The 288,358-nt window shown below is 44.1% G+C and overlaps 1 protein-coding gene across 5 annotated transcripts; it reads left to right on the top strand.

The window, feature by feature from the left end:
* The first annotated feature begins 54,475 nt into the window (after positions 1 to 54,475).
* PBX1 (PBX homeobox 1) lies at positions 54,476 to 256,008 on the top strand. Of its 5 annotated transcripts, none has more exons than XM_063940044.1 (10): positions 54,476 to 55,009; positions 90,789 to 90,862; positions 209,684 to 209,928; positions 210,800 to 210,990; positions 225,438 to 225,573; positions 226,114 to 226,162; positions 238,382 to 238,453; positions 242,220 to 242,332; positions 244,131 to 244,220; positions 253,614 to 256,008. In XM_063940044.1, exons 1-10 carry the CDS (start codon positions 54,819 to 54,821, stop codon positions 253,704 to 253,706), a joined length of 1,254 nt encoding a protein of 417 aa, XP_063796114.1. In that variant the 5' UTR covers positions 54,476 to 54,818; the 3' UTR covers positions 253,707 to 256,008. The 5 variants fall into 5 exon arrangements, with proteins under 5 accessions (XP_063796114.1, XP_063796112.1, XP_063796113.1 ...); XM_063940042.1 differs by having other exon boundaries at positions 54,477 to 55,009; positions 226,114 to 226,273; XM_063940043.1 differs by lacking the exon at positions 238,382 to 238,453 and having other exon boundaries at positions 54,477 to 55,009; positions 226,114 to 226,273.
* Positions 256,009 to 288,358: the final 32,350 nt, after the last annotated feature.

The following is a 288,358-nucleotide window of genomic DNA, read 5'->3' as shown; positions in this document are numbered from 1 at the left end:
GGTTATCAGAAGCCACTGCTAGCACAGTAAATAAAGAAAGGGAGGGGGTGAATGTACAGACTTCTTTATCCCTTCCTCAATTTTCTTCTGGTCCAGTAAAACCCAACCCTGTGTCTTATGCTCGAGCGGTGTCTGAGGCTATAGGTGTTGCGCCTCAGGTGAGAGCAAGTGGGGGTCAGTCAATTAAAAAGAGGAATGTAATACAGTTTAGATGGGTTGGTGATGGTGTTCCCCCTTCTAAATCTGATTTTCTGGACTTAATATTTTCTTTAGGGTTTGAAGCAGCTGATCTTTATGCCTGCATACACCCGGTGAAGTCCCCGGAATATGACTTAAGTTTTGTGTCATTAAATGGTCTCCAAGCTTTCTGTACAAAATGGGAGCAGAACAGGCTGGAAGAGCCTTACATATTTTTCAAAACAAACACAGTCACTAGGCCGGATAAGGTTAAAATCACCATATTAGTGAGGAATGAATCATTACCTACTGCTGATGTTGTCTTCTGGCTGTCTAGATATTGTTCTGTGTTGTCTCCACTGATCAAGTTTGACCATATCAAGGGTGTTTGGGGGGGTGCCTACTCTACATTTGTGCATCTTCATTCTAGTGGTGCAGAGACCCAGCATTTGCCCTCGGCTGCCTATATCGGTAGAGACAGGCTTCAATGTTTCTACCCGGGGCAGCCGAGGACCTGCCACAAGTACGGGGACTTTAGGCATCTTAGTGGACATTGCACAGTTGTTAAGTGTGCTTTATGCAATCAGACAGGCCATGTTTCAAAGGAATGTGTAAAGGTCAAGTTCAACCTTTGTGGCACTGAAGGGCACTCCTACAGCAGATGCCCAAATGCAGCACACAATGTAAATGTGACGGTAGATAAGACTGTAAATGATATTGGTGATAATAGCATGTTGGAGGCAATTTTGCACCAGGAAATGTTGCCGCAATTGGAGGAGAGGGCTAGTAAGTCACAGAAACAGGTGGGAGGTGGAGGCAAGATGCAGCCAGAGTCTAGTGAAGTGCCCTTTCAGACTGTGAAGAATGGAGGAAAGAAGAAGGCAAAGACAAAGAACATAGATGTTATTTGTGCAAATAAATTCAATGTCTTGGCTTCTTCTGAGGATGAGGAGGAGGGTGAAGGTGAGATTGTGATGGTAGATGGCAAGGAGCGTATCTTTGTCCCCAATAAACCCAGACCTAAAAAAGCGAAGAAGAGCTCCAGCTTATTAGTGAGTGATGTGGCTGTGCGGGTGGAGTCTAAGGATAAGAGGGAGAGGAATGGTAGAAATACTAAGAAGGCTAAGCGAGAGTCCACTCAAAATTATCTAGAGTGGGATCCAGCTGGGACAGAGCTTAGCCAGGCATTGGAATCCTTGTTGGATGAGCAGGCTAAAGGTAGACAGGGTGAAGAAGGGAAGGAGAGCCAGATGGTGGTGGAGGAAGCTCCTAGTCAAGTACTTGGATGCCAGGGATTTTCTTCACTGGACCCCCTTAAGGGGATTGATGGTGGGGGTGACCCAGGTGTAGTCCCAAAGCCTCCTGATCCGGATCCTCCCCCAGAAAAGGTTGGGTGTGGGGTTGAAACTGATACCAGGGAGGTTTCTGAAACAGTGGGACCTAAGAGCCCACATGATGGGGTTGTGGCTCCTGATTCTGGTGGTGGGTGTGGGGTGGAAGAAGGTGCCGGGGAAGAGGTTGTTGTGGAGGATGATGATGTAATTCCCTTTGGTTTGTCTTGTAAGAGAGTAGGGTCCTCCGATGAGGACTGTGAGAAAGAAGTAAAGAGAAAGTAAATGGGTCCTACTTCTATAATCCAAGAACCATGGATCCGAAACCAATACGATGTGCCACCATTAATGTGGCTTCCGTGCTTTCCGAACAAGCTCGATTTATGGCCTTTGATTTTTTTGATGCGGTTGATGTCGATTTTTTTTTTTTTTGCAAGAGACTAGAGTGGGCGATTTGGCCACACTCCCATCGGGCCAAATCTCAGTGGAGGAGGGGGCCTTCTTTCTGGTCTCTTGCGGCCGAGCTCTACGGTGGGTTGGCAGTTCTTTTTACTGGTATGGTAACTGTGCACAGGATTATAGAGTTGCAGGTAGGTAGGTGCATGGTTCTGGATGTCAACTTGAGAGGACATGACCTGAGGCTGATTAATATCTATGGGCCCCAGTCAAAGTGGTACAGGAAATGTCTTTTCAGGGAAATAAAGCCGTTTCTTTTTTCAGCCCAGCAGATTGTTTTTGGAGGTGATTTTAACACCATCATTAGGCCTAAAGACAGAGGAGACACCAGAGCAACCCTGGGCTATGATTCCAACTTTTTAGTTAGTATGATTAGAGAGGCAGGTCTGGTGGATGTGCATGTTCATCATTTCCCAGACCTCACAGGTTACACCTTTCATAGCAGTAGTCGTAGATCTAGGATAGACAGGATTTTTGCTAAGGAGTCCTCGAAAACTTTGCCTCCAGAGACAAAGCCAGTAGAGTGCTCCGATCACGTTTTTCTGAGTGTTACTTTAAATGCCTCAGAAACCCCTCAGAAAGGGTGGGGCCTTTAGCGTTTGAACTCCGAGCTCCTAAAGGAGGAGAGTGTCAGACATTCCTTTAGAGACTTTCTTCAATTACAAGAGACACTTCTGGAGGCTGGCTGGAGTAGGTCTGAGTGGTGGGAGGAGTGTAAAAAGAGGACCCGGAAATTTTTCCAAAGGCTGGTAGCCAGGAAAAGCTTGTCAAAAAGGTGCATCTACCAGAGCTTGAGAAGGAAACTTGATCTCTTGATTTCTGAGCGTGGAGATAGAGGGGAAATCTCTCGAGTGAAGGCTCAGATGAAGGAATACCAGTGCAATCGTCTGTCTTCATTGATTCTGGAAAGGGATTACGGTAAATACCACTCGCCGGATCCCTACCAGAGTTGCAGAAGATCAGTCGATCTGAGGGAGGTCCGGGGCCTGTATGATGAACAGGGTACTCTTCGTAAGGATAAGGAAGGTATCTTGGGAGTCATTAGGTCCTACTACTCCAACCTCTTATCTGAGCAGCCACTTATCAGAGAGAGGATGGAGCGTTTTCTGAGGGAAACACCTGGGCTTGAGGGGCTTGATCCCTCTTTTGACTCTTTGGGTAGTGATGTAACAGTGGAGGAAGTCAAGAATGCCATAGACAGTCTGTCTATGAAGAAGTCTCCAGGCCCAGATGGATTACCATCTGAATTTTATAAAGTGTTTTCTGACATCTTGGCTCCTCATCTTGTAGAGGTATTTAATGAAAGCCTGGGTGAGGGGTTGCTCCCTCCCTCTATGAGATCTTCTGCTCTTATATTGTTGTCCAAAGGTAAGGACCCAGCCTGTATCGCTCTTCTCAATACGGACAGAAAGATTCTGGCAAAGGTACTCTTCAATCAGTTGATGGAAGTTTCCGGGCTGTTGCTTTCCCCATCTCAGCATTGCACCGTGAAGCACCTTTAGTGCTGTCCTTGGCGTCCGGGAGACCGTGGAATGATGTCGTGCTGAAAAGTTGGGGAAGTATTTGCTGGCATTGGATCAGTCCAAAGCTTTTGACCGTGTGAATCATCAGTATTTGTGGACTGTATTGGAAAGGTATGGTCTTCCTGTGCGGGTGGTAGATTGGCTGCGTGTTATTTATAATCAGGCCGAGAGCTTCCCACTGGTTAATGGCTGGGTAGGCCCTGCTTTCACTGTTGATTCAGGTGTCCGTCAGGGATGTCCTCTGAGCCCCCTTTTATATGTGTTTGCAATTGATCCTTTTGTGAGGAGGATTGAGAGTGGCACTGTAGAGGGGGTGCAGCTGGGCCCTGAGTATCCATTGAGGGTGGTGGCCTATGCAGATGATGTCACTCTTGTCCTGTCATCTGTGGCAGAGGCACGTGACGTGGAACATCTTATCTGTGAGTACTCTGAAGCTTCGTGTTCCAGAGTCAACCAGGACAAGTGTGAAGCTTTCTGGATGGGAGGGGAAGGTGATGAGTTTGCCCTTCCGGACAGCCTCCCCCGGGCCAGCCCAGAGATCAAAATTTTAGGTATACGATTTGGCCGTGGTGATTATGCCACTCAAAATTGGGAGAAAAGGCTTGAAGATGCTACCAAGAAGGTACAGTCTTGGAGAAAGTGGCAGCTTTCTTACAGGCAGAGGATTGACTTGTGCAAAACTTACCTGATCCCTTTGCTTCTCTATGTCAGCTACGTGTGCTTTTTGACAGAATCCTTGTGGACCAGGATGAATTCTTTATTCTTCCTATTATTATGGGGGAATAGAATGAATCCAGTCAAGAGGAGGATTACTTACATGTCGAGGGAACAGGGTGGCCTAAGTATGGTCAACCCTGTGGTGTTTTTTGCTTCTAACTTTATAAAACATAACCTTGGGAGTTTATTTTTAGATTCCCCCCTCGATGGGTAGAGAGCTTTTGGGCCTGGGTGTTTCCCTTCCTTGAGCTCTGGTTTGAGGGTGGTCAAGTGAAAAATTTTCGGGTCCGGCATGGCTACCTCCCGATCTACGTCATCTTGTGCTTGAAGATGACAAGGCGTTGGGAGCTGGAAGAGGGTGAAGTTAAAAACTTCTCCAGAAGGGAGTTGGAGAGAAGAATTTTGCAAACTCACTTCTTTGTTCCGCTGTCACTAAGGGACTGCCCGGGTAATGTTTGCTCAGATGGGTTGTCTCTGATCAATTCTCAGAGGATCCCACTGAAGTTCAGGGACATTGCTTGGCTCTCCTTTCATGGGAAGCTTTGCGTGAAGGGTAATCTCAAGTTTAAAAGTGCCGGTGATCGTGGTTGCCCGTGTGAGGAATGTTTAGGGGAGGAGGAGACGTTAGACCATTTTTTTCTTGAGTGTCCTTTCAATGTAAAAGTTTACAAGGGAGTTTCAAGAGCCTTACGCATCCCGTGCCTCTCGGGGCTTAGTTACCCTGAGTGGGCTTATGGGGCATTTAAAGGGTATAGGAGATTTGAATTGACCACTATTTTTATAGTTAGCTTAGCTGTTAAACATCACACATGGAGAGCACGGTGTCAGGTATCCCTTAGACAGAAAGTTCTCCCCTGCGAAGTGGTGGTGGAAAGCATTCTCCATGAGGTGAAGAGGTTGATGGATATGGATAGGGAGAGGATGGATGCTGTTGGGTGGTCCAGGCTTTGGCGCCACCTGAAGCCTCCTTGAGTGGGTGGCAGACATCTTTTCCTCCATCTTTTGGCTATCTATTTTTCTCACTCCCTGTAGATTTTGGATTTGTTTTTTTTGTTTAAAATGGTTTACATGCGGCTAAAAACCTTTACTTTCTCTCTACTTGTATTTAATGTAAGTGGTTTGTAGTGCTGTGGTTACATTTGTATGTTGTGTATAGTTGTGTGTTGTTTAGTATAGGCTGTTAGGCTTAACAAATTGTTAAGCCATGGAAATTATATATGTAAGATTCTGTTGATTTATATTTATAATATGTTATTTTCAGCCATAATTGTGTTTTAGCTTGGTTTTATGCTTTATTTATTTATTTATTTATTTATTTATTTATTTATGTATTTATTTATTTATTTATTTATTTATTGTTGCAAGTTTTCTAATAAAAGAATCAGTCAACCAGGAGAGAACAGTAGTATATGCGCCTGGGTTACACTAGGAGAGAACAGTAGTATGTGCGGTGCGCCTGGGTTACACCGGGAGAGAGCAGTAGTATATGCGCCTGGGTTACACCGGGAGAGAGCAGTAGTATATGCGTCTGGGTTACACCGAGAGAGAACAGTAGTATATGCGCCTGGGTTACACCAGGAGAGAACAGTAGTATATGCGCCTGGGTTACACCGGGAGAGAGCAGTAGTATATGCGCCTGGGTTACACCAGGAGAGAACAGTAGTATATGTGCCTGGGTTACACCTGCAGAGAGCAGTAGTACATGCACTTGGGTTACACCGGGAGAGAAGAGTAGTATATGTGCCTGGGTTACACCGGGAGAGAGCAGTAGTATATGTACCTAGGTTACACCGGGGGAGAACAGTAGTATATGCGCCTAGGTTACACCAGGAGAGAACAGTAGTATATGCACCTGGGTTACACCAGGAGACAGCAGTAGCATATGCGCCTGGGTTACACCGGGAGAAAACAGTAGATACACATAAAGACCCCAGTATAGTGCCAGATACAAATAATGACCCCAGTAGTGCAGTGCCAGATACACAGATGCCCATAGCAGTGCCAGATACACAGATGCCCCCCCCCCCAGTAGTGCAGTGCCAGATACACAGATGCCCCCAGCAGTGCAGTGTCAGATACACAGATGCCCCCAGCAGTGCCAGATACACAGATGCCCCTAGCAGTGCCAGATACATGCACACCCCCAGCAGTGCCAGATACACAGATGCTCCCAGCAGTGCCAGATACACAGATGCCCCCAATAGTGCACTGCCAGGTACAAAGATGGGCCTCTGTGTATCTGGCACTGCACTAATGGGGGGCGTAGTAGTAGTGCCAGATACACGGGTATTTATAATGTATAACTCATTTTGATGAACATCATCTTTTCCACATTTTGTGGAAGTAACCTCCTACGCCGATCGCTGACAAGGTTACCGGCTGCACTAAACACTCTTTCGGAGTACACACTGGAGGGGGGCCAACTTAGGTAAAATACAGCCAGTTTGTGCACGGGCCTCCACATTGCCTCTTTTTCCTGCCAGTATGCATACGGACTGTCTGACATGCCTACTTTGATGCTGTCACCGATATAATCCTCCACCATTCTTTCAACGGTGACAGCATCATATGCAGTGAGAGTAGACATGTCAATAATTGTTGGCAGCTCCTTCAGAAAAGATGTCAACTCTTGCTCCGGACTGCCCTGCATTACCGCCAGCCAGGGGCTGGCTGGCAACTTTCAGTCTGGGGGGAAGACTCAAGCAAGTGGCCCAGCTTTTCTCAGGAAATGCAGTGAGAAAATGGCCCTGTAACACTTAAATTGCACTGGCCCGGGGGGCAGATGGCACCCTGTCCCCCGCCCAGCCAGCCCCTGCCGCCAGCGGGTGGACTAGGAAATTTTAATCTTTTCCTCTCAACCCCAGTTGCGGGAGAAAATGAAGGAGGAGCTGTTGCCTTGTCACGTTCTGCTTGAGTTGACAATTTTCTCACCAGACCAGCAGGTCTTGCACCTCTGCAGACTTGTGTCCGCCAGAAAGTAGGATACAATGTAGGCTTTAAACCTAGGATTGAGCATGGTGGCCAAAATATAGTGCATCCTGGGAAAGCGAATGAAGGGCTCCAGCCACAAGTCCCACATACTTAGAGGAATCGCTCCGTCTTAGCTCCTCCTTCAATTTCTCCAGCTGCTTTTGCAAAAACCTGATGAGGGGAAGGACCTGACTCAAGCTGGCAGTGTCTGAACTGACTTCACGTGTGGCAAGTAAAAAAGGGTTGGAGAACCTTGCACAAGACGGAAATCATTCTCCACTGCACTTGAGTCAGGTGCATTCCCCCTCCTTTGCCTATATCATAGGTCAGTGGTCAGGGAACATGGGGTAATTTACCCCAAATGGGGTAAAAATGAAATTCCTGGAGGTAATGGACGGTCATGCTGCCGAGACACAGCCCCGTCCAGCACTGGCCGGCTCGCAATGTGACGTGCTGAGATCACACCGCGCTCCCTCCTGCCCACCCTGCGCTGTGCTCCTGGCCGCCCTGTGCTGTGTTCCTGGCCGCGGTGTGACATTCTGACGTCACACCATGCTCCCTCATGCCTGCCCATCCTGCACTGTCCTGTCCTTCCGCCCTCGGCCCGCCAACCCACACACAGAACTTGAAGTGTTCTGTGGCTGACCGGTGACAGAGTTCCGCAGGATCAGACAGTGGCACACATAACAGTGGGAAATTCTCACTGATATTACTGAGGTGAGGATGTGATCATCTGTCTCCTAAAAGTCGTGTGTCCCCCATCCTTTCCCCCCTCATCCATCTTTCTTACATTCATTCTGGTGTTTTGGGGAGAAAGTGTTAACTAACCCATTCATTGCCAAAAAATTAGTGGCGAAAATAATAAAATAAAATTATATACACAGTATCTCAGAAATCCCATATAAACAGTGATAACCAGTATATATACACAATAATATGATTTCCTTCCTTTCAAATCAAGGGGGTAATGTCGGCGTATCTAAATATATTTTGGGGTAAAAGGTAAAAAAGTTCCCTGACCCCTGTCATAGGTGAATGCATAGGCTTGAATGGCCTTTTGCTGCTCCTCCATCCTCTGAAGCATATAGAGTGTTGAATTCCACCTCGTTACCACCTCTTGCTTCAGGTGATGGCAGGGCAGGTTGAGGAGTGTTTGCTTGAGCTCCAGTCTTCTGCACGTAGTCGCTGAATGTCGAAAGTGGCCCGCAATTTTTTGGGCCACCGTCAGCATCTCCTTTTAAAAAAAAAATTATGCACCACCAAATGAATTGTATATGCAAAACATGATATGTGCTGGAATTTGCCCAGATGTAATCCAGTATTTTGCTCAGGCATGACAATAAGCTTTTTCATCCCATGGCCAACAACTGTCTCCACTGGTGCCTTATTCAAACAAACCACATCACCATCAGAATCCTCCTTGTCAACTTCCTCCTCAGCGCCAGCTACACCAATATCCTCCTCATCCTTATGTACTTCTACAGTGACATCCTCAATCTCAATATCAGCAACTGGACTGGCGGTGCTCCTCCCAGCACTTGGAGGGGGCGTGCAAATGGTGGTAGGCGCCTCCTCTTTGCATACAGTCTTAGGCAGGTCAGGCCTAGACATCGCAACCGCGGATACACTTGGACTCTCCTTGGGGATTTGTGATATCTCTGAACGCACAGTTGTTTTTTTCCTGTGCTTTAACAAGTTTATTTTTTTACATTTTTCAACAGGGAGGAGGGTTTCCATCCTAATAAGAAGCTGAACCACCAGTCATGAACATAGGCCAAGGCCTTAGCCTTTCCTTGCCACTTCGTGTCGTGAATGGCATATTGCCAATTTTACGTTTCTCATCAGATAATTTCTTTTTTTTAATGGTTCTTAATTTTTGCTTCTTGGATTTGACATGTCGTCTATGACATTGGGCATTGGCCTTAGCAGATGATGTTGATGGAATTGCATCGTCAATGTCATGACTGGTGGCAGCAGCAGCTTCAGCACTAGTACTAGGAACTGGAAGTGGTTTCTGATCTTCCACTATTTTTTCCTCCAAATTTTTGTACTCCATTTCACAGGACAGCACCCCTTTATTATTACAGCACACAGAACAGTACACCTTTATTTTCACAACACCCCTGTAATTTTACAGCATACAAGACAGGGCCAGTGTACTTTTAATTTAACAACAGCACCCCCGTATTTTTACAGCTTACAGGACAGTGCCAGTGTACTTTTGTTTTAACAACAGCAACCCTATATTTTTACAGCATACAGGACAGGGCCAGTGTACTTTTATTTTAACAACAGCACCCTGTAGTTTTACAGCATACAGGCCAGGGCCAATGTACTTTTGTTTTAACAACAGCACCCCTGTATTTTTACAGCATACAGGACAGGGCCAGTGTACTTTTGTTTTAACAACAGCACCCCTGTATTTTTACAGCATACAGGACAAGGCCAGTGTACTTTTATTTTAACAACTGCACCCCTATATTTTTACAGCACACAGGACAGGGCCAGTGTACTTTTATTTTAACAACAGCACCCCTGTATTTTTACAGCATACAGGACAGGGCCAATGTACTTTTATTTTAACAACAGCACCCCTGTATTTTTACAGCATACAGGACAGGGTCAGCACCCCTGTATTCTAACAACACCCCTGAAATTTTACAGTATACAAGACAGGACCAGTGTAATGTTATTTTAACAACAGCACCCCTGTATTTGGGCCAGTGTACTTTTATTTTAACAGCACCCCAGTATTTACAGCATACAGGACAGGGCAAGTGTACTTTTATTTTAACAGCACCCCTGTATTTTTACAGCATACAGGACAGGACCAGTGTACTTTTATTTTAACAACAGCATCCCTGTATTTTTACAGCATACAGGACAGGACCAGTGTACTTTTATTTTAACAACAGCATCCCTGTATTTTTACAGCATACAGGACAGGGCCAGCACCCCTGTATTTGAACAACACCCCTGTAATTTTACAGTATACAAGAAAGGGACAGTGTAATAGAGTACAGTATATACAACCGCATACTGTATATGTAAATACAATGCAATGTATCATTTACTATAAAGATAATTAAATAAATACAGCATACAGTATATAATATAACCCATTCATAAATCTATATTATATGCTAAGTGGGGGGAAAAATGAAATTCTGCAATAATGCAACATGAACATGTACTGTAATTGATTACTGACCTAAGATGCTGTGCATATGATTTCGTACATAGGTGGTCATTCCGAGTTGAGTGTAGCCAGCAACTTTTTGCTGCTGCTGCGATCAACTAGTCCACGCCTATGGGGGAGTGTATTTTAGCTTAGCAGGGCTGCGATTGCTTGTGCAGCCCTGCTAAGCTAAAAAAATTTCAAGCACAACATGACTAGCCCTGGACATATTTACCCTGTGCGACGATCTCTGCGATGCTGGATCCGGCTTTGACGTCAGAGATCCTCCCTCCATTCTCCTGGACACGCTTGCGTTTTCTTCTCCACTCCCCAAAAACGGCAGCCAACGGTCCGGATCTGCCCAGGAATGCCTTCTTTCTGTCAATCTTCTTGCGGTCAGCTCTGCGACCGCTTTCTTCGTAAGACGCGACGTAACCCGGCGACCCCTGTCTCTGGGCAATGACGCGCGTGCGCAATGCTCCCGCCGCGCATGCGCATTCCTGACCCGTTCGCACTGCAGCGACAAACCGATGCGTGTGAACAGGTCGAACCGATGCATGTAAACAGGTCGGAATGACCCCCATTATTGCAGAGAGATGCTCATGGATTTTTTTGCTGCCAGACTTATGGCTATTTTATTCTTCCTGAAACTCTTTTGGGTTGATGTACAGTGAGTAGTATACAAATAGAGTAGCAAATGCACTATTGCAGATTACACATCTTGAACATCTTAGGACCGAAGAGGAGGAACAGGGTAGATAAGGGCCATTCTCACACAGCCTGAGTAACGGTAAGGGTGGATGATAGTGCAAAGAAACTGCAGTGTGGAATACTCCTTCTATAATGTCTACCAGCCATAACCTGTTTAGCATGTTCCCCACATCCTGCAAAAAAATTAAAGTGTAGTAAAAACCAGCCCTGTGCTGAAGGCACTAGTGGAACTGTGGATGTGGGATATACAAATTGTTTTGGGACTTGTCGATTTACAAGTGCCAACATACCCATGGCAGCCACAGCATGTTGTAACTTTTAAAATTACAAGCAACAGCATGCCCTGGCCTCCAAGACCTGCTGGAACCTATTATCTTGATTTTCGTAGGGAAATCAGTTCTATACAGGAAGCAAGCTTGTGTGCAGTGGCAAATTTCCCATTAGGCACGTGCCTAGGGGCGGCACTTGTTTGGGGGCGGCACTTAGATGCTTGTGTTGGTACTGTCAGCCTGAAATGTACTAGTAACTGTTCAAGCTGTTTCTTGCCAATTTGGCTCTCAATGCGAACATTTAAAAAGGGTGGCCTCTGAAAAAGGGGCATGGCCTTGCAGGAAAAGACCACGTTACACCCCAGTTATGTCCCTGACACTATATTATGCCCCTACGCAATAATGCACCTGACACCATAATATGTTCACACAGTAATGCTCCTTACACATTATGCTTCACAGTTATGCCCCTGACATAATGCCCCTTACTCATTATGGCCCACACACCCCTGACACCTTAATATGCCCCACACTTTAATGCCCCTAGACCCCTTGCAATTTATGGCACACACAGGCTACTTACTTTTAAACTGCTCGTTGTCAGGAGTTGATGCCCACATCTTCCACCCTTCTCCCGAGTCTCATCTCATTGTCAGGGTTTGGTGCCCGCATCTACCCCCCTCCCCCTCTTCTCCCGGTTGACGACGTGTCAGCGTGATCCTGGCACTTCCGGAGAGCGACGTGAGCTCCGCTGCTCCTGTGTTAATTCTCCTCTCAGGCAGCATACATTTTGTCAGGAACATTTTGAACTATATTACAGCAGACGGCCAGCCCGCATGTAATACAGCTCCAGACAGTGAACACGGTGTCCCGTGTGCACGACTCACCGGCCCTGTAACTGATAAATATTTCCACTGTACTGTACCATATGCCATCTTGAATGGAGTGTAAATGGCTAGGATATGCACATACTACACCTGTCCTACTGAGTAAAAATATATACATACAGTAATTAAAGATTTAAAAAAAAGTCATAGTGGCTTTTTCATTATTCTATTAAATTGGCTATCATCAAATGAGGGCTTATAACCTATCAATGAAAATAATACAATTAGGCAAGGGGGGTTATGGGGTGGGAGTGGCCATTACTGTTGTGCCTATCACCGGTCTCACCCCTAAATCCGCCCCTAAAGGGTGTGGATAGTGATGTTGTTTAGGACTCAAAGATCCCAGTTGTAAATTGCTTCTTATTCATAGACTTCTATCTGTGAATAAGAAGCTGTACATGGCCGGGATCATTAGCGCTGGTAGGCAGTAAGCCCCATGTCATGAGCGTCAGCAGATAGAACGGAAGGTGGTTGGAGGATTTGGTTCTCTCTGAAAGGGTCTACACACCAGCTCTACTTCTTGCCTCTGTATGTGTCCCTACCACAGCTATCCTTCTCCCCTGTTATCGACTGGCTTGACCTTGAATATGTAGTGCAAAACCCATAAGAAGACACTATGTGATGTGAGTAGCTGTATGGTGCAATAGCATGGTCAAACATTGAGGTGCGTAGTGTGATGAGATTTCTGCATCTAAAGGGTACATCAGAGCTGAAATTCATTACCAACTTGTCAAGGTGTACGGTGATAACAGGCACGTTGTCACGGAAACAGGTTTGTGTTTGACCTGAATGTCTGACCATTTTTCCGCCACTGATGTTGGGACTGTACGACTGATATGAGGTATAGTCTATTGGCCATGAGGGGAAGCAGTGGTCTACCTGCCTGGAGGGAAGTAGAATAAAGCAGAGAACATTACACAAGTGAGAGGTCTTGTTACCTTACTTATTGAACCACCTTAGTATATGAAGAAATGCCGTCAAAGGGTTCAACATAGATGGTCTCCATCTGTGGTTTTAATTGATTGAATGAAACCATCGAAGGAGAACCATCAGTGGTTTGAACCATTGATAAGAATCCCTGCTGTTAGCAAAGGGAAGGTGACTAGCCAATCAGGGGGAAAAACATTGGTACATCTCTGCCGCCTTTCTTAGTGGTCCCTAAAATTATTATTTTTATCTTGAATAGCGGGAACTTCATCGTTAGCACTTGCTCTGGGCACCAGATCTTCATGTTGCACCACAGGGGACATGGAGAAAGTGGTGGGTCCTGCCTGTATAATTTGTATTGGGCACCACCAGTTATGATGGCAGCCCTACTGAAAAGTCTAGGCCTAGTCAACAGAGGGACCTCAATTGATTTTCCTGCTATAGTGTTTCTGGCCTACCATCTCATATAGTAGTACTGGTAGCATGGTAGCAGCTAGTGCTGGTTGTTCTTTAAGTAGGGGGCATGCCATTTTTTTCTTTGTTTATAAAAACCTTGCTATATTATTAGTAAAAATGAGCGGGTATGGTTCTCAGAGAACCAAACCCTACCAGACTTTGCCTTCCGAGTTCGGTTCCAAGCCAGGCTTGGGTTTTCCCGCCTGACTCGGAAACCCGAACGTAGCAAAACTTCATCATCCCGCTGTCGGATTATAGCGGGATTTGGAATCCATATAAGGAGCCGTGCGTCGCACCCATTTTTACTCCAGTCTCGGAGAGTGTAGTGAGAGGACGTGTCCTCAGTGTTCAGTGTCTGTGTGGGGGCGGGAAAGTGGGGTGGCAAGTCTTGTGCTGTGTTGTGCTACTGAGTCCAGACCAGTGTAGTCAGTGTATTGTGCTCCATCAGTCCAGCCAGTCACAGTGTTGGTGTCCTCTCCTTCCAGTGTAGCTGTATAAAGTGGTGCTGTGTTGTACTGTCCAGTCCAGTGTAGTCAGTGTATTGTGCTGCATCCGTCCAGCCAGTCACAGTGTTGGTGTTCTCTGCTGCCATATATCCAGTGTAGCTGTATAAAGTGGTGCTGTGTTGTACTGTCCAGTCCAGTGTAGTCAGTGTATTGTGCTGCATCCGTCCAGCCAGTCACAGTGTTGGTGTTCTCTGCTGCCATATATCCAGTGTAGCTGTATAAAGTGTTGTTGTGTTGTGCTGCATCAGACCAGTGGTAGTGTCCTGTTCATCAGTCATTCCAGTGACGATATACGCTGCTGCTTTATGTCCACTGCTTAGGTATAATTATTATAACAACAACCATAAGTCCCTTACAGTGTTGTTGTGTTGTGCTGCATCAGACTAGTGGTAGTGTCCTGTTCATCGGTCATTCCAGTGAAGATATATGCTGCTGCTATATGTCCACTGCTGCCGTATAATAACGACCACAAGTCCCTTACAGTGTTGTTGTGTTGTGCTGCATCAGACCAGTGGTAGTGTCCTGTTCATCAGTCATTCCAGTGACGATATACGCTGCTGCTGCTATATGTCCACTGCTGCCGTATAATAATAATAACAACAACCACAAGTCCCTTATAGTGTTGATGTGTTGTGCTGCATCAGACCAGTGGTAGTGTCCTGTTCATCAGTCATTCCAGTGACGATATACGCTGCTGCTATATGTCCACTGCTGCCGTATAATAATAATAATAACAACGGGTGTAGTACGGTATGCCGGCGGCCGGGCTCCCGGCGACCACCACAAGTCCCTTACAGTGTTGTTGTGTTGTGCTGCATCAGACCAGTGGTAGTGTCCTGTCCATCAGTCATTCCAGTGACGAGGCAGTCACAGTGGTATACGCTGCTGCTATATGTCCACTGCTGTTGTATAATAATAATAATAATAACAACAACAAGTCCCTTACAGTGATGTTGTGTTGTGCTGCATCAGACCAGTGGTAGTGTCCTGGCCATCAGTCATTAAAGTCATTCCTGTGCCGAATATTGTCTTATATAACTCCCAAAAAATAATGGAGAACAAAAATTTGGAGGATAAAATAGGGAAAGATCAAGAACCACTTCCTCCTAGGGCTGAAGCTGCTGCCATTAGCCATGACATAGACGATGAAATGCCATCAACGTCGTCTGCCAGGGCCGATGCCCAATGTGATAGTAGAGGGCATGTAAAATCCAAAAAGGCAAAGTTCAGTAAAAAGAGTCAAAAAAAAGAAATTGAAATGGTCTGAGTAGAAACGTAAATTTGCCAATATGCCATTTACGACATGGAGTGGCAAGGAACGGCTGAGGCCCTGGCCTATGTTCATGACTAGTAGTTCAGCTTCACATGATGATGGAAGCCCTCATAACTGAAGCCTTGATACTTACGTTGGTGTTAGACGTGCGCCCGGTATCCGCCATTAGTGCAGTGGGATTTAGACAATTGATGGAGGTATTGTGTCCCCGGTATCAAATTCCATCTAGGTTCCACTTCACTAGGCAGGCGATAGCAAGATTTTGCCATTTAATTCCAGTGATTTGGATGTATAATTACAGTGATTTTGCCAATTAATGTCAGTGATTTATAATTATTAATTACAGTGATCTTGCCATTAAATTCCAGTGATTTGGACTTATAATTACAGTGATTTTGCCAATTAATGTCAGTGATTTACAATTATTAATTACAGTGATCTTGCCAATTAATTCCATTGATTTGGACGTATAATTCCAGTTGGAATTGTTTGTGTCGCTTGGCTTAGTCATACAGCTTCCTCATTGCTCCTCTTCGACATCTTTGCATGAGGTGCTGTTTGGGGCCTAGATTTTGAAAAGTGCCATCCTGTGTGACACTGCCGTATGAGTCCAGGTGTACTGCTGTACTAGTCCTGGGGTACTGCCGTATAAATCCACCAATTGCAGATTTTTTTAAAAAGTGACTGGAGCGTGCTGGAGATGCTGTCAGTGGACCGAACAATTGCGGCCCACTCTCGACATTGAGCCACTGCGTGACACTACTAGATGGGCCAGGTGGTTGTGTCGCTTAGCTTAGTCATACAGCAACCTCGGTGCACGTTTTTTTCTTCTTTGCATCATGTGCTGTTTGGGGCCTTTTTTTTTTTTATATCTGCCCTCCTGTCTGCCACTGCAGTGCACTCCTAGATGGACCAATTATTTGTGTCACTTGGCTTAGTCATACAACTACCTCATTGCAAATATTTTTCTTCTTTGCATTTGCATGATGTGCTGTTTGGGGCCTTTCTTTTTTATATCTGCCCTCCTGTCTGCCACTGCAGTGCCACGCCTAGATGGGCCAATTGTTTGTGTCGCTTGGCTTAGTCATACAACTACCTTATTGCAATTCTTTTTCTTCTTTGCATCATGTGCTGTTTGGTGCCCTTTTTTTTATATCTGCCCTCCTGTCTGCCACTGCAGTGCCACTCCTAGATGGGCCAGGTGTTTGTGCCGCACACTTGTGTCGCTTAGCTAAGTCATCCAGCAACCTCGGTGCAACCTTTTTGCCTAAAAACAATATTGTGAGGCGTGAGGTGTTCAGAATAGACTGGAAATGAGTGGAAATGATTGTTATTGAGGTTAATAATACCGTAGGAGCAAAATTACCCCCAAATTCTGTGATTTTAGCTGTTTTATGTTTTTTCAAAAATCATCCAGATCCAAAACCAAAACCAAAACACGAAAGGGTGGTTTTGGCAAAACAAAAACAAAACACAAAAGTGGAATTAGAACCAAAACCAAAACACAAAACAGGAAAAGTGCCAGCCGCACATCTCTAATTATTAGTCACCATTATCATTAACATGATCATGATGTCTGCGTGTCTTAACAGTATATTATCATGATTTACTTAAATGCACATTCATTCTTAGATGCTGAGCTGCATAGACATTACAGAAATACACTATTTCTCTGACGTCCTAGTGGATGCTGGGACTTCCGTAAGGACCATGGGGAATAGCGGCTCCGCAGGAGACTGGGCACAAAAGTAAAAGCTTTAGACTAGCTGGTGTGCACTGGCTCCTCCCCCTATGACCCTCCTCCAAGCCTCAGTTAGATTTTTGTGCCCGAACGAGAAGGGTGCATGCTAGGTGGCTCTCCTGAGCTGCTTAGAAGTAAAAGTTTAAATAGGTTTTTTATTTTCAGTGAGTCCTGCTGGCAACAGGCTCACTGCATCGTGGGACTAAGGGGAGAAGAAGCGAACTCACCTGCGTGCAGAGTGGATTGGGCTTCTTGGCTACTGGACATTAGCTCCAGAGGGACGATCACATGTTCAGCCTGGATGGGTCCCGGAGCCGCGCCGCCGGCCCCCTTACAGAGCCAGAAGAGCGAAGAGGTCCGGAGAAATCGGCGGCAGAAGACGTTCCTGTCTTCAGATAAGGTAGCGCACAGCACTGCAGCTGTGCGCCATTGCTCTCAGCACACTTCACACTCCGGTCACTGAGGGTGCAGGGCGCTGGGGGGGAGCGCCCTGAGACGCAATAAAACACTATAAAAACCTTATATGGCTAAAGAAATGCATCACATATAGCTCCTGGGCTATATGGATGCATTTAATCCCTGACAGTTTTCCTGAAAAAAGCGGGAGAAAAGGCCGCCGTGAAGGGGGCGGAGCCTTTCTCCTCAGCACACAAGCGCCATTTTCTTTCACAGCTCCGCTGGAAGGACGGCTCCCTGACTCTCCCCTGCAGTCCTGCTACAAGAATCAGGGTAAAACAAGAGAGGGGGGGCACTATTGGCAGCTAATATAAAACAGCAGCTATAAAGGGAGAAACACTTATATAAGGTTATCCCTGTATATATATATAGCGCTCTGGTGTGTGCTGGCAAACTCTCCCTCTGTCTCCCCAAAGGGCTCGTGGGGTCCTGTCCTCTTTCAGAGCATTCCCTGTGTGTGTGCTGGGTGTCGGTACGATTGTGTCGACATGTATGAGGAGGAAAATGATGTGGAAGCAGAGCAATTGCCTGTGTTAGTGATGTCACCCCCTAGGGAGTCGACACCTGACTGGATGGTCGTATTTAAAGAATTACGTGACAATGTCAGCACTTTGCAAAAAACTGTTGACGACATGAGACAGCCGGCAAATCAATTAGTGCCTGTTCAGGCGTCTCAGACACCGTCAGGGGCGCTAAAACGCCCGTTACCTCAGATGGTCGACACAGACCCAGACACGGATACTGAATCCAGTGTCGACGGTGAGGAGACAAACGTAATGTCCAGTAGGGCCACACGTTACATGATCACGGCAATGAAGGAGGCATTGAATATTTCTGACACTACAAGTACCACAAAAAAGGGTATTATGTGGGGTGTGAAAAAACTACCAGTAGTTTTTCCTGAATCAGATGAATTAAATGAGGTGTGTGATAAAGCGTGGGTTTCCCCCGATAAAAAACTGCTGATTTCTAATAAATTATTGGCACTATACCCTTTCCCGCCAGAGGTTAGGGCACGTCGGGAAACACCTCCTAGGGTAGATAAGGCGCTCACACGCTTATCAAAACAAGTGGCGTTACCGTCTCCCGATACGGCCACCCTCAAGGAACCAGCTGATAGAAGGCTGGAAAATATCCTAAAAGGTATATACACACATACTGGTGTTATACTGCGACCAGCAATCGCCTCAGCCTGGATGTGCAGCGCTGGAGTGGCTTGGTCGGATTCCCTGACTGAAAATATTGATACCCTGGATAGGGACAGTATATTATTAACTATAGAGCATTTAAAGGATGCATTACTATATATGCGAGATGCACAGAGGGATATTTGCACCCTGGCATCTAGAGTGAGTGCGATGTCCATTTCTGCCAGAAGAGCGTTATGGACGCGACAGTGGTCAGGTGATGCGGATTCCAAACGACATATGGAAGTATTGCCGTATAAAGGGGAGGAGTTATTTGGGGTCGGTCTATCGGACCTGGTGGCCACGGCAACGGCTGGAAAATCCACCTTTTTACCCCAGGTCACCTCTCAGCAGAAAAAGACACCGTCTTTTCAAACTCAGTCCTTTCGTCCCCATAAGGGCAAGCGGGCAAAAGGCCACTCATTTCTGCCCCGGGGCAGAGGAAGGGGAAAAAGACTGCACCAGGCAGCCTCTTCCCAGGAGCAGAAGCCCTCCCCCGCTTCTGCCAAGTCTTCAGCATGACGCTGGGGCTCTACAAGCGGACTCAGGCACGGTGGGGGGCCGTCTCAAGAATTTCAGCGCGCAGTGGGCTCACTCGCAAGTGGACCCCTGGATCCTGCAGGTAGTATCACAGGGGTACAAATTGGAATTCGAGACGTCTCCCCCTCGCCGGTTCCTGAAGTCTGCTCTACCAACGTCTCCCTCCGACAGGGAGGCAGTAGTGGAAGCTATTCACAAGCTGTATTCCCAGCAGGTGATAATCAAGGTACCCCTCCTACAACAGGGAAAGGGGTATTATTCCACGCTGTTTGTGGTACCGAAGCCGGACGGCTCGGTGAGACCAATTTTAAATCTAAAATCCTTGAACACTTACATAAAAAGGTTAAAATTCAAGATGGAGTCACTCAGAGCAGTGATAGCGAACCTGGAAGAAGTGGACTATATGGTATCTCTAGACATCAAAGATGCTTATCTCCATGTCCCAATCTACCCTTCTCACCAAGGGTACCTCAGGTTTGTGGTACAAAACAGTCATTATCAGTTTCAGACGCTGCCGTTTGGATTGTCCACGGCACCACGGGTCTTTACCAAGGTAATGGCCGAAATGATGATTCTTCTTCGAAGAAAAGGCGTCTTAATTATCCCTTACTTGGACGATCTCCTGATAAGGGCAAGGTCCAGGGAACAGTTAGAGGTCGGAGTAGCACTATCTCAGGTAGTGCTACGTCAGCACGGGTGGATCCTAAATATCCCAAAATCACAGCTGATTCCAACAACACGTCTACTGTTCCTGGGGATGATTCTGGACACAGTCCAGAAAAAGGTGTTTCTCCCGGAGGAGAAGGCCAGGGAGTTATCCGAGCTAGTCAGGAAACTCCTAAAACCAGGCCAAGTGTCAGTGCATCAATGCACGAGAGTCCTGGGAAAAATGGTGGCTTCTTACGAAGCGATTCCATTCGGAAGATTCCATGCAAGAACTTTTCAGTGGGATCTGCTGGACAAATGGTCCGGATCGCATCTTCAGATGCATCAGCGGATAACCCTATCTCCAAGGACAAGGGTGTCTCTCCTGTGGTGGTTACAGAGTGCTCATCTTCTAGAGGGACGCAGATTCGGCATTCAGGATTGGATGCTGGTGACCACCGATGCCAGCCTGAGAGGCTGGGGAGCAGTCACACAGGGAAGAAATTTCCAGGGCTTGTGGTCAAGCATGGAAACGTCTCTTCACATAAATATCCTGGAACTAAGGGCCATTTACAATGCCCTAAGTCAAGCAAGGCCTCTGCTTCAGGGTCAGTCGGTATTGATCCAATCGGACAACATCACGGCAGTCGCCCACGTCAACAGACAGGGCGGCACAAGAAGCAGGAGGGTAATGGCAGAAGCTGCAAGGATTCTTCGCTGGGCGGAAAATCATGTGGTGGCACTGTCAGCAGTGTTCATTCCGGGAGTGGACAACTGGGAAGCAGACTTCCTCAGCAGACACGACCTCCACCCGGGGGAGTGGGGACTTCACCCAGAAGTCTTTCAAGTGATTGTAAACCGTTGGGAAAAACCAAAGGTGGACATGATGGCGTCCCGTCTCAACAAAAAACTGGACAGATATTGCGCCAGGTCAAGGGACCCTCAGGCAATAGCGGTGGACGCTCTGGTAACACCGTGGGTGTACCAGTCGGTGTATGTGTTCCCTCCTCTGCCTCTCATACCCGTCCCAAAGTACTGAGAATCATAAGAAGGAGAGGAGTAAGAACTATACTCGTGGCTCCGGATTGGCCAAGAAGAACTTGGTACCCGGAACTGCAAGAGATGCTCACGGAGGACCCGTGGCCTCTACCTCTAAGAAAGGACCTGCTCCAGCAGGGACCTTGTCTGTTCCAAGACTTACCGCGGCTGCGTTTGACGGCATGGCGGTTGAACGCCGGATCCTGATGGAAAAAGGCATTCCAGATGAAGTCATCCCTACCCTGATCAAAGCCAGGAAGGATGTAACCGCGAAACATTATCACCGCATTTGGCGAAAATATGTTGCGTGGTGTGAGGCCAAGAAGGCCCCCACAGAGGAATTTCAACTGGGTCGTTTCCTGCATTTCCTGCAAGCAGGACTGTCTATGGGCCTAAAATTAGGATCCATTAAGGTTCAAATTTCGGCCCTGTCGATCTTCTTCCAGAAAGAACTGGCTTCAGTGCCTGAAGTTCAGACGTTTGTCAAGGGGGTACTGCATATACAGCCTCCTTTTGTGCCACCAGTGGCACCTTGGGATCTCAATGTAGTTTTAGGGTTCCTAAAATCACATTGGTTTGAACCACTCACCACTGTGGAATTAAAATATCTCACATGGAAGGTGGTCATGCTGTTAGCTCTGGCGTCAGCCAGGCGTGTCTCAGAATTGGCAGCTTTGTCATATAAAAGCCCTTACCTAATTTTTCATTCAGACAGGGCAGAATTGAGGACTCGTCCTCAATTTCTCCCTAAGGTGGTTTCAGCATTTCACATGAACCAACCTATTGTGGTGCCTGCGGCTACTAGGGACTTGGAGGACTCCAAGTTGTTGGACGTAGTCAGGGCCCTGAAAATATATGTTTCCAGGACGGCTGGAGTCAGAAAATCTGACTCGCTGTTTATCCTGTATGCACCCAACAAGCTGGGTGCTCCTGCTTCTAAGCAGACGATTGCTCGTTGGATTTGTAGTACAATTCAGCTTGCACATTCTGTGGCAGGACTGCCACAGCCAAAATCTGTTAAAGCCCATTCCACAAGGAAAGTGGGCTCATCTTGGGCGGCTGCCCGAGGGGTCTCGGCTTTACAACTTTGCCGAGCAGCTACTTGGTCAGGGGCAAACACGTTGGCAAAATTTTACAAATTCGATACCCTGGCTGAGGAGGACCTGGAGTTCTCTCATTCGGTGCTGCAGAGTCATCCCCACTCTCCCGCCCGTTTGGGAGCTTTGGTATAATCCCCATGGTCCTTACGGAAGTCCCAGCATCCACTAGGACGTCAGAGAAAATAAGAATTTACTTACCGATAATTCTATTTCTCATAGTCCGTAGTGGATGCTGGGCGCCCATCCCAAGTGCGGATTGTCTGCAATACTTGTATATAGTTATTGTTACAAAAAAATCGTGTTGTTTATTGTTGTGAGCCATCTTTTCAGAGGCTCCTACGTTTATCATACTGTTAACTGGGTTCAGATCACAGGTTGTACGGTGTGATTGGTGTGGCTGGTATGAGTCTTACCCGGGATTCAAAATCCTTCCTTATTATGTACGCTCGTCCGGGCACAGTATCCTAACTGAGGCTTGGAGGAGGGTCATAGGGGGAGGAGCCAGTGCACACCAGCTAGTCTAAAGCTTTTACTTTTGTGCCCAGTCTCCTGCGGAGCCGCTATTCCCCATGGTCCTTACGGAAGTCCCAGCATCCACTACGGACTATGAGAAATAGAATTATCGGTAAGTAAATTCTTATTTTTATTAAACGCTTTTTTCAGGCACAAAATACGCTCATTTAGCAACCAACTCTGTGTCTGAGATCTTTTGATTATCTGATAACAGGTGTGTTGTAACCAGGAGCTGGCTGGAAAATGTTTGCCTGGGGGGCATGCATAAGCACTGTGGGGGAGGGGGGGGGAGATCACTGCAGTGGATGTCACCCTGTACCTCCTCTATGCTGAGGGTGATGTGTGCTACCCTACACTGCCACAACCTCTTCCAAAGTTTCCCTGATAAACCTTACTCCCTAAAGGTACCTGCTGTACTCCATTCTTTCTTACCCTCCATCAGTCTCTGCGGCCACAGATTACCCTGCCCGTAACATGCCTGCCACAGTTACTGATTTTTAGATATTTTGTAGGGGGCGTGGCCTCGCCTCTGCTATAAGGCCATACCCAATACAATACCTGTGCCCAGCCCGTCTCTCTACGGCCCTGGCTCTGGTAACACCATCACCAGATGAGTGTGGATTATTAGATCTACACTAAAAAGATCTACAGTCAATAGGTCAACAGTCAATAGATCGACCACTAATGTCTACATGCATTAGGTCGACAGGGTCAAAAGGTCGACATGGAATAGGCAGACAGTAAAAAAGGTTGACCGGGTCAAAAGGTCAACAGGGTCAAAACGCCGACATGAAAATGGTCGACACAAAAAAGGTAGACACAATTTATTTTTTTGTGGGTGTTTTGTCACTTTTCTGCCACGGTATATGTGTGTATATACGATATACAGTATGTGTACCACCATATGTGTGTTAACCATTGTCATGTTGACCTTTAGACCCTGTTGACCTTTTCAACTGTCTACCTTTTACATGTCAACCCTTTGATCCTGTCAACCTTTTGGCCCTGTGGACCTAACGCATGTGGACCATTAGTGTTGTCATTTTTAGTGTAGATCTATAGACCAGAAAACTTACCAGATATGTTACCAGAACAGAATTTATTTTTATTTATTTTAAAGAAAGCTTAATTCTTGGAATAAAACATTTTTTTAAGGCAACATCATACCTCCCAACATATTGTGACCAGCACTTCTGACATTCTTCACCACCCGTCCTATTCTCTACTTTTTCAATAACATGCATATCTTCAACCTGTATAATACTTACTTACCCAATTTTTTACATAATTTCCACCATTATGCACTAAACGTAATCACATTTGTGGAATACTCCTGGGGATAGTAACATCCCTCTCCTGCGAGACTGCTTCCATAAGCATAAAGTGGTTTACACCATCTGAGGACTAAAGGGTCAGTCCCAATTGACAATATTGGAGACTGCGGTCTACAGCAGTACTGTAGTTAGCCTTTTGCAGGAGATGTCAGTGAAATCTCCTACATGAGGGTGTTCTTACACAGCGGTGATGCATAAAATTGTTCAGAAATTGTAGTTTATGCATAATTTTATAAAAAATCATCTTGATAGATGGGCCACCAAATACAATTAAAAAATATAGCAAAAAGATTTTTTCTCTTACCTTAGAAAAGAATGCTGAATAAATTCTCTGCAAGTAGCTGTGCACTCTTCTGTCCTTTATCGTCTGTGTGAGCTGGCTGGTGGTGGCTGCACTCAGGCTGCAGTTCCTTATGGCTCCTCGGTTTCTAGCTGTGTGCGAGGGGGAGTCAGGGACATAGGAGGAGGAATGAGGGGAGCCAGTGACTGGGAGGATGAGATTAGAGGTGGAGGGGAGCCGGCGATGAGTAGTAGGCTGGGGCTGGACAGAGAAAGAAGTGGGATTGCTCTACAACGGGGACAGCTGATCTGAAATGATCCTTATCACTACCAATTCTGTAAGTAAATTAATACTGCAGTCTGATTTACCATTGTTAGTGCACATGCCAGTGGCATAACTAGAGGCCAGTGGCATAACTAGAGGCTTGGGGTCCCCTGTCAAACTCTCAAGGTGGGCCTCCTATTTAATTTCTAGAAACCCTAAGGTCTACATATTTTCAGTGCCAGATTAAGGTACAAATGGCCCTGGAGCTGAAATTTATGAAGGGCCTATTGTGTGCTGCCACAGAGAGTGTCGTGGGGTGTTGGACTACTATTAGGGGGTGTGGATTGTGCCATGAGATGCGGCTAGCATCATAAGGGGCATAGTTACTGCCTACCGTCAACAACCTAAATCTTTCTCCCCTCTTTGCTTATATATCTACAGTATATATAATTTACTAGCTGAATATCCGTGCTTCACTACGGAATTTCAAGTATAATCACAAAGAGATTAAAAGCGCTGGTGTTTAAGCAAATTTAATCTGTAGTCTCTGTGTTTTATTTTGTGGACAACAGGATATACCTAAAGTTAACTGGCTAGTTTCTCACAGAAGACTGGCAATTAGAGTTACAACAAGAAATGCTCTGCCCACTGCTGCCAATCTTTGTCAGGCCACACCTCTGGGCGGGCCTTCCCCAGACTGATGCTGTCAAAAGGCTGGTGCTGAGGAGAATAATCCGCCTCCTTCTCTGCCCTGTGCCGCCTCTGATGCTGCCCTGTTCAGTGCTGTAAATGCTGGGACGACAGGCCAAGCTCCGCCCACTGTATGTTAAATATGTAAGGTTTGCAGGGATAGGCTGACTCTATTCCAAAGGGCCCTAGGTCTACTTGCTTAGCTTCTCACTCCCCTTAGGGCTCCTCCTTTGAGGTAAAAAGGTAAAGATTTTTGCACAACACTGGGTGATCTGTCGGTACCCTTTACACAACAGATAAGCAGTTGCTGACTATCATGCTTTCCTTTAATGCAGTTAAGAGTCAAAACAACTATCTATCCTTTCCTCCTATTGCTCTGTGAGAGGTAACCGTTAGGCAATGTTTAGTTCAAGTGACAGATTAACCTCTGATAATTGAGACACTATCCTCTCCTGACTGGAAATAAGTTGGTTAAGTACTTATATCTGAAATCTATATATTTAAAAGGCAAATATCACTGACTCATCACAAAATCTCCTGAACCATAAGACTGGACTTCCATGCCAGTGGCAGTTGCAGAGCAGTCCATTATTCAAATAGGGGAGCCACACACAGCGTTGTTTGACAGTGTTTAGGGGAGGCAGTTGATGTGGCTCCCCTGTTTGAATAATGGACTGCTCTGCAACTGCCACTGGCAAGGAAGTCCAGGAACAGAGCATTGTGTCCTCCCCCCTCCACGACTTGGTATCGCTGGCACCATGCATTCTTTATAGTCCCAGTTGGGTGGGTTGTCTTAACTCTCCTCTGTGAGGGTGGAATTCCCAATAATCATCTCACCTCTTTTAACCCCTTTATGGGTGGAATTTTTAAAAATCCCTGCTTATTGAACGCCTACGTCACATAAGCAAGCTACTGTCCAAATTTCAAGTCCCTAGTCATTATGGTTCAGGAGATTTTGTGATGAGTCAGTGGTATTTGCCTTTTATACAGTATACATATAGATAGATAGATAGATAGATACTGTATATAAAATAAAATTGCATGGTATAATGACAGAAAGCTCTGTAATTTTATTGGATATATTAGATCACATGACCGTGCGATACGTCCTGCCACCTATCGGTACATAATGGCGTCACCCACCGGCTCCAAACTGAGTTTGGTACATATGGGAAATTTGGCCAAATTCCTAGAATGTCAGTTTTCAGATGCATTTTTCTTTTAGTACATCAAGCTCACAGAGACTACTGACAACAGCACATCCCCGCCTCACTGCCAGCCACACATCCCTGACTAACTGACAGCAGCACATCAGACTACTGACTGCAGCACATCATCTGCCTAACTGACAGCAGCACATCATCTGCCTAACTGACAGCGGCACATCCCCACCTAACTGACAGCAGCACATCACACGTCAGTCTACTGACAGCAGCACATCATCTGCCTAACTGACAGCAGCATATCATCTGCCTAACTGACAGCGGCGCATCCATGCCTCACTGACAGCGGCACATCCCCGCCTCACTGACAGCAGCACATAACCGCCTCGCTGATATCGGCACATTCCCGCCTCACTGACATACACATTTCTGACAGAAAAACGTAACTGCTGTATTTTATTCACTTACACGGTTATTCAGTAAAATTTTATTCATTAATTCAATTGAAACAGCCTACCTATTCTGAACTATTTTTTACTCCTATTATATATCTGTTTCATCTGGTTTTGTCACAACAGGGGCCTTTTTATAAGATAGATATATCACTCTTGCGTGTGCGGTTGTGCACCGAAATATGCATGCCTTCGGTGGTTGAACACTAGGAGGGAAAACACTAGAGCAGGGAAGCTGTCTCTAGTGCTGGGAATGGAGACAGACAGCAGAGTGGTCCACTGTCTAACACCCCCCCCCCCCCCTCGCTCAAGACTGACTCCGCTTACATATATTTGCATAACACTTTATCAAAGACATTTCTCAATAAAGTTTTCCTGTAACCGAAAACACATTACTAAAGCATGGTAAGCAAACAGTAAAACAAATCAACATTTCTCAAAAGTATTCCAGTCCACATTTTGTCATGAACATATTCAACAAGTGTGAAGACAGTCCCTTTGTCAACATATCAGCAGCATTGCTCACACTTGCTATGTAATCCACATTGACAGACTTGTTTTTCCACTAACTCACGGATAAAGTGATGTCTATTGGCATTGTGTTTGGACCATCCATAATGCTTGGTGCTGGAAGACAAATCAATTGCTCCCTTGTCATCACACGCAATGTTGATAGTCTCACTGTGGTAAAGAAGGCTAATCTCACATAAAGTCTCCTTTATCCATAAAGCTTCTTTTGCAGTTTCTGTAAGTGCCATGTACTCTGCCTCAGTGGTGGACAGGGCAACAGTGGGTTGCTTTCTGCTCATTCAGCTGACAGCTGCACCTGCCAAAACGAACAAGTATCCCGTGTAGGAACGATGGTCATCCTCATGTGATCCCCATTCAGCATTACAGAAAACTTCCAAAGTCATACCTTTTGACTTTGTAAACACCAAATTTAATGAACTTGTACCTTTTAAGTACATTAAGATTCTTTTGACTGCAATCCAGTGTTGCCTCCCAGGGTTAATTGCAAACTGGCTTGCCCGGCTCACTGCATGTGTGAGGTCGGAGCGAGTCCCAATGCTTGCATACATTAAGCTACCAACAGCATTTTGATAAGGAATCTCTCTCATTTCCTCTATCTCCTCCTGGCTGGTTGGTGACATGGCCTTTACCATCGTTATGCTTTTGTCAATAGCAGTGCTCACTGATTTTGCATCAGACATTCCATACTTGCGAAGTATTGCTTATTTGCTTTAGTATATGTCTGTTGATCAATTGTAACAGTCACATCTTTCAGGTTTTGTAAAGTTCTCATGCCTAAGAAATGATTTGCAGGGCCTAAATCCTTTAGCTTGAATCTTTGTTTCAGCTGCTATTTAACATCAGTAATGTGCTCTTCTTGACCTGCTAGTAATAGATCATACACAAACACATCTATGATGAACCGCTTTTCTTCTACAGTTTTGTGATATAAGCAGTGATCAGTCTCTGACCTAACAAAGTTCATCTCTAGCAGCACAGCATCCAGCTTTACATACCAACAATGACCACTTTGCTTTAGGCTGTACAAAGATTTCTTTAAGAGGCAAACTTTTCCCTCTTGGAACATACTCTCATCATAATGTTCAGGTGGTTCCATATAAATCTCCTCAATTTACTCTCCATTTAGGAAAGCAGAATTAAAGTCTAACTGGTACAACAATAAATCATGAAGTGTAGCAATGGCAATGACTAACCTCAAGTTGCTGTACTTTGCGACAGGCGAAAAGATTTTTCCATAGTCAATCACGGATTTTTGTGTATATCCTTTAGCAACAAGGCAGGCTTTATAATGAGCAATAGTCCTGTCCACATTCAGCTTTCTGCAAAAGACCCACTTGCTCTTGGTTGTCTTATGGTTATTCGGCCTGTCAACTACAGTCCATGTACTGTTATCATCCAGAGATGACAGCTCTGCATCTATTGCTGACTTCCATTCTTTCCAGTCGCTACTTGATTTTGATATGCTTCCTGTATATTTTGGGGTTCACAGTAAGCGATATTTGCATATTCCTCACTGTATCTTTTGGATGGAACACCTTTATTTCTTCTCATGGAACTCCTGTTTCCTGATTGGGTATCTGCATTAACACTTTCAGGTTCAGACATGCTTTCCACTGCCTGTACATCCTGCGATATATATTGTTGCTGTGATTCTTGTTCCACTGTTCCAGTAATTGGTGCTATCTCATGGAACACTACATCTCTAGACTTTAGAAGATGTTTGTTTGTAATATCCCAAAGCCTGTATCCATTGCTTTCTTCACAGTATCCTAGCATAATACATTCCACTGACTTTGGATCTAATTTCTGTCTTCTCCTTAGGTATAAGTGCATAAGCTTTACAGCCAAAGACACGGAGATGATTGACAGCTGGCTTTTTCTTGGACCACGCCTCCAGTTGCGTTTTACTTTTTTACGGCTACTGTGGGTGCATGGTTTTTAAGATATACTGCAGTAGACACTGCTTCCACCCGAAAGCTTTTCTCCAGGCCTGCGTCACTCAACATAGTCCGTGATCTCTCAACAATTGTATGATTTGTACGCTCACTCATACCGTTTTGGTCTGGTGTGTAAACAATTGTTAGTTGATGCTGTATGCCATATTTCTTCAGGAACTGTGTTAAAACTCTGTTGTCATACTCTCCACCATTGTCAGATCTCAAGACCTTTAATTTCAGACCCGTCTGAGTCTCCACCAGGTTCTTGTATTCCACAATTTTATTGACTTCACTTTTTAGCTTTCATGAAATACACATGCGTTATCCTTGTGGCATCATCAATAAATGTTATAAAACACCTGTGGCCACTCATTGATTCCATCTCCATTGGACCACATACGTCAGTATGCACTAGGGCTAGTGGTATTTCCGCTCTACTAGTAGACTTAGGAAATGGGGTGCGAGTCTGCTTTCCTTTTATATAACTCTCACACACAGGTCTCTCAGTATTACTCACAGTGATTCCAGTTGCCATTCCATTGAGTCGTTTTTGGACATTGTCATATCGCGGATGACCTAGGCGTCTGGTCCACAGCTCCATCGACTGATTTGAATCAGAGGCCGCCATTGCAGAACACTGCTCGGTGTCCAGGACATACAGTTGGTTGCATCGGGTTGCTGAAGCAATTACAGTCCCTTTCTCATTTTGCACCATAACTTTTCCCTTTACAAGCTAGACTCTGTAACCCTTTTCTCCAGGACACTTATAGCAATGAGATTGCTTCCTGCTTCTAGCACAAACAAGACATCTTGGGTGTCCATAATAACTGTTTCACCTTTAATTCTTATACGCACTGTGATTGTCCCAAATTTTGAAGCAGTAAGGACTTTGTCTCCAGTCCCTTTTACTGTAATGGGTTCACATGCTGTCAGTGAATTGAATCATTCCTGATTACAACTGAAATGCCTAGTGGCCCCTGAGTCCATGTACCAGCAATCCTTCTTGTGACTATCTGCTACATCCAATGCTGACTCATTTGGTTTGTCACGCTTCTTCTGCTTACCACTGCAATTTCTCAGTCTGCAAACTGAGGCCTTGTGCCCCACCTTGTGATATAGAAAGCACTTGGGAGGTCATTCCGAGTTGATCGCAGCCAGCAACTTTTTGCTGCTGCTGTGATCAACTAGCCCACGCCTATGGGGGAGTGTATTTTAGCTTAGCAGAGCTGCGATCGCTTGTGCAGCCCTGCTAAGCTATAAAAATTTCACACAAAACAAGAACTAGGCCTGGACGACATACTTACCCTGTGTGATGGATCCAGCGATGATGGGCCCGGCTTTGACGTCACTCTTCCGTCCTCCGTTCTCCTGGGCACGCCTGCGTTTTACTCACCACTCCCCGAAAACAGCTCCAAACGGTCCGGATCCGCCCTGCACCGCCCTCTTCCTGAAAATCTTCTTTGAGGTCCGTCCTGCGATCGCTTTCTTCTTAAGCCACGACGTAACCCGGCGACCCCTGTCGCCGGGCAACGTCGCGCACTACGGCCGCCGACCCGTTCGCATCTCAGCGATAAACCGCTGCTTGCGAACGGGTCGGAATGACCCCCTAGAACTTGAGCTTTTTGGACTAAGGGCCTAATTCAGACTTGATTGCTAGCAGGCGATTTTTGCACTGCTGCGATCAGATAGTCGCTGCCTACATGGGGAGTATATTTTAGCTGTGCAAGTGTGTGAACGCATGTGTAGCAGAGCTGTACAAACAGATTTTGTGCAGTCTCTGCGCAACCAAGGAATTACTTAGCGATCTCATCAGCCTGTCTGGGACCGGAATTGACATCAGGAACCCTCCCTGCAAATGCATGGACACGCCTTCGTTTTTCTTGAAACTCCCTGAAAATGGTCAGTTGCCACCCACAAACGCCTTCTTCCTGTCAGTCTCCTTGCGATTGCCCGTGCGAACGGATCCATCGCACAAACCCATCCCTAAGTGGCAATCTGCTTTGTACCCGTGCAACGTGCCTGCGCATTGCGGTGCATACGCATGTGCAGTTTGGACCTGATCTCCCGCTGTGTGAAAACGCACACCAGCGATCAGGTCTGAATTACCTACTTAGTACCTTTTGTGAATAAGGCAGAACCCTCAGCATGTGTCTCGACAGGAATACGTTCTGGGAACTGCAGCAGCTTGGCTCTTACATTTTCTGTTGTCAGCTTGGTATCGTTAGACTTCAAAGCTACTACTAGGAAATCGAATTCTGGTGTCAGATTTTGTAACATCGCCACCGTCAGTTCCTTGTCGTCCACCTGTGCTCCTACAGATGCCAACTGCTGAGCCATTGACAGTATTTTATCAATATAATCGTTCATGTCTTTACAGGCATTTAACGTTGTCCCGTACAGCATACGCCTCAAGTTTAGTCTTCTCATCAGCATTTTTCCTCATATGCCATTTGCAGAGCTGCCCACATGTCTTTGGCTGACACTTTCCCGCTGATAATGGAGTAGATGTGTTGCTCCATGGTCAAGCCTTTCGTCCTGATGGCTCTATCCACTTCAACTGGGTTAGGGGCTACTCCTGGCTCAATTGCGACTTTCCACAACCTTTCCCGCTTTAGCTGTATCTCCATGGTGAATTTCCACGTTGTGTAATTTATAAAGTTCATGCTGTTCCCTGTACTGTACATTCTTTTCTATATTTAATAAAAGTACTCCTTATTTAATCAGCTGCACTTTTATTTCTTATGTTCCTCTGTTTTAGAATGCCTTTCCGACTTGGGGTCCTGGGCCCATAGCCTGTTGGCAGGAGTGTTGCGGCTTTAGATAGGGATGTTAGTCTACACAACGGCACTTAACCAGGATGATTGGTTTATTCAGATAACAGAGATAACAGCTTGTAGTATATAGATGTTATGCAGCAGCAGGAACTCACAGTATACATGTGAAGGAGTACAGCGGTGACACAGCATCTCAGTACACACAGGAAGTGGCTGCATACACACAGAGTGCTTCTGCGGGGTAGACAAGGTCACACACTAAGGACAGCAGAAGCTGCACTTCAGTGCATTTGTCTCTCCCAGGAAGAACTCCCTCAGACTGTGCACTAAGCACCTCCTCTTGCACTGAGCTGACACTAGGAGGGAAAACACTAGAGCAGGGAAGCTGCCTCTAGTACTGGGAAAGGAGACAGACAGCAGAGTGATCCACTGTCTAACAAATGGCAGGGACATAGATATGGTGGGAGCAGACACACAGATATGCGGGGGGGGGGCAGGTGGAACAACTATGGAGGCAGAGCTGAAGGATGGCTTACTTGGGGGGTCCTGATAGATAAAAGCTGCCTGTGAAAGGGGAGCCCAGCACTTCTAACAATAGTGTAATCTGCACCTGTTGCAGGTGCTTCTGATTCACAGTATGCTGCTGCAGCTCTGACAGATGGTCAATGAATGACTCATCACACAGTTTAGCTGTGTGATGAGTCATTCATATTACTCTCCAGCCAACAAGCTTGCTCTGTCCTGTGTGAGGATGATTAATTAGCAATTAACTCTGCTGCTGGCTGGGCCCCCTCGGCTGTCAGGGCCCAGGACTACAGTCCTGGCAGTCCCCCCCCCCCCCCCCCCCCTGATGGCAGCCCTGGCTGCAGTGCAGAACACAAATAGCATGGAAGGCTGGTTAAAACATATAAATATAATGTTAGGAGGCTGGTTTATACAGGAAGGAGTGCTGCTGTGTCTTGAGTGCGGCGGCTGTAAAACACAGCGCTGCTGATCCCCAGGGCCTTCGTATCGTTTTAGTAAAGGTCAATACCCTAATTATACTGAATAGTAACTTAATAGTACCCTGTACACAAAAATTAATTGTCAAATCACATATTTGATCTACAGTATTTAGTGACGAATTTCGAAGTGGGCCTACTTCACCTTATCGGGCCCTGGACATTTGCCAGTGTAGCCACCCTGTAGTAGTAAGTAGTTCCCCGATGGGCTGCGGAGTTATCCAAACAGAGTTGCAGGGAGTAAAATAAGGGGCAAGACCTTTAGCCAGGAGAAAACCATCAATCCGGTGAATGCGGGGTCCAATATGATAGTATTATACAATTACTAACTGAATACCTGTGCTTTGTTATGGAATTTCAAGTATAATCACAAAGAGATGAAAAGTGCTGATACTTAATCAAATTTAACACTGCTTTTAAAAGGGTACTGCTTTTAAAAATGTTTACATATATCTTTGTCAGGCCGCACCTCCGGACAGGCCTTCCCCAGATTGATGCTGTCAAAAGGCTGGACCTGAGGAGAATAATCCGCCTCCTTCTCTGCCCTGTCCCGCCTCTGATGCTGCCCTGCTCAGTGCTGTAAATACTGGGACGACAGGCCAAGGTCGTCCCGCTGTATGTTAAATATGTAAGGTTTGCAGGGATAGGCTGACTCTATTCCAAAGGGCACTAGGTCTCCTTGCTTAGCTTCTCACTCTACTTAGGGTTCCTCCGTTGAGGTAAGGGTAAAGATTTTTGCATTACACTTAAGGTCACTGGGAGAGCTGTCAGTACCCTATACACAGCAGATAAGCAGTTGCTGACTATCAAGCTTTCTTTTAATGCATAAGAGTGAAAATATGTATCTCTTCTTTCCTCCTATTGCTCTCTGAGAGGTTCGGCAATCTTTAGTTCAAGTGACAGGTTAACCTCTGATTATTGATGATTATTGAGACACTATCCTCTCCTGACTGGAAATAAGTTGGTTAAGCACTTATATCTGAAATATATATATATATATATATATATATATATATATAAGGCAAATACCACTGACTCATCACAAAATCTCCTGAACCATGAGGCTAGACTGCCTTGCCAGTGGCAGTTGCAGAGCAGTCCATTATTCAAATAGGGGAGCCACACCCAGCAATGTTTGACAGTGTTCAGGAGCGGAAGTTGATGTGGCTCCCCTATTTGAATAATGAACTACTCTGCATCTGCCACTGGCAAGGAAGTCCAGGAACAGAGCATTATGTACTACCCCCTCCACGACTTGGTATCGCTGGCACCATGCATTCTTTATAGCCCCGGCTGGGTGGGCTGTCTGAACTCTCCACTGTGGGGGGGGGGGGGAATTCCCAATAATCATCTCACCCCTTTTAACCCCTATGTGGGTGTAATTTTGGAAAATCCTTTCTTATTGGGTGCCTACATCACAAAAGCAAGCTACTGTCCAAATGTCAAGTTCCTAGTCCTTATGGTTCAGGAGATTTTGTGATGAGTCAGTGGTATTTGCCATATATATATATATATATATATATATATATATGTACATATATATATATATATATATATATATATAACAGTAGAACAGATATATAACCACGGAAGCACAATACATGCAAATGATCACACACACACGCACGCACACATGCACATATGAGTGTGCAGATTGAGAATGAAATACCTTCAAAATGCACACACACATACCTGCAGACAAATAAACAGTGTTTCCCATTCCACACAACAAGACCCAGCAGTAGAAAACAGTTTAAATATCTCCTGCAGTCTTTTCAGAGAAGACGCCATATAGCGGGTTATGGTGGCCTGTAAAATGTAATGACAGTGATATTTCTGCTCACAGATACTTGTTTGAGAGCGGCTGTAAATACACCCACCAGCCTGAACCGATGTCTCTTTTGTGGCTGATTACAGACTCGGTTATGGGTTCGCCAAGGGGAAAATAGTCCTTAGCAAAGAGAGATTATCATTTGAAAAGGCTAGAAATGAAGAGCTCAGGTCAGCTGCGTCCTCTGTGCTCGATAGCATTGTCTAAAGACACACAATTATCCATAAGTACAGCAGCATCACTTGCAGAGACTTGGAGTTGCATGTTTTAGTGTTTATTTGTTTTCACATAAAATATTCCATTTAGTGTCTCACCTAATATACATTTACAAATTTCTTTATGTTTCTTAAAATAAAGTGACTGTGTAAGTGAATAGCAATTCAGAGCTCAAGAGAAAGTAAAGTGCACCCATTGGGCCTGATTCACATGTAGGTGGACTTGCTATCGTTGCTGCTTACATGGAAGCAGCAGCAATAACACTAATATGTTACTGCAGCAGGTGGCATCACACTTCCTGCTTGCATTGGGAATCTGAGCTGCGTCATAGGATGCAACAACGGATCATCTGCAACACCATCTGCCGGCTGCGTGACACATGGGGTCGTGCAAGCCGGCCACGTAGGTCCTACCAAGAGACCAGGAAATCTCCATTCTCAAGCGGAATGGCGTCAACACACCTCCATTGTGGGAAACGGAGGCCTTTGCTGCCCCCTCCCCGCCTCCAAATGGCATCATGCTGTCAGTCACTGTCAGTCTGATGTCATACTGCGTCCTACGTCACAGACCCATACTGCATATGAGCAGCACATGTCCGGCGCATGTGCAAAGTACCAAACATCAGTACTTGTGACATGCCCCACACAGGCGTTTGGGCCTGAATCAGGGCCATTACCTAACAGAGTAGGTAGTGATATCCCCCAGGTATGAAGCACATGAAACAATATTTACTTTTGTGTTTCATTCCACATTGTACCTGTCTGCTTTATAGGAATATATACGGGAAATTTCTCAATTTAGGGCATATAGGAGAGTAGCCACCCTCACGGATCCTGCCTACTTCCCCAATAAAGTGGGCATAGTGGAAGCATGAATCATATAATCACAGTGTCTCCCGCACTGGTTGGTGCCATGATGTGCAGCATGTGGCAGCTGGGGGCAGCACCATGATGGTACAAATTGCATCAACATAAACAAAAACAGCTTGCCTCCTGCACCTCCCCTCTGCAATTCATGTTCCACCTTGGTGACTTTATTAGTCCTGCCTAGAAAATGGCAGTCTCTACTGTGTGTGGGCAGTGAGAACACGTTACAAAAAAGTTATGAATTTTCCTATTCCAGTCTCTTTATGAAAGAGAGAGACAGATTCAGCATGGGGTCGTTTTGGGGAGGTCTGACATATTAAATGAAGTCCCTTTCTTTGTAAATGGTTTCAAAGACAGAATTTTGGTCCTAATTTAAGTATAAGCCCACATTTGAGAACTTCAGTAAGTACAATTTTCTAAATAAAAGTGTTTTCCTCCATGTATTGTTTGTAGATACACTGTAGCAGTGTTACCTAGCTGTGAACACTTTTCCCTTCAGAGGAAGGCAGGGGCTTTTTAGCATATGAGGGGCCTGTGTGTAATTTTTACACTGGCCCGCACCCCAAGATTTAGGCCTCAGCACAGAAGAAAGACTCAGAGTCACAATGCTGAAGCGTTCGCTATCTTCTGCTCAGTAACCTTACGTGAAGTATTTTATTGTGTTTGTGAACAATTAGACACCATTTATAGCAACCCTGGAATAGTTGCAAACTATGACCTAATAATGAATACATGTTACATCATTTCTCTGGAGCTATGGGTTGATTCTGAGTCGCATGCAATGTGGCTGTAGTTAGGGACAGCAGCGGAAACCAGATTTAGTAGCTTATGCTAATACAGGAATCCACACAGTTTATGCGAGGGTTTGTGCATCTGCGGGAACATATGTCACCCACTGATACTCCTTTCACATTGCAAAAATAACCCAGGATCGACCCGGTATATTGCCAGATCGATCGACACGGGTCCTGTGCGATGTGAAAGGGCCCATGGAGAATTCCCGGGTCGCCTGACCTGGTAATTCAACCCGGGTTATAAGAAGGGTTACTCTCGGGTTGAATACCGGGTCAGTGGCAGTGTGAATGGGTTGCTGGGTCGATGCAACGTGGGACCCGGTCACTACATAGGTAGAGACAGCGCGGAGATGAGCTAATTTCCCAGTGCCGCCTCCACCCCTGCAGCCGTCTCTGCCCCCCACTGCCATGGCAACCCGACCCGGCATATTGCCGGGTCGGGAAGCCAGATCTTAGGGTCCAATGCATAGATGGGAAAGCCAGATCTTAGGGTCCAATGAGATCAAGCACTGGAGATGTGAAAGGGGCTTGACTTTACATTAGCTGCTGCAAATGTCATCAGTTAGTATATGCACTTGCCCCAACACTATGCTAAGTGCAAGAGATCAGGCTTACCTTACTCATCCTGCGCACCTTAGAGCTTGGGATACACCACCACAACACTCCCATAACACTCAAACAAAACAGGTTAGTCCCTTGCGCACGCTTTGTTGATGCCCCAAAGTGACAAATTACATGGAAACACAGATCTGAGTTCCGTACGTCTCGGAATAGGATGGACCTATGAAGAAATGCGTATGTACTCATCTGTATACAAAACTTTGCAGTTTGCGCCTGTGCTCATAGATCCATCCAACCCACAGTCTTGCCTTATGTCTTTTTCTAGCTCTTTAATGTTCCTCCCACACCCACCCCTCCCTAATTTTGTGCCCATCGACAAAGTCAAGACTAATTATATTAACCAATATTATAAAGATTCGGTAACTGTACGAAGGTAATATAGTCTTACTAACACATGCTGGAATAGTTTTGATCAGTTATTTGATCATAATCATCTAGCACGAAAGCTTCCTATAATAGATGTTCTCAACAACCACCCAAATAAACATAATATTAGGTTCCGTATCTCTCTCTGCATTTACTTTGTGTCCTCTTTACAGGTAAAGAATGTAGTAACTGAGGAACGCACTTATCAGAATGACATTTTTACTTACTTCCCATCTTCCCGACAAGTGTAAGTATTTAAAGTGACTCCCGAAAATGCTAAATAACAATAATATTTCCAGTGCTCCATAGTTTCTGTCATGCTATTGAAAAATCCCCATCTTGGAAACTAGTTTCCATAAGGTGTGATAAATATTATGTATAGACATCTGGACTATCTGTCCGTAACCTGTAACAAGATGCAAATGACATGGAAATCAAAACAAATCTTTTATTCTACAATATCACACATGCTGTTTCTGTCAAATAAATTATTTAGGGAAAAGCACGGCAACAACATTTTCTAACACTGTTTTTTTTTGTAGAATAAACTTAAAAAGATTTAAAAAGCGTTACTTTTTCACGTTTCATTTCTGCACCCTGCCTCATATTACACAGCTACCTCTATTTATCAGGGCTAACTCTCCGACATTCTCACGGCATTGGTCATACTGCCAGAATGGCTTCATGAGGCGGAACTTAACAACAGTATCCAGATGTTTGGAAAAGGAATTTAAACTGTATGGTGATGATGAGAATAATAATAATAATAATAATAATAATAATAATTTTTGTTTGCAGTTGTGAAATACAGTGTAGGAATGTTAAGCAGTGGCTACGTACTGATATACAGTATCAAGCAGAACCAGATTTAGACCTCATGGAGCCCTAACCAAGATACTGGGGCAAGATACTGGTTTGGGCCACAATGCCTCCCTCCCCCCCTTTTAGTTTTTAAATAGGTGGGGAGTGGACAGGACTGCCTTATATTACAGAAAGCAAAAAAACACACTGGTCTCTATAGGAAAAAATAAAACACAATGGCCCTCCGATAGGAAAAAAAATACTTTGGCCCGCAACAGGTACACATTGGCCCCCACAGAAATAAATAAAACACATTGGCCACTGACTGGAAGAAAAAAAACACTACATTGTCACTGTGTAGTGCGTGAGGGCATGGAGTAAATCAGTGTGTAGTGTGCAGGGGCATTGAGGCGGCTCAGCGGGAGATGTCCCATATTACTGGCAGCCCAATCCACCCACGGTGATGGCAGTGGCAGCTGCTGCTGTGCTGGGGCTGGCTGGAGTCCGGCGGTCCTCGAATGTACTGCAGAAAGTGGGACTCTGGGGGTACGGGGCGGGTCCGCGTGATGTCATGACATCACGTGGTGGTCGCAGAGTGCTTCTCTGGGACTGTTTTGCAGAGGCATAGCAATAGAGCTTAGTGCTGGTATTAGTTACTGGTCTGAGCACCATTACTAAGCCTCTGTAAAACAGTTAACTAGAAGCCATCCTTTGTGATGGATCATGGATGGGCCGGATTTTGTGGTGCCTAACCACAGGCTCCTTGGGACCCGCCGGGCTGTAGGTTGCCTTGTGGGAAATCCGGCCCAGCCAGCAAGCCACACATCTCCTGCCCTTCATTTTGGCTAAGATTGTTTTCTGCACATGCGCATCCTCCCTCTTGCGCTGTTTGCCAGGACAGTCCAGTGACGTAACTAGGTGTGGGCAGATGGTGCTTTGCCCACAGCGCATTTGCCCTGTGGGTGCACCGTCCGCATCCACCCTGACAGGAGGCAGCGCCTCTCCCTAGTGTTCCCAACCCTCCCTCATGCTGGCGGCGGGCAGGGGAGGAGGACGGAGGAGCTAACAGGAGGATATGATTGACGGTGGGCAGGAGCAGGCACGTGTGAGGAGACCAGCGGGAATGGGGGTAAGATGAACGGAAGGAGCAGACACGGGCGATGAGGCACGGGGCAGCCTGGTTACATACTTGCACGCAAGCTGCTTCTCTCCTCTCCCCGCGCAGCTGCCAGCCGCCGGGAAGGACTGGAGAGATCCTTACTGCCCCTCCTCTGCTGTAGCCGCACCTCCTAGTTTGCCCCTGGCACTGCCCAAAACTGGAGAGCCACACCTCAGATCTGCCTACTTTCAAAACAGGACTAATCGGAGGGATCGGAGCTTGTCTAACTGCTCTGCCTGCATTTGACAACAGTTCCACCTGGGCATCCTCACACTGGCATCATCAACGGGACTCTCGCAGTAAAGTCCTTTTCTTCAGTGGCTACCACAGAGAAGCCAATGGTCAGTCACCCTCTTTACATATACTTTGCTGCGCGCCATTCTCTCCCACCCACAGTGCGCTCATTCTACAGCTGCTGTCATTGGCTACCCCACAGCTGCAGCAGGGAGAGTAGCGAAAAGGGAGGAAAACCCCTGAAGAGTGACTCTGCCTGGCAATAATGTGTAAAAAGGGGGACTCTGCTACCGTAATGTGTAAAAAGGGGGACTCTGCTGCTGTGCTGCGTATAAGGGGACTGTACCTGCCGTACTGTGTAAAAGGGCACTCTACCTGCCATAATGTGTAAAAAGTGGGACTCTGCCTGGCAAAATGTGTAAAAAGGGAATCTGCCTGCCTAAAGTGTAGAAAGGGGGACTCTGCTGCTGTAATGTGTAAAAAGGGGGACTCTGCCTGCCTATTGCATAAAGAGGAGGACTCTGCTGCCATAATGTGTAAAAAGGGGGACTCTGCTGTCGTAATGTGTAAAAAGAGGAATCTGCTGCCGTGCTGTGTAAAAGGGGACTCTACCTGCCATAATGTGTAAAAGGGGACTCTATCTGCCATAATGTGTAAAAGGGTGCTCTACCTGGCATAATGTGTGTTAGAGGCCGTAATGTGTAACATGGGGCTTTACCTAGCGTAATGTGTGACAGGGGCTCTACCTGGTGTAATGTGTGACAGGGGCTCTACCTGGTGTAATGTGTATAAGTGGCACTACTGTGCAGTGTAAGTTGAATAATGGAGACTACTGTACATCTTAATTTGAATTGGTATTATTTTGTGACCACGCCCCCTCCCCATGAAGCCACACCCCTACATTTTTGCCACGGGCCTACGCCGTGCACTGGCCCTATTTTAAATATGGGGGGGTGCTGATTCTGTTTCTTGCACACAGCGCTAAAATGTCTAGTTACGGCACTGGGACAGTCTCTTATTGCAGCTGCAGTTCCAGAAAAGTTTGTTTTTTATTAAATAGTTCTGATATTTTATCTGTCATTGCTGTAAATTGCAGTGAAGAGCTATGAAAGTTTTTGAGCATATTTGGTAAATATTAATAAAAAGGTCCCAAAATATACAATAAAATCTCATTAATCTATTTGCTGTCAGTGTCCAATCACTTTTGTCTGCATAGTGTATTTAATACCACACTGCATATTAAAACCAGTATAGACAGCTAGAACCCAGTGAAAAGATAAACACACTCTCTACTCTAAACAGATTGGAACTAATACATACTGTAACTTGCCTACTCCACCAGAATTTCTGGAAGACTCACAATTGATTTCTCCAAACCCCCAGGAGAAGACGCAAGCCTCTTGCATCCCACCCAGTTCTCCTGGGAAGTGGGTAGAGGGCATGGTGATGGGATTCACTATGCCAAACCCCCAACCCTCTCTTGACTTGTCCATCCTCAGATCTCCTGGAGACAGTTTATATCAGCTAAACAGGCAGATTTTTTTTTAGCAGGTGCAGGAATTTACCTTTACAGACCTGTACATCAGATTCAACATGTGGACAATGTGGGAGGAATGAAAAAACGGTAACTGTGTCCAAATGAGGCACTCCCTATACATAATGAGATAGATAGGCAAGCAAGGAGTGTTCTGAATAACAGACCAGAAAGCAACAGGCAGAACATATCTCCATTAATTGCTGAGTTAAAAGATGGCATTTCCTGGAGGATCATGTGAGACAGTGCAGCTGTTTAATGAAGTAATAGGGGGGAAAAATACTAGTCGGACAGCCAGATCCTTAGGGGCATGGCCTTACAGAAGGGGTTTGCCCTTTTGGTTCTGTGCTTCCCTATTGTATTGTGATCTCTATCTCACATAGCCTTATCCCCCCTTGTATCTCGCCAACCCACACAAGTGTCTCTCCAGCAACAGAATGTTGTTCAAATATTATACACTAATAAATATATTTCAAACAACATGAATGAATCCCTAAAGACTCCGGCCCCAGCCCACACAAATGTCTCTTCAGCTACCACACGTAGCTTCTTTGATGTCTTCTGGCTGCCACCACCGTGGCTCCTCTGCTCTGCCTGTCTCAGAGGTGCTGCATGACGTTATGATGTCACGCAAGCTGCGCCGCAATGGAAAAACTTTATTGCGCCGGCCACAATATTGTACACTGAGAGGCCACAATGTTGTTACTTACAGGACCGCACCTCCCACCCAGGCCTCACATCATCAGCATCTCCAGAGGGGGATGCTGCATCTACTTTTGCACCTCCAGCAAGTGTCCCTGTGACCACTGTAGCAATTTTTTATTTATCTCTACTCATGTGTCTTCAATTCCCAGAATGTGTGGTGTTCTTTATAACAAACAGAATAATCAATGTAGACCTGCCAAATCACATGTGTGACACGCAGTTTGGGACCATGTCACATGGTAATGTGTTGAATGGAGCTCGCCACAGCTCAAGCTTTACTCCCAGGGAACATTACAGATATGTGCCAGCTGCTAATCCTGACAACACGAAGGAGGGTTACTATTAACCAGAGAATAATATCCACATCATGGTGTTGAGGAGTGTGAGTACTGTCTATGCATAGTGGTGTAGTGACATTATAAATCTATACGTTGGCATGGGACTATAATATGTATTGATCTGAGGCAGGGCCGGTTCTAGGGTTTGCAGCGCCCTGGGCGGGCAATAGGGGCGTGGCTTGATACAGGGGGCGTGGTCAGTTACGCCCCCTGTACAGTAGTAGTGCCGCTGAAATGATGTGCGGTGCGCAATGACGCACAGCAAAGGTCCTCTCCATGAAGGGTGTCTAGTTCCCTTCGTGGAGAGGACCTTTGCTGTGCGGTGCGCGATGACGTCATCGCGCACCGCACAGTAAAGGTCCTCTCCACGAAGGGAAACTAGATGCTACGCGTCTAGTTCCCTTCACAGCGGGGGGCAGCGGCAGCGGGACAGAGCGGGCAGCGGGGGGCACAGCAGCAGCGGATCTTGCCATGGTGCGGCGCCCTCAAGATGGCGCCGGCGCCCTCCGGAAGGCGGCGCCCCGGGCAAAAGTCCTGCTTGCCCGTGGCAAGATCCGCTACTGATCTGAGGTATTCTTCTCTGCATGGCACTATAATTTAGAGTGGCATTATGTACAGATGTAGCCATGCTCATCTTACTGTGATCTGGCATGCTGCATCATGGCATGCTGCGACTATTCACAGCCGGCGATGGATCCTGCATTGCGGCAGAGATGAGCATGGCTACATTTGTAGCTATATGTAGCATTATCATGCTATATGTTGGAAATATACAATCTATATGGTGGCAAAAAATGCAGCTGAGTGTGGTGCAGGATCAAACTGGCCCACAGGGGGAATGCCCGGTGGGCCCCACTACGTGAGTGACCCCACTTCTTCCTCTAATGTCAGGATACTGACAGTGCTCTACTATTATACATTGTTACTTTGTTAGATGTACTGAGCAGTGAAAAGAGTGGAGAGGGGAGTCAGTGAAGAACGTGCCTATGGCAACCAATCATCTGCTCAGTATAATTTTATAGTATGCAAATTTATACATGTTAATTCAATGCTGATTGGTTGCCATGGCAACTTCTGCACTGGCTCACTTCTTCACTGTTTGCACTTCTTAGTACATCTTCCCCCATGGGGGGATCAGGTACGAAGTCCTTTATGGTTTTGCACTGGTTCTAGCGATGATTCAAATCGCACAGCCGACGAAAAGGAGATTGACAGAAAGAGGGCGTTTATGGGTGTCAACTGAACGTTTTCTGGGAGTGTTTGGAAAAACGCAGGCGTGGCTGGGCGTTTGCTGGGCGGGTATCTGACGTCATTACCGTGTCACTCGTCGCAGCAATCATCGCACAGGATAAGTAACTACAGGGCTGGTCTTGTTTTGCACTCCTGCAAAGCGAAAATACACTCCCCTGTGGGCGGCGACTATGCATTTGCACGGCTGCTAAAAACTGCCAGCGAGCGATCAACTCGGAATGACCCCATGGTCTCTAATGGCTGCCCAAGTCTCTGTGCGGGCTGTTCTCACACCACGGTAAACAGCTAGGTTTGGCGGACAACTGGGTCTTTTATAAATGACATTTACAGTACATACCACTTTCACTCATTTTTTTTTTGTTTTTTAATAGAACTTGAGTTAGATATTTACTTGTACAGTGCAATGTACAGTTTTCTAATCTGCAGTGGAAAACTGACAAAATGTGACTGGTTGCTATCACCTTTTTCCCTTTCCACTAGTTTTCATATATGTCCTTTACTTCGTCTATTACTGTAGATACTCTCATTTGCGCACTTCGCTGAGAAATGGCGCCTTAGAAGAAAGCACTGCCACATGTCTTTGAGAACGTGTTTTTTCTCACACACCAAAGAAGTGCGCAGGGAATGAGTGAATATTGCCTACCATAATAAGCAGTAATGTGTGTAGCTGGACATCCCGATAGGTATTATTTATTATTGAATAGTGGCGATATAGTCATCAACACAACATGCCTTTTGATGATATGTAGCCATTGCAAGGTAACGATTCATCGATATAACCATCAGTGCCTATTTAGTGTGCATCATACTTGCCAACACTCCCACATTCTGCGGGGGGCTCCCGTTTTACCGGCCAGTCTCACGCTGCCCCGCAAACTCCACTCAATCCCCCAGAATCCCCACTCCCGGCTCAAATGTACACCATTGTGCGCAAATCTGGAAGAAACCAGGGTGGGGCTTGACAGCCGGACACTGGCAGCTTTGCGGCCAGAAGAGCTAGAATGGTGATCCACAGTGCAGACTAGAAAACCACAGCGCCACTCTCTCGTGGATACAGCAGCAGCTGATGCCCCCCCTCGTTGGGAGCCACGGCCACTGAAGGACAGACTAGGGGGTTGAATAGAGAAGAGAGGCTGCAGTATCCCGGGAGCTGGGCCAATGCGGAGCCTCTCTGGAAGATTGAGAGTCCAGAGGCTGCTGACAGCTTGGAGAGGCTGGAAGAAGAGGATGAGGAGTGCCCGGTCCCCAGGTGTGTGTATGTAAAGGATTTTTAAAGTTTTTTAAAGGTTTTTTTTTTTAAAGAATCCTGCTGATCGGGGCCGTCAGACACCCTCCCTGAAAACACTTGAGCCCACCTGCGTTTTTCCGGACACTCCCTGTAAACGGTCAGTTGCCGCCCACAAACGGCCTCTTCCTGTCAATCACCTTGTGAACACCCATGCAAATGGATCCTTCGCACCATCCCGTCACGCCGACCGCTGATACCCACTGTAGCCGTCCGATGCGCATGCGCAGTTCGGATCTGATCGCCCGCTGTGCTAAAACAGCGATCAGATCTGAATGATCCCCAATGTGTGCTATCTTTATTAATAGGTGTTTAATCAGGATGGTATCAGGATCCCGGTGCTTGGGATGCCAGCAGTCAGAATATCAACAGCGACATCCCTGCGCCTAAATGGTGAGTCTACTATCAATAATCCCTAATCCTTACCCTCCCTCCCCGCAGCCTGACGCTAAACTCCCCCACCCTCGCAGCCTAACCCTAACCTTCCCTGGTGGTGTTTAACCCTAACACTCCCTCCCCACAGCCTGAGCCTAACCTCTCCCGCCCTCGCAGCCTAACCCTAACCTTCCCTGGTGGTGTTTAACCCTAACACTCCCTCCCCACAGCCTGAGCCTAACCTCTCCCGCCCTCGCAGCCTAACCCTAACCTTCCCTGGTGGTGCCTAACCCTAACACTCCATCCACACAGCCTAAACCTAACCTTCCCTCGCCCGCAGCCAAACCCTAACCTTCCCTGGTCCCTGGTGGTGCCTAACCCTAACACTCCATCCACACAGCCTAAACCTAACCTTCCCTCGCCCGCAGCCAAACCCTTACACTCTCCTCTGTCTAACCCTAATCTTCCCTGTTTTACAGCCTAACCCTAACCCGCCCCCCACAGCCTAAACCTAACACCCCCCCCCCCCCACCAAAAAAAAAAGCCCAGAGCTGGCAAATGTTCGTTCGAGATCCCGGTGCCTGTATTTAGATCCATGTCGGTATCCCTAGCAGTGCCGGGATTCCGACCGGATCCCATTTAATCATCTAACAGTAGCTTTAGGGTGATATATGGCGTAGTCAGTGTTGGGGTTGTGATTTGAATTTATAGGGACTAGTTCTTAGTAGCACAGAATAAGAGACTTCACATAAAGCTAGTCCCAGCATATGTAACTTTTTATGGTAGACACAATTAAATTGCCCACAGACTGTCCAACTTGGGGCAGTACCGATGTTGTAAGGGTAGTACAGACGGTGTAATGGTTAGCATTACTGCCTCACAGCACTGAGGTCATGGATTTGATTCCCACCATGGCACTAACTGTGTGGAGTTTGTATGTTCTCTTTGGGTTTACATGGGTTTCCTCCGGGTACTCCGGTTTCCTCCCACAATCCAAAACTATACTGGTAGGTTAATTGCCTCCTGACAAAAACCAACCCAAGTGTGTGCGTGTACATGGGCAGACTAGATAGGCCAAGTGGTTCTTATCTGCAGTCACATTCTATGATTTTATGTGTGTGTATTTCTGTAGGCTGGCACTACCCTGTGTTTATAGGGTGGCATTGACCCGTGTGTGTGTGTAGGGTGACACTGACCCCCTTTGTGCCCAAACAGTGGAGGTTATAAAAACAAGTGGCAATAAACACATCCATAGGTGGAGCTAGACATGCTCTTTAGTCAGACTCCCTCGGCGACATGCTGTGCACGCTCTTATACCATCTAGAATCTCCCTGAAATTAGGTTTCTAAAATAGGCAAGTATAGTGTGCATGTGCAACAGAAGTAACGCAAATAAATTAACACACGTGCAAAGGAGTGGTGCTGCGGACACCGCTTCCAGGTGTGCGCAGCTGAATGGAATTAAACATCAAATGACCACTGGAAATAAGCATGTGATGGTGGCAACTATCGTAAACCCGACATTGAATGGAAAACTGTTTTCATCTAATCGGATATCGGTTTCCAGTGTCCATCCCTACATCGCAGTGATGTCCGGTGGCACTCCTGGATATGATTTATCATCAAGCAATGCTTTTTGAGGAACAGGAAATACATAGACAAATAGGAGATGGAGACTGTGGACCCATCCTCAGACATTTTTCTGTATGGCAGCCTACTTACTAGTTTATGTTAATGTGAGAATCTGCCTTTATAAACTAGAAAACTGTGCAGCTGCATGTACAAGCCTATCCCGCACACTGGGGGTCATTCCGAGTTGATCGCTCGCTGGCTAGCTTTAGCAGCCGTGCAAAACGCTATGCCGCCGCCCACTGGGGAGTGTATTTTAGCTTAGCAGAAGTGCGAACGCATGTGCAGCCGAGCTCTGCAAAAACAGTTTCTGCAGTTTCTGAGTAGCTCTGAACCTACTCAGCGCTTGCGATCACTTCAGCCTATTCGTGTCCGGATTTGACGTCATACACCCGCCCAGCGAACGCCCAGCCACGCCTGCTTTTTTTCAGACACGCCTGCGTTTTTTCAGACACGCCTGCGTTTTTACAAACACACCCTGAAAACGGTCAGTTGACACCCAGAAACGCCCCCTTCCTGTCAGTCTTCTTGCGGCCGACAGTGCGAAGGAAAACTTTGCTAGAACCTGATCACAACCACAAAGCGCTTTGTACCCGTACATTGGGGGTAAATCTGAGTTGATCGCAGCAGGAATTTTTTTAGCAGTTGGGCAAAACCACGTGCACTGCAGGGGGTGCAGATATAACATTTGCAGAAAGAGTTAGATTTGGGTGGGTTATTTTATTTCTGTGCAGGTTAAATACTGGCTGCTTTATTTTTACACTGCAAATTAGATTGCAGATTGAACTCACCACACCCAAATCTAACTCTCTCTGCACATGTTATATCTGCCTACCCTGCAGTGTACATGGTTTTGCCCAACTGCTAACAAAAATCCTGCTGCGATCAACTTGGAATTACCCCCATCACGCGCGCTCATTGCGGCCCATACGCATGCGCATAAATGCTGTTTTTTCACCTGATCGCTGCGCTGCGAAAATCGGCAGCGAGCAATCAACTCGGAATGACCCCCACTATTCTTACATCCGTAGCTGTTACCATTAATACTAGGGGGTATATTTACTAAGCTCCCGATTTTGACTGAGATGCCGTTTTTTCTTCAAAGTGTCATCTCGGTTAATCTCGGTCATTTACTAAACACTAATCACGGCAGTGATGAGGGCATTCGTAATTTTTTGCTAGTTCAGGTAAAAAATTACGAATGAATACACCATCGGTCAAATTACGCCTGTTTAGATATGAATCTCGGTCATTTACTAAGAAGTGCAAAGCAAAAAAACACAAAACACTGCCGTGAAAAATTACAACTCGTAAAAAAGTCCTAAAAAAAACAGACCTGCTTTTTTTTTCCGTGATTTGAGATGCATGCAGGGATCCATGAGATCCGTGCATGTATATCAGTGGGAAGGGGTGGGAAAGTGCTTATTTTTGCCAAAAAAATTGCGTGGGGTCCCCCCTCCTAAGCATAACCAGCCTCGGGCTCTTTGAGCCGATCCTGGTTGCAGAAATATGGGGAAAAAAATGACAGGGGTTCCCCCATATTTAAGCAACCAGCATCGGGCTCTGCGCCTGGTCCTGGTCCCAAAAATACGGGGGACAAAAAGAGTAGGGGTCCCCCGTATTTTTAAAACCAGCACCGGGCTCCACTAGCTGGACAGATAATGCCACAGCCGGGGGTCACTTTTATACAGCGCCCTGCGGCCGTGGCATAAAAAATCCAACTAGTCACCCCTGGCCGGGGTACCCTGGGGGAGTGGGGACCCCTTCAATCAAGGGGTCCCCCCCCCCCAGCCACCCAAGGGCCAGGGGTGAAGCCCGAGGCTGTCCCCCCCCATCCAATGGGCTGCGGATGGGGAGGCTGATAGCCATTTGTGATAATGAAAAGATATTGTTTTTAGTAGCAGTACTACAAGTCCCAGCAAGCCTCCCCCGCATGCTGGTACTTGGAGAACCACAAGTACCAGCATGCGGCGGAAAAACGGGCCCGCTGGTACCTGTAGTACTACCACTAAAAAAATACCCAAAAAAACACAAGACACACACACCGTGAAAGTATAATTTTATTACATACATACACACATACATACATACTTACCTTATGTTCTCACGCAGGTCGGTCCTCTTCTCCAGTAGAATCCAAGGGCTACCTGTTGAAGAAATTCTACTCACCAGATCCATGGGTCCAGGCTCCTCGGCAAATCCAGGGTTAATCCACGTACTTGAATAAATAAAAAAAAACGGTGTCCCGACCACGAACTGAAAGGGGACCCATGTTTGCACATGGGTCACCTTCCCACGAATGCCAGAAACCCACTTTGACTTCTGTCTAAGTGGGTTTCTTCAGCCAATCAGGGAGTGCCACGTTGTAGCACTCTCCTGATCAGCTGTGTGCTGCTGTCCTCACTGACAGGCGGCACACGGCAGTGTTACAATGTAGCGCCTATGCGCTCCATTGTAACCAATGCTGGGAACTTTCTGCTCAGCGGTGACGTCACTTTAGGTCAACCGCAGGGCAGAAAGTTCCCATCATTGGTTACAATGTAGCGCATAGGCGCTACATTGTAACACTGCCGTGTGCTGCCTGTCAGTGAGGACAGGAGCACACAGCTGATCAGGAGAGTGCTACAACGTGGCACTCCCTGATTGGCTGAAGAAACCCACTTAGTCAGAAGGCAAAGTGGGTTTCTTGCATTCGTGGAAAGGTGACCCATGTGCAAACATGGGTCACCTTTCAGTTCGAGGTCGGGCAACCGTTTTTTTGTTTTATTCAAGTACGTGGATTATCCCTGGATTTGCCGAGGAGCCTGGACCACTGGATCTGGTGAGTAGAATTTCTTCAACAGGTAGCCCTTGGATTCTACTGGAGAAGAGGACCGACCTGCGTGAGAACATAAGGTAAGTATGTATGTATGTGTGTATGTATGTAATAAAATTATACTTTCACGGTGTGTGTGTCTTGTGTTTTTTTGGGTATTTTTTTAGTGGTAGTACTACAGGTACCAGCGGGCCCGTTTTTCCGCCGCATGCTGGTACTTGTGGTTCTCCAAGTACCAGCATGCGGGGGAGGCTTGCTGGGACTTGTAGTACTGCTACTAAAAACAATATCTTTTCATTATCACAAATGGCTATCAGCCTCCCCATCCGCAGCCCATTGGATGGGGGGGGACAGCCTCGGGCTTCACCCCTGGCCCTTGGGTGGCTGGGGGGGGGGGGACCCCTTGATTGAAGGGGTCCCCACTCCCCCAGGGTACCCCGGCCAGGGGTGACTAGTTGGATTTTTGATGCCACGGCCGCAGGGCACTGTATAAAAGTGACCCCCGGCTGTGGCATTATCTGTCCAGCTAGTGGAGCCCGGTGCTGGTTTTAAAAATACGGGGGACCCCTACTCTTTTTGTCCCCCGTATTTTTGGAACCAGGACCAGGCGCAGAGCCCGATGCTGGTTGCTTAAATATGGGGGAACCCCTGTCAATTTTGTCCCCATATTTCTGCAACCAGGATCGGCTCAAAGAGCCCGAGGCTGGTTATGCTTAGGAGGGGGGACCCCACACATTTTTTTTTGGGGATTTTACATTGTTTAATTAAAAAAAAAAAAAATAAGAACCCCAGCACGGATCACACAGATCCGGCCGAGATTGATTGTAAAAAAAAACGGCAGTGTTTTGCTAATCACTGCCGTAAAAATAGGTTAAAAAAAACGAATGACATCGACATCGGAAGAAAAGAAAAACCCGAATACGACAGCTTAGTAAATCCATCGTAATCAATTCAAAAAGTTGCAGTTTTACACTGTCGATGTCATTCGTGATTGAACTTTGACCTTTTTTCGGAAATTACGAATCTTAGTAAATTTACCCCTAGGTCTTTCACCAGCCCTATGCTGGGTGCAAAATGTCCAGTTGAAAGTGATGTTCTGTCTCATCTATCTATCTATCTATCTATCTATCTATCTATCTATCTATCTATCTATCTATAAAATCGGATGTATGCATGTATGTATATATGTTCCAGCATAACTCTGGAATGCCTGGAGCAATTTACACCAAAGTTGGTACACATATGATTTACAATCTGGGTAAAAATACTGTGGGGGTAAGACACCCCTAGCACCCCTAGGGGTGGGGGAGGGAAGGAGGTGACATGTAAAAATCCATAGTTTTCAGCATAACTGGATTGTCTGGAGCACTTTACACAGAGGCACACATGGGTAGGGGCAGAGGCACCCACGTGTCAGGGCAGAGGCACCCACGGGTAGGGGCAGAGGCACACATGGGTAGGAGAAGAGGCACCCGTGTGTAAGGGCAGAGGCACCCACAGGTAAGGATAGAGGCAGAGGCACCCATGACGGTTAGGGGCAGAGGCACACACGGGTAGGGGAAGAGGCACCCATGGGTAGGGGCAGAGGCACCCATGGGTAGGGGCAGAGGTACACATAGGTAGGGGCAGAGGCACCCACAGGTAAGGACAGATGCACACACGAGTAGGGGCAGAGGCACACGGGTAGGGGCCTAGGCATACGGGTGGGAGCAGAGGCACCTACGGGTAAGGGCAGATGCACACACGGGTAGGGGCAGAGGCACACATGGGTGGGGGCAGAGGCATATGTTAGTTTCGAAGCTAAGCAAGGAGACCTAGGGCCCTTTGACATAGAGTCAGCCTGCAAACCTAACATATGTAACATACAGCGGGCGGGGCTTGACCTGTCGTCCCAGCATATCCAGAACTGAACAGGGCAGCATCAGAGACGGGACGGGGCAGAGAGGGAGACAGATTATTCTCCTCAGCACCAGCATTTTGACAGCATCAATCCGGGGAAGCTCATAGGTGTGGCCTGACAAAGATTGGCATTATTCTTTACATTCCGTAGCGAAGCACGTGTATTCAGCTAGTATATACATAGAATTTGACGACAGATAAGAACCATTTGGTCCATCTAGTCTGCCCATGTACATGCACACACACTAGGGTTAATTATTTTTAGTCAGGAGCCAATTAATCTACCAGTGTATTTTTGGAGGAAACCGGAGTACCCAGCGGAAACCCACGCAAGCTTGGGGGGGACATACAAACGCCACACAGTTAGGTTGCTGGGAATCAAACCCATGACCTCAGTGCTGTGAGGCAGTAATGCTAACCATTACATCAGCCATGCCATATCTCTGTCCACACGCTACAATCGAGCAAGGAAGTTGGCCTACACACCCACGACTTTCCCATGAGACAGAAGAGTTGCATGCGATCGTATAGTCGCTGCTTAGAAATACCCATTTCAGGGAACGTGTGGTAATCCATACGTTCTAGCGATCCATGGGGCTAATTCAGCATAAGTTGTAGTTTTGCGAAAAATCTCAAAGCTATAACTCCTTCTACTAGCATGTGCGGAGCCGCCTAGCACAGGGCAAGGCCGACCCGCATGCCGGGTCCTTCCCCCCCTGCTAAAATGCAAGCGATTTGCTAAACAGCGAAGTGCTCGCATCTTTAGGGTAGCCCCCTGCGCAGGAGTCACAAAACCGCCATGTTTTGGATCGTAGCGGCTGCGTGTGACATCATGCAGCCGCCGCAGCCCACAAACGGTTTGTACATGTCTCCATTGTTCGGATAGTGCCCCCCCAACGCTGCGAGGGCACACAGAAAATGCTGCAACGCAACCCCATCACCGCCCCCCACTGTCACTTTCTCTGCAATCACAATCTAAGCCCTCGCGCATGGACGCAGTGGCGGGCATGCATTCGCAGAAGTGTGAAAGTCGCTGATTAGTGATTTCCGCACTTCAGTGACTCATACTAAATCCCAATTTTTGTGTACGCAGAAGCAAGTTTCTTTCAATGACGCATGCTCAGTATGTCGAAATGCGTGAGAGCCGTGCGCGCTGCCATCTGTGTGTGACAAAACCAGGCAAAGTATGTGCAATAACAACAGGCAGCCTCCTACATCAGCCATACAGCAAACACAGAGCCTGATTCATGAACGCAATGCTGATGTTAGCGCAGTTGAGGGATTATTTGCTGGGAGATGGCATAAAGGAAGCACAGAAAAAAGGCCACCTCTTGGGTGTTTATTATGAGCGTTGTGGGCGTGTCACTGCAAGTGGCCTGCGTTCTTACACTGGGTACACATTAGATGATTTATTTGAGATTTATCATTTTGAGCCGAATTGGAACAATAAATTGTCCCATGAGACGTACATTGCATCTTCCCATCTCCCGTATATGCAGGTCACTATGATGATTTTAATGATTTTCAGCAAATCGTCTACGCCCTACCTACTTATATACCTGATATAGCATTAATGACTAAATGATGCAAAATATATTGTTCGGTCTTTTGTAAGATTGCACAGTGTGTATGCACTATGGGGGTCATTCCGAGTTGATCGCTAGCTGCTTTCGGTCGTTGTGCAGCGATGAGGTAAAGAAAGACACTTCTACGCATGCGGCGCAATGCGCACGAGCGACGTTTTATTACAATGACCGATGTAGTTTTACACAAGGTCTGGCGAAGCATTTCAGTCGCACTGCTGCCCGCAGAATGATTGACATGAAGTGGGCGTTTCTGGGTGTCAACTGACCGTTTTCAGGGAGTGTTCGTAAAAACGCAGACGTGCCAGTAAAAACGCAGGCGTGGCTGGGCGAACGTAGGGCGTGTTTGTGACATCAAAACAGGAACTGAACAGTCTGCAGTCATCGCAAGCGCTGAGTAGGTATTGAGCTACTCTAAAACTGCACATAAATATTTTGCCTCCGCTCTGCGATCCTTTCATTCGCACTTCTGCTAAGCTAACATACACTCCAAATTGGAGGCGGCATAGCGTTTGCATGGCTGCTATAAACGGCAACGAGCGAACAACTCAGAATGACCCCCATTATCATTTCTCCGGGAGGTCACAGGAAATCGGGATGACCATTGTGTCGTTTGCACATAGTCTAATGTGTACCCTGCTTAAAACAGTGAGTCGCTTCCCCAGAGGCCGTGTTCAGATGGGACGGTAGACTATCTGGAACCACCGACTGTGCTACTGCGCACAGAAATGTGGGCATCTCAGGATTTACGCATTCCGGTGCAGGTATCTGCACTGGGTGAGGGCTGAAACTAGCATTTGCATATTATCGCAGGCACAAACGCTGCAGACAAACGCAAGTGCAGACCAGCAGCATCCGTCTCTGAATCAGGCCCACAGTCTTACATCCCTGCTTCTTTGCCTTTAAGACTCTGGCTGCTGCTGCTGCCAGCTCCACTCTCTCTCTCCCTTTCTCTCTCTCTCCCTGCCTTCCTCTCTCACATTCTCCACCTCTGAACCTCAGTGAGTGACAGCAGAGAGGGAGAGGAGGGGGAGGGGAGTGACCTGTGAGGCCACCTATTCCAGGCCGAGGTGGGCGGTGCCCTGATCGTCACTCGGCCAATCAGCGAGCAGCGGGCGGATGCTCCGTCTCCATTCTGTGTGTCAGCTCTAGAGGAGAGAGAGAGAGTGAGGGACAGACGCGGGCGGGAGGGAGGGAGGAGAGGAGCAGAGTCTCAGCCCAAACAAAAGCAGGACACCGAGCTGCTGTGTGCAACTTCCCCGCTCCGGTACAGACCCCACCCTCCGGGAGAGCTCCCGGTGTCAGCCCGCCTCCGCCTGGATCGTTCCCCCGCTCTGCTGGACTTCTCCGGATCTGGACGGATTCCTGCGCCCTGGGATTAAAAGGAGGGACCCACAACAAAGGCAGGAGAGAGAGAAGAACAATAAGAGTTCCCTGTGCGCTGCAACAGCACAGCACAGGGTGCTGCAGAGCAGGGCTCGCTCCTGGAGATGGATGATCAGCCCCGGCTAATGCACAGCCACCCTGGGGTGGGGATGGCAGGTCACCCCAGCCTGTCCCAGCACATGCAGGATGGCACCGGGGCCAGCGAGGGGGAGGGGGGCAGAAAGCAGGACATAGGGGATATATTACAGCAAATTATGACCATCACTGACCAGAGTCTGGATGAGGCACAGGCCAGGTGAGCACACCGTCCACATACATGTCCTCCCCGCACACTGCCATGTCCTGGGGATCTGTGTGCTTGCAGGGACTCTTCTATGTCCATTTTCTGTGCCTGTACTTTGTATGGCATGGTGCATACAGATCCTCAGCAGCACAACATATTGTAAGCATTTGCAGAAGGGAAATGTACTTGATTTATTGTAGCACTCACATATGCATCTCATTACAAATAACACATTATAGATATAACCATGCATATGGACACACCAGTGGCAAATCCTGACCAGCAAAGCTGACACTTTATTGGTAGGATACATTTACCATCACACTGCTGATGTCTGTTGCACAGTCCTCAATGTCTGCTGATAAATGTTATATTGCCTGTGTGGACACATGAGCTGTGCAAAGTTACCAGAGGCTGGGTCACAAGTGACACTTTCTGTAGTTCATAAATAAGTGGTGTGTGTTTAAATAGTCATTTAACACAAAGTTGGCTGTGACTATACTATAAATAGGATCTGGAAATAGATGGGCTCCTAAAGTTTTAGTGCAGCCATAAAAGTACTGTAGAGGTCAAGTTTGCCGTCAGGCCTGTTCTGTTGTCTTTCAGCTACAAAATAGGATTGTCACATAATAAATAGAGGAATAGGATGTAGCAAAGCAACACTCCATATGCTGGACATAAACAACAGTGTCATGCACCATGGTATAGTGTAAACCCATCTGTAATTCCTGGTTGGGTAGCTACTAGCCATAACACATCTGTGCATATGGCACATGTTATTATGTAGGGCAATGTGAGGTGATGTTCTGTGGGAGCAATGTATGACCACCAGCATCCTTACAAACTGTCATGTATGGGCTAGCATGTAATGTAATACAAGGGTGCTAGGGGAAGAAAGGAATGTTTTCATTGAAACGGCGTGTCGGCAGTTTACTATATTTCGACTATTTCAGCAGCTGTGTGGTGTATATAATTTTTACCTTTGCATGTATATAAGTATATGTATATTAATGTAAGTTTTGGAAGTTGATGGTTTGCTGATTCTTTTTAATTACAAAGTATGAAGTTTTAGGGCGTTCTTTCTCTTCTCCACCTTTTTCTTGATGAAGTCACCTCATACCTACATGTATTATAAACAAGCAGTCAGTAGAGTCTGGCAGTGTATTAAGAAGTTTTTCATTATTCACAAACCTGAAAATAACCTGCCTGTGTAGTAATATATTCTGTGAACTTATGTTTTTTATTTATTAATTTTTATCAAGTCTTTTGTTTTTGACTGCACCAACTCCAGTGCTAGGCCTTGGTCACGATTTCTGTTTTTTTTTTTTTTTCTGTATAGTGTATAAGGGTTCCAGCATTATATATCTTTTATTATTAATCACTGTATGCTGTATTCATCAATTTCTACATTTTCAAATTGGCCTATGCAACATGTAAGCTTACGAAGTATGGTACACACTATAGTTATTTAGAAAACCCAGTGCATGGGAGAACTGCACTTATGACAGCAAATTGTGTGTCGTTATAATGACAAAAATGTTGCCATTATTGTTCTGTGCTCAGTACAGCAACTTGCACCTAATATAAGCATCCTAATTATTTCTATGTATTTTTGATGCGCATTGTATGTTATTACAATGTAAAATCTGTGATATTAGTGTAAACTGTTCATGGTTGATAAAATAAATAAAATACTTTTGGTTTTGTGAGGATTTAAGTTTCCTTTGCAACATTAAGGGATTATTTAGAAGGCTCGGTCTAAGACTTAGTCCTAGGATACTAGTATGGTTTATGTTAAGTTCAGTTAGAAATACAGAATTTGGTAGTTATTTATTAACAGCTGTTTTCCACTGTGCCGTCTGTGCTGGGGCCTATAATACTACAATGTAGACAGTCACACAGTGACTGGTTGTTGGGACCATGTTGTCATTGGCAGTTACGTTTAAATTAACTCACTTCCTCCAGGGTTATTTGTTAGGTCTAAGCTGAGATTTTGAATGACACTAAAATCGGGCCACAGTGTCACTGTGTGAGTGAGCCATAAGAGCTGCACAATGCAGATTTCATTGCTAGTGTATTTTGTCATGGCAGATTCATTGGCTGTCATTGTAAATAGACCTAAAATTGACACACGGGTTGTTCAACTTTATATTCAATGTATATTTAGAGAGGTAACTGAGGTTTATGTGTCTGCTGTCTAGATGATAGATTCTCCCAAATCAGGTTCTTTTTTTTTTGTGTTATTGAAGTTCATTTGTATCGTGAAATACAGCTCAAATCACATTTAACCTTTTAGAGTGTATATACTGTAGCTAAAGCGTGAAAAAATGCAACCAAATCGTTAAGGATGTCTCCCCCCCCCCCCAAATAAAATTCTCTCACTATAAATCTGAATACTAGATAATCATTAGAGGTACTTTACATACTGAGCCTGTAGTGTGTGTGTGTGTGTATGTATGTATGTATGTGTGTGTGTGTGTGTGTGTATATCTATATATATATATATATATATATATATATATATATATATATATATATATATATATATATATATATATATATATATATATATATATATATATATAACATTTTTATTTTTCTCCCTCTCATGATAAACATTGTATGATGACATACATTTTATATAGGTGGCATTGGGGCTAAGACACAACAAAGCAGTGGATTTTTAATTTTAATAAAATTGTATATACGGAACATTAATGTGGTGTACATGAGATTGTTTACATACCGCCTTAATTAGATGATATGTAATACAAGTCACATAATGTACATAGAATGGGTTGGGGTAACATTACATTGCCATTTACCAAGGGAACTTTGCATATGTAAATAACACACTGTTATTCGACATCCTCTTAATTCATAAATATTTATATTTAAAGCTAGACCTTCTAAGAGACAACATCTGTTTTAAAGAAATGTTTGACAAGTCCTACATAATTTTCTTAAATCTTTTTAAGACAATCACTATCTGTTTATTACAATACAAATGAGGTCTGCCCATTAAGTAATCTAGATGACATTTGGAATACTTTTTGCTCCACTTTTAAAAGTCTCTGTGTGTGTATTTGTGTACACATATGTAAAATGTGTGTATAACATGCTCTTACATCTTGCGTATATATGTGCATGGTGTGCTTCCACAAAAGTGATCTACGAGAACTACATTTTGATTTCTGACCAAGTTAATGCGCTTAAGCTATTCCAGATAACATCTTGAAGGTTTTGTATTTTGACTTCCACAACAAATAACAGTATACATTTGTATAGTCTTCTCTTAAAAATAAAGCAATATTTATAAATTGTAGTTATTGTACCAACATCAGTTTTGTTGTGTTTTAAATTGGTACTACAATGAGCATTCTCATATATAAGTGAGTCTCTACAGAGTTTTAAAAACCTTTTAAGTGAAACAGATTTAAAAATGATTAATTCATAAAATCACCTCCCCAAAACATGCGTTTAATCTATGTATGCTATGTCCATTTCAACTGTGGAAGCCTCTTTTGTACTTTTGCTTTTGTCCATTTTGCTTGTTGTTAAGGAGGAAACCTGTTACATTTTGCGTAACGAATTGCTAAGGACACTCCTTACTGGAGTGGTTACTCCATTGCAAATATGTATTATCAGGATTCTTTGCTGCTTGTTGGGGTAATGTGGAGAGGGGTGCATACATATAGTTTAAATCGTAGTTCTCTGTTTCTTTTGTGTTGTCTAATCCTGAAGCGTTTTGTCTGTACCATGTAATGTCAGTATACCTGCCGTGTGATGTAAAGTGCTTGTATCTGCATGGAGTAAGTGAGCAGGTTTGTATTCCTGAGCCACTTTGATTAAGGGGGAGAATGTTAGCTCGCTATAAGTGGGTGGAGAGCACAGACAGGAATAGTGCACTTTTTGCTTGCTACATGCAGGTGTGTAAATCACTTGGATAAACATTCAGGTTTTATATGTTATTAAAGCTCATACTTCTGAACTGGACAGAACAAGAAGGTGTGTAACTGTAAATAAAATATATATTATTACTAAATAGTTTTCTGCTGTTTGTTTCATAGCTCCGTTAACTAGATTCAGAGCTGCAGAGAAGTGTTTGGCACACACATTTGTACAGTCTGATAGGGTTTTCAGATAGTAAGATGGAATTGACTTGGTAAGCATTGACTCTTGGGACTGGATTAGGTGGCATCGTGGATTTTTTTGCGTGAGGCATATTAATAAATGGTGCTGCTTTGTAGAACTCATGCATACCTAAACACTGTATCTATAATTCCTAAACTAACACCAATAATTAGAGGTTGATATTTTGCTAAACCCTCTCGTGTTGTAGACAGTTGTTTTGATTGTGCCTTTAATTGGAGTTACTTCATAACCGTAGTTACAATAATGGAAGGGTGATGCTTGTAATACGGGCACAAATGTTTTATCCGTCAAGTTCACTTTTTTTTTTTATAGTGATGTTTTTTTTTTTTTTTCTCACGAAAGTGGCGAAAAGGTCATGTTGGTGAGCTTGGCCATGGAGTAATCCTACCCAGTCTGCGACATTGTTTAGGTCTTTGGTCTTTCTTCTGTTTGAGCAGTGCATTTTATCGACCGGTTCTTATACTGTACATACTTAAATTATACAGTGATAACACAGAATGCTGCTGTTCATAACACAGCAGCTGAGCCCAAGATACACATCCTACAACAATGGCTAAATCCCAAAGGCTCCACAGCCAACCAAATCAACATTGTGTAACAGAACAAAAAAAAAAATATTTTTGTGATATCACCTTTTGACATATTTCTTTCTTGGGGAAATTAAAAATACTTGAATCTACTTTATGTAAAAAAATAAATAACTGGTGTTTGGGTTGAATTATGGGGTAAATCAGATGGAAGTGTCCACAGTCTTCTATGGAGCAATCATAAGTTTTATTTATTTTGTCTTTTCTCGAATAGGCCCTGTCCCCTTAATTTTAGTAAGTGACTGAATTTAGGTGTTCACGAGAGTTGTCGTTAATTATCCCAGTGACTTATAGGCCCTACACACATGCCGATATCACTGCACGATATGAACGATCTCGTTCATTAATGACCGAGATAACGTTCATATCGTGCAGTGTGGAGTCACCAGCGATGAACGATGCGCGGCCCCGCGTTCGTTCATCGCTGGTGACATGTCGGCTGTGCATGCAGCCCAATATGGACGAGATCGTCCATATTTGCCTGCACGTCTATGGAGCCGGGTGACGGGGGGAGTGAAGAAACTTCACTGCCCCCCCGCCGTCGGGTCGCCCGTAGGCCGTATCGGCCGTCGGGCACCTCGGCGGCACATCGCCTAATGTGTAGGGCGCCTTAGACTGAGCAGTGTCTTTATGGTAATGTGTGTATTTTGTATTTTTTTATTGCATTAGTCTAATGTCTTCATAAGTGGCAGCTGTTCACCAACTCATGGCCTGATCAAATGTTTACTTTTTGGAATGAGTCTTTAAATGCGAATAATATGCTATTTATTTATTAACAGTTATTTATGTAGTGTCCATACGTTCCGCAGAGCATTACAAGAGAATATTTCAGTTGTTTCAGTCCCTGGCCCCTTGGATCGTACAATCTATGTTCCCTATTACGTGGACAGACGCACACGTTAGGGAAAAGTTTTTTTTATTTTGTCAGAAGCCAATTAACCTGCCAGTATAGTTTTTCAATAGTGGGAGTAAACCAGTGCACCCTGGATGAATATCATGCAAAAACAGGAGCATATGCAATCTCTACATAGTAGGGCCATGACTGGAAACTTAACTCATAACCTCAGTGCTGTGAGGCAGTAATACTAACCACTGTGCAGAGGTTCCCAAACAGTCCTAAAGGCACCCTAACGGTCCAATTTTTAAGCATATCCATGATTGAGCACAGATTTTTAAATAAGTTTGACTGAGGTACTAATTAAGTCACCTGTGGCCAAGCATGGATATACTTAAAACCTGATCCGTTAGGGTGCCTTGAGGACCGCATTTGGGAGCCTCTGCACTATGCAATACGTGAAGAGTTTGTATAAGTACAGTAATATAAGGATATGTGCAAGTCTGCTCATTTTAGTTGACTTTTTTTTTTATTTTATTTTTTAAATATGTTATTTTATCTGTGATGGTATGTTACCACTGTAGGTTTGGGATCACATTCATTCAGTGTGACCCTGCAAAATGCTTTCTTTTACAAATAATTTGATGCTGTGTTTATGGGCTTTATAAGATGTTAAGATGGCTGTAGGTCCATTTAATCTCCAGCATTTGAATACTTTTATTATAGTGTTAATTCTCATCCTCTTGTTTTTGCTTCACTCCCTTGTCCTAATATTATTATTACCAGTTATTTATATGGCGCACACATATACCGCAGCACTTTACAGAGAATATTTGGCCATTCACATCAGTCCAAGCCTCAGTGGAGCTTACAGTCTATGTTCCCTCCTACATATATACACACACATTCACACCAAGGTTGGCTTTTTTTGGAGCCAAGTAACCTACCAGTATATTTTTGGAGTGTGGGAGGAAACCGGAGTAAACCCACTAAGCACAGGGAGAATACATAAACTCCACACTGTTAGGTCAGTGGTCGGAATCGAACCCATGACCTCAGTGCTGTGCGGTAGTAATGCTAACCATTGCACCATTCCCTTAAATTGTAAGTTCCAGAAAGTCCACCAAGATTCCATGACAACCCCAATGCATCGCTATTGGGGAGTGCAAGTGCTCAATATAGCAGATAAAAGGGTAATTTATAAGAGCACACAATAAAATACAAACCTTCTGTTAGAATTTATGTATAAAAAATATTTGTATACTTGCCTCATAGCTTTATTATAGCAATGGTGTTCACATTTGACGATATGTTATCCACGGGTGTGGTTCGTTTTATCGACAGTATCTAGGTCGACAATGTTTAGGTCGACCACTATAGGTCGACAGCCACTAGGTCGACAGGGTTTCTAGGTCGACAGGTCTAAAGGTCGACATGAGGATTTTTTTAAAAAAATTTTGGTGTCGTTTTCTTCGTAAAGTGACCGGGATCCAAAATTAGTGCACCGCGTCCCCTCGCATGGCTCGCTTCGCTCGCCATGCTTCGGGCATGGTGCCTTCGCTCCGCTACCGCTTCGCTCGGCACACTTTACCGTTCCAATTGTAGTCCACGTGGATCGTTAAGTATGAAAAAATAAATTAAAAAAAAATGTGAAAAACTCATGTCGACCTTTAGACCTGTCGACCTAGCACATGTCGACCTAGAAACCCTGTCGACCTTCCATCCATGTCGACCTAGTGACTGTCTACCTATAGTGGTCGACCTCAAGGTCTTTGTCATCTTGTAATGAGACCATTAGCAGGAATTCTTCCCTGGGCCTTGCCTGGTAAGGATATCTGATCTCTGGCTTCCTGGAGTGAACACTGCCTCTTGTAGTTGTGCTGTTACAGAATTATAGTTTACTTTGGGTCGGGACCTACACGTTGTGCTACTGCATGTTTATTGGATAAAAGCTTGTCCGAATGGACTCTTGTTACAACCCTCTAAAAGGCCAACAGAGAGAGAGAGGTACAATGGGGTCAATTCAATTCGGCAACTTATGAATAGCGCCGGGAATTAGCTCCCGACGCTATTCAATTCAGCCGCTAGTTACCCGCAATTGTCGGGAATTCTTCTCTCATCCCCGGGGGATGAGAGAAGAAACCCGACAAAAGTGCTGCCTCGCGCCGGGGAGTTAAGTCGGAGAATGCCCGTTCTCCCGACAATTCAACCTGTTTAGTCGGCGAGAACGGGACATCGCCGACTTAACTGGAGCTGAATTGAATAGCGTCGGGAGCTAATTCCCGGCGCTATTCATAAGTTGCCGAATTGAATTGACCCCAATGTGTTATGTTCCCTGGAAGTAAAACTTCTGAGACTGTATATCGCTGACCATGTGCATTCTGATTCTCATTGCATATATCTCGTTTAATGGTAATTCATCTGTGACCTTCTCATGATTTGAAGAATTTCTTGTAGAGTAGGTTAAGACCTATCTATATTTTTAAGTGCTTCAAAAAATACACAATGCTACATAAAACTAATACAGATGATGTTGACAAAGCAGGTACAAATGTGAGACTGCAAGTAGTGTGGGAGCTGTTTGTGAGATGTTTGAGCTCATACAGACGGGAAGTGAGCCAGATAATCTGACTGGAAACCAGTAAGCTGAGACACCTCAATAACCACTTTGGCTTATTAATTAAAATTTTTTTTGTAACTCGGGTGAATGAGGTATTGCACTTAGCATTCTATTCTATGTATGAATATGTATGTAGGTGTGTTGCATGGACGAACTGGGGGTCTGAAATGGCCCGGCATTCTAGCGTGCATGACAAGGGGGTGCAGTCACAGCTCATGGAGGCATGACTTAGCAGCACACCCCAGTCTTTCTGTATGTCGGGCAACCAAGCAGAGCTACTCGGCTAGGCTGTTATGCCAGACTGGCCCATCAGGCCAACTGACATTTGCTAGAAGTGCCAGATGGCCAGTTCGTCTGTTTGTGTGTGTGTGCGTGCCTGTGTTTCTGTGCGCGCCTGTGTTTCTGCCTGTGTTTGAGTGTATTGGGAATTAGCAATAACAGTCTATAACACTAATTGCATTTATTTGTTACCTAATTATACCCCATCCCTTAATTGTTTTGGATTTGGAACGTCTTGAGACCCTCATGCACCTAAAGAAAAAACAAAAAGGGATTCAAAGGTATGCGTATAGTGTAGGCATTCTTTGCAGAGATCTGCACAGTGGTTAGCATTGCTGCTTCATTGTAGTGGTCATGGGTTTAATTCTCACCAGTGTCCTATATGTGTGTTTCCTCCTACAGTCCAAAACATACTGGTATGTTGGCCTGTATGAGAAAACCATGTGCCTGGTACAAGGACAGCTAGGGGTGATAGCCTATTCTCTGTGCAGTATGGCGCTATAAATAGACACTTCTAGAAGACGTAGCAGGCAAAGGGGGAGATATATCAAATCCTGTGAAGAGTGGACAAGTTGAGACATTGCCTTAAACAAAGAGTTTGTTTCTGTATATCATTTTGTAAACTCTACTTGATAAATGCTAGCAAGAGGCTGATTGGTTACAATGGAGAACTTGTGAAGGTTAGGGCCTCACATTCTCGCACACACCCCGACCCGGGGGTCGCCATGGTGGTGGTGTTGGCATCCTTTTACCCTCTACCTACCTACATATACCAACTTGTACCTCCAGACCATCCCTTACATTCTCTACATTTGAGGTTCATACCATATGCCTCTACCAACCTACTAATCTTCGAGTTGCTGTCATTTACCGTCCACCTGGCATTTCCTCCAAATTCCTTGGCAACTTTGCTTTGTGGCTACCTCACTTCCTCTCTTCTGACATTCCCTCCATTATCCTAGGTGATTTCAGCATCCCTATCGATAACCCCACAAAATCACCTGCTTCTAAACTCCTTAACCTCACCTCTTCACTTGGTCTCTCCCAGTGGACCACCTCACCGTCCCATGTAAATGGGAGCTAACTGGATCTGGTTTTCAATCACCGCTGCAATATTTCTGACTTCTCCTATTCCCCTTTTCCCCTCTCGGACCACCATCTGATCTCTTTCAACTTATCTATCTCTGCTTCCCCATCTCTCCCTCCTAAGGCTACCGTTGCTAAGCGTAACATTGAGGCTATTGACACCTCATCCCTATCCTCCCTGTTCGACTCTCTTCTCTCTCCTATTCTCTCTCACACATGCCCTGAACAAGCCACATCCCTATACAATGCATCTCCTACTTCTGCTCTTATCTCTGTCGCTCCACCAACCACTATTCACCCTTGCAGATCAACACCTCAATCCTGGCACACCAAATGCACCAGATATCTTCAAAAATGCTCACGTACTGCCAAACGACAGTGGAGGAAATCACGCTCTAGGGCAGGCTTCCTCCATTTCAAATGCATGCTCTCATCCTTCAGTGCTGCCCTTTCCCTCTCTAAACAGTCATACTTCAAAATTCTAATCTCTACCCAGTCTTCCAATCTCCGGCGCCTCTTTGCCACTGTCAACTCCCTCCTCTACCCACTACCACCTCCTCTCCCTTCCTCATTGTCTGCTCTTGACTTTGCCACTTATTTTACATCAAAGATTGACTCCATACGTCAGGACATCACATCCCACCAGACCAGCAACGAGCCATCACCCATCCCTTGCCACCCCTCCCCTCTCACCAACTCCGACATCTTTCTCCCATGTATCTGGTGAGGAAGTCATGGCCCTCATTCGTTCCTCCCCCCACAGCACCTCCCCACTTGACCCTATTCCCTCCCACCTCCACCGCTGCCTCTCTCCTTCTGGCTGTTTCCATCTTGCCCACCTTCTCAATCTCTCCCTCTCATCAGGCACTATCCCCTCTGCCTTCAAGCATGCACTCCTCGCCCCTATTCTTAAAAGCCTACCCTTGATCCAAACACACTCTCCAACTATAGACCCATCTCTCTCCTCCCTTTTGCCTCCAAACTCCTTGAGCGTATTGTCTATAACCGCTTCACTGCCTTTCTTTCCCCCCACTCACTGCTTGACCCATTCTAGTCTGGTTTCCGTTCTCTCCACTCCATTGAAACTGCCCTCACAAAAGTGTGCAATGACCTTCATGCAGCCAAATCTGCTTATTCTTCTTGACCTCTCTGCTGCTTTTGACACTGTGGACCACCCTCTCCTTCTGCAAATCCTTCACTCTCTTGGTCTGCGTGATACTGCCCTCTCCTGGCTGTTCTCCTACCTCTCTGATCATTCTTTCTCTGTCTCCTCTTATGACACTACCTCCCACCCACTACCACTAACTGTTGGTGTCCCCCAAGGTTCTGTTCTTGGTCCTCTCCTTTTCTCTCTATATGTCCTCTTTAGGTGAACTCGGTTCTTTTAACTTCCAATACCACCTCTATGCTGATAACACTCAAATCTACCTTTCCTCCCCTGATCTCTCCTCACTCGTACCTCCAACTGTCTCTCTGCTATCTCCTCCTGGATGTCCCAACGCTTTCTTAAACTCAACATGTCCAAGGCTGAGCTGATCATCTTCCCACCCTCCCGCACAACCTCACCTCCCACAATCTCATTATCCATTGATGGCACGACTATCTCCTCTAGCCCCCAAGTACACTGTCTTTGGCGTAATCCTTGACTCCTCCCTCTCCTTCAAACCACACATTCAGCACCTCTCACAAACTTGTCATTTTCATCTCAAAAACATTTCCAGGATCAGACCCTTCCTCACCCAGGATGCCACAAAGACCATTATCCATTTACTGATTATTTCCAGACTGGATTACTGTAATCTCCTCCTAACTGGCCTCCCTGACAATTACCTCTCTCCGTTCCAATCTATCCTCAATGCGGCAGCCCGGCTCATCTTCCTCACCAAACGCACTACATCCACCTCCCCTCTTCTATAAGACCTTCACTGGCTTCCCTTCCCTTTCAGAATCCAATTCAAACTTCTCACACTCGCATACAAAGCCCTCACCCACTCCTCCCCCACTTACACCTCTGACCTTCTCTCCCTTTACTCTCCCACCTGTCCTCTTCGCTCTGCTAATCCACGCCGACTCTCCTGTCTTCTGATTACTTCCTCCCACTCCTTCCTCCAAGATTTTTCACGTGCTGCTCCCGTACTTTGGAATTCTCTACTTCTTCCCCTCAGACTCTCCACCTCTCTACAGAACTTCAAACGGGCTCTCAAGACCCACTTCTTTACCAAACCCAGGCAAATCTCATCCTAACCCTCTGTCCCACGCTTGGTCTACCCCATCTGTGTCACCCCTGTCTGCCCCTTCCCTTTAGAATGTAAGCTCTCATGAGTAGGGCCTTCTTCCCTCATGTGCTTATCCTTTTCTTACTTTAATAATCCCCACCTGCCCAAATCCTGCAGTTCTCGGCTACCTTGATACTTATCTCAGTGTCGTGTACTGATGTAGTTATGGTAAGTTACCCTGTACTTGTCCGATATTGTCTTCAACTGTAAGTTGCTGTTTTCTTGTTTTGATTATGTGCATATGTACTCTGTAATTGGGCGCTGCGGAATCCTTGTTGCTCCATATAAATAAAGGATAATACTAAGTTAGCTACAGTTCCCCCTTAAGGATAAATGTGATGCGGGTGAGCAGGATTAGCAGCAATCTGATACATAGCCTTACCAGCAGATGGCACATGACTGTAGGAGGGAGACTTACTGCGCATGCTCCCCATTTCTATGCAGTACCTGAACTAAAACAGCTATGTGCCTAATAGACAGGGGAGTGGGTCGTATCCCAGACTTCAACAAAGAGGGAGAACTTCTACCCAAAGTACTACGAAGGCAGACTGATGTCCATAGTGAGGTACAAAGTCTTAGGAACACGGGGAAGAAGGTCCCATAACAGTGGGCATTAACCTTACCACTGCCAAGGTGGATGTGAAGGGAATATTGTGTACAGTACAGAGATGTGTGTTGATTCCCCCAGTTAGCTGCACCAAGGCCTCAGTAGTAAGTCTGGAGTGATGTGAACACTAGATTAAGAACCGGGTTCCAGCAAGTTACTGAGAATATGAATAAAGAAACTATAGTGAATCCTTGTCAGACACCCTGTGAAAATGTTACACTTTTTATATGACACGGAAAGTGAGTGCTCAGATTATTATAAATATAGTAAGCACATTAAGGAGGGTTAGCGTTTTCTGTTGTAAGTTCCCCAGAGTAAGACCATCCATACCATTGTTCATTAACCTGTGTGTGTGTGTGTGTGTGTGTGTATAGTGAAACATTATTACTTTTGTGCCCATCTCTACACTGCTATGGGAAATGATCTATAAATAATACAGTTCTTAATTTGAGTAAACAAGGAAGCTGTGTATATTGATGTACACTTAAAGGGGAAACATCACTGCTGACTAACCTGTCTTTTCAGAATTATTGTCAAATCCTCCTTTAAATCAAATTCCCCCTTTTTTACCCCATGGGTCAGATTTTCTATGTAATTTCTCTGATGTTCAATGGCCACTTCAACCGAGTATATTTATTTTTATATGTAAATTTTTGGTTCTGTTCTTGAATGTGTTTATGTCTGTAGAAATAGTTATTGTACATAGTCATGTAAACTTGATCAAGTATGTGGTTTTAAATATCCGAAGATAATAAACCATCACCTGCTGTAGTCCCCAAAAGTCCTAAATTTGATAAATATAATCTTGTGGGACAAATACCTAATGTTCATTCTTGTACTCTCTGCTCTGTTGCTTCTAGTGCTGAGATACAGACCAGAGTGTGCTAGAAGCACCAGAGCAGGGAGAGACGCCCTAAGCAGAAATGAGGAGCGGAACGGGTTCTGACAGGTGCAGGGTTCTAGAATGAACACTGAATACCCATAACATATTTTATTGTATTTGTTAATGATTCACTGCATACTAGTACATTTACAAATTAATGGCTGAAAGTAGAAAAAAAAGAAAAAGGAATTTCGATTTTGGGATGGCCAAGTCCATATATAGATCACAGCCCCACTGGCTTGCCCTGACAGGTTTTTAACAAAGCAGTGCTTAGGCAAATGCTCTCAAATGTCAACAAACTAGAGCAGTGGTTCTCAAACTCAACTGCAGTTTTTTTTTTTTTTTTTTAGTTCCTTGAGGAATTCCATCTGTACAAATAGGTCCGATAGTGACCGACCCAGCAAAATTGAATAACTCGCCTGTCCATGAATAAAGAAATCCAGAAAACATGGCATGATGGTGGTACTTGAGGACTGTAGTTGAGGGGATGTAGTCACAATCCTGGTGGTCAGCATACCGACGCCAGAATGCCAGTAGGGGGCCGAGCGCTGTTCCCACTCGTGGGTGTCCATGACACCCATAGAGTGGCAATAGAACGTGTGGCGAGCGCAGCGAGCGCGTAAGGGGCTTTATTGCCCTCGTCCACCTGCCGACATTCTGGCAGACGGGATCCTGGTATCGGCATGCTGAACGCCGGTATCCCAAGCCGAGTTGAGAACCACTGTGCTCGTACAATAAGAAATAATACTAATGTAAATAAAAGGATTTCTTCAAATTATTATTGTTAATGTTAGCTCTGCAAGCTACTAAATCATGGAGCTTGTTAAGTTTTAGGATGTGGTGAGAAGTAGATGGTAACTAGTTTATGTCCTCATATGTAATTAAATATATGACACAAGGTGTTCCCTTTTTCACATCTTCAACACTGTTGTATGTATACTGTTTATAGACTGTGCGTGGCATCATTTTAACTGCAGAAGTTCTAGAAATAATCTTCTTACTAACCCCTTTTCTTATTGTCACTGCTGTTTGCAGCCTTAAACTGGGTACACACTTGTCCAATCCTCGGCAGATGGGACTGTTTGTACAATCCTTCTGCAGACCTGCTCCCAGATTCCATACCCAATCCTCGCTATACACTTGTCCAATTTTTCAGCAGATCAATCTGTGTCTCCTGAAACCTGCTGAAAAAATAAATTTGGCTGTGGGAGAAGGGGGATTTATTTAATTAGAATTTAATTATTTTTAATAGTGAAAAGCGGATGGGGACAGGATTTTAATGTTCCATCCAAGAAAAAAATGTGTTGGTCCCCCCAAGTCATAACCACCCCGGACTATTTTAGCCGGCACTGGTCCAAAAAATACAGGGAGGAAAACGTGTAAGGGTTTCCTATATTTAATGAACCAGTCCCAGGCTCTTGGAGCTGGCACCAGTTCTAACAATATGGGGAACAAAACAAGTAGGGGTTCCCTCGTATTTTAAGAACCAGCACCTGGCTCCTGTAGTGGCGGTGTGTGTGTGAAGGGGGGGGTTACCACATCCAGGGCGCACACTTGACAAGGTCCCATGGCCAAGACATTCACCCTACCACCCTAACTAGTCAGCCCAGGCCAGTAATTCCTGGGGAAGTGGGGACCCCCAATAAAGAGGTCCCTCTTCTCTAGGGCACCCAAGGTCAGGGCTACAGCCCTAGGCTATCCGCGGTACTCTTGAGCTTTAAGGGTGTCGAGTTGATAATCCATTGGTAAAGGAATAATATTGTCTTTTACAGGAAGACTACAGGTCCCAGCAAGCCTCCACCGCATGCTGCTACTTGGAGAACCGCAAGTATCAGCAGGCGTAGCATTAAGGGCCCACTGGTACCTACATACCCCCTGTTAAAGAAATATTAAAATAAATACAGGACACCAAATATTTTACTATGTTACCTTCTTGGGGGGGCCGGAGGCCTTTAAGCTGTTTTGCATGGCTGCTGCCCATCCGGGACTTCCCTGGCATCTTCAGGAGCTTTTCATTGCTCCTCCTCCACCGTCGGACTGACACCCGCTGCCTTGCTCTTGCTAATATGAGCCAGCATAAGGGGGATGAGCAAAGCCACAGTGAGCCACATTTTTTAAGCTGGAAGTCATGCCCACTGTTATTAATGCATTCTGCTCGCTGCTGACCTCTGCAAAGTTAAATTGTCCAGTCCCACCGCCTTACTCCCTACCGCCTTACCATTCGCTGAGACCTGCAGCAGTGGCAGACGGTTCTGGGATCCCTCCGGATTCCGCACCGCTGCCATGCTAATAATGTGCTTGACTGCCCGGGACTGGAGATCGGTTGCCTGCTCCTGTCTCCGCCGCCTACACTCTACAGTATTGGACACCTGGTCGGCTGTTGGGTCTCCTAGTTTTAAGCAGGTTTAAAAACCAGGCGCCCCGGGTGTGCGGGTTGGTCAGCAGAGGGTACACACTTGTCCAGTGTTGGGTAAACCGGTCAGTCGGGTGTCAGATCTCCCGTGGATTGGACAAATGTTTACCCAGCTTTAGTGATGCCAGCTCAATGGCACGATTGGGAAAGTATTAATTGTTTTCCATAGAAATTGTTGTTAAAAGAGAGAAAGGAGCCGTGACATACAGTATGTTGGAGTATCTTAGGAGGTTTCCAGTTACACCATCCTTTTTTAATTTTTGTATTTTTTTTTTTTGCTGTGGGCAACCCCAGAGGGTGGGTCAGAGGACTAAGGTGGAGATGTATCAAGTCTTCGAGAGAGAGAATAAGGTATTTGCCCAAAGCACCGATCAGCTTCTTGCAGTTATATAGCACAGTCTTTGAAATAACAGAAACTGGTTGCAACTTCTACGCTTTCACTCTCTCTCTCCAAGACTCGATACGTCTCCCTGTTGCGAGGAGGCGTGATGATGCAGTTTTTGTCTTCATGACCAAGACTTGACAGCTTATTGATATGAATTATCAGGAATGCATCATCAAGGCTAGGACTCGCGCTCTTTTCAAGAAAGAGGTATAACATCTTGGATGGTGACCTCCACCCAGAAAAATTTGGGATCTCATTGGTAGTTTTACAGAGTAGATAAGTATGAGTTACCAAGAAACCCCTTTTCACCTGTCTAGTTGATCTACAGATTTCCAGGAACCTTCCAGTTAGAATACGCATTTTATCATTTAAAACACATGGTCTAAGACCTAGGAAACATTTTCGGGAGTGTCTGCATATATTTTATTGACATTTGAGGTGACAAAAATGGCCACTGTTGCTTATGTTTCTAGCTTAAGGGGTATATGCAATTAGCGGCGAATCGCGGCAAATTATCGGCCGTTTTTCAACTCGACACAATTCGACAGGCTAATTTCGGCAAGTGGGTGCCGAAATTGACCATATGCGATAAAAAACGGATTAGACAGTCCCGCGGCCGAAAAACGGCCGATTTGACGGATTTTGATCCGTTTTTTTAAAAACGGGAAAAAACAGGAAAAACCCGAAAAAAATGGCGTGGGGTCCCCCCTCCAAAGCATAACCAGCCTCGGGCTCTTCGAGCTGGTCCTGGTTCTAAAAAACCGGGGGAAAAATTGACGGGGATCCCCCGTATTTTTAAAACCTGGCGCAGAGCCCGGTGCTGGTACAAAAAATACGGGGGACAAAAAGAGTAGGGGTCCCCCGTGTTTTATACACCAGCATCGGGCTCCACTAGCTGGACAGATAATGCCACAGCCGGGGGTCACTTTTATACAGCGCCCTGCGGCCGTGGCATTAAATATCCAACTAGTCACCCCTGGCCGGGGTACCCTGGGGGAGTGGGGACCCCTTCAATCAAGGGGTCCCCCCCCCCAGCCACCCAAGGGCCAGGGGTGAAGCCCGAGGCTGTCACCCCCCCCCCCCCCCCATCCAAGGGCTGCGGATGGGAGGCTGATAGCCTTGAGAAATGTGAAAGAATATTGTTTTTTCCAGTAGTACTACAAGTCCCAGCAAGCCTCCCCCGCAAGCTGGTACTTGGAGAACCACAAGTACCAGCATGCGGAGAAAAACGGGCCCGCTGGTACCTGTAGTTCTACTGGAAAAAAAATATCCAAATAAAAACAGGAGACACACACCTTGATAGTAAAACTTTATTGCACAACTGCCGACACACACATACTTACCTATGTTGACCCGCCGACTGCCACAGTCTCCGACGATCCGGGGTACCTGTGAAAAAAATTAGACTCGCCTCAATCCAGTGTCCGGGAGATAATCCACGTACTTGTTAAAAAAACAAACCGCATACCCGACCATGCCGGACTGAAAGGGGTCCCATGTTGACACATGGGACCCCTTTTCCCGAATGTGCCGGGACCCCACGTGACTCCTGTCACTGAGGTCCCTTCAGCCAATCAGGAAGCGCTACTTCCGTGGCGCTCACCTGATTGGCTGTGCGCGTCTGAGGTCAGACAGCGCATCGCAAAGCCTCTCCATTACTTTCAATGGTGGGAACTTTGCGGGTAGCGGTGGGGTTACCCGCGGTCAGCCGCTGACCGTGGGTGACCTCACCGCTGACGCAAAGTTCCCACCATTGAGTATAATGGAGAGGCTTTGCGAGGTGCTGTCTGACAGCTCAGACGTCCAAACAATCAGCAGAGTGCCAGGACGTTGCGCTCGCTGATTGGCTGAAGGGACCTCGGTGACAGGAGTCACGTGGTGTCCCAGCATTCGGGGAAAGGGGTCTGATGTGTAAACATGGGACCCCTTTCAGTCCGCTGGTTCGGGTATGCGGTTTGTTTTTTTGCCAAGTACGTGGATTTATATCTGGACACTGGATTGAGGTGAGTCTAATTTTTTTCACAGGTACCCCGGATCGTCGGAGACTGTGGCAGTCAGCGGGTCAACATAGGTAAGTATGTGTGTGTCAGCAGGTGTGGAATAAAGTTTTACTCTCAAGGTGTGTGTCTCCTGTTTATATTTGGGTATTTTTTTTCCAGTAGTACTACTACAGGTACCAGCGGGCCCGGTTTTCCTCCGCATGCTGGTACTTGTGGTTCTCCAAGTACCAGCTTGCGGGGGAGGCTTGCTGGGACTTGTAGTACTACTGGAAAAAACAATATTCTTTCACATTTCTCAAGGCTATCAGCCTCCCATCCGCAGCCCTTGGATGGGGGGGGACAGCCTCGGGCTTCACCCCTGGCCCTTGGGTGGCTGGGGGGGGACCCCTTGATTGAAGGGGTCCCCACTCCCCCAGGGTACCCCGGCCAGGGGTGACTAGTTGGATATTTAATGCCACGGCTGCAGGGCGCTGTATAAAAGTGACCCCCGGCTGTGGCATTATCTGTCCAGCTAGTGGAGCCCGATGCTGGTGTATAAAATACGGGGGACCCCTACTCTTTTTGTCCCCCGTATTTTTTGCACCAGGCGCAGAGCCCGGTGCTGGTTTTAAAAATACGGGGGATCCCCTGTCATTCCCCCCCCCCCCCCCCCCGGATTTTTAGAACCGGGACCGGCTCGAAGAGCCCGAGGCTGGTTATGCTTTGGAGGGGGGACCCCACGCCATTTTTTACCGGGATTTTACCATTCCATCTAAAAATAAAATAAAATAAAGTATTATTTAAAAAAATATATGAAAAATACTTGTGCCTCCAAAAAAGACAAACCAAGTACCTAATCCCTTCTAATATAAATAGATATGCTATTACCAATAAAAAAAAACACCAAAAAAAAACCATGTTTTAATTTTTTTTTTTTATTAGTTTCACCCACCAAAGTGTGGCGGATTGAAAATGACGAATTTACTGTCTAAAAGCACTGTTGTCGAATTTCCAAACTACAATTGAATATACTTTGGTCGAATTGCAGCACTTGTATCATTGCAGAAAAGTCGAATTTGACTAAAGTCGAATTTCAAAAAGTCGAATTTTGAAAGTCCGTTTTTTTGACGGAAAGTACTGAATTGCATTGACGATTTTTTTTTTTTGGCGAAAAAGTCCAGTTTTTCGCCAATTTCAGGAATTCGACCGCAATTGCATATACCCCTTAGTGTATTATTTTTACAAATTTGCACCTACAGTAGTTTTTTCTGACAAGTAATAGATGAAAATGTAGAGAACCAATGGTTGTGTTTCACTGCAGTATGTAATTTTAATTGGTTGTGATTTGGAAAGATAGATTTCTTTAAACAGATTAATATGAATGTTGTTTTTTTCATTAACCACTTAACTGGCATGGTCAGCTCACATGCAACCGCGCCACCCCACTGTGTCCCCCAGTTTTTGATGAGGAGATCCGTTCTGCAGATATGCATAATGTAATATAAAAAAATATATTTTTAAACTATATTATATAAAAAAATAATTAAAATATATATTTTATAACTGTTTTGAAGGGAAAAATCGTCAGTTAAGTGGATAAGGTACAGCTTTATATCTTTACTTTTATTGAATATTTGATTACATTTTAATTTTCTGATTTCAGTTTTCATCTGACTGCTGCCTATTTTCTGCATGCAATTCTGAATGATTCTGTTGTGTTCTTCTTATTTATACCTTCTGGTAAGGTTTATTCACAAAAATGATCTTGTGCATACACACTTGCCAATCATCCACCAGATCTGTCTGGCCAGCAGATCTGTTTGAATATACCCGCTCACTTCTGATGCCATATTCAATGGATTCTGCGACCTATTGCGCAATAGTGAGTAGCCGCACACACACAGGCAGATGTAACAATAGTCTGCATTGGCTGTGTTGTAGGGCCGACCTGATATATCTGAGAACGATGTCATTCACAGACCTATCCGTACACATGGGCAGATGTATTTAGCAATATGTTGTTCGTCTGCTCTGTGAACGACATATCACATAGTGTTTACACAGCCTAATAATAACCATTATTTATATAGCGATTATTTAAAAAAAAAAAAAAATTTTTTTTTTTAAACGTCAAACCACTTTACATTCTCAGGAACCAAACCATATCACATAGAAGGCAGCCATCTTGGGTGCTCTAAAATGGTTACATTGGAAGAATACTTAACCATATGAAATACAAAGTACAAGATACCCACAAAAGCACCAGGTTTGCGGGCACTACATAGGTTACAATGAGTGTGATAAGCAAGATGTGGAGATGATTGGCTGGTACATTCTCTCCCTCCAAGTCTTAAGGACCATATACATGGGAGAGATGTGTGCTGAGCGATGTGGGGGAAGATGGGGGGCAGGGCGCTCATTTTACCCAGCGGGTGAATTGAGCGACATGCTATATTGAGCCTGCATTTAGGCCAATCTAGCACCGGCGATAGTGATGTGCGGGGCCGCGCATCGCTATTGTTGTGGGGGTACATACGAGTGATCTGTGCTTAAAATCTAACCAATCTGGTCAGATTGCTTAGATTTTAAGCATGGATCTCTCCGTGAATACCTCCAAATTAATGATAAACTAGAAAAGACAAAAGGTCCAAGCTAATGGTGCTGCTGCAGACAAAGGTATTGTTAGAACTGGGGCCTACCTAGACTAGATGAATGAACTGTTCAAGGCATGGGTCTTGTTGGAGCAGGGGCCTGGGTGGTGCCAGAGGACCTATGTTCATAAAAAGAGGTTTGAATCGTCACTTGCTTGGTTGAGGTTTACAACAGTGCTAATACCATAGTACCGCTCTTCTTTATGTCATTTTCGTTAGTTCTTATAAATAGTCAAGTGCACTTTCTTTGTTCTGTAGTATTTTTTTTATGTAGAATTGTAGTTTTTGTTGGAGGCTCCATGCTTTACATTTGCTGTGGACGTCTATTGCTCTATCATCTGCTCTGTTTATTAGTCTGTTGCCTGGAATGACTCTGTTCCCCACCTCTACCCAACATTTACATGGCAATAGCTGGCTGTGGCCTATCACGAAGCTCCTGTGAAAGACCAAATATATTTGTCTCCTGTACATGAGTTGAGTCCTTATTCTGTGGCTTATTCTGTAAGAGTTCTCCTCAGAATAGTCACTTATATCTATTTCCAGTTGTTGTTGACATCTTTCACTTTGCGTATAAGCAATGGCCCAACCGAAGCTGTTATTTATTAGCAGTCATTTATATAGCACACACATTCTGCAGCGGTTTACAAAGAATTTTCGTCCATTCGCATCAGTTCCTGCCACAGTGGAGCTTACAATCTATTACAATCAAACCTGATCGCTGTTATGCGATTTCGCAAGCCAGACAATTATCGATCGACTGCGCATGCCTACGGATCGTAATGCGCATGTGTGAGGCCAAACTGCGAAAGAATCCAGTGAATTTTTTTGGATCGCTAGCTGTATGCAAGTTGATTAACAGGAAGCAGACATTTGGGGGTGGTAACTGGCCGTTTTCTGGGAGTGTCGGGAAAAAACGCAGGCGTTTTCAGGGAGGCTGTGTGAAGTCAGCCCCGGCCCCGATCAGCCTGTTGCTGTCGCACTGTAGGAGTAGGTCCTGGGCTACGCACAGACTGCACACACTGGAAAAAAATTATTCGATGTGAGTGAGTTGCGAACGGATTTGCAGCTGACCATCGTACGTAGATATTTTCACAAGGCGTATGCAGATTTGCATGGGGCGGGTATTCACTCTGTTTGGGCAGCGACTATGTGATTGCAAACCTCTGCAAATTCGCAGAGGAGCGATCAGGTCTGAATCTGGCCCTATATTTGCTACCACATGTACATGAACACACGCCAGAGTTTTTATTTATTTTTTGAGCCAGTTAACCTACCAGTATATTTTTGGATTGCGGGAGGAAACCCACGCAAGCACGGGGAGAATAAAAACACTTAACACAGTTAAGGCCATAGGGGGATATACAGTTTACCCCGAAGAGACATTGAGAGTAAAAAACCCCGATGTTTCTCCGGGTGCTGCGGTCGGGCTATTTGATTAGCTCAGCCGGTAACAAGTGCATTTACACTCGTAAACACACAGGTTCAGTGAAACCTGTGTGTTATCGGGTGAAATGGCCCCGTTTTCGGGGACATAGCTTTGCCTGCCGGAGGCAGGTGAAACAAAATCCCAGATAAGCCGCGGCACGCGCCAGCTTATCGGTGCTAATTAGATATCCCCCGGTGGCGATACATTACACCCAACTTGCTGTCGGGGTAATTGAATATCCCAGATAGTGGGAATTGAACCCATGACTTCAGTGCTGTGAGGCAGTAATGCTAACCATTACACAGTCTGTGCTGCCCATTACCGTCAAGCAGTTGGACTGTAAATAGTGTCTGCTGCAGGGTTATTGCAGCAAGCTTTTTGCTACAGTATGTTGTAAAATAAGCACATTTATTCATGCAAATAATTTTATACTTTAGCAGAATGAAAGATGGAAATCAGTCAGCCTTTTGTGGGGTGGGGGGTTGTATAATTTAATGTGCAACCACTTTATTTGTTCCATGTGCTTTATTCCCTGATTCCTGTTGAATATTCCTTTCAGGTATCCAACTTTTATGAATAACAATGAAAAACGAAACTCTTATAACCTCCCTATTTTCCTTTAAAAATAACAACTTTATGAAATAGATTATAAAGATGTTTAAAGTGGAAGCAGAGTTTTCATAAAGTCATATTCCTAGCTATAGCTAAGGGCTATGGAGAGTTAGGTGATATTACAGACCCCCAAGTCTGTATTTCATTATTATTATTTTTTATTGATTTTTTTTTTTTTTACATGACTTATTTTTGCTGGCAAAGTACTATGAACTTTAGTTTTTCCATGCTTTGTTGTAAATTTATAAACAAACTTTGTTGAAGATCCTACACTCCTGTGCCTAATGGGCCCTACACATTGGCCGACATTACTGCACGATATGAACGATCTCGTTCATTAATGAACGAGACAACGTTCATATTGTGCAGTGTGGAGGCACCAGCGATGAACGATGCGCGGCCCCGCGCTCGTTCATCGCTGGTGCCCTGTCGGCTGTGCATGCAGGCCAATATGGACGAGATCGTCCATATTTGCCTGCACGTCTACGGAGACGGGAGGAGTGACGTTTTTTCACTCCCCCCGTCACTGATCCCCCCCGCCGCTGGGTCAGCGGTCGGGCAGCTCGGCGGCACATCACCTAGTCTGTAGGGCCTATAAGAAGCAAAGTAAACCTTGCATTTAAGCTAGCTGACTTATGTGTACAGTATTTGTAATAACGATAAGATATAAAAATAATCAGAAAATATGTGATACTATAATTGGGTATTTATTGTATATATCTGTCCATCTGTGTAGACAGATTAGTAGTCACATTCCTATTTGCTTTGCTGTATTCTTTAATCCTGCCCTACACTGGAGAGTCCTGCTTTCTCAGAATCTACAGCACTATAAATTATGTGCAGTTTGTTTGTGTCTTGTGGAGGTCTTAACGGAAGTGTGTGAGGCGCTAATAACCACAGTGTGATTAATGATAATTTCTCTGTGTGAGATTTCCCCTTGGTATCATCTGGCAATGTCCTGGGGCACAAAGCAGTAAAAATGAGAAGTGCTCGTCTTTCTATGTGATTTGTCCCATTTGTGCAGGGGCTGCTACCTTTCCTGTGGTGGTTCTACTAGTTATACGTCTAGCATATGATTTCGGACAATTTTTGTTACTACGTTTGCCATTGAAGTTTGTTAATATGCATTAAACACGGTATATGTATGGATTACATAAATACTATGACTACTTTTAGATTTTAACTGACCTTGATACTTGTTGAAAATGTCTTTTTTACGTCCTGGCATTTATATTAGTCCGTATCTGCATATATTGGAATAGAACTCTTGTGTGTTAAGGTCATCATACACTACTGCGACCTCTCAGAGGGAAGAAGTCACATACGATCTTCCTTGAACTGCCCAGCAGCTTCCCGGGCGCGCAGGATCGCATATGGTACATCGTATGCAGTCCTTTTGCATATAATGTATCGTATGCGATCCCAGCCAAGGCTGCCGACCTGATAAATCTATAGTGCGGCCCTTACGATCTCCAGCTCCGATAGTCATGGGACTGCGCTTCGGATCGGAATCTGAGGTAAAACGCATGTGATTTGACACTTTTCATCTGATTTCTCAGCCCACGTGTCGGAATTGGATGAAAGGGGCCCAAATCGCACTAGTGTATTGGCACCTTTAGATCAGTTCTGAGTCACATGGGAAGATTTGTATTCATACTGATATTATTCCAGGCATATGGATGGAAGATACAGTCTATAGGTTGACGCATTTTTTTCCATCATTTTTAATCCTTTTTAGGCAGGATGTAATGAAGTCTGAGTTCAGCAGCCGTGGGGGTTGATGGCCAAACTCTGACTTTATTTTTTTTTAAAGGTGCAATCATGTACATGGCTATACCATGCCTTGTAGATGATTGCCGCCAAACTCTGACTTCATTATATCCCAGCCTTAGAGTTATGTGTTAGGGTTAGGCACTAGGGGGAGGTTTACAGTTAGGATTAGGGTTAAAATGACAACAAAAAAGTGTCAACTTTTTCTGTGTCAACCATGGGCATTTTGACCCTGTCTGCTTAAGCCTATGTCTACCAGTTGACTGTCAACCTTCTGACCCAGTTGGACTTATGACCTTGTCTGTGTATATAATATGTATATTAAGTCACATACCCTTTAGGTAAGTGACCACTATTAATAAAATGGAACTTTTATTTAACCCTGTCGACCACCTTGTGTTGACCTGTTGACTGTACTGTCAGTCTTTTAATGTACACCTATTCCAATCTGTGTGGATATGAAAAGCAGGACTGTAAACTGACAAATCTACTGTTCATGTGTTTGGGTGGAATAGGGTGGAAAGAGAATGGAAATAAATGACCACCCTTTTGAAAAAGGAGCAAAATTGCATCTTTGCTAAACTAAGCCTACATTTCATTTCTCCGTGAGAAGTCCGTAGAGGTGACGCTGCAGGGAACTTCGGGGGGCGGGGCCGGGCTCTGACATCATTATGCCCCATCCCCACTTTAGGAAAATGCTGCAATTCGCGTGTCTACGGGAAGAGTGTGGGGCTAATATTACACAATTTGCCCCATTTTAGCCCCCCCCTCCCCCCCACACACGTGAATGCCGGTTATTATCTGTTCATCCTGTCCGCTTCACTAGGGTGCGGGCAGGATGCAAGGTATCTGCCTGCTTTTCCGGGGGTGCAGCAGGCTACCCCAAAAATCGGGGGGTCTCCTGCAACATCCGGGAGAGTAGACAAGTATGAACTATGGTGTAGAAGCAGGTAGGAGAGATTTAAAGGGGGGAATTCAATTGTTAGGAAAAACCAGACATCCAACTGACTTTTCAAACAATTGAATTCCACCCAAAATGTGCAGAAAGATTAAAGCTAAGTACACACTAAACAATTATTGGTCCGATTTGCCAGTAATCAGGACATCTGCCTGATTTATGGTATAGTGTGTATGAACGATTGTTTCGATGATAATTCTGGAAAATTTTGCCCACATGCACATTGGACTTTGCGATCGGTCGTCCTAATCCAAAAATCTCTGCCACAATCTCCTGATATCGAACATTGTTTGTGCATTCTCAATAATCTGCCCCTGTGTTTTCCTGTCACTATGTCATCCTCCTTGGGGGCGGATATATGCAAACGCAGTGTGATGTGACAAAGAAAGTGGTAACTTGAAAAAGAAAAATCTTTTAAGTGAGGTACACACTAGAGCATGCATTCCCAAGCACGGTCCTCAAGGCACATCAACAGTGCAGGTTTTAGTGATATCCAGGCTGCAGCACAGATGGTTAAATCAAAATAAGTGAGCTACTAATTAAGTCATCTGTGCTGAAGCCTGGATATCCCTAATCCTGCACTGTTAGTATGCCTCGAGAACCGTGGTTGGGAATGCCTGCACTAGGGTGATGTCAGCATAATATGCCGTTTCGTGGATGCTTGGTTAGATGCGCTGCACGTCCAACCAAGCATTGTCGCTAGCGTCCTGCAGTTTACTAATGAAGGACGGAACATGTTTGTTCCGACCTTCATTAACATCGCCCCAGTGTGTACACACGATCTAGGGCTGACGGGCATTCGTTCCGGCATTGGAACAAATCCCTGTCGCATTAGTGTGTAGCTCAGATATTGGTGCCTACAATTTCTCAAAAAATCGTCCGATTGTCGGCCCGACCAAAAAAAAAAAATCTGACCGTGTGTACCTAGCTTTAGAGTTGGGAGGGACATGTTCTAAGTGAGATGTAAATTGCAGCATAAGAATGATTATTGGCTGCTTTTGTGGACTGCAAAAGCAGCCAATATTTACCCTACATATAAATAAATAGTTAAATGTATTTGCACACTTGCATTGCAACATGTTTTTTCCCTTTGCTCCTAACTTTGAATCCGCCTATGAATCTTCAGTCAATATGGCGTGTACAAACCATATGCAGAAATATTTTGGTGTCTCCTCAGATATGTCTATCGCTTTTTTCCACAGACTGACAAACATGTATAAAAATTTGTTTAGAGAAGTGTGTAAACTGTTTTTCTGTGTGCAATGTGTGAATGTGTAAAGTGCTACCACCTAGGATGTTGCGAAGCTTTTTCTGAGCTCTGCACAAATGAGTCTTATATTAAGAGAAAATAAAAAAGAAAGCACTTTCTGCATAAAATCCAGCTTCATTCTGAAGCCACCAAGGAAAAGTGCCAAGTAATTTTATTTTATTCTTCCTCACGTTTAGAAAAGAACACTATCATTTTCTCTCAAATTGTAGCTGAGCTTTTACCTTTTTGGGGGAGGAATACAACTTAATACATGCAGACTTAAGCAAAAAGACAACCTGAATTGTAAAGGCACTAGTTAACAGTCATGTTAACCAATAACTGGTATGTACTCTCAGGTATTGGTGATGTATATGTGTTTGGCTGAATTACTCCCTCCCCGCCCCCTCCCCCACTCCGTGCTGGTGAGTACTTAGGCGACCGTCATTACCAACTGTTTTAAGTATGGACCTCGTTGAGTTATGATTTATCTGCCATGGTTGTATGGGATCGCTTACACAGGCATTTCATGTGCTGTCTGCGGCTTTCTGCTGCTATAGCCTGTGAGAGATGCCAGCCCCCATCTGTCCCTCACATCCAAGCCATGTTTACAAGGTCTTGTCTTACTGCCCAGTGTGCCAGACCCCATAGATAATATTGTGTAAATGGCAAACTGTTACAGGGCAGCTTTGTAAAACAAAAGAAAATGAGGCAATGAATTTTATGGTTGACTAAACATTAAATTAATTTTTTATTGTTGCCCTAGGCTTGTGCCACGTGGGACAGTTTAGCTTTACTGTTACAGACCTTTTTCTTTTTCTTATCCCACACCATTGGCATATCCATAATGGGTATAGGGCAGTGGTTCCCCAACAGTCCAGGTTTTAAGGGTATCCATGCTTAGGCACAGGTAACTTCATTAGTTACTCAGTTTGATTACACAGGTCGAGTATCCCTTATCCAAAATGCTTGGGACCAGAGGTATTTTGGATATCGGATTTTTCCCGTATTTTGGAATAATTAGATACCATAATGAGATATCATGGTGATGGGACCTAAATCTAAGCACAGAATGCATTTATGTATCATATACACCTTATACACACAGCCTGAAGGTAATTTTAGCCAATATTTTTTATAACTTTGTGCATTAAACAAAGTGTGTGTGTACATACACACAATTCATTTATGTTTCATATACACCTTATATACACAGCCTGAAGGTCATTTAATACAATATTATTAATAACTTTGTGTATTAAACAAAGTTTGTGTACATTGAGCCATCAAAAAACAAAGGTTTCACTATCTCACTCTCACTCAAAAAAGTCCGTATTTCGGAATATTCCGTATTTCGGAATATATGGATATGGGATACTCAACCTGTACCATCTGTGCACAAGCAGGGATATCCCTAAAACCTGGACTGTTGGGGTGCCCTGAGAACAGCGTTTGAGAACCACTGGTGTACAGTGTGTGGGACACATGCCCTTAGGGCAAGTGAGAACCACATATAGCAACCTGCACCTATTGCATTTTCTTACTTGCTTGTCTGCTCATCTGCCATTATTCCAAAGTTTTCTTTGGAAATAATGGTGCAGATGCCATATTATGGGAGAGTAAAAGTGCCCATACACCTAAAGATTTATCTTCCAATCTGGCCGGTTGGGATGAAAATCTGGTAATGGATGGGAGCAAATTACATGGATGGGAGAAAATTACAGTTGACCATTTCAAATGGTCAACTGTCTTTTGCTCCTATCCATTACCAGATTTTCGTTCCAACCAGCCAGATTGAAAGATAAATCTGTAGGTATATGGGCCCCTTAAGACCAGAAATATTGCGTATGCGCAAAAACACTACTGTGCAATTTTATAAACATTTTTTACTGTTAGGGCTGAGAGCGTGAACAACTGCACATGTGTCCCAAACGTACAATGTTTTTCTGCCTGAAGAATTTGACACTGATCATCAGAACAGTATTGTGGTCCTCCAAGGATGGCATATGAAAGTTTGCGCCCACTTTGCGTGCCCAGCTTTGCAAATAGACCTGAAAATGCACATGGCAGATAGCATGAAATGTCCATTTAAACCCCTTTACTTCATTTGAACTTTTTTAAAATACCAATTTATCCCACGCTGTTAGTGAGTAAACTGTCTTTGTTGCAGGTGTTTCTTTTGTGTGTTATCAAAGTTGTATTTTATTTATAGTGCACCTAGAAGGTGCAAAATGTGTCACATGGAACAAGCAAAAAACTCCACCACCAAAGAAAAAAATCTTCTGCCTCATCCCGCAAATCACGGAATGAAATGTGTCCACCTCAGCCCTGTTTCATTGAAATGATCTGGTCTTGTACTTCACTGGGAAATATATATATATATATGTATGTGTATATATATATGTATGTATGTATATATGTGTATATATATATATATGTGTATATATATATATATATATATATATATATATATATATATATATAATTAGCTGTTCTACCCGTTCTTCGCACAGGAGTTTCTGATTTTCACAGTTGTAAGTATAAAGGGGTGTTAAAAATTAGGTAACACTATACAGATGTAAATTTGAGACGTCTTAATGTAAGTAAATATTAATCCATGGTCCTTGCGTTACCTGAGGAGCACCTGTAGCAGATAGATAGATAGATAGATACTGTATTACTATTCTACGTTTATTAATATTCTTTTGGGTTATTTACTCTGACAAATGGGATAGAAATCCCACGTCAGGGTCTCTTGGTAACCTAGGCACAAATGCAGCAACCCTGGCAATTGATGCTGCCATTAGGTTAACTCCTTGATAATATTACATCAGAGCACAGAGGTCACCCGTAACCCCCCCCCCCCCCTCCCTCTGCCTTCCCACCCTCCTCTCGGCCACAAGGGACTACCTGCTGCTGGGTCCCGCCACTACCCATACTCAGCTCAGTGACGGGGAGAAGCCCTCGCCTCTGGTATCTCCAGCATGTTGTTTGTCTCTGGCATTCCCTGTCACACAGGCCGGGTGTCGGATGGCTGCTAACGCAGGTCAGATTCAGACTCTTCCTTTTGTTCAGGACATGAGACTCCGCCTCACTCCAGGCCCCAGTGCCCGGGATGGGGAGGGGGGAAATAACCAGCAGAGGGGTAAGGACGGTGTGAGAGGTTGACCTGTAGAGGTTTCAGAAGGCCTGGCGGGTGTGATAGGGTCACCAGCAGGTTGGTGAAGAGACCAGGAAAGGAGTGATACGGTGACCAAAAGTTAGAGCTTATGACCTACTAATAACAATTTGAAAACGGGATGTGCACCAAATAACTGCCTTGCCCTGGATGAGAAAAATTCTAGCTGACCAGGGCTGAACTTGGACTGAGACAGCATCGGGAGTGTTGCTATTCATCTCCACGACCCTGAAAACTGTGCATTTTTACATGTCACCCCCTTCCCTCCCCCACCCCTAGGGGTGTCTTACCCCACAGTATTTTATTCCAGATTGTAAGTCATATGTGTACCAAGTTGTGGTGTAAATGCTCCAGGCATTCCAGAGTTAAGATGGAGCATACATACACACATATACACATACATACATACATACATACATACATACATACACATATATATATATATATATATATATATATATATATATATATATATATACACATACATACATACATACATACATACATACATACATACATACATACATACATACATACTATAAAATGAAAATCAACTTAATCATTTTCAAGATGATACTTTTTACTCTTTCCCTATGCAACCAGGAGCGTACAGGTTCTATTTCCAATGAAGAACATACAAATAGGATTCTCCAATATCTGTTAATGCCTCCCGATCACCTGGCCTTGTTTAGAACGTGAGTTGCTGTGTTTATTTTATTGCAACACAGCTAACAAGCATTTCATATTCTCTTGCATAGAAACTGGTCTGTACTCTTTCATTTATGTCAGATACAGGTAAAATATATCTTTATCGGTGACGTGCGGTGAGGCAGAGCTGCCTGCATAGATGTGTATGTGTGTGAATATATATATATATATATATATATATATATATATATATATATATATATATATATATATATATATATATATATATATATATATATATATATATATAATATAATTCTCATCATTTATATGGTGCCTCTTGGGATCTGCAGCGCCCAATTACAGAGTGAACAAATAAGCAAAACATGAGGACACTGACTTCCAGTTCAATACAATTTGGGACAAGTACAGGGTAAGTAAACAAAGCTGCGTCAGTAAACAGCGCTGAAATAAGTATCAGGGTGGCAGAAAACTGAGGGATTTGGTGCCATCAAAGGCAGTATTGAAAAGAAGATAGGTTAAGTAAAAGTTGTAAAAGCACACAAGGGTAGAGGACCCTGCTTGTGAGAGCTTACTAAAATATATATATCCATATATTCTTATGGCACTCACAGTCCCAAAACCATCCACCTAGGTGCCATCCTCAAAAACTTATAGACAAATGGAGGGTTCCTGCAGACGAAACCACGTGTCCCCTAGCTGCAAAAAGGAACCAGGCGGCACTCCAAGGATTTGATTCAAACAAGTGACAGTCTGTATTCAATAAAAGTGCAAAACTTTTTAAACAGGCATAGTGCAAGCCACCAACGTTTCAATGCCCGAACTGCGTTTTTGTCAAGGTGCTATGCTGTAAAGTATAACGTGCTTGTTTTTCACGTTATACTTTACAGCATAGCACCTTGACAAAAACGCCGTATTAGTGTGTGTATGTATGTTCATCTGTGATGGCAGGTTGAGTAAGCTTAAGGTTTGGCTTCCAAGGCCAAGGAAACTATGATGCAGTCATTGGCCTCGCCAATCCCGGAGTATGGGGGCGACATGACCCCATTTTCCCGAAAGCCGCCCGCCCCTGTCCCTCCTTTTGAACGCCTCTGCCTGTCAGTCAGGCACAGGTGAGCCGCCCGCCCCTGTCCCTCCCTTTGAACGCCTCTGCCTGTCAGTCAGGCACAGGTGTTCACATACCTGCACCGTGATCGCAGGACCCATTCTGCACACACGCAGAACAGGTCTTGTGTGTGCACAGAACCTCACCATCGGGGAAATGCAGCAAGGATTGCATCAGCGATCCTTACTGAATCACCCCCTAATCACTGTAAGGATCGCTGATGCCCCTACTTACTATGTGTGGACGTTACATACGGATAGGGCTACACAATGATTCAAAGGGGTCGATTCTATTCGGCAACTTAAGAATAGCGCCGGGAATTAGCTCCCGACGCTATTCAATTCAGCTCCAGTTAAGTCGGCGATGTCCCGTTCTCGCCGACTTAACAGGTAGTTTTGTCGGGAGAACGGGCATTCCCCGACTTAACTACCCGCAGCGATGCTGATTCCCGACAGAATCAGCCTCGCGCCGGCCGCGAGGCAGCACTTTTGCCGGGTTTCTTCTCTCATCCCCCGGGGATGAGAGAAGAATTCCCGACAATTGCGGGTCACTAGCAGCTGAATTGAATAGCGTCGGGAGCTAATTCCCGGCGATATTCTTAAGTTGCCGAATAGAATCGACCCCATAGTGTTTTTCTTGGTGCTGTTTTGGAGTTTTCTTCTAATATATTCCTTTTACATTGGCAATTGATACTGGAGTGAGGGATAGTTTGGTAATGTGGAATGATAGGAGTAGGAGGGAGAACGCTGCATATGTAAGGAAACTAGAGACGACGCCTGCTTCTCAGGGAGAGTTTAGCGGCGAAACACTGGACTCATTTGGTTATGTTGGAGAGTCCATGATCTGTGTAATGAGGATTTAGCTATAACCCAGTAGCAATAAAGTCCACAAGGGACTATTTTCACTGACACTCTTACGAAACTTTCTTTTTGCTGCCTGCAGTGATTGCCTTTCACATTTGTTCATTTTTATGGCGTTGGACTTGTTTTGATTGCCCCATTTTCAGTTAATAGAATTATATTCTCACCTGAGACTCGTGTAATTCTTCATGTAGCATTTTTGAGGTTTCTAATAGCATGTATCGAATGATATGATCCACCTAAGCTATATACATTCTGGCGCCTGCAATGCTGTTTCTGTTTTTTATAGCCTATACAACTGCTTTGTGTTTCTTTGTGCATTTTCTATACATTTTAATTCAAATAACATTCACTCCATATGTTGTGTGTTGTTTTATATATTTGGTGTTTTAACATGAGTCTGTAACAAAACTGTTAACTATTTGAACTCAAACATATATGCAAACACTTCTTATAACATAGTTGAATGTGACTTAGCAACTGCACCTAAATGGAAAATATAAATACATAAATATTATTTACATGTGCTTGGCTAATTTAGCTATATTATTTTTATTTAATTAATTTGTATTTGCATTTGACATTTATATCTTGAGTATCTAACAATTGTTTTTTAATCTTTTAAAGCAGACTTGCAAAGGATTCCCTAATCAACATATAAACATTATTGGCAGCCATTTTGTTTCATACTCAAGGAGTAATATTCATGAGTATGCTGTTAAAAGGAATTGAGTAAAATACTGCCTAAGTGCTGGCACTAATAAACCAATGGCTAAATGTTAGTTCAGCCCACAAAATACATCCTATTATTGATATGGCAGTAATTGGGAGTGGCAGTGGTTCTTTTTTAAGTGCATCATTTATTTTACATTTTCTTGAATGTGATAAAATTTGAGCATGCTCTGTATTTACACATGGAATGTTATTACAAAGTTGCATGAATGAACAACGTTCTAGTGGTATTTGCAGGTCGTCAAATAGGATCAAATGAGTGGGAAAGGTAAATGTGAATAGCATTAAAATAAACAAGAAAATCTGTTGGAAACTGTAGGGCCAGTCATCCATTAAGACAAGGGGGTAAAACCCCATATTATAGAATGAGGAGTCCGCAGACAAAGGCCCCCAGCAGCAAGTAAGAGGGGCTTACTGTGGACAGGAATACATATCCCTATGGCACCCTGTTAACAGCAAATGATGGTGTCTGAAGTATAGAGGGCTGGGCAGGGAGAAGGATCACCTGGTGTGAGAGAGAGCTGTTAAAGCTGAGATACAGTTTGGCATCCAGGTTAGTGAGATCCTCTGCAGCGATTGTGCTGAGATGGAAATTACGCAGATATTTATATATTGCCATCAGACCTGTCCACATGCCCATTAAATGGACAAATATTTCTTCACGTGGCATCAGATTACCCCATACACCCTTAAATGTCCGTCATGCCCACTGATGCCCCTCGGAAAACCCTCACATGCCCTCTGACCCTCCTCCCCATGTCTACCCCTTATAATACACACAAAATCATGCTAGTAGTACACTGTTGCCCTTATTTATTAATGAGTGATAAATTGCACCAGCCAATCAGCTCCTAACTTCCATGTCACACACTGGTTTTTGAAAAATGACAGAAGTGTATTGGCTGGAGCAATTTATCACTGACAGTGAAATTTATCACTCATTGATAAATAAGGGCATGTGTCTGCTTGCACTGAGCGATGTACTTGCATGCACAAAGTTGTATTTGTGAAACATGCTCACCTTCTATACCTGATCCATATCATTTTTGTGTTCTACTTCATATATATCTTGTGTCTCCTCTTCCTGCCCATAGCCGTCTCATTGCAGAATTCCCACTGCCCGTAGAGTATGCACACGCAACCCCCCCAACAACCACCAACTATCTTTGGAGTCTTCGGCAAGCATGATTCCCAATACTGCTGCCTCTGCAGCCGCAGTACAGTCCTCCGGTGATGGTCTCCAGCCAGTACAGACCGGTGATGGTCTCCAGCCACACAGCAGGCTGCTTGGATCCTCTGCGAACCTAATCATTTGCCATGGTCTCCTTACCTTCCCCTGCCTTGAGAGTGATTGACCTCTCAGGACAGCACTGCTGATTGATCAGAGTGTGTCCTGACGCACCTGGCTATTTTTAATTTTTGGAGTGACCATTATCGCCTAAAATGCATGCTGTAGCACACAAGTACAAACTCTAGCACTGTGCACCGCTGCTACTTCATCAAGTGATGACACCTGTAACCACATATATAAAAGTTTCAGGTGTGTGGGTACCCTGGCCACTAACTGCCCACACTCCTGAGGTGGCAAGTGCAGAGGGAAATGTGAGAGAGGAGTTGCAATGCCTAGCCGTGTACCTCCGGGTACATACACAGTGACTGGGGGTTACATGTGACATTAATAAATGGCCTAATGCCAGTTGCACGTGCAATCAGATTGTGTTGGATTGTTAAAATTTGTAAAAGAAAAGCTGGTTGACTCAGTATGTAAATGGACATTGACTAGCTTTTCTGTTCTATGAGATCAGATAGATCCTCCATAATCGTTTAGGCTGGGTACACACTTGCCGATGTGCACCTGCTATATAGTCCGAACTGGCAGATCGGCCGATATATCATTTACATCCGCAAGTGTGTATACATTATATCGTTAACGATGCGTCCTCCCGCGGGTCGTTTACAAGGTACATCTTTAGTTTTCAACTTGAAATCTAAAGATATTGTATGAGATGGCATGCACCTTGATGTGGGTGTATGCCGTCACTGATGAGACTCAAACAAATACCGTTCAGCGTTTATGAACGATATTGTTAGCAGGGGATTTTGCACGATATTACCGACATCGGCAGGGGTGTAACCCAGCCTTAGAATGTGTATCCTCTTTTCAATAGATTGAGTGAGAAAAACATCTGCTAAATTGACTGATTAAATCTGTTTGTAAGTGCACAAAGTACATCACTTTCACACTTATTTCAGAAAAATTTCGTGAAAAATGAACATTTTGGTGCAAAACAATAATGTTGCCTCAATTAATTAGAAGATTGAAGCAATAAATATACACAAACTTGCGAGGTTTTAAGTTCAATTAATGATTTTTACATTTGGAAGGAAACCTTACCAGATTTTGGTATTTGTGATTTTGTTTTACCTATTGTTGCACGTTTGGATTCAGATCTAATCTTTCTTTTTATGCAATTTGCAGAAAGCACGCCCTGAACTGCCACAGAATGAAGCCTGCACTCTTCAATGTGCTTTGTGAAATCAAAGAAAAGACAGGTAAGGTCGTCTCACTGCATGTTCTATTTCTGAGGATGCTGTGTTAGATGGGGTCTGCTAGGTGTTACCAGGTTTTAGCCAATGAGCAGCAGCAGTTACCACACGGACACTAACCCAAAGTATAAGCCAATATTATTATTACTATTGTTTACCATATATATGGGCCTTTGACTGTGGCCAATCGCCTTAATAATAAAAGATATCATTAATATCCATGATCAAGTGGAAAGTGATAGCTGTGGTAAAGGAGGACTATTTGAGAGTACTTCTAGTGTGAAGTAGTTTTCCACTGGCTGTTATGTTGTCTATTTTGGGGTTGTGCTGCCCTCTGGGTTCAATTTGTGGTGTTATTGTACAGTATGATATGAGGTGGACACATTTCTTATTTTATCATTGTATTTGTAACTCCGCACTCGTTTCCAGAAGGCAGCTTGTCCAGGTGCTCATTCTCTCTTTATCACATTGGCGCTCCTTTTGCAGAGTTCTTGAAAATGATGATCTGATGCATGTGATTGGCTCCTGCTCTGCATTGACTTACTCTAACTGGATAATGATTTGTGGTGCATTTCCACTTTTGTTTTGATACTGTTGTCTAATTATATGGAGGCTTGCAGAAAAGCTTCTTGTTTTGTGTCTCATGTCATATCTGGTTTGAGGCCTCTACTGATGCTGGGATCATAAATGAAGACATGCTTGTGTTTTGCGTTGTTCTATTTTTTACGTTTGTTTCCAAACGTTTACCCAAATTGTCCATTTTTCTGCCTTCCAGTTAATGCTGTAGCACACACTGCCTATTTGGAGTCTTGTCAGTTGTGATAACCCAGTGGCAAGCATTATTTTTTTTTCTTCGTGCAATGCGCCCCCCCCCCCCCCCCCCCCGCCCTCCTTTTGTTTTCAATCTAGTAAAGCAAGTGTGTGTGGGTCATTGTGCTAGAACTACAAGGGAAGGAATCTGTTCCACATGGTGGGCACAACTTGCTGTTCCAGAATAGTGAATTACATTCATCTACATCTCAAATTTTCCCTAACAGCACATAGAGGTGTTGGGGCTGATCTGGGCACAGTTGGCCATTGTGGCGATGTCTGTCTTAATATCACCAGCAATTGAATTCCCCATTAATAGTGCAATTTTTTTTTAATAGAAGTATTTTTTATCATCAGGTGACTCATAAAGCAGATTTTGAAACCCCACTTGGAGTACTGGCCCACAAGTTGCCCTCTGTGTTAATTCTCCATTGTGCACCCCAACGCACTTTATTCCATATACCTTTACCTGCTGTCTCTTAGAAATCTGTATATTGCTTATGGCCTTGTCCCTGGCGGAATACAAACTCTTGCCACTTACTATCTTTTTTCTCTCCTCAATTATTGCATTGCTTTCTCTTCTTACTTTATTATTTGATCGTGCAACTTGTTCATCTTCATTTATACTCGGTCTTTTAGTTCCCTTCCATTTTGCTTCTACCACATTACGTGAATGCCTATTCCTCTCTTTCCTCCTATCCATTCTCTCTCCCTGCAATTGCTAATAGTACGGCCATCAGTCCATTGGAGTCAGGCATGATTTAATATGTGACAGGCAGCTCACAGGAAACGTTACCTGTTTCTCTACATTCCAGGCTTTCCATTTGCCTCCAGCTTGTTTAACCCTTTTATGTCAGAATATAAACCACTAACGACAGTGTGTGTATAATATGCTGAAATGTGTTCTTTAATATAAATGTAAATCTGTGGCAGAGAACATGGACATATTTTACATTTGCTGAAGAGGCGTAAATCACACATCGTCTAATGCATTACTGCAAAATATGTAATGTATTTTCTGCTCGTTCTGCAACCGGGATACGTTCAATTTGCCGGCTGTCAGGATACAGACGCCGGAATCCCGCCAGCCGACAATACCGCCAGCCTGAATCCCGGCGAAACAGGACTATTCCCACTCGTGGGTGTCCACGACACCCATAGAGAGGGAATAGATCCTGAGGCGAGTGCAGCGAGCCCGCAAGGGGACACTTTACGCTCACCCTGCTGCTGGCATCTAGCGGACGGGATTCTGCTGTCGGGATATGGACAACCAGCATACTGAATCCCTGCAGCCTCTTTGAGGGCAGAGTCTCCTTGCGGACTCGCTGTGCTCTCCATGCTGTGGGCTTTGGTGGCTCGCTGCACTCACCCCAGGATCTATTCCCACTCTATGGGTGTCCTGTTTTGCCGGGATTCCGGCTGGCGGCATTGTCGGTTGTCAGGATTCTGGCGTCTGTATCCTTACCGCCGAGATCCTGACAGCCATCAAATTGAACGTATCCTGTCAGTTTATCATGGAACATCACGTGCATGTTATTAAGGCTTAGTTTACTGCACTTAGGAAACCCGCAGCTGTCTCTGTGGGTAGCAGCTTATGCTTGGACATGTAGTCTCACAGCTTCTGCTGAAGTTTGCCTATCCTTGTTCTGAAACACATGTTTAGGCATTGAGCTAACCATTTCTTAAAGGCAACATCCTCCAGCTGAGGTTTTCAAATTTGCACTCCAGTCAGCTCAGCTCTCTATACAGTACTTGTTTTGGACACCCCTTTACCTCTATCAGTCTGGTCTGGGCTGGTCGTGAGAAAATAATTACCTTTGCTACTTATTGTCAACCTGTGCACTGAGTGATCTCAAAGGGAGTATTCAATTCAGAGCAATGTACTGCTGCAATATTTGGCTGCACACTTTATTTTAGACCAGGCATGTCCAAACTGCGGCCCTCCAGCTGTTGTGAAACTACATATCCCAGCATGCTTTGACACAGTTTTGCTGTCAAGAATGCTAAAGCTGCGTCAGGGCATGCTGGGATGTGTAGTTTCTCAACAGCTGGAGGGCCGCAGTTTGGACATGCATGTTTTAGACAGTAGCTTAAACTGCTAATCTCCTTGTGTACTGCTATGGGACGCTAAGGAATGTTAGCCCACTAAGGGGGATCTGTACTAAGCAGTGATAAAAGTGGAGAAGTTGCCCATGGCAACCAATCAGCTGCTCTGTATACTTTTATAGTATGTAAATTATGAATGTTACGTCAATGCTGATTGGTTGCCATGGGCAACTTCTCCATTGGCTCACTTCTCCACTTTTATCACTGCTTAGTACATGTTCCCCTCAGTGCCTTACATCTGTTCCAGAGACACTTTGCGGCCATTATGCAGAATTGAATTCCCCCATTAAGATCTGTGGTCAGTGAAACACTGACCAAAGGGTATCTCTGGTTTTCTTGACTTCATAGTCCCCTTGACTGGATACTTACTTTGGCCTGACAGCCATGGACACCTTCCCAGGTGCTATATCACACATACTGATACTTTCCTGTATCCATAAAACCTGTGCTGTACTTGTTAAACGCAGCCCCCAACCCCCCCTCCCCCTTTGCCTCTTTCCAGTTCAATCCTTCTTATTTCACATATCAGGATTCGGAGAGATTTAAAAGCTGTTATTTTCCAACTTCCAGACTCTCCTCCTCTCCCTAAGTTCATCCAGAGTTCGCTTGTGGTGGTTTAGGCTTTTCCCTGACTTTTTCACCTTCTGTCATCATAACTCAAGGGCAGACAGAGCTCCATCCAAAGGAGGAGGAGAGGGAACGTTGTGGGGAAAATGTACTCTGCACTTCTGTCTTCTGTACAGGATTCATCGCACTGAGACCAGCTTTAATAGAAGGGTTATAATCTACTCATTGCTTCACAATCAAAATCACTTTAAACCTTGTTTCTATTAACTGTGCCTTATTGAAATTGTATAGTTCCTAATAAACAGAATGGAATACAAGTTCACTAATACATGAACCAAACTTGTTAGCGGCAAAATACCTGACAGATTCTATTCAAGGGAGTAGGAAACGCGTCACATCATTGCAGCTTATATGGTGATGCAGCCAGGGAACTGGCCAGTAGCTGGGCATGCCTGGTGGTCGTAAGATTCATTACATCCAATTAAGGCCCTCATTCCGAGTTGTTTGCTTGTTATTTTTCTTCGCAGCGGTGCGATTAGTCGCAAACTGCGCATGCGCAACGTTTGCAGTGCGCCTGCGCCAAGTAAATTTGATAAAAAGTTTGGTATTTTACTCACGGTTCTGGTGATCGGAGTGTGATTGACAGGAAGTGGGTGTTTCTGGGCGGAAACTGGCCGTTTTATGGGCGTGTGCGAAAAAACGCTGGCGTTTCTGGGAAAAACGCGGGAGTGTCTGAAGAAACGGGGGAGTGTCTGGGCGTACGCTGGGTGTGTTTGTGACGTCAAACCCGGAACGAAACTGACTGAACTGATCGCAATGGCTGAGTAAGTCTGAAGCTACTCAGAAACTGCTAAGAAATTTCTATTCGCTATTCTGCGAATCTTTCGTTCGCAACTTTGCTAAGCTAAGATACACTCCCAGAGGGCGGCGGCTTAGCGTGTGCAATGCTGCTAAAAGCAGCTAGCGAGCGATCAACTCAGAATGAGGGCCTAAGTTGCTTAAACGACACATCTTTGACCAGGACAACCTTCCCTGCACAGGCACCGCCAATACTGGACACAACAGATCAGTCTTCAGGTGGATGTTCTGCATCAGCAGAAGTCAAGTCAGTTGGAGAGGGCCATAGCTGTCATGTATATTGCATTTTCCAGAAGTCCCTTCTGCTTTTGCAGAAAGTTATTTGCATCCTATTGCAAATACTGCAACGTGGCTCTGCTGTATGCTACACAAAGCCATCCTAAACCTTTCCTGAACCTTTCTGTCAACTTTTTATGACCAAGTCTCAATTTATAGAGCAGCCAAATTCCAAGACTTAACAGAAGGAACACGGCATCCAAACTTTTAGAAGTTCTTTAACTCCCCCACAGTGTAATCATTAACCGTTTCTGTCCATCGTCTTTTCTGCCTTATCTGTACCTTAAGGCTCGATCTTAGGCAAGTTTTAGAAGAACGTTCTTGCGCAGCGCTTCATTCCACATAGAACGTAATTGAGCAAATATGCTGTGAACATTCTGCAGACTTTACTCCTCTGTTCACATGAGCGACAATAAAATGTGCAGGATTTTCCAGTCTTACCTACGGACTGTGTAGCTGTTCCATAGTGGTTTGGAACGCCTACCTGAACAAACCCTAAATAATGCCTAATTGTACTTTTACCAAGTACAGGTTGAGTATCCCTTATCCAAAATGCTTGGGACCAGAGGTATTTTGGATATGGGATTTTTCCGTATTTTGGAATAATTGCATACCATAATGAGATATTATGGTGATGGGACCTAAGTCTAAGAACAGAATACATTTATGTTCCATATACACCTTATACACACAGCCTGAAGGTCATTTTAGCCAATATTTCTTATAACTTTGTGCATTAAACAAAGTGTGTCTACATTCAAACAATTCATTTATGTTTCATATACACCTTATACACACAGCCTGAAGGTCATTTAATACAATATTTTTAATAACTTTATGTATTAAACAAAGTTTGTGTACATTGAGCCATCAGAAAACAAAGGTTTCACTATCTCACTCTCCCTCAAAAAAGTCTGTATTTCGGAATATTCCGTATTTCGGAATATTTGGATATGGGATACTCAACCTGTACTAGTTATGTCGTTGTGCTTATGATTGCTACAAATATAACGACTCTGTATACAATCCTGTTCACAATATTTCTGTATTTGTATTTCTGCATTTCTTTGGTTACACATTCATCAGGATATTTTAAGAGAACTTTATATGTAGTGCATTTGGGTGAATGTATCTTGTGTTCTGTAGGTTATGTGAACTTTTAAGCAGGTTTATAATACCTTTCATATTTAAACAGCTTTTATTCAAAGAATCATAAATTTCGATGGCAGATAAGGGGCACTTGGTCCATCTAGTCTGCCCTAAAATCTTCGCTTATTGACACTTTTCCTACTTGAGGATAATTGAACAGCGTAGGTCTTTGGGTTGAATCAACCACAGTTCGTCAATCCGGAGATTCCCTAACCCCGTTGTTCATCATCCGTTTCCATTTCCTAAGGTAAAGCTGCATCTCCACTTATACGTTCTTTTGTGATCTTATTGTCTCACATCCAAACACTGTGCAGCTACACTGCTTGTTACAATGGTGAACCTTTGGGGCAAGAAATAATTGATGTTGAGTTGGAGTTTTTAAACCTAATGTTAAAAAAAAAAAAAAAAAATGAAGGATCACCAATTTATATTCTAAATCCAGTTCTTTATCCAGCCAGCATGTTCTACAATTGTGAGGCCTAAGCCCGTCATTTAGTTTCTAGTCTGTGGTTAGGACTCAGTGGGAGTCATTGCCTGCTCTCACACACGATGTAATTCTGCAGATCAAGAGCAGAGCCTGATGTATAGAATGTGCTTGGATAATGGGGCTTGTGAGAGAGGCAGCTCCCGACGCTGCATTGTTATGCTAATAGGCTCTCTGCAACACTCATTGTGAGGGCTGAGTGTTTTATTAACACCATAATATTGTTATTAATACATGCAGAGAGCAGCCATGGAGAAGCTCGGATCCCTCAGGCATCGGATCAGTATTCCAGCTGTGCTAGCCACTAAAGAAAGAAACATAAAGGAGACTGTATCTCCCATTTCTAGTATTTAAAAGTAAAACACACTAAATAGCTAGGTGCATAGTAATACTTGAAGTACAAGGTGCTTGCACATGAGGCCTCTTTGCTGTAGTGGCTGGAGCCTTGTGAATGACTTATGGGTGTGCATGGTGGTTCTCTGTAATATGGCATGCAGTGAAATGTGATGTTTTGCGTTTTATATAACTACATTGTATTTTAAGTTTTATGTTACCCTATTTTATATTGCATTTGTAAATGAAGGTGAACAGTACTTTGCCCAGTTTTCTTTAATGATATTTCCAGGAATAGGAAGGATACATGCTGTGCTAGAAATTAATAAAGACTTTAATATTTGGGTTCTTTGTTAGAAGCTACTAAAGTTTCATTATTAGCCTAAGGATAACTAAGCTGCTATTATTAAACAGAAATCATAATCCTGTTTTGTGTACTATCCTCCTTACTCTATATGACTGTGTTTACCCCACTGTGGTCCTCAATATACCATATAAAGGCACATATTTCAGGACTATTCCAGTTAGATTCTTCCATTTAATCTGTTTTACTAAATAGGTTCATCTAACTGTAACAGTGCTGTAATCTGCTGCCCGCTTTTAGTGTGATTATGGCACCTTTCCAATCTGGTGAACCCAGACATATTATTAGCTTCAGGAGAAGAATGAGCATATAATGGACTTCACACATTAGCTAAGGTGGCAGACTTAGCCTGGCATATGGCCCCACAGCCAAATGACCTTTCCTAGCCCCATTTAACCACCCTCCGAAGAAGCAAACATGGACGAGCAGGGTTACCAACCGGGATTAATACAAACATTTGGTATTCTGTTTTGTATGCATTTTTCTTGCAGGAATATATATAGTTCTGACATTCTCTGTATGCTATGTTTGTTTGGTATGCGGTTAGCATACCGACGGTCAGGATCCCGGCGGTCACAATACAGACGCCGGGATCCCGACGGGGGCACCATACCGCTGCCGGTATACTGGTGAGGTAGGTGATTCCAGCTCTATGGGTGTCCATGACACCCATAGAGATTGAATAGAACCTGTGGCAAGCATAGCTCGCCACCGAGCCCGCAGCATGACAAGCCTGCAAGGGTCTTAGTTGTCCTTGCCACCCAATGCATTTGTTTTTGTATCCTATTCAACAAAGGTTGGATTCTCATATAATCTTGACTTTTGTTGGCCTACATTGAAAACTCATTGGGGTCGATTCTATTCGGCAACTTAAGAATAGCGCCGGGAATTAGCTCCCGACGCTATTCAATTCAGCTGCTAGTGACCCGCAATTGTCGGGAATTCTTCTCTCATCCCCGGGGGATGACAGAAGAAACCCGACAAAAGTGCTGCCTCGCGGCTGGCGCGAGGCTGATTCTGTCGGGAATCAGCATCGCCGCGGGTAGTTAAGTCGGAGAATGCCCGTTCTCCCGACAAAACTACCTGTTAAGTCGGCGAGAACGGGACATCGCCGACTTAACTGGAGCTGAATTGAATAGCGTCGGGAGCTAATTCCCGGCGCTATTCTTAGGTTGCCGAATAGAATCGACCCCATTGTGGGCATTTCAGTTGTTTGAGAGAATTAGCTCCTGTCTAAAGTTGCCGGGAGCTAAATTAATTGTTTGTGCGGCCAGCCCCGCGCTGATTGCGACAGCCACATTCTCTTGCCCTAATGCACATTATTAGCTGTGTTATGCAGGTTCTCCCATGCTAAATGCCGGATGTGCCTTAACTGCAGCGCCTGGCACTCGTGTCTAGCCCCAAAGCCTTACCTTATTAACAGCGTATACTTGAATAAAATCACAAAGGACAGATCTCCCCATAAGAGCTGTCCTGTGCGATAGAAGGACTGTTGGGTTTAGGACGTTATGTGTTGGGGGGGGGTGCTGGGAGGGAGCCTGTTGGATTTCTCTCGGGGGGGGACGGGGACGCGGAAAGAAGTCCATAAGCTTCTATTGGGCAACGCCATCCATGCGGGCTTGGTGCATATGTATGCCGTAAGCTGCCAAACCTCTGAAAAATGCATTTTCGGAGGTCTGACCACAAAATATACACTGCTTCCTCCCGCCCCTTCAGTGACATCACAAGTTGGACAGAAGTTGGCAGGTTGGTTGGTCTGATGAAAAGTTGGTAAGATGTGTGGAGCACTGATGAAAAAAAGTTGGTTAGATGTGTGGAGCATTGATGAAAAGTTGGTTAGATGTGTGGAGCATTGATGAAAAGTTGGTTAGATGTGTGGAGCACTGTTTTAGTTGAACAGACAAGTTGGATGGTTGGAAGTTTGGAGTGTTGGATAAAAGTTGGTCTGATGTATGGCTAGTACACAGATTTCTGCTCACACCTCAGAAGGGTGCAAGCAGAAATGTGTGAAAAGTGCATCCTCTGGGTTAGTCACCCAAAATAGTTAAATTAGTTCCCGACCTCTTTACATGGGAGCTAATAGAACAATTTAATCACCCCCATTGTGTCAAGGATGATGCAGTCTGTGCTTACTTTACAATATCTGTACTATGCATCCTATCAATGTCTCAGAGAAAGTCTATATAATGACTTCAGAAAATGTATGACCAAATAATGATCATAGCCTTAGGGTATTGTCTATTGGTGTAGCAATGTCCATGTGAGAGACTATTTATGCTTTGGCAGTGTTTGCTCGGAACCTGTATCGTGAGACGTCAAGAAATGGACTGTTTGCATGCTCAATAATAAGTCAATGCACAGATCTATAATACAATGGTGTCTGTATAATGTTGGTCATTCATAAAATAGATATGGTAGTTCTTGCTATACCCTTTGTTGGATATCTGTGTGACTGTGTAGCCTCACCTAAAAATACGTTTGCTTTAGTCCTATGTAAAAAATCCACTGCAGTTTATTTGTATGTCAACGCTTTGGGTCAAAGCTTTTGCCAGTGGGTTTTGAGATCTTAATTGGACTGTTTTATACGGATACGGACAGCTTATTAAATTCTTGTTAGGAATCTAGAATGCAGGATTTGATATTGGCTACATGTGAAAGGACAATGCGAATGCTTATCTAAAATAAGGCAAGTTAGGGAGGTCATCCGAATGTACCCAGCTATGGGCCTGATTCAGAGGTGTGTGCTATTCTGATTTGGTCGTAGATGACAGGTGGCTTTAGTTCTGTGCATGCCCTCGAGCTACACTGCTCTTGGGCCGCGATGGTCGCAGCGTCGCTCTAGATGCAGTTTGATTGGCAGGTGGAGACTGGGAGTGTTGGAGAAGGAGGCGTGCCAAAGACAGCGAGTGCGTCTTCCAAAGTAAATTCGCTGGCCTTGGCAACTTAGTTGCAGTAGTGATCCTGAGCATTGGAGAAACTCGGATGTCCAATGTATTGTACATTCTTGCACCCTGCACCTAATCAGTGATGGGGTGTGTTATGTGTATGTATGTATGTATGTGTGTATATATGTATGTGTGTATATATGTATGTGTGTGTATATGTGTGTATATATATATATATAATGTGTATATATATATATATATAATGTGTATATATATAATGTATATATGTGTATGTATGTGTATATATATATATATATATATATATATATATATAACAATTTTAAGGTGTAGCGATATATTACGTCTACGATTTTGATGTACAAAATTAAATATGCCCTCCTCACTGATTAGGAGCAGGGTGCTAGGCTGAACACTACGATGGTTGTTGCGATGTTACCAATGTAGATCAGCTGCTGTTCCGATGCTGCATCGTCTGAAGCAGGCAGCAGATTTGAAAAGCCGGCGTTGGGCATGTTCTTCTACAAAAGAACAGCTCCTGTGGCATTATCATATGTTCTTAGATCCGCTGCATCCAAGGACGCTGCACCGATCCCACTTGCATCCACCTCTGAATCAGGCCTTTATATATGGTGCAGACATGCAAGGAAGTCTGTGTTCTCTTACTGTTGGGCATATTTATCACAGTCTGCATCTCCGATGTGGATGGGATGCGATAAAATCGCCCAAACTCACAATGCAATATTTGAATACACCACAAGGATGTACAAATTATCGCAGGCAGGGACAGAGCTTGTGAGTATGCTCTCTCCGTACACCTCTACCACCACCCCCTTTGCACTTACCCACTGATTGGTAACCCACTGTGAGCTCCTCCATGACTCTGGTCTCTGTGACACTGTTATCAGATATCTGCTGTAAACTGAGGTCAAAGAGCAGGAAGAGCTCTCCAGGTCACCTATCACTGGCCCTTTTGTGCTTGTAAGTAATTGTTGTTTATTTTTATTTTTTTACGGTGATCAGCCTGTGGTTAGACATGTGCACCACTGATAACAGGCATCGGCATGTGAAGAAGGAGCCAGAGAACCAAAGGTAACCGTGGATAACGCCATCTGAATATGGCGTTGTCATTGCAGGGCTCTTTCTGGTATTTTTTTTATCATTTATTTTTAGTAAATCTGAGCAGATCGCAGAATATAGGCATGCTGCATATCATTTTAATCAACAGATGCTGCTTGTGCTTGCGACTAAGACGGTTTCGTGGGGAAAAAAACCCCGCTAAAAAAGACGCTCAGCTCTACCAAGTCACATGGCACTCACGCGTTATGTGCAACGCAACTAGTATCTCACGAAGCAAAGATGTAAGAGGACAAATCTGTACATGTAGAAAGTGCCTTATTCAGGTTTCATTAGACCTTTTAGTGAATTTTAAGTGCTCTTAAATTTATCCCCCAAAGTTTTTTTTTTTGGTAATTCTGGTGACTTGGGACAGTACAGATGGTATAATGGTTGGCATTACTGCCTCACAGCACTGAGGTCATGGGTTTGATTCCTACCATGGCCCTAACTGTGTGGAGTTTGTATATTCTCCCTATGTAAGCTTGGGTTTCCTCCAGGTACCCTCTGTTTCCTCCCACAATCCAAAAACATACTGGTAAGTTAATTGATTCCCGCCTAAAATTAACCCTAGCGCACGCGTGTGTGTGTGTGCATGGGCAGAGTAGACGAGCCCAGTGGTTCTTATCTGATGTCACATTTCTATGTAACAGCATATATTTAATACATTTTCTCTGACGTCCTAGTGGATGCTGGGGACTCCGTAAGGACCATGGGGAATAGACGGCTCCGCAGGAGACTGGGCACATCTAAGAAAGATTTAGGACTATCTGGTGTGCACTGGCTCCTCCCCCTATGACCCTCCTCCAAGCCCCAGTTAGATTTCTGTGCCCGGCTGAGCTGGATGCACACTAGGGGCTCTCCTGAGCTCCTAGAAGAAAGTATAGTTTAGGTTTTTTATTTTCAGTGAGACCTGCTGGCAACAGGCTCACTGCAACGAGGGACTAAGGGGAGAAGAAGCGAACCTACCTAAGTGGTGGTAGCTTGGGCTTCTTAGTCTACTGGACACCATTAGCTCCAGAGGGATCGAACACAGGACCCGACCTCGTCGTCCGTTCCCGGAGCCGCACCGCCGTCCCCCTTACAGAGCCAGAAACAAGAAGGTGGTCCGGAAAATCGGCGGCTGAAGACTTCTGTCTTCTCCAAGGTAGCGCACAGCACTGCAGCTGTGCGCCATTGCTCCTCATGCACACCACACACTGCGGTCACTGATGGGTGCAGGGCGCTGGGGGGGGGGGGGGCGGCGCCCTGAGCAGCAATAATAACACCTTGGCTGGCAAAACTAACACCATATATAGCCCCAGAGGCTATATAGGTGTATATTAACCCCTGCCAGAAACGATAAAATAGCGGGAGAAAGCCCGCCGAAAAAGGGGCGGAGCCAACTCCCTCAGCACACTGGCGCCATTATTCCCTCACAGCTTCGCTGGAAGGAAGCTCCCTGGCTCTCCCCTGCAGTCCTGCACTACAGAAAGGGTAAAAAAGAGAGGGGGGGCACAATTTAGGCGCAGTATATATATATATTATAGGCAGCTATAGGGGAAAACACACTCTGTATAGTGATATCCTGTGGTATATAGCGCCCTGGTGTGTGCTGGCATACTCTCCCTCTGTCTCCCCAAAGGGCTTTGTGGGGTCCTGTCCTCTGTAAGAGCATTCCCTGTGTGTCTGCTGTGTGTCGGTACTGCTGTGTCAACATGTATGATGAGGATAATGATGTGGAGGCGGAGCAAATGCCTGTGAATGTGATGTCACCCCCTGCGGGGTCGACACCAGTGTGGATGGACTTATGGAAGGAATTACGTGACAGTGTCAGCTCCTTACATAAAAGGTTTGACGACATAGGACAGCCGGCTACTCAGCTTGTGCCTGTCCAAGCGTCTCAAATGTCATCAGGGGCTATAAAACGCCCGCTACCTCAGATGACAGATACAGATGTCGACACGGATACCGACTCCAGTGTCGACGATGATGAGACGAGTGTACCCTCCAATAGATCCACCCGTTATATGATTGAGGCTATGAAAAATGTTTTACACATTTCTGAGGATACCCCAGGTACCACAAAAAAGGGTATTATGTTTGGTGAGAATAAACTACCAGTAGTTTTTCCTGCATCTGACGAATTAAATGAGGTGTGTGAGGAAGCGTGGACTTCCCCAGATAAGAAATTGATCATTTCTAAACGGTTAATGGCTGCGTACCCTTTCCCGCCAGAGGATAGGTCACGCTGGGAAACACCCCCTAGGGTAGATAAAGCATTGACACGCTTATCAAAGAAGGTGGCACTACCGTCTCCGGATACGGCCGCCCTAAAAGAACCTGCTGATAGAAAGCTGGAAAGTACCCTAAAAGCTATATACACACACACTGGCATTATATTGAGACCCGCTATTGCATCAGCTTGGATGTGCAGTGCTGCTGCTGCGTGGTCAGACTCCCTGTCGGAAAACATTGATACCATGGATAGGGACAATATTTTGCTTACGATTGACCATATAAAAGACGCGGTCTTATACATGCGTGATGCACAGAGGGATATTTGCCGGCTGGCCTCAAAAATAAGCACTATGTCCATTGCCGCCAGACGGGGGTTATGGACTAGGCAATGGTCAGGTGATGCCGACTCCAAGCGGCACATGGAAGTTTTACCCTATAAAGGGATGGAACTTTTTGGGGAAGGTCTTTCAGACCTCGTTTCCACAGCTACTGCTGGGAAATCGACTTTTTTGCCACAGGCTACCCCACAGCAAAAGAAAGCACCGTATTATCAGGTACAGTCCTTTCGGCCCCAGAAAAATAAGCGGGCTAGAGGCTCATCCTTTCTGCCGAGGGGCAGAGGAAGGGGGAAAAAGCTGCAGCACACAGCTAGTTCCCAGGAGCAGAAGTCCTCCCCTGCGTCCGGTAAGTCCACAGCATGACGCTGGGGCTGCTCAGGCGGAATCGGGAACGGTGGGGGCACGTCTCAGGATTTTCAGCGCACAGTGGGCTCTCTCACAAGTGGATCCCTGGGTCCTTCAAGTAGTATCTCAGGGGTACAGGCTGGAATTCGAGACGTCTCCCCCCCGCCGTTTCCTAAAATCTGCCTTGCCGGCAACTCCCTCTGCCAGGGAGGCAGTGTTGGTGGCTATTCAAAAACTGTATTCACAGAAAGTGATCGTCAAGGTACCCCTCCTTCAGCAAGGAAAGGGTTACTACTCCACAATGTTTGTGGTACCGAAACCGGACGGTTCGGTGAGACCCATCTTAAATTTAAAAACCTTGAACACTTATATCAAAAGGTTCAAGTTCAAGATGGAATCGCTCAGGGCGGTTATTGCGAGCCTGGAGGAGGGGGATTACATGGTATCCCTGGACATCAAGGATGCGTACCTGCATGTCCCCATTTACCCTCCGCACCAGGAGTACCTCAGATTTGTGGTACAGGACTGTCACTATCAGTTCCAGACGCTGCCGTTCGGGTTATCCACGGCACCGAGGGTCTTTACCAAGGTAATGGCCGAAATGATGATACTCCTTCACAAGAAGGGAGTTTTGATTATCCCGTACTTGGACGATCTCCTGATAAAGGCGAGGTCCAAAGAACAGTTGATAGTGGGGGTGGCACTTTCTCAGGAAGTGCTACAACAGCACGGCTGGATTCTAAACATTCCAAAGTCACAGCTGGTCCCGACGACACGTCTTCTGTTCCTGGGAATGATTCTGGACACAGACCAGAAAAGAGTGTTTCTTCCACTGGAAAAAGCCGAGGAATTGTCATCTCTGGTCAGAGACTTCCTAAAACCAGGAAAAGTGTCGGTACATCAATGCACACGAGTCCTGGGAAAAATGGTAGCTTCGTACGCAGCAATTCCATTCGGAAGGTTCCACGCAAGGACGTTCCAGTGGGACCTGTTGGACAAATGGTCCGGGTCCCATCTCCAGATGCAACAGCGGATAACCCTATCGGCCAGAACCAGGGTGTCGCTGCTGTGGTGGCTGCAGAGGGCTCATCTACTAGAGGGCCGCAGATTCGGAATACAGGACTGGGTCCTGGTGACCACGGATGCCAGCCTTCGGGGCTGGGGGGCAGTCACAAAGGGAAGAAATTTCCAAGGACTGTGGTCAAATCAGGAGATTTCTCTTCACATAAATATGGAGCTAAGGGCCATTAACAATGCCCTAAGCCAGGCAAGACCCCTGCTTCAAAACCAGCCGGTACTGATCCAGTCAGACAACATCACGGCGGTCACCCATGTAAACAGACAGGGCGGCACGAGAAGCAGGATGGCGATGGCAGAAGCCACAAGGATTCTCAGATGGGCAGAGAATCATGTGTTAGCACTGACGGCAGTGTTCATTCCGGGAGTGGACAACTGGGAAGCAGACTTCCTCAGCAGGCACGACCTCCACCCGGGAGAATGGGGACTTCATCCAGAAGTCTTCCAAATGCTGGTCAACCGGTGGGAAAAACCACAGGTAGACATGATGGCGTCCCGCCTCAACAAGAAGTTGAAAAGATATTGCGCCCGGTCAAGAGACCCTCAGGCGATAGCGGTGGATGCTCTAGTGACACCATTGGGTGTACCAGTCGGTTTATGTGTTTCCTCCTCTACCTCTCATACCCAAGGTACTGAGAATAATAAGAAGGCGAGGAGTGAAAACCATACTCGTGGTTCCGGATTGGCCAAGAAGAGCTTGGTACCCGGAACTTCAAGAGATGCTTACAGAGGACCCTTGGCCTCTGCCGCTCAGACAAGACCTGCTGCAGCAGGGACCCTGTCTGTTCCAAGACTTACCGCGGCTGCGTTTGACGGCATGGCGGTTGAACTGGCTTCACTACCCGAAGTTCAGACTTTTGTCAAAGGAGTACTGCATATTCAGCCTCCTTTTGTGCCCCCAGTGGCACCTTGGGATCTCAATGTGGTTTTGGCATTCCTGAAATCACATTGGTTCGAACCACTTAAGACTGTGGATTTAAAATATCTCACGTGGAAAGTGGTCATGCAGTTGGCCTTGGCGTCAGCCAGGCGGGTTTCAGAATTGGCGGCTTTGTCTTGTAAAAGCCCTTATCTGATTTTCCATATGGATGGGGCAGAATTGAGGACTCGTCCTCAGTTTCTCCCAAAGGTGGTCTCAGCTTTTCACTTGAACCAACCTATTGTGGTGCCTGCGGCTACTAGGGACTTGGAGGATTCCAAGTTGCTGGACGTAGTCAGGGCCCTAAAAATTTATATTTCCAGGACGGCTGGAGTCAGAAAGACTGACTCGCTGTTTATCCTGTATGCACCCGCTAAGCTGGGTGCTCCTGCTTCTAAGCAGTCTATTGCGCGCTGGATTTGTAGCACTATTCAGCTGGCGCATTCTGCGGTAGGCTTACCGCAGCCTAAATCTGTAAAAGCCCATTCCACACGGAAGGTGGGCTCATCTTGGGCGGCTGCCCGAGGGGTCTCGGCTTTACAACTTTGCTGAGCAGCTACTTGGTCGGGGGCAAACACGTTTGCAAAATTCTACAAATTTGATACCCTGGCTGAGGAGGACCTGGAATTCTCTCATTCGGTGCTGCAGAGTCATCCGCACTCTCCCGCCCGTTTGGGAGCTTTGGTATAATCCCCATGGTCCTTACGGAGTCCCCAGCATCCACTAGGACGTCAGAGAAAATAAGAATTTACTCACCGGTAATTCTATTTCTCGTAGTCCGTAGTGGATGCTGGGCGCCCATCCCAAGTGCGGATTGTCTGCAATACCTGTACATAGTTATTGTTACAAAAATCGGGTTTTGTTGTGAGCCATCTCTTCAGAGGCTCCATTTGTTATCATACTGTTAACCGGGGTTCCTATCACGTGTTATATGGTGTGATTGGTGTGGCTGGTATGAGTTTTACCCGGGATTCAAAAATCCTTCCTTATTGTGTCAGCTCTTCCGGGCACAGTTCCTAACTGAGGCTTGGAGGAGGGTCATAGGGGGAGGAGCCAGTGCACACCAGATAGTCCTAAATCTTTCTTTAGATGTGCCCAGTCTCCTGCGGAGCCGTCTATTCCCCATGGTCCTTACGTAGTCCCCAGCATCCACTACGGACTACGAGAAATAGAATTACCGGTGAGTAAATTCTTATTTTTGTGTCAAAATATCTATGTCTTGCATATAACATCCGTACAAATGAATGCGGAAAGAGTGAAATTGAACAGTAAAGTCTAAAATCGGTCATCGCTTAAAATTATGGCCAGGATACTTTGTTCCCTTCACTCCTTTAGTGGTTGCTTTATTCCTGCTCACTTCTTATTGTTAAACATTCCAGGAATTCAGGAGGCAGAAGAGGCTGTCATGGAATTATAAACCATCTGCTTCCAAGTTTCTGAAAGCATTTTTGGAAGAAGCAGATGCAGCTTTTTTCCCTTCTGTGTGTAAACGGCTAGCTACACAAGCAAGCGGTGCTATCAGCACAGAGTGGGAACTTCTACACCGTCACATAGATATTTTCTGCGGAGTTGTATTGAGTTAGAGATGATGCATTGATATACATGTATTAAAAAACTAAGGGTGGACAGCCTAATACAATTACTTTCAAAATACGCTCTACTACTGCAGTTTTCGACTATGGAAAATACCACTGAGGGGACAGGAGTACTGTACATGTGAGCACACAACGGACATTACTTGGCTCTATATATAAGTCCTAATAAATGGTCCCTAAGTACTGGGATGTACAGATGTAAAGTTCAGGATGTTGGGCAACCTAAAACATCCATGGACCTCTAAAGCAGCAGTGGAGGGTTTCTAGTACACGAATGACGTGGTCAGTTACTTACATTCTTTCATGTTTGCTTCGGCTGTCTCTATTTGGGGCTGATTCTGCGTTGCACGCTGCTGCAACCGCCTTGCCATCTTTTGCCATAGTTGCACCTGTGGCTATATGTTAATGCTGGTTTACATCCGTGCGTGGACTGAGACTCCCATTCCGAGCATCTGCAGACGATGTAGGGGGTAATTCTGAGTTGATCGCAGCAGCAAGTTTGTTAGCAATTGGGCAAAATCATGTGCACTGCAGGGGGTGCAGATATAACATTTGCAGAGAGTTAGATTTGGGTGGGTTATTTTGTTTCTGTGCAGGGTAAATACTGGCTGCTTTATTTTTATACTGCAATTTAGATTTCAGTTTGAATACACCCCACCCAAATCTAACTCTCTCTGCACATGTTATATCTGTCCCCCCTGCAGTGCGCATGGTTTTGCCCAACTGCTAACAAATTTGCTGCTGCGATCAACTCAGAATTAGGCCCGTAATGCGGTTGGCATGTTTTTAGACTCCAACATTAAAACTTCCCCTGGTCATATGGTAGGTGCCGATTTTCCTGTCTGGTATAGCCTCCAGTCTGGGTGTTTAAGTGTGTGTGCAACCAGTTCAGCGTCATGGCTTCGCCACTCCCATAATACACCGATAAGATGACCCATCTCTGTGCGTCTGAATAGGCACCTCAGCAGTCACTGCCTGCACGGTAAGAGTTCTTAGGGTTTTCTACACATGTGCAGTAGCAGAAAATCACTTAATGCCGTGTCAGCGTTGCGTGCGATAATTCAAAGATGGGCCCTTTGTGGGATCCAGATTTATACAACCTTTATGCCTGCATCACCTGCTAATGTTAATAAATAGTTACCAGATCAGTTCATACTAAGCTACCTGCGCTTGTGTGTAGCAGGATTGTTCTAGAAGTGACCAACATTGGATTATCCATACACTGAGAAAAGCGTTTACAGCTTCACATTTCTGTTTGGCTGAGTTGTCTTTAAATAAAAACAAAAATCCAATTCTCTGTGGAATTTATACATTTGATCTTTTCGTAAAAGTTTAACAAAAGTGTAAACGATTAGAACAAGAAAATATTTGGTTTACACAAATATCAGTCTTGAAAGCAAATACTGTAAAGCTGGGCACACACTAGATGATGTGTAAACAACGCGATATTCATCCTGATTTCTGTCGAACACCAGAACAAACTAAATGTGTTTTTATTCAGCATGGATCGCATACTGACAATTAAATGCCCAGTGCAAACGCGCAGGAGCAGTACTGCACGTGCGCATGCAGTGAGGTGCCATCGCATCTCACTTTTGTGAAAGCCTCTGCCTGATTGACAGGTAAAGGCATTTGTGGGGCGGCGACGCAGTGGCGGTGCAGCGAAAACAGAGGTGGGCCTGGACAGTTTTTGGGGACGTCACACACTGCCGTTGCGATGGAAAACATGGCCGCCCTGCGTCTCCCTTCACAGCCAGTCTGCTAATGCAGGGGGCATTCCTAGTTCAGCGATGCATGCAATTGCAAGCAGTTGCAGTTTTGCTAAAATAGCAAAAACACAACTGATGCTGAATAAGGTCCATAGTGCGTACACACAAAAGGCCTAACAATATATTGTGCATCATTAGGTCGTTTCATCATGAACAATATATATATGTATATCTATCAGGTAGCGTGTACACACTAGACAACTTGAACAAGCAGACAGATCTGCAGATGCGATAAACAACTCAAAGGAGTGCCCAGTAGTGCATACTCACTGGATGATGTAGACGATTTGTTGTTCCGATTCGGCTCAAAACGACATATCGTTCAAAATATCGTCGAGTGTGTATCCAGCTTAAATTTGATTTTTATTTTTATTTCCAGTATTCTTATCTTTATGTATCAGCAATGTTATGCTGCGCTCAGCTATCAGAGAAATGTTTGTTGAGTAAAGAGAGAGAATCTTTTGATCCTTAGTGGTTGGCAAGGGGGTTGTATGAGTTTCAGTAAAATGTTCACCTGATATTCCATCGCATGGAGTCACAATCCTGACAATTACTGTGTATATCCTGCAGCATGCTCCATTTTTTTTTTTAAAAGGGGCAATCACTTACACACTTGCCTTGTAAGTGATTGCCCCCTTAAAAAAAAGTCAGAGTTTGGCCGGCATACCGCACGGCCGCCAAACTCGGGCGTCATTCCATCCGGCCCATGAAATGTGTATTTTGGTCTTTTTTTTTTAAATAGTTCTTATGATTTTCAGGATACACTGTTTCTCTTAATTCAGAATCACTGCCCTGGGAAACAGCCACTGGGAACTGGGGTTACATTTTATAGCTGCATACATACATGAGAATTACTGTAGGCCAGTGGTTACCAAACGTTTTTGAGTCACGGCACCCTAGAGTATCCGAATTTTTTTCACGTCACCTCTAGACCAAAAATGTCTTATTGAGAAACGCAGAGAATTTTTTTTTTAAATTAAGTAAGTTGTGTTTTAGATGCCATCCTTGGGGTCAGTTGTGTGGTGAGGAACAGGATTCACTTCTGTATATCAACATATTTTATGAGTGGCAGCCACAAGCACTGGTTTTGCCTATTACATTGACCATAGATAATCACACACACTATAGTGTTGCTTTTGTGATTGTGCTGTGTTGCTGGCTGTGAGTTGCTGGAGCTCTTATCATTACAGGTTGAACACTATAGGCAATTTGCCTCTATTCAACCTCAATTACTATGTTACTATTAGTCTTGCAGACAAGTAATACCAGTATTGTTTTTATGTCAATATGTGCACTAAGCTATGGGTAAAGCCAATAAGTAGAGTTACCACTACACATGCAAGTGCATACCTATGCATATCCAGTATCGCTGTACATAGATTAAACCTGATCTTACAATGACCGGTTTTGTAGGCTTATAGTTGTCTTTGTATTGGAATGTGCATCCGGCTGCACCTGTCAGTACTGTGGTAAGGAACATAATGACTTTCCTGACAGTGGCCCATTGCCATCTCTAACTGCAGATCCATTGTCCTCTTTCAGGAGCAACATGCAATGTAGCCTGTTATGCTCAACCACCTTTCTGTGAAAGGATTTTATATAACAACTTATACAATGTTGAGAACGTACAGATATAAAGTACCTTAGAATAATGCGCCATAAAATGCAAGTGTGCAGCTATAAATTGCATAAATAGGTATTCGCCCAAAACACCAAGGAAACCTCAAGGTAACAAAGAGAATATGCAATATGTAAAGCACTTAAGTGTTATGTAAAAAGCTCTTTACTTAATGTTGAGAACGTGACCGCTGATTCTACCACAACAAAAGGAAGATGGCTGCCCATTATGAGAAATGTAAAATCTAATATATAAATTAATGTACAGTCACCTGGATGTTTTATAAATTGGGTTAGTGTGTGTATGTAAGGGTTGAATTTGTGATCTATTTGACTTGAAGTTCATGAATAAGAGGGAATTAGAGAGTAAATGTGTGGAAGAACAGCATTGCGGCATAATAAGGGATACCTGAAGGAAGTGCAAGTGTGGAAAATGTTCCCCAGGTGGAGCGTAATAGCGCAGAGCAGTAAGTCATACTTAGGTTGGAGTCTAAGCTATAACTTTACAAAGTGTCCATATGGGCTTAAATACAGATCCGATTGCCATCGTCGGCAGTTTAGTCCTGAAAAATACAACATTTACTAAACATTGGCTTTTGACTTTCATTTGAAAGCCGCTTAGCAGCCTGAGGCTAGTTATGATTTTGGGTGGACCCCAGAGCCTGAATGTTTTCTGGACTTAATAAAAAAAAAATAATTTGATTGTGAGCGTTCTTTTGTGTTCTAAAAATGGTAATTTGGTCGGTTTGCAATATAGCAAATGAGTGGATTGCAAAACCAAAAGAAAAACACCCCAAAAAAGCAAAACTGACCTTTAGTAAATATATCCGTAAGTGTGGCAAGTAGTAAGGGATTCCCGGATTGGAGTGTACTAGTGTGAAGTATTAAATGCTGGTTAGGATTACAGATATACAGTAACTCTAGTTTTTCCATCAGGTCATGTGTTGATTGTTTCTGTCTGTGGAAACAGGTGGCATTATTACTGACCCAGGAGAATAGAGTAACTCACCTGTGTACTTGAGGACTGGAGTTGAGATCCCGTCATAAATTATAAAATTTTCCCAAATCACAATAACTAAATCTGGATATATGATTATATAAAAATATACATTTTCCGGTGATTGTTACTGTCTAACCAAAATTGAAATGTATAATATTCGTTGTAAGGAAATATTCATTTTGGTACTACTAGGATGTACCACTAGTATTTGTGACCCGTTATTCGTCGGGACGCTAGTCTGTCCCTCCCTTCTCTCCTGCCTGTAGAAGCCTTCTCACCAGGCCACAAACAGTGTATTATTGTGTGGTCTGTCTATCGCAGAGCATGCACCCAGGCATCCTCTATGGTTGATGATGGAGATGGGACAGCAATCACTGATCTTTATATAGATTAGGGCTCAACAAATCCCAGGTGCCATATTGTCATGGCGACTAACATTTTACACCTGGCGACCGGATTTGCAGTGATCCCCAGCCGGCCCGTGATGAGAGCAAAGTTTTCAAATGAAACCCAGCTCTATCCTTTCCACACTGCATAACTATTGTATCCAGTGTTCCTGCAGCTGTCTAGCTATAAGTCTGTCAGGTGCTTGTATACTGTGTATTGGGGGCACTGTGGTGAGGAATACCATAGAATGGAGGCATGCTATGAATTGGTCACTGGAGACTAGAATGTACCAGGGTCTGATGGCATGTGGGGAAGCCTGAGGGGCATTGAAGGGGCATGAGTGATGGTTTGTAGAAGTTTTCATATATTTTGATTGCAGACAATAGTGTGGTGCCTAAACTCCAAGCTCACACCTAGATTTTTTAAATAATTTGTCAGGCCCTGATATCCATTCATTGTACCGCTGGTGGGTTATTACTTATGCAGTATTTGCTATTATACATCTCCATTCTCCAGAAAGGAATACTGGTTAGACAACGCTATGTTGCTTAGTGCTGTATCGTGCAGGCCTCACATTGTATAGCTTATAAGCGCTTTTAGGAATGGTGATAACTATTCATCCGTTTCAACATTTGCTTATACACTAGGCTTTCTGTGATTTGGGATGGGTAAGACTGTACGATGTGTTGAACGAGCTGTGACGTTCCCCTGTGAGCATATAGTGCTGTTTTGCAAGTCGGCTGTAGTGTGGTTTCTTGTGTCAAATGTGTTCCCCCCCCCCCCCCCCCCCCCCCCCCCATATCAAGATGACTGGTCAAATCATTTCTTTCTAAATCTAGCGCTGTCGCTATCTGCATACCGCACTGCAGTAAACCATGGAGGAGCAGCACTAAGGCTATTGTTGAACTACATATCCCATGATCTGCAAGCAGAGATTAGTAAATTGGTAAATAATTCTTGTTTTGGCAGTCAAAATGTTGACTCCGGAATCCCAAGAGGTTCAGGAGACCGCTGCCGGAATCCTGACAGCCGACATCCTGACCATAAGTATAGCGGGCTGGTTAGGGTCGAGGTAAGGGGTTAGGTGCCACTTTGCGGTGTTAGATTCAGGCACTAAGGGGGAGGGTTAGGCAGCACCACTGGGGGGAGGTTCAAGGTAAGGGAGTGGGGGTAACATACTTACCTCACCCCGTCTGGATGTATAAACATTGGGATGTCCGTATTGTGACCACTGGTATCCTGTCCGACGGTCAGACATACTGAACCCGTTAGTAGGCATGGTTTCATGTTTGCTCAGTAACTAAGGGTGTGGATCATAGGGTTGACAGTCATTAGGTCGGCCACTATTTGTTGACAGTGACTAGGTCAGCACCTGAAATAGGTCGATGCTGTCATTAGGTCGACATGGAAAAAGGTCGACATGAGTTATTCTTCGTAAAGTGACCGGGAACCCTAATTAGTGCAGTGTCCCCTTGCTTCGGGCAAGGTGCCTCGCTCCCCCACCGCTATGCTCTGCACAGATTACAATCCACGTGGACTACAATTTGAGAATAGTAAAGTATTAAAAAGTTTTAAAAGTGTAATAAAAAAAAAAAACTCATGTCAACCATTTAATGTGTCGACCTTGTAACCATGTCGATCTAATGCATGTCGACCAATAGTGGTCAACCTAATGAGTGTCGACCTAATTAATATCCGCAATAATTTACTTTTTTTTCCCCCTTTCTTATGCACTTTAGTCTTAGCAAAGACAAGGTGTTAAGTTTAATTACACAATCAGAAGTACCCCTTCAATCTCTGAGGTGCCATATAGCCTACAGACTAATACGCTTTCAGATTATCCCAAGTGTTGTAAGTGTAAACTTTATATGATCAACGTCATCCACTGTCATTAGATGATAGAAGGTTAACTTTGTCTTTCTGTATATTGTTGTATAGGCTTTGTTAATACTACAGCATGGCCCGGGCATGTGTGATATTTACTTAAATATATTTTCTAGGTTTCCTTCTAGGCTGTACTGTTATTTTAAATTATTAACAAACAACATGATCAACCTAGTTTTAACAGGGTTTTTTTTTTTTGGTCACAACCTCCACTTTAATGTTGTATATGTTTGCATCTCATTCATTTCCTCTGTCATAGGTCTTTGGGTCCTGATGCATGTTGGGATTTTTGCAAAACCTCTGTCTGAATTTTCATTACCCACTTAACAAACTCGAGGCCTGTCTAACCAAGGACGCCTCATACATTATGCTAATGATCAAGAGACATGTTAATGATATTTTAGGAGCCTAATTAGTGGAATATATAACTATATGCAATTTGGTAATGGGCTGTGAAGCAGTTGAGAGGGCGGCAGAAATCTGTGAGGAAAATAGTGTGGGGGCTGGGAATGTGTTCTGGGTGTGTTCCAGGTCATGTTCAGTTTTAATACTTCTGTCCAAGATGGACAGTAGTGGAAGCTAACAGGAAGAGTGGAATGTTGTTATTTTTGGGGAGGGTTTGTCTTACACCTTACAGCTGAAATCAGGTGACATTTAGTACTTTGCTAAGAACAAGGTAGCACCTGGATAATCTACCATTCTAGCAGAGAAGCTCATGTATAAAATATGCCCCCCTGCACTCTAGAACGGCCAATGCAACTAAAAGTGACGCTACATGTATGGAGAAGTGATGGAAATTTCAATACTGTATGTGCACTGAAAACATCACATCAAAATCCAACCTTTGACCACACATTTCATTTATAGAGCTCTTTCTATATTTCTCTTAAACTACTCAATTTAGAAGAAAATAAGTTTTAATAGAGGATTTTTTTTATTCAGGTACACTTTTATTTGAAAGTATTTTTAAAAATGTAATTGAGTTTTATTTTATATTTTGTCATAGGCAGTACCTCCTACATCGTGGGTCACAGTTTTGCTATTAATGCATGCTGAAACTGAGGCAGGGCATTCTGGGATGTGTAGTTCCACAGCAGCTGGTGGGGTTGAAGACCCATGTTGTTATTCTGGGAAACTCTGAGTTGCATCTCCAAGGTTTCCAGTCTTGCTGTATAGAGACCATTATTTTTGACACAGTGCATGGAAACTGTTCTTTGTGTGTCATTAAATGTGTCCGGTGAGTCCAAATCTACATCTGCTGTGATGTGCGCAGAAGTCCTTCTACCGGGAGGGCATAGTGCACTTAGATGTCTCTTCCGTACTTTAGTGGGAACGCCTCCTTTCCATCCTGCTCTTCTGCTGTCCGCAGCGCACCTATACACTATATCTGGGAGCACAACAGGGTGAACTGCTGCTTTGCCCTTTGTAAATTACCTCTAGCATTATTATTTATTTTTTACTAGTATGATCTGTATGATCTAGTATACACTCAGACTTCTGCAAAGTAATACAACAGTCAGTTGCCTGTTTTAGCTAGTTCTGTACAACTTGATATATTTATTTGCAATGATTTGTCATAGACAACAAAATGATAATATAGCACTGTTCAGGAAAATGCAAGCTTTTGATCATTAAAACAAAACACACAAACAAAACCAAATTACCAGACGACTTACTGAGAGGCTGCAGACTCTACCCAAGGAGGACCTGGATGACGAAGCCTATTGTAAAATGAAGAAGAATAGCACCATAGAATTTTTCGGTTTAGAAAATCTGTGCAGAATTATGCATAACAGTATGAAATGGAGAATTACAACATAATAGGAGTCCGGAATAAAGTTTTTACTCCATTGGTTTCTATCGTCTCCCACAGGAAAAAAATTGCGAGATTAAATGTTCCAGAGGAGCACAAAAGAAAAGTTTGCTGATAGAACTGACTTCCAACTTCACAGGAACAGAACATTCTCCAGCTTCAAACGCCAGGAGAAAATGCATATTTATCAGTGTGGTGTACTATACACCGCTCCTCAGGAATGGCCTGGTAATCTGTTTTCTGCTGCAGATGATCATCTGATGCTGCACTGAAAGGGTCAAATTCTAGCCATTAAGAAACCTAGGAGAAAGGGGGTTGGTAAATGTGTCTGTTGCTTGATATAAGCCATTTTAGGCTGTCCTTTTACTATGATGTTTTTGTTTAGAATTCTTATTGATTTTTATTCAGTGTGTGCCAGGGCCGGATGACCGCCCCCCCCTAAAACAGTCATAGCCACGCCCACTTTCGAGCAGAAGAGAGCTCTGGGGAGAACCTGAGTCAGAACGATGTGCTGCAACTTATACCACAGCAGCACAGAGGAGCCAGGAGAGCAAGGGTTACAGAGCATTTGCCCCTCACTTGCTGGTGTGTGGGTACTAGGGCTAATAAAATACAATTACCCCATAGCACAGTCACATGTACATAGAACAATCACAAAGCTCTATCTCAGTCTCACTCAAAAAGTTCAGTCAGAATTGAGAGAGGAGGAGTTAGGATTGCAGATGGGAGGAGTTGGGACTGTAGAGGGAGGAGTCAAGATTAAACAGTAAACCGCCCCCCCCCTAAAGAAAAGTCTAGATCCGTCCCTGGTGTGTGCTGGCTGTTTCTCACACTTATGGGGTAGATTTACTAAAGCTTATAAAACAAACACATTGAGGTGCTTCCCATGGGTGGTCTTCAGTATGCCGACTGACTGGATCCCGGCGCACAGTGTACCGGCGCCGGGATCCCGACAGCCGGCATACCGACACTTATTCTCCCTCGTGGGGGTCCACGACCCCCCTGGAGGGAGAATAAAATAGCGTGGCGCGGCGAGTGCAGGGAGCCCGCAAGGGGCTCATTTGCGCTCGCCACACTGTAAGCCGGCGGTCGGCCTCCCGGTGCCGGTATGCTGGTCGCCGGGAGCCCGACCGCCGGCATGCCATAGTGAACCCGCTTCCCATAGCAACCGATCCTATTCTGTCTATCATTTTACTAGAAAGCAACAGAGAAGTTCTAGCTAAAATCTTCACTTTTAGGGGTATATTCATGAAGCAGCGATAAGTGTGGAGATGTTGCCCATGGCAACCAATCGGCACTGACGTAACATTTGTAATTTGCATACTGTAAAATTATACAATGCAGCGGACTGGTTGCTATGGGCCACTTCTCCACTGTTTTTACTGCTTCATGAATAAACCCCTTAATTTTTAGAAGCTTTAGTATATCTACCTCTATACCTCCATGTGTGGTTAGCTGTAAAGTATGTAAAGAATAATAATTCATCTACAAAACCGAAGACACAATACAGTAACACATTAGTTGTTTCCTTTACTTTTTACAGATCTCTCAAAGGGAAAGAGGGGGGGATTCTGTGGCTTTAGTTCCATGTATAAATGTTGTCTGTGGCCTGATTCTGAGTCCATAGCAAAATGACTGTTTTTGCTTGAAGCTAAGGAAGCCCCATGCTAGGTGCAAATGATTAGTCAGAAACGGGTTTACCTTTCCATAAGCACTCTCTTGCGTATTGCCACCCAGTTATAGCCGCTTTCATGTATGAACTGACAGATATCCATCCGACTCAGAATCGATTGTAGGTATTCAAAAATGCATAGGTTAGATTCTACCTACACTTTGGGGGCCATTCCGAGTTGATCGCTAGCTGCCGTTGTTCGCAGCTCAGCGATCAAGCTAAAAATTGGCATTTCTGCGTATGCCCAGCAATGCAAAGCCCCGGGTACAAAGCCCGTTGTGGTTGTGCACAGGTTCTAGCACTGACGCCGCCGCAAGAAGATTGACAAGAAGGGGCGTTTCTGGGTGTCAACTGACCGTTTTCAGGGAGGGTTTGCAAAAACACAGGAGTGTCTGAAAAAACGCAGGTTTGGCTGTGCGTTCGCTGGGCAGGTGTATGACGTCAAATCTGGACACGAATAGGCTTTAGTGACCGGAAGCGCTGAGTAAGTTCAGAGCTACTCAGAATCTGCACAAACTGTTTTTGTAGATCTTGCCTGCACATGCGTTCGCACTTCTGTTAAGCTAAAATACACCCCCCAGTGGGCGGCGGCATAGCGTTTGCACGGCTGCTAAAACTAGCCAGCGAGCGATCAACTCGGAATGACCCCCCTTATCAGGCCCTATTTGTTTATAGGTGTGTGTATGTCTCTCTCTCTCTCTCTCTCTCTCTCTCTCTCTCTCTCTCTCTTTATATATATATATATATATATATATAATATATATATATATATATATATATATATAAAATGTGTGTACACTATTGCCTGCTCACTGGTCATTTCTCGTCTAAACTACATCAGCTTTCATCCCACTTCTTTTCAATCAGTACCCCGGCCGCTAGACTTATCATCATCCTCCTTCGCTGCTGCACATCTGCCTCCCCTCTCTGCCAATCCCTACATTGGTTCCAGTTCCCATACAGAATTATTTTCAAACTGCTTACTTTCACGTGCAAGACACTGTCCAACTTCACTACTCCCTACATCACAAACCTCCTCTCCATACATCGCCCTCACTCTATCCAGTCAGCCAATAACTGGTGCCTCTCCTCGGGTAATCACATCTTACTGCCAAATCAAAGATTTCTGCTGTGCTGCCCTCCTCCACTGGAATAATCTCCCTTATTCCAGTGGAGGAGGGCTTGCCAACAGCGGGGCGAGCGCAAATGAGCCCTTTGCGGGCTCGCTTCGGGCACGGTGGCGCGCTAAGCTAACTATTCTCCCTCCAGGGGGATCGTGGACTCCCAAGAGGGAGAAAAGGTGTCGGGATTCCGGCACCGGTATACTGTGTGCCGGGATCCCAACAACCGGTATACCACCCCTTACAGACTATCCCCTAGCCTGCATAGCTTCAAACAGTCATTGAAACCCCCACTTGTACATAAAAGCCTTCCAACCCACCAGTTAACCATGTCACCAGGTAGTATACCTCACCATCTTTCCTCCATCTCTAATAATCCTGCTTTTTACCCTCAGCTCCCCTTACACTGGCTCACCCATTGCGTCAGCCCTCTTCACTTTAGAGTATAAGCTCCTATGAACAGGACAGTTCTCCCTTCTGTACTCATTACCGCAACTCATGCTCAACAGCTTTACCATACACCGCCTCCTTATGCTCTCTGCCCCTGAACACCCCTCCTTCATTGTTTTTGGACCTCTTTCAGTGGGTCTAAACCTGTTTGTTCTGCCCACGCTAATGGATTCAGGTTTCATCTTACACTAGATATCCCCCTTGCATCAGTAGCTGTGGTGTGAGTTGATTGACTATTCACTTATTTATTTTTCTCTATCGTCCTAGTGGATGCTGGGGTTCCTGAAAGGACCATGGGGAATAGCGGCTCCGCAGGAGACAGGGCACAAAAGTAAAGCTTTCCGATCAGGTGGTGTGCACTGGCTCCTCCCCCTATGACCCTCCTCCAAGCCAGTTAGATTTTTGTGCCCGGCCGAGAAGGGTGCAATCTAGGTGGCTCTCCTAAAGAGCTGCTTAGAAAAGTTTAGCTTAGGTTTTTTATTTTACAGTGAGTCCTGCTGGCAACAGGATCACTGCAACGAGGGACTTAGGGGAGAAGAAGTGAACTCACCTGCGTGCAGGATGGATTGGCTTCTTGGCTACTGGACATCAGCTCCAGAGGGACGATCACAGGTACAGCCTGGATGGTCACCGGAGCCTTGCCGCCGGCCCCCTTGCAGATGCTGAAGTAAGAAGAGGTCCAGAATCGGCGGCAGAAGACTCCTCAGTCTTCTAAAGGTAGCGCACAGCACTGCAGCTGTGCGCCATTTTCCTCTCAGCACACTTCACACGGCAGTCACTGAGGGTGCAGGGCGCTGGGAGGGGGGCGCCCTGGGAGGCAAATGAATACCTATTTTGGCTAAAAATACCTCACATATAGCCTCCGGAGGCTATATGGAGATATTTAACCCCTGCCAGAATCCGTTAAGAGCGGGAGACGAGGCCGCCAAAAAGGGGCGGGGCCTATCTCCTCAGCACACAGCGCCATTTTCCCTCACAGAAAGGCTGGAGGGAAGGCTCCCAGGCTCTCCCCTGCACTGCACTACAGAAACAGGGTTAAAACAGAGAGGGGGGGCACTAATTTGGCGTTAGAAATATATAAAAAAGATGCTATAAGGGAAAACACTTATATAAGGTTGTCCCTATATAATTATAGCGTTTTTGGTGTGTGCTGGTAAACTCTCCCTCTGTCTCTCCAAAGGGCTAGTGGGTCCTGTCCTCTATCAGAGCATTCCCTGTGTGTGTGCTGTGTGTCGGTACGTGTGTGTCGACATGTATGAGGACGATGTTGGTGAGGAGGCGGAGCAATTGCCTGTAATGGTGATGTCACTCTCTAGGGAGTCGACACCGGAATGGATGGCTTATTTAGGGAATTACGTGATAATGTCAACACGCTGCAAGGTCGGTTGACGACATGAGACGGCCGACAAACAATTAGTACCGGTCCAGACGTCTCAAAAACACCGTCAGGGGTTTTAAAACGCCCGTTTACTTTAGTCGGTCGACACAGACACAGACAGGGACACTGAATCCAGTGTCGACGGTGAATAAACAAACGTATTCCTTATTAGGGCCACACGTTAAAGGCAATGAAGGAGGTGTTTCATATTTCTGATACTACAAGTACCACAAAAGAGGGTATTATGTGGGATGTGAAAAAACTACCGTAGTTTTTCCTGAATCAGATAAATTAAATAAAGTGTGTGATGATGCGTGGGTTCCCCCCGATAGAAAATTATGGGCGGTATACCCTTTCCCGCCAGAAGTTAGGGCGCGTTGGGAAACACCCCTTAGGGTGGATAAGGCGCTCACACGCTTATCAAAACAAGTGGCGGTACCGTCTGTAGATAGGGCCGTCCTCAAGGACCAGCTGACAGGAGGCTGGAAAATATCATAAAAAGTATATACACACATACTGGTGTTATACTGCGACCAGCGATCGCCTCAGCCTGGATGTGCAGAGCTGGGGTGGCTTGGTCGGATTCCCTGACTAAAAATATTGATACCCTTGACAGGGACAGTATTTTATTGACTATAGAGCATTTAAAGGATGCATTTCTATATATGCGAGATGCACAGAGGGATATTTGCACTCTGGCATCAAGAGTAAATGCGATGTCCATATCTGCCAGAAGATGTTATGGACACGACAGTGGTCAGGTGATGCAGATTCCAAACGGCACAAAGGTGTATTGCCGTATAAAGGAAGAGGAGTTATTTGGGGTCGGTCCATCGGACCTGGTGGCCACGGCAACTGCTGGAAAATCCGCCGTTTTTACCCTAAGTCACATCTCTGCAGAAAAAGACACCGTCTTTTCAGCCTCAGTCCTTTCGTCCCTATAAGATCATATCTGCCCAGGGATAGAGGAAAGGGAAGAAGACTGCAGCAGGCAGCCCATTCCCAGGAACAGAAGCGTTCCACCGCTTCTGACAAGTTCTCAGCATGGCGCTGAGACCGTACAGGACCCCTGGATCCTACAAGTAGTATCCCAGGGGTACAGATTGGAATGTCGAGACGTTTCCCCTTCGCAGGCTCCTGAAGTCTGCTTTACCAAGGTCTCCCTCCGACAAGGAGGCAGTATGGGAAAAAATTCACAAGCTGTATTCCCAGCAGGTGATAATTAAATTACCCCTCCTACTACAAGAAAAGGGGTATTATTCCACACTATATTGTGGTACTGAAGCCAGAAGGCTAGGTGAGACTTATTCTAAAAATTTTTTTGAACACTTACAAAGGTTCAAATCAAGATGGAGTCACTCAGAGCAGTGATAACGAACCAGGAAGAAGGGGACGATATAGTGTCCCGGGACATCAGGGATGCTTACCTCTATGTCCCAAATTTGCCCTTCTCACTAAGGGTACCTCAGGTTCGTGGTGCAGAACTGTCACTATCAGTTTCAGACGCTGCCATTTGGATTGTCCACGGCACCCCGGGTCTTTACCAAGGTAATGGCCGAAATGATGATTCTTCTTCGAAGAAAAGGCGTCTTAATTATCCCTTACTTGGACGATCTCCTGATAAGGGCATAGTCCAGGGAACAGTTGGAGGTCGGAGTAGCACTATCTCGGATACTGCTACAACAGCACGGGTGGATTCTAAATATTCCAAAATCGCAGCTGATCCCGACGACACGTCTGCTGTGCCTAGGGATGATTCTGGACACAGTCCAGAAAAAGGTGTTTCTCCCGGAAGAGAAAGCCAGGGAGTTATCCGAGCTAGTCAGGAACCTCCTAAAAACAGTGCATCATTGCACAAGGGTCCTGGTAAAAATGGTGGCTTCCTACGAAGCAATTCCATTCGGCAGATTTCACGCAAGAACTTTTCAGTGGGATCTGCTGGACAAATGGTCCGGATCGCATCTTCAGATGCATCAGCGGATAACCCTATATCCAAGGACAAGGGTGTCTCTCCTGTGGTGGTTATAGAGTGCTCATCTTCTAGAGGGCCGCAGATTCGGCATTCAGGATTGGATGCTGGTGACCACGGAGCCCAGCCCGAGAGGCTGGGGAGCAGTCACACAAGGAAAAAATTTCCAGGGAGTGTGATCAAGTCTGGAGACTTTTCTCCACATAAATATACTGGAGCTAAGGGTAAATTTATAATGCTCTAAGCTTAGCAAGACCTCTGCTTCAAGGTCAGCCGGTATTGATCCAGTGGGAAAAACATCACGGCAGTCGCCCACGTAAACAGACAGGGCGACACAAGAAGCAGGAGGGCAATGGCAAAAACTGCAAGGACTTTTCGCTGGGCGGAAAATCATGTGATAGCACTGTCAGCAGTGTTTCATCCCGGGAATGGAAACTGGGAAGCAGACTTCCTCAGCAGGCACGACCTCCACCCGGGAGAGTGGAAGTTTTTTCCACATGATTGTAAACCGTTGGGAAATACCAAAGGTGGACATGATGGCGTCCCGTCTGAACAAAAAACGGGACAGGTATTGCGCCAGGTCAAGAGACCCTCAGGCAATAGCTGTGGACGTTCTGGTAACACCGTGGGTGTACCAGTCGGTGTATGTGTTCCCTCCTCTGCTTCTCATACCTAAGGTGCTGAGAATTATAAGACGTAGAGGAGTAAGAACTATACTCATGGCTCCGGATTGGCCAAGAAGGACTTGGTACCCGGAACTTCAAGAGATGCTTACAGAGGTCTTATGGCCTCTGCCGCTAAGAAGGGACTTGCTTCAGCAAGTACCATGTCTGTTCCAAGACTTACCGCAGCTGCGTTTGTCGGCATGGCGGTGGAAAGCCGGATCCTAAGGGAAAAAGGCATTCCGGAAGAGGTCATTCCTACCCTGGTCAAAGCCAGAAAGGAGGTGACCGCACAACATTATCACCACATGTGGCGAAAATATGTTGCGTGGTGTGAGGCCAGGAAGGCCCCACAAAGAAATTTCAACTCGGTCGTTTCCTGCATTTCCTGCAAACAGGAGTGTCTATGGGCCTCAAATTGGGGTCCATTAAGGTTCAAATTTCGGCCCTGTCGATTTTCTTCCAGAAAGAATTGGCTTCAGTTCCTGAAGTCCAGAAGTTTGTCAAGGGAGTATTGCATATACAACCCCCTTTTGTGCCTCCAGTGGCACTGTGGGATCTCAACGTAGTTCTGGGATTCCTCAAATCACATTGGTTTAAAACCAGTCAAATCTGTGGATTTGAAGCATCTCACATGAAAAGTGACCATGCTCTTGGCCCTGGCCTGGACCAGGCGAGTGTCAAATTGGTGGTTTTTTCTCAAAAAAGCCCATATCTGTTTGTCCATTCGGACAGGGCAGAGCTGCGGACTCGTCCCCAGTTCTCTCCCTAAGGTGGTGTCAGTGTTTCACCTGAACCAGCTTATTGTGGTGCCTTGCACCTACTAGGGACTTGGAGGACTCCAAGTTGCTAGATGTTGTCAGGGCCCTGAAAATATGTTCCAGGACGGCTGGAGTCAGGAAAACTGACTTGCTGTTATCCTGTATGCACCCAACAAACTGGGTGCTCTTGCTTCTAAGCAGACTATTGCTAGTTGGATGTGTAATACAATTCAGCTTGCACATTCTGTGGCAGGCCTGCCACAGCCAAAATATGTAAATGCCCATTCCACAAGGAAGGTGGGCTCATCTTGGGCGGCTGCCCGAGGGGTCTCGGCTTTACAACTTTGCCGAGCAGCTACTTGGTCAGGGGCAAACACGTTTGCTAAATTCTACAAATTTGATACCCTGGCTAAGGAGGACCTGGAGTTCTCTCATTCGGTGCTGCAGAGTCATCCGCACTCTCCCGCCCGTTTGGGAGCTTTGGTATAATCCCCATGGTCCTTTCAGGAACCCCAGCATCCACTAGGACGATAGAGAAAATAAGAATTTACTTACCGATAATTCTATTTCTCGGAGTCCGTAGTGGATGCTGGGCGCCCATCCCAAGTGCGGATTATCTGCAATACTTGTACATAGTTACAAAAATCGGGTTATTATTGTTGTGAGCCATCTTTTCAGAGGCTCCGCTGTTATCATACTGTTAACTGGGTTTAGATCACAAGTTGTACGGTGTGATTGGTGTGGCTGGTATGAGTCTTACCCGGGATTCAAAATTCCTCCCTTATTGTGTACGCTCGTCCGGGCACAGTACCTAACTGGCTTGGAGGAGGGTCATAGGGGGAGGAGCCAGTGCACACCACCTGATCGGAAAGCTTTACTTTTGTGCCCTGTCTCCTGCGGAGCCGCTATTCCCCATGGTCCTTTCAGGAACCCCAGCATCCACTACGGACTCCGAGAAATAGAATTATCGGTAAGTAAATTCTTATTGTTTTCTGTACCGTTACCTTTATTCTACTGTTATAACAGCTTGAAATTGAAATGCTATCGGACGGGATGCCGGTGGTCATAATACTGCCTGCGGTATCCCGATAATCAGAATACTGACTTACCTTCCCTCAGTGGCACCCTAACCTAACCACCACCACCACCACTCAGGCCGCAGCTGAAACCTAAACCTACCCCCGCAGTGTAAACCTGATGACTATGTGATATCCAAGCAGCGGCAGAAGAGTTCCACTGCACACAGTGTGAATGGCGCTGACCCAGGAATTACTGTAGTTGGTACCACGGAGTGAAAGGGGTCTGACCAGGTTTGGAACGGTGTTCCAATTCCTGGGTCAGACCCGGGACTTTGCTGTAAAAGGGGTATTACACACAGCCGCCGAAAAGAAGTGGCCTGTGCACATGATGGTGTTTTTTTTTTCCATCTTTTGCAAAAATCATGTGTTGTAGTTATTGTAGTTATCCATATTTAAAAATGCAACTTTCTGCAGTTTTTGGGGTATATTCAATTAGGGTCGGATCCATTCCGACATGCATTTGTCGGAATGGATCCGACAACCCCTATTCAATCTTATCTCAATTCGACTTTTAAAAAGTCGAATAGAGATGAGGGACCCAGAGGAGGAGGGGTGGGGGGGTGGGGCCGAGGGAAAAAAACGGGGGCAGCCGCCGGCAGACTGAGATCAGCGCTACAGTATAGCTGCAGGAGGTTGTCTCACAGCCGCCAGACCTCACGGCAGTGTCCACCCGGCTCCAGCAAGCGTGGCCTCACTTGCTGGAGCCGGGTGGACGCTGCCGTGAGCGGTGCAGCTGTGAGACATCCTGCTGTAGCGCTGTGCTGTAGCGCTGCTCTCCCCTGTATGCCCGCGGCAGTCCCCGTCTCCCCGCGGCTCTCCCCCCTCTCCTCCTCTAAGGTCCCTCATCTCAGTCTGACATTTTTTTATTCACTCAAAAGTACGTGAATCGGCAGCTATACCGCCGATTCACGTACTATTCGACAAGTCGAATAAAAACTGATGGGATTGAATAGGTCGAATCACTATTCGACCTTAAAAAGTCGAACACTGCCGTCTTTTCGACAGACGGCAGTTTTTGACCCTAATTGAATATACCCCTTTGTCTCTTTTTTTTTTTTTTTTTTCTTTTTTTCATGGAGTCTATGGGAACGGAGTTGAAAATAAAAACATTGTGTTTTTAATTTTTTTTTATACATGCGATGGACATAAAAGGAAAAACACATTTCAAACTGATTTAAAAAAAATAAATCTCTGAAAAAACCTATGCAAGAAACTGTTGTCAATATGGTTATACAGACATATAATACCATTACTGTGTAACTGATGTGAGATTGAGGTAAATATTGAGGAGATACCTATTGTATGTACCTGGGGAACATGATTGGTAAACAGCCAACTACTGTCGCCGCTTGTTTTGTTTTTTTTTGAAGGTATTTCCTGTTGTGAGTTGTGTAAACGTTTCCTTTCACTTAAATATTGGAAGTTTTGATAGGTGTAATTTAGAATGCCACAATGTATTGCTGTATCTTGGTTGAAAAAAAAAAACATCTTTGATCATCTATTGCTTATCACACATTTGTAATGCTACTTAAGCATGTTGGAGAAATATTTGTGATAAATGTTGTTGTAAAACTTTCTGGCCACAGTTGATAAATTCCGTATGACACAGGTCGCTCCTGATGGTGGTTGTGTTATGATTGTGCATCATGTAGTTCAGGAAGATAAAGAATTGCATTTATTTAAGTTATTTGGGTATATCTCCTAGATGCATGTAATTAGAGGGTGATAGGCAGTAACAAATGTTTGGGTTGTTCAAAAGCCGGTTCTTTACCGGGTTAGCGATGTGAAAGCGGTATAAATTTATCGTATTTGTTTCCATAATAAATTAAGGTACTACAGACGTCTAAATGTATCAAATTGTGCACTTTTTTGTTTCTCTTAATTAGTCTTTTTTCCCCATTTATTTTATTTAGCTACATTGTCTTGAATGTGCAGTGTTCACTCCTCTTTTCTCTTCTGTGCTCTCCCCTTCTTCTCTCATTCCCTCCTTTGTCGTTCTCTGTCCCCCACTACCCCCTCCCGTTGTTCAGTATCAGCGGCTCTTCTCCCTCTAGGCCTTTTATCTGCTGCTGCTTTTTGTTCCTTGTAAAGGAAATGTTAATTTCTTAATCACTGCGTCCCCCCTTTGCTCGCGGTTGCTATGCCAACACCCCGGGAGTGGATTTTGCTAATTCATGGGAGCTTTGTGTTGAGTCCTGGGCCCTCCTGCTGTTTCCATTTGAATATCCCCGTGGTCTGGATGCGGAGGGTGTGGGGGAAGCAGCGTAAGAGCGAATCTATAACCGTCTCCCCGCGACTTAGTAAAAATGACACAAATTAATATACAGTATTTAAACCAGAGCGAGATTAATGGATCCCTTCACTGCATCTTAGCTTAACTGTCACTCGCTGGGTGTTTGAGCCCCTGGGTTTGAGAAGACTGGGATTCCCTGCACACAGGCAGCAACAGTGGCCGTCTTTATTTCTGACAGGAGTAAATAGCCAGGCTTATATAAAAACATAAACTACAACTAGAAAAATCTAAGCATTATCCCATTTATGTATATGATAAGTGGAAGTCCTGTGCAGTGTTCTGTCTGTAATGCAGCATCTATACCTGGTGGCCGGTAATGCAGACATACGTATATATAATGCAGCCAATCAACATTTTACGGAGAGAACACAGTGTAATTTTACAGCCGTAGATTCAATGATATTGTATGTTCTGACCGTATCATAAATCTAGAAGAAGCCTGTTACACAGAGCATACAGTGCAGATAAACTGTAACCCTCTTTGTATTATAGCTGTAATTTACATATAGAATTGTTGGTAAACATCAGGGGTGTAACAGTAGCCACTGTAGTCTGTTACCTGGAGGTGTGCAGGGCCATGTGAAATTCAGCCCCCTAAGACTAGTGACATATGAGCGTTTTGCGTGGCCATGTATATTAGCCTAGGGAAGTCTGCGCTTTTGCGCTGCCTTTTCCTGCAGCTATTAGTCAGCATAAGTGCTAAATTCCTGACACGAGCACGGCTTTACTTTGAGATCACTGCCAACAGCATACACAGAATGAATCCGTGTCTATGTATCTGGAATTCAGAGATTACACTGCCTGCTGTGTGCAGGAGGACCAAATGTGAGCACAGTGTTGCCTCGACTATTCCATGCTCTACAGTAGTGCTGTAATATTTTGCTGTGAGACACTTTAGTTCCTTTTACACATACAATGATTTTTCTGTATAATAATAAGGATTTGGGAGTGGCTGTTGAATATTCAGTAGAACACTGATTATCTAGACTAATTGGGACCAGAGGTAGGCTGGATAATCTGTTTGGCTAATTGGACATATATGTATTAAACTATGTGGGTTTTTTTTTCTTCATAATTGTACAATGCAGTTTAGTTTTCAAGGAGCAATTCAAATCTTATGCTGGAATTTAGGTCCCGAGTTAAGTGTCAAGTACCTATTCAATTAAATCCTGCGACAGACACTATTTTGCGGGAGTATGCAGTACAGTTATGGTACCCGGCACTAGCGACCACCCACTGAAGCCCTACTTAATGTGGATTTCTACTCGCACCTCAGGAGGATGCGAGCAGAAATCCGCAATAAATGCAGCTTCAGAGTTAGTCGCAGGAATGAATTTAACAGCTCTTGGTCACTAGGTCACACACGGGAGCGAAATTCCTGCACAAAAATTGAATCACCCCATTAGTATAATGCCCTGCCAAACAGTGACTCTCCAGCTGTTGTGAAACCTCACATTCCACCATACCCTGGCACAGTTTTAGCATTCCCTATTAGCAAAACTGCAGCAGTGCATTCTGGGGCCTGTAAGTTCACAGGATCTGGAGTGCCACAGGTTGGTCAGGACTGGTCTAATATAACATTGAATGCAATGTTTGTTTCCTGTAAAGCAGTAGCTCTCCACCTCAACCCTCAAGCTTTTCCAACCGGTAATATTTTAAGGAATTCGGTCTGTGGAAGCAGGCAGGATCATTTCTGTGCATGATTACAGAAATCTGCAAAATGTGACCTGTTTGTAGTACTTGAGGAGTGGACTTGAGAACTGTAGATCATGTGCGGATAACTGGTATTTCGGATCATTGATGTTCTATATTATATATTACATAGTGTTTATTCTATCACCCTACAGCCATCACAACGCATGCAGCTCCTCTTTCCTGCCTGGGGTGACTTTTTCTGCTCTGGTGCTTCTAGCACACTCTGATCTGTATCTCAACACTGAGATACAGACCAGAGTATGCTAGAAGCACTATAGCAGAGAGTGACACCTCAGGCAGGAAGAACAGCATGACTTGTGATGGTGCAGGTTGCTAGAATGAAAACTATATTACATATATGCATTATGTGTAAAAGGACCATTCTGAAATGTTCACTTCATTAATAAGGAAAATGTGTTTAAGCAGTAATGCACCCCTTACTGTAAATGAAGGTAGTCACCTCTGAGATGAGATATGACTTGCAGACATCTGCCTTTAGTAACATTGCGGAACATCTAGGTTCTTGTAATATTATCTGTATTACTATTGGTATATAGTAATCAGAAGTGCATATGTTAATAGTGTTTGTAGTCAATGCAAAAGTGTGGTCATAGGGATGTTGGTGACAGTATTAGCCACTATTACTCTAAGATGCTACCTGCCATGTTTCATAAACGATTCATTGCTTTGTTGTAAAAGCTGTAATGTAATTCAAGAGGACATCTTAGGGCCAGTGTACATGGATGTGTGACTGTGTGGTTTGTCTTTTTACAGATATATTTGCGGATGCTTCCTAGGCTGTGTCTTACTTTTTAAATCCCAGTGACAAGAACACACCCATGTTGAGGTGTTTGTTCATGGTAAAAACCTCTTTGACCTGGGCTGGTGTTAGTTTTTCTATTTGTCCGTTTAATGGAGCATAATTTTGTAGCTACATGCCAAGGGAATGTTACATTGGGAATTTGGGGGACAGAAGGGGCTTTCTTTTATATTTGTTGGTTTTACTTGGGTTTTAGAGGAGAAAAGGACAGAAATAAGAAAAATCCTCACATCACCCAATATATTTTTTTTCTTGCATATTCTATTTCCATAGTTTGACTGTGTGTCACAATTATTTCTTTCCCCTTAGATTTTATTATTTAGCTATTTGAACATGCATTATTGTTGTTTTATATAGCTAGCTATATATAATATTTACCACAGACTGTAGCAGGGACATACTGTGGGAAAATCATACTTTGTTTATTAGACCCAGGGGTTGTCCTGCCTGTCCGATATCTATTGTGAAATGCTGTATTGTTTTGTGTGCTGTATCCAGATTTCTTCTTTACTCTATCTTTTAGTTTACATCCCGCTACTGTTTTAATTATTTGTTTTCCATGCAATAATTTACTTGCGCTCAGACAGGAAAGAAGAAAAGTGCCTTTCCATAAAATAGAGAACTTAGGTACTATATTATGTTGCGCTAAGGCCCAAGAGGTTGAAGACCAAATAAAAACAAGCAAAAATAACCCCACAGCAACAGAACATTGGTGCCCTAAAGCAAACCTGGTGAATGCACGGGTGTTCAGTTAATTTGTTAGAGCCATAATGAATTACCTATAAACGGCCATTGTAGCCTGGTGATATTGCCTGCCATAGTAATCTGTAATGCATGCGGTACATCTCGCTGAATTGATTTGCCCACCTTCTTGTTTATTTTGTATTATGCAGGGTTCTTTATAGGGTGGTTAGGTGTGTATGTGGTAAAATATCCTTTTTTTATTTTCTTCATCCTTACCAGATCTTCTCCCACTCTCCTTTCCCAGCCCCCCACCCCATTCTGTCTCTCCTCATATGCTAGGGGGATGGGAAAAGACTCCTCATTAGACAGGACACATTTTCTGTTTTCATTTCCATCTATTATGCCTTTCTGATCCCCAGGAGACTGGAATATGTCCTGCCTTTACACATCCCACCGAGGGTGTATGCGCTAATACATCCCACAGTGTCTGTCTTTTGTGTATGGCAGGGCCCCAGCACAACAGCATGCAGTGCAGTTAGGAGTCTGTGCACACTGCTGGATTCCAGTAATGTACTGTTCTCGTGATGTGATCCGGTGTCAGCCCCAGCTCTGCTCTGCTACTATACAGCCTAAGGCTGCTGGGACTTCTGACAATTATTCCCACAATCCCTTGCAGACTGTCAGAATAGGTGAGGCCCACATCACCTACTGAGACTAGGGAAGGTTTATTTCTTACATCTGGCAATATTGTAACAATGATTTCTAGTAACAAGGTGTTTCCATCATTGTATTAAAGGATATGCTTGTAACAATTCCATAATTCCATCTATACAATGCTTATTGGATAGTACTTTGGGATTTCTTTTTGTTTCCCTCTCTTTCTTGGGTTTTTAATACTGAAGCCCAGTACACACTAAACAAGTCCCCGCCGACGCCGATATTGGCGGCGCCAGGGTGTCGGCATGTGCATACACACTTGCCTATTTCCGGGGAGAAAGAGAGCGATGGCTGGGGGAGGCGGCGGGGTGGAAACGATACCCTGGCTACACCTGCAGCATGGCTGTCGTCAATGAGGATCTCCCTCATCTATACATGTTCAGATGAGGGAGGGGGCTGTTAACGATGTGCAGGAGCGCGCATCGTTAATGACATTGAGTGTACACACTAGACGAGACTGTAAAAGATCTCGCTCAGATTGGCCCTTCTGAGCGAGATCTTTTTGCTTTCTCATCTAGTGTGTATGGGGCTTAATAACTTATTGAGTAAACCTGTTTAGGGATTCTCAGGAGGACCTGAGATTCTCCTTCTCTGGATCTCGCTCCCTCACCCCATCAGATTTTCTGTGTACAATCCAAAAGCAGGTGATCACCTCAGCATCATACATTTTTCCCAGGCACCCCTATATGGGTGCGCAGGAATATACGTGATGTTGGGCTACATTATATATGTACTGGTGATGTGCACTAAGCGCATCACCTATGCAGTACATCATGTATGTAACAACACCTGGAATGGAATTGTCCCCACTCCATCATCCACACCTTTTTAAAGACGAAACATCTCTTCATAAAAGCTCATCAGTCATCCTCCAGTCTTAAGCCAGGTACACACCTGCACAATGTTGTGCCGATTTGCCATTTCATAACGACAAATCGTCTACATCGTGTAGTGTGTACACATGATTGTGCCCTCCCACAGGTCGTTAGCGTCATCTTCTGGTTAGCCCTGCTGCAATGCTGACAAGATATCGCTAACAGCACAGTACAGTGTAAATGAAGGGCGAAACCATTGTAAAGATTCGCCGTCACTCTAGTGTGTAGCCAGATACACATCAGAACTATGTGTACCAGGCAATAATGCCTGCAGACGGGCCGACATATTGTATCCACGGTACACAGCCGAATGATGTAATGAAGGACGGACTGATCACTGTTTTGTCCTTCATTAATATGCAACAGTGGGAGGGCGCAAATCTCTGGTACACACTGCACAATCCAGCCGATATGTCGTTCTGATTTAGATGGAAACGACATATCGTGCCAACATCGCTCAGGTCTCCACACATACTCATTACGCAGCCCCTCTGTCCACTCACCTACTCTCTCTATCCCAGGTTATCCTGATTATACCACTTCCACTTCCTCTCCAAATATAAAACCTCAAGGGTAGAGCCGCCCTCCCTCATTCTCTCCTCATCCTCCTCACCCTCCTCACCCTGCTGTTTGTTATACATTACGTTAATGGCTAGCCTGTGTTATCCCATTTATTGATTTTATTGTTGTTTTTAATCTCCTTATAGCACAGCAGGTGCCTGATATATAATAAAATAAGAGAAAAAGGTCAGCCTATAGCTGTATAATATTTAGTTTAATGGTTTGTGGAGTGTGTCTATCTCAAGTATTTGTATGTGACCATTCTGAAACTTTGGATTATTTGTTGCATCTATGAAATAGGTTTCCTTTGTGTGCACAGCTGTTTTTATATCGCCAACAAATTAAATACTATTCATTGGCAATACTGATTAATTGCTAGCAGTGGGCATGGCCTTTGTACAGTTTAGTTCTATTTGAAATTTAGCCTCTGATTGCACAGTCCCCGCTGCAGATGCACCAATGTGATGTGTTCTTGCAATATGAGCAGTATCGTCCTGACCAATTGTATTAATTGGTCTTAAGTAGGAAGGTGACCTCTGTATTGATGAGATATTGATAAGGATTGCAGGAGTATCTGGTTGGCTGAAGGCTATGATCTGCTCATGTGTGCAGCCATCAACTAGCTACTGTATGCGAGCTCTGCCTCGTGTGATGTAGTTGTTTGGCCTAAGCCAGAGGTTCCCAAAAGCACCCAGGTTTTAAAGGTATCCATGGCTCAGCACGGATGAGTAAATCAAATTGACTATGGACCCGATTCATTTAAGGATTGAAATGCAAAGCTGCTCACAGCAAATGCATACCATTTCCTCCCTGAGTTTGCAATGAGATTGTATTTCATATGAACATCGCGACCATCAGCTCTCAAATTTAAGTCAATGTTATGAAGTTATTTAAGGATAGGTTTACCATACTATACTATCCCGCTCATAGATTACACAGTTTCTGTGGCTGAAGGCTTGAAGTCAGTCACAGAACCTCTGTAATTCATTAGTGTCCCTGTTTAACCACTTAACTGATGATTTATTTCGCCGAAAACCGCTCCAAAATAGTCTGTTTTTTTTTATGAGTGAATTAAGTGAAGAACATGCCTTTAACCCTATCCCAAATGATTTTAGTTAATTTTCCCCCCAAACATCGAAACATCGATAGGGAACATCGAGACCATCGGAACATCGGGGACATCGCGACTATCACGGCTTTCATTTTGAAAGCCGGGGCAGCCTGCAGGTATGCAGGTGGGGTCTGGGGGTGGCTTGGGAGGGTTCATTTACTCTCCCCAGCGGCTGCCATTGTCTGAAGCCGCTGGAGGGGGGGGGATCCTGCCGTGCTGACCGATCAGCAGTGATCGGCAGCACGGCAGACACAGGGGGAGAGTGCAGGGAGGCAGAGAAACCTTCCGGTCCCTCTGACAGAAGCAGCGGAGGCCTGCCGCTGCTAACACTCTCTATCTGGCTGGTCGCATCCCATGCGATCAGGTCAGATAGAGCACTTGCAGGCATGGTCGCATCTGATACGACCATGGCAAGCAGTTAAAGAGATAGTATGGTAAGCCTATTTAGGGAGCAAAACCCATTTTTACAACTTCTGAAATTTGTTGGCTGCATACTGCAATATTTCTGGAAGGGTCAATCCTGCAACCTTTGTCTCTGTTTTTAATTAATACAAGATTGTTAGCAGCAGGTGTTCTTAACACGGGATGCAGGTAATATACCGGACGGTATCAAGGCGTTCAGGATACAGACACCGGAACCCTGACAGCCGAAACACAGACCTCAGCCCCATTCACCACCCGAGTGGGAATACAACCTGTGGCGAGCGTAGCGAGCCCACGCGGGGACTTGCTGAGCTCGCTGCTGGTATTCAGGCTGGTTGGGATGGCACTGTCCGTATACTGCCAGCTGGCATCATATATGGGATCCGGTCTGAAGATCGACACTGTCTAGGTCGACCACCATAGGTCAACAGTAACTATGTCGACAGGGTTGGAAGGTCGACATGGTTTTTGGTCGACATGTGCTAGGTCGACAGGTCAAAAGGTTGACGTGAGTTTTTCACATTTTTCTTTTCTTTTTTTTGAACTTTTTCATACTTTACCATTCCAATCGTAGTCCACGGGGATCGTTATCTGTGCCGTGCGAAGCGAGGCACCTTGCCCGAAGCTCGCTCGCCATGTGAGGGGACACTGTGCACTAATTGGGGTTCCCGGTCACTCTACAAAGAAAACAACACCAAAAAACCCCAAAAAACCTCATGTCAACCTAGCACATGTCGACCTAGAAACCTTGTCGACCTTCCAACCCTGTCGACCTAGTAAACCAGTGATGAGTCTGTGACTTCTATAATTCAGTGTAGAATACACATCTATTGCTTTCACATGTATATAATGATGCTTCTTATATGGAGTTATAAATGTTTGTTTTAGATTCACTATAAAATGAAAAAGGATTTCCACAGAGCAGAGGGGCATCTTTGCATTTCCGTTTACTAGGCCTTCTAAGGTTTGAGGCAAACAGAGTTAGAAGTACATTGCTGCCAACAGGGTACTTATGTTAATTACAAGTTGAAATGTGAATGATGCATGCATTTAAAAAATGGTATTGCTGGACATGGTAGTGTTGGCTTACAGTGAACATTTTAATGAATTGTTTAGTTTTCACTTAAGTGTAGTACAAATGTAATTCTAACATGTAAAAAAGAATCTAATAATTGTATAACTGGTGTGTTATGATTTCACCACTTTCCTTTTCCTTTGGAAACCAGCACGTATGATGTCATGTTCATCGTGTGTCCGACTGTACTTTGTCAATGAAAACTTGAACTTGCATGAAGCAAAATATAAATATAATTTTCTCTTACGTCCTAGAGGATGCTGGGGTCCATATTAGTACCATGGGGTATAGACAGGTCCACTAGGAACCATTGGCACTTTAAGAGTTTAACATTGTGTGCTGGCTCCTCCCTCTATGCCTCTCCTACCAGACTCCGTTTAGAAAATGTGCCCGGAGGAGCCGGTCACAGGGGAACTCTACAGAGCTTCTTTAGAAAAGTTTATTGTAGAGTTTGTTTTTTTTACAGGGAGGCTGCTGGCAACAGCCTCCCTGCATCGAGGGACTGAGGGGGGGAGCAGTGTCCGCCCTGCGGGGTCTGAGCCACTGCCTCCGCTGACTGGACACTGAGCTCCAGAGGGGATAGATTGCTCCACGCTGCAGGGGAACGCTCACCCCGGCAGCATGCCGCCATCCCCTTACAGAGTTGAAGTGTGGCTTGTTAGGGAGCCGATGTGAAGATGGTAGCTACAGGTTAGGAGCGCAGTATTAACTGCGCTCCGGTGAGCTCAGCAGTACTTAGGTGCGGCGCTGTGAGGGGCGCCCTGAGCCGGTGCCTTAACACTAAACTGACCAGAAAGCCTGTCGGGGTCCGCGGATCTCAGCCGCACAAAATCCTCAGGCCAGTATAATCTAGGAAGAGCAGGAAGACAGCGCCATTAAGGGGACGGAGCTTCTCTTCAGAGCAGACCCAGCAGCGTTCAACGCCATTTTCCTGCCTGCAGACACGCTGCCAGTGGAAGAGCAGTTCCTCCAGAGCACCTCCAGCTATCTGTACGGTACCAGGGGGTTGTAGAAGGGAGGGGAGGTTGTGTAAAGACTGTGTCACCTATTAAGGGACACAGCGCTGGTTAAGGGTCTTCTTATACCTATATAGCGCTGTGTGTGGGTTGGCTCCAATCTCTGTGTCTCTCTGCTATTCTTGGGGGGGAAACTCTGTCTGCCCTGTACCCTGTGTGTATGTGGGGTGTACAAGCAGCCATGTCTAGAGACTCTACTCTGTCTCATATGCTGCAGAGGATTTATCTTCTCGGGAAGATCCCATCCCATGTAATCAGGATTGCACTGTTGTAGCGCAGATCCCAGCTAGAGAACCGGAGTGGTTAACCTCTCTTAGGGGGGCTATTTCTCAGATTTCTGAAAGGGTTGCAAGGACTGAGCAATGCTACTCAGGTATTGCAGTCCTCTATGGCAGTATGGTCCGATACTACTCCCTCGGGGGGCCCTGTGGTACATTCTCACAAACGTGTTCTTGCCCAGATTATGCAGGATGACACGGATACCGATTCTGACGCAGCAGACAGTGATGGAGATGTGTTGAGGGGGACGGCATCACTTGCTAAGAGGGGGGAAATGGATAATTGAGGCAATGCGGGATGTGTTACATATTTCTGACACACCACCTGAGCAGGTTGAGGAGGCCTTTTTCACAGACAGTAAGAAAGCCCCTTTCACCTTCCCGGCATCTAAGGGATTAAATGTTATATTTGAAAAAGCCTGGGAAAACCCGGAGAAAATATTCCAGATCCCTTAAAGGGTTCTGGTTGCTTTTCCCTTCCCGGAAGATGATAGAAAAAAATGGGAGTCCCCGCCTACAGTTGATGCCTCTGTCTCTAGGCTGTCAAAACAGGTGGTTTTAACAGTCCCGGGGATCTACCGCGTTGAAAGACCTGGCAGATCGCAAAGTGGATGCTATACTCAAATCCATATACACGGCTTCAGGGGCTATACTGCGGCCTACCATTGTCTGTGTGCATTGATTTCAAAAGCTATAGAAAAGTGGTCAATCACTCTGCAGGAGGACTTGACTACGTTGGATAAAGGTGACGTTGATTTATTTTTACATAACATACAGGATTCTGTAGGGTTCTTGGTAGAATCCATGAAGGATCTGGGTTCCATGGCTGCGGGGATCTCCTCCATGTCCTTCTCGGTTCGCAGGGGTCTCTGGCTGTGCCAATGGTCTGCGGACGCGGAATCCAGGAAAAGTGTAGAGAGCCTACCCTATACAGGTCAGGCTCTGTTTGGGGAGGCGCTGGATTCATGGATTGCCACGGCTACAGCGGGTAAGTCTCCTTTTCTCCGCTCAGCTGCACCGGCTACGAAGAATCCTTTTACTCCCAGCACGTCACAGTCCTTTCGGCCCGCTAGGCCTAGAAAGAACAAACCCTCTCACACCTTCTTTAGAGGTGGTCGTGCCAAATCCAAAAAGCCTGCTCCCGCAGATTCCCAGGACCAGAAGCCTGCTTCTGGTACCTCAAAGTCCTCAGCATGACGGTGGACCGAAAAGCCTGGAGGAAGGTCAGGTGGGAGCAGGACTCCAGCATTTCAGCCACGTCTGGGTGTCCTCTGACCTGGACCCCTGGATACAGGATATTTTGTTCCGGGGGTACAGGCTGGAGTTTCAAACTCTCCCACCTAACCGATTCTTCAAATCAGGCTTGCCGTCTTTTCCGGCAGACAGAGCTATTCTACTGGACGCTATCCGAAAATTGATAGTGTCTGAGGTCATTGTTCCAGTTCCACCTCATCAGTTGAACAAGGGTTACTATTCGAACTTTTTTTTGGTACCGAAGCTGGATGGTTCAGTAAGGCCAATTCTGAACTTGAAATCTTTGAACCCTTATCTCAGGGGCTTCAAATTCAAGATGGAGTCTCTGAGGGCAGTTATCTCAAGACTGATGGAGGGGGGAGTTCCTGGTGTCCCTGGACATCAAGGATGCGTACCTCCACATTCCCATTTGGTCGCCGCATCAGGCTTATCTCAGGTTTGCACTATTAGACGATCACTATCAGTCTCAGGCGCTGCCCTTCGGTCTCTCCACGGCACCGAGGGTCTTCACCAAGGTGATGGCGGAGATGATGTTCCTCCTCCGCAAGCAGGGGGTGAACATAATTCCATATCTGGATTATCTGCTGATCAAGGCGTCGTCCAAGGAGAAGTTGTTAAGATCCATTGCTCTCACGACGCATCTGCTCAAGGTGCACGGTTGGATTCTGAACCTTTCAAAGTCTCATCTGGAGCCGACAAGGAGGCTGCACCTCCCGTGGTGTTTCTACCAGTGGAGAAAGCGTTGGTGATTCAAACCATGGTCCGGGATGTCTTGAAGCCTGCCAAGGTGTCGGTTCATCAGTGCATCCGCCTTCTGGGGAAGATGGTTGCCTCCTACGAGGCTCTGCAGTATGGAAGGTTTCATGCTCGATCCTTTCAACTGGATCTCTTGGACCAGTGGTCGGGATCTCACCTACACATGCACCAGAGGATTCGTCTGTCTCCGAAAGCCAGGATTTCGCTCCTCTGGTGGCTACAACTACCACACCTTCTGGAGGGCCAAAGGTTCGGAGTTCAAGACTGGATCCTTCTAACCACGGATGCAAGTCTAAGAGGTTGGGGAGCAGTCGCTCAAGGGAGACCTTCCAAGGAAGATGGTCGAGTCAGGAGTCCCTTCTTCCGATAAACATCCTGGAGCTAAGAGCTGTATACAACGGCCTTCTTCAAGCAGCACACCTTCTACAGGGTCAGGCTGTTCAGGTGCAGTCTGACAACGACCACAGTGGCCTACATAAACAGACAAGGCGGAACGAAGAGCAGGGCTACAATGTCAGAGGTGACAAAAATCCTCCTCTGGGCAGAAAGACACGCTGTAGCAATGTCAGCAATCTTCATTCCGGGAGTAGACAACTGGGAAGCAGACTTGCTCAGCAGACACGATCTCCATCCAGGAGAGTGGGGCCTCCACCTGGAGGTGTTCGAGGAGGTAACCGGTTGGTGGGTGGTTCCTCACATAGACATCATGGCCGCCCGACTCAACAAGAAGCTGCGGAGGTACTGTTCCAGGTCGAGGGACCCACAGACAGCGGCGGTGGACACACTGGTAACGCCGTGGGTGTTCACGTCAGTGGACGTATTCCCTCCACTTCCTCTAATTCCAAGAGTTCTACAACTTGTAAAAAGAACAAAGGTTCTGGCAATCCTCATTGCTCCAGACTGGCCAAGGAGGGCTTGGTACGCGGATTTGCTGGATCTACTGCTGGAAGATCCAAGGCTCCTACCTCTTCGGGAGGATCTTCTACTGCACGGGCCATTCGCTTATCAAGACTTACCACGGCTACGTTTGACGGCATGGCGGTTGAGCGCCAGATCTTAGCTCAGAAGGGTATTCCGAGTAAGGTTATTCCTACCCTGATACAGGCTAGGAAGGGGGGTAACGTCTAAACATTACCATTGAATTTGGAAAAAAATGTGTCTTGGTGTGAATCCAAGAAATTTCCTGCAGTGGAGTTTCAACTTGGACGTTTTCTCCTTTTCTTGCAAGCAGGTGTGGATATGGGCCTGAGATTGGGTTCCATCAAGGTCCAGATCTCGGCTTTGTCCATTTTCTTCCAGAAACAATTGGCTGTCCTCCTTGAGGTTCAGACCTTTTTGAAAGGGGTTCTGTACATCCAGCCTCCCTTTGTGGCACCAACGGCACCCTGGGATTTTGATGTGGTGTTTCAGTTCCTGCAATCGGATTGGTTTGAGCCTCTACGGGAGGCTGAAATCAAGTTGCTCACGTGGAAGGCTGTAACTTTGTTGGCCTTGGCTTTGGCCCGACGTGTGTCGGAATTGAGGGCTTTGTCCTGTAAAAGTCCTTATCTGGTCTTCCATGAAGATAGGGTGGAACTCAGGACTCGTCAACAGTTCCTTCCTAAGGTTGTGTCTGCATTTCATATCAACCAACCTGTTGTGGTGCCAGTTGTGACTGACTCCTCAATTGCTTCAAAGGCCTTTGATGTTGTGAGGGCTTTGAAGATTTATGTGAAGAGGATGGCGCATCACAGAAAATCTGACTCTGTTTGTTCTCTATGATCCCAAAAAAATTGGGTGTCCTGCTTCTAAGCAGTCGATTTCATGCTGGATCAGGTTCACCATCCAGCATGCATATTCTACGGCAGGATTGCCATGTCCAAAATCTGTTAAGGTCCACTCTACTCGTAAGGTGGGTTCTTCCTGGGCGGCTGCCCGGGTGTCTCGGCTGTACAGCTTTGCCGAGCAGCTACTTGGTCTGGATTGAACACGTTTGCTAAGTTTTATAAGTTCGATAGTTTGGTCAAGCAGTTCTGCAGGAGCCTGCGCGCTCTCGCTCCCGTTCTGGGAGCTTTGGTACATCCCCATGGTACTAATATGGACCCCAGCATCCTCTAGGATGAAAGAGAAAATAGGATTTTGGTTACCTACCAGTAAATCCTTTTTTTTTTTTTTCATAGTCCATAGAGGATGTGTCCTTGTCCTGCAGTGGTTCTTTGGTTCGGTACTGCCTGGTTCCTAGGTAAGTTCTGCGTTCTTTACTGTTTCAGTACTGTTTCAGCTGTTGCTGAGTTTTCCGGCATGTTGGTCGAATTTGCCTTGTTGTGTGAGCTGGTATAAATCTCGCCACTATCTGTGCATTTCCTTCTCTCGAAGTATGTCGTCTCTTTGGGCACAGTTTCTAAACTGAGTCTGGTAGGAGGGGCATAGAGGGAGGAGCCAGCCCACACTGTTAAACTCTTAAAGTGCCATGGCTCCTAGTGGACCTGTCTGTACCCCATGGCACTAATATGGACCCCAGCATCCTCTACGGACTACAAGAAAAGGATTTACCGGTAGGAAACCAAAATCCTATTTAAATAGTTAAAGGCCGTAGATGTTATACACTATTTGTAAATTGAAGCAAGCTAATGTCTTTTGGACAAAGGTTGGCATACATAAGAAGGGGGGGGGGGGGGGGGAGGGCAGGTTCATGCTGGACTGCACACCCTAATTTTTAAAGATAAAAGGTGCTACCAAGTACCTGCATTTTCCCTTTTCAAACATAAGAGTATGAAGTTCTTCGTTCTGGTAGAATTCAGCAGTGGAATAATAAAGCAATACATTTCTCTAATTTATCTGCTATAAAGTAAGGGGGGGGGGGGTAGTTTTTGTAGTGCCAAAAAATCCTATGTAGATTTATTTTCGTTACATAACCAAGCATTTTAATCTATTCCCTTTTCTGTCTAATAAACTCTTCCTAATACCCCTCCCCACCAGACCTGTTGAACTCCCCCGACCCCCCTTTCTTTGGATTGCCTGCATCCTCCCCTCATTCTGGCACAGCCCTGCTGCTCGTTAGAATGAAAGAATGCTCAGTTTTAATTAATGATATGTAAATATCCTTGAATGGGCCGCATTTGCATATTAAGAGAGATTTGCCGTATCTGCGGAGTAATATATTTTAATTAAGGATTAATTAAAAATAATGTGGATTTCATTCTGTCTGGCAGGAGCATTTCAGCTGTGTGCAAGTGTGTCCCCCTAATTCTCTTGTCTGGCGGGGGTGATTGAGAGAGTTTATACATGCGGGGGGGGAGTCTGTATTAATGTGGGGGTTTGTGCAGTTGGATTCCAGCGTATATGATTTATGTGCAGAAACTGATTGAAGTTGCTGTCTCCAGAAGTGCTGATGAAGCTGATACCTGAAGTAGGTGTCTGAGGGCTCTGTGTATGTTGGACAATTTGTGAGTTATACATAGATGGTACTACTCAATGAATTTCATGTATAGTCCCCTGACACTTGGATATATTTACTAAAGAGCTAGTTTTTAGAAGTTGAGATGTTGCCCATAGCAACCAACTAGAGTCTAGCTATTATCTTCTAGAAGGTGCTAGATAAATGATGATTAGAATCTGATTTGTTGCTGTGGGCAACATCTCCACTTCTGAAAACCTGCACTTTAGTAAATATACTCCCTGCAATCAATATATGAGCAAAGCTTAGGAGTGTAATAAGGCGATGTACCAAGCCTTAAAAAGTGATAAGTGGGGAGAAATAAAGTACCAGCCAATAAACTCCCACAGGGCCCCATACACTACGGCGACATGTCCATCTGACCTGTCGCAGGCGATCACCCCGGCAGCCTCCCGGAGGGCAGGATCGGCCAAGATACATCGTATACTGTCCTTTTGCATACGATGTATCATGGGCAATCCCAGCCAGGCCTGCGGGGTCGGACCAGATTGAGTGTGCAGCACATTCAATCTGGAGGATCCGATGCTCACGGGGCCACGGATCGGATACACAGCCAAAATGCCTGATTTCACCCAATATATCGGGCCGATTGCCCGAATTGGGCTGAAATCGGGCATAATCGCTCTAGTGCAGTGGTTCTCAAACTCTGTCCTCAGGACCCCACACAGTGCATGTTTTGCAGGTAACCCAGCAGGTGCACAGGTGTATTAATTACTCACTGACACATTTTAAAAGGTCCACAGGTGGAGCTAATTGTCACTTGTGATTCTGTGAGGAGACCTGCAAAACATGCACTGTGTGGGGTCCTGAGGACCGAGTTTGAGAACCTGTGCACTAGTGTATGGGGCCCTTAACTTGCATGTTACAGGAGCTGATTGGTAGTTTATGTCTCCACTTTATTACTCTCCAAGGCTTTGTACATTTGCCCCTTTGTAAGAAATGCTGTTGGCGGGTGATTTGTAGAGAAAACGTTAGTTTGCTGACGATTGTGTGTTGGGAAGACAGGTGATATCCTATGTGGCTAGCTGTCCCCATATTCGTACCTACTCCTACATTAACTTCAGCATTTTTGAGATGTAGTAAAACTTTCATGCATTTCATTGTTTTTCTTCTCGGACTTAAAGTAATTTTGCTTTGCTAACTGCGATCCTATTTCCATAAAGTGAAGGTTTTGCAATTATAATAGGTTACAGTCCTTTATTTTAATTGGCCATAGAGATATACTCTCGGCGTCCCTCACTCCCCTTTCTCTTACCCCAGCTGCAGCACTGTCTTACCCCCTTCTTCCTGGCTGGCTCATTACATTAAGTGGCAATAAGATAATCACATAAAGGTGATGCGGTGAGCACTGCTTTGGATTTGCACGGTTTTGATTAGCTGTGCGTAGAGAAATCTGTCTTATAAAATACAGGATGTTGACATTAAATATCACAGCTTTCTCCTTCTCCGTTTATTTATCTGATTTATGCAACATAAATCAGAGTCTTTGATTAATGACTGAGATCAGAGCGGCTGCTCCAGACCCTGTTTCTGTGACTTGGGTTACAAATTGTACCACGTACCATGCAGATAATTCTCACCTAGCTGCATGTGTCATATGTGCCCAGACATGCATGTTATGTCTGCCGGTCTATCTGTCATCATTGAAGGGTGACTGTTGGCGTTCCAGCTGTTGCTGAACTACATCTCCCGCAATGTTCAACCAGATGTTCATTCCCCTATGACCCATCTCCATATTTTAGTTATTTATTTTTTACGTATTAGTAAAGGAAAGGGGGGGAGGGGGTTGGCGTAAAATAATGTAACTTGCATCTGCTGTCGTTTATCCTCGAATTTCATGGGAATGCACAATGTGTGTGTCTCTAGCCTGACATACCACTTCACCCTGCTTATTATCTATTCTGTCACACTACGGTGACATGCCACAATCTCCTCTTCAGAAAGCACAGATTCCTACCTGTCATTAATGTGGTACAAAAGCTGATAAGAAACACCAGCAAGCAGAGGTGAAATGTTCCAAGCAGATCAGCCCCACCGACTCTATTCTACCTGTGCTTGTTTTGTGCTGGGAACAGATGTGTTCCCTTTGCTACTTCTTAATATATTTCAAAAAATCACTGCAGCATATCCAGCACAAAGACTGTATAGTTGTTATTGTCACTCTTTGCACATGGACCACTGACTGCACTCCCTCCCCCAATACTGTTAATGTCTCTATTCTTACATGAACTCTGCAGACTGTTACTATCCTGATTCACAAATCTTTGACTGTTCAGGCACAAGCCTGAAACAGAACTCCCCCACTCTCCCTGTTACCCACAGTAAGGGGCACTCCTTCTATGGACTATTCCTGCATATGCTGTAAAATTCTAAATGAATGCAGAAATAGTAGTTTATGTGTGTCTGTCCTTTCTGATTCACTCCCCCCCATCTCTCTCTCTCTCTCTCTCTCTCTCTCTCTCTCTCGTTCACTTTTTCTCTTGCCCGCTCTTCCACTCTTTTGCCTTTGCTCTCTTACTTGTCAGTTCTCGCTTGCTTTTCTCTCTTGCCTGCCCTTTTCTCTTTTTCTTGCCCCTTTCCTCTTTTTTTTTTCTTGCTCGCTCTCTTTTGCTCACTCTCATTCTCTTGATTGCTCCCCTTGCTAGCTCTTGCTCCGTTCTTTCTCTTACGCTCTTTCTTTCTCACCCGCTCTTTCTCTTGTTTGCCCCCTTGCTCATTCTTTTTCTTTTTCATGATCTTTTTCGCTTGCTTTTTCTTATCTGCTCTTTTTCCCGCTCTTTCTATCCTTCTTCCTTTTTCTCTTTCTTGCCTCCTCTCTCATGCTTGCTCATTGTCAATCGCTCATTTGAGTACACTTTTTCGCCCTTTCTCACGCTCTTGTGTGCCATTTCTCTTTTTCTCTTCTGCCCTTTCTCTCTCGCCTTTCCTACTTCCTCTTGCTCGCTATTTCTCTCACACTATTTTTGCGCTCAGGCTCACATTCTTTTGTGCTTGCTTAATTTTTTTGCTAACATGGCATTTTACATTGTCTGTCTTGTTAAAATTCAACTCCATTGTTTTCAGTTGAGACTTCCTCTGCCTTATTCTTATCTACGACATTTTTCTTTTCTTTTTTTTTTGGTCTGTCTTATAGTCTTACTCTTTCTGTCTTGTCGTGTTTCTCCATTTCCCTATTGCCTGCTTCTTATAAACTGTCGGTTCCATTTCTACTGCTCTGTAGTTTTACACCACTGTTACCCTTACTGCCCTGGCCTTGCTGGTCTATATTCTGCACCTCATAGCCCCCTCTAACTCAACCTCTGGCTCTGCTTTAATGAGAATCCCTCCTAATTATTTCTCGGGCTGCTGCAGAGAAGCCGCAGAGCTTCAGATCCTGATATCGGGAACGTGACTGTGCTACTGATGGGGACGGGGGATCAATAATTTAGGACGCTGCTTTAATAGCAAAACTGACAGAGCTGGAGGAGGCAGTGATCAGACCCTGCCTGTGTCTCTGTTCTAAACCTAAAGATGCCTGTTCTCTAAATAAATGTGCATGGTCTGTGTTCTCATTGTCTTTTTGTGGCTAGGCATATATATAAATATATACATACTGTATGTCTGATTTATGGAAGCATAGAGCACTCCTCATACTTTGATCTGGTAAAATAATTCTCTCCGACTTTTAATTCTAAATGGTCTTTCTATCTGTGTGCTGAATTGATGCATTATTTTCACAGTAAATTCACAAATACCCATACCGGTTTTATATTAATAGATAAACATAACATAAAGAACTCGTGACCAATGATCTCATTAAAATGAAAGAAATATTGGAATGTTCTAGTGTTAATGTTATTAGATTTTGTCATGGCACCTCCTGGAGAGGTCTTTTTTTTTTTTTTTTTTCTAATTTATTTATCCATCCAGGTCATTGTGACAATTTCTCGGCTACTACAGTACATGCTTTTATTTGTGTGTGTGTGTGTGTGTGTTCTCCCTCAATAGCATGTGTCTGTTGTAGGTTTCTGTTTTGTCTTGAGTGATGGTGAGTTGGCGACTGTTTAACAGGCAGAATTGAAATGAATGGGGTGTGAGGTCCACTTTGCTGACAGGACATTAAAAACTGCACCTTTCAGAGGGGAATAGATGGATATAAAGACACATGGAATATCTATCACAAAGTGGGTGTAATGTGGAGCCATAATGAAAGCAGAGTGGAAGGGAAGAAACAGAACTACTGGGGCAGGGAAAGGGTCAACTAGGATACCATTTATCAACTGATTATATGGGTTAGAAAAATTCTGTTATTATATGAAACTTTCGCTTAGTGCTTGATTTATTTATATATAAATAAATATATATATATATGTGTGTGTATGAATATAATATGTATGTATATATGTATGTATGTATGTATATATATATATATATATATATATATATATAAATATTATAAGGCAAATGCTGCTGTTGTACCTGCTCTTTCTCCTGAGTTGGACGCATTTCTATGCACGGTTATAAGTGGCGAGTTTTGGCATATAACGTATGTATGTCATGTTTTTTTATTCAGGAAACACCCAAGTTCTCATTATTCTGGATAAGAAATCCTTAATAAGTGTTAGCTGGTAGTGAGTACGACAAAAAGGCCATTCATTGTAGGTAATACATAAATTGATAGCAGATGCAGGATGGCCATTTCAATCTGCTGTAGGGGTGTATTGTTGAAACTGACAAACACTGTTATTGAAAGGATAACTAAGTAGTACAGTGATTAGCATTGCTGACTCAGTGCTGAGGCTAGGAGTTAAATTCTGACTTGTTCACTATCTGTTGGAGTTTGTATGTTCTCCACGTATTTGCATAGATTTTATCCAGGTCCAGAAACATACTAGTAAGTTGTTGTTTTTTTGGTTTAAATGTACTCTACTGGGCGCATTTGCCTGGTAGTGAATTTAGACTGAGCGGCAGGTACTGATATGAATGATGACATATTCTCTGGAAACCTCTGCATAATATGATGACGACATACATGTGACCTATGATAATATGTTAGAGAGCTTTTAGAATGCCCTTATATTATTAGCACCTCTATGACTGCACACTCATCACACCAATGCCTTGGGGAGTTTACAAATTGTCCATGAGCTAATTATCTGAAGGCCACAATTTATTTAACATTGTATCTAGAGAAATCTAAAAAATTTCTGTGTACTTAGATTAGTGTTTGACTTGCTCACAAATACAGTGTTTGTAACCACAGAGAAGACAACTTCTGCATTATTTAATCCATTAGATAAGCCACACACAACAATTGATTGTTATTATTATTCAGTACTTTATATTGTGTACACACTATGTAGTGCTTTAAAGAGAATATGGGCGGTGTTCAATTACCCACGGTAAAGTATCGCGGGTGAAAACGGGATAGCCTCGTTTAGTTGGACTCCCGATTACTCCCGATAACAGGCATTAACTCGCATGAATCTGTGAAAAGTTATTTGATTCGTGCATTAATCGCGGTCGCGGCACCTGTTAACTTGGATTTTTCTTCAACCCGCTGAGTAAAGTAAAAAAAAAAATCACTGCTAACTGAGGGCTTTGGGGCTAACTGGATAGTCTCGGGTGGATCAATTGGCCAATGGTAATCTACCTTGACTAATTGAATCTCCCTCCCCCCAATGTATTCATTAACAACTGTTTATTTAAACAGGGGATCTCAGAATCCATACACCCTTTCACATACACACTCAGGCAGTGGTCTCCAAGCGTTTTTTAATCATGGCGCCCTAGTGTTTCAGATTTTGTTTTTTCATGGCACACCTAGGACAAAAATTTCTTACATTTCTTATTGTAAAATTCAGAAAACACATTACTAAATTGTGTTTCTGTGTCACCCTTTGGTTCAGTTATGTGGTGAGGGACAGGGTTTGCTTCTGCTTTCTCAACATATTTTATGATGGAAAGCCACAAGCACTGGTTTTGCCTATTACATTGACTATAAATGTTAAATGGTCTTGGATCACCAACCCAGGGCACCCATGCAAGTGCCTCGTGGCATGCGGCTTGGGAACAACTGCACTGGGGTTACATTTTGACCAAAGCCAATTAAACTGCCATTACGTTTTTGGATTGTGGGAGGAAACTGGAGTATCCAGAAAAACAACAACATGTAAACAGGGGGAGAACATTCCACATAGATTCAGTAAAGTGAGCCAATGTGATGATCCCAATTGTGATGCGAGGTAGCCAGATCACACATGGCAGACATAAAGGGGATATTCAATTGTTTGAAAAGTCAGTTGGGTGTCTGTTTTATCCTGTCTATTAGATAGGAAAAAACTGACAACCAACCAACTTTTCAAATAGTTGAATTCCCCCAAAGGCCTGTAAACATGCAGTTGTACTTCTCTAAGGTATGGCCGCCCCTTGAATAATTTGAAATGACTGTGTCAGACATAACACTACTTTCTCTCATAGCAATGATTGCTTTGGAAACCCCCCACCCAGCAAAATAAATCTATGGGGTATATTCAATTAGGGTCGAAATCTGCCGTCTGTCGAAAAGACGGCAGCAGTTTTCAACTTTTAAGGTCGAATCGTGATTCGACCTATTCAGTCCCCGCTATTTTTATTCGGCAAATCGGGGGAATTCGACTTGTCGAATAGTACTTGAATCGGCGGTATAGCTGCTGATTCACATACTTTTGAGGGAAACGGGGCCAAATTCGACAGGATTTGGCCCCGTTTCCTACCATCTCAGTCCGACATAAAAAAATGTCGGACTGAGATTAGGGACCTTAGAGGAGGAGAGGGGGGAGAGCCGCGGGCAGACAGGGGAAAGCAGCGCTACAGCACAGCGCTGCAGGAGGATGTGTCACAGCCGCGCCGCTCTTGGCATCGTCCACCCGGCTCCAGCAAGTGAGGTCACGCTTGCTGGAGCCGGGTGGACACTGCCGTGAGATCTGGCTGCTGTGAGACTTCCTTCTGCAGCGCTGCTGTAGCACTGCTCTCCTCCGTCTGACGCTGGTCTCCCCCCTCTCCTCCGCTCACAGGTCTCATCTCAATTCAGCTTTTTTTAAAGTCGAATTGAGATGGGATTGAATAGGGGTTGTTGGATCCATTCTGACAAATGCATGTCGGAATGGATCCGACCCTAATTGAATATACCCCTATAAATCTCATCACAGGACAGCAATTTCAGTTATTATGTGTATTATGCATTGAAGTCCTCAATCCAGAATGCTTTTAAAGAAGAGGAGAACCAGACATTCTTCCATAGCCTTGGGTGACAGCAGGTGAAGGCAATTATATGACCATAACACAGACCAACACTTAACTGATAATTTTTTTAATATATTATAAAAAAAAAAAAAAAATCTAGGGGGTGTTGCAAACCCCCCCACCTGCCGCCCATCTATAGGCCCCCATTCTAAAATAACTTTCCACCCCCCATTGGCAATAGACCTCCTAGTCGTCTTAAAGCCAAACAGTAGTACCCCCACACACACCCCTTGTAGCAAAAAAATAAATAAATCCATGTTTTGGAGACGTACGAATAACTGATGTCAATGAATTGTGTAAGGTCATGTACCTCCTGCTAACTATTTATCTATTATATTGTTTTTGTTTTAATCTATTTAGGTCTTTTATTTTATTTCTTAATCCTGTTTTCCCACATGTAAAGTTTGCTAAATATCACTGGTAAAAAGTTCCCTTTCCTACCAGTTGAAAATTAAGTATCACTCAGTTGAAATGGCTTCAAGTTCATTCATATTTTCCTCCTCTTCCAGAACAGCCGGGAGGCGTCAAACTCGTCTGCCTGGAAGACTATTCAAGTCTCCCGGAGCTTGCCATGTCAGTCCTGCGCTTCCCACTTCCCCAATTGAAGTGGGCGGTCTGAGCGACAACTCAATTTGCATTGATTTGTGCCATCATAACCCCGCCCCCGTTTTACGGTGTCTAATCTCTGCACTGTATAGCAAGGACAGGGCCACGATCATGCGAATGTGCCACCCCATCCCCTGGTGTCCCAGCAGGGAAAGCCAGAAATGCGGCAAGTGTGAGTTAATTAAAAGTTCATTGCAAATTAAGGTGAATTAATCTAATGTCATTTGCTATGAACTTTTAATAAACTTGAAACAATTTCAGCTGAGTGGTACTGACTTTTCAGTTTGAAAGGTTCTGCGCCAAAAGAATCTTTGTGACTTATTATGTTGTGGATTCCTCTCTTCTCATTTTATAGGTAGTAAACACTACCATTTGGCTTTTAAGTCCCTTTTAATGAGAGGGTGTTGACCACTTTCTTCAATATAAATATCACTGTGGCATAGCTTATAACAGGTGACTGATGCCTTTTTGTTTCTACATTGCTATAAAAATTCAGCTTTTTGACATTCCGAAAACTATACTTGTGATCTATAAATACGCTTAGCGTTCAGTAGCTCTGTTGCAGGTTGCGCACATGGCATTAAGTATACAGAGTTTGGACCATATACTCATGGGTATATATTCTTCAATGGTCATAAATTCACTTATTTGCGAATATGTCAGTGATGGGCTTGTTATGATAATTTGGCTTGGGCTGGATTTCAATTAGAAATAATGTGATTATGTACATAGTTTGGGCAAGCTTATATTTTATATACATACGATATGTCAGTGGTCATATGACCGACACAATCATCCCGATGCAGAGAATACAGACAGGGGTTGGGTAAGTATGTTTACCCTCCCCCCTTACCTCCCCCTAACCCTCCCTTCCCGCAGCCTAAACCTAACCTACACCCCGTGGCTTACCTCTTCTGGCGGCCCGGCAGTCATTCATTGGGCATTCCAGCGCAGGGATTGTGATCCTAGTTGGGATGTCTGCGCGGCAGTGTCAGGATTCCAGCATTTGTATTTCGACTTCCGGGATCCCGACAGTCTGGATCTTGACCAGATCCCTTAGGTTGTGTGTATGTAGTCCTCATATTATGCAGAGGTTTCCGGAAAATATGTAATCATTCATATCAGTACCTGCCGCACAGGAGCTTTCAATCTAAATTCACTACCAGGCAAATACACACAGTAGGGTACTTTAAAAAAAACAAACAATAAACTTACTACTATGTTTCTGGACCTGGTAGACACCTATGCCAATATGTGGAGAACATACAAACTCTCAACACAGATCGTGAACAAGTCAGAATTAAACTCCCAGTACCAGCATAGTGAGTCAGCAATGGTAACCACCGTACTACTCCGTTATCCTTCAAATAAAAAGTGTTTGTCAGAATCAACAATACTCCCCTACAGCAGATTGAAATGCCCATCCTGCATCTGCCTAACCTTAACTCCACCCCCTTCCCCTTGGATTACTACTGAGGACTCCCGGCAGAGGTTGATCGGATTTCCGGTGTTCGGGATCCCGGCGCTGGTATTTCGAACGGTGTCAGGATGCTGTCTGCATTCCTAGCAGTGTCAGGGTTCCGGCGTTGGTATTCTGACTGGCGGGATCCTGAGCAAAAGTATCCTGAACGGATCCTAGTTAAGGTTTATTTCAGGCACAACATTATTAAAAATATTGTATTAAATTACCTACATGCTGTGGTTGACTGTTGATGCTTAAAACCATCAATGGTTAGCCACCAATGGTAAATTGACCTAGAGCCTATGGTACTGACTTGGTGCCAAGAAACTAAGCCTGGCTCCACCCCTGATGCACCTAAGAAGCCCCATACCTCGATTGTGATTGGCCCACAGCCCAGTGAGTAATAGAGCAAGGATGACCATAGGTGGGTGAAATCATCAATGGTTCCCCTGTGGATGGTTTTATATGATCAATGTTAACCCCACCAATGGCCATTTCTGCTCCAGGCTATGTGCATAAAATATATATGGAATGTAAATATAGTTGGTGTTTAGACTGGAGTACCATTCTCAAGATATCTCATTATGGTATGCAAGTATTCCAAAATATGGGAAAAAACAAAATACGTGTAGTCCCATGTATTTTCTACGTGGAAGACCCAACTTGCATTGCACCAGGATAGGGTGCAACACACTGCTTCTATGTTAAAGGATACTTGCCTTTTCAAATCAGCCAAATTTCGGCTTAAGTTAATGTTTGTGTTATTATTTATGATCTTTTCTGTCTCCTCCGTCCAGCATAAAGCCATTGGCATGCTGTGCATGTAGGTGACTGAGCGCTTGCACAGTAAATATCAAACATTTGAGAATGTAGTCAGTGCTGATTCTTTTGTTATTTTACATGCATGCGTTCTGTATCTGTTGCTCTGTTTGGAGACGTGGTCAGGGGGCTTGAATTGGTTGTGCACAATACCTCGACGATCTGGACTCAACATGGATAATATATCCTTAAAACCTGGACTGTAATGGCGGAGTTTGGGAAACTGGTTTATTTTATTCATTCTTTTGCCTTTTCTATGTTAGTACTTTTAACAAATTTTATAGATGCAATAGCATTGGTTGTATATGTGGAATGTGAGCATAATTTTTATTTTATTCTTAAATTTCTATGTAAAGAATTAAGCACATGCAAAACTAATCAGGTGTATTTTATTAGTATAAATGTACTGACATCACTGACTTTGAATAATATTTATATGCATTAGTAGATACATGGGGGGGGGTTATTCAATTAGCCCTGATGACGCTTCGGACGATAAAAAAATGGCTTACTAAAGACCAGTGGTCTTTATTGCTGTATCCAATTAGAGGCAGTTTTTCTCAGCCGAAATTGGACCCACAATCGTGCGCTAACACATGGGTACGGGGATAAATCCCCGAACCCATGTGTCATTGTGGCTCTGGCAAGACACCTGAGGAACCTGGAGCATAATCACAGAGAAGTGGTGACATCTGGGGGAGGAACGCGCCACATTGGGGCTAATTGGATAGCCCCCGGCGATACAATTACACTTTACTTTGTAAATATTTGTTATTCCAAAGAGGTGCATATTAAACCGTAACACTGTTCTATGAGGAAGAACTAATAGTCACCTGAGCTATGTCTACTTTCTATCACTTTCTCTGAAAGCAGAAACACTTTGGTGGTCAGTCACAGGTACCTTTCATATAAACAGTCTGAGATTCAAATTAAAGTGCTGGGAAATCTCACTAAGAAAAAGCAAGAGTGATTTTGTAACTGTGCAGCACCAGATTTAATCACTGAGAAGTAATTGTCCTTGTATCTCTACTTCGTAAGGTTGCAGTGTGGGTGGCATGAAGAGACCTTCACGGGCTTAATGTGGTAACTAGACACTAGTGAATTGTGGGTTTAATAAACTAGTTGTCAATAAAAGTTTATTATGCGTAATCCGGTCCATGTCTTCGTAGGAGATTGTACATGGTTATCACTAGTATCGCATGGGTTTTGTAGACATTTCACTGGTGTTTTGTAAGGTTTATGAACTAGTGGTGACTGCTATGCTTGGCATAGTCATTTAGTACCAGTTTATCTAGTACATAAGGGTGGCTATGAAATAACAAGAATGTACTTGTAAAAAACAAACAACGCAATACGGGTTCTATTCCCACTCTATGGGGGTGTCCCTGTAGGTCGGCATGCCGACTGTCGGGATTGACAGGGTGCAGGATGTAGGGGAGGGTAACGGAGATCGCCGGTCGCATAACAAATCAGACTAAAAAAAATCAGCGCCAATGAGTTGGGGATTTTTAACATCATGTTGGTGATTCCTTCGCTGATCATCAATATTTGGTGAAATGTGTTTTTGATCAGGGAATTTCCTGGCTAATGTATGGCACGTATAAGACTTTATAGTTTGGCACTGCACAAAGATCTGTCCTGCCATATGGTTCCAATGCTATAGCTGCTGTTGGGAGCTTCTAGTCCTCTGTATTTCCACCATTATTATATTTTTTCTCTGCACTAATCTTATGAGAGTAATGTTAGGTGTGCACTTGTAAGATGAGGGGAATAAGCCACATTTTGTTTTTAACGGGTTCAGTATGGTATGCTGGCGGTCGGGATTCCGGCGACCAGCATACCGGCGCCGGGAGCCCGACCGCCGGCTTACCGACAGTGTGGCGAGCACAAATGAGCCCCTTGCGGGCTCGCTGCGCTCGCCACGCTACGGGCACGGTGGCGCGCTATCACGCTATTTTATTCTCCCTCCAGGGGGGTCGTGGACCCCCACGAGGGAGAATAAGTGTCGGTATGCCGGCTGTCGGGATTCCGGCGCCGGTATACTGTGCGCCGGGATCCCGTCAGTCGGCATACTGAAGACCACCCGTTTTTAACCTGTTGTAACGATCCAGAGAAAATCTGAATTCTTGTATTGACACCACACAGTTATCGTTCCGATCTCAGTATATGAAATGAATTGCTGATTGGTTGCTGGGGGCTACTTCTCCACTTTATCTCTCTCCAAGGTTTGATACATCTCAGCCCTGAATTATAATTGGTCTGACAAGCCAGTGTTTTTCAGCAATAGAACTGATCAAATTAAATTAGAGATACTTAAAAATGGGTAAAGTATATATTTGGGTAATTTTAAGCGAGTTGAAAAAACTTCACCATAAAAATAACATGTCATTATTGGCTAATTAAACATAATGAAAAACTTTTAAGCACATAGCTAGTCATTCAGGTGGATGTCCATGGGATTCTGAACCAAATCACCACATTTTTACATTAAAATATGGATTTTCCCCAACTTTTCACCTTCTCAATTGTGGGGAAAACAAATTTGTGCTAAAACCTATGGAAATTTATTGCGGGTACGTTTGCGCAGACAATTGGATAAAGGTTTTTTTTTGCGATTTGCAACAAAAATATAATCTTTAGCGCAAAACCACGTCTTCTCCTCTAATAGGCTACCCCTCTTAGTGTCGGTTTTTTTTTTAGTGTGCGTATGTCACATTTGTTGTTCTTTTCCTTTCTTGAACCTTGCCGGTCTGTTTCTGCCTATTTACTTCCAATAAAGTATTTTACCTAATTCTGCCTTTTTATGTTGGTACTCATATACATTCTTTGCTGGACATTGGTGTATTTACTAACCCAATCCCAACGAATACATGTTAACATTACTTGGTTAGAATGTAGGGGGTCATTCCGAGTTGTTCGCTAGCAGAAAATGTTCGCTGTGCAGCGATGATGCAAATGACCCGGCACTTCTGCGCATGCGGCGGCACGTACTTTCACAACGGCCGATGTAGTTTCACACAAGGTCTAGCGAAGCTTTTCAGTCGCACTGGTGGCCGCAGAGTGAGTGACATGAAGTGGGCGTTTCTGGGTGTCAACTGACCGTTTTCAGGGAGTTTTCAAAAAAATGCAGGCATGGCTGGGTGAACACAGCGTGTTCGTGACGTCAAAACAGGAACTGAACAGTCGGAAGTGATCGCAAGCGCTGAGTAGGTCTGAAGCTACTCTGAAACTGCACAAAATTATTTTGTAGCCGCGGTGCGATCCTTTCATACGAACTTCTGCTAAGCTAAAATACACTCCCAGTGGGAGGCGGCATAGCGTTTGCACAGCTGCTAAAAACAGCTAGCGAGCGATCAACTCGGAATGACCCCCGTAGTCCTTGGCTTTTATAATACTTCTCTTCAATAAATACTAACATGAGAAGCTCAGAGGATTTGCGACAAGTAATATATCTATTATAAATAAGGGGAACTGTAGTTGATCAGTATTGAAAAATAGGGATATTTACATGGACGAGTCTTTAAAACCTTGGATTAGAGAGAGTTGTCAGCTATGCAATTAGCACAATTGTCATTATACGGAAAAACATAATTACTTTTAGTTCTGGTGTCTTGACTTATGCATAGTGTAGGCTGACATTTTGTGTGCAGAATTAATATTTTGTATACTGAAATTACTCTTGGTTATCTAAATCTTACCAATTAATGACAAATTTAGCAATTCAATAAATTGGTCCCAGGTGATAACTTACTCAGTTGTTGACCACTTGGCTGCACTGTTGTAAGCTTGCAATTGTTTACGTGATCATATTATGTACCTCCTTTATTGAATGGGGGTGTATTCAACTGTTTTTGGGCCCCCGAGGGAGCTTTTAAATTGTTTTGCTGATACATGCACAGTATAGGATGCGGTGAAGAAAATGCAGTTTGGGTCCCCAAAAGCCCGGCTTTGGGTGGATGTCTGCTTGCCACCTCAGGAGAGTGCGAGCAGAAGTAATGGCAGCACTCACGCCCATTGGCAAAACAATTGAATAGCTTCTGTCGGGCGTCCATTACTTATGGATGCCCCCCAAAAATTTAATTGCCTCCTAATATTTACTATTTGCATTGTGGTTAAACTTCTCCTGGTTTCTTTAAACCCTAATATGTTTAGGAAAGTATACATTCTAGTGTGGAAAGAGGGGGTAAAACACGGGCATCACAAAGAGAGATACTTTATTAAATATTTACATATTAAATGGCCCATGACTGCTTAGGACATGTTCACACTATCTGTTCTATATTTTATTTTTATTTTTTTTATTTGGGGAGGGGGGGGGGGGGGTTCAGTCAGTCGGCGCGCCTGTTATCCCTGTTACCCAGGAATAATCTGCTGTGGGTCCTCTTGGTAGTGCATGTAAGGCGTAAAAAAACTTCTAAACACTCATATATTTTCCATTTTATTTGTCAAAGTGCTGTTTAATGAAAGAATTACGCTTGCAGCATTTGTGATGGCTGTGACTACCACTTTGTACTGAAAACACCTATTTTAGTGTTGTTGCAGAAAGGTATGGAAGATGTGGTATCAGAGCATGCTGATTATGCAGCATCAGACTAATTTGTGCAGAAGTGGGGTCCAATTGTTACTGGTGCTGGTAAATTAAGGCAGTCATAAGGGGAGTTCTGTTGTATTTATTTCCCTCCCTGCTGGTCTTGCTGATAACTCACAGCAAAGTGGGGAGGGAAGAGGCTAGTAGTGGGGGTGCAAACTGCTGACAGCACAGAGGTGTCATGCGAGAGGAATTGACACTGGCCAAGGGGTCTTGTGGGGAATATGATAATAACAATAAAAGAGATATATCGCTCCCCCGCCACAGCCATTCAAACCTTTTTACAGTCAGTTCAAACATATAAAACTTTATTGCTCCTGCGGATAACGGGAAGACTTGGAGGCAGCGTAGAATCTCGGGGCTGGCTGGATACGCTCACTCTTATAGCTCTGTAGTGGCATTTTAAACTTTATTGAACAAGACTTTTAGAATTGAAGGAAGTATATAAAACCGTAAATTTATTAGATTCTTTTTCCACCCCCCCTTCTCTCTCTCACATGCTCTTCTCTGAAAAGTGGCTGGTTTATCAGCGCTCAGATCCCAGAGCCGTCTCTTGCTGAAGTGCTGACATTTTGGGTTCTTGAGTTAATGTGAAAGGAGGTGACAGACGTTCTATTAGAGTCAGAGCTGTTTAAAGGGATCATGTAGTATTTACAGCAAAAATATGAGGAAGCTCCAGGGTTGAGGGAAGTATGAATACACCTGTATTATACCATTGGTTTATGTATAATGTTATGGGGATGTAGAATTGTCAGTATGGCTGTGATTTTAAAATCTGGAAGAATGACCTAGTAACCTTGTATCCAGCAATTCTACGGTGTACCCCAGCTGATCTAACAATTTAATACAAACTTTGCTCTATCAAATTACATTTAATGAGGTAAAACAGAAGATAAAGATGACCTTAAGTTGTGGGGGTACACCTGATGAATCCAACTGTCCTATCCAAATTAAGTGGACAAATTTATATCATTGGGTGTTCATTTTGTTTGCTTCCTCCAATTTATGCTTTTCGGTTTCATGATGCTCATGTTTTACTATAGTTGAAATAGAATATAAATCCTATATGTACAGTGTAACCAGGATGACGAGCAACAGGAGGCACTAGGGCCTCAAGAGGCTGTCTGAGCCTCCACTTGCAGCCATGGCTCATTCTTGTTTTGCTGCCATATTTATTATGTATTTTATATTGCTGATATGATATTACAGATTCCTTTTCTTTGACTAAATGTATTGATTTAATTTATTACTCAGAGTGTAATGCAAAAGGGCCCCCAGAACAGTCTAGGAGTGTATCTGCTTATGAGTGGGGTAAAACGTCCTATTGATAGTTGGCTACCGTCTGTCGGTCAGACTATACACAATACAACACACACACCTCTCCACTTGGAAAATCACTAGGGTTACCAGAGCATCCCTTACATTCTTGACTCATATTAATTACACAGGTTCTGTGGCTGATTAAGACCAGGTGAAATGGAGTCTTGAAGTCAGCCAGAACCTGTGTAATTAATATGTGTCCAGAATTAAAGGGATGAGGTGGTAACCCTAAAAATCACCTATGGGTTTAACCTATGGTGTAGTTTGAGTTTACAGTAAATATAAGGCAAAACACACACAGAGTTATTTAACGTGGATAAGTATTTTCCTAAACCTATGTTGTAATCTTTTTTGGCACACAGTCTTCATCTCACGTATTTGGTTTTTCTCCTTTGAAACGGAAATAATTATTATCTATCCTCCTTTTAGATATTGCTAAAATATTCTGCAACATTCTGGAGATGTAAGTTTGTGCAGCATTTAATTAGTGCCCCTGCTCTGTGCGTCTCTGAATACCTTCACCATTGTTCTGCTCTACGCCTCAGAGCAGCATGTGCCACCTGGAACTACAATGGCATGTGGCACACACTGGGAGACGGATGTTAGTCTAATTAAATATGGTATTTAGCTAGAACTGATCTGGCGTTCCTATTTCCATACACATGTCACCTATTTCAGAAAGACACGCGTTACACACAGCCTATGTGTGTTTGTGTTGATGATTACCAGTGGTAGTAGTAGTAGTATTATTAACCCTTTGGTTTCAGAGTCACTATGCATCTGGTGCTATCTCTTCCTGGAAGTGATGGGGTTAATAGTAGTTATTTCCTTCAACTTATTAATATTCCCGTCTCTCTGTGTGTCCTGAGCTGACGTTCTGTCTCCCGGTCGGGTGAAAATAATTTCCTTGTCCAATTCCCTCCTGAGATTTATTTGTCTGACCCACACAGGAGCCAGAGCAAGGGAACAAAACAGAGAGAGAGGAACGCGAAGCTGAGAACATGAACAGAATAGCAAAGAGGCTGATGGCACTGTAGAGCGACTGGTACTGTGGACTTTCCCCTCTCTCCCTGTGTAAAGAGAAGAGCGGGAGAGAGATTGTCTAGGGCACAGTGGAAGTCAGTATGTGTTGAATGTTTCATGAGGTGGATATTCTCATTGCAGCTCCTCTGACAGAGAGAGATCAGAATACAGATTATAAAATGGATTTGCCTATGATGCTTATGCCCGTCTATATACACCTCTTCTTTGTCTTTCTCCACCCATTTGTTTATGTGCTGCATGCATTATTTTTGGGGAGACTGGGTTCTTCCATTTTTTTTTCCAGTTTGTTTTGCTGTCCGTCCATTGCACGTAAATGATCCTTCTTTGCAATGTTTTATGATCTACACATTATTCCACAAAACACTTGTGGGCTATATAGGTTGCCCGTTAGGAATTTTAAAATGGCTAGATCGTTTTTCAGCAAAAGAGAATTGGCTGCCCCATGTTGGTCCCCTGCTTTTCTCTGACATCCTCCATCATTATTCTCTCCTCTGTCCATAGTTCCGCTCAATATCTCCAGCCCCTGAGCTAATTTCCCATCCATAAACCTGCTGAATTACTCCCGGGAAGCTGTGTGAGTTGAGGCCTCTCTGCTGATTCTCAAGGCTTGGATTCCCATTCACCCAGCGGACACAATTACTGCAAACACTTACAGTGGCAGGGTACTGATTCCTAACCATTCCAGAGCGTGACCACTTACTCATTTATCACAGAGAATGGGTAGATGAAAGGAGGAAAGATAGACAAAGAGCCAAATAAAGTGACGACCCATAGTTAACACTGCATTTTAAAATCATGACTGAGATAAATATATAACACAAATGTATCATTAAATGAGAAGAATTCAAACCACCTCAAAGGGAATCAAATGACTGGGAATAACACATAAACAGAAAGATAGAAAGCGAAACAAGATGTCACAGGATAGGAAAGTCGGACTAAAGTTAGGCTGTGCGAATACATTTTATAGGCATCGTAGAACTGTAAAACATTATCATAGGGATGACCGCTGTCCTTAATGCAGTATTGCATTTCCGTTGTATTTGCATATGTTAAGTAGTTTTTTGCTTACTGCCATTCCCTTTTGTCACATGAAAGATTGTATTTACCAAATAGATCTCGCAACAGCATCAAGGCTTTACAGTGGGGGTTTTGATAAAGCTAAATATTTATCTTATATAATACCCTTTATGAGGTCTAAGAACACTGTACGCTATCTACGTATGAAGTACCGTAAGGGTACGCTCGTTGCGTAACAATCGCTTAGCCGTAGTCGAGACGCTCAAGCGTCACGTTCGCTCACGGCCAAGAGATCACGGGCAGGCACGCTATTGGCTGCTGACTAACTTAATGATTCGCTATAGCGTAGCGGACGCTCGGGACCACGAGGAGATCACCAGCGGCGCTGACGCTCACAATGTTAAACCTTTGTATCTAAACCATAAACAGTGTATTGTGCAGTAAAACCTTAGTGTAATGATAGAGTGTAAATGCAACACAGTATAACCTTATTACCTTTAAAGCTGTTCTAGCGTCACCGACGCTCTGAGAATACTTAACACTATAAGAAATACATAGATACCGTGCTCAGGGTCCAACGCCTAATATATATATTATGAATGATATACTTGCAAAAGAATTAATACAAATACAAATCATACACTACAATATAACATAGACTACCTAACCAGATAACTACACAGGAAATGCAATACAATTACTATTTAAGGGAAAATAAGAGAGAAAGAGGAGAAGAGAGAGAGAGAAATTGGCCCACAATAACAAGAAGATCAATATAGTTGCGGAGAAACACTTACGCACAAGGGGAAACGATCGCATGCGCCTCGATATCCAGCTCCCGATTATCAGCAATGAGAACCGTTGAAGAGAGTGAACTGGATATGGTCGGCCTGCCTATTTATGCCCCACACACAATACAATACAATTCAATGGTCCCTACAATCTCATTGTTCATTGGACACAGGAATTCGGCTTCGCATTATAACAAAAGGTCATAGGTTGATTCATACAGGTGGGCTGTGACTGCTTCCAACTGTTCAGGTGGGTGGGATACGGAGTTTCCCGCCGCATGACTAAATAAGAACAAATAATAGTAAATGGACATAAACTTCTTATGTCCATAACTATTCGCACGAGCGATTAATCCGCTCCAAACCAACACCGGAATATTGCTATTTAAATACTCTTCCGATGGGTACCAAACACCACTGTATGACCCCTGTTAGACCCTTCGTACAATACAAAGAGGGATCTCTCTGTTCAGGAACATGCTATGTTAACTAAACTTTCAGAATCTATCAAAGGGACCATGATCTACAAAATACATTATATAGTGAAAATATGTAATGATTGAGTCGCACGCTACGATCACATAAACTCTACCGTAAATACGCATACCGTGCGCCTGCGGGTGCCCGCGACTGTGAGTATGCGCACGTACGGGAGAGCGCACGCATGCGCAGCACGGACCTGTGTGAGGTGCAAATATGGTAGTGTGCATAGAGATATTTTTCTGACTTTGACAGTCCACCCTTTGGCAGTCAACAATAACTGCCACCTTCTAAAACATTTCAAAAAGAGAAAAATATATGTCAGGGGTTAATACATTTACATGGTTGGGGAGGAGAGGAGAAGGTAGGAAAAGGGTATGACCTAGTGAGATAGCAGAAGCATGTGTGTATGAATCCGTGCTTGGGGGTCATGTATCATCGTGCCGTACGTGTTTTAAATCAAGCTTCGAGGTATTGCGAAGTATACATTTGAATTCCTTCTTATCCCGTGGTACGGGTCTGTGGATGGGCTGTCAAACTTTACCGAGCTCTTTTCGGCTTTGGTTGTAACAAAATGGGGGAGCACATTTTAGTTGATGATACATGAATGGGGGAGATATGTGATTGCTGATATCTGTGCCTGTATTCCCTATCGACTATGTGTGTCATTACCTGAGGGTTGTAGAAATGAAGAAAAGACATAATTACGGTAAATGCGGTGGTATTCTATGTCAGGTAAATGTACATTCGTCGATTGAGGTCTTGTTTGGTGTCTGTTGAATGCAGTCTTCTTTGTGCTTTTGCCCATAAGGTGCGAGCAAAAGCTGTCAATGTCCATAGATTTACAAAAAGTGTTGGGCTAGCGTAATTTTAAAATTTCTAGGGAAACTGGGGATCCATGGCATAGTTCATCAAAATCTGTGTATCAGGTTGTCAAAACTTCTTCTTTAATCCCTCTGTTGTCTGTATATCGGCTCATCAAATTCCTCGTCCAAGTGGGTCTTTTTACCTTGGAGGAAACGGAAAAACAGGTGAAAGAAACGGACCGTAGAAATCGCATTTTCATCACATCATTGTTTCTACATTTGGGTCATAAATCAAGTCCATTGGAATTACAGTTTCCTCACTCCTTAAACTCATTACCTTAGTACGACGATTGCACCTCATTAAAGCCTGACCGCATCTAAATATCAAACCAATCGTTATGATAACACCTAAGATACATAGGAGAAACTTCCCAACATCCATTATGACTCCTTGAGCCCAGTCTCCTAAACCAGAGAACCAATTTCGCGGGTTCAACCATGACACCCAACCAGTCAGCTCATTACCTACAGCAGCAAGAGTGAGATTGTGTCTCCTGCGAAATTCCCACTTCAGTTGGAGAATATCGTCCATCTTTTGGTCTATGACCTCGACCGGGTCCTCGGTGCTATTCGTAATATATGTGCAACATTTCACGCCGTACTGTGTTGCCAGTGTGACACAATATCCGCCTGTCACTGCTGTGAGGTAATTAAGAACCATTCTATGCTGTACCAGTTCTGTTTTATAAGCCTGAAGTTCTCTTCCAGTATACCTAAACGTGTCATCATACATTTCAGTGATATTATCTAACAAATTGGCGAGTGCAGATATGTATTTATAATTCAAAACTCCTCTAGCGGTGCGAGTGATATCTAACGCGATTAGAAACTGAATCCCGGTGGATTCATGGATCATGTCAGAGGCCGGATGCTCTGTTCTTTCTATCAGGTGCCGTTTAACTACGTGCTCGTAATGGGTGTGAGTATAAGGAGTTTGGGCAACACGGTGTATGTCTTTCATTTTGTCATGTGATACAGTCATTACTTCAGGCAGTACTTTTCCAATATAACACAATCCTTCAGAGTTTGGGGCAAGCCACTTATACGCCTTTCTCCCTCATATGAAATATGCATCATCGGGGAGAACATATGGGACGGAGTAGGACATAACCATATTACACACCTTCCATGTGAAATCTCCTAACCCTAATTCTTCCATCTGCTTAGTACACGTATCAGGTTGTACGATATGTGCACAGTATCCTGGTGATACCTCTCCAACTCTCGTAATCCTATTTCCTAAGGTATACCTATACCGGAAAGATTTTCCTCTACTGGCTATGTGGCGTATAAGCTCTGTATCTGTAGGCATTCTATCTGCTCTATGCGAAAAGGTCATGGTTTGATTACTCCATGACACTTCCCAATTTCCCGGCTTTCGGGGATTGGAGATGTTAAAACATAATAGGGACCTATCCACATGGTATTGGTGGAGCTTCAAACTAGGAGGGCTGGAGATATTAAACCTCCTGTCCACCGGTCTCCCACCACTTAACTCAAGTACCTCCCCTAACGTTAAAGGAAATGGTACTAGCCCTGATTTGCTATGACCTTGAGGTACTTGAGAGCATACCCAACAATCTGTTTTATTTAACACACTACCCACTAAGGAGTGATAGTCACTCAATGGATGCCGGTCCATATGGATATTAAAACTGGATTGGCATTTCTTTATGCACCCATCCTCAATGACATTGTTACAGAGCCGACAGATACAGTTTTCTTCAGCTAACAATCCTTCACAATTCCTTCTATGGTCAATGCTATCGGATCGCTTTCTGATACTCGCCTTTACTTGTTGGTTAAGTTGTTCTTGGAAAACTACGCCTCCATCTTTATCATCAGAACCCATTCCAGAACCTCTCTCGACCTCCATGGTACTCTCGCCGGAACAGACTGCTCTGGTCAACATCATGGTCAACAGGAAAATCCGGATCACAGTCTCTTGGGGCAAGTCCATCTTGTAGGAGGAAACGGAGAAGAATGAGAAGGGGAAAAAAAATAATTTGAGGGAGAGGGGATGGGAAGTTGGAGAAAAACAATAAAAGGGAACAGGGGATCGACAACTGCTTTTGGTCTTGTGATTTTCAATGATCAGGTGCCGCCTCAATCTTCCTGGAACAGACACTCCAGTGATACAACCTCTACCGTCTGTTCCTTATCACGGGGCCTCTCTGGATCAGCAACCTTTTTACAGTGGGACGAATGAACCCAAGTCTCTCTCTCAGCAACCTTCAATGCTGTAGTGCTAGTCAATAAGACCTGGTATGGTCCTTCCCATCTGTCAATAAGGCAACCTGAGCGTAGAAAATTCCGTATCATTACATAATCCCCAGGTTCAATGTCATGACAATTACTATCTGGTAAATCAGGAATCACTAACTTCAGATTATCATTTTGATTCCTCAACTGTTTACTCATGTTAATCAAGTATTTTACAGTCACTTCATTGTTACACTTCAAATCATCCTGAGGGTTAATCATAACATGCGGTTGTCGACCAAACAAGATTTCAAAGGGAGACAGATTAAGAGGGGACCTGGGAGTGGTTCTGATGCTGTACAGTACAATGGGTAAAGCTTCTGGCCATGTCAATCCTGTCTCTGCCATCACTTTACTCAGTTTATTTTTAATAGTGCTGTTCACTCTTTCCACTTTCGCACTCGCCTGTGGACGGTATGGAGTGTGCAGCTTGCTATCAATTCCCATCAATTTACACATTCCTTGAAAGACATCACCTGTAAAATGGGTACCCCTATCACTTTCGATAATTCTAGGGATACCATATCTACATACAAATTCCTGCACAATTTTCTTAGCAGTAAACATAGCGGTATTTGTGGCCGCTGGAAATGCTTCGACCCAATTTGAGAAAACATCTATACAAACAAGTACATATTTCAAATTTCGACAAGGGGGTAATTGAATAAAGTCAATCTGTATTACCTGGAAAGGGCCGCCGGCAGGTGGGATATGAGATGGTTCTGTAGGTATTGCCTTTCCGATGTTCTTTCTCAGACAGGTAATTCATGACATTGCCCTTTTACTCGCATGAGATGAAAATCCTGGGGCACACCAATATGCTCTTACCAACTTGCACATCCCTTCCCTGCCCAGATGAGTCAGCCCGTGAGCTGCCTCAGCTAAACATGGAAGGTATGCTCTGGGGGCCACTGGTTTACCGTGTCCATCCGTCCAGAGTCCTGAGGACTCCTGACCATATCCTTTTGCCTTCCAGACTGCCTTTTCCTGTGTGGAACACAAATTTTGCATCTCACACAACTTCTGTGTGTTGATGGTATTAAATACCATCAGTTGTGTGGTGTCTGTCTGTCTGGGGGTAGCAGCTGCTAATTTAGCAGCTTCGTCTGCTCGGCTGTTACCAAGTGATACTGGGTCTTGGCTATATGTGTGTGCTTTACATTTGATAACAGCCACTCTGTCGGGTTCCTGTATCGCTGTTAGAAGCCTTTTTATATGAGCTGCATGCGCTATCGGTGTACCAGCTGCCGTCATGAAATTTCTGAGGCGCCATAGGGCTCCGAAATCATGGACTACCCCGAATGCGTATCTAGAGTCGGTGTAGATATTGGCTGATTTGCCCTTAGCCAATTCACATGCTCTGGTTAGGGCGACCAGTTCAGCAACCTGGGCTGAGTGAGGTGGGCCTAGCGGTTCCGCTTCTATGGTGCCTTGGTCATCTACGACTGCGTATCCAGTACACAAGTCTCCCGAGTCTGACTGTCTATGACAACTACCGTCCGTGTAGAACGTAAGTTCTACATCTTCCAGTGGGTTGTCACTAGTGTCAGGCCTTGCGGTAAAATTTTGGGTCAAATATTCCATACAATCATGTGTGTCTTCCTTTGTATTAAATTCTCCTTCCCCACCACTCTCATCCTCCACCCTTTGTGCCTGTCCAGGCACACCTGGGAGATATGTTGCAGGATTTAATGCACTGCATCTCCTTATGGTGATGTTTACGGGGGCTATTAGTGCCAATTCCCATCTTGTAAACCGCGCTGATGAGACGTGTCTGGTTTGGGCAGAATTTAACAAGGCTGACACTGCATGTGGTGTATGAATTGTGAGGTTGTGACCTAGCACGACGTCTTCGCTTTTCGTTACTAGCAATGCTATCGCGGCAACGCTTCGCAAGCATGTGGGGAGGGATCGCGCTACCGTATCTAGCTGAGCGCTGTAATATGCTACCGGCCTGCTGGCATCACCGTGCTTTTGGGTTAGTACGCCTGCCGCGCAACCAGCACTTTCTGTTCCGTATAGTTCAAAGGGTTTCCCATAGTCTGGCATACCCAATGCTGGTGCCTGCGTTAGGCACTGTTTAAGTCTCTCAAATGCTGTCTCAGACTCGTCTGTATGCGAAATCCGATCAGGTTTGTTTGAGGAGACCATCTCCTGCAAGGGTAACGCTAGAATGGAAAACCCTGGGATCCAGTTACGGCAATACCCACACATTCCTAAAAATGTTCTGATCTGTTGCTGGGTTTGTGGCAGAGTCATGTCTCTAATTGCTTGAATTCTATCAGCGGTCAGGTGTCTCAGTCCTTGTGTTAGACAGTGTCCCAAATATTTTACCTTAGTTTGGCATAATTGCAACTTGTCTTTGGAAACCTTGTGTCCTGTGTCTGAAAGATGAAACAGGAGCTGTTTCGTATCCTTCAGGGATGCTTCCAATGAATCAGAACACAGTAGTAGATCATCCACGTACTGTATTAATACTGATCCACTCACTGGTTGGAAAGACTGTAAACAATCATGCAAAGCCTGAGAAAATATACTTGGGCTATCTATGAATCCTTGTGGTAATCGAGTCCATGTGTATTGGACTCCTCTGTATGTAAATGCAAACAAATATTGACTGTCAGGGTGCAGAGGTACCGAAAAGAAAGCGGAGCAGAGGTCAATAACAGTGAAAAATTTCGCAGTGGGAGGGATTTGCATTAGGATGACAGCTGGATTTGGCACTACGGGGAACTGACTCTCAACTGTTTTGTTAATCCCCCTTAGATCCTGCACTAGCCGGTAACCCCTCCCCCCACTCTTTTTAACAGGGAAGATGGGACTATTGGCAGTGCTGGACGTTCTTACCAGAATGCCCTGTTGTAGCAAGCGCTCTATTACGGGATACACTCCTAACTCCACCTCTGGCTTCAGAGGGTACTGTGGGATTTTTGGAGCTATCCTACCATCTTTTACTTGTACAACTACCGGAGCTACGTTTGCCATTAATCCAGTGTCCTGTCCATCTTTAGTCCAAAGTGACTCTGGTATCTGAGATGTCATTTCTTCTACTTGGGAGGGAGTCCTATTTGTCATAATGGTATGTGACATTAATTTTGACGGGGAGTCTAACATGTCTCGCACTTCCTGAGCGTGATTCTCAGGTATGTCCAAGAATACACCTTCAGGAGTACAATAAATGACGCACCCCATTTTACACAGTAAGTCTCTTCCCAGGAGATTAGTCGGTGCCGATGCAGCCAGCAAAAAGGAATGCTTGGTATGTAAAGGCCCTATTGTAATCTCGGCTGGTTTGCTAACAGGGTAGTGCTGGACTACTCCCGTTACCCCTATGGCTGGAATTGTCTTACCAGTGGTTCTCATGCCCACTGTCGAATTTATCACTGATTTGGCCGCCCCTGTGTCTACAAGAAAGTTTAATGATTTACCAGCTACATTGATTGCAATTTCTGGTTCACTCCCAAGACTTGCAATCAATTTTACTGGCTGCAGATTACTGGTATGGCCACACCCCTATTGGGTATGGTGACCTCCCTGAATCCCGCTGGCAGCAACTACTTGTGATGGAGTTAATTGGGAGCTACCAGAGGCTTGCCAGTCTCTGTTCGGGGGATATCTTTTTGTTTCCCCTGCATGTGGCTCATAACTCCGTTTCTGCGGACCCTGATCCCAATGTCGTGTGTCGTGTCGTTGTCTAGGGGGTTGGTATGAGTTTCGTGAATTCTTCACTCTACAATCTCGTGCCATGTGTCCCTGTTTATGACAAGAATAACAAGTAACCACATTTGACTTACCCACAGGGTTTGGTGATATAAACAAAGGCTGCCTTGTGGTCAGGGCCTGTATACTTATTGCCATTAACTTATCACCTTGTTGTTCCCTGTGTCTGGTGATGTTCCTATCGTGATCAATAGCAGCCTCTCTCAAAGTAGCCACAGACAGACCTCGCCAACATGGTTGTGTGGTCTGTACCCTAGTCTTCAATGACTCTTTTAAACCATCCATCAGTACCGATACTGCTACTTCTCGATGGTTTATGTTTGTTTTAATGTCCTCTATGCCTGTGTATTTTGCCATTTCTGATAATGCTCTGTGAAAATACTCTGCAGCTGTTTCTGACTCCTTCTGTTTAATGGAGAATATTTTGTTCCATTTAACTACGGCTGGGAAATACTCCTTTAACTGTAAACTTATTCTTTTTACATTGTCTTTGTTGTACACTTCTGTAAGAGGTACATCCTGATCTAATCCACAGTCAGCTAAAAATTGAGCTGCATCGACATTGGAGGGTAACCATGCTCTCAGCAATATCTGCCAGTCTTTATTGTTGGGCTCTACAGTGTTACCTAGGTCTCTGATGTATTTTTGGCTGGCAACTAAGTCTTTTCTAGGGTCAGGGAATTCAGACACTATGGTCCTTAATTCCATTCGGGAAAATGGGCTGTACATGGCAATGTTCCTAACAGGAGTGACTCCTGAAGTGTCTGTTTTCCCATTTGGAACTACTATTACCTTAACAGGATTAACTCTAACAACCTCATTCTGTGTAGATTCTACAGGCTGTGGTGAAATAGTTTCAGCATAGTGTATGGTGCCGTACTTACCCGTTGATACGACCTCACCTATCCCTCCGCTAGGGGCTTTTGTTACTAATCTCGGGGGTGGAGCTGTGCCTACTGTGGTCTCTGCTATGGTGGCTGCTAGAGAGAGCGCTGAAATTGTTGCCGATTCGTCCTCTTGATCACACTCCTGAGGGAAGTTCAAAACAGGGTACAACTTGCACGGGTTAATACTTGCATTGGTTAATTGGTTAACATTATCTTTAACATTTACACAGTTGCTAAGTGTTTGTGTGTTACACCTTAGTGCGTCATTCTCCGCAACCAATTTTTCTCCCGGTATATATGGTGGCGGTGGGGCCGTGGCTATCAGTTTTCTGATCGAGCCAGATCCCGCCGCCTGAGCCAATCCTCTCTGTATGTCACCCTCCTGTTGCCACAACTGTAAATAATCATAATGCTTGATTCGTCTCTTGGCTGATTTAATGAGACATATCCTTCTCCTTAAATTCGTTAACACTTCTGTGCTGAAGCTACCTACTCTTGGGAATTTCTCCCAGTCATGTACCGTCATTCTCTCCCATTCAACACATAAAGCTTCTGTGTGACTTACGTATTTCTCACACATTACGTACCTTGCCGACCCGACTGGTCGGTTCACTGAATCAACCCGAACCGAGGTTGATCGCCCCCTACCTGAACAAGTGGCCCCCATAGTTCGAAGGTGTTGCTTTATTCAGCCAACCCTTACGCAAACCAAAATGTTCAAAATAGGCTGACGGTGGCGGTTTACCGAGTACCCCACTCACTCGCCCACGCCGACCAATACGACCTGATCACACCGATATGGTGCTGGCGTACTCGACCCAGGGCCCCTGCGACCTGAACCTCTATTTACTGGAACCTGTGAGGGTGATCCGAAGAACACTTACTCTTTCCAGTAACTATTGGTTGTTGGATAGTTCCTGAGTGAGCAGCGAACCTCCCTTAAAATAAAAAAAATTACACAAATCACGTTAGAATGTACAAATAGCGTTTATGACCTTCGTACACAAATAGTACCGGTCAGGTTTACTAATGTACACCATTACGTGCGGTACAATCGTTCAGCACATAAGCAACTAATCTTATGTACGGAGCGACCAGTGGAATCGAAAATTACGGCTGCGAATTCCTTCAGCCAGAGCTTGTATGGCCTATATGGGTGTTGCACCAACCCTTTCTTGGTGTTGTGCCTGTGGACTGTATAGCGGACTTCCTTGTCTGCTGTACCTAAACCTGCTGGTCTGCTATGACCTCCTGGTCTGTTACAGTATGACCTCCTGGTCTGCTACACTCTAATGCTCAAATTGTATGTTTTAACCAGGGATGCCTCCCTAGCCACCATGTACGTCACTTACACGCGTGTACCTCACGAGAACTCGACTTTTCTTGTGGTTCAACCTCAAAAATTGTAAAAACAAACACTCACTCACCACATATACACTTTTGTTTCTATTTCTATTTCTGCGCAGAAATTTTCTTTAGACCAGATGTGTTACCAATTAGGAGAAGGATCTGTTAATTAAAATTTCGAATGTTAAAATAGATTGGCGCGATTTATCGCCTTGCGTTATTTACCGCGTTGAAAAAAAAATTAACACTTGTGATTTGAGTTACGTGGGCGTACCCGTACGCTCCGTTGCATAATATACGCTGCGTGCGTCGGCCCTTGGGTTGCGTACGCAAGTCTCAGTCCTTTGTTAGAGACACGTGTACGCAAAGCAAAGATCCACCGTAACACAATTTATACGTTTATCAATGTAGATGATCCTTTATCATCTACCACGCACCACACTGACTTCGCCTTGTCTCTCAGGCACAGCTGTGTTTGTCTATACTTTAACTATATTACCTTTTTACTCTTAAACTATGAAATAGCGGCAAATCTCTCAGCACGTTTATCAACTATAAAACTGGCAAACAGGAGAGTGATATACGAAAATACACAAATGAAAAAAAGAAATGCAGATATATATGTGTGCGTGCTTGTGTACGCAAGACAGAAAAATAAACAGTTTTAAAAGAGACTAGCGTGTTGTTCTTACCTCCGGTTCCCGGATTCCTTCAGCACCCTTTACTAAGAGAAGCAGACGCTTATCCAAACAGCACTACGAGGAATATGATCTCCCGCCCTTTGCTGCTGGATAATGTCTGCTAAAAATTACCTAGTGCAGATATGTGAAGGACAGGACGAGCCCGCAATTGATAAAGCTAAATATTTATCTTATATAATACCCTTTATGAGGTCTAAGAACACTGTACGCTATCTACGTATGAAGTACCGTAAGGGTACGCTCGTTGCGTAACAATCGCTTAGCCGTAGTCGAGACGCTCAAGCGTCACGTTCGCTCACGGCCAAGAGATCACGGGCAGGCACGCTATTGGCTGCTGACTAACTTAATGATTCGCTATAGCGTAGCGGACGCTCGGGACCACGAGGAGATCACCAGCGGCGCTGACGCTCACAATGTTAAACCTTTGTATCTAAACCATAAACAGTGTATTGTGCAGTAAAACCTTAGTGTAATGATAGAGTGTAAATGCAACACAGTATAACCTTATTACCTTTAAAGCTGTTCTAGCGTCACCGACGCTCTGAGAATACTTAACACTATAAGAAATACACAGATACCGTGCTCAGGGTCCAACGCCTAATATATATATTATGAATGATATACTTGCAAAAGAATTAATACAAATACAAATCATACACAACAATATAACATAGACTACCTAACCAGATAACTACACAGGAAATACAATACAATTACTATTTAAGGGAAAATAAGAGAGAAAGAGGAGAAGAGAGAGAGAGAAATTGGCCCACAATAACAAGAAGATCAATATAGTTGCGGAGAAACACTTACGCACAAGGGGAAACGATCGCATGCGCCTCGATATCCAGCTCCCGATTATCAGCAATGAGAACCGTTGAAGAGAGTGAACTGGATATGGTCGGCCTGCCTATTTATGCCCCACACACAATACAATTCAATGGTCCCTACAATCTCATTGTTCATTGGACACAGGAATTCGGCTTCGCATTATAACAAAAGGTCATAGGTTGATTCATACAGGTGGGCTGTGACTGCTTCCAACTGTTCAGGTGGGTGGGATACTGAGTTTCCCGCCGCATGACTAAATAAGAACAAATAATAGTAAATGGACATAAACTTCTTATGTCCATAACTATTCGCACGAGCGATTAATCCGCTCCAAACCAACACCGGAATATTGCTATTTAAATACTCTTCCGATGGGTACCAAACACCACTGTATGACCCCTGTTAGACCCTTCGTACAATACAAAGAGGGATCTCTCTGTTCAGGAACATGCTATGTTAACTAAACTTTCAGAATCTATCAAAGGGACCATGATCTCCAAAATACATTATATAGTGAAAATATGTAACGATTGAGTCGCACGCTACGATCACATAAACTCTACCGTAAATACGCATACCGTGCGCCTGCGGGTGCCCGCGACTGTGAGTATGCGCACGTACGGGAGAGCGCACGCATGCGCAGCACGGACCTGTGTGAGGTGCAAATATGGTAGTGTGCATAGAGATATTTTTCTGACTTTGACAGTTTGTTTTGTTTTTTTCTCTTTTTTTCATTTTTTTCATAGTCTTCTGCTGGTTGGTTTGTGAAACTCTCCATTCATTTGGTAAACATTGTGGAGATATTAAACAATGTTTGTATGCATTTGTTTATTTCCTAGGTAATATAGGGCGCGTTTCAGAGGTGGACACTGCTGTGTTGTAGGGGTTGCGGATGCGATAATGAGGCAGATGTATGAAGCGTCGCTATGTGCCTTTGAGCACATAGCGCACACTATGCCCTGCATTCCCCGCTTCCCCGCAATGTACGAAGCAGCTCTCAGCGAGGATTTAAGGAATAAACAGCGCATACTGCAATAACGTCTGCTGCGCTGTGTGCATAGGAAGGCAATGGGCACCCGATGTATGAACGGTGAAGTGGCTCTTCACCCCACGATAATCCCCTTCTGTCCTTACACCAGGTCGGGGCTGGCGTTGGCCGTGTTGTACAGGTTTTTTTTTTTTTTGTCCATTAAAAAAAGTTATTGCTTGCCGACACAACGTCTCCCCTGCTGCGTCTGACGTCACCCCCACACGTCTCCTCAATGTCCTCCACCGCACGGAGGCCTCACAGCCTAACCGCGCATGCGCCGCCTCCCTGGGAGCTGAGGTGACGGCACATGCGCACTAGTCCAGCCAGCGGCGAAATCAGTCTGGCTGATGTGGGAGGACACATATCACGGGAGGGTGACATAGCGCCCTCCCACATCGGCGGGGGCCTGTTTAGTACATTGGGGTAGAGGGACAGGGTGTATCACCACGGTAATGTGGTGAATACGCCCCTGGACACATCACGTCTGTTAAGACGTTTTTCTCTAACGTCCTAGAGGATGCTGGGGACTCCGTAAGGACCATGGGGATAGACGGGCTCTGCAGGAGACATGGGCACTTTAAGAAAGACTTCAGTTCTGGGTGTGCACTGGCTCCTCCCTCTATGCCCCTCCTCCAGACCTCAGTTTGATACTGTGCCCAGAGGAGCTGGGTGCTTTTCAGGAGCTCTCCTGAGCTTTCTGACAAAGTATTTTGTTAGGTTTTTTATTTTCAGGGAGCACTGCTGGCAACAGACTCCCTGCATCGAGGGACTGAGGGGAGAGAAGCAGCCCTACTCTCTGAGTTGCAAGGTCCTGCTTCTTAGGCTACTGGACACCATTAGCTCCAGAGGGATTGGTACGCAGGATCTCACCCTCGCCGTCCGTCCCAGAGCCGCGCTGCCGTCCCCCTCGCAGAGCCGGAAGATAGAAGCCGGGTGAGTATGAGAAGAAAAGAAGACTTCAGAGGCGGCAGAAGACTTCATGATCTTCACTGAGGTAACGCACAGCACTGCAGCTGTGCGCCATTGCTCCCATACACCTCACATACTCCGGTCACTGTAAGGGTGCAGGGCGCAGGGGGGGGTGCCCTGGGCAGCAATATAAACCTCTTTTTGGCAAAAATATAACATATATACAGCTGGGCACTGTATATATGTATGAGCCCCCGCCAATTTTACAGTTTAAGCGGGACAGAAGCCCGCCGCCGAGGGGGCGGGGCTTCTCCCTCAGCATTCGCCAGGGCCATTTTTTCTCCACAGCACCGCTGAGAGGAAGCTCCCCGGACTCTCCCCTGTTTATACCACTGTAGACAAGAGGGTTGAAAAGAGAAGGGGGGCACATTATTCGGCGCAAATTACAAACAGCAGCGCTACTGGGTAAACATTAAGTTACTGTGTTATTCCTGGGTTATATAGCGCTGGGGTGTGTGCTGGCATACTCACTCTCTGTCTCTCCAAAGGGCCTTGTGGGGAACTGTCTTCAGAAAGAGCATTCCCTGTGTGTGTGGTGTGTCGGTACGCGTGTGTCGACATGTCTGAGGAAGAAGGCTATGTTAGAGAGGAGCGGGAGCAAATAAATGTGGTGTCTCCGCCGACACCTGACTGGATGGATATGTGGAATGTTTTAAATGCTAGTGTAAACTCATTGCACAAAAGATTAGACAAGGCTGAAGCTTTGGGACAGTCAGGGTCTCAACCCATGCCTGATCCTATGTCGCAGGGACCGTCAGGGTCTCATAAGCGCCCACTATCCTAGGTTGTTGACACAGATACCGACACGGATTCTGACTCCAGTGTCGATTACGATGATGCAAAGTTACAGCCAAAATTGGCAAAATCCATTCGATATATGATTATGGCAATAAAAGATGTTTTGCACATCACAGAGGAACCCCCTGTCCCTGACAAGAGGGTACCTATGTACAAGGGAAAGAAGCCTGAGGTAACCTTTCCCCCCTCACACGAGCTGAACGAGTTATGTGAAAAAGCTTGGGAATCTCCAGATAAAAGACTGCAGATTTCCAAAAGGATTCTTATGGCGTATCCTTTCCCGTCAACGGATAGGTTACGATGGGAGCCCTCCCCTAGGGTGGACAAAGCATTAACACGCTTATCCAAGAAGGTAGCCCTCCCGTCCCAGGATACGGCTACCCTCAAAGATTCTGCTGACCGCAAACAGGAGATTACCCTGAAGTCCATTTATACACATTCAGGTACCTTACTCAGACCGGCAATTGCGTCGGCCTGGGTGTGTAGTGCTGTAGCGGCATGGACGGATACCTTATCTGAGGGGATGGATACCTGGGGCATATAAGAGATGCTGTCCTATATATGAGAGATGCTCAAAGAGACATTAGTCTACTGGGTTCTAGAATAAACGCTATGTCGATTTCTGCCAGAAGAGTCCTATGGACACTGCAATGGACAGGTGATGCCGACTCAAAAAGGCATATGGAGGTTTTACCTTACAGGGGTGAGGAATTGTTTGGGGAAGGTCTCTCGGACCTAGTCTCCACAGCTACGGCTGTAAAATAAATTTTTTTACCTTATGTTCCCTCACAGCATAAGAAAGCTCCACATTATCAAATGCAGTCCTTTCGGTCACAAAGAAACAAGAAAGTGCGAGGTGCGTCCTTTCTTGCCAGAGGTAGGGGCAGAGGAAAAAAGCTGCACAACACAGCTAGTTCCCAGTCCTCCCCGGCCTCTACAAAATCTACCGCATGACGCTGGGGCTCCACTGGCAGAGTCCGGCCCAGTGGGGGTACGTCTTCGGAGTTTCAGCCACATCTGGGTTCACTCCCAGGTGGATCCCTGGGCAATATAAATTGTTTCTCAGGGTTACAAGCTGGAATTCGAAGAAGTGCCTCCTCGCCGATTTTTCAAATCGGCCCTACCAACTTCTCCCCAGGAAAGGGAGATAGTGTTATATGCAATACAAAAATTGTATCTTCAACAGGTGGTGGTCAAGGTTCCCCTCCTCCAACAAGGAAAGGGATATTACTCGACCATGTTTGTAGTCCCGAGACGGTTCGGTCAGACCCATACTAAATTTGAAATCCCTGAACCTATACTTGAAAAGGTTCAAGTTCAAGATGGAATCGCTAAGAGTGGTCATCGCCAGCCTGGAAGGGGGAGATTTTATGGTGTCCCTGGACATAAAGGATGCATACCTTCATGTCCCCATTTATCCACCTCATCAGGCGTACCTCAGATTTGCGGTACAGGACTGTCATTACCAATTTCAGACGTTGCCGTTTGGTCTCTCCACAGCCCCGAGAATTTTCACCAAGGTAATGGCGGAAATGATGGTGCTCCTGCGCAAGCAAGGTGTCACAATTATCCCGTACTTGGACGATCTCCTCATAAAAGCGAGATCAAGAGAGCAGTTGCTGAACAGCGTATCACTTTCACTGAAAGTGTTACAGCAACACGGCTGGATTCTCAATATCCCGAAGTCGCAGTTGGTTCCTACGACTCCTCTGTCTTTCTTGGGCATGATTCTGGACACGGACCAGAAGAGGGTTTATCTCCCGATAGAAAAGGCCCAGGCACTTATGACTCTTGTCAGGAACCTATTGAAACCAAAACAGGTGTCAATGCATCACTGCACTCGAGTCCTGGGAAAGATGGTGGCATCATACGAGGCCATTCCCTTCGGCAGGTTCCATGCGAGGACTTTCCAATGGGACCTACTGGACAAGTGGTCCGGGTCACATTTACGGATGCATCGGTTGATCACCCTGTCCCCCAGGGCCAGGGTATCACTCCTGTGGTGGCTGCAGAGTGCTCACCTTCTAAAGGGCCGCAGATTCGGCATTCAGGGCTGGATCCTGGTGACCACAGACGCGAGCCTCCGAGGTTGGGGAGCAGTCACACAGGGAAGAAATTTCCAAGGTCTTTGGTCAAGTCAAGAGACTTGTCTTCACATCAACATCCTGGAACTAAGGGCCATGTACAGCGCCCTACGTCAAGCGGAGACCTTACTTCGCGACCAACCGGTTCTGATCCAGTCAGACAACGTCACCGCAGTGGCTCATGTAAACCGCCAAGGCGGCACAAGGAGCAGAGTGGCGATGGCAAAGCCACCAGAATTCTTCGTTGGGCGGAGAATCACGTAAGCGCACTGTCAGCAGTGTTCATTCTGGGAGTGGACAACTGGGAAGCAGACTTCCTCAGCAGACACGACCTACATCCGGGAGAGTGGGGACTTCATCAGGAAGTCTTCGCACAGATTACAAGTCGGTGGGAACTGCCACAGATAGACATGATGGCGTCCCGCCTCAACAAAAAGCTACAGAGGTATTGTGCAAGGTCAAGAGACCCTCAGGCAGTAGCTGTGGACGCCCTAGTGACACCGTGGGTGTTCCGGTCGGTCTATGTATTTCCTCCTCTTCCTCTCATACCCAAGGTGTTGAGGATAATAAGACAAAGAGGAGTGAGAACAATCCTCATTGTTCCAGATTGGCCATGGAGGACCTGGTATCCGGATCTGCAGGAAATGCTCACAGAAGATCCGTGGCCTCTTCCTCTAAGACGGGACCTGTTGCAGCAGGGGCCCTGTCTGTTCCAAGACTTACCGCGGCTGCGTTTGACGGCATGGCGGTTGAATGCCGGATCCTAGCAGAGAAAGGCATTCCGGTTGAGGTCATCCCTACGCTGATAAAGGCTAGGAAGGATGTAACGTCAAGACATTATCACCGTCTATGGCGAAAATATGTTTCTTGGTGTGAGGCCAGGAATGCTCCTACGGAAGAATTCCATCTGGACCGTTTCCTTCACTATCTACAAACTGGAGTGAATTTGGGCCTAAAATTAGGCGCTATTAAGGTCCAGATTTCGGCCTTATCCATTTTCTTTCAAAAAGAATTGGCTTCTCATCCAGAAGTTCAGACTTTTGTAAAAGGAGTGCTGCATATTCAGCCTCCTTTTGTGCCTCCGGTGGCACCTTGGGACCTTAACGTGGTGTTAAGTTTTCTAAAATCACACTGGTTTGAACCACTTAAAACGGTGGAGTTGAAATATCTCACGTGGAAGGTGGTCATGTTGTTAACCCTGGCTTCGGCTAGGCGAGTTTCGAAATTGGCGGCTTTATCACATAAAAGCACATATCTAGTTTTCCATATGGATAGAGCGGAGTTGCGGACCCGTCCTCAATTCCTACCTAAGGTGGTCTCATCCTTTTCATATGAACCAACCTATTGTGGTGCCTGTGGCTACGCGTGACTTGGAGGATTCCGAGTTACTTGATGTGGTCAGGGCTTTAAAAATTTACATGGCCAGGACTGCTAGAGTCAGGAAAACTGAAGCGCTGTTTGTCCTGTATGCAACCAACAAGATTGGTGCCCCTGCTTCAAAGCAGACTATTGCTCGCTGGATTTGTAACACGATTCAGCAAGCGCATTCTACGGCTGGATTGCCGTTACCGAAATCGGTCAAGGCCCATTCCACCAGGAAAGTGGGCTCTTCGTGGGCGGTTGCCCGAGGGGTCTCGGCACTACAGCTGTGTCGAGCTGCTACTTGGTCTGGTTCAAACACCTTTGCAAAATACTATAAGTTTGATACCCTGCCTGAGGAGGACCTCATGTTTGCTCAATCTGTGCTGCAGAGTCATCTGCACTCTCCCGCCCGTTTGGGAGCTTTGATATAATCCCCATGGTCCTTACGGAGTCCCCAGCATCCTCTAGGACGTTAGAGAAAATAAGATTTTAAACCTACCGGTAAATCTTTTTCTCGTAGTCCGTAGAGGATGCTGGGCGCCCGTCCCAAGTGCGGACTACTTCTGCAATACTTGTATATAGTTATTGCTTCAATAAGGGTTATGTTATAGTTGCATCGGTCCTGCACTGATGCTATGTTTGTTTTTTCATACTGTTAACTGGGTAGTTTATCACAAGTTATATGGTGTGATTGGTGTGGCTGGTATGAATCTTGCCCTGGATTAACAAAATCCTTTCCTCGTACTGTCCGTCTCCTCTGGGCACAGTTTCTCTAACTGAGGTCTGGAGGAGGGGCATAGAGGAAGGAGCCAGTGCACACCCAGAACTAAAGTCTTTCTTAAAGTGCCCATGTCTCCTGCGGAGCCCGTCTATCCCCATGGTCCTTACGGAGTCCCCAGCATCCTGTATGGACTACGAGAAAAAGATTTACCGGTAGGTTTAAAATCTTATTTTCATACATCACCCCCAATGTGCGAATTCTAGTTTCTGCCTGGGGTAGATGCCTTCATGTGCAAGCATTGAGATGCCCACTTTCATCGTCTCTGCATGCTGTAACACTGCCGGTGATTCTTGATATGCCACCATCGCATACACTACCAACACTTGCACCAGCCCTATGTTTGCAGTTTCTCTGTCCAAGTATGGCCCCTGTGGTAGCAGCTAGCATCTGGGAACGCATCGGCTTTCTCCAATACGCTTGCGAAACTTCCATAACATTTCTCTTTCATGCCACCGCCTAGTCATAGCCCAGGAACGCCAGTCTCTCCTTGCCTTTCCATTTCTGATTCCGTCTGTCCCATCTTGTTGTGTACACTTTGTGTAACGCATGCGCCGTAGGGGTTTTCTGAATTTTTTACACATGGCGTAGTTGCAAATAATCTGCTATGTCGGAGGTTTTCAAATGCGGTCCTCAAGGCACCCCAACGGTTTATTCATTCTTAGCCACAGGTGACATAATTAGCACCTCAGTCAATTTGATTTAACGATCTATGCTGAGCCATGGATACACCTAAACCCTGGACCATTGGAGTGCCTTGAGTACCGCGTGTGGTTTGTGTGCGCTTCTGAATCAAGCCAATGTTTGTTGTGAAGATCAACAGAATATGCTGGTGCATAAGTAAACGTGAATAAATAATTGACCAACTGTATTAAAAAGCTGCAAAGATTCTACAAAAGGTGCTAATGACAGGGCAGAGAACAAGCAGCCATATGGATGTGTTACTGTATTTCTATACAGTGTGCTTCCTGTGCAGACGTAATTACATAGGATACACCACACACACACAATGCTGCTGCTGCTACACAGAGGGTGACCCAGTTCAGTGTGTGACTGGGATTCTGGGAGCCACTGTGTGGTCCCTCCACTGATATAGGCTGGATTATTGTGTCCCAGGCACCCTGATAAGAGCCGTTTATAACCTTGGCTGAGACCATGGCCTAATCAGACAGCAGCACATTTCCAGTGAGCTGCTGATAAGAAGTCAGTCTTATCGCTAGCACAGAGGCAGCATCAGAACAGCATTATTATGTGGCAATGCCCCTGTCCCTATATCACACCCCTTTCCCAGCTCCAGGGAGATCTTCCAAACCTCATCAATCTGCTGGGACAGATGGACTGTTTAGATGATAGACCCCTTCACAGCCAGAAATTCACAGCATAAATGTATCTCCAGTAGAAAATGTGCATAGAATTGACCCTGAACTGGAATGGGTCAAGTAAAAGACTATAGAGAACCATACTATAATAACCAGCTGTTGTGCATTGCTACCATGTTCTATTATCCTATTATGTATGTAGTATTCTGTGTAGTTAACATTCACACAACATAATATACAGTCCGGGTAATGCCCCAATGATGTAGGGTTAAACACTTGACCGACATCCCAGTAATTACAGAAAAGTGTTTGTTTTTATATATGTGTGTGTATATATATATATATATATATATATATATATATATATACACACATACACATAATATGTGTGTGTGTATAAAATAAAAGGAAATAAGGAGTATTGGCAGATAATGCGGCATACAACAGACATTGGGAAATGCAGCGGTGTGTATATATATATATATATATATATATATATATATATATATATATATATAGAAGAAGAATGGAGTGCGCAGGTGTGAGAAAAGTATTACAAATTCATTTATTGAACAATAATGCTCACATACATCTTAGCTTTAGAAGATCAGCATGATCAATCGTTTGGCTGTGAACATCCACGGGTGTCTCCCTCTCGTACTAGCTCAGGACGGCACACCACACAGCGCGGTCAGACGTTGTTCATCCGACACACCTGGACCAGACTTTCAGACGTCTCACACGTCTAACGCTGCACAAGCCACGCCCAACGCGTTTCGTCTACGGACTTCGTCAGGGGGTGTGGCTACAATCTATTCTTAGATGGATTTATACCTCCTAACACACCTGTGTCATATTTGTTAATCACATGATAATACCATAGAAAAAACATAGGAAAAACACACATCTTTAAATGATTCGCTACTGCAAGTGGAAATATCCATACAAGTAAAAAATTAATTAAAATTACAAATAATTTGCACAACATATTCCATAACACATTACACATTAACATTTGATGACGTCACGGTCAAGGGCGCACGTCGCTTGACCGTGACGTCATCAGTCCCCGTCCAGGACCCGCACGTGCTGCGTGGATTAGTCTGTATGTGGTGTATGTATTTAAGGTAAGCGGTTTTGTTTTGTACTTTGATACTGTCCTGACGAAATTTAAGAAATTAAATGAAACGTTGACACAACTATGCTGCGCCGTCAGCTTTTTTCTCTGCTGCCTGAAGGCATGTTATATTAGTCCTGGAGTGCCGTATCTTTCTTTCTCTAACGTCCTAAGTGGATGCTGGGACTCCGTAAGGACCATGGGGAATAGCGGCTCCGCAGGAGACAGGGCACAAAATAAAAGCTTGAGATATCAGGTGGTGTGCACTGGCTCCTCCCCCTATGACCCTCCTCCAAGCCAGTTAGATTTTTGTGCCCGGCCGAGAAGGGTGCAAACTAGGTAGCTCTCCAGAGCTGCTTAGAATAAAAGTTTAGTTAGGTTTTTTTTATTTTCAGTGAGTCCTGCTGGCAACAGGCTCACTGCATCGTGGGACTAAGGGGAGAAGAAGCGAACTCACCTGAGTGCAGAGTGGATTGGGCTTCTTAGGCTACTGGACGTTAGCTCCAGAGGGACGATCACAGGTTCAGCCTGGATGGGTCACCGGAGCCGCGCCGCCGTCCCCCTTACAGAGCCAGAAGAGACGAAGGTCCGGTGAAAGCGGCGGCAGAAGACATCCTGTCTTCAAGACTAAGGTAGCGCACAGCACCGCAGCTGTGCGCCATTGCTCTCAGCACACTTCACACTCCGGTCACTGAGGGTGCAGGGCGCTGGGGGGGAGCGCCCTGAGACGCAATATAACACACATATACCTTAGCTGGCAAAAGGAATACATCACATATAGCTCCAGGGCTATATGGATGTATTTTTTCCCCTGCCATTTTACACAAAAAAGCGGGAGTGAAGGACGTCGTGAAGGGGCGGGGCCTATCTCCTCAGCACACTGGCGCCATTATTCCCTCACAGCTCCGCTGGAAGGACGGCTCCCTGATTCTCCCCTGCAGTACTGCATCTGATTCAGGGTAAAAAAGAGAAGGGGGGGCATTTTGGCAGCAAATAACTAGATTAACAGCAGCTATAAGGGATTAACACTTATATAAGGTTATCCCTGTATATATATAGCGCTGGGTGTGTGCTGGCAGACTCTCCCTCTGTCTCTCCAAAGGGCTAAGTGGGGTCCTGTCCTCTATCAGAGCATTCCCGGTGTGTGTGCTGTGTGTCGGTACGCGTGTGTCGACATGTATGAGGAGGAAAATGAGGTGGAGGCGGAGCAGTTGCCTGTGTTAGTGATGTCACCCCCTAGGGAGTCGACACCTGACTGGATGATTGTGTTTAAGCAATTAAGTGATAATGTCAGCAATTTACAAAAAACTGTTGACGACATGAGAAAGCCGGCAAATCAATTAGTGCCTGTTCAGGCGTCTCAGACACCCTCAGGGGCCCTAAAACGGCCGCTACCTCAGTGGGTCGACACGGATCCAGATACAGATACTGAATCTAGTGTCGACGGTGACGAGACAAACGTAATGTCCAGTAGGGCCACACGTTACATGATCACGGCAATGAAAGAGGCATTGAACCTTTCTGACACTACAAATACCTCAAAGGCGGGTATTATGTGGGGTGTGAAAAAACTGCCAATAGTTTTTCCTGAGTCTGAGGAAATAAATGAGGTGTGTGATAAAGCGTGGGTTTCCCCCGATAAAAAACAGCTAATTTCTAATAAGTTATTAGCACTATACCCTTTCCCGCCAGAGGTTAGGGCACGGTGGGAAACACCCCCTAGGGTAGATAAGGCGCTCACACGTTTATCTAAACAAGTAGCGTTACCATCCCCTGATACGGCCACCCTCAAAGAACCAGCTGATAGGAGGCTGGAAAATATCCTGAAAAGTATATACACACATACTGGTGTTATACTGCGACCAGCAATCGCATCAGCCTGGATGTGCAGTGCTGGAGTCGCATGGGCGGATTCCCTGACTGAGAATATTGATACCCTGGATAGGGACAATATTCTGTTAACTATAGAACATTTAAAGGATGCATTGCTATATATGCGTGATGCGCAGAGGGATATTTGTACCCTGGCATCAAGAGTAAGCGCAATGTCCATCTCTGCCAGAAGAGCATTATGGACCAGACAGTGGTCAGGGGACGCAGATTCCAAACGGCACATGGAAGTATTGCCGTATAAGGGGGAGGAGTTATTTGGGGCTGGTCTAACAGACCTGGTGGCCACGGCAACGGCTGGAAAATCCACCTTTTTACCCCAGGTTACTTCACATCAACAGAAAAAGACACAGTCTTTTCAAACTCAGTCCTTTTGTTCCCATAAGTACAAGCGAGCAAAAGGTCACTCTTTTCTGCCCAAGGGCAGAGGAAGAGGAAAAAGGCAGCACCATGCAGCCGCTTCCCAGGAGCAGAAGCCCTCCCCTGCTTCTGCCAAGTCTTCAGCATGACGCTGGGGCTTTACAAGCAGACTCAGACACGGTGGGGGCCCGTCTCAAGTATTTCAACGCGCAGTGGGCTCACTCGCAAGTGGATCCCTGGATTCTACAGGTAGTATCACAGGGGTACAAACTGGAATTCGAGGCGTTTCCTCCTCATCGGTTCCTGAAGTCTGCTTTACCAAAGTCTCCCTCCGACAGGGAGGCAGTTCTGGAAGCCATTCACAAGCTGTACTCCCAGCAGGTGATAATCAAGGTACCCCTCTTACAACAGGGGAAGGGGTATTATTCCACACTATTTGTGGTACCGAAGCCGGACGGCTCGGTGAGACCAATATTAAATCTAAAATCTTTGAACACTTACATAAAAAGGTTCAAATTCAAGATGGAGTCACTCAGAGCGGTGATAGCGAACCTGGAAGAGGGGGACTATATGGTGTCGCTGGACATCAAGGATGCTTATCTCCACGTCCCAATATATCCTTCTCACCAAGGGTACCTCATGTTTGTAGTACAAAACTGTCATTATCAGTTTCAGACGCTGCCGTTTGGATTGTCCACGGCGCCTCGGGTCTTTACCAAGGTAATGGCCGAAATGATGATTCTTCTACGAAGAAAAGGCATCTTAATTATCCCTTACTTGGACGATCTCCTGATAAGGGCAAGAACCAAGGAACAGTTAGAAGTCGGAGTGGCACTATCTCAGGTAGTGCTAAGTCAGCACGGATGGATTCTAAATATTCCAAAATCGCAGCTGATTCCAACGACACGTCTACTGTTCTTAGGAATGATTCTGGACACAGTCCTGAAGAAGGTGTTTCTCCCGGAGGAGAAGGCCAGGGAGTTATCCGAGCTAGTCAGGAACCTCCTAAAACCAGGACAGGTCTCAGTGCATCAGTGCACAAGGGTCCTGGGAAAAATGGTGGCTTCTTACGAAGCGATTCCATTCGGAAGATTCCATGCAAGAACTTTTCAGTGGGATCTACTGGGAAAATGGTCCGGATCGCATCTTCAGATGCATCAACGGATAACCCTGTCGCCAAGGACAAGGGTGTCTCTCCTGTGGTGGCTTCAGAGGGCTCATCTACTAGAGGGCTGCAGATTTGGCATTCAGGATTGGATCCTGGTAACCACGGATGCCAGCCTGAGAGGCTGGGGAGCAGTCACACAGGGAAGGAATTTCCAGGGCTTGTGGTCAAGCATGGAAACATCTCTTCATATAAACATTCTAGAACTAAGGGCCATTTACAATGCCTTAATTCAAGCAAAACCTCTGCTTCAGGGTCAGGCGGTGTTGATCCAGTCGGACAACATCACGTCAGTCGCCCACATAAACAGACAGGGCGGCACGAGAAGCAGGAGGGCAATGGCAGAAACTGCAAGGATTCTTCGCTGGGCGGAAAATCATGTGATAGCACTGTCAGCAGTGTTCATTCCGGGAGTGGACAACTGGGAAGCAGACTTCCTCAGCAGACACGACCTTCACCCGGGAGAGTGGGGACTTCACCCAGAAGTCTTCCACCAAATTGTAAACCGTTGGGAAAGACCAAAGGTGGACATGATGGCGTCACGTCTAAACAAAAAACTGGACAGATATTGCGCCAGGTCAAGGGACCCTCAGGCAATAGCAGTGGACGCTCTGGTAACGCCGTGGGTGTACCAGTCAGTGTATGTATTCCCTCCTCTGCCCCTCATACCGAAAGTATTGAGAATCATAAGAAGGAGAGGAGTAAGAACTATACTCGTGGTTCCGGATTGGCCAAGAAGGTCTTGGTACCCGGAACTTCAAGAGATGCTCACGGACGAACCGTGGCCTCTACCTCTAAGACAGGACCTGCTACTGCAGGGGCCTTGTCTGTTCCAAGACTTACCGCGGCTGCGTTTGACGGCATGGCGGTTGAACGCCGGATCCTGAAGGACAAGGGCATTCCAGAAGAAGTCATCCCTACTCTGGTAAAAGCCAGAAAGGAAGTAACCGCAAAACATTATCACCGCATTTGGCGTAAATATGTTGCGTGGTGTGAGGCCAAGAAGGCCCCTACACAGGAATTTCAACTGGGTCGTTTCTTGCATTTCCTGCAAACAGGACTGTCTATGGGCCTAAAATTAGGGTCCATTAAGGTTCAAATTTCGGCCCTGTCGATATTCTTCCAGAAAGAACTGGCTTCAGTACCTGAAGTTCAGACATTTGTGAAAGGGGTGCTGCACATACAGCCTCCTTTTGTGCCTCCAGTGGCACCTTGGGATCTCAATGTTGTGTTGAGATTTCTAAAATCACACTGGTTTGAACCATTGTCTACGGTAGATTTAAAATATCTCACGTGGAAGGTGTCGATGCTGTTGGCCTTGGCTTCAGCTAGGCGTGTGTCAGAATTGGCGGCTTTATCATGTAAAAGCCCTTACCTAAATTTTCATTCTGACAGGGCGGAATTGAGGACTCGTCCTCAATTTCTACCTAAGGTGGTTTCTGCATTTCACATGAACCAACCTATTGTGGTACCTGCGGCTACTAGGGACTTAGAGGACTCTAAGTTGCTGGACGTTGTCAGGGCCTTGAAAATATATGTTTCCAGGACGGCTGGAGTCAGGAAAACTGACTCGCTGTTTATCCTGTATGCACCCAACAAGCTGGGTGCTCCTGCTTCAAAGCAGACGATTGCTCGTTGGATTTGTAGTACAATTCAGCTTGCACATTCCGTGGCAGGATTGCCACAGCCAAAATCAGTAAAAGCCCATTCCACAAGGAAAGTGGGCTCATCTTGGGCGGCTGCCCGAGGGGTCTCGGCTTTACAACTTTGCCGAGCAGCTACTTGGTCAGGGGCAAACACGTTTGCTAAATTCTACAAATTTGATACCCTGGCTGAGGAGGACCTGGAGTTCTCTCATTCGGTGCTGCAGAGTCATCCGCACTCTCCCGCCCGTTTGGGAGCTTTGGATAATCCCCATGGTCCTTACGGAGTCCCAGCATCCACTTAGGACGTTAGAGAAAATAAGATTTTACTTACCGATAAATCTATTTCTCGTAGTCCGTAGTGGATGCTGGGCGCCCATCCCTAGTGCGGATTGTCTGCAATACTTGTATATAGTTATTGTTACAAAAAATTCGGGTTATTATTGTTGAGCCATCCTTTCAGAGGCTCCTTTAAATTTATCATACTGTTAACTGGGTTCAGATCACGAGTTGTACGGTGTGATTGGTGTGGCTGGTATGAGTCTTACCCGGGATTCAATATCCTTCCTTATTATGTACGCTCGTCCGGGCACAGTATCCTAACTGGCTTGGAGGAGGGTCATAGGGGGAGGAGCCAGTGCACACCACCTGATATCTCAAGCTTTTATTTTGTGCCCTGTCTCCTGCGGAGCCGCTATTCCCCATGGTCCTTACGGAGTCCCAGCATCCACTACGGACTACGAGAAATAGATTTATCGGTAAGTAAAATCTTATTTTTGGACTATATATATATATATATATATATATATATATATATATATATTATATATATATATATATATATATATATATATATATATATATATATATATATATATATATATACCGCTGCATTTCCCAATGTCTGTTGTATGCCGCATTATCTGCCAATACTCCTTATTTCCTTTTAGTTATGACTGTCAGGTATTAGTCTCTTCAAGCAGCAGTATTGCGAACGATCAAACTCAGCAAGGTTCCGTGTTTTTTTTTTTTATCACTTATGTTTTGTTTTCTTTCCCCCCCCCCTCCCCGTTTACATTTGTAGTTTACAAGTTTGCATTTCATGACAAAGGTCTGATTCGGAGGTGGAATTGAATTCTTTTGCAGTTGCTCTGTGTTTGCAGATCTGCACATGAATGCCATTCTGCTGGCATTTGGGAACGACAACAGGCAGCGTTCCGGAAAACGGAGGTGTGTTGTTTTTCCTCTGGGCACGCTGAATTCAGTGTCTGCGTCCTTGGACGCAGCTTTACTGGCTCTGGCAGTGCATTGTCACGGGACATTCTGAGTGACTTGAGAGTGACTCAGATGTCCGATGTTCACACAGAGGAATCAAATGCTGCATCTTCGGACTCTGTGCCTTCTGCAGCTTTTGCATGTTTTAGCACAAAGATGCAGCAGCTGAGCGGTAATGTCCTCCTCTGACTTGGGCCCAAAATTTGTAAAACAATGGATTTAATTTTTTTCACTAATACCCCTTTCAGACTGCATTGCAGGGTTGCACCCGGGAGCTGTACACAGGTGCAACCCTGCAAGAGACCCCTTCAGACTGTGTTCCCAATCTATCAATATTCCGGATTGGTGGCGACGCGACACTTGGAGATAAGATGATCGTCAGATGATGTTAGACGTCAGATGATCTCCAAGCGCCATCTGTTTCCATACAGTAAATGGGTAACGGGTCGCATCTTCCTGGCTTACCCGTTCACACTACATAACGATTCGGGTTGAACACGAGTCAACCCTGGCCGCTACCAGGGTTGGAATACCGGGTCGCTCGACTCGGATTTCTCCAACTGGGCCCTTTCAGACCGCACAGCAACCTGTGTTATGCGCGCTCATGTCCAATAACCCGGGTTACAAGCTGGTGGTCTGAAAGGGGTATAATTATTTAATGTTGTACTCTTCCAAGGAAGTAGATTTGGTAGTCAGGGTCTTTTTACCAGATTCTTACCTTGTACAGCCTCGTGCTCTATTAGGGAATGACCAGTATATATCACAGCAATGCACAACTGGACACATACCAGCCAGTTACAGTAATTCTGACACAACAGGTTTGCCCATGCACCTCTATTGCAATTCTGGAACAATATATGGCCAGTAACTGAACTGCCCCTTATATGTTAGAAGCATAAAAAAGTCTTTGTTCTTTCTTTGATTAACTACATTGTGTTTTACTTTTTAATGTGTTCTTTGGAACTGCCTAATGGTGTATATCTGACATACACTGTGGACATGTAGAACATGACCCACTTCTTGGCGCCTAAAAAACATGGCTGATTCAGAAGTTCTAAAATTTCTTGCAATAAGTCTGCTTTTTTTTGGGCTAGTGGAACGGGGGAATTAGGTTTTTTTGGGTGCCCACAGCTTCAGTCTACATTGATGGGGGGTATTCAATTTTTTGTACCGATGAGTGCGAGTCTGGCTTTTGGGTGCCCAAACTAAGGGGTAATTCAGACCTGATCATAGCAGCAAATTTATTAGAAGTTGGGCAAAACCATGTGCACTTCAGGGGGGGGGGGGGGGGGGCAGATATAACGTGCAGAGAGAGTTAGATTTGGGTGGGGTGTGTTCAAACTGAAATCTAAATTGCAGTGTAAAAATAAAGCAGTCAGTATTTACCCTGCACAGAAACAATATACCCCACCGAAATATAACTCTCTGTACATGTTATATCTGCCACACCTGCAGTGCACATGGTTTTGCTCAACTGCTAACAAATTTGCTGCTGCAATCAAGTCTGAATTACCCCCATATAGTGTGCCCAGTACTTTGCGCAGGTTTAGCCACATTACGTCCAAACCCTTCGAAATCCAATTACTTATACACAGCCAAAAATAATTGAATTGTTCCCAAATAAAGTTTTGTTGAGTCTGAGTGTTGTTTATTCGCAAGATGTCATCTAATAACCAGTAATTTGATATTAGTAGCCACTTAGCTGAGTAGAACTCATACAGAATCCGCTCCTGAGCCGCATTCACGCTGTAGGGAAACCTCCCTCTAACCTCACCTGGTGTAAAAAGGAGTCTTGTGATTGACAAACAGCGTTGCCTCATTCTATGGGATAGATCCCGAGCCAGTGTTACAGTAGAAGAGGCACAGTGTAAATATAAAGCATTGAGCACCACTTGGAGTTAAATGCTTTGTCAAATAACTACACTGCATGCAAAATATACAACACAATGGAAGTGCACATGTCCACATGTACAGACATAACAGAACTATTCCAAATTGCATGCCAAACAGAATTGAGTCAGTAGTCTGATATCAAAAAGTAAAATGTACAAACATTTAATATAATGTTAAATAAAAGCAATGAAGCATAATGAAGCAGTACATTAATGTGAAACACCACTTGCAGAAATCTGACCATCTTACCAGATGAGTTCTACTCCCTCAGGAGACCAGGAGATCACCCCATATTTTACGAATGTCTCCCAGACGGGGCCGTGTTGGCAAGTAGGAGTATAGTCTGACTCTACATGTATTTCAGTACGGTTACATTTCCAGCTAATCACTTTTTTTTTTATCTATTTGTTATAAAGTATGACATATTGTGTAGACTGTGTCTGACTAAACAGACTGTATAATACTGGTTTCTGTAATGTTGGCTTTCTGAGATGCAAGTTGAATATGTTTTATAGGCTTGGCATGTTCATGGGTATGTATATTTATTCAAGTATGTGTATTCTTAAAGAGATTTATATTGCTCTGCTAATTATTGCCATAGTTGCCAACTAATTATTTTCACTTGAAATGAGTAATTAAAATTAGTAAGTAATTACATTTTGTGTGTAGTTAGCATGTATGTAAATCCCACTCTGGAGACAGTTAAAGACAACTGCTGTTAATGTGTCATTATCAGATGTAATGCTGTTATGTAGTCTCAGCTGCAATCTGCACAATGAGGCTTTTTGTCCCTCAAGTTGCCCTCATACTACTTCCATCTTTCCCACATATAAAGCACAACACTGAATGATTTTAGTGCATCTTGCATTTTACAGTGCAGACATAACTCATGGTGTTCTCAAAGCACTGTTTATAAACACACATGTGGCTGTTATATGTCGTTGCATGCAGGGTTGGACTGGGGCACAGGGGAAACCCCCTAGTGGGCCCTACTGCCTGGGCCCCCCACCTCCTCCTCTAGGGAAGATGTTCCATACTGTGCGCTTGAATTATACATTATGCATATGTTCCATTATAATGCACAGGGCTATGGTGTATTTTCTATCATGCATTGCTGTTATTAATCTGCTACATTATCATGCATGCACTAGCAATATTGACTGTACAGTTTATATATCAAGGGCCCCAGCCCATGCAGTCTCTAATGGTAATGTAAACCAACGTGGTGGCTGGCCAGACCCCTATGCATGGGCCCCTACCACTGCATTCCCCAGGTAGGCCCTTCATGCCTCAGTCCGACACTGGTTGCATGGCACTCTGTGTTTACTGCCTACGTCAAAGAGAGCCCACAACAGCATAATGGAGGAATTAATCTGACTATACCGTATGTATGCATGTATGGACACGTGTAAGCGTTGTGTGTTTTCAAGCTTTGCATCCAGCTCTTTGTAAACCTGCAGAACCAAAATCTGAACTAGGTACTACTTTAGGGTCTATACTGGAGCCCTTAGCACTGCATTGTAGCCTCAGAATTAGCAATGCACAAAATGAAGCTAAATGATTTGATAAGTATTGTTCCTTATATTATCCAGGAATATTTATATTTAATCTAAATCCTGCTGGATGACCTTGGCAATATATCAAGTGCATACATCACTATTTCCATAAAAATTTTAAATCATGTTTTAAATGGTTGGTGTTTCCATCAGAAAATTATATATGTATTATGCCCTGTAGGTATGCCTGTATATGTGCAAATTAGAAGGCTGACTTTGTACATTCTTTGTAGGAATGGTCATGGGCTAATATATTGATCAATGTTGTACTTAATTGTATTTTTTACTAGAGTCACTTTTATGTTAGGTGAGGTTTATATATGACACCATGGGGTCGATTCTATTCGGCAACTAATGAATAGCGCCGGGAATTAGCTCCCGACGCTATTCAATTCAGCAACTAATTACCTGCAATTGTCGGGAATTCTTCTCTCATCCCCGGGGGATGAGAAGAGAAACCCGACAAAAGTGCTGCCTCGCGGCCGGCGCGAGGCTGATTCTGTCGGGAATCAGCCTCGCGCCGGGGAGTTAAGTCGGAGAATGCCCGTTCTCCCGACAATTCAACCTGTTTTGTCGGCGAGAACGGGCCATCGCCGACGTAACTAGTTGCTGAATTGAATAGCGTCGGGAGCTAATTCCCGGCGCTATTCATTAGTTGCCGAATAGAATCGACCCCCATGTCATTCAATGGATGCTTGTGTTTATATTCATAAGAAAGCCTTGACTATATACCCCAAATGCCATCGTATAGTCCTTTTACCATGTCCTGATATGAAAGATGGAAATCAGTAATATCTAATGCACTAAAAATAATAAACGGCAAATCCCTATTTAGTATTTTAAAAATATCTGAGGTCAGCTGTTTCTGTTTAACCCTGCACATTCATGTTAGAGACCTCCACCAGTTCTTTATATATTATATAATGTTTTATATTGGCAGGTCTGTTCCAGTTCTGTAAGTAAGGGTTTGTTTGTAACATTCACACATTCCTTCACAGTACTCCTAACTGTTTTGTAGCCATAGCCTCCATCCTCATTTTGGCCTCCGTAAGCGCAAGAACAATGTTGGCTGCCTTCTCCTAGTGTCCTCTTAATCACGGGTCGTGATATATGCAGAAACTATGGCAAGAGCCCAAGAATCTCACAGCAGGGGTGAAGCTGTGAGTGAGGAAATCAGTAGTAGGATCTGTGTTGTTATGGACACCCCCCACCCAGTACTTTACAGACATATTTACGTTTTCTTATAATTATATTACAATTGAATAAGCACTCAGTGCAGCGTAGTTGGATAATGGATGTTGTGGTCTCAGAGTTTGCATTCTGCTTTCCTAGGAGCACACCTTTATTGACACCTTGTAGTACATGTGAGTAGCTTGGTGTCCCCAAGAGCTTACAGTACATAGACACCCACTGTTTCTGTCCTAGTCAGCTTTTGAAATGTCCGTGTGTGATTTGCGTAATGAGTATCTGTGGTTGTGTATCCAGTGAGAGCTGCAGCCTCTTCAGGCTCTGACCTTTTCACAGCTCGTTATAATCAGACGTTGTTGTGTCAGTAACGCCTCCTCACGGGATGTCTCCTACTTTAATTGTGCTACTACCCTGAGGCTGGGATTAAAGGGTTGATTTATTTCCTCACCTCAGCGTCCCAGGAGCGTGTACACGTTCACTGTATCCTCAAAGGATATCCGCATTGAAAGATGCAGTGACACTTCAGCTCCAGCACGCGGATAGATTGTTAGCTTCTCTGCCCTTGGGTGGCTGACTTTAATATGCTATGACATATTCTTGCTGAATAGAATGGGTCACTGCATAAGGTCATAGCCACTCTTAAGGTCTCACATGACATCTGTCATTGCAGGCCATGGTGGTCTCTGAAGGGGGACGAAACAAATGCAGATATTAACATATTTATGGATTATGGGCACATACTGGAGATAGCACTGTCATGACCTGGGTCAGTTCACAAGGGCAATTGCGATATCTTATTGTCTGCATTGAAGTTGAATATTTCTGTGTTTAGCAATTGCTTCTGTTACTCTATTAGCTACACGTGGAAAGTTATTCACCAGAAGCAGGATGACTAGTAATCAGATTGCAAGTTGTTTGTTAGGGTTGGGTTGTAAAGGAATAAGCGTAATAAGAGCATATTGTGTTATTGAGGCCTGTGCTGAGTATTCTCTGCCAGGGAGATAATCTGATTATTGCTCTCACTATTTAATGCCGGTCTGGGAGGCAGCTGGTGATGTTTTAATGAAGCTGGAATTGTATAGTCGGCAGCGCAGGATAATCAGAAGCTGCAGAGTCAGAATCAAATTAATAATTCATGTCATTAAAGTGTGTAATTAATTCGAACAGTCCAGATGAGGGAAAACCTTTTCAGCTTTGGAAATGTATCCCGAGGGTTTGCAGAGATGTGCCAGGCGGACACACAGTCTGTGGAGAGGTGGGGGTGTCTGGTGGTATAAGCACCAGCCCAGGTCCTTTTGTTCCAGACTTTATTTCATTTAGCATTCCTTTAGTTTACTGGAACAGTCCCTCGTTTTTTTAACCCCGTGTCCCCTCCGTTGTGCTTTGTGGTTTCCTGCTCAGACTCCTCATTTGTGTGTTTAGAGGTGTACAGTACGCTTTATATTAGGATCACTTTGTAACGGTGGTATTGTGTGTAAATAGTCTCACAGGAAAAGCGGTGTTTGTTATATTTTATTATGGATTAATACATACTAGTGTTGCTCTTTGGCCATGTGCCCTATTGGGATAACTGAGCATTTACAAAGGAAAATGGGACCTCCGTTTTGAAGTCCATGTGGACTAGCACTATTACCTCAATATGTGCGTCTCTGAATTGGTCCCAATATGAGACTGGCCCTTTGCTGTTACAGGATTTCTAGTTATCCATAACTGTATGAGATTATAGAGACGTGGCTTAGGCCGGGAACACACCTGAATGATTTGTACACCAGTGACAGCACAACCAATGGTACGATATATTGCACTGACCATACACACACTGCATGATGGTGCAATATATCGTTACCCTCCGCATGGAGCTGCACGCCATCGTTCCATTGGGCGTGCAGTACATCCAACTGGAAGACCAAGGGACCAACCCACAGGAGTGTGCAATTGTCCTTGCACACTGTGTGACGTGTATGATGTATAATTCTGATCGGCGTCTGAACTGTATATCGTACAACATATCGCATCAGAAGATGTGTACCACAGTCAACAACACGACAGAGTGGACAATATATTGCACCGCCCATACACACTGCACAATGCGGTGGTTAAAAAAAATGCATGCCGTCGTTCCCTGGGCCGTCCCATTGGGCAAGCAGTGTACCAGTCGGGACGCCCAAGGGAATGACCTGCAGGAGCGCATGATCGGCCGTACACATTAGATGATATGGATGATCTATTGTTCCTTGCCGTGTTGGATATATCGTCTAATGTGTACCCGTGGTAAGACTAGTATTCTGTAGCTTCATAGCCGTTTTAATTCGAAACAATATGGGACAGACTTCTAAGAAAAACCATTACAGATAGTGTTAGTAAAGACTGAGGCTTTGTACTTATGAGCGTACATATTTACTGGGCTCAATTCAGTTAATGGTGAATTGCTGTTGCAACGGCATAGAAATGCAGCCTGATCTTGCCCTGAACGCTACGCTAATTTTAGACATCACCCTTTGGGACTGCAAACAAAAATCCATGAATCCAGAGTTACATAAGTGCGCACGGCATATAGTCACACTCGCGGCCGTAAGTAATTCATGGATAATTGAATTAAGCCCTTAGAATTTAATGTTTTATTTTATTCCATTGTTATTCTTGTGACTGCTTTCCAAGTCCAAAGGAAAATGGGGGTGAGGGGATTCTTTTCGTTGCAACATTAACAGTGCAATTTTACATCTTTTGGGCCGAAGTGCTAGAGAAGGTAATGTGGCCACAGCTGCTGTGAAAGCATTCCTTGTGAAGCAGTGCCATGGCTGGCTCAGGCCCCTCATGCTCACAGAACATCAAGTGTAAGGCTAATATAAATATGTTATGTTGCACAAACTCAACTGTCAGCGATTTCTACAAGTTGCGTAACTTTTTATGTACTGAGCACCTACACAGAATTAGAGTTCACTCTCAACCAAATAGGGCAATCGGGATATAGGAGGTGTTGTGGTTTTATGCATATTGCTATAAAAGTGAGGAGGTATCAAAGAGGAAGGGCACTGTTGGGAATATGACGTGTGTATGTTGTCGTTTTAGTCTTTATCCTTCACCATTACTGCAAATTATCTGCCAGATGTTTATTCACACTGCCTTCAAATCTTTACCCTCCCGTTCCTCTCACTCCACCTTCCTCTGCATTGGACCAACTGCCTCTGCAGTTCTCCTTGCTCGCATCTCCATAGGTCTGTTTATCAGCAGCGTTATTCTGATATCCCCTCCTTACTAGCCTGTAGCATCCATGCCATTCAGAAGCCCTCATCTGCTCCAGATGTGGCTTAATTTACTGCGACTCTACTAATTACTGTAATTAAGGATTAATTACTGTTAATTACTTTCACATAAACTCAATGCCAGTCAAAAGTGCATAGCCTTGTAAAGCTGCCACACACATACATATATACACATGATGCTGCGTATTACCCATAGCAGGAGAGAGGGTTCAGGCAGCTGGGACACTGTGTCACTTTACTGTCACCTCTTCATGTCTTGTGCAGTGACTGGTGACAAGGAGGCTTCCCCCAGTGCCTCCACTGAAATGCCAGAAAACTGCCTACCTTTGCTAACAAGACACTTGGCATTAAAGAGCCCAATCCAGTCGAAGAACAGGGTCCAAAAACCTGCTTCGGAGCTGAGGTCCAGTGTGTCTTCTTACAGTGAAGCCGAGCTATTTATTAACTGCTTAACATAGCCTTCTTTTAGTGAGTGTGTGTGTGTGTGTGTGTGTGTGTGTGTGTGTGTGTATGTATGTGTGTGTATATGTGTAGAGATATATATACATATTTTATATATATATATATATATATATATATATATATATATATATATATACACATATTTATAGCTAATAAACAAAGACATGTAGTCAGACACTTGCAAATGATATGGTATAGAGGAGTCCCAAAATGCCTCCACTTAAATGCCTTGCAGCTGCATACATTCTATATATACAGCTTGTACACCTCAGATACTGTATGCAGTATCGGACTGGGGTATGTAGGGCCCACCGGGATGATGCAGTGGTAGGGGCCCATGTTAGGGGTGTGGCCAGTCTGCAGAGGGGGGGTGGCCTGCCACCTCACTGGTTTGACTAACCATTAGAGAGTGCAACGTCTGGGCCCCTTCATAAATATATGCAGTAAATTCAGCTGCTGACTGCATGATAATGTATCAGATTAATAACAATAATGCACTGTAGAAAATATACCATAGTCCAGTATAAGGTATCATATGTATAATTCAAGTGCACGGTCTGGAACCTGATTCTTAGAGCAGAAGGTGGGCCCCCAGGCAGTAGGGCCCACCGGTGGTTTCCCCTGTGGGCCAGTCCAAGCCTTACTGTATGTATGTATGTATGTAATTATATAGACTGTGTGTGCAGTTACAAGGTATTTTAGGCATTTTTGGTCGCCTCTATACCATATCATTTGAAAGTGTCTGACTCCATATCTTTGTTTATTAGCAGATGAGCACTGTCTAACATACTGCTATTTTATTTTTATTTATCACCTCATATTGCCTCTCAATGTGATACAGGTTGAGTATCCCATATCCAAATATTCCGAAATACGGAATATTCCGAAATACGGACTTTTTTGAATGAGACTGAGATAGTGAAACCTTTGTTTTTGATGGCTCAATGTATACAAATTTTGTTTAATACACAAAGTTATTAAAAATGTTGTATTAAATGACCTGCAGGCTGTGTGTATAAGGTGTATATCAAACATAAATGAATTGTGTGAATGTACACACACTTTGTTTAATGCACAAAGTTATAAAAAAATATTGACTAAAATGACCTTCAGGCTGTGTGAATAAGGTGTATATGAAACATAAATGCATTCTGTGCTTAGATTTAGGTCCCATCACCATGATATCTCATTATGGTATGCAATTATTCTAAAATACGGAAAAATCCCATATCCAAAATACCTCTGGTCCCAAGCATTTTGGATAAGGGAGACTCAACCTGTATTTGCTTTGTGTGCACCATTGCAGAACCTGAGTGGCAATAGGCCTTTGAGGAGTCAAAATGGTATCTTAGACCTCGAAAGTGCGAGTTATATCTGCTTCACTGGTATGTGTTTACTTACTCATTTGCGCTCGCCACGCTGTCGGTATGCCGGCGGTCGGGCTTCCGGCGCCTGTATTCTGGTCACCGGGAGCCCGGCTGCCGGCATACCGTACTACACACATCTAGTAATATGCATTGGACACAGAATAATGAAACAGAGCCCATTAAATGCTGTTTTGTGTGCCTGTGGTTATATGTTTTTGTAAATTTTATGGTACTATGGGTATCATTGTGACTTTTTTTTTTTTTTTTAAGAGTGATGTTTTGCTTTCTAGTCTGGAGGTATTCACAGCATATTCCCTGATCTAAGTAGAAGAGGTAGGAGGAGCTGATCTTAAGGGTGGTAGCGATTGTACTCTAGATTTAACTCACTTTCTGACTAAACACAAACTCCTTTAGGGTAATTCAGAGTTGATCGCAGCAAATTTGTTAGCAGTTGGGCAAAACCATGTGCACTACAGAGGGTGCAGATATAACATGTGCAGAGAGAGTTAGATTTGGGTGCGGTGTGTTCACACTGAAATCTAAATTGCAGTGTAAAAATAAAGCACCCAGTATTTACCCTGCACAGAAACAAAATAACCCACCCAAATCTAACTCTCTCTGCAAAAGTTATATCTGCCACACCTGCAGTGCACATGGTGTTGCCCAACTGCTAACAAATTTGCAGCATCAATCAGGTCTGAATTAGGCCCCTTATGTTCTGTAATGCAGGGTTGCCTACTTTAAATAGCTCCTCTCCGGGAGAAGCCCGGAGAGGAGACGCGGCAGGAGACTTCAGGGGGCGGGACCGGGCTGTGACATCATTAAGCCCGGGGTCCGCGAGAAGGGGGTGGGGCTAAAATGATGCGATTCGCATCATTTTAACCCCTTCCCCACCCCACGGATGCAAATACGGCAGTGTATCTCTTCATCCTGCGCGCATCACTAGGGTGCGAGCAGCAAGCGGGAGACCTGCCTACTCTTCCGGGGGTGCGGGGGGCTACCCCAAAAAACGGGAGCCTCCCGCAGCTTCCAGAAGAGTAGGCAAGTATGCGGTTATGTGACCTGGTGAATAACTGAAGCTAGCATTTTGTGAGGCATGCCTCCATGTTAAGTAGTGTGCATGATCTGTGAATTATGTTTGTGAGGCCTCCCATCTGTATGTGAGGTGTTTCACTTGTTGCCCAATATGAAAAGCACAAAACTGTCTTGGGACACGATCTTGGAGTGGTTGTTATCCAGTTTGTTCTTTGTTATATTTTTGCATCTCCAAATCGCTACTGACTTTGGTTCTGCCTTCCTTTAGTTTAACGCATCTTGGAGTGTTTGTCCTTTTGTTTTGTTTTTTGCTTCCTACCTTTCGTCTTTCTCCATCTTTCTCTCTGTTTTTCTCCTGTTCCATCTTTCCCCTCCTCTTTTATCTCCCTGCTAATCCCCCGTCTCCCTCCCTTTTCCTTCTCCTCTGGCTGGATATTTTCCCAGCAGACGCCAGTAATACAGTATGTAGCGCTGTGCCCCAGCTCTCAGCATGCAGCAGACCAAATTATTCTCATGTATTCATGAAAAGCTGCCACCGATCCGTCCCTAACACAGAAATGGCCTTTGTTAGTGTTTCTCAAGTGGATTGGCACAGAGAGCGACCCATGCAATTTGGCTTCAAAAGAAAGAAAAGATTTAACCGCGTCACCTCAAGGAAATTTTATTCCTAACACGCAAAAAATACCGATATAGCAATTTGCCTAAATAGCTAGGCTTTTTTTTTTTATTGTACAATTATGTTTTTTTTTCTGTGCGTTTTTTTTTTTCTTCTTTTTTTTTTCCCTTTTCTTTTTCTTTCTTTTGACACCAACACGAAGAGTTTCCTGCAGGCGGCGGTCGGTCTGTTCTGGTATGTTATTGTCTTCAGATACACGAACAAGCGAACACATAATGACAGTAACAGAGCAACTATACTGTTTGGGGGGTATGGGTAGCTTTCGATCCATTAAAACCTGACTGCAAAATGAAATAAACATCCAGGCATAATGTATATGTATTTTTTAGATATATTTTTTACCCTAGAGGTTCAAGAAAAAGGAATATTTAGTACAGTTCACACATACTCCGGAGGTCCAGCCAACAGAGCCTCTAAACATCAATAAAACATGTGACCGTGTTTCCTCACATGATTAGTAACCTGTATCTAGGCGTGGGACTTCAAAATGTCAAATGGCCCTAGGGCCAAAGTGCAAATGAAATAATAATATATACTGTACAAGCATAGATCTTTGCCAGCACCGTGGAATATGAATTGCAAGGAATTTAGCACCTTCAGGTAACCTTAATTTATTGACTTGTACTTTATTTAATTAGGCAATATAGTTTATGATGTTTCACCGGGATAGAGCACAGCAGTGTTGTGTTATTTCCATTTTATGCATCTGTAACCTGAGAGAAGCTTTTTATATCCTTGGTGCACTGAAAATAAACGACTGTCTGAGGGCAGTTTCATTATTTGCGTTGCAACATCGTTACCGGACCATCGCCCATTTTACTTCTTACCCCTGTATGGGTGCGCAGTACATTGTGCAATGTTCGGGTAACCTAAATATCAACAATATGCGCAGCCTTCCATTATTCCAAAAACATCTTGCTTAAATGAATGTACCACACTGATTGTGTAGTGACTATAAAAAAGTATTCACATCCCCTTTGGCTGTTAAATCTTTTGCATATGAGGCTTGGGGAGGATTTAAATTATCTTTAGGCATCCTGTGCCCAATGGAGCATTCAATTATTGCTCTATTCAGGTGCGAATACCACAGGCGCCTCATAAATGTGCAAAAAATCTGTCTTTTTGCACATTTTCCCTTTTGCGTCTATTTTAGACTGGTTTAGCCTTTTTACGTGGCTACACCTGGTTTATTTGGGGAGTAACCAGCTCAAAAAGTATTGTGCGCCCATTTACTAGCGCCCGCCAGCATCAATTGATTTATTTGGATTTTTTTTTATATATTTAATCAACACCGGTTTACAGAATAATTTACTTTAGAATTAAAAAAAATCTTAAATACTTAATTTACATCTTTTTATTATTTGTATTACCCCTATTGTTTTAATATACTGTAAAGTTAATTTATTAAGCTGATTTATGAAATAACTAGTTACCAGCCCATCAAAATGACGGAACAACATAACCATAATATCAGCATCTGCGACTGTGCGCGCCCAAACAGCAACACTTGAATTGCTCCTTCTGGTGCCACCTAGTGGCGGCTGGTGTGCAAAACACTTGAATTCCTCTATAGAGGTGAGGAACAGTGTTAGCCTTTTATTATATAGGATGCCGTCCGGACGGATTACATACGTTTTACCAGCGGACGGGATGCCGGCTGTCAATATCCTGACAGCTGCATCCCACCCGCCAGAAAGCCGGCAGCAGGGCGAGCACTAAGATTACCCTTGCGGACTCGCTTCGCTCGCCACAGGATCTAGTCCCGCTCTATGGGTTTTGTGGACACCCACGAGTGGGAATATCCCTTGTACGCCGGGATTCTGGCTGTCAGGATTTCGGCGTTGGTATACTGAACGCTGGGATCCCGACAATGGGCATTTTAACTGCATCCCTGTCTGGACATTTGAGTGACTGTCAATATTGAATACCTATATAGAATAAGTAAATAAAAATAAAAAAGTAGTTACTTTGCTTGAAACTGACAGCTGTCAGTTTTTTGGGGCAAGTCTCTACAAACTTTGGCATACTTAGGGGTAATTTCACTATGTGTTGGGTTTGCAAACCGAGCATTGCCACAAGTTCTAAGTGCAATACAATGTACAGCAATATTTGACCCTCTCAGTAAAAAAAAAAAAAAAAACAGCATAGGGCCCTATCTGTTTTAAAACCCCTATCTCGCTGCAAAGAACCATAGAGGGGTGCCTTGCTGTATGAGGCTCCACCCACCTCAATTGCAACCCAGCGCTAGAGAGGTGTTCCCTAGGCCAGGGTTTGACTACTTTTATCTAAAACCTAGGAGCCGGGATGAAACGTATACCACCCCCCACCGACAACCCCTCAAAGAAGAAAGAAAAGAAACAACAACCCTGAAACAACAAAATTCACCCCTGCAGCGCCACATTACATTCCACAAGTGTCAGTATGCCCTGGCATCTTTATTTTGCCAGAGAATGTATAAAATTAACCCCACACACAACAATTCAATTAAAAACAAATGTAAAGAAAACAAACAAAAAACTTTTAATAAAGAAACACACAATCGCACCACTTAAAAACCCATCTTTTATTTAACTCTTGCCTTTTAAGAATCCAGGATCTTTTGTTAATCGAAGGGTTAATTATCCCCTCTACGCCCTCCCTTCCCCCTCTTAGTATTCTGATTTGGTGCTTTTTCAGTATATCAATATATACAGGTATATGTATTTTTTCAATCTGTTTTAAATGTTCTTTGATCTTCATGAGGAAGCTCTTTGAAAATGTGCTAACCAATTGTGGTACTCGAGACCAGTATATTTATTATAAAATTAATTGACACTCTTTTTAAATGTACACAGGTGGACTCCAGTCAGTTTGTTGCTCTTGAGGACAAATGATTACATCAAGGGGTGAATACTTAAACCACGAATTACTGCATTTTCATCAGCAATTAAAGGGGGGTACACACTAGGCGATTTCAGCCTAAAAAATAAACTATAACCACATAAATGTCGTTATTGTTTTATTTTTAGGCTTAAATCGTCCAGTGACAGCAATCACCGATATTGAGCTGACATGCAGCTCAACCTGTCAGTGTCTGGCTGAGCTGCATGTTTGGGAATGCCGGCGTTTGTCACTGAGTGTTATTGTTCAGTGTGCATGCACTGTATCGATGAACGCTATATCATTCAGCGATATAGTCGTTCATCGCCTGCAATTCCAACTCGCCTAGTGTGTACCCACCTTAAGGAATAGATTGATCCTTTTGGTGGGAGGGGGGGTTGTTTTCTTTTAACCTGACAGATTTAATTGAAATGTGATAAACAACAAAGGGGGTGAATACTTTATATTGCCATTGAATATAGGCTAAACTGTACAACAGGAGGTTGGAACTATTTAAATAAAGCAACATATTTGATGAAAGTCTCCGTAGGGCATTCTTTAGCCAATAAAAGTGAAAAAAAAAAAGCCCCCACTAATAAATCCTAGACCTATTTTGTACATTCCTTAGCTTATAAGCTGCACTCCTTCCATTTAGTTCTTCAGTAGTAGCGCAACCATGTGACCTCTTTGGTTACCTGACTTCACCACATAATCTGGCCAGGGTGACATATTATTGTTAGGCTGGGCATACATTTTAACCACGCATATACACTTGCTAATCGGACGCTCGATTATGTCTGGCAATACTTCAGAGTTCCATTTATACTTGTAATGTCAATTTTGGCAGGTACTGCAGCTGGCATGTGGATTGGTCGGTGGGTCAACCGTACTCACTTGCAAAGGTACCGTTGGCTGTGCAGCAGGGGTGAACTGATATTCACAGACCTACAGTATTTTCTGTACACACAGACAGATACATTTTGTCATTCTGTTCAAACGACATTTCACGTAATGCAATCCTGGCCAATGTGTGGCTCTCCGGGTGTTTTGAAACTACACATCCCAGTATGCCCTGCCACAGTTTTAGCATTTCTTAACAGCAAAACTGTGGCAGGGTATGCTGGGACTTGTAGTTTCACAACAGCTGGAGAGCCACAGATTGGCCTGGCATAATGTGTACCCAGCCTTAGGCTGGATATGCATTAGTGGATATATTGGACGATATATCTTTTCTGACATGGATCAGAATAGTATTTCATACATATCGCTCAGTGTGCACCTGCAGTTGTGTGCTCCCGGTTGTTGTCAGTGGGGTCATTCTATCTGTTGTGCTGAACATCAGATGGGCCTACCATGTTGACAACTTCATACAGGTGAATGCGGGATGTACCGATATATTGCATGGCCATACACCCGATCAGGCAGTGTGTATGGCTGAGCGATATATCTGTAAGCCAGTTGCGCTGGTGTGTAGCCAACCGTAGTCTGACTGGTTGGAAGATTTTAATTCCATCTCTGCATGTACTGTATGCAAACAGTTGAATGCTTAGTGGCAACTACCAATCCAATCAGCTGTTTACTGTAATCTGATGGCGCTGCCGTCCGCAACTTACAGGTTCATTCACAATGGTAGTAACCCCTTTTAATTGTGGGGTTGGGAGAATGAATTGCCTAGTGAAATAACAACATAGTTTTAATAGTACACTGGCAACATTTAATAAACATGTAGCTGGTGTAAATTGTTGAAATTGCTTCTTTTTCCTTATACCTACTTCCACCCTGTGCAATGCTGGGCAATGTGGTGGTGAGGCAAGAAAGATAACTGCCCCTCAACCCCCACTCCTACCAGCTGCTCATACAGCATCCAAATGCAAAGCATTAGATTAGATAGACAAGCAGGGATCAGATGGCTTGCAGGAGGCGCGTTGACGCAAAATCTAAAAAGTAGTGCCTCGGCTTCAGTATATGATTTTGTAATTCATTTGCAAAGTACATGCCAAATTCTTTGCCTGCAAAAGTAAAAAAATAAGGCATGCAATTGTATATTCAGGGTACACAACACTGCAGCAGAGAGGTCCTGCCAATCACGGTCGGACTCCCACCTCCTCTTACATGCATGCACTTGCATGGTTTTTTCCCAATAAACCCAGAACCAAATTACAGTATCTGTTATGATCTCTAGGAATTTTTTAGCTGTTAGAGGAGGGGGTTAACTTTTTGAACCTGTTTTTAATTAGAATATATTTTTTGCTGCTCTTGCAAATTGTTCCATAAAAGGTGGAGATCTTGGCTGAAACATCTCTTTCCTTTTAAAAAGCTTTTTTTTGAAGGGTTCCAGTTTGAAGATTACTTGCAACATTTATGTACTGCAACTTTTAAAGTGCACCTGTCAGTACTGAGATGAGTTGATCCTTGCGTGGTGCCTGAGATTTCCCAAAATGTTTGTGCATAGGAGAGTTTTGTGCAAACACTCGTTCTTGGGAGGCTATCTCCTACTTCACAGCTTCACAAATGCAGCCAGACTCTAGGACAGTGTTTTTCAACCACTGTGCCGTGGCACACTAGTGTGCCCTGAGCAGTCTCCAGGTGTGCCGCCATAGAAGCACAGCCAGGCCAGTCAGTGTTTTGACGCTACTGAGGCCCTGGAACAATCAATACTGGTTGGTTTAGTGGTTGCAGAGCCAGTTCTAATTTTGGACCCGGGCAGTATTGGGCTCTTCTGGCTTTCTCAGATGTGACTCAGGCGTTACCTATGGAGAAGCTGCGACATGACATCCTAGGACACACAACTGCACCATGCATCACCATTATATTTATATGTGCATTGGCAATATTTAAATCTTGTTCAGTGTACCGCGAGTTGTAAAAGGTTAAAAATCTCTGCTCTAGGAGACATTTCCTGAGGACATGCATGACTCCAACTCTGAAACCACCATATAGCATAGAGTATTACAGTCTCTCCGGGCCTAGTGAGACTTGGGCAACTACTGTAACTTATTTCACAGTGCACAATATCCCAAGTTAAACACTTTTTTTTTTTTCTCACATACCTGACTAATCCACTTTAATTATAAGCATATGTTTATATTGCAGTAAGGTGACGTTAACTCTAATATATCCATATCATGTGCAATTCATACCCAATAGGTCTATTGCAAAATAAAGCCAAGATAAGAAAGTGATCCTTTCACTGTATAGCTTACTTTTCCTAGTACTGGGTAAACAGTAGGTGACCTTTTAAATTCCCTTACCCTAAATAGTGTCACTCCACAACCCCAAACCATCGCACCAAAGTATAGTTGTCAGTTGGATATCCCATTGTGGAGATGCCACCATTGCTGTAATAGACAGCGTGGGGTGATGACTGCTGATGCTGCCTCAGAGGACACTGCTGTCACTGCAGCTGGATTAGAGATCCAAAACTCCTTGCTCTTAAGATATGTTATATATGTGACGCCTTCTTATACAGAAGCCACAGGCAGTTTATCAGCTGTTTCATACAATGCAGATGCTTCAACTGGAGTAGTTGGGTTAAGTTAACATGCACAGGTCATAGCTTTCAGTTGTAACTGTCAAGCACCCAACAGGAAGATGTCGGTAGGTAATAGTTGTGGATCCAGGAGGATGCTGGGAGCAGCTCCTCAATATGCTTATACTGCTAATTGGCAAGCATTGGGTCACACATAAGATGGATGAATTTTTAGGGCATTTCAAATTGAGTAAGTAGTGTGCCCCCTTTTATTTTGCTTCTGTTTAGCAGGGGGCTATGATGTATCACCTGCATATCTCCAGGTTTAGGTGGGGCTGTTCTGATTTAAGAGTATGTCCTATCCACAGTTATTCCTATTTTGCAGGGAGTTGTAGTAGTTCTTTCCTGGTTTCCGTAGTGACTGGATTCTACACACATCAGATGCAGGTGACTGGTGCCATAGTAACTGTGAGTCAAGGGATGGTTGTTAGGGGGTACCACAACTATGCTGCCCACCCAATAAATGGGTCGATTTCTGTAGGTAGGAGTTGCTTCCAAACTCGCATTGCTTTTTCTAAGGACATACAGTATGCATATTTTTGTGCACAGGCCCTTGAGCAGGTGAAAAAAGTAGAAAAATAGCATATGTCCAAAGACATCCGTTTTCAGGTGAATTTTTGTAAATAGCTCAATAATGGGTTAAATGATATGTATGGTGAGGTGTATTGATTGATGAGGGGTTTTAGAACTTGGGTGTGTTTTCCACCAACATTTTATAAAATGGTTTTAAAACGCTAAGAAATTAATTTACAGAGATTTTTCTGTACCCCAAAAAAAAGGGATTTACTTTAATTTAATGAAAAACACTAGTTTGCTGTCATTATTCCTTCTATTAATAAAAGAAAAAGTGCAAAAATCTGCCATTTGACACCTTTTAAGAACCCCTAGTACTTTCCTTATGTTCACTAACCTTCTTCTATATGGGCCTACTAGTACTGTGTATCTGTCACTTTTTGGGGGGTCTAGGTTGGTTTCCTCACTTTGTCATGCACTTCTCCAAGTTCACTTTTTACAGACAACTCATGCAAGCTTGCCATGATTCCCGCAAATCAGCATTTCTAATTGAATCTCTCCTTTCTAAGGTGCTCGCATGCACGTGATGTATGAATCTTGCCTTTCTCAGTTGCTCACATGCATGCAATGTTTGAGTCTCACCTTTCTCAGGTGCTCGCATTGCATGCAATTTATGTAAGTGTCATGATACAAACTCTCTCCTAATTGAATTGAATTGACCCCTATAGTTTGACTCTCGCCACTGCCTAACTTGAAGCAAATACTGGAATGTATGTAATGGAGTATTATTTTCCTATCAGGGTCCCATTACAAAACAGTTTAATGGGCTCTCCGTCTGGGTTGGGCGAGGGCAAATGTGCCTCTTTCTTTATTTTATTATTGTAATTCAGCTCAGGTTCAGAGAGTTAAAACAGTTATGTTCTATTTCAGTGGTGTTAATGAAACACTTGAGTTTTTGCTCAGATTAATTGACGGACACTGTACCGAATGCTGAGTGTCTTAGGCCACAATAGCCCTCAGGAGTCCGTTTTGTATAGCGTTCTAATATTGAGGTTTTCCAAATGCTGCCTGCTCCATTCAGTGCTGTTAATGAAAGTTACACTCTGAGGTGAATGGAGTGAGTGCCAGTGATATCTTGAAAGCTACATGTCATTGTTTTCTTTTGACATGCGCTTTCACTGGCATTTGAACTTGAGTTTTTAGATGGAAATCTAGCGCCAGTGGTACCAGCCTGACGTAAGTTCTGACACGGTTGCTGTTTCCTATTGCTTTGTATTTGTCGTTTAGCCCTGGGTGCTAATACTAACACAGAGCTGCCGAAAATATAAGCAACATATAATTAAATACAGCAGTAATAACATGCACATTATTTGTTGACTTAAAATAAAGTTTATCTACTTATTACATACATGTACCAATATAATAATATGCTGGGAAACTAGTTGGCTAGAAGAGTTCTACTAGGGAGTTTCCAGTAAAGGTGTTATAAAGGTAGGCCATATGCTTACTCTCAAACAGATATTTTGTGAGATCAAGGTGTCCTGACATCAGCAGATCTTGTTATTTAATTACAATATTAGAATTGTTTGCTATGTCTTTCATTAATGCATCTTGTTGACTTCCTTGAAACTTGTGAACTCTTTTTGGCAGAGATGTATGCTGGGTTTGGGATGTTCCCCTTATTAAACTAGCGTGATTCTTGTGGTTTATTTATGAGTGCACAGTCACTGTTCTGTGAGTGTTAAGTGGTTTTGGCGATCTGGTAGTGAAGGAGACCCCTAGTGGACATAAACAATATAGGCCTAGCTGTGGTTTTCTTTTTTTTCTTCTATTTTCTTTTCTTTTATTGTTCAAAGGTGACTATGTTTAAATTGGGAAAAAAAGTGAATAAAGGGTGATACTTTGTAATATTTACAAATATAGCGCAATTATAGTTCTAAACTTAAATTGTAATACGCTTTGAATGTTTACAATAATTTCTTACACGCAGCTTGCTATTTCTGTGCCCAATAACAAAGAACTCTTGTTAGTAATTCGTACATTTTACATTACTTTATATACTCTGATTTTATGCAAATAGCATTACGTGCATTTAGCTCTATAGCAAAGCAAAATGTTCCATTTGTGTTTCATTTACAGAGCTGTTAACAGGTTGTTTTATTGTAGTTTATTTTGTTTTAATAAATAGAGATGTGTATATTTTCTTAAGGTCCATACACACTTGCCGAGAAAATGAGCGACGTCGCTCGTTTTCACCCTTCCTGAGCGACGTTGCTCATCTTCTCGGCAAGTGTGTATGCCGCCGCCGACCAGCGATGCGCGGCACCGCTGGTCGTTAACAACCCTCTCTGGCGACCGTGCAGGCGGTTCAATCTGGACTGTCGTTCAAAAGCTGCCTGCACGGCCCAACTGCTGCGTGACGTCACTGAGCGATATGAATGTCATATCGCTCAGTATGTATGCCCGGCCGCCGGCCTAGTGTGTACCCAACTTTAGTTTCACTGTTTATTCCGTAAGGTTACTGAACATTTTGATTATACGCACAACAGGATATTAAGCCTGCTCCCCAGATACAAAGCTCTTCTGTTACATTTCAGTAACTAGAAATAATAAGACGTATATAGTTGTGGTGTATGCCTTTATCATTTATACTGTCTTTTCTCTTTCTTTCAGTGCTAAGTATTCGGGGAGCACAAGAGGAAGAGCCTCAGGATCCCCAGCTGATGCGATTGGATAACATGCTTTTGGCAGAGGGTGTAGCAGGTCCAGAAAAGGGAGGTGGTTCGGCGGCAGCCGCAGCAGCAGCTGCCGCATCAGGTGGAGCAGGATCAGACAACTCAGTGGAACATTCCGATTACAGAGCCAAATTATCCCAAATCCGGCAAATCTACCACACAGAGCTAGAGAAGTATGAACAGGTAACCAGAAAAGAAGGCCGTGGCTAGAACCTTCTATACAGCTGCCGTGTGCTTGATTTATGTTCTCCAACTATGTCGAAAGTGCTCCAAAGGGGTGTATAACCTTTTATGAATACATGTGGGCAACATCTTGGTGGTAGATCTGTAATCGTGTCTCTTAAAGCCAGTACTTTAGTGTACCTCAGTCATGTCACAGCATGCTAACTATAACAATATAATATTACAGCAGATGTCCCGTCTTCTATGATCCCCAATGTATTGTTGGAATTAGTATCTTCATGACAGATTTTTGGGAATAGGGAGCAAGCAGGTGGGTCCAGCAAAGCCTTGGTTGTACACCCACACAGAAATAAAATGTTATTTTCTGCTACCAGTACACCTGTGGGCTGAACAAATGAGACCGACCTGTGGTGACATAGATATATGTATGCATGCATCAAGGGCTTCCATGACCTGTATAAAAGCAGTTGACCCGATTCTCTTTGCCACACAGAACTCCCCTGTGTAACTTAAAATATCTCTATTGTAGTTAATTACATTCTAATTGAATGTAAGAGAGAGTGCAAATTATTAGGCTATGAAAGAACATGAGAACGTGAGGTAAGGGATCTATTTTGGTCCACAGTGTATAAAATGCACATTAACTCTCTAGCTTTACATGTGCACCTGAAATTGACTGCAACTGGTTTGCCCTGTTATTTGGAGAGTGTGGTTAGTACTGATTAATAATTAATTGATTGTACGTGGAGATGGATATAACCTGAATGGTACCTGTGCATGAAGCTTGTTTCAATTCAGCTGAAAAAAAAAGATTAAATAAGTCACCTGTATGTGCATGCAAAGAAAATCTTAACAATGCTATTAATTTCAGGCCTGTAATGAATTTACTACACATGTGATGAATCTGCTACGGGAACAGAGCAGGACCAGACCCATCTCTCCCAAAGAGATTGAACGCATGGTCGGAATTATCCACAGGAAGTTTAGCTCTATCCAGATGCAGCTCAAGCAAAGCACATGTGAAGCTGTCATGATCCTGCGTTCTCGCTTCTTGGATGCACGGTGAGAGCCATAGTGGATCATCCTTTTATGCAGGCAGAGGTTATACAATCAATGGGCGGTAGTCAAATGATATATCACGCCCAATCTCCTTTCTAAAGTGATCCCCGTTATCGCGGTTATTGTGCCTGTAGTAATCCGGTTTAGGTGCGTAAAGGGTTGGGCGCCCAGAAATGAGTATACCACACCCTTCAGCAGGAACAGAATGGGTGTGGAAGGGGTAGAAAAGAATTGAATACCGCCCAATGTGTTCTGAAGTGTGTGGGTCTTGGTTGCTGCTCCACCTACTATTCAGAGTATCTTTTCACCAGGCCTGACGCACCTCCATTTTTCCTATCTTGCTTCCATGTTTCATGAAAGCATATAAAACATCGGCAATTATTACTTGGTGGAAGATTTATCAAACCTTCTAAAGAGGGCAAGTGGAGATGTTGGCCAAAGCAACCAGACAGATTCTAAGTATTCATTTTTAGAATGTACTAGATAAATGATACCTAGTATCTGACTGGTTGCTATAGGCAACACCTCCACTTGTCCTGTTTAGAATATTTGATAATTCTCAGTCTTCTGGATTCTGGAGCACATTCCTTTTAGGGATGCAGGATTTTTACTTTTTTAGCCATCATTTTTCTTTAAAGGTCTAAAGTGCTCTGTTAGAATGTAATGATTGATATTGGGATTTCTCTGTAAGGGAACATTAACGGACATCCTCTAAATACTGATACAATCGGAAGTAAAAGAGGAAGATTTCCCTCCACTATTTAGCACATGTACCAGTGAATTGCAGATATATTTTGTTAGTTTGTATAGCGGATTTCAACTACAAAAAAAAGCCCAGCACGTATATAGTTAAACCCACAGGGTCCTACTGCTAAAGCCTTAATAAACTATAGAAGAATAAAGGAGAAATTTCACAGAGCCGGTCCCCAGGGGAAGTCACTAATCCTATACCCGTATTTGCTTTCTCATTATGACAACAGAGCCTTGGTTTCTCTAGTAAAAAATATGTTTTAATTCAGTATAATAAAGTATGTTGTATAAACAAATGTGTAACAAATGAAAACAGTGTAAATTGCTAAGACATAAATGATCAAATAGCGTGTTGGTTTTAGCAGATAAATACATGTCACAAATCCCATGTGACTTTATCATGCAGCTTGTATAATGTAATATAACTGAAAAGCTTGCATATGTTCATAGTCAGTACATAGAGCCAATAGAATGTTTGTGCATGATAATGTCAGAATTATCAGTTGCTACACGAGTTATTAGGAGCTCTTGCTGAATAGGAAACGTCTCATTCCCCTATAAAGCAGAACGAGTTCCACATAGAAATTGATGTACTTAAATAGAAACATAGAAACTGACGGCAGATAAGAACCACTTGGTCCATCTAGTCTGCCCCTTTCTTTTATCTTTTAGGTAACCTCAACCATATTTGATCCTTAGTTCTTTATAAAGATATTTATATGCCTAGCCCAAGCATGTTTAAAGTGCTCTACTGTCTTATCCTCTACCACCTGTGACAGGAGGCTATTCCTCTTATCCACTACCCTTTCTGTGAAGTAATTTTTCCTCAAATTTCCCCTGAACCTGCCTCCCTCCAGTTTCAGTGTATGTCCTCAAGTTCTAATACTTCTCTTCCTTTGGAGAATTTTTCCCTCCTCAACTTTGTTAAAACCGTTGGTATATTTGAAAGTTTCTAACATGTCCCCCCCTTTCCAATCTGCTCCAAACTAAACATGTTAAGATCTTTTAGTATATCCAAGTAAGTTTTGTGATGTAGGCCATGCACCATTTTAGTTAACCTTCTTTGTACAGTCTCTAATGTATTTATATCCTTCTGACGATATGGTCTCCAGAACTGGACACAGTATTCCAGATGAGGCGATACCAATGACCTATACAGTGGCATTATTACTTCTTTTCTTCTGCTTCCGATTCCTCTCCCAATGCAGCCAAGCATCTGACTAGCCTTCCTCATTGCTTTGTTACATTGCTTACCTGCCTTTAAGTCATCTGAAATAGTGACTCCTAGATCCCTTTCCTCCTCTGTAGTTTCCAGAATAGTGCCATTAATATTATTTCTCATACGTCCTAGAGGATGCTGGGGACGCTTCAAGAACCATGGCGTATAGACTGGATACGCAGGAGACATGGGCACTTTAAGACTTTGATGGGGTGTGAACTGGCTCCTCCCTCTATGCCCCTCCTCCAGACTCCAGTTTAGAATATGTGCCCAGGCAGACTGGATGCACAACTGAGGAGCTCTACTGAGTTTCTCGGAAAAGACTTTGTTAGGTTTTTTATTTTCAGGGAGGCTGCTGGCATTGGTCTCCCTGCATCGTGGGACTTAGGGGAGAGAAGCCAGACCTACTTCTAGGGAGTTTAAAGGCTCTGCTTCTTGGCTACAGGACACCATTAGCTCCTGAGGGTTTGGAACGCTAGGTACGCATAGGGGTTCACTCCCAGAGCCCGCCGTCACCCCCCTTGCAGAGCCAGAAGTCAGAAGACAGGTGAGTAGAAGAAGATAGAAGACTTCAGTGACGGCTTTCTGAGGTACCGCACAGCGATCGCGCTGCGCGCCATGCTCCCACACACAGCGGCACTGCAGAGTGCAGGGCGCGGGGGGGGGACGCCCTGGGCAGCATTATAAACCTCTTTTCAGGCTGGCAGACTGTAATTGAAGTGCCTGGGCACTAAATACGTACCCCCGCCGGCATTATTTATTTAAAAAAGAGCGGGCTGAAGCGCGCCATGTAGGGGGCGGGGCTTAGCCCTCACAGCTCACACCAGTGCCATTTTCTCTCCAGAGCATGCAGAGACGCTAGTCCTTCCTCACCACTGATATAACAAGTAACAGGGTGCAAAACAGGGGGGGCACAGCATATTTGGTGCAAGATTAAGTGTTAATAAAGCGCTGCAGGGTCTGAGGCATTATATTTATAGCGTTTCAGAACCGGAGCAGGCGCTGGGTTGTGAGCTGGCAAACTCCCTCTGTGTTTCTCTGACGGGCTTTACTGTGGGTCTGTCCCCCCTTTTGGCCTAGTGTGTCTGTGGGTGTTGGTACAGGTGTGTCGGCATGTCTGAGGCGGAGTGCTCTTCCCAGGAGGAGACTGTGTTGGGGGCAGAAACGGCTGTGGGAGTGACCCTGTCGGCACCGCCGACTCCTGACTGGGTAAATGTGTTGAATGCTTTGAATGCTAATGTGGCTCTTATTAATAAGAAATTAGATAAATCGGAGTCTCAGAACCAGGTATGGAAACAATCTGTGGAGGATGTGTTATCACAGGTACAGACCCCCTCGAGGTCACATAAACGTTCGTTTGCGCAGTTAGCAGACACAGATACCGACATGGACACTGACTCCAGTGTCGACTATAGTGATACCAGATTAGACCCAAAATTGGCAAAGAGAATTCAGTACATGATTGTGGCAATAAAAGACGTCTTACACATCACTGAGGACCCTGCTGTTCCTGATACTAGGGTCTGTATGCATAAGGGAAAGAAACCTGAGGTAACGTTTACTCCCTCTCATGAACTGAATTCCCTCTTTGAAAAAATGTGGGAAAATCCTGACAGAAAGTTTCTGATTCCCAAAAGGATTCAAATGGCGTATCCGTTCCCCTCTGGGGATAGAGGAAAGTGGGAGTCACCTCCCGTTGTAGACAAGGCGCTCTCACGTTTGTCTAAAAAGGTGGCTTTACTGTCTCCTGACACGGCAGCCCTTAAGGATCCTGCGGAACGTAGGCAGGAAAATACGCTGAAATCCATTTACGTCACCACAAGTACACTACTCAGACCAGCTATTGCATCTGCGTGGGTAAGTAGTGCTATCGAAAAATGGCCAGATAACTTGTCATCTGATATAGATACCCTGGACAGGGATACCATCCTTTTAACGCTGGGTTATATCAGGGACGCTGCAGCCTACTTAAAGGAGGCGGCGAGAGATATTGGCCTCTTGGGATCAAGGGCCAATGCCATGGCAGTCTCAGCTAGGAGGGCATTGTGGATTCATCAATGGAATGCTGATGCTGACACTAAGAAAGCTATGAAGTCTCTACCGTATAAAGGTGGTGTATTGTTTGGTGAAGGTCTCGCTGTACTGGTATCTACGGCTACCGCGGGTAAGTCGTCATTTTCTCTGACGTCCTAGTGGATGCTGGGAACTCCGTAAGGACCATGGGGAATAGCGGCTCCGCAGGAGACTGGGCACAACTAAAGAAAGCTTTAGGACTACCTGGTGTGCACTGGCTCCTCCCTCTATGACCCTCCTCCAGACCTCAGTTAGAATTTTGTGCCCGGCTGAGCTGGATGCACACTAGGGGCTCTCCTGAGCTCTTAGAAAAAGAAAGTTTATTTTAGGTTTTTTATTTTCAGTGAGATCTGCTGGCAACAGACTCACTGCTACGAGGGACTAAGGGGAGAGAAGCGAACCTACCTGCTTGCAGCTAGCTTGGGCTTCTAGGCTACTGGACACCATTAGATCCAGAAAGATCGAACACAGGCCCAGCCTCGGTCGTCCGGTCCCGGAGCCGCGCCGCCGTCCCCCTTACAGAGCCAGAAGCAAGAAGACGTTCCTGGAAATCGGCGGCAGAAGACTTCAGTAGCGCACAGCACTGCAGCTGTGCGCCATTGCTCCCCATGCACACCACACACTCCGGTCACTGATGGGTGCAGGGCGCTGGGGGGGGGGGGGGGCGCCCTGGGCTGCAATAATCGTACCTTGCTGGCAAAATAAACACATAATATAGTCATTAAAACTATATATGTGTAAAATCCCCTGCCAGATATACATATAAAAAAGCGGGAGAAGTCCGCCGGAAAAGGGGCGGGGCTATCTCCCTCAGCACACTGGCGCCATTTTCCCTCACAGCTCCTCTGGAAGGACGCTCCCCAGGCTCTCCCCTGCAGTTTCCAGACTACATAGGGTAAAAAAGAGAGGGGGGGCACTAAATTTAGGCGCAATCTGTGTAATATCAGCAGCTATAGGGGAAAAATCACTGTGGGTAGTGTGAATCCCTGTATATATAGCGCTCTGGTGTGTGCTGGCATACTCTCTCTCTCTGTCTCCCCAAAGGACTTTGTGAAGTCCTGTCCTCAGTCAGAGCATTCCCTGTGTGTGTGCGGTGTGTCGGTACGGCTCTGTCGACATGTTTGATGAGGAGGCTTATGTGGAGGCGGAGCAGATGCCGATAAATGTGATGTCACCCCCTGCGGGGTCGACACCTGAGTGGATGGACATGTGGAAGGAATTACGCGACAGTGTCAACTCCTTACATAAAAGGTTTGACGACATAGCAGATGTGGGACAGCTGGCTTCTCAGCCCGTGCCTGCCCAAGCGTCTCAAAAGCCATCAGGGGCCCTAAAACGCCCACTACCTCAGATGGCAGACACAGATGTCGACACGGATACTGACTCCAGTGTCGACGACGATGAGACTAGTGTACATTCCAATAGAGCCACCCGTTACATGATTACGGCAATGAAAAATGTGTTGCACATTTCAGATATTACCCCAGGTACCACAAAAAAGGGTATTATTTATTTATTTATTACCAGTTATTTATATAGCGCACACATATTCCGCAGCGCTTTACAGAGAATATTTGGCCATTCACCTCAGTCCCTGCCCCAGTGGAGCTTACAATCTATATTCCCTACCACATGTACACGCACACACATTAACACTAGGGTTAATTTTGTTGGGAGCCAATTAACCTACCAGTATATTTTTGGATTGTGGGAGGAAACCGGAGTACCCGGAGAAAACCCATGCAAGCACGGGGAGAATATACAAACTCCACACAGTTAGGGCCATAGTGGGAATCGAACCCATGACCTCAGTGCTGTGAGGCAGTAATGCTAACCATTACACCGTCCGTACTGCCCTGGTATTATGTTTGGGGAGAAAAAGCTTCCAGTGGTTTTTCCCCCGTCTGATGAATTAAATGAAGTGTGTGAAGAAGCGTGGGTTTCCCCCGATATGAAACTGGTAATTTCTAAAAGGTTACTAATGGCGTACCCTTTCCCGCCAGAGGATAGGTCATGTTGGGAGACATCCCCTAGGGTGGATAAAGCGCTCACACGTCTGTCAAAAAAGGTGGCACTACCGTCTCCGGACACGGCCGCCCTAAAGGAGCCTGCAGATAGAAAGCAGGAGGCTATCCTGAAGTCTGTATATACACACTCAGGTATTATACTGAGACCAGCTATTGCTTCAGCATGTATGTGCAGTGCTGCAGCTGCGTGGTCAGATTCCCTGTCAGATAACATTGATACCTTAGACAGGGACACTATACTGTATTGCTAACCATAGAGCATATTAAAGACGCAGTCTTATACATGAGAGATGCACAGAGGGATATTTGCCGGCTGGCATCTAAAATAAACGCAATGTCCATTTCTGCCAGGAGAGGATTGTGGACTCGGCAGTGGACAGGTGATGCTGATTCTAAAAGGCACATGGAAGTTTTGCCTTACAAGGGTGAGGAGTTGTTTGGGGATGGTCTCTCGGACTTCGTTTCCACAGCTACAGCTGGGAATTCAACATTTTTACCCCATGTTCCCTCACAGCCGAAGAAAGCACCGTATTATCAGGTACAGTCCTTTCGGTCCCAGAAAGGCAAGCGGGTTAAAGGCGCGTCCTTTCTGCCCAGAGGCAGAGGTAGAGGGAAAAAGCTGCAGCATACAGCCAGTTCCCAGGAACAAAAGTCCTCCCCCGCTTCCTCTAAGTCCACCGCATGACGCTGGGGCTCCACAGGCGGAGCCAGGTACGGTGGGGGCCCGTCTCAAGTACTTCAGCGACCAGTGGGCTCGCTCACGGGTGGATCCCTGGATTCTACAGGTAGTATCTCAGGGGTACAAGCTGGAGTTCGAGACGTCTCCCCCTCACCGTTTCCTCAAATCTGCCTTGCCGACAGCTCCCTCGGACAGGGAGGCAGTGCTGGAGGCAATTCACAAGCTGTATTCGCAGCAGGTGATAGTCAAGGTACCCCTCCTTCAAAAAGGAAGGGGTTACTATTCCACAATGTTTGTGGTACCGAAACCGGACGGTTCGGTGAGACCCATCCTAAATTTGAAATCCTTGAACACTTATATACGAAGGTTCAAGTTCAAAATGGAATCGCTCAGGGCGGTTATTGCAAGCCTGGACGAAAGGGATTACATGGTATCACTGGACATCAAGGATGCTTACCTGCATGTCCCCATTTACCCCCCTCACCAGGAGTACCTCAGATTTGTGGTACAGGACTGTCATTACCAATTCCAGACGTTGCCGTTTGGTCTGTCCACGGCACCTAGGGTATTTACCAAGGTAATGGCAGAGATGATGATACTCCTTCGAAAAAAGGGAGTTATAATTATCCCGTACTTGGACGATCTCCTTATAAAGGCGAGGTCAAGGGAACAGTTGTTGATCGGAGTAGCACTGGCTCGGGCAGTGCTACAACAGCACGGCTGGATCCTGAACATTCCGAAGTCGCAGCTGGTTCCTACAACGCGTCTACTGTTCCTGGGGATGGTTCTCGACACAGAACAGAAAAAAGTGTTTCTCCCGGAGGAGAAGGCCAAGGAGTTGTCATCGACCTCCTAAAACCAAAACAGGTGTCTGTGCACCACTGCACGCGAGTACTGGGAAAAATGGTGGCTTCTTACGAAGCAATTCCATTCGGAAGGTTCCATGCAAGGATCTTTCAGTGGGATCTGTTGGACAAGTAGTCCGGATCGCATCTTCAGATGCATCGGCTGATAACCCTGTCTCCAAGGGCCAGGGTGTCGCTGCTGTGGTGGCTGCAGAGTGCTCATCTTCTAGAGGGCCGCAGATTCGGCATACAGGACTGGGTCCTGGTGACCACGGATGCCAGCCTTCGAGGTTGGGGGGCAGTCACGCAGGGAAGAAACTTCCAAGGACAATGGTCAAGTCAGGAGACTTCCCTACACATAAATATTCTGGAACTAAGGGCCATTTACAATGCCCTAAGTCAGGCAAGACCCCTGCTTCAACACCAGCCGGTGCTGATCCAGTCAGACAACATCACGGCGGTCGCCCATGTAAACCGACAGGGCGGCACAAGAAGCAGGATGGCGATGGCAGAAGCCACAAGGATTCTCCGAGGGGCGGAAAATCACGTGTTAGCACTGTCAGCAGTGTTCATTCCGGGAGTGGACAACTGGGAAGCAGACTTCCTCAGCAGACACGACCTCCACCCGGGAGAGTGGGGACTTCATCCAGAAGTCTTCAAAATGCTGGTAAACCGTTGGGAAAGACCACAGGTGGACATGATGGCGTCCCGCCTCAACAAAAAGTTGAAAAGATATTGCGCCAGGTCAAGGGACCCTCAGGCGATAGCTGTGGACGCTCTAGTGACACCGTGGGTGTACCAGTCGGTTTATGTGTTCCCTCCTCTACCTCTCATACCCAAGGTACTGAGAATAATAATAATAAGAGGAGTAAGAACTTTACTAGTGGTTCCGGATTGGCCAAGAAGAGCCTGGTACCCGGAACTTCAAGAGATGTTATCAGAGGACCCATGGCCTCTGCTGCTCAGACAGGACCTGCTGCTGCAGGGGCCCTGTCTGTTCCAAGACTTACCGCGCCTGCGTTTGACGGCATGGCGGTTGAACACCGGATCCTAAAAGAAAAAGGCATTCCGGAGGAAGTTATTCCTACACTGATTAAAGCTAGGAAAGAGGTGACCGCAAACCATTATCACCGCATATGGCGGAAATATGTTGCGTGGTGTGAGGCCAGGAAGGCCCCAACGGAGGAATTTCAACTGGGTCGTTTTCTGCACTTCCTGCAGTCAGGAGTGACTATGGGCCTAAAATTGGGCTCCATTAAGGTCCAGATTTCGGCTCTGTCCATTTTCTTCCAAAAAGAATTGGCTTCACTGCCTGAAGTTCAGACTTTTGTTAAAGGAGTGCTGCATATTCAGCCTCCGTTTGTGCCTCCAGTGGCACCTCAACGTGGTGTTGGATTTCCTAAAGTCGCATTGGTTTGAGCCACTTAAGACCATGGAGCTAAAATACCTCACGTGGAAAGTGGTCATGCTGTTGGCCCTGGCGTCGGCCAGGCGTGTATCAGAATTGGCGGCTTTGTCATGTAAAAGCCCTTATCTGATTTTTCATACGGATAGGGCGGAATTGAGGACTCGTTCCCAATTCCTTCCTAAGGTGGTATCAGCGTTTCATGTGAACCAACCTATTGTGGTGCCTGCGGCTACTCGGGACTTGGAGGACTCCAAGTTGCTGGACGTAGTCAGGGCCCTGAAAATATATGTTTCCAGGACGGCTGGAGTCATGAAAACTGACTCGCTGTTTATCCTGTATGCACCCAACAAACTGGGTGCTCCTGCTTATAAGCAGACTATTGCTCGCTGGATCTGTAGCACGATTATACTTGCACATTCTGCGGCTGGACTGCCGCATCCTAAATCGGTTAAAGCCCATTCCACGAGGAAAGTGGGCTCTTCTTGGGCGGCTGCCCGAGGGGTCTCTGCTTTACAACTTTGCCGAGCTGCTACTTGGTCGGGTTCAAACACTTTTGCAAGATTCTACAAGTTTGATACCCTGGCTGAGGAGGACCTTGAGTTTGCTCATTCGGTGCTGCAGTCATCCGCACTCTCCCGCCCGTTTGGGAGCTTTGGTATAATCCCCATGGTCCTTAAGGAGTTCCCAGCATCCACTAGGACGTCAGAGAAAATAAGATTTTATTCACCGGTAAATCTATTTCTCGTAGTCCGTAGTGGATGCTGGGCGCCAATCCCAAGTGCGGATTGTCTGCAATACTTGTATATAGTTATTGCCTAACTAAAGGGTTATTGTTATGAGCCTTCTGTTCGTGAGGCTCAGTTGTTATTCATACTGTTAACTGGGTATAGTATCATGAGTTGTACGGTGTGATTGGTGTGGCTGGTATGAGTCTTACCCGGGATTTCAAATCCTTTCCTTATTGTGTCAGCTCTTCCGGGCACAGTTTCCTAACTGAGGTCTGGAGGAGGGGCATAGAGGGAGGAGCCAGTGCACACCAGGTAGTCCTAAAGCTTTCTTAGTTGTGCCCAGTCTCCTGCGGAGCCGCTATTCCCCATGGTCCTTACGGAGTTCCCAGCATCCACTACGGACTACGAGAAATAGGTGAGTTAAAATCTTATTTTTGCCTTATGTTCCTCCACAACAAAAGAAAGCGCACCACTTGCAGATGCAGTCCTTTCGGCCGAATAAATACAAAAAAGTCCGAGGTTATTCCTTCCTTGCGAATAGAGGAAGGGGAAAAGGTAAAGATATCCGGCTGCGGCAGGTTCTCAGGAGCAGAAGTCCTCCCCGGCTTCTGCCAAATCCACCGCATGACACTGGGGCTCCTCTGCGGGAGTCCGCACTGGTGGGGGCACGTCTCAAGCCTTTCAGTCAATTCTGGGCTCGTTCGGCCCTAGACCCGTGGGTTTTAGAAATAGTGTCGTAGGGGTACAAACTGGAGCTTCAAGACGTTCCCCCTTGACGTTTTTTCAAATCAGCCTTACCAGCTTCTCTTCCGAACAGGGAGGTAGTATGCGATGCGATACAAAAGTTGTGTCTAAATCAAGTCATTGTCAGGGTTCTCCCGGCACAACAGGGAGAAGGCTTTTATTCAAGCCTGTTTGTGGTCCCGAAGCCGGACGGCTCGGTCAGACCAATTCTGAACCTAAAGTTCCTCAATCTTTACCTGAGAAAATTAAAATTCAAGATGGAATCTCTCCGAGCAGTGATCTCCAGTCTCGAGGAAGGGGATTTCTTGGTGTTGGTCGACATAAAGGATGCCTACTTACACATCCCCATATATCCGCCGCATCAGGCTTACCTGAGGTTTGCTACTCAGGATTGTCATTACCAATTTCAGACGTTGCCGTTTGGTCTGTCTACGGCTCCGAGGATTTTCACCAAGGTAATTGCGGAAATGATGGTCCTCCTTCGCAGGCAAGGAGTTACGATTATCCCATACCTGGACGATCTCCTGATAAAGGCGAGATCCAAAGACAAGCCGGAGCAGGACATTGTGCTCTCCCTGACAGTGCTGCAACAACATGGTTGGCTCCTAAACCTGCTGAAGTCACAGTTGAATCCGACGAATCGGCTGTTGTTTTTGGGAATGGTTCTGGACACAGAATTACAGAGAGTTTTTCTTCCAGAAGAGAAGGCTCTGGAAATTCAGAGTTTGGTAAAACAAATTCTGAAACCAGCAAGAGTATCAATTCATCAATGCACTTGGTTGCTGGGGAAGATGGTGTCGGCCTACGAGGCCGTTCAGTTTGGCAGGTTCCATGCCACAATGTTTCAGTGGGACCTATTGGACAAGTGGTCCGGATCCCATCTGCACATGCACCGGAAAATAGTCCAATCCTCCAGGACCAGAATCTCGCTCCTGTGGTGGCTGCACAGCTCTCACCTCCTAGAGGGATGCAGGTTCGGGATCCAGGACTGGATCCTAGTGACCACGGATGCGAGTCTCCGAGGCTAGGGAGCAGTCACACAGGGGGGAAACCTTCCAGGAAAAATGGTCAAGCCAGGAAGTTTGTCTACACATAAACGTTCTGGAGTTGAGGGCCATTTACAACGGCCATCTTCAAGCGGAACATCTTCTTCGCAATCTGCCCATCCTGATACAGTCGAACAATATGACAGCAGTGGCGCACATAAACTGCCAGGGAGGAACAAAGAGCAGGGCGGCAATGGCAGAGGCCACAAAAGTTCTCCACTGGGCGGAAAGACATACAAGCGCTCTGTCAGCAGTCTTCAGTCCAGGAGTGGACAACTGGGAAGCAGACTTCCTCACCAGACACGATCTCCATCCAGGAGAGTGGAGTCTTCATCAAGAGGTTTTCGCAGAAGTGACAAGCCTTTGGGGAATTCCTCAAATAGACATGATGGCGTTGCGCATCAACAAGAAACTTCAGAGATATTGTTTCAGGTCAAGGGACCCTCAAGCAATAGCGGTGGACGCACTGTTAACACCATGGGTGTTTCAGTCGGTGTACGTGTTTCCTCCACTTCCACTCATTCCAAAAGGTGCTAAAGATCATATGAAGAACAAAGGTTCAAGTGATCCTCATTGCTCCAGACTGGCCAAGGAGTGCTTGCTATCCAGATCTTCAGGAATTACTCATAAGAGATCCCTGGCCTCTTCCTCTTCGAGAGGATCGGTTACAACAGGGGCCGTGCGTGTACCACTACTTACCACTTCTACGTTTGACGGCTTGGCGGTTGAACGCCGGATCCTAGCCCGAAAGGGTATTCCCAATGAAGTTATTCCCACACTTCTTCAGGCTAGAAAAGGAGTGAGGTCTAAACATTATCACCGTATTTGGAGGAAATATGTGTCTTGGTGTGAATTTTCTCCATTTCCTGCAAGCTGGTGTGGATGCGGGCCTAAAGTTAGGCTCGATTAAAGTACTAATTTCGGCCTTACCGGTTTTCTTTCAAAAACAATTGGCCTCCTTTCCGGAAGTTCAGACTTTCGTGAAAAGAGTTTTGCACATCCAACCTCCCTTTGTGCCCCCAGTGGCACCGTGGGATCTTAACGTAATGTTGCATTTCCTTCAATCACATTGGTTTGAACCTTTACAGAAGGTTGAGTTGAAATTTCTCACGTGGAAAGTGGTCATGCTGTTGGCCTTGGCATCCGCAAGGCGGGTGCCTGAGTTGGCGGCTTTGTCTCACAAGAGTCCTTATTTAATCTTCCATGAAGATAGAGCAGAGTTGAGGACTCGTCAACAATTTCTGCCGAAGGTGGTTTCATCGTTCCACATGAACCAGCCTGTTGTGGTACCAGTGGCTACTGACGCCTTCGCGGAGTCGAGATCCCTCGATGTTGTCAGGGCCTTGAAAATTTATGTCGCCAGAACGGCTCCGGTTAGGAAAACGGAGGCTCTGTTTATCCTATATGCTGCCAACAAGATTGGAACGCCTGCTTCCAAGCAGACTATTGCGCGCTGGATCTGTAATTCGATTCAGCAGGCTCATTCTACGGCTGGATTGCCGTTACCGAAATCAGTAAAGGCCCACTCTACCAGGAAAGTGGGCTCATCCTGGGCGGCTGCCCTCGGAGTCTCTGCATTACAACTCTGCCGAGCAGCTACTTGGTCGGGTTCAAACACTTTTTTGCGAAATTTTACAAGTTTGATACCCTGGCCGATGAGGACCTCATGTTTGGTCAATCGGTGCTGCAGAGTCACCCGCACTCTCCTGCCCGTTCTAGAGCTTTGGTATAAACCCCATGGTTCTTGAAGCGTCCCCAGCATCCTCTAGGACGTATGAGAAAATAGGATTTTAATACCTTCCGGTAAATGCTTTTCTCTTAGTCCGTAGAGGATGCTGGGCGCCCTTCCCAGTGCGGACTCTATCTGCAGTTCTTAGTTATGTTTACACACGGGTTGTGTTATGTTGTGGTCAGCCTGTTGCTGACGTTGTTCATGCCGTTGACTGGAGTTTGTTTAATGCCATGTTGTACAACGTGTTTGAGGTGTGAGCTGGTATGTGTCCCACCTTTACCTATAAATCCTTTCCTCGAAATGTCCGTCTCCCCGGGCACAGTTCCTATAACTGGAGTCTGGAGGAGGGGCATAGAGGGACGAGCCAGTTCACACCCCTTCAAAGTCTTAAAGTGCCCATGTCTCCTGCGGATCCCGTCTATACCCCATGGTTCTTGAAGCGTCCCCAGCATCCTCTACGGACTAAGAGAAAAGGATTTACCGGTAGCTATTAAAATCCTATTATTTAGCCTTTTGGATTTTTAGACCCAAGTGCAAGATTTTGCCTTTTTTAACATTAAACTGTAGTTGCCACGTTCTTGACCATTCCTCTAGTCCACAGGTTCTTAAACTCGGTCCTCAGGACCCCACACAGTGCATGTTTTGCAGGTCTCCTCACAGAATCACAAGTGAAATAATTAGCTCCACCTGTGGACCTTTTAAAATGTCTGTGAGTAATTAATACACCTGTGCACTTGCTGGGTTACCTGCAAAATATGCACTGTGTGGGGTCCTGAGGACCGAGTTTGAGAACCCCTGCTCTAGTCTTCCTAGATCCTCAATCATTTCCTGGTGTGTCTACCCTGTTGCATATTTTAATATAAACTGCAAAAAGGCATACTTTCCCTTCAATACCATATGCATTGTCATCAACAAAAATATTAAAGAGCACTGGTACAAGTACCTGATTTGGAGATAGATGCAGATCCATGCATATGCAGCACCATGGATGTTTCACCCCATGTTGTGTTACGTTGTGTTCTCCCTCTGAACTTAATGTACAGTAGTTTCTATAGTTTATTGGTTCAGACACCTTCATTTTGCAGATGGTTCCCTTTTGTATTTTCTCAAAGCTTATATTTCCCAGTTTTAATACTAAGTGAAACGCACACATTGCTTCATAAATGTTTTAATGAGATTCTGACTTTTTTGTTTCATAGGCGGAAGAGAAGAAACTTCAACAAGCAAGCTACAGAAATTTTGAACGAGTATTTCTATTCACACCTCAGCAACCCATACCCCAGCGAAGAGGCCAAAGAGGAGCTAGCCAAGAAGTGTGGCATCACCGTGTCACAGGTAGTGTCTGTCTTTAGTACACTATTGCAGTACCTAGCGTGTGTTCCCCGCACCAGTTTATATATTGGTTCTATGAATGATGGGTCATTCATTATGAACTGCATATAAAGGACATGATCAAATATTATGCCAGTACAACTTACCTGGTTCTAGTGTGCTTATTAACAAATTTTATTATACCTGATGTATAACGGGACAGGGACGAGAAAAGTTTGGTTTTATTACTACCAAAAAAAGTCCAAATGTTTATTACTATAAAAAAAAAATCAATTTGGGCTTTAAATTGTGTTTTCATCCTGACACAATTTCCAATTTCTAAGATTCCTGACTAGTAGGATTACGACAGTGCCTGAGCAGGAGTACATCCCGGTCTGCAGAAAAACAGGCATGTTACCTAGTACAGCTGATCATAAGAGCACAAGCAGCATGTACACACAGTTTATAGCACATGTCTGCATTCGTATAACCACACGTCAACCTTTCATTTCTTCTTAACAATTGCTGTAACATAGCTCGCTATCTCTCTTACGCTCACTGCAGGTTTCAAACTGGTTCGGAAATAAGCGAATCCGCTACAAGAAGAACATAGGTAAATTTCAAGAGGAAGCCAATATTTATGCTGCCAAAACAGCTGTGACTGCTACCAATGTGTCAGTTCACGGAAGTCAAGCCAATTCGCCCTCAACTCCCAGTTCTGCTGGTTAGTTTGTTTTTTTTGTTTTCTTTTGTTTGGTGCTGCTTTTGGTTTTATCTTTTACCTTCAACCTTTCTTTACTATGCTCTTTGTTCGCTTTCTCTACTTCCATTTTGTCCTGGCTCCATTGCCTTTCTGCTCTTATCTTCTCTCCTAAACCCCCTCTCTCTCACCCTTCCATCTCTGTATTTTTACTTTTTTTGTTTTTACGAGTTTTTTTGTTTGCTTCGCCCTGCTTGTTTTATGGATTAGCTTCCCACTGTTTCTGTGTTTAGATATTACCATGATGTTTAATGTCTTTATTTTTTTTTAGATATTTGTATAAATTTTAGTTATATTGAGGTTTTTAATTATTTAAACCTCATCTACTGGCCCTCAGCAGCTACCTTTTTGAAAATAAATATTCAAGATTTAAAACGTGCGTACCACCTTCTCTTTACGTTGCAACAGTCTGGCCTGTCTGAAATGACTGCTGTGCTGTTTGTAAAGGGTGGCCACAAATTTGACCTTTATTAAAGGGTAAACGATCTGAGAAGTAACTGTACCATGAAACTCCCAGCTGATACGTGTCATTAAGCGGCATAATATTATTGTTGTTGCTCTGAAATATTTTGTTCATTTGTGGTATTAAATTATTAGTGGCATCCCAACCTAATCTTTCAGGTTTAGCCACACTGCATAGAATGCAATTTACATGCAAGTTGAACCTCTTTAATCCAGTATTATTTAGTTGCACAGATGTTCTATGTGTTGGCCCCCAGGAGTTGTACGGTAGAAATTCTTGGTTGTTAAATTGATTTTTATTTTCCAGTTTATTTCTTTTTAATTAAAATTTTAGCTTAATTTTACTATTTTTAACACGTAGTTAAGATAATAGTATTTAATATTGGTTAGAAATGTTTGGGGTTTTTTCCAGCCACAATATACGTAACCAATTTTTATCCATCTTCTAAGTTATGCCGCCCATACACCCAAAGATTTATTATCAGATCTGGCTGGTTGGAATGAAAACCTGGTAATAGATGAGAGCAAATGGCAATTGACAATTTGCTCCTAATTGCCATAAAACTGACAGTTGTTCAGATTTAACCAATTTGTCTGTTTGACCAATCTTGTCTGTTTTCCAGCATTTGGGAGCAAATGATCATTTGCTCTCATCCATTGGCAGATTTTCATTCCAACCAGCCACATCTTGACCATAAATCTGTAGGTGTATGGCCAGTTTAACTCTTTATTTTAATCTCCAATTATGTCCTACATAAGTCAATGACTCTAAACTGTCCCCCCCAAGGACTTGGGCACATTTGCCACATTATTTTAATTTATTTCACTACAAATAGTTTGCTGATTTAGAGATATTCAACTTGTATCAAAAAAATCTTCTAATTTTGTTATTTGTATTTAATATCTGGTTATAATGTATTATGAGACTGAGTACTATTTATATACTGACTAGTCACTTTAAAAGATCATGTGCAAATCCATCCTAGAAAGTGCTGCTAGTGGCTTAAAAAGCTGAACGGTTGAATTTTGTGGGTGAGCAAATAAACAGTGAGAATAACGTTACCAAAACTGCGGTAATATGATCTCTGTTATGTTGTCTGTGGCTGCATCGGAATGATCGGGGTAATTTATTGCCGTGGGCTGTACAATAATTAGATCTCTGTAGTTGATCACTTGTTGATGTCATGATTAAGTCATTTGGCTAATGAAATCTCCAGGAATTGATTCAGGGATAGTTGGCAACTTTCCAGAAAAGAGATTAAGGATGAAGCAATGGGGAATTAAGCATAACAGGGATAGAGTTTATGGATGCTAGGCGAAGAGGGGTAGCGACTAAGGGATCTGGCCTGTTGGTAAGGGAAACATCTGCACTGACAGTACAGAGTATGATTAAAATGTGACATGACTAAGTTGATATTATGCAGGCAGATAACAATGTAGGCATGAATAAGGCATCACTAGCTGATAGAATCGGGAGATGATTCCAGTTTAAGAACAAATGCTTTCATTATAGTAAAATAGACCAAGTGTGCTTCCAGGATTGCCACCTTGCTGCAGGAAGTAGATTATATGACTACATGAAAAGTACAGAAGCCTTCATGATGTAGTCTATTTGTTATCTTCTGTTCTTTTAAAATCATACAAAAGCATTTAGGGCATATTGGGGCAGATGTATTAACCTGGAGAAGGCATAAGGAAGTGATACACCAGTGATATGTGCAAGGTGATAAACCCACCAGACAATCGGCTCCCATATGTAAATTTACAGTTAGGAGCTGATTGGCTGGTGCATTATCACCTTGCACTTAACACTGCTTTATCACTGGTTTATCACTTCCTTATGCCTTCTCCAGGTTAATACATCCACCCCATTCTTTGCTACTACTTCATGTGACTGCATAGGAGGGAGCCATGTACGAATGATAGGTCGACAGTTAAAAGGTCGACAAGCAATAGTCAACACCAAATGTTTGACATGTATGTAGTCAACATTGTAAAACAATTGTCGATATTGCAATGGTCGACACAGCATGTGATCGACATGAGGGGGGGGGGGGTCGGGAGGTGGATTTGTTTCATTTTAAGGACTTTTCATATTTTGCCATCCATGTGGACTATAATTCAGTTACCTGTGCCAAGTGGAGCGAGATACCTTGCCCGAAGCATGGCAAGCAAATTGAGGCATGCAAGAGGATACGGTGAACTAATTGGGGGTCCACATGATAGAAGGGAAATTTTAACACCAAAGTAACATAAAAAACTCATGTTGACCTTTTCATGTGTCGGCCATTTCCATGTTGATCCATTCAAACTTTTGACCACGTCAGCCTTGTGCGTGTCCACCATTTGGTGTTGACCTTCTGGCTGTTGACCCTTAGATCCCTAACTGTACATTTAGCGTGCCTTATGTTTTGAACTTCTTAATCCCTTTTCCCATTTCTTTACCTAGAAGTTTCGTTTTTTTGCTTCTATTTGTTTGTTTAGGAACACACAAAACTTAAGTGAGGGGAATTGTATATTTCAGTAAGGCAGAAGCATGCTGTTTGGATTCTAGCACCGAGAATAGAAGTTATAGGTTTAAAATACAACACATGTTGCTGCTTTTCATCTAAAGCAGCCACCCCATATAGAAGATTATTTTTCTGTAAATAGCACGGTAAGCACCTTTTAAAAGCATGGGTATGCCAATCAATTTTCATAGCTGTTCTTCTGCAAATGATCACCTTTCCAAAATCTCTCAGGATGATAAGTTCTCATACCCTAACAAAGTAATTTGTGTATTAGTTCATTTTTGCTTTGACTAACTTGGCATTGCCGCTTGAAAAAAATTGTTGTGCATAAAGATTTGAAGTGAAATACAATTGTTATTAGTTCTTCTTAGGTTTTACTGTAGTTACTGTATTTTTGTTTATGCTTTTGGCATCTTCAGTTGTCAAACTTATTTGACTCAAATTTATGGATTTTGTTTTAAAACCATATACTATACCGTTAAAAGTGCAATAGATTTGTCTACGCTACAAAGTTTTCTTAAAACGCATACACACAGTGCGATATGAACTATCGATATGGACTATATAGTCCATATCTCTAGAAAACATAGTACAGATTGCACTGTGTGTATACAGATTGCGATGTCAATGCACGCTTCCGCGGGGTCGATATCGCAAGAAATAATACTGTACACTTTCTTGTCAAAATTGACCTGCCTGCACAATATAGTTTCTAGTATAGTCAAAATTGTGCATAGACAAAATTGCACCATGTGTATAGTCCATATATGTTGCTCTGGGCTCCGGGAAGTTCAAGGGAAATTGCAAAGTCAAAATCAGCACCTTGTCACTTTTAAGAGCATACTATTGATACAATGCCTTGCATATTTACACGTACAAACTCCACACAAACATATGGACAGATATAAGAGGAGGAGGAGTACAAACAAGGGAAACCCTAATGCCAAGACACTCTGTATAAAGCAGCTGCTCCACTTATGTCTGGTATGCATATTTGGTTGTTATCTAAGGATTTCTGAATGAACTATCTCTAAACACTGCAGGCGCGACTGATTTACCACTAGAACATTTTTAGAACTAGTCCCTCTGGGAATTGAACTGCTTTGAAATCTGGTTGCGACACCTATATGATTGGGATTGTTTATTTACTTTATTTAATCATTGTGACTTTTTGTATGTTAAATGCCTTATTAAGATACTCAGTACAATGTCTCCTTTCCTGGAGTTATCTGGTTACACGGTATTAGGTTGCAGCGCTATTTGCACCTTTCTTACACACACACACACACACACACACACACACACACACACACACACACACACACACACACACACGCACAATTATGCGGCACTCCAGGACTTCTCTCAAATAAGTGGGGGTCTGGACCCGCTTATTTGAGTTAAGTCCTGGAGTGCCGCTTAATTGTGCTTATATCTTCAACCTGCAAAAGTTGTTTTAGAGGTCACTGGGCAAATTGATTTCTATTATACACGTGGGTTTAGTATCCCTTATCCAAAATGCTTGGGACCAGAAGTATTTTGGATATCTGATATTTCCGTATTTTAGAATAATTGCATACCATAATGAGATATCATGGCGATGGGACCCAAGTCTAAGCATATAATGCATTTATGTTTCATATACACCACCTTATACACACAGCCTGAAGGGCATTTTAGCCAATATTTTTAATAACTTTGTGCATTAGACAAAGTGTGTGTACATTCACACAATTCATTTATGTTTCATATACACCTTATACACACAGCCTGAAGGTCATTTAATACAATATTTTTAATAACTTTGTGTATTAAACAAAGTTTGTGTACATTGAGCCATCAGAAAACAAAGCTTTCACTATCTGTCTCACTAAAAAAAAAATCTGTATTTCGGAATATTTGGATATGGGATACTCAACCTGTATATAGCTTAGACGTAGCATAGTACAAAAAGAAAAACACATCTTTAAAGTGAAAAACATGCTGCATTTTTTTTCTTTTTTTTTTTCTAATAAATCATTTTTATTTTCACCGCTATCCACAATTCATTTTCACCAGAGATTGGGCTAGTGGAGGCTTTAGAAATACTGATCTACCTATGTACGCAGAAGTGCCTGGAATCTGCAATCTGTCTCATTCAGTATTTAACTTTACTGGCAGATTTCATGCATTCATTTGTGTAAGTGGAATTACCATATGCTGCCTGCAGAAGGCATCCCTGCATTTGTTAGCTAGATGAGAGGTATATGGTACTTTAATAAACATAAAGAGAATTCCCTTCCCTTCTTAAAAAAAAAAGGGGGGGGGGGGGCTTGCAATGCAATTAGTAGTGATAGGAAAATTAAAAGGAAATGGGTCTATTTAAATATTTTTTTTCTATTTCTTACACTGGACTCGGGGTTTGTAAAACTGGCACTTTAGAAGGGGTTTTATTCTGTGAGAATAGAGATCTGAGGTTGTAGAGGTAACACAAAAGAAATGTTCGCAGTATTTGGCAAAAGGGGTTGCTGACCCAAGAAGTTGATATATAGCCGTATGTATAGTGTGCACAATGAGGATAAGATAGGTGAAAATAATAGTTTATTACTGCAGTTGCTTCTCACATGCGTATGTGTGTCTTTGTCTTGGACATTTCTACAGTCAACCACTATATACCACAATACAGAAAGCGTAACAAAACCTAGTAATAAAGTACTACAACAGGATATAATAGTTATACAACATACATGGGAAACAGAAAGCTAGAATAGCAAGCAACAGAATGACCAATCGTGTCCAGTTTGGCTGCATTGTTGTGTAGGTAAATTGGACGCTGATCATACAACTACGCACTTGTACCAAGCATCAGGATTAACCGGTGTGATCTGCAGTGCATACATACATATAGGGCACACTGCAAATGGTGAGACACGTTAAGGTCTCTGTTAAGACTGTTGATAGTATTTTGGATTTTAGAAAATAATCCTGTTAAGATGTTTATATAAAGGACTAGTGATTATATCAGAGGAGAGACATTACATAAATAAAGGGATGTCCACTTTACGGTTTTCTTTATGGCATGATTTTATTGTGTATAACTAGTGGTTTTGTATTTATATTGCCACACCACCTCTGGCGCTTCACATGTGATCACTAGCTGCTTTTCAGGTGGCTTCACACTGGTGCACATGGAATCCATTCACACGGTGGAAGTAATCTTGCTCCTCCTAAGTGTTTTTCCAACAATGACCTAAAAGGATTATTCTGAATAATTTATTAATGGGACATTCTTACAAATTGTAGTTTTCCACGTGAAAGTGCATAGAGTAGTGTCAACAGAGGAAAAGCATAGGCATGTAACATGCTGTATCTGGGCAGAGAGGGTTAATTCTTTTGTGAGCTCACATTCTCTGTTCTGTATTGTTGTTAACCGTGGTAGGATCCAGGAAGAGTCGCAATTTACCTTTTCATTCTTTCTGGTATTAAAGCGGTATAATTGTACAAAGTCAAATTTATTTTTTCTTTAATCTTTTTTTTTTTTTTTTTAAACTCTTTAAAAATTTAACAGAGAACTACTTACAATTGAGGAAATGGAGAATGCAACTAAATCATTGTTAACCAAAGATGAAATTCCAGCATAAAAGAATGGAATTGTTTCTGTGTATTTTATAAACTACGAAAACTTGTTTTCTATGCTAATAGATGAATTACACAAGCCTAATTCCCAACATTTTAAGACCCGTCAATTGGGACCACGTGGGGGAACCATATTCTGTACTGCTCCCATGCAGCGACTGGTTCGCCCCTGCAAGCACCAGTGACATTTGAGTGCGGCATTCATTTACCGCTGCTCTGTTTAGTCTCCCAAATTTCTGGCCCATGGGACAATGTTGCCCTTACTCCTGATTGTCCCAAGACAGTTGGGTGGTATGTTTAAGCAAGTGTTGAACATATATACTAGACATAAGCACAAAAAGTAATCTCTATCCAGTAAAAACAGTCTTTTAAATAAACCATGACTTGCGCAATAACAACAATTTGCATCCCAGTATTAGATATGTTTTCAAGAGCATTAAAGTGCATTAGTCCCATAGTTTTAATATGCTCCCGTCTAATACAGAGTATTTGTCACCTAAAAACCGCTGCACATAAAATCATTATGTGAATGTCTAAGCAGACCTCTTACAATTAAAAATATATATATAGTTACTTTCTGTTACAACGACATAGTTTCTTGTGTAGTCTGTGACTGTTCATAAGTACTAATAAGTGTGAACAGCCCATGTACTGACAGGAACATGCTCACTGCTAGGAAACCTCCTGTGACGACATACTGTAAAACCGCCAGCTTTCAGTACACAGGCCATGAGAATGAGTCCAGTGTCACCACAGCTTCTATTCACATCAAAAGCTCATTGGTACATAATTGCAAAGGCATAAAGGGCCAAAAGAGGGAGGGTCACAGCTTTAATCCTTTAGCTTGTTTTCACAATTATAGTACGGTATATGTGTTCATTACTGTATATTGTCTTTTACTAAGGTTTAGCCATTCTTACAAAGAATTAAGGTTCAAAAATTGTTGAGATTGCCTAAAGGATAAAAAAAAGGGGCAGACTAGATGGGCCAAGTGATTCCTATCTGCCGTCAAATTCTCTGTTTCTATGTTTCTATATTAGATATTCAAATCTGCATGGTAGAGAGAGATACTTGGAGAGAAGTGCATACACTTTAATAGAAGACACTAAAATATACTAGCCCAGTGCTTCTCAAAATGCACATAGTTCAGGATTTAAGGATGTACATGCTTGAGCACAGATGGCTAAATCACCTGTGCTCATTCATTGATTTCCTTAAAACTTGCACTATTAGATATATTGGCCAACCTTGCAATCTGTGAAGGCTTGCATCGCCCATCGTATAGTGTGTATACCCAATTCCACACGGTTCATGGTTTGATGAATTGTGTGGCTGCATCTTCCCATCAGATGAGATGATGTGACATACAATGTGGTTCGCTAACATAGATACCTGAACAATATACACTATGTACAGTGACCAACCGTGACACTGAAGAAGGTAGAGTCTGCCTAGAACGCACGTGTCACTCCACTTCGTCCCAGAGGTTCTCAGTGGGGTTAAGATCTGGGCTCTGATCTGCCCAGTCCATCCAGTTTACCAAATTTTCTGTATACCAGTCCAGCGTCACCCTGGAAACATGACAGGTGGCATTATCATCCTGATAAAACATTTGTTGTTTCTGTAGAACTGCCACAATGTATGGAGTACAGGGTTACCAAGAACATCTCTGTACTTTTCAGAGTTAATGTGACCATGCATTACAACTAGTGGACCTATGCCAAACCAGCTGAAACAGCCCCACAGCATAACGCCACCATCTCCATGCTTTACTGTAGGTACTGTATACTCATCAGACGTTCTCCTGGCAATCGCCAAACTCAAACAAGTTAATCTGATCTGAAAAGTGTAAATCGTGGTTTTTCACTCCATAACATTTGCTGTCATTGTTCTATTGTCCAGTTTTAGTACTCTTTACACCATCGTTAGCACTGGGCTGCAATCGTCTTTGTGATTAGAGGGTTATAATATCCAAGCACATGGGCCTCCCTACGAAGTGTTCTTGTGGAACCAGCACATTAGTGGCCACTAGAACTCATGCAGTGGTATCCATGGGACTCCTATTCGCAGGTCCCTGGGTTGCAGTTTCGGAGATCTTCCAGGGCGAGGTGCATCCCTGCAATGACCGTTATTCTTCCATGCATTAATGACAAAAGACACAGTGGATTTAGGAAACTTCCTAACATCTGCAGTGCTTCTCACACTCAGACCTCCGATTGAGCTGCCTACGATGATCCCCCATTCAAACTGTTAGCTCCTTTCTGGAAAGCCAATTTGATAGCAAATGATCTATTCAGTGCCCTTCTACCCGTTTTATACCTTCATTAACGCGTGTCTGCTGAAGGAGCACCCAGTTTCGCTTGCGTGGGGGTGTCCAATCACTCTTGTCTACATTGTGTATATTGTGTCATCGGGTGGTCTTCTGTATGCCGGCGGTCGGGCTCCCGGCGCTCAGTATACCGGCGCCGGGAGCCCGACAGCCGGCATACCGACACTTATTTTCCCTCGTGGGGGTCCACGACCCCCATAGAGGGAGAATAAAATAGTGTGGCGCGCGTAGCGCGCCACCGTGCCCGTAGCGTGGCGAGTCCGCAAGGGGCTCATTTGCGCTCTCCACACTGTCGGTAAGCCGGCGGTCGGGCTCCCGGCGCCGGTATGCTGGTCACCGGGAGCCCGACCGCCGGCCAGCCGTAGTGAACCCGTGTCATCATACGGTGGAATCGTGCAGCGTGCACGCAGGCACAATATATCTCTGGATCGTTCAAGTGTCTATCCAGCTTAAGTCTGTCTGGGGGGCCAAGATTGAGAAGCACTGCCCTAGCCTGTCTGCCGACAGTTTTCTTAACACACTCCCATAAACCAGTATGTAGTACAATAGTGATTTATTGGAAAATGACCAAAATACATTCTGCTCTGAGATATGCAAGCCCTTTCTACATTTTACGTTGTGCAGTGTATTGTAGTTACAGGCTGGTTACATACACTGATCAATGTAATCCGTGATCCATAAACAGGCCACAGTGAAAACATCCTTTTGCACCTTTTCCCACCTTTTTGGTGGCAAGTTTTCCTTGTGGTTTAAGAGATTCAAATCAATCCTGTAACTGCTTATTAGTAAGTGTACTGATAGCAATGTTTATTTTTGGCCAAAAGATTAAGGGGGACATCCAATTAGCCCTGGTAATTTACCGGGGCTAATTGTCCCGACGGGGGCTATCTAATTAGCCCTGATAAGCCGGCACGTGCTGCGGCTTATCTGGGATTTTGTTTCACCTGCCTCCGGCAGGCGAAGCACAATCCCCAGAAACAGCCCCGTTTTTACATCCGAAAACGGGGCTGTTTTTTTTGTTGTTTTTTTTTTTTTTTTTTTTTTTACAGGCGATCCATCTGGATAGCCTTTAAAAAAAAAAAACCGGTGAAACATCGGAAAAAGTCTGAAAAACGACCGTTTTTAGGACCCGATGATTTAACGGGGATAATTGGATATCCCTCTAAAGGTGCATACACACTGTGCGTTTTTGCCCAGCGTGTATGCACAGCGATGATCGCTGCATCGCTGGGTTTAAAATCGCTCAGTGCATACACTCTAAGCGCTTTTCCCCCCTGCCCAGCGATGTCAGTGGGGGTGAACGGCTTTCCATAGCAGGATGCTATGGAAAGCCGTCCTCCCTGCCGTTCATGAAGCGGGGGCGCGTATCAGCGCTCATAGCCGTGGCATACACACTGGGCGGTTTCCAGCTGAAAACCGCTCAAAACACCAAAAGTGAGCTGCTTTCAGCTCTAAATCGCCCAGTGTGTATGGGCCTTAAGACTAATGTCCCTTCACAGTGATGTCTTCGCCACCTTCATCATTTTGTATGCTTATCATTTCCTAGGCATCTCCTTATTTGGCAAGTTTTTAGTGAAAGTTGCGAGAAATAACTCCTTGTTAAAACTGTACAAGACAAAAATATTGCCACTTATTTCATAACATTTTGAGCATTATCAATGTTGGTAACTGTACTGCACTTTTGTGATTAAGGCCCATAAGTACTGTATATACTCGAGTATAAGTCGACCCAAATATAAGCCGAGGCACCTAATTTTACCACAAAAACCTGGGAAAACTCATTGACTCGAGTATAAGCCTAGGGTGGGAAATGCAGCTCTAGCCGTACACAGCCCTCATACTGCCAGATATGCCCTCATATTGCCAGATATGCCCCACAGTGCCAGATGTGCCCTCATGCTGCCAGATGTGCCCTCATGCTGCCAGATGTGCCCTCATGCTGCCAGATGTGCCCTCATGCTGCCAGATGTGCCCTCATGCTGCCAGATGTGCCCTCATGCTGCCAGATGTGCCCACAGTGCCAGATATGCCCTCATGCTGCCAGATATGCCCCACAGTGCCAGATGTGCCCTCATGCTGCCAGATATGCCCCACAGTGCCAGATGTGCCCTCATGCTGCCAGATATGCCCCACAGTGCCAGATGTGCCCTCATGCTGCCAGATATGCCCCACAGTGCCAGATGTGCCCTCATGCTGCCAGATATGCCCCACAGTGCCAGGAAGGGTACTTACCCTCCATCGCTCCCGCGTTGTCTTCTGAAGGAGGGACACGGAGGGCACAGCGCGCGGCTCTCCTGTGTCCCTCCTGCGTCTCCGTCGGCGTGTGTGTGTTAAATGAAGTGCCGGTTCGTGAGCCAATCAGAGCTCACGAACGGGCAGTTCATTTAACACACACACGCCGCCGGAGACGGAGACGCAGGAGGGACACAGGAGAGCCGCGCGCTGTGCCCTCCGTGTCCCTCCTTCCACTGACTCGAGTATAAGCCGAGGGGGCTTTTTCAGCACAAAAAAAGTGCTGAAAGGGTCGGCTTATACTCGAGTATATACGGTATACGTGTCTCCATGAAGTTAGTAGCCTCAGACCTTTAATGGCCTTTTCAATGCTTTTTATTTTCTTCTTTCATGTATTAATTTTATATCATCTTTAACAGTTTGGTATGTGTTAACACAAGGTGGTTTATAGAACTATTTTCATATTAGAGATTTGTATGACATGACAATGTGGGAAAAATACCTTTAGACAACAGAAATTATGTTTTGGAAGTAGTATATTTTTTATTTTTCCAAATGATTTGTTTTGGGGAACATGAGTTTTGTTATGTTCTGCAAATACTATCGCTGTAATTAGGGTTTATAGTACTCCAAGCATTACTGAACTGTTAGATTTATGTCAGTTTCTGCTCTAAAGCATTAGGTATCAAGGGGTTTTTACATACAGTAGAATCCAAATGTGGTATAAGCATGTCTATTCCACATCTCTACTAATTTACACTGACTGAAGATCACACAAGGTTCATTTGAAGCCATTTGGTCAACCAGTCTCCAGCTGCACACATTGTTTGCTAACCCTGCAGTTAAATAATTTTTCCCTATGCCGATGAAAAGCTAAGGGTTGATATCCTTGAAATTGCTGGTTTTGTGTTGTGTTTCATTCAGGAAGCAAACAGACGGAACGCGGGGCAGTGCAACCACAAAACAAAATGCAGTTCCTGTCACCACAGAACCTCGGTTAGTACGCATGGTCGTCATGACATGTGCACGTCACTTTTGGTTTTACTTTTGTGGTTATTTGTGGTATTGACTGTGTTTTGGTTTATATATATATATATATATATATATATATATATATATATAATGTATGTATAGTTGTTATACATTTTTTTTTTCCATCCATCCATTTGATATTTCCATCCATTTGTAGTTCAGTTTTGGTATTAGGAGGATGCTGATTTACTAGCGACCTTAGTATTTCTGGGGACAAAATAAGGTCCCACAAGTAACCTTCGTGATTCCTGAGGGTTTGACTGATAATTGATTCCCATATATTGAATGATCTAGAGCACAGGTTCTCAAACTCGTTCCTCAGGACCCTACACAGTGCATGTTTTGCAGGTCTCCTCACAGAATCGCAAGTGAAATAATTAGCTCCACCTGTGGACTTTTTAAAAGGTCTCAGTGAGTAATGAATTCACCTGTGCACCTGCTGGGTTACCTGCAAAACATGCACTGTGTGGGGTCCTGAGGACTGAGTTTGAGAACCACTGATCTAGAGAAATGCAACCTCATGATTACAGTAGAGCTGATCCAAGGAGATATGAGAAAACTAATTCCACGAAGAACAAGGCTGAGTTGAGGGAATGGTACTTGAACATTACATTGTCAATTCTTGGATGGAAATTGTTCTACCTACAAAACATTATAAAGCAACAAAAAAAAATCTCTTTTGTTTAAAAAAACAAACAAAAAAAGTTTGTTTTTTTTATTAATGTTTTATACTGTGAAACATTGCTATGTATTAGAAAACTTGATCAGACATGTTTTACTGCTTTCTAACATTAACAATCCAAAGTTATTAGGCTTAGATATGATTTATTTTACATCTTTTAATTAGACTAATTTTTTACTGTTACATCTGAACTATGTGTAGATAGACTAAACATAGAAGATTGAGGGTGGGATGTACTAAGTGGAATATGCGGTAAACACCCTGTTTACTGCATTTTTGTAATGTACTATCCACCGGTCGCCAGGTCAGTGCCACGGAGGTTTTTGCCAGCTTTTGCTGGCGATACCCCATAGAAACCTATGGGCTTCTTTCCGCAGCGCTGTGAGAGGGATCCAATCGGATCCCTCCCAGCATGCCCCGTGGCTGCCCCGTCATTCTGCACATGCGCAGAATGACACAGGTGGCCGAAACCCTGAAGTCAGGGAGATGCAGGGGATCGCGAAGAACAGCTCTGATCGGAAGAGCTTTCCTTCCCCATGCTAAGCGCATATGTAACTACATATGCTCTTAGCATCGTGATGATGGGCGGCGATGTCACATAGTACATCCCGGGTCGGGAGTGTTCGTTTTGATTTTCGCATGCCATATAGGATTGTTAGGGGAGGAGTCTTAGCTGGTGCTTGACAGATTAGTACCTCTCTGATCTGGTTCACCCTCCCTATATCTCTGTTGTGTGTATGAAACTACTGCATTGGTTCAGCTTACTCAAATAAAGATCACTAGCAACAAGAATGTGGAAATAAAAAAAAATACATTTAGTTTACACACAAAAAAAAAAAAGACGTTTAGTTTAAAACATGGTTTAAACCAGCGAAACATGATGTAAAGGTTTCAAAAACTCAGAATAACAGAAGACATTTGAGGTAAAGTTGTGATTATAGAAAATATTTGTTTTCCTATGCATACCAACGTTCCTGTCATTAGATACAATGGAGAATGGTGCAGACAGTCTACCTAGAATAGAAATAGTTGTGTATGGGTCTCCTTTATTCTCTACCAAACCTGGTAAATAAGCTTACAATTCCAGTTGTAGGATTTAGTCAAATTAAGAGTTTTCCTCTTCCTTTATAAAGGTGATAACTGAAAGCAATAAAGTACCCTAGGCTGCACTCTAAGTACAATGTGAAGTTGTATATCAAGGTATGCGATGCCGAATGTCAAGGCTTAAAATAAGTAGCACTACATAACCTGAGAATAGGGTTTTAGGTTTATTTTGCCTGTTTTTTTTCTTAATCTGTAGCTGTGTTTAGTCTCTCTCTCTCTCTCTCTCTCTCTCTCTCTCTCTCTCTTTATATATGGTTTTGGATTATTCTGTTAAACTGGAATATAGAGGAGGTATGAACGTATATGGTCTCTAAAACAGTGGCAATATAAACTGTATTGTATTGTTTGGCAACACTTTGTGTTTTCAATTGAATTGTGACCACACAGGAGGACTAGTACTTGTAGTGTTTTTACTGGTCGCTATGTGCAATGAGTACTTGGTTATGTAATCGATGTATTGTTTGTACCACAACCAGCAGCTACTAGGAAACTTAAGTCATTGCCTCTTCTACTTTGCATACATGATCTGACTATTATTATTATTTTTTATTTTTTTGAGACAAAAGATTTTCAGTGGGTGGTAAAAAAAAAAAAAACTTTATCACCCCATAATAATAAATGGGAGCCTTTATCTGGTCTTCCCAGTCTGCAACAAGCTAATTTTAATTTAGAATTACTTCTACAGAATTTATTTGTTTTGTTTACTGCATTTGACAATTGAAAGGTAGAAATGCCAAGAGTAAACGGTCATTGTCAGAAGGCTTTTTAAAAAATATGGGTGTTCTAGTAATGTCTAGGGGGCTTACATTATAAAGACTTACAGTAAATAAAGCTTTCTTTTGGCTAGCCAAATAATGTTACAATTTCCACATACAATTCATTTCAAGTACACAATATACTGTAATAATGAACATATTAAAATGGAAATTATAAAATTTTAGTTTTTTCCTACAAAGTATACTTAAGCTTTTGTTATGATTAGGTTAGTGTTTTTTGTGGAACCCTTTAATGTACAGCTTTCACAAGAAAATACACCTTGTTTAATTTGAAATGAAATTTCACATTTTGTTTCAGGGACTTTTTGCTTAATACATAGCTTATGATCCTATTAGTGGCTTTGTCTCATGCTAAACCAATTTCAGGTTTAATAATACATAGGAAAATCTGAACAGGAACTTTAAAAATTTTTTTTTTTTTGCAGAATGCATATTTATGCTTTTTTTTTCTAATGGCAGCCATGTACAGTATGTTTGGGGGGGGGGGGGGGGGGGTTAGCAGTATTTAGTTCACTTTATGGACTTAGAATTGCCACTTATGAGTTGTTGTTTTATTTCAATACATCTTAGACCTGATCCTTGCATTACAAGTACCCTTCCTGTGTGCACTAATTGTCTTACCATATAGCATAGCTTGGAATGGGATCTCACTTGTCGCTAGTCAGTAATTACATGCCGTTACATATTGTTAGAGTTTACATATGTAGATATTAATGATGACTTAACTGAGAACAAGACCAAGGTCTTTACAGTGTATTATATTTTTCAGGAGTGTTTTTTAAGTCTAAATGTGTGCGCAATAATTTTACATTGCTTTTACTTTTTAATGTAACTGGTTAAATTAGGTTTAAGCAGATTGACAGATGCAAATTCAGTGAACAAATCCTTCATACTAACCTAGCTCCGAACACCCTGCCTGAGATTAATTCATCCTCCTTGTACTAAACATGGACTCACTTCACTTGTTGCTTTTTATTTCCATAATATGTCAAATCTCCTCCTCTTCTGGTTTTCTTATTTATCTCCTCTACTAACTCTTCTGGTTTTGATACTATTCTTTCTTGTTCATCTGCCTGTCCCGCCTCAAACTGTGCATGTCAAACCTCTACTCTCGGAGGTTTGAACTTCCTTCTTTTTTGATTCAGGTGCCTCACTCTTTCCTTTCCAGGTTCTTCCAGTTCTTTTAACATGTCAAATTCTGGAGATTTGTTCATGAGCGTGCAGTCTCTCAATGGAGATTCTTACCAAGGTGCCCAGGTTGGAGCCAACGTACAGTCACAGGTAGGGACCATCAGATAATTTGCCAAATGGAGAAGGCACTGGTCGTATGATCTTTAGTAGAGAAGGTGCCCATAAGTATAGGAGAGTACTAGTCTTATGTCCTTTCAGTAAAAGTAATTGATGACTTTGTGCTCCTTGGTTGAGGAGGGTGCTGGCATCATGCCTTTGGGTAGAGAGACATGATATCAATGTCTTACCCATGGATGAAGTATGGTGAAGGTCCTATACATATTGGTGAATTGTTGGGTGGAATATATATATATATTTTTTTTACCTTACATATGTATGTATGAACAATTTTAAGGGGGAAAAGAAATGTGCTACTGAACACATAGTGTTGACATCCAGCAGCTTTTGTTAGATGTGCGCTGAATTTCTAAAAAAATAATTGGTTGACACTAGAAGGGACGGTTAATGCAAGGGCATTGTTTGAAAGACTTTTCCACAACTACTTCATTGCAGAATGGAAAGACTGTTTAGCCTCTGTTATTAGACGGCCTTGCTTACTGTATCCGTGTACAAACCTCTACCCCCTTATGGAAACAGCCATGGCCATGTTATATACCTTTTGACTCCTTGAAGCGCCTACACAAGTAACAGTCTTTGCAGGATAAACTTTGCATATGCAGTTATACTTTCGCGTTCTTTGTGGTGCTATATATTTTTTCCCCATTATTTATTATTTACATATTATATTATTAATAATATCTGTACTACGAATTTCTGCCCTGCATTTGGGGTGTTATACTTGTTCAGTCTTGACCCTTATAAAGCAAGTTATGAACCATTACCACGTCATGATACTGCAGCCATGAATGTAATGCGGTGGTGTGAGGGTATACGATGGTACCAGTGATCTGAATCTCGCTATCAACTTCACATATTTGTTTTCCTACCAATGATTGATGGCGGGTGGTGGTATTTCAGCGAATGGGAGTGCAGTAGAGGCAGGGAAGAGTACAATGACCACAAAAGACTATATAAGTGGTTAAAGTGTGAAAGGTGCAGAAACCTTGGGAAATAAAGGTAAATTATGAGTCGGGAAATCAGATTATAAAATAGTGAAGAAGATTTGGAGCAATTAGTTAACAGAGATGGCCTGAAATGTCCTGCATAGAAGCTAAAGTGAGTAGTCAGTGGAAAGCTCAATGCCTTCAGTTTGTGAAGAAATGATCTGTTTCTGTGTAAATGTTAAAACAATATGAAGTCCTATATGCCTAAAAGGTAGCATGGTCCAAATCTAAATATGCCTAATTGGTTTGACTTCTCTGTTGGGTTTGCACATGATCTGTAAAGACCAGTCACTGTTTCATAAATGATTGTGAATAGTAATTATTGTAGCCCCATATATACAGTCTGACAGGTTGCTGCTGTTTCATGCTTACATAGTGATCGAGTGAAGGGTTAACATAAATTTGCTATTCTCATGTTGCATGTCGTGATTTATTTACTACTCCATTTTTTGGCCTGCAATATTCATGCATTGTCACTATTATGGCGTTACCCTCACCAGTAATTTCCAGGTGGTTCTCCATGGTCTACCGTTGTGTCCTTCCCTCTCTGTCACCTTAGATTCTTTTCTCCCTCGCTCTAATTTCCTTATGCTGATTATTCATATCTTCACACTTCCCTTTTCTGTGTCACCCTCTTTCTCACTGTGTACGTCCAGTTGCTTTCTTTGCCTGAGACAACTTTCCTTGTCACTGTACGGTATGTCTGTTCTGTCTACATATTGTGTCTCCAGCCTCATCTCCATTATGGTACCCTCTCCTCATTGTTACTATGGTCTGTGTTCCAGGTGGATACCCTTCGCCATGTTATCAGTCAGACAGGCGGATACAGTGAGACTCTGACAGCGAATCAGATGTACAGTCCGCAGGGCATCAGTGTAAGCAAAGAAATCTCTCGTTTCCTTTCTGTCTTCCAATTATTTTAAGTCCACGGGGTCCTGACTGCCACATTGCACATTCTCCTTTCCCTTTCATGGTCACCTTTTTTTCTTTGTGCCGGTGGAGCCAGCGGCCAGTGCTCAACCCACAAATGATGCTCGGTGCAGGCGGCTGGAGCCCAGGCCTGTCACACATAATCAGTTTCCTTGTGCCACCTGCGGACACTTACAGTCAGCTGAGGGAAACAGCCAAACAGGTGACACGTAGCGCGGCCACAGCAGAACAAGCGTGGAATACATCTGTGTTAACCTCTTCCATGCTGTACAGCCTTTTCTCCATGTGTGTGATGGTAGTGGTTAGGGTGTATTCCAGTAGTAGCCATTGCATGACTAGGACTTCATCATATGCCACTGTGAAATATTTGATACTCTGATTAAATCCATTATATTTTAGAATAACCACTCCTAACTCACATCTGTGTGGTAGTATACAGATGCAGCCATACACATACATGGACATATTTTTGTGTGTGTCGGAGGGCGACAGAGAGGAGCAAATATTCCTGGCAGGGCTTGCGGCTGGGAATGACATGTAAATTCATAGCGACAAGCCGTGTCGTATGGAGTGAAATCAATAAGACAGACACAGGGAGAGCGGCTGCAGATTTGGGACAGCAATCCAAATACATTTCTCAGATCAGCCATCCACCATCCAAAGGCCATGACAGAGGGAGGGAGGAGGGGGGAGATCTGACATAAACACAGAAATAACACAAGATGCACACAATGCTGTGGGAGGAGATAGCCGCAGTCTTACATACGTATGAAATGGTTTTATTATTTACAATTGTGCATTCTATTGATAGAGAGTATATGTGTAGTGCTATATCTTGGCTGATATGTATTTAATTATACACACATCAGCAAAATGATGCTCACTCTGCATTTGCATAAAAGCCTGTAACCTTCTCAATCAGCAAAGTGCTCCATTAACAGTGCTCATATTAGTATCACAGTCTGAGGTTTCATAAAATGGCAAATACTTGTCAATGAAAAATAAATTAGTATGTTTCTTAAAAAGGCTAAATTAGCCACTCACATCTTACAGTATGTTAGTGGTTTTATTTGTATAATTAAAGTACATTTACCTGCCCCAAGTCCTAATGATCTCTACTGCAATAAGCAGCATTGCACTTTTATTCACATAGTAGAAAAAGCAACAACTGAACATGAACAAATATGAATAAATGAATCAAAAGTACATTAATTCTGGGGGAATCCAGCAGCATATCATTAATAAAGAGATCTGCACCTTAAGTCAAGTCTTTTCCTTGGGCTACATAGCAGGAGGAAGTACTACGACATTTTCTGTGTTACATGATACTGTATGGTTTGCGCTAAAAGATTAATTACAGTAGCTAATCAGGCCTGTGCTCCTCTGAAGTAGTATTGGGGGTCTGGGTGCAAATGATGGAGTGCACATTTAAAATAGGAATGTTTGTGAGTTACACCCAAAGGTGCAGATGTATTATCCTGGAGAAGGGATAAACCAGTGATAAGCGCAAGGTGATAACGCACCAGCCAATCATTATGGATTTGAAAAATGACAGGCGCTGACTGGCTGGTGCGTTATCACCTTACACTTATCACTGCTTTATTACTTCTTTATGCCTTCTCCAGCTTAATACATCTGCCCCAAAATTACATATACTTGGGGTAAGTTGACAGGGATGCATTCTGGGATATGACCATTAGAACTCATTCTGTGATCAAATGCATTTTGCAACAAGCACCTTTAACTTCATGTAAGATTTAGGGTACCAGTAACATCATTTTCATGCACTATGGGTTTTTATTTTATTTTTGTTTTGTTTTCAGTTAGGATTTGTATTCAGTGATAAAAAAGACGCAGCTGAAAGCTGACCGTAAAAATGGCTACGTTGGTTTGTGCTCTAATGTAAGGAGGTTGCATACCTTTAACATTCCAGTTAGCTGCTGCTACATGATATATAGATTGCAGGCGTTGAAATATACAAAGTTCTAAATAATTACGAATGACCTATAATAAACAGCGTACAGTGATTTGGAATACATGCATCCACAGATCTCTTTGTTTGTTAACAATGACCCCACATAACATGAAATGTCATTTTTGTGCATTAAAGAGATGCTGAATAGAAAGAAACAAATGATCTTGTGACATGGCAATTACAGTTGTGAGATAGATGGGACGCAAGAGAGGAGGGGACAAGACCAGGCCACTGTGATTACAGAGAGTAGCCGCCACAAAATGATAGGCTGGGAAATAAGAGGCTGCCAGCTTTTGCTCAGAGGTGGATCCAGAAATTCAGACTGTGTCCTTGAATCAAGAAATAAGCAGCATTAAGGAGAGGGTCACACCTTTTATACAGCCGGGATGGAATTAGAGGTTTAGTCGCTTATCCTTTCTCTACCTCAGATCAAACAAAGGTTGTACAAACATGAGATTGGGAAAACTCTGTTCATCATAAAACATCTTCCCCCTATAATAAGGATTTTTGTCAGTTTATCACATTGGAACCTTCTCAGAATCATCTATTTTACCTTGTGTTTTCAGCGACTACGATCAGTGTTAAAATCACAGTATGTAAAGCCAAGCGTAAGAAGCAGGACAGAACAGTAAAGCAGAAATTAATGGACATTAGTTTTCCATGTCAACCTGGTCTTAAGTCTGCTTTTTAAGTTCTAAGTAAAAACAATAAAATGTGAATACTGTTGCACGCCTTGTTATTTATCAAATCTTGCACCAGGGTAAATGGTGGATTTGGCCTCCTGGGAACTACATAATGTGGCATGTGGGCGAGGCTCCCCCTCTGTGCAGTATGTCTTTAGTCAACCCAAGACTTTGTAGCTGTTGTAGAATCTCAGCATTTCTTCAACAAAGAAAAATACAAGAAAACTGCAAAACGCACCCCTTTTACCCTGATATCTAGAACAAACCAAAGTAAATAAATGACATGGTGAATCACAGAAACTCACTGGTCTGAATGGCCAGATGATCTAACTGATCATTCAGATGAGCAGTCCTGGAAACTCTGTTTCATTCATTTGCAGCTCCTAAAAGTAAATTCGGTTTAGCTGTCCGTTTTTGGCCTCTGTATGCTGGGGGAAATTCTCGGGCTCTGTCTTCTTTTTGTGTGAACAGAGAAACTCACATTACCATGTTGCAACTTTTCTTTTTTTGTATTTTTGAATAAAAATGCAGTGTTGTGTATGTTCCTTGTCCCTTTTGTCCACCTTTCACATTTGACAACATTCTTGTATAGCAGGGGTGGGGAACCTTTTTTCTACCAAGGGCCATTTGGATATTTATAAAATCCTTCGGAGCCATACAAATATTATCAACATAAAAATAAGCCTAATGCAATAGGAATGGGACCAACCTTGCGCTTTGTAAATCAAATAGGCAGCAGGTTTCAGACACACACAAAGTACACCCAACACTTTGAAAGCTTAACAGAGAAAAAACACAAATGGTCTAAAACTTGCGCTGTCCAGAAGTTTGACTTTACAATCTTTACTCTAGCATAACTCCCACTAAGAAGGAGGAGTGTGTACGATCCTTATCGGGAAAATAATATCCGTGTTCTTTACTTCATTAGAAAGGAACTTACATTTTATTCCTTTCACGAATGCACATAAGGGTATCTTTAAACACTGTCCTCTCTTCTATAGTAAGGGATATGGCTGAAAAGTACTAAATGGTCCGACACTTACATGAGATTTCTGTCACGCGTGCACGTAGCAGAATCTTTCAGGATCCTCCGGTCCCAATAACAAAGAAATCCTCCACAATATCCAAAGACAGATTTATTACACAGTTCCACATAAAATCACAACACAGAGCAGAGATGGGACTGGCAATGTACCCGGTAAACCTCGGAGCATACAAGATGAAAATCGGACTAACACATACGTCCCAGCTGCAGTCACAGATCCGTAGTGCAGATGGTAGACAAAGTCCAAAGATGCCTCCCGAGTGTTCCTCCGGTATTTTAGCAGTCGTCCTTCACCGAACGGCTTCAACGTGTTTCTGTGAATACTTTCACCTTTGTCTTGACACAGAAACGCGTTGACTAAACTACGGATCTGTGACTGCAGCCGGGACGTATGTGTTAGTCCGATTTTCATCTTGTATGCTCCGAGGTTTACCCGGTACATTGCCAGTCCCATCTCTGCTCTGTGTTGTGATTTTATGTGGAACTGTGTAATAAATCTGTCTTTGGATATTGTGGAGGATTTCTTGGTTATTGGGACCGGAGGATCCTGAAAGATTCTGCTACGTGCACGCGTGACAGAAATCTCATGTAAGTGTCGGACCATTTAGTACTTTTCAGCCATATCCCTTACTATAGAAGAGAGGACAGTGTTTAAAGATACCCTTATGTGCATTCGTGAAAGGAATAAAATGTAAGTTCCTTTCTAATGAAGTAAAGAACACGGATATTATTTTCCCGATAAGGATCGTACACACTCCTCCTTCTTAGTGGGAGTTATGCTAGAGTCCAGATTGTAAAGTCAAAATTCTGGACAGCGCAAGTTTTAGACCATTTGTGTTTTTTCTCTATAAAAAATAAGCCTGCCCCCAGTAGATATGCCCCCAGTCACTTGTTATGCCTCATTAGATATGCCCGCAGTCAGTTGTTATGCCCCATTAAATATGCCCCCTAATAGCAACACTTACACACACACACACACACACACACACACACACACACACACATATTAAAAGAAAAACAAAACACAATACTCACCAGCCCCACTCCTGCTTCAGTACCGTCACCCTCCGCCTGGCCGCCCGCTCCTCAGAACTACGGGAGAGACATAGTAACATAGTATCTGAGGTTGAAAAAAGACAATTGTCCATTGAGTTCAACCTATTTGTGGTCTCCTATGCATGATGATTTGACTAAAATTTCTGACTGATGCTGCTGTCAGCCGTTGCATTTTATCCCTATTTATAGTAACTATAATGCATGACTATGCACCATACCCCTGGATATCCTTACCCATTAGGAATTTATCTAACCCATTCTTAAAGGTGTTGACAGATTCCGCCATTACAACTCCCTCGGGCAGGGAATTCCAAATACATATTGTCCTTACCGTGAAAAAGCCTTTACGCCGTATTGTGCGGAATCTCCTCTAACCTGAGCGAGTGTCCACGAGTCCTCTGTGTTGATCTAACCAAAAACAGATCCCGCGCAAGCTCTGTGTATTGTCCCCTTATATATTTGTAGATGTTGATCATATCCCCTCTTAGTCTCCGCTTTTCCAATGTAAACATGCCTAGTCTTTCAAGCCTTTCCTTGTATTCCATCGTCTCCATGCCCTTAATTAGTTTGGTCGCCCTCCTCTGTACCTTTTCAAGCTCCAGGATATCCTTTTTGTAGTAAGGTGCCCAGAATTGTACACAGTATTCAAGGTGTGGCCTCACTAGTGATTTATATAACGGGAGTATAATACTCTCGTCCCTAGCATCAATACCCCGTTTTATGCATGCTGATATCTTATTAGCCTTCTTTGCTGCAGTCCTACTTTGGGTACTACTGCTTAGCTTGCTATCTATGAGGACACCTAAGTCCTTTTCCAGTACAGAATCCCCTAATTTTACCCCATTTAGTAGGTAGGTGTAATTTTTGTTCTTGTTACCACAGTGCATTACCTTACACTTGTCTGTGTTGAAGCGCATTCTCCATTTGGCTGCCCATGCTTCTAATTTAACTAAGTCATTCTGAAGAGACTCGGCATCCTCCTCTGTATTTATAGTCTTACACAATTTGGTATCATCTGCAAAAATTGACACCATGCTCTCTAGACCTTCTGTTAGGTCGTTAATGAAAATATTGAACAATAGCGATCCTAATACTGAGCCTTGCGGCACACCACTTAGCACTTCAGTCCAAGTTGAAAAAGATCCATTAACCACAATGCGCTGCTCCCTGTTATCTTACCAGTTTTTGACCCAAGTGCATATTGTGCTTCCTAGCCCTGATTCTTGTAGCTTGTAGATAAGTCTCATGTGTGGTACAGTATTGAACGCTTTGGCAAAGTCTAAAAAGATTACATCCACGTCTTTACCCTGATCTAGGTTTGCGCTTACTGTTTCATAAAAGCCAAGTAAGTTGGTTTGACAGGATCTGTCCTTCATAAACCCATGTTGATTCCTTTTAATGAATACTTCTGAATACTATCTCTTAGAATACCTTCCAATACTTTCCCCACTATAGATGTAAGACTAACTGGTCTATAATTACCTGGTTCAGCTTTACTTCCCTTTTTGAATATAGGCACTACTTCCGCTATACGCCAGTCTTTGGGAACCATACCTGATATAACTGAATCCTTAAAGATCAAAGATAGCGGTTTTGCCAGTTCAGCGTGAAGCTCCATTAGAACCCTTGGGTGAATACCATCGGGCCCTGGTGATTTATTAATCTTTTAATGTTTTAATCGGTCACAGACTACTTCCTCGCTTAAATAAGTACCTATCAGTGGGATATTCTCATTATTGAGATTGTGTGTCAGTCCCTGAAATGGGTCCTCTCTAGTGAATACTGTTGAAAAAAAACTCATTTAGTGTGTCCGCTATGTCATTATCATTTTTGCTTAAGACTCCCAACTTGTCTTTTAAAGGGCCTGCACTCTCCTTCTTTAATCTCTTGCTATTAATGTATTTAAAGAATTTTTTGGGATTCGCTTTGCTTTCCTTTGCTACTAGTTTTTCAGTTTCTACTTTAGCCGCTCTTATTTCCTTTTTGCAAATTTTGTTACATTTTTTATAGTGCTGAAATGACTCTGCTTCCCCGTCAGATTTGTATTTTTTAAATGCTCGCCTTTTCTTGCCCATAAGTTCCTTAATCTTTTTGTTAAGCCACATCGGTTTATGATTTTTATTCCTTTTTTTGCTACTCATAGGAATAAATTTGAGTGTATTTTTAGCTAGCAGGAATTTTAGTACCTCCCATTTCTCCGTAGTATTTTTTCCTAAAAACAAACCTTCCCATTCAATATCCCTGAAAAATACCCTCATCTTTTCATAATTTGCTTTGCTGAAGTTTAGAGTCCTAGTTGAGCCAGTATAGGGCTGTTTATGGAAACTGATATTGAATGTGACCATATTGTGGTCGCTGTTTCCTATGGGTTCCCCTACTATAATACCTGATACCAAATCCCCATTGTTTCTTAATACCAGGTCTAAGATTGCATTGTACCTAGTTGGTTCCTCAATTAGTTGGACTAAGTAGTTATCATTAAGTGTGTTTAAAAACATATTGCCCCTAGCAGTATCACATGAATCGTTTTTCCAGTTTATCTCTGGATAGTTAAAATCTCCCATCACTACTATGTCTCCTACTCCTGCTGCTCTTTCAATTTGCTTTAGTAACAATTCCTCATCAGATGCGTTGATACCAGGTGGCCTATAGCATACACCCAATACTAACTTTTTTATTCCTTTTTCCCTGCATGCAATTTCTACCCATAATGTCTCGACAGTGTCTACAGTCCCCTCCTGAATATCTTTCCGTATATCAGGTTTTAAAAACGGCTTTACGTAAAGACACACCCCTCCACCCTTTTTATTTAGTCTGTCTCTCCTAAACAGTGTATAGTCCTCTAGATTGACTGTCCAATCATGAGATTCATCCCACCAAGTTTCAGTAATGCCTATAATATCATACTGTTTGCTTGCTGCAAGTATTTCTAGTTCACCCTTTTTACCAGTAATGCTTCTGGCGTTTACATACATACAACTAAGATAAGTATTTTCCCTTGCGTTAGGGACATCTTTCACCTTATGTAGCAATGATGACCTGTAATCGTCATTGGTTAGTGCTTTGGTAAAATCCCTTTTAGTACCCATGTTAGTAACCTTACCGCCTGCTCTAATGGTATGATATCTCTCCCATAGCACCACACACTGCCAGAGCCGGAAGGCAGAGCTCAGGAGTGAGCTCCTGCCTCCGGATGCTGCTTAGGGAAAGATGCCGGGCGCCTGCTAGTAACAAAATCTCAGTGGGCGCCCGGCATCTCCCTCGGTTAGGCGAGCCTGGCCGGGCCAGATCAAGTGGCCTGCGGGCCTGAGGTTGCCCACCCCTGTTGTATAGCCACTCTTTGTTCCCAATGGTCCAAAATAGCATAAATGTAAAATACACAGGGTGGTCTTATTCTAATTGTTGGACAGCAGCCCTGAAATGAGAACTTCTCCTTTCAGAACCCTGCAGTAAAATATGGGTTGGGAGATCAATAGCAATAGCCTACTTATAGCATATAATAAATCAATAAACACACATTTGTATTCAAACAGGCCTTCAGGTGTAGTAAAACAATAGTAATTGTTGTGGTTAACATTGAAAGTTATTTTCTTTATTTTGTTGAATGTTTCTTTATAAAAATGAATTTAGCCTGGAATGTGCTAATCATTCATCCCTCTGCAATGGAGAAGGAGGGGCAGGGTCACACACATAAAGCCTAATGCGCCATTTTCTTATTCTGGTCACACATGCTGCAATGTCGCAGATACTGTAATTTCGAGTAATTGTCCTGTCGCCACGTTCATGGTTCCACAACCACTCTGATGCCAAGTAATGATCCTTTAGGAATTGTTAAGATCATTATGTTGGTAAATGCAGAAAGCAGATGACTATGATCAGTCTGTTTGCGCAGTTGCTGTATCTGCAGTCCGCACTACCAAACCCATGTGACGCCAGATATAATACAACCCCTCGTTATTAGTACAAAACTGGCAGATTTTAAGGAGTTTGGCCCATAATCGTTTGTGCTTTGATTTGAAGATAAAATAGAAAGTAGAAAAACATGACAAAAATTTACTTTCATGCTTCCCTTAATGAGGGTTTTAATGTTTCTGTTAATTTGTAATTCAGCTTAACAAAAGCATTATTTAAAAATAAAACACCATTAGCGTTACAATATTACATCTTTTTTTTCCACCAAACAAATTGGCAAAGACACAATTTGGCATTTGTTGACTTCATACACCTGCTAATGCAATTATTTCTCAGCATCCTTAAAAGCTACATACCAAGTGTGTCCTCTTCTGTGGAACCCATATTATTGCATGCCACATTTATTACATATTTACAATAGATTGTATTATGGCGATACCAGACTGTTAAGATGTGAAGTATTAATACCATGGAAGCAAGGTGAGGTAATAAGATCTCCTTTCAACTCTGTAGTACCTTTTGTGGGTGGTATAAACACAATCATCCATTGGAAACTTTCATGTCCTAATCAGAAAGTATATTGTTTGCAAAGCTTTATTTTTGCAATAATATAAAGCTCAACATTTCATTGTAAGACCTTAAACATGTCTGTATTTCTATTTTGCAGGCTAACGGAGGGTGGCAGGATGCAGCCACTCCTTCGTCTGTGACTTCCCCTACAGAAGGACCTGGCAGCGTTCATTCTGATACCTCCAACTGAGCACCCGGCTCCTGAAATTCCACTTTTGAAAGCCAGATTCCATCCCTTCCCTCTCACTCCAGATGGCCACTGTGGGAATGCAGAGAGAACAAAACAACCTCTTGGCATACTCCATTAGCTTCTCCGTCTCCCCTTCATTAGTAACAGCCTCATCTCCCCATTTCATGCCTAAATTTGTGTCAGTGATTCACAGTTCTATCCCTCTCGCTCCTTAACTGATTTTCCAAATTATTCGAAAAGAGAAATTGGGGTCAGAAGCAGTTGACTACCAAATGCATTAAACATTAATTAATGTTAATTAGTCATTTAAATTTAAGTGTGGCTGCACATTTGCACAGAAACAGCTATGATTAATCCCTCTAAAAATAATTACTTACAAACTTGAAAATATTTATGGAACAAAAAAAATTAAGCAGTATGCTTGATTCAGTTGCTGTTAACATTTAGCTCTTCTGTACACACTTAAATTGTAGCTGAGGGACACAAACTCCTTAAATGTGTTTCCTATATAGAAGAATAGCCTATTGGATCATGTTACAGTACTGAGCCCTGGATACCGCCACATTAGTAACCTCCAGCTTCTCCAGAATGCTCACTCCATTCACTTTTGAGTGGTACCATCTGTCCTGCTGGCTCCTTGTTTGTCATCTATTTGCTGTAAGATATATAGACCATCATGAAGAACCTCTAGAGAGCTAGCTTCTTGAGGATCACTTGATATGCATTAAGTACACTAACCAAAGGCTGTTTACATTAAAAGAACATGGACAGGTGAAACCATTTCCACGATGCGTTGGTACTAGAACTAGTTTGGACATATTGCGTATGTCGATAAAACTTCATTTTGCATTGATCTTAAACAGTCCTATTCTCCAGACAGCAGTTGTTTCCCAAGAACAGTGCCACGTCCTCTGGTAACTATCTTTCTTGGACAACTGTATACAGAGTACAACAGATATCCCTACAAACCTTGACCTCAAGTCACAGCTCCGTCCACTGAAAATATTCTCTGAATTGAACATTGGACCATATCTCTAATCAAATCGCCAGGATCTGTATGCTCTCATCATGCCTTGGATGTCTAACTGTACACACTGAATTATCTTCTAGTCATTTCACCACCAGCTTCTGCACATGGCTATTATCTTTTCTCGTTTTCATTGAAGGATATTCTTGAAGACAAAAATGGCCTCTCTATTACCCTTCAGTCCAGACCACTTTACTCCACAGCTTCTGACCGTCCCATATAGATTGTACTTCTCTAAATCACTATTTCTAAACCTTGCTTCATCCTGTGACTTATGATTCTGTCAAGGAATTGTTGTCCAATGTTGGTTCATTTTCTGGACATCATTACATTACTGATTAATCTTCCTGTCTGGCAGTTTTTTTTATAGGCACCTGTATGGGGTGTCCTAAATTCATGTTTGATACCAAAAATCCGCATGTACTCACACAGAAGAAAGACGGACACAGAGGGAAGTGCTCAGCTTTATTAACATTCACTGCGGTTTCACATAACCTGTGTATCGTCGATTGTTATATTTGAGATAAACATTTGATGCTGGATGTTCTTGTATATTCTGAAGAAAAGAAAAAAAAGACACAACATAAAGAAAAAGACATCGAGCAGCCAAAAAAAAATTGTCCTGGGTTTAATAATGTTTATTACTAAAAAGAGAGAAAAAAAAAACAAAAAAAAAAAAAAAAAGTCCTGTTGCAGAGATCACACCCGTTTAGCATGGAAATAGGTTGCTGATTTCTATTTTATGTCTTTCATATTTCTTGCTTAGTTTTAACACAAAAAAACAAAACTACCTACATGTGATTTTATTTTATTCTTTTTTTTTTTTTTTTTTTTAACACCGCGCGTTTGTGAGTTATAACGCAATGCTAGATAAATGTAGTTGGGCACCTTTTTAGTTTTTTTTTTTTTTCATTTGTTTCTTTTCTAATGGGTGGGGTGAGTGGGTGGGCAAAGGGTTTGGGTTTTGGGCAAATTGGGGATGGTTTTGGGGAAAAGGGCGGGGTAATTTTCCAAATATGACCCCTTTACAGCCAGAGGTGTCTAATATATATGCTGTTATTTGCCCCTCTGGCAGAAACGGGGTTAATGAAGCAGACTCAAAGATTCTGCTAGCTAAACCCATTTTGTAAACTAAAGTTAAAAATAAAAAACAAAAAAGTATGAAAAAAATGTTGGAAAAAAAGTTGGAATAGTTAAACATTAATAGGTACATCATATAATGTACATTTAATAACTTTTCTGAGAACCAGAAATAAATTCTTTTTTTTTCCTGTTTTCAGCTCTTATTTTGTTAAAAAGCACATGATGTGACAATTAAATGTGATAATTCCTGAAAATGTGGCAAATCATTTCATCAAAATTGAATGCTAAGGTTTAAACACAAGGAAAAGAAAAATATGCGCTTCTAATACTGTTAACCACCGCTCATTCAGGGTGTGGTGTAGAAGATCTACATTTGGTAAGTCAACATTCATTAGGCCGACCCATATAGTAGACATTCACAAAAGGCCGACAGGTTCACAAGGTTGACATAACAATGGTTGACCCACCCTTTTTTGTTGTTGCATTTTTGGGGTTAGTGTAGGTAGTTTTTTCTATCTGGGACCACCATTTGTAGAAACATGGACCCCCCCCCCCCCCCCAATATCCCTGGGCTCGCTTGGCTTGTCACGCTTCAGGCTCTGTGTCTCGCTCTGCTCCACTTCGCTCACCTCAAAGTTACTAAGGGTTATGATTTGTGACATGTAGAGTCAAGGAAGGAAAGACCAAAAACATGAAAAAATCCCCCAAATATGTGTCGAACATATGAACCTGTCAACCCTTAATATGTCAACCTTTTGTCCATGTCGACCCTGTGCCTGTTGACCATATGGGTTTGACCTAATGAATGTCGGCCTTTCGTCCAGATCCCTGTGTCATTGACTCCGAAGTCCAGGAATTCTAATTAGTACACCGCGTCCCCTTGCATGGCAGTGCCTCGCTCTGCTACCCCTGCTATCGGCACAGGTTACTATTCCCAATCATAGTCCACGTGGATGCCAAACGATGAATAAAAAATCATGTCGGCCTAATGCATGTCGACCAGTAGTGGTTGACCTAATGACTGTCGACCTTTGTCAAGTTGACCTAGCGTCCGGATACCATATTACATTGAAGTCTGTCACATTCCTCGTGAGCATGCCTAGCACATTTGAGGCACCTCTTCCTTTCCTCTAAAAATCCCACTTCATTTCAGGTGCCAACCGCTCCATGCTGAGTGTGGAGACCATTTCCAATTGTAGCAGGATAGTTCCACAGTTTCAGCACTGTCCTGCAGAAATTGGAAAGTTAGGAGGGAGGTGTACTGTTTGTGTTTTCATGTGTTATTTTGTGATGTTATTGCTATCCTGGCATTGGTGGTTATTGTAATATTACATGATTTCTGAAAATAATTCCAAAAAGATTTAGTCCCCAGGAGAACTGCAGCGTGCGTGATGGTATCTGTGTTAAGACTGTGTGGGATTCAAATTTTTATCTTAAATGTTTTTCATGTCATTGCAGAAACCCCATCACACAAGTTAATATACTACCAGCAATTATTCGGCTGGAATGAAATTGTATTTTATACATATTTAAAGTATCCATATACTGTATATTATTAAATTTCTCTCATTTAATTTAACCTCACAACACAGAACAAAGAAGTTTGCTTTGTAGTGCACTAGGGACTTTTAAACTGATTAATACATTTTATTTTTAGAACATAAACTTTCATAAGTAAATCTATAAAAATAATTGTATGTTCTCATAAATTTGTAACCTATATCCAGTTACTAAAACTAAATATTTAAAAGGATAGATACGGAAAAAGTGCTTTGAAATGTGTATTGTAGTTAAAAACAATGTTATGTTATTTCCGCCAGTACCTTACTGGTTTTAATAAATTATGCAGCCGTAGAGAGTGCAGATCTATATATGCTATCAATGGCGGGTTGTTTTTTTTTGTGGTTTTTTTGTGTACTGGGCCTAATTCAGAGATGTACGCGATCTGATGGTTAACTTACTGCTCTGTTGGTGTCTTTTGCCAGGTTTGTTAGCAATTGGGCAAACGCATTTTGCACTGCAGGTAGGGCAGATGTAACATGTGCAGAGAGATTTATGTGGGATGTGTAGAGAAATGAAGCTGCCAGTATTTACCATGCACAGGAACAATATAACCCACCCAAATCTAAATCTCTCTGCACATGTTACATCTGCCTCACCTGCACTGCACATGGTTTTGTCCAATTGCTAACTTTTTTGGTTTGCTAACAAACCTGAATAACCTCTATAGTTCTGTGAGATCAGATGGAGTGCCGTCTAAGCCGTTTGGGGGCATGGACGGGGCGGCGACAGTGTTCTCGAAAAATGGCGGCACATCAGCCCAGTTGTCGAGGTATACTGAGGCCAGTGTCTGCCTCTTCCGATGCAGCTTCTCTGGCCTCGGCAGCGTAAAAACACCAACCATCCTGAATAACCTGGGAGTTACTCAGATCTATGGTCATGCAGAGCGATCCAGTGCTATGTCATTGGATGCAGCAGCGGGATCACAAAAGCATGCAGCGGGCTCATTTCTACTCAAGAAGAATTCTGCTTTTACATATTTTAGTGCAGCTGCTGCTTGCAAAGATGCACCAGCTGTGCTACTGCGTTCATTTTTGATAGTTCCCCCATATAACTAGCAACATACTAGGGGTATGCTTCCATGTGCACAAAACTTTGTTACAAACAAAGTGAACATTACATTTTATTTGCCCGGGGGGTCTGTGCAAAGTTGCATGTGCTCAAACCACTTGATGGAACAGTCCGATGCAAGTGTGTCTTCTACATGCTGGATGAAGGTCTCGACTGCAGCTTCCGGTGACTCAAAACGAACCCAATGCATCTTGTGCTTGATTTGTGGAAACACAGAGAAGTCAAGTCTGGACTGTACGGCAGATAACCAAGCTCCTGGATATGTTCATGGCCAGAACATACATCACTTTCCTGGTCTTGTTGACAGGTGCATTGTCGTGATGGAGCAGGGAACCATGAGTCCAAGTTCTTGGCCTGCTCCTGGAAATGGTTTCCAGCACCTATGACTGTCAATGTTTGTCGTAACAGTTCCCAGTGATGGTGCACTATTGCATGAGTCGTACGGTAGCTACATGCCCAGTCTTGGCCATAAACACAGCCGCCATCTGCTTGGCCATGCTGTGCTCACACTGGAACTTATGTGGTGGCGCACCTCCAACTGGAGTCCACTGAGCCGACTGTTGTTTGGATCCAGAATTCATCGCCACTGATGATCGCCTAGAGGTTGAGTGATTCACATCAAACCTGGCCGGCATGTTGCGGCACCAAGTCACCCGAGCCTCCTGCTCTCGAGTCATCTGATAGGGCACCCAGCATGCAGAAATCATGCTCAGGCCAAGCTTTTCATTGGAGTATCAAGTAGATGGATCTCAATGAGATGCCTATATCCCGCTCTAACTGGGCCACAGTCACCATGACGTCCACCTCGACTATGGCCCGTACGGCAGAAACGTTGTCCTTGGTGATGCACTCCTTGTCATCCAAGAACAGTCTCCGTCGAAATTCTGCAATCCATTTAAACACAGTGGTTTTGGATGGTGCTTTTGCCCAAAAGCAGCTCGCAGTCAGTCAAAGCCCTCCTACTGTCGCAGACCACTCTTGAACTCGTAGAAGATCATGGCTCTCCAGTGGCCTCTGTTGAGCTCCACGAGTTTGTGATAGAAGTGAATATGTTGACTACTTCAGTGTGCTGCTTATATACAGTTCTGTGCCTTGACACAAGAACTTTAGTCAGAGATTACAGTCACAAACAGTCAGATTGTGTCTATCTATGCACTGTACATTCAGAACCATATTGCACACCCCTCGTATAAGCAGTTCAGTGCTGCTGCAATGTTTCACAAAAAGTTTATGTTCACCAAGGGGCCTATGTATTAATAATCATAGCAATGCAGCAATTATTAACCGTTTGTATCTCTCAATGGACTTTTTGTTTATTTTTAAGCTTTATTCCCTTTGTGTACTAAAATTAACTCGAAGGGACAATGGTTTTGAGAACCGCTGTCCCTGGGCATTACATTCCAGTCACATGTGAGGAGTTTTTTTTACATTTTCAAAAGACTCTTGAGACCTTTAGTTAAAGTGAATAACAAAGTACAATTTTGATACACTATCAGTGAAAGTCCGACACATATTAAAATGTTGTTAAGCTGTTACTGTGCAGCAGCTTTGTACTTGTGAGTAAAGACCCAGAATAGAAAACAATTCACTGGGATTGTTAGTTTAGTTATATACTGTAGTAGCAAATGGAGTATAATTTCGTCAACATGTTGGCTACAAACTACAATACTACGTGTAATCTTTAAACATTACTAGTATGCATTACATGTAACATTTCATTGTTTTCTGAATAGATATTTGATTACTGTATATGACTGAGAGAACGTAGCACTGTTTAAATAAGACCTCACAAAACAGGCTTTAATTGCTTCAAGTATATCTCTAACAGTGAAGCTATATACCTATACTGAGTATCAACTGTAAAACACGTATTTACACTGTTAGCAGTAAATACAAATTTTTCTGTATTGGGGAAATTGGATCCCCTTTCATGCTTTAGTTAGGTAGTCCCTAGTGCACTACAACGCCAACTACTTCTATTTTTGTGTGATTAATCCTTTTTAAGTTTCAGTGGTAGCCCACATGAAGAATGATTAATAACTAATAAAATTTATAACTGACCATTTAGATAAAGGGAATTTATTACTTATAGTCTATGACCTAGTTTCTATGTTCTGTAACTTGTCTCATTAATAAGAGAAGTCACTGTGTGTGTATTTGTTTGAGCAAGTGCTCAATTTGAATAGCTCTGCCATGGGGGTTGCTGGTTGCAGACCAAGGTTCTCTATACAACTGTGAAACACTGTGCTTATAAAGTGGGCATGAGGGAGGAAAAGAAAGTTCCCCTCGCCATACACTGTAGCACATACATTGCACACTAAAAGTATAGTCTGACATAGTTTCCTCTTGTAGGGAGAAGGCTGAAAATGAATGTGTACGTCTTGGAGTATATTTTGGCTTATTTGATTTTGTGACATCACATCGCAAAGATTGAGCAACATATAAAAGCAATGGCTCTCTTACATGCAAAGCTTAGCAAGTAGAAATGAAGGTCTACAGTAGGGCTGTTATTTTCCTATTTAATATTTACATTAGACAAAGATAACCACTTTTTAGACCAAACCAGTTAGTGGTTTTTATTACATGGAGCCTAATTCAGAACCTGATCGTAGCAGCAAATTTGTTAGCAGATGGGCAAAACCATGTGCACTGCAGGGGGTGCAAATATAATATGTGCAGAGAGAGTTAGATTTGGGTGGGGTGTGTTCAAACTGAAATCTAAATTGCAGTGTAAAAATAAAGCAGCCAGTATTTACCCTGCACAGAAACAATATAACCAACCCAAATCTAACTCTCTCTGCACATGTTATATCTGCCCCCCTGCAGTGCACATGGTTTTGCCCATCTGCTAACAAATTTGCTGCTACGATCAGGTCTGAATTAGGCCCATGGTTCAGACACAAGTCAGTTTAAATACCTGGTAAAGAGCTCTGGTTTAAAACACATCATATAAACACAGTCATATTAAAATTACTGGTGTAAGCGATCATTGGAAATCCACCATTATAAGTTTTTATATTTTTATGTGCACTTGTAAGCTTTACACACTAAGTTGTCTTCTTTAATATCACATAAATAGCTCAGGACCTGTCCCTGCTGTGTCCTTTAAATGTCAGCATAAGGATATAATGATTTATTTTCAATTACAAAAAAAAAGAAACTTGCTATACATAGGTGAAAAATTTTTCCCCACAGAACGCCAATTTTGGTCTAATATCGTCACTGCTGATAACTTTCTGAAGCTTTTATATATACATTTGTGTTAATCTGAGATGAAGTAATATTTTAGTTTTTCTTTTAAATGGCGGTGTGGGCAGGATTGTATACGTGTAGAATATGATAGGTTTTTAGAGAAGAGGAGTTAAAAACAGTGAAACGACTGGATGAAAGTAAAAGATGAAGGTGGAGAGGCACTTGGAGTGTCATTAAATGACAGGCGTCAGCCAAGTTTATGTTGGTGTATGTGCAAAATATGTCCTGCAGACCTGCTAAAAGTTGATAGAAGCCAGGCATTGAACTTCACTGAACCCAATTCTCCAGGCTTTATTTTCCAGCAGCTGAAATTTATAACTGAAGTAGTTTCTTTCTGGAAAAAGGATTTGAAAGGGTATGTTTCAAGTTCAGCAGAAAGGGACAATGCCTTAGCAAGAATCCAAGACCTAACAGAAGCTGGATATATACTAGTTCTTGTAAGGAAATTTAGGGATTGCATTTTGTTTGTATATATGAGAGCTGCATTTTAAACTGCCAGATGAGCAGATTGTAAATGATGTGTATAGCTCTGTTTATCAGTTATATAGCGCACACATATACCGCAGCACTTTACAATATTTGGCCATTCACGTCAGCCCTTGTCCCAGTGAAGCTTACAATCTACAATATATTTCCGGGATGTAGTTATGTGACCGGCAGGCAGGAGACCGCCGGTCATAATACCGATGCCTGCATCCCGAACCCTTAAAATCCTGACAGTCGGCATGCCGACTAACGGTCTGTTCTCACTCGTGGGTGTCCACAACACTCACAGAGTGGGAGAAGAACCTGTGGCGAGCCCGCAAGGGGCTTTGTTGTGCTACCCCCCTGCCGGCATTTTAAACCCTGGGATCCAGGCATCTGTATGGTGACCGGCGGGATCCCAACCGATGGTCACCCATACCCAAGCCATATTTCCTACCACATGAGGGATTTTATTTTATTTATTCTTTGTCAGTATCCAGTTTACCTACTAGTATATTTTTGGAGTGTGGAAGGAAACCGGAGTACCCAGAGGAAACCCATGCTAGCTATATACATTTATTTTCCAGTTTACCAATTCATTAGGTTCCGGAAGCAACCAATTTAATGAAGGATAACGTCACTCAAGAATATTCTTCCCGGGAACCCTACTATTACTTAAAGAAGTACTGTCCCCAAAATGTTAATTTCTCCGGACAAATAGAACAGCCTACACACTGGTGTGACCAGTATTCAGACACTGTGACCTCTCAAATTAAATTGTTCAGTTAAATGTTTGTAGCTGTGGAATGATGGGTGGATATTCATTTCAGAATTGTTTGGTTTCAATTTTCAGGGTGGTGTGGAATTGTCTCATGCCAGTAATGTATAGGTGGGAAAACACTCCATACACAATAAAGGTGAGTTAAAGGTAAAACGAGGTATGTGTAAAAGACGTGTGGAAGCTTAAGAACAATGAAGAGCATTAAAAAATAAAAATGAGGTGTGATATGTTATGACTTTCCAGAGTTAGAATTAGGTAAGTGAACAGGAGCAATGTGATGGAGAAGGAGATGGTGAGATGAGGGAGAAGACACAGGACTTAAACAATGTAGTGAAAAGGAAGATCTGAAATAGATTTTAATGGAACAGGATAAAAACTGAAATATGAAGAATTAAATGAAACATGATATAAATGAGTAGACAATTGATTAAAGAATAACAGATAAAACATTAATAAATAGTAATATAGAAGGCCTACAGTGATAATAGGGTAACACTGTAAGGGTTTACTAGATTATGGAGTCTAGTTACTAAGCCTTGGAGACAGATAATGCACCAACCAACCATCTGACAATGCTAAATTCCTTGTCGTATAAACAACCCTTTATGAAGCTAAGAACACTGTACGCTGTTTACTTAAGAAGTACCGTAATGGTACGCTATTGGCGTAGCGATCGCTCAGCCGTAGGCGAGACGCTCAAGCGTCACGTTCGCTCACGGCCCAGTGATCACAGGACACGTTATTGGCTATGTCTAGGGGAATGAATCGCTATGGCGTAGCATACGCTCGAGACCACGAGGAGGTCACCAGCGGCGCAGACGCTCACAACGCTATACCTTTATGTTAAAACCTTATACCATTGAAATACACTGAATACCTTAATGTGAGTACAGGGTGTAAGTGCAACCTTGTGTAACCTGACTAACTACAAAGCTGCTTGAGCGTCACCGACGCTCAAGTGAACACTTAATACTATAGAAAATACACAGATACTGGTTTAGGTTCCAAAGCCTATTAACTGTATTATATCTAATATACTTGTAAAAGGGGATAACAGTACAAATGATACACTACAATATAACAGAGACTTCCTAACCACAGAACTAAACAATAAATACAAAAAGACAATACTACACTGACCTAAATGCAATACAATACAATACTATCTAATACAATACAATACTAGCCTAGTCTAGGGGAGATATGAGAGAACAGAACAGAGAGAGAGAGAGAAATTGGCTCACAGAAAGACAATGATTACGGAGAGAAACTTACGCACAAAGGGTATGATCGCCTGCGCCTCGATATCCAGCTCCCGGCTATCAGCAGATAACCGTTGATGAGAGAGTGAGAGCTGGATGTGGTCGGCCTGCCTATTTATGCCCCACACACAATGCAATCTCCTGGTCCTACAATCCCATTGTCCATTGGCCGAAGGAATTCGGCCCTGCATCATAACAAAAGGTCATAGGGTGATTCATACAGGTGGGCTGTGACGATTTCCAACAGCTCAGGTGGGTGGGAAACTGGGTTTCCCGCCGCATACCTGAGTATGTGTAAATAATAGAAATGGACATAAACTTCTTATGTCCATAACTATTCGCACGAGCGATTAATACGCTCCAAACCAACACCGGAATATTGCTAATTAAATACTCTTCCGATGGGTACCAAACACTGCTGTATGATTCCTGTTAGACCCTTCGTACGATATAAAGAGGGATTCCTCAGCTCTGGGACATTGTATTTTAACCAAACTTTCAGAATCTATCAAAGGGACCATGATCTATAAACTACATTAATTGTGAAAATATGTAACGAATGAGTCGCACGCTACGACCACATAAACTCTACCGTAAATACGCATACCGCGCCTGCGAGTGCACGCTATTGCGGGTATGCGCTTCCACGGGAGAGCGTACGCACGCGCAGCGCGGACCAGTGTGCGGTGCAAATATGGCAACGTGCATTGAGACATTTTTCTGACTTTGACAGTCCACCCTTTGGCAGTCAATAATAACTGCCACAAAACATTTAAGGAGAAAAATGTAAGTCAGGGGTTAATTGATTTCCATGGTTGGGTAGGGGAGAAGAGTGGAGTAGGTGTGAAGAGGGTATGACCTAGTGAGAAAGTAGAAGCATGTGTGTATGAGTCCATGTTTGGAGGGTCATGTATCATCGTGCCGTACGTGTGGTAAATCAAGCTTCGAGGTATTGCGAAGTATACATTTGAATTCCTTCTTGTCCTGTGGTACAGGTCTGTGGATGGGCTGTCAAACTCTACCGAGCTCATTTCGGCTGTGGTTGTAACAAAATGGGGATGCACATTTTAGTTGATGATACATGAATGGGGGAGTATGTGGTTGCTGATATCTGTGCCTGTATTCCCTATCGTCTATGTGTGTCGTTACCTGAGGGTTGTAGAGATGAAGATAAAGAACACTTACGAAAAATGCAATGATATTCTATGTCAGGGAAATGTACATCTGTTGTTGAAGTTGTGTTCGGTATCTGTTGAGAGTCGTCTTCTTTGCGCTGTATTGCTCCTTGGGCATGAGCAAATAGCTTTGTCTGAGCCATCAGATTTACAAAAAAAATGTTGGGCTAGCGTGAGTTTAAAAATACTAGGGAAACTGGGGATCCATGGCAAAGTTCATCAAGTGTCCATATTTAAAGTTGTCAAATCTTCTTCTTTGGTGTTTGTCTGTTGTCTGTATAGCGTCTCGTCAACTTCCTCGTCCAAGGGGGTCTTTGTATCTTGGAGAAAAGCAGAAAAACAGGTGAAAGAAACGGACCGTATAATCGCATTTTCATCACATTCTGGTTTCTATCATTGGGTCATAAATCAAATCCAGGTTAATTACAGTTTCCTCGCTCCTCAAGCTCATCACTTTTGTACTTTGTTTGCACCTCATTAAAGCCTGCCCGCATCTAAATATCAATCCAATTGATATAACAACACCCAAGATACATAGGAGAAACTTTCCAACATCCATTATGACTCCTTGAGCCCAGTCTCCTAAACCGGAGAACCAATTTCGCGGGTTCAACCATGACACCCAACCAGTCAGCTCATTACCTACAGCAGCAAGGGTGAGATTGTGTTTTCGACGAAATTCCCACTTTAATTGCAGAATATCGTCCATCTTTTGGTCTATGACCTCTACCGGATCCTCGGTGCTATTTGTGATATACGTGCAACACTTTATGCCGTACTGTGTTGCCAATGTAACACAATATCCGCCTGTTACTGCTGTAAGATAATTAAGAACCATCCTATGCTGAACTAGTTCTGTTTTATAAGCTTGAAGTTCTCTTCCAGTGTATCTAAACGTGTCATCATACATTTCAGTGATATTATCTAACAAATTGGCGAGTGCGGAAATGTATCTATAATTCATCACTCCCCGAGCGGTACGAGTGAAATCTAACGCTACCAGAACCTGAATCCCGGTGGATTCATGGATAAGATCAGAGGCCGGATGCTCTAACCTTTCTGACAGTTGTCTTTTAACTCGGTGCTCGTAATGAGTGTGAGTATAAGGAGCTTGGGCACCACGGTGTATGTCCTTCATTTTGTCATGTGTAACAGTCATCACTTCAGGCAATACTTTTCCAATATAACACAATCCTTCAGAGTTTGGGGCAAGCCACTTGTACGCCTTTCTCCCACATATGAAATATGCATCATCGGGGAGAACATATGGGACGGAGAAGGACATGACCATGTTACAAACCTTCCAGGTGAAATCTCCTGACCCTAATTCTTCCATCTGCTTAATGCACGTATCAGTTTGTATGATATGTGCACAGTATCCTGGTGATACCTCTCCAACTCTAGTAATCCTATTTCCTAGGGTATATCGATACCGGAAAGATTTTCCTCTACTGGCTATGTGGCGTACGAGCTCTGTATCTGTAGGCATTCTATCTGCTCTGTGTGAAAAGGTCATGGTAAGGTTGCTCCATGACACTTCCCAATTTCCCGGTTTTCTGGGATTGGAGATGTTAAAACATAAGAGGGACCTATCCACATGGTATTGGTGGAGCTTCAAACTAGGAGGGCTGGAGATGTTAAACCTCCGGTCCACCGGTCTCCCACCACTTAGCTCAAGTACCTCCCCTAACGTTAAAGGAAATGGTACTAGCCCTGATTTACTGTGACCCTGAGGTACTTGAGAGCATACCCAACAATCAGTCTTGTTTAACACATTACCCACTAGAGAGTGATAGTCACTCAATGGATGCCGGTCCATATGGATATTAAAACTAGATTGGCATTTCTTTATGCATCCATCTTCAACCAGATTATCACAGAGCCTACAGATACAATTTTCTTCAGCTAACAATCCATCACAATTTCTTCTATCGGATCGTTTTCTGATACTCGCCTTTGCTTGTTGGTTTGGTTGATCTTGGAAAACTACGCCTCCATCATCATAATCGGAACCCATTCCAGAACCTCTCTCGACCTCTATGGTACTCTCGCCGGAACAGACTGCTCTGGTCAACATCATGGTTAACATCAAAATCCGGATCACAGTCTCTTGGGGCAAGTCCATCTTTGAGGAGGAAATAGAGAAAAATGAGAAGGAGGAAAAAGAAATTTTAAGGGAGAGGGGCTGGGAAGTGGAGAAAAACAATAAAAGGGAGAGGGGAGTCGACAGCTGCTTTCGATCTTCAAGGCTCAGGTGCCGCCTCAGTCCTCCTGGAACAGACACTCTAGTGATACAACCTCTACCGTCTGTTCCTTATCACGGGACTTCTCTGGATCAGCAACCTTTTTGCAGTGGGATGAATGGACCCAAGTCTCTCTCTCAGCAACCTTCAATGCTGTGGTGCTGGTCAATAAGACCTGGTATGGTCCTTCCCATCTATCAATAAGACAACCTGAGCGTAGAAAATTTCGTATCATTACATAATCCCCAGGTTCAATGTCATGACAATTACTATCTGGTAAATCAGGAATCACCAACTTCAGATTATCATTTTGATTCCTCAACTGCTTACTCATGTTAATCAAGTATTTTACAGTTACTTCATTGTTACATTTCAAATCATCCTGAGGGTTAATCATGACATGCGGTTGTCGACCAAACAGAATTTCAAAAGGAGACAGATTAAGAGGGGACCTGGGAGTGGTTCTGATGCTATACAAAACAATGGGTAAAGCTTCTGGCCACGTCAATCCTGTCTCTGCCATTACTTTACTCAATTTATTTTTAATAGTGCTGTTCACTCTTTCGACCTTCGCACTCGCCTGTGGACGGTACGGAGTGTGCAGCTTGCTATCAATTCCCATCAACTTACACATTCCTTGAAAGACATCACCTGTAAAATGGGTACCCCTATCACTTTCAATGATTCTAGGGATACCATATCTACATACAAATTCCTGCACAATTTTCTTAGCTGTAAACATAGCGGTATTTGTAGCTGCTGGAAAAGCTTCGACCCAATTCGAGAAAACATCTATACAGACAAGTACATATTTCAAATTTCTACATGGGGGTAATTGAATGAAGTCAATTTGTATTACTTGAAAAGGGCCGCCGGCAGGTGGGATATGGGATGGTTCTGTAGGTATTGCCTTTCCAATATTCTTTCTCAGACAGGTAAGGCATGACATTGCTCTTTTACCCGCATGAGAGGAGAATCCTGGGGCGCACCAGTATGCTCTTACCAATTTGCACATCCCCTCCTTGCCTAGATGAGTCAGCCCGTGAGCTGCTTCAGCCAGACATGGAAGGTATGCCCTGGGGGCCACTGGTTTACCATGTCCATCCGTCCAGAGCCCTGAGGACTCCTGGCCATATCCCTTTGCCTTCCAGACTGCTCTTTCCTGTGTGGAACACAAATTCTGCATCTCACACAACTTCTGTGTGTTGATGGTATTAAATACCATCAACTGTGTGGTGTCTGTCCGTGTGGGGGTAGTAGCTGCAAGCTTTGCGGCTTCGTCTGCTCGGCTGTTACCAAGTGACACTGGGTCTTGACTATATGTATGTGCTTTACATTTGATAACAGCCACTCTGTGTCTACAAGAAAGTTTAAAGTTTTACCAGCTACATTGATTGCAATCTCTGGTTCGCTTCCAAGACTGGCAATCAACTTAACTGGCTGCAGATTACAGGTATGGCCACACCCCTATTGGGTATGCTGACCTCCCTGAATCCCATTGGCAGCAACTACTTGTGGGGGAGTTAGCTGGGAACTACCAGAGGCATGCCAATCTCTGTTCGGGGGGTATCTTTTTGTTTCCCCTGTATGTGGCTCAAAACTCCGCCTCTGTGGACCCTGCTCCCAATGTCGTGTGTTGTGTTGTTGTCTAGGGGGTTGAAAAGATCTTTGTACATTCTTTGTTCTACATTCTCGTGCATAGTGTCCCGGTCTGTTACAAGAAAAACATGTTATTACACTTGCCTTACCCACAGGATTCGGTGGTACATACGCAGGCTGCCTTGTGGTCAGCGCCTGTATACTTACGGACATCAACTTATCACTTTGCGACTCCCTGTGCCTAGTGATGTTTCTGTCGTGATCAATAGCAGCCTCTCTCAATGTGGACACTGACAGACCTCGCCAACATGGCTGCGTGGTCTGTACCCTAGCTTTTAATGTTTCTTTCAAACCATCCATCAGTACAGATACTGCTACTTCTCGATGGTTTGGGTTGGTCTTAATGTCTTCTATACCAGTGTACTTTGCCATTTCTAATAGTGCCCGGTGAAAATATTCTGTTGCCGTTTCGGACTCCTTTTGCTTAATGGAAAATATTTTATTCCATTTAACAACGGCAGGGAAATACTCCTTTAGCTGTAAATTTATCCTTTTTACATTATCCTTGTTGTACACGTCTGTAAGCGGTACATCTTTATCCAATGCACAATCAGCTAAAAACTGAGTTGCATCAACATTGGAAGGTAAACAAGCTCTTAGCAGTATCTGCCAATCCTTGTTGTTGGGTTCTACAGTGTTACCTAAATCCCTGATGTATTTTTGGCTAGCAACTAAATCCTTCCTGGGGTCAGGAAATTCGGACACTATTGTTCTTAATTCCATTCTGGAAAATGGAGTGTACATGGCAATGTTCCTTATGGGAGTGGCTCCAGACACATCTGTTTTTCCATTGGGAACTGCTATTACCCTTACAGGAGCAATTCTAACAGCCTCTTCCTGTGTAGATTCTACTGCTTGTTGTGGTACAATTGTTTCAGTGTAGTGCATGGTGCCGTACTTACCCGTTGACACGACCTCACCTATCCCTCCGCTAGGGGCTTTCACTAATCTCGTGGGTGTCGCTGTGCCTACTGTGGTCTCTGCTATGGTGGCTGCAAGAGAGAGAGCTGAAATTGTTGCTGAATCGTCTTCTTGATCACACTCCTGAGGAAGGTTCACAACAGGGTACAACTTGCACGGGTTAATACTTGCATGAGTTATTTGGTTAACATCATTAACATTTACAGTGTTACTAAGAGTTTGTGTTTTACAACCCAGTGCGTTTCTCTCCGCAATCAACTTCTCTCCTGCAATGTATGGTGGGGGAGGAGCTGTGGCAATCAACTTCCTGACTGCCCCAGATCCTGCCGCCAGAGCCAAACCTCTCTGTATCTCACCTTCCTGGTGCCATAACTGTAAACAATCATGATGCTGAATTCGTCTCTTTGTTGATTTTACGAGACATATCCTCCTCCTTAAATTTTGTAACACTTCTGGACTGAAGCTACCTATTCTTGGGAATTTGTCCCTGTCTTGTACAGTCATTCTCTCCCATTCATCACATAAAACCTCTGTGTGACTACCGTATTTTTCACACATTACATATCGTGCCGACCCAACTGGTCGGTTCTCTGAATCAACCCGAACCGAGGTTGATCGCCCCCTACCGGAACAAATGGCCCCCATAATCTGCAGGCGTTGCTTATTCCTCCTTGGATCTTTATCTCAAGGTTTTCAGCGAACCCTTACAAACAAACCAAGATGTCCTTGGGCAGGCCGGCGGTGGTGGTTTATCAAGTACCCCACTTACTTCTCGCCCACGTTGGCCTGTGCTGCAATCACTGTAACCAGAGCTGCGGTACCCAACCTAGGGCCCCTGTGAACCTTTATTTACTGGGGCGCGTTCCCCAGCAAGTATCGGTTGTTGGATAGTTCCTGAGTGACCAGCAAACTTCCCTTCCAAAAATAAAAAATTACACAAATCACGTCAGAATGTGCAAATAGCGTTTGTGACCACTTTACTCTAATGGTATTAGGTCAGATTACTAACTACTGCACACAATTACGTGCGGTCCAATCGTTCAGTACACGAGCACTACTTGTCATGTACTGAAAGACCAATGGAATCGATGTTTCCGGCCGCGATTCCTTCAGCAAGAGCTTATGGCCTATATGGGTTCTGCACCAACACCCCAGGCGTTGTGCCACTGGACTTTTATAGCGGACCTCTTTGTCTATTTTACCTGTTACCTTATGACCTCCTGGTCTGTTACCTTATGACCTCCTGGTCTTGTTACCTTATGACCTCCTGGTCTTGTTACCTTATGGTCCGCTATACCCTAATGCTCAAATATTATTTAACCAGGGATGCCTCCCTAGCCACCGTATATGTCACTTACACGTATGTCCCTTGACGAGTACCCGGCTTTCCTTTTGGTTCCACCTTAAAGTTGTATAAACTTTTGTATACAAAACACACTCACTCAACACATGTACACTTTGTTTCTATATCTATTTCTGCGCAGAAATTGTCTTTAGGCCAAAAGTGTTACCAATTAGGAGCAGGATCTGTTAAACTAAATTTCAGATTTTTCCAAAAAAAAAATAGATTTGCGTTATTTACCGCGTCGCGTTATCTACCGCTGTGCGTTAATTATCGCCTTTGCGCTAATTCAACTTTTCGTGACGAGCTACGTGGGCGTAACCAGACGCTACGTTGCGTCTGCCTTTGGATTGCGTACGCTAGTCTTTGTTAGCGACACGTGTACGCAATGCAAAGATCCACCGTAACACAATATATACTTTTATCAATGTAAATGATCCCTGATCATCTACCGCAATCCACACTGACTGCCTTGTCTCCCAGACAAGCCGTGTGTTGGTCTATACTTTAACTATTACCTCTACTATTAAATAACAGCAAATCTCTTTTTAGCACTTTCTATCAACTATAAAAATTGGCAAACAGGAATAGTGATATACGAAAATGAAACAGAAATGCAGATATATGCGTGCGTACGCAAGACAAGAGAAAAATAAACAGTTTTAAAAGACACAAGCGTTTTGTTCTTACTTCCGGTTCCCGGATTCCTTCAGCACTCTTTATCTAAGCGAAGCAGACGCTTATCCCGTCAGCAACTGCGAGACAACCTCCCACCCTTTTGCTGAAGGGATAATGTCTGCTGATCTACCTAGTGCAGATATGAGAAGGAGGATAGGACGAGTCCCCAATTGACAATGCTAAATTCCTTGTCGTATAAACAACCCTTTATGAAGCTAAGAACACTGTACGCTGTTTACTTAAGAAGTACCGTAATGGTACGCTATTGGCGTAGCGATCGCTCAGCCGTAGGCGAGACGCTCAAGCGTCACGTTCGCTCACGGCCCAGTGATCACAGGACACGTTATTGGCTATGTCTAGGGGAATGAATCGCTATGGCGTAGCATACGCTCGAGACCACGAGGAGGTCACCAGCGGCGCAGACGCTCACAACGCTATACCTTTATGTTAAAACCTTATACCATTGAAATACACTGAATACCTTAATGTGAGTACAGGGTGTAAGTGCAACCTTGTGTAACCTGACTAACTACAAAGCTGCTTGAGCGTCACCGACGCTCAAGTGAACACTTAATACTATAGAAAATACACAGATACTGGTTTAGGTTCCAAAGCCTATTAACTGTATTATATCTAATATACTTGTAAAAGGGGATAACAGTACAAATGATACACTACAATATAACAGAGACTTCCTAACCACAGAACTAAACAATAAATACAAAAAGACAATACTACACTGACCTAAATGCAATACAATACAATACTATCTAATACAATACAATACTAGCCTAGTCTAGGGGAGATATGAGAGAACAGAACAGAGAGAGAGAGAGAGAGAAATTGGCTCACAGAAAGACAATGATTACGGAGAGAAACTTACGCACAAAGGGTATGATCGCCTGCGCCTCGATATCCAGCTCCCGGCTATCAGCAGATAACCGTTGATGAGAGAGTGAGAGCTGGATGTGGTCGGCCTGCCTATTTATGCCCCACACACAATGCAATCTCCTGGTCCTACAATCCCATTGTCCATTGGCCGAAGGAATTCGGCCCTGCATCATAACAAAAGGTCATAGGGTGATTCATACAGGTGGGCTGTGACGATTTCCAACAGCTCAGGTGGGTGGGAAACTGGGTTTCCCGCCGCATACCTGAGTATGTGTAAATAATAGAAATGGACATAAACTTCTTATGTCCATAACTATTCGCACGAGCGATTAATACGCTCCAAACCAACACCGGAATATTGCTAATTAAATACTCTTCCGATGGGTACCAAACACTGCTGTATGATTCCTGTTAGACCCTTCGTACGATATAAAGAGGGATTCCTCAGCTCTGGGACATTGTATTTTAACCAAACTTTCAGAATCTATCAAAGGGACCATGATCTATAAACTACATTAATTGTGAAAATATGTAACGAATGAGTCGCACGCTACGACCACATAAACTCTACCGTAAATACGCATACCGCGCCTGCGAGTGCACGCTATTGCGGGTATGCGCTTCCACGGGAGAGCGTACGCACGCGCAGCGCGGACCAGTGTGCGGTGCAAATATGGCAACGTGCATTGAGACATTTTTCTGACTTTGACACATCTCCTGAAATTTTTCAAACAGCCTGGAACATGACGGAAGCCGACTGCTGGTACGTGATATGTCTCTGCTTAATCTCTCACCAACAGTGACTGTTATTACATTGTATTCAAATATATATAGTTTAATATAGAATTGGTCCCCCTATTGCAGCTCTAACAGCTTTCACTCTTCTTGGAGGGCTTTCCACAAGATTTTGGAGTGTTTCTGTGGGAATTTGTGCCCATTCATTCTGCAGTGCGTTTATGAGATCAGACACTGATGTTGGACAAGTAGGCTTGACTTCAACCAGGTTTTGTCTTGTAAATGTTTGCTGCTTTTAAAAAAAAAAAAAGTATGAGTTTGGCCGGAGTCTCTGTGCTCCAGCCGTCTCACAAGCCATTGCATCTGGCCCCATGTCTTTATAGTCCTTGCATTGTGCACTGGAGAACACTCATTTTGGAATAGAAAAGGGCCTTCCCCAAACTTGCCATAAAGATGGAAGCATTGCATTGTCCAAAATGTCTTGGTATGCTGAAGCATTAAGATTGCACTTCACTGGAGATACTGTAAGGGGCCTAGCCCCAACCCTGAAAAACAGCTCCATACCATTATCCCTCCTCCACCAAACTTCACAGTTGGCATAATGCATCAGGTACAATTCTCCCAGCGTCTGGCAAATGCAGGCTCACCCATTGGACTGCCAAGCAGAGAAATGTGATTTGTCACTCCACAGAACACGTTTCCACTGCTCCACAGTGCAGTGTCTATGTGCTTCACACCACTCCACCTGACGCTTAGCATTGGACTCGGTGATGTGATGCTTGCATGCAGTTGCTCAGCTGTGGAAACCCATTCCATTAGGCTCCCACCGCACAGTTTTTGTGCTTACATTAATGACAGTGGAAGTTTGGAACTCTTCAGCTATGGAATCAGCATAAACCTTTATGCATCATGCGCCTTAGCAGTCGTTGACTCTGTGATTTTACTGTGTCTTCCACTTCATGGCTGAGTTGCTGCTGTTCTTAAACGCTTCTACTTTCTAATAATATCACGTACAGTTGACCGTGGAATATCCAGCAGGGATGAAATTTCACAAATCATCTTATTGCAAAGGTGCCATCCTATCACAGTATCATAAATTCTAAAATATATTTGGTAACAGACGGCGCTATGGACAAATATTGAAAAGTCCTTACTCCCCTGTATATCTGTGCTTCCGGTGCCTCTTTTAGACAATTTTTCGAAAGTACATGTAGAGAGAAAGGAACAACAAACAATAGTGTAATACAGTTAGCAATATAAACACCCCAAAACATGTGTGACTTCCGATATAATTTCCAATGGACATGTCACGGTTTTCCACCACCTTATAGGGACTTGAGTTATCAGGGTAGCCCCCCACACATTAAACTCACAGCTTGACGCTGATATGAAAGCACTTCTGGGTTTCTTTTTAATTCCAAAAATATCACCACCAGAGATGATAATATGGCGGGTCTGCATGTAATAAATACTCCAGGATCCAACCTTTTAAGGTTCCAGCTTTCAGTTCTTTATTTACGCAATCAGCCAATGGTATTGAGTTGACAAACAATTTTCTCATGTCCTAGAGGATGCTGGGGTCCATATTACTACCATGGTGTATAGACTGTCCACCAGGAGCCATTGGCACTTTAAGAGTTTGATAGTGTGGACTGGCTCCTCCCTCTATGCCCCTCCCACTAGACTCAGTTTAGAAAATGTGCCCGGAGGAGCCTGTCACAACTAGGGGAGCTCTACAGAGCTTTCCTGGAAAAGTTTTAATTAGAGTTTGTGTTTTTTACAGGAGGCTGCTGGCAACAGCCTGCCTGCATCGAGGGACTGAGGGGGGGAGCAGTGTCCGCCCTGCGGGGTCTGAGCTACTGACTCCGCTGACTGGACATTGAACTCCAGAGGGGACAGATCGTGCCATGCCACAGGGGAACGCTCACCCCGGCTGCCAGCCGCCACCCCCTTGCAGAGCTGAAGTGTGGTGAGTGAGTCACTGTCCCCCCTTACAAGCGGGGGGTCAGTGTGAAGAGGGCGGCTTAAGGGGTATTAACCGTGCTCCTGGATGGCTCAGCGGAGCTGTGAGGGGCACCCTGAGCCAGCACCTGATCCTACACTGACAAAAACAAGCCTGTCGGGGTCTGCGGATCCAAGCCAGCACAACATCCTCAGGCCAGTATTATCTTCTAAGAGCGGGAAGACCGCGCCATTAAGGGGGCAGAGCTTCTCAGAGCAGACCCAGCAGCATTCAGTGCCATTTTCCTGCCTGCAGCTCACTGCCAGTGGATGAACAGGTCCCTCCAGAACAACTCCAGCTATCTGTACGGTACCAGGGGGTTGTAGAAGGGAGGGAAGGCTGTGTAAAGACTGTGTCACCTATTAAGGGACACAGTCAGCGCTTAGTTTAGGGTCTCCCTATACCTCTAATAGCGCTGTGTGTGGGTTGGCTCCAAGCTCTGTGTCTCCCTGCCATTCTTGGGGGGGAAACTCTGTCTACCCAGTACCCTGTGTGTTTGTGGGTGATTGGTGTGTATGTGCAAACATGTCTAGGGACATTGTTTCATATATTGCAGAGGATTTATCTTCCCAGGAAGACTGCATACCATGTAATCAGGATTGCACTGTTGTAGCGCAGATCCCAGCTAGAGAGCCGGAATGGTTAGTCTCTGAGGGGGACTATTTCTCAGATTTCTGATAGGGTTGCTAGGACTGAGCATGCCACTCAGGTCCTGCAATCCTCTATGGTTGTATGGTCTGATACTGCTTCCTCAGGGTCCCCTGCGGTACATTCTCACAAACGTGCACTTGCCAAACTTATGCAGGATGACACGGACACTGCAGACAGGGATGTGTCGAGGGGGACAGCTTCACTTGCTAAGGGGGTGCAGTTGATGATTGAAGCTGTAAGGGATGTGTTGCACATTTCTGACACAGCTCCTGAGCAGGCCTTTTTCACACACAGTAGGAAGACCCCCTCACCTTCCCGGCATCCAAAGAATTAAATGCTATCTTTGAAAAATCCTGGGAAACTCCGGAGAAGAAATTCCAGATCCCTAAGAGGGTCTTGGTTGCTTTTCCCTTCCCAGAGGAAGATAGAAAATATTGGGAGTCCCCGCCGATAGTCGACGCCTCTGTGTCTAGGCTGTCCAAACAGGTGGTGTTGCCAGTCCCAGGATCTACCACGTTGAAGGACCCGGCGGATCGCAAGGTGGATGCTACCCTAAAATCCATTTACATGGCTTCAGGGGCTATACTACAGCCTACTATAGCCTGTGCTTGGATTGCAAAAGCTATTGCCAGGTGGTCAATCACTCTGCTGGAGGAATCGACTACAATGGATAGAGGTGATGTTAATTTATTTTTACGTAATATTGAGGATTCTGCAGGGTACCTGGTAGATTCCATGAAGGACCTGGGTTCCATGGCTGCGGGGATCTCCTCCATGTCCGTCTCTGCTCGCAGGGGTCTCTGGCTGCGCCAATGGTCTGCGGACGCGGAATTCAGGAAAAGTGTGGAGGGCCTACCCTATACAGGTCAGGCTCTCTTTAGGGAGGCGCTGGATGCATGGATTGCCACGGCTACCGCGGGTAAGTCTCCTTTTCTCCCCTCAGCTGCACCTATTACGAAGTGGCCTTTTACACCAGCCACGTCACAGTCCTTTCGGCCCACGAGGCCTAGAAAGAACAAACCTTTGAACACCTTCAGAGGTGGTCGTGCCAAGGGAAAGAAACCTGCTCCCACAGGTTCCCAAACGCAGAAGCCTGCTTCTGATACCCCCAAGTCCTCTGCATGACTGTGGACAGCTAGGCCTGGAGGAAGGTCAGGTGGGGGTGAGACTTCGGCATTTCAGCAACGTCTGGGTGTCGTCTGTGCTGGATATTGTGTCCAGGGTGTGCAGACTGGAGTTTCAAAATCCCCCACCTCACTGTTTTTTCAAGTCAGGCTAACCGGCTCTGCTGGCAGACAGAACAATTCTTCTGGAAGCCATCCGAAAATTGGTGGTGTCAGAGGTCATTGTTCCAGTTCCGCCTCAGCAGTGGAACAAAGGTCATTATTCAAACCTTTTCATGGTACCGAAACCGGATGGTTCGGTACGGCCAATTCTGAACTTAATGTCTTTGAACCCTTATCTCAGGGCGTTCAAATTCAAGATGGAATCTCTGAGAGCTGTCATCTCAGGACTGAGGGAGGGGTAGTTCCTGGTGTCTCTGGACATCAAGGATGCGTACCTCCACATTCCCATTTGGTCACCGCATCAGGCATATCTAATGTTTGCTCTGTTGGACGACAACTATCAATTTCAGGCGCTGCCGTTTGGCCTCTACACAGCACCGAGGATCTTCACCAAGGTGATGGCGGAAATGATGGTTCTTCTCTGCAAGCAGGGGGTTAACATAATTTCGTATCTGGACGATCTCCTGATCAAGGCGTCGTCCAGGGAGAAGTTGTTGCGATCCATTGCTCTCACGACACATCTGCTTAAGGAGCACGGTTGGATCCTGAACCTTCCGAAGTCTCATCTGGAGCCGACAAGGAGGCTGTTTCCTGGGAATGATCCTAGACACGGAAGTGGAGAGGGTGTTTCTGCTGGTGGAGAAAGCATTGGTGATTCAATCAATGGTCCGGGATGTCTTAAAGCCTACCCGGGTCTCGGTTCATCAGTGCATCCGCCTTCTGGGGAAGATGGTTGCCTCCTACGAGGCTCTACAATACAGAAGGTTCCATGCTCTATCCTTTCAGCTGGATCTCCTGGACCAGTGGTCGGGATCTCACCTACACATGCACCAGAGGATCAGTTTGTCTCCGAAAGCAAGGATTTCGCTCCCTGATGGATACAACTGCCTCGCTTTCTGGAAGGTGTTTAGGACTGGATCATTCTAACCACAGATGCAAGTCTAAGAGGTTGGGGAGCAGTCGCTCAGGGGGTAACCTTCCAAGGACGGTGGTCGGATCAAGAATCCCTTTTCCTGATAAAAATTCTGGAGCTAAGAGCCATGTACAACGGCCTTCTGCAAGCAGCACACCTTCTACAGGATCGGGCAGTTCAGGTGCAGTCGGACAACGAGACCACAGTGGCCTACATAAACCGATAAGGCGGAACAAAGAGCAGGGCTGCCATGTCAGAGGTATTAAAAATCCTCCTCTCGGCAGAAAGGCACGCGGTGGCGATGTCGGCAATCTTCATTCCGGGTGTAGACAGCTGGGAAGCAGACTTCCTCAGCAGACACGATCTCCGTCCAGGAGAGTGGGGCCTACATCTGGAGGTGTTCAAGGAGGTAACCGGTTGGTGGGGGGTTCCTCACATAGACATAATGGCCTCTCGCCTCAACAAGAAGCTGCTGAGGTACTGTTCCAGGTCGAGAGACCCACAGGCAGTGGCGTTGGACGCACTGGTAACACCGTGGGTGTTCACATCAGTGTATGTGTTCCCTCCACTTCCTCTGATACCAAAGGTTCTTCAACTGGTAAGAAGAGCAAAGGTTCTGGCAATCCTCATTGCTCCGGACTGGTCAAGGAGGGCTTGGTACGCAGATCTACTGGATCTTCTGCTGGAAGATCCAAGGCCGTTAACTCTTTGGGAGGATCTGCTACTGCAGGGGCCGTTCGCTTATCAAGTCTTTCCATTGCTACGTTTGACGGCATGGCGGTTGAACGCCAGATCTTGGCTCGGAAGGGTATCCCAAGTGAGGTCATTCCTACCCTGATACAGGCTAGGAAGGGGGTAACGTCTAAACATTACCATCGCATTTGGAAAAAATATGTTTCTTGGTGTGAGTCCAAGAAGGTTCCTGCGGTGGAGTTTCAACTTGCACGTTTTCTCCTTTTCCTGCAAGCAGGGGTGGATATGGGACTGAGATTGGGCTCCATCAAGGTCCAGATCTCTGCTTTGTCCATCTTCTTCCAAAAACAATTAGCTGTCCTCCCTGAGGTTCCGGCCCTTTCGAAAGGGGTTCTGCACATCCAGCCTCCCTTTGTGGCGCCAATGGCACCCTGAGATCTTGATGTGGTGTTGCAGTTCCTGCAGTCTGCTTGGTTTGAGCCTCTACAGGAGGCTGATCTCAAGTTTCTCACGTGGAAGGCTGTCACTTTGTTGGCCTTGACTTCTGCACGACACATGTCAGAATTGGGGGCTTTATCTTGTAAAAGCCCCTATCTGATCTTCCATGAAGACAGGGTGGAACTTAGGACTCGTCCACAGTTCCTGCCTAAGGTTGTATCGGCTTTCCATATCAACCAACCTATTGTGGTGCCAGTGACTACTGACTCCTCAATTGCTTCAAAGGTCTTGGATGAAGTGAGGACTTTGAAGCTTTATGTGAAGAGGACAGCTCGTCATCCTGTAGGAAAAGTGACTCTCTGTTTGTCCTCTATGATCCCAGAAAATTGGGTGTCCTGCTTCTAAGCAGTCGATTTCACGCTGGATCAGGTTCACTATCCAGCATGCTTATTCCACGGCAGGATTGCCGTGTCCAAAATCTGTAAAGGCCCACGCCACTCGTCAAGTGGGCTCTTCCTGGGCAGCTGCCCGGGGTGTCTCGGTTGTACAACTCTGCCGAGCAGCTACTTGGTCTGGGTCGAACACGTTTGCCAAGTTTTACAAGTTCGATACTTTGGCCTCTGATGACCTCAAGTTTGGTCAAGCAGTATTGCAGGAGCCTCCGCGCTCTCCCTCCCATACTGGGAGCTTTGGTATGTCCCCATGGTACTAATATGGACCCCAGCATCCTCTAGGATGTAAGAGAAAATAGGATTTTGGTTACCTACCGGTAAATCCTTTTCTCGTAGTCCATAGAGGATGCTGGGTGCCCGCACAGAGCTGCGTTTTCCTGCTTTGGTTTTCTAGTTCAGTACTGCCTGGTTCCTAGGTAAGTTCTTTACTGTTTCAGCTGTTGCTGAGTTGTTCCGGCATGTTAGCCGGATTTGCCTGTTGTGTGAGCTGGTATGAATCTCGCCACTATCTGTGTAATTCCTTCTCTCGAAGTATGTCGTCTCCTCGGGCACAGTTTCTAGACTGAGTCTGGTGGGAGGGGCATAGAGGGAGGAGCCAGCTCACACTATTAAACTCTTAAAGTGCCAATGGGTCCTGGTGGACCCGTCTATACCCCATGGTACTAATATGGACCCCAGCATCCTCTACGGACTATGAGAAAAGGATTTACCAGTAGGTAACCAAAATCCTATTTATTCCACAAAAAAATCACTTTCACAAAACAAAAATATAAAATATAAAAAATATATAGAAGAAGTTTCTCAGTTAAAAATGGTGGGTATCATACCAAGTTGGGAAAAGTCCTATCCCAAATGTTATGGATCCAAACATGGGGAAATCCATATTTTATATATTTTTTTTTATATATATTTTATCTTCGTGTTCTTTTTGTGAAAGTGATTCCTTTTTGTGGAATAAATTTTGTCAACTCAATACCATTGGCTGATTGCGTAAATAAAGAACTAAATGCTGAAGCCTTAAACAGAATGCATGGTGAGGTGCTTGATTTTATTTACCTGTGGCAATGGGTGAATTCAATAATTAATAGGTGTGGCTAAATATTTTAGTCCATGTAGTGTATATGTTGGAGATCTACCGAATGAATTCTTCAAATTGACCAGTTTACATGTGCTACATTGTATTCCATACAGTTCCAACTGTAGTAGCATTGCCTTCTAACAAATGGTATTTTAATCCAACTGCAGCTGTGTTTAATCAGCAGGACATACCAGCTAATACACAGACACAAAGCAGAAACATAATGACTAAACCCGACTGCTGAATACCGGTTGTGTTATGGCTACTATAGAGAGCGTAATACCAGCTCACAGATTTCAAACAGAGGTTCACAGAAACGCACAGGCACCTAGTGAGAATATAGTTATACATCATACAGTGTGGCATTGTTCCTTCTTTGTATGACTCTTGTACTGCATTTAACAAAATACCTGCAAATTATAATTTTAAAATGTACTAGAAGTGACCAATCACTTGCAAATTGAATTAATAACTAAAATACTGCATTGAATGGTGCCTCTGAAATCAGGTCCTTCCATAACAGCTGTGTGCTCTGAATGATTGCGTAATGAAATATTATATTAGACATGGATAGGTAATAAAATGAACACCATGGTGAAAGAGGTCATAATACCTGTTAGGAGATAACATACTGTAGGTTAGGCAAAGATGGGGATGAGGGATTGGCTATAGACAGAATCTCACCTCTCTGTAAAATCTTGGAGATCTGAGCTGAGGATGTAGTTAATATACTGGCTGTCGCAATGCCGCTGTTGGCATCCCGTCAGCCGGATATCGTCTCCACCCTGTGAGCTGGATGGCCTAGTCCAGTGATGGCTAACCTTGACACTCCAGCTGTTGTTGAACTACACATCCCAGCATGCCCTACTATAGTTTTGCCATTTGGCCATGCTGGGATGTGTAGTTCAACAACAGCTGGAGTGTCAAGGTTAGCCATCACTGGCCTAGTCTATATAGTTTGAGTAGAGTGGGTATTATTATTCATTACCATTTATTTATATATCACACACATATTCCGCAGCACTTTACAGAGAATATTTGCCCATTCACATCAGTCCCTGCCCCAGTGGAGCTTACAATCTATATTCCCTATCACATGTACACACAGACATATTCACACTAGGGTTAATTTAGTTGGGATCCAATTAACCTACCAGTATATTTATTGGATTGTGGGATGAAACCGGAGTACCCGGAGGAAACCCATTCAAGTACGGGGAGAATATACAAACTCTGCACAGTTAGGGCCATGGTGGGAATCGAACCCATGACGTCAGTGCTGTGAGGCAGTAATGCTAACCATTACACCATCCGTACAGGCTTGTGGACAGTTCAAAAGCTGTGGTCATGTTATGGAATTTTTCTTTTTTGCACTTTGCTTTTGTGTTATGACATGATTCTGTCACAGTATCCAGTCTATAGTTCGACCACTAATGGTCAACATGCATTAGATCAACAGGGTCTAAAGGTTGACACATGTTTTAAGTTTTTTTTGTACATTTTTACAACTTTTGCTGCATTTACTATCCATGTCACAAACTTTAGCCACCAAGCCCTAAGCATGGCGAGCGAAGCGTAGGGACACATTTCATCAAATTGACTATCCTTGTCACAAACTATCATCATTAGTAACCTTGTGGCGAGCGGAGCAAGCCACCGCGCCTGAAGCGTGGAGAGCGAAGTGAACCCGCAAGGGGACGCATTTCAACAAATTGGGGTAAAAAATGTTTAAAAACAACCATATTTTGTGTGTCGACCTTTTGACCCTGTCGACTTTTTGACCCTATCAACCTTTTACTATCGACCTAATGACTGTATCTTTTTAATGTCTATCTTCTGTATCTCACCCTCTGTCACTATGGATACATGATTTGTGTGTTTTAGCTATATATATATATATATATATATATATATATATATATATATATATAAATTCTGAGATTTTAGATCTGTGATGTCTGCTTACTATACAGTACCTCCACTAGTTAAACTATGAAATTAACCATCCCGACAGCCCCCGCAGTACAAGAGACCACAGGTCTGCCAACAATACTTCTCTACTTATTAAAACCAAGAGAAAAGTGATAGAAGCCTCTCTGAGTTAATCTTGTACCATCATAACTATCAGCACCTGTTCCCAGTTACCCACGCAGAACCAGCAAATTATCATGAAGAAGGAAGTTTCAGACTGTCAACTGTTGGAGGCTGTCCATTCATACCAGTTTAATCTCACCTCGATCAGCGCCTCAGAGTTTATATGCATACGCCAAAGACAGTTTCCTCTTCATTCCCCAGCACTGTTGTTTTTCTCATAAAAATGCCCATTGATGAGTAGCAGTCATCGATGGTTAACCACTGATGATAGTTTTGCCACTGATGGGGGAGATTCAATGGTTCTCTGTCATTAATGAGTAGGGATATGGAACCTAGCCCCACCCACTCAACATGACCTGTAAAGCCTCTCACCCACCTCTGACTGGCCTGGTGAGTAATAGAGCAAGGATGACCAGTGGGTAAACCCTTGATGGTTCTCCATATTATACAATTTAGTTTAACCCACTTGTGGCCAACCATAGATAAATATACTGCCTCTCTTACCATGTAAGGGGGACATGTATCAAGTCTTGGAGAGAGAGAGAAAGTGGAGAAGTTGCTCAAGCCAGCCAATCAAATTTTCACTTATTTATCTCGTACAGTCTTTGACAGAAGCGGATTGGTTGCTTTGGGCACCTTCTCGACCTTATCTCCACAGATTGATACATCTCCCAACAGTCATTTAATACTTAATAAAAACAAAAATAATCAGCATACCATACAATATAATTACCAAAGTTTGCAGTTATTGATCTGTAGAATTCATCCGACTAGTGTATTCAAGTTGCACCTTATACTAGGGGTTTATACTAGGGGTTTATATATAAACATGAAAACCGTAGCAATTAATAACTAAATAATTTCAATGGAATATTTCCAGGTAAATTCAAAGGTTTAAATGGCAAAATTGTATAGACCTTAAGTATTTAAATGTAATGCCTTTTCAGATCTAACGTAAACACTCTACATTTTTATGTTCTGTAAAATCGCACTTAGCATAAATGTCTGCAGCATTAATGCAGTAGATCAATGCTTAAGAACCACTTTCCCCACACAATGGTGATTTTCAGGGGATAAGAATCAAAGGAGAATTTGGATCTCTGGACACCACCTGTTCAGTCCCCACAGAATGTATATCCATTTTTATTCAGTCTCATTTGTGACCTTTCCATTCTAAATAACACAGCTGTATCACAGGGAACAGCCACAGCTGCAGCAGAAAATGAACTGTATCAGCCGGGAAACCAGAGGGAAAAAAATGAGCACTGGGTATTATCTGTGTCCAACATACACCATCTAATACCAGTCTAAATATCACCAAAATCCCAGCTGCTTTTTCCTCATAAACACTCATGTATTCTAGTACAAAACAAATGTTACATCTCAGGTGGCACTACCGCTTGTTTGGAGCTCTAGATTACCAGAGCGACTGATAATTCACCTGAATCCATAGAAGTGAAAATGGTTAGCAGTGTAACATACCTGTGTAAGCCTTCATATCATATTAATAACGTGAGGAAAATACGTTTTGTTTTTTTTTTTTGTTTTTTTACAAAACCTGCAGGATGATGTGTTTGGGGTTTTTACAGCAATAGTACACAGTTTCAGATCAGATTGTTTATACAATCCTACTGCAGACCTGGTCACAGATTATACATCCAATCTATGCATACACACACTTGCATCTGCAGATTGTATCATCATACACACTCTTCCAATCTTTGGCAGACCATATGATCTCGTGTGGGCTAAAAAAAAAAAAAGTACAGGGTCCTCTCCCCAAATCGGTAACCAGCCCCGGACCTCTAAGCCTGGTAATATATTGGGAGGTTAGGTGGATATTGGGGTGGTGAAGCCCCTATTTTCCAATAACCTGCACCAGGCTGAACCAACCGGAGAGGTAACATTAGCAGGGAGATGCATAGCATGGGGTTCCCCTGCCATAACATTAACCGGCTCCAATCTGGTCATCCTCGGGACAGCAATGCTTTTGGAAGTTGGCAGCCCAAAAATTGTCCAGTGCGACAACCAACCTATTTCCTGCAACACTGGTGGTGGTAGATGCAGGGTTAATGGTGATGAAAAAGTTAACTTTGTTATTTACAGGTGGCCTACAAGTCCTTGCAAGCCTGCTTCGACTTTGCGGCACTTGTGGAAACAAAAGTCCCAGCATGCCCAGACATTGAGGGCCCGCTGGCACCTGTAGAACATTGAATGTTTTTGTACTTTATTGAATACATCTTTCACTAGGAGAGTGACCGCATGTTTAAGCTCTTGCATGGCCTTCACCCCCCCCACAATGTCCGATGTTGTCTTTCTTCAGGAGCACTTCTTTGTTCCTTCCTTGCCGACAAACCTCTTGCTGCTGCCTCATGCTGGCTAATATCGGCCAGCCCAAGGGGATGGAGTGATGACGCACTTGTCCAATGTCAGACCAGTTGGTTGGTCTGGGATCAGATCTCATGCAGATTAGACAAGAGTTTACCCATTTGATGTTCTTTGCATGAAAAACCTAGAAATGCATTTACTTAGAAAATTTTTGGGAAAAATACTAAGTACTAAATCCCAGTTACCGCTAATAAAGTATATATTGGATATAGCTTAGTACGGTAATAAAAATAAAATAAAAACACATTAAAATAGTTGACTTTATGGTATTACTCCTAAAACAAAACCAGAATTTTCAGTCATGTACATATTAATTCCATTTGAAATCAGAGATATGCTCTGGGTGATTAAACCTCAATATGTCAGGGAGCCTCAAACAAGGAATTCCGTATAAGCCCGGTTGGGAAGGTTGGCTTGCAATTAGGGCTGGCCCAACCGTTACGCTGGGTATGTAGCTGCGTAGAGCACCACACAGTGGATGGTACCGCTTCTGCCTTCTCCATCCTGACTGCCAGCTGACCACTACTGCCTCCCCAGCTCACACCCCTGCTGCACTGCCCGCAGAGAGAGACCGGAAAATGGTGTGAGGTGAACGGGGGAGGGAAAGCAGTGGGACAAGGTCGCACACTACGTCCGCCATCTTGCTGCAAGCACACTCACCATCTCCCAGTCACCACTGCCTCACCAGTCACGCACTATCTACCTGTCTCCTCTGCCTCACCAGTTACCTACTACTGGTCTCATCTGCTTCCCCAGTCACCCACTATCTCCCTGTCACCCCTGCCTCCCTAGTCACCCACTATCTCCCTGTCAACACTATCTCCCTGTCACCCATGCCTCACTAGTCACCTACTATCTCCCTATTACCACTGCCTCACCAGTCACCTACTATCTGCCTGTCACCCCTGCCTCACCAGTCACCCACTATCTGTCACCTTTGCCTCTCCATTCACCTATCTCCCTGTTACCACTGCCTCACCAGTCATCCACTATCTGTCATCTCTGCCTCTCCTGTCTCCTACTTTCTCCCTATAAACCACTATCTGCCTATTACTCCTGCCTCACCAGTCACCCACTATTTACCTGTCATCCCTGCCTCGTCTGTCGCCTACTATATCTGTCACACCTGCCTCCCCAGTCACTTACTGTGTCACTGTCATCCACTATCTCCATCACCCATGCCTCATAAGTCACCCACTATCTACCTGTCACCTCTGCCTCCCCGGTCACCTACTATCTGCTTTTCACCTCCGCCTCACCGTCACCCACTACCTGTTACCGTTGTCTCCCCAGTCACCTACTTTTTTCCTGTCACATACTATCTCCCTGTACCCTTGGGGTTACTATTGTGTGGCCATGCCCCTTACTTGTGAGACGTGCACTGCCCCTTTAAAAAGTTTATCCTATCAAGGGGAGCCAACATTTATATTAGCCTACCCAAAAAATTTAGCTTTGGTCAGCCCTGCTTGTACTCAGTGGTAAAATCCCTGGAGGCCTACGTTTCAGGTCAGACGCTGGTCTAGTAGTGTTTGGTGTCAGGATTGTTGCATTTCAGCTTCTTGAAGCCTTCTTCAGGATTTTGTATTGCTTAGTAAGAGCTGTTAAAATCTTGTTGCTGTGATAGGCAGTGAGGACAGGATTGACAGGGTCCTGGAGAGGATTGGATTGGCTGGAAGAGGAGTGGGAGTGGTTGAGGGATGTATCTGTGTTAAGTTAATGATTCTGCGTGTGTAACAATCTAGTTGTCATAATGTATGTTGCGTAGTTGAGTGATGGTGTTCATGTGTGGAAGTATTATGTGTAGAGATGCTGTTGGAATGCAGTAGATATATAGATCTGAAATTCAACACTGTTTGAGGGGGTGTGGAGCTGCTGGTTTCTCTCGAGAAGGCCGAGCAATTACAGGTGCATGGGCTGTGTAACCACTGGCTTTCTAGAGGTAGGGGATAGCTTTGTTCATCCCCACTCAGGAACATTTTTAAGGATTAACTACCACTAGCCAATTTAAGAAAGGATGATGGCATATCGTTCGTCCATAAGACAGGCCCTTGAGGGACAGACTTGTGACCAGCAGGTAGCATGCCACTTCAGGGACCTTAAATCCACAAACGACACTTAGATACAAAATGATAGATCAGGTTTCCTTTTCAGTTAGAGGGGGTGACAGAGGCAAGGTCTGCTTACATTTGGAGGCCAAGTGCATATTTCAGCTCAATACCATTTATCCCCAGGGCCTCAATGAATATCTTCCATTGAACTGCTTCTTGTAATCATTGTAACCTTTATATTGGTCTATAATAGGGTTCTTATATACAAACTTTGCTATGGTGTCTCTTAAATATTGGCACATAGAGATAGATGAATCTATATTTTGGAGATATACACTGATTTATCTATATATGATAGGGATTCAGACCATAGTATTATTAGGCTTTCCTAATACACATAAGGTTCTTTAGAACAGCTAACTGTTTCTAGTATTACATAGCCAACCTATGCATGATGAGTGTAG

The sequence above is a fragment of the Pseudophryne corroboree genome, chromosome 9 (assembly GCF_028390025.1).
Source record: "Pseudophryne corroboree isolate aPseCor3 chromosome 9, aPseCor3.hap2, whole genome shotgun sequence".
Lineage (NCBI taxonomy): Eukaryota > Metazoa > Chordata > Amphibia > Anura > Myobatrachidae > Pseudophryne > Pseudophryne corroboree.
Note: the sequence above shows the minus strand (reverse complement) of the source record. Positions and strands in the feature narration are given on the sequence as shown.

Bases quoted from the DNA above. Each gene is read 5' to 3' on its own strand.
- PBX1 (XM_063940042.1), top strand. From the start codon at position 54,819: ATGGATGATCAGCCCCGGCTAATGCACAGCCACCCTGGGGTGGGGATG. The intron at 225,574-226,113 runs GTAGTGTCTGTC...CGCTCACTGCAG, and splicing joins GTGGCATCACCGTGTCACAG to GTTTCAAACTGGTTCGGAAA. The intron at 238,454-242,219 runs GTTAGTACGCAT...TTTCCTTTCCAG, and splicing joins CCTGTCACCACAGAACCTCG to GTTCTTCCAGTTCTTTTAAC.